Here is a 288,358-nt window from a genome sequence, read left to right as displayed (position 1 = left end):
CCAGGCATGAAAAAACTGCATAGGCCAGAAACTGAACTCCTTAAGGGTAAGAACTCCCATAGATTGCAGTGGAATATTTCCCTACTTGTTTTCACAGAAGAAATAGTGCTTTCCTACTTAGAATCAGAAAAAACAATTTAGCACCAGATACAGGCATCAGTTTAAACTCTGAGGGCTGAGGTATCCACTAGAACAAATGGCATCCTACATTTAATTTATCAAAAGCTATCAGGAGCCACAGAAACTGCATGGGCATGCTCAGCTTCTTTGGCAGATGCCAACATAGGAAGCTGCAGATAAAAACGCACTGCTAAGAAGGAAAAAGACAACTCAAGTGAGAAAGAAGTGTGTTCTGTTTACTGAAGTGATCTGTATCATCACAACCCTTTTCTTTATGTATTTGTAATTTGTGAGCAAGGAATAGATAAATCAACAGTTGCTCCATTTCCCCAAACCATGTTGTTGGGACAACATTCAAGGCCACTTGCTTGATCTCAAACTAACTCTGGACAGGCAGCAAACACAGTACAGAAAACATACTGGCATGCAGCACAGATATCCTCCTGGAGACAGCTGAGCACAGTATTCCTCATTCTTATGTTATTTTAATGTTGTTGTCCACGTGGAGTCCTTTGGGTTTCAGTAGAACAGTGCTCACTTTCCTTCCTGAATGCTACACTGCTGCTCAGATAAATGCCCTTACATAATCTTTATTATTGATTTATTACATGCATTTTGCTGTGTACCTAATTAACATTTAAAAAAAGGAAAACAGAGGGCAAAAATAGCTAAGTGCAAACTAAGGAACTTTCTTTAAGTTATTTTATGTCTGGCAGGTACGTATTTCTTTTCCAGTAACTAGAATAAAATGTATAGAAGTGACTCTGGGGAAATACTGATACAGAGGCTCTTTTTCCTTTTTTTTTTCTTTCTTTTTTTTTTTAAGCAAAATTGAAGTGTCTGAGTTAATCTGAGCCTGCTCTGCTGCACACTGAGGATGACCAGTTTCACTGGCAATAGCATGGAGAACATTCAGGAGACTGCAATTCCCCACACACAGGGTTTAATCAGCTGCCCTGCTCGGCTGGGCTGGCCCACACACCTCTCCCAGAGTGTCTGCCTCTGCCATCCCAACTGGCTGCAGGGCCAGCTCTCCAACAGCTCCTTAAAATAAACAAAAGGACTGAACAGTGACAAGTGACACAGTGGCAAGGTGGGGAACTCAGCCAAACCAACCCCTCTGAATCACCACCTCTGAGACCCTCAGTGGGAAAGGAAGAAGTCCCAGTCCTGTCACACAGTCCATTTGTGTGACCCAGCACAAGAAACTCTGAAGGTTGTGTGAGCTCTGCAGACCATTGTGTAAGGGGGACACAGGATTTACTGTAGGATGCTTAGACAGAGTTTTGGGACTGAACAAGAGTATTTAAGGATTATACAGGACATACAAATTCTTATGAGACAGACCAATAGAGTGGAAGTGAGTGACCAAGGATGACAGCAGAGAACAAGTGCAGGGAAAGAGAGGATGAGGCAGGGAATAAATGAGGTCAACAGTGTGCAAGCAGGAGGAGGTCAGGGTACTTGATTGGCAGAACTCTGTGCCAAATCACCCTTTGTCCTGCCTAAAACCTGTTTCTAGCTACTTTCTGTGTGAACGTGCCCTCTCTTCTGGCAGCATGCATACATGTCGCATCAGCACAGTTCAAGATCAGCTGGTCAATAGCATGGACTGAGTGCCAGATACTGGAGCGACCAAGGGACTCCAGGATCAGCCCCCAGAAAGACTGAGGGCATGCAGGCTGCTGAGACTGGGTCTGGGGGCCTGATATCTGAAACATCAAGACTGGGCAGCCAGGTATCAGAGGGATCCTGACACAGGGGTTTTCCCTGAACACTGCAAGGAAAGGTATTGAGGAATGCAGTCTGGCTGTTTGTCTTCTCTGTATTTATGTGTCCATTTGTCCTCCCACCATGCTAATCTGCCCATGGCTGGTCATTTGTATATATGTGTTCTGAGACTGTGGTTAGTATTGCTACTGGCAGGACAAGAGAACAGGGATATGGAGCAGTTACTCACTGCCATCAAAGAAGGAATTTACTTGGTTCCTCCAGGACACCAAATTTAGCTGCTCAAAAGCACTACCAGGAAGAAGATGAAGAACAGAGGAAACTCACTTCACTTTATGGCAACTCTGCAATGAAAATGTTGCTTCTGGACACAAAGGACCACATCTGAAGTGCTACACATCTCAGGCATTCTGATTTTCCTTGGCCATATGAGTTGGCTTTGCGTAACTCATGATGGATACACTTTGCAGAAAAGCTCTTCTTGGACAGAGTTTTTGAACATGCTTTAACTGGTCAATGCAATCCCTTCCAGTTCTCAAATACAGCCCTTTCAACTACTCCCTGGTCAACGTGGGCACAAACATGCCAATTATGTCAATCTTACAGACATCTGGTAGTTGTGCTCTAACAAATCAAAATACATGCAAAGGAAAAAGGTGATTCAAAGCCAATTTCAAAACCATTATCATCATATATGCTAAAATGCTGAAATATTGAAAGCCAAAGACCAAACAGTTCTATATGGAAACAAAACATATCAGTACAATCGTTTCCCATTTATATAACTTCAATGTGGAAGACCAGAGACGGTCATTCAGAAGCCATGTAATAAAATGATACAGACTATTCACCTGATTTTCGAGCCAGTTTTGAACAAAGCATCACAACTTTCATATGTGGCAAACAATCACTGTGTTTTAAGAAAAATCTTTGGTGATTTTCCATGGCTTTTGCTGTGCCAACAAAGCTGTTCCAGAATCTTTTCAGGAGGGACCTATGCTATGTGGCAGCCAATAATCTTTATGGCAACACTGCAATGAAAATGTCGCTTACTGTAATGAGCAGAGATCATAAGTTAAGCCCCCAGCTACCTTTCCATTATTTTTCATTAGAGTTTTTCTGGCTTTGCTATGCTTCGAAGTACTCAGGGAATTACCCCAAATTAGGCTCACTAGTCAGCTCTTCATTACTCAGACCACACTGAAACTGAGCAATCAGCAAACTGAACCAGCTCCTGAGTAACACAAGACAGTAACATTTGCTTGAATGTTTACCATTTCTTTTTTAGTTTGTCCTCTTTCTTAAATCTCTGTTCTGTAAAACAAACTTGCCCACAGTTGGAGGTGGTTCTAAAACAACAGGAAAATCACATAGTATTTTTTCATGCCATTAACACCTTGAGCAAAGGGCTGGGCTTCCCTTCATCGACCAGAAACAAACTGTGATATAGTCATGTTTTCTTGACAGCAGTGTTTTTCCTAGATTTGTGTTCCATAGTGCCATAGTGCTAGATGAAGTGGGTGAGATAAGAAGTCTCACTTACTATGTGAATCCTCACCCTTTGAAGAATTCGTAATCTATGGCAGATTTTTACACTGGCTTCCTTCCCTCTTGCAAAGCAAGAAGCTGACCAACCTGCTGGAAAAGAGCAGTAAAGCTGACATCAGTTAAGTTCTGATGCCCTCCAATCTGCATGACTTCCCTAGTTACTTTCACTGTCTTTCAGGGCCCACAGTGTGAAAAACATAAAGCCTTTTGAAAGGCTTTCTTCTCCCCCAATGTCTGTCAAGATGAAATGGCAATACAGTGTCAGCCTGATTTTGATTTCAACAAAATCAATACAAGTTTTGCTTCTGATTTCACTGGGTTCAAGGTTTAAGGTAAATTATCCATGCAAGCTAAAAGGCAAACTGCAGTTGCAGTGTGGTTCATGAACCCCAAACTATGTACAGCAACCTATGAACAACATCTAGGCTGGCTACGAAGAGTGAAGTGAAAATTATGCTGTCTCATCAAGTGCTAGTAATAGCTAAGGCCAGTGAGTCACTCTGTGACTTCTTAATGCACACATTGACCAAAATAGTTTCTCTTGCAAGGAAGGTGGGATTAGAGATCTGGTTTTGTTCAATATCCTTTTGCTGTAGGTAGGCAGCACTTATCCTAAATTGTTGGTGCTTACGAATGCTCATGAGTTAAAGGAACGAATATGGAACTTTACTGAAAAGGATAAGAACTAGTTTACTCATCGGATATTTGCAAAAGGCACCCACGGGAACCTTCAAGAGTGATGTAAAATAAACCAGTGATTCCATCTTCTTCTGGGCAAGAGGAAAAGCAACATGCAGTAGAAAACACTTGCACTGAATCAGTCTAAGTGCCACAGCAACAACAAAGGCAGAAAGAGTGCAACAACAGGGAGCCAAACACAATGCTGCAGTTTTGGTGGACAAACTGTGGATCACCTACTTTGCATCTTCTTTGAAACATGCTGGACAACATAGCAGAGAGGGCAAACATGGTCCTTGGTCCTTTCTTTCCAGTTTCTCAAGTAGAAAGGTTATTATTAGGTTTTACTAATAGGCTTATTAACATGTTTTCCAAATCCCAGTCTATGCACACAAGGTAGCAAACAGGCACCCCCTTACTTGTGAAAGATAAGATATTGGATTGGATATTAGGATTAATCTCTTCACTGGAACTATTCAAAATATATGTAGGTGTGCTACTTAGAGGCATGGTTTAGTGGAAGACTAGCACTGCTGTGCTCAAGGTTGGCTCAATGATCTCAAAGGTCTGCATGTGATTTCTGTGATTCTAATCCCAGCACTCCCCAAGCTTGTGCTATGGAGCAGATTCATGAGAAATGCAGGAGTGGGAAAAGCAAAGTGACAAAAGATTTGTCAACAGCTCTCTGTCACTGAGAATGCACTTCATTAACCTGTCAATTGCAGTGTCTAGGAGACACATTTATTGACAACTTACTGCCAATTGATCTAACATCTATATAAAGCTCTTCTAATGCTTAGAAGTTAGCTGACTCAGATGATGATGAGATCTATAGAGAATTAATAGCTATACTAAGCTCCAAACTGCTCTAATTTCTAAACAAAATGCAAGCAGAAGTGATAAAATCCCACCATCATCTCAGCAGCTAGATCATATTCACTGCTTAGAGTACATCTTAGAAAGAGATTCACTTTGATACACTCCAAAGCTGGGGTAAAAATATGGTATGGGTATGAAGTAAAAGTCCTTATGCAAACAGTTTTTTAATTCTATGGCCATATGTACTTGTGGGATTACTTTTGAAATACAGGGACTATGCATTTTCTACTCCCTCAATTTAGCATGGAAACAACCAGAGATGTTGAGGGCTGTGTGGCACCCAAGTGCTCTGTGTGTCATGTACCTCAGCCTCTCCCAGGTCAGGGCAAGGCTGTGAATGGCTAATTGATCCTGCAGTGGCCATAACTGGCAGCCACTTCACACCACTGGCAGCATTCCTGCAGTGCACACACTCCATCCTTTGCCTGCTTTGTTTTGTACTACCTGGTTTATCACTTCATGATAAGGCAGCATCAAAGACAGCAGGCATAACCTATTCTGGCATCTCCATCTGGCTTTATATATCAGACTTGTGCTGCTCTGGTGGATTAGTTTCAGATCCCTGTTGGCAGATCAAAGGCAGCAATAATAACCACAAATCAATCCCTCTTTAAGGCCTAAAACATCTCCCTCATAGCATGCCTCATTTCTTCACCACTCCAGAGCCATTATAAATACCAACTTTGCCTAGACACAACAGTTGTATGCAGATACTCAGGCCCTGGAGAATTTGGCACTGTGTTTTCACCTGCTTTCTTCTGGTGTTTTATGACAATCAAAATGGGCAGCATCAATAAAGAGGTGCTTATGTAGATTAAACATGTGATTCCCTAAAAGTTAGAAAGCTGCTTGGTGCCCAAGTGAGAGCATATGCAGAAGATAGCTTGCTTCCCTTAGTCTCATCTCAGGTAATGTATTTTCCAGCACTCATCAGAGCTGTACTTCCATTGAAGCACCCAGCTACCTTCAGCTCACTGCTCAGTGCTCTCAGGTGACCAACAGATGTTTCTGGATACAGAAAAGATGCATCCTCAGTTGAACAACTGCACAGTGGACAGGTTGCTAATGGCGTTTCCAGACAGCTTCCCCCTGGATTAGGACATGCTCTAGAAAACAGGACTCAGAAAAGGGATTCATGAGGTTCAAGATCCACACTGTTGCTCCCATAGAGAGGAAACATCTGGATCCTTTCACCATGACTGTGCTTGCATTCTTGAGATTACTCTTCATTTCCTGATGTTCACCTCCTAGGATTCATCTGAAGGAAGTGGAATTTAAAAAATTACTCAAAAGACTAGGTAACAGCTCTCTGCTTTGCTATGCCTTACTACCAAAATGAGACTTTTACTACAGGAGAAGTAGCTTCTGTTTGCTCCCTCTCCTTAACACCTTCACAGGGACATCACTGCATTTACCATGATGTAGCTATGCAGTTCCCTGCATCTCAAATCACCCAGAGACCCTGTGCCCACAAAAATAGTAAATCTGTGCCTTGGATTTTAAATGGAAACTGCACTTGTGCTGTAAAAGATATACCTGCATAAGCAGTGAAGAACACAAACTCTCCCTTTTACCCTTCTTTAAATCTTTCCATCTTGTAACTTACAGATTGAATTGTTTCTGAAGAGACTCCAACACCAGCTTGATCAGCAATAGTTCAGTATGCCTACATTCTACTTAAAATAATAAAAATAGCAGGAAGGAGAGCTGCTTAAAGATCTCCTGAAATTCTTAAGAAAAAGTTAATCAAAGATAAACATACACAAATCATCTGGAGCCAACACTGCATTTGTACAGCTTGCAATGGCAAGAAAGACCTAGTACTTCAGGATTACCACATAAGGGCTTGAAAAGTATTTTCTCCTAAAATTCCTCTGAATACTAACGTAAAGTACATTGATCCTGACTTTTTTCAGTATTCGATTAAGTTCCACTCAATTGACTGTTTACTCCTTATAATTTTTTACTATACCCATAAAACTAGAACACTGTCTTGACATATGGAAAATGTGGATGGTACATATTGCTCATAGCTGCACATAATTTCTAGAACTACTATTTCTAGATAATTTTTGAACTATGACAAAGATGCATTAAAGAAAATTTGCAAAGATGCAAATTGAAGAAAAATGGTGAGCCCATAAAAAGCTCTATATGTTTGAGTGAATCAAGTAAAGAGAGTATCATTTTCTTCTCACAGTCTGATTCTTCTACATGCTAGTGAAAGCAGAAAGTCAGAAAGATTAACTAAAGATCAAGAAAAAAAAGACCATTCTCTTCTTCCCTCTCCCACTACTGAGCTTAGAAAAATGTCCAAAAAAGGGGAAAAAAATGACACTGGCAGCTTCTGGGAGAGTTTAATAAACTTTGGGGAAGGCCTTTGTGTTAAATTTGCCTTCCCGGTAGAAACTAAAGCACTGCTACTAAAGCAATACAATAAAGTTTATGAACTTGTCTTTACTGCTGCATAATTTATCTTTGAGAAATGATACTATGGTGAACAACTGCTCTCTATGAATCTCTTTGGGCTTCAATGGACTGCAGGCTTTATCACAGCAAGTAAACTGGATCAAGATTGAACTCCAAAATGAAATATATGTAACATATTTTTGGATTAATGAAAATACTTAATTCAAAAGTTAAATACTAGTACGCTCAAGTAGGTTTTTATGCTTCACATCAACTTCTGAACTAAAATATGTCCTGACATATTTTACACTGAAACTTAAAAGAAAAGAATTTCAGAACCACGCGTACTTCTTTCTGTTTGAAAAACTTTCCTTCTGTTTTATTAGTTTTCTAACAGAAAGCAAATATATCCTTTCATTAAAAAAAAACCAAAAACCCCAAAAACTAACAACAAAGTAAAAAAAAACCCACAAAAAACCACACAAAAAAATAAAACTGAAAAAACCCCAAAACAAACCCAACCAAAGCAGAACAAAAGTCACAAATATAAAACCACACTTCAAATTCAAAATAAACATAACTAAACCTCAGTAACCAAAGACAAAGGTATATGAATGTCACTTCTTTTCCTACTCTGATACTCATGGTACAGTTTGCTCAGACCCCTTTCCTGGACTGAAGTTTACCCTGTTCCAGAAAATGTTTCTGTTTTGGAGTGCATGCTCTCTGTCAGGTCAGCAAGTTAATGTGTCTGTGCAGCTCTTTAATTACCAGATTTAACATGATGAAGGCATGGGAAACCCTAGGCAGAGGAAAATAGGAAAAGGGAAGAAAACAGATCAATCCATTTTTAAACTCAAAACTCCCCTCATAAATCAGATGATGGGAATCAGAAGGTGTAACTGCACAGTGGGATGTGCATGCGTGGAGAAAATTTCACTCTCAAAGCCCACAAGCCCATGCAATGCTGACATAAGGAGTGGTGAGGAATGAGAACAATGGGACGCACAGAATAAGGGGCAGCCCGATTTCTTGCCAAAGACTTGTAAGACAAGTCTGTAGAACAGCTTTGTAAGGAAACTGATTTGGCCCAGAAAAAACCCTGTCCTTAAGGACTATTGACCTATTTATACAGTAAGGTAGTTTTTATCCCTGGATATTATGACTGTTGGACAAGCGGCATTTCTCCCTACTTTTGTCTATTACAAGATAATTTCAGGATGCTGATCATTTGATAAATTCCAACATTTCATGGAATGTTCTAGGCAATGGAAAACATTATATTAATTTAGATGAAAGCAACAAAAAGAGAGGGAAAAGGTGTATTTATGCACAGGATTTGTGACCTCTTGCAGTGGTTAGCATATGCAGCTGTTTCAGCCATCCATGTCTGGGGGTAATGGCCTATAGACCAAAGAGCCATGGAATGGCTGCCACCTTCTTTGCCAGAGTTGATGAGTCTGGCAAAGAAGAACCCCCATTTTCTCCCTTTCCTTAAAGGACTTGCAGTACAGTTTAGGAACACTGACACCCAGAAAAGAAATTGCCTCAGGGAGAGGAAGAAAGACCAAGCTAGGAGAGAGATGGAAGGGCAGAAGGAAGAGCTATGAGGTCAAAGAGGGATAAGAGACACACCAAGCTTCAGGTCTAGAAAAGCACCTGACCTTGGCAACAGAAGACAAAGCTGGTATATTGCAGGGAACATGCAGGCAACTCTAATTTCAGTGAAGAAAGGGAGCATGGAAGGAATGAAGGAATAGATGAGCATGCAGACCATGTTAATTCATGAAGCCCTTATGGTATAGGGGCTCCTTGACTGATACAAGGAGCATACCCACCAGATGCTGTTCTCCTTTTTCTACGACTTTCAGTACCTTTAGCTCAAGAACAAGCACAGTCAGCACGAGCACATACTGCAGCAGACCGTTCCCTGTTTAAACATACGTGGTGCTTGGCACTTCTTCACATCCATCTCTCAGTCACATTAGCTCCATTAATGAAAAAATAAATGTTGCAAAAGGGAAGTATTAGCACAGCCAACGCCAAGGACATTAATTTTGAAAATGCTATTTACTTTGTATCAGAGCAGTCATATATCTTGATCTTGAACAGTTCTTCATCTTGTCCAGATTCTGATTCCATGCTGTAGAGACAAACTCTGTCCTGACTCTCCTTCCTGCACATGATTAATTTACTCAATGTCTTTAGTACTGTACCTGCTTGATGGGCTTCATACATTTAGTAGAAGACAGTAATTAGTATTAAAGCAAGAGTCCAAGAGCTCAGATGCAGGACCCTAGCAACGACAGCTGTGCAAGTAGCATACCTTCCTGAACCTGTTCCACTGACACAAACCAACCACAATGTCAATTCCATATTTTCTCCGAATCAACAGAAAAAACTAGAGAGCACAAAAGACTGCCAAAGCACAAGTAAAAGGTCAATCTAGTTTGTTTTTTTTTTAATTTGCCATAAGAAGTAAGCAGCCAGAGCAGGTGAGCCTATGTAGCCCCTGGGATGTGTGGGTGCTAATCTCAAGACACTAAGGATTTGGCAATTACATCCACAGCAGCCACTGTTAGCAGCAAACCAAATATTTTCAGGAATGGTAGAGGAACCAGAAGCAATTACCCTGTCAGGAAATGTGCCTATAGGTAACTTGGAAGTAACCTGCATATGTGAATGCAAGTTGAGTTTATTTCCGCCACACCCTCACATGTCCAAGACGTGACTTCAGCTGTTCTTAGCAGACGCCAGGTGACCTCGATGCTCTTCTGCTCTGATACCACATTAGTTCCTGGCTCCCCAGCAGGGTTCTTTGGCAGACATCACATGCTAAGCTAGCATTACTAAAGCCCCAGCTGATATTCTGTTCAAAACTCCTCTGTTCCCCCTTTCTTGGTCTCTATAGCAACGCCCAGCATCCTGCAAACAGCACGAGCCAGCTCGGGGCTCAGTCTGCACTCATTCATCTCAGATGTTTGAACAATCTCCTCTTTTCCCTGTACAATGTTTCTAAAACCAGAGTTTTACTCCCTGCTGATGTCCCCACATCTCTGACACAGTTCCACTGCTCCATGTCACAAACCATCACAACTGTCCCAAATGAGGTCCCACTCCAGGCTAGACAAAAGAACCAAAAGCAAACCCAAACATGTCTATCACTGGAGGTACAGTACAGACCTTCTCTTGAAAAACCTGGTTCTTGTGAGAGCTTTTCCTTTTAAAAACTATCCCTGCCAAGTAAAGGCATTGAAGATCACCTGTAGATAGCCAAGATAAAATCAGGGTGGCAAGGACAAAAGAGCAAGCCTTTACTTTGACCTGCTTTTTTTTTTTTTTTCAGGATACATCTTTCTTCCCTATCTGCTATTTTGTTTAAATGGGATATGATTATATGTTATTATTCCTCACTTTACACTTACTCTGTACTTATGTTAATTATGGCCTGGGAGAATCAAGATGATTTCATTTAACTTGATTCTGTTCTTATTCTTTTACTATACTTTTAAGACATTATTTCAGTACTGGCAACTTTCAACCAGATATTCTCAGAGCCTTTCTGAACATTTTTTTTCTAATTTGGAAATTATTTTTAGGAAGAGGGGGATGTATCTGTGGTGTACTTTTTATTCCTGTCGGAACAATTAAGAACGGCCAGGAGTTCACCGCTTTAAGATAAAATAATCAACACAGGAAATAAAAACATTTTGAAGAAATAAAGAAAGAAACTTCCTTGAAGGAATTATATTATTTTTGCAAAAATTAGTTTAATAGTACTTCTGTTTATGTGTATGGGGGGAAAAAACTACACATGCTACAATGGGAGAACTGTAACTTCTCCCAGTACATGGAAGAAAACATTTTCTTTCAGAATGAAAAAGTAATTTTTGTTGAGACAGTATATAATTTTCCACACACAAATGTGTTCATCCAAATCCAACCTACATGTCTCCGTACCTTATGCTCAAATTTTCCCTCACTGCATTCAATACATTAAGTGCTACCTAACTCCCACCTCCTAAATTCAGAAAAAATCCTTTTTTTTTTCCTTTAAAATAATCCCCTTTGAAATAGAATGTATTCTTGCTGTTATGGCCTACAACTTAGAGGCTGAAAACAACCATTAGTTAACAACCTACCTATTACCCTGTAAAGTGTTAACAAGTGTGCACCCCTGCTGTGAAGAAATTGCCCAAAGGAAAGGGCAGGGCACACTCCCTTGTCCACTCTGTTCTGGAGAGAAAAAAAGTGCCAGGGCTTTATCACTCAAAAAGCCTTGCTCTTTTATTCAGTGCTCTACCTAACCTTTGTTAGCCAGCAAAGAAAAGGGTGGGCCACAGCACAGCCATGGGGTTTGCATCCCTGCACAGTCAGGAACCTTGGTCAGTTCTGAACCCTGGGAGCTCTTCTGGAGCCACCTCACCACCCCAGGGACAGGGAGATGCTTGAGATTATGCATCACCACTGTATTTACTGAAGGCTGCACACCCTTACACACTTCAGTTATCAAGTCAGAGCATTTGTTAGTTGCTGGATTAAAACAAGGGAGGGGATGTACTGAAATCTGCACTTTTCTAGAAGCAAGAGGAAGAGATGATTCACAATGGCTCAGAATAATTTCAAAGCCCCTTAGTTCAAGCTATGATCCTAAAATCATATGATTTAAGTAATTCAAAGCAGTCACTGAGTTTGGCAATTTAGTGATATTAAAGGAAGTGCAGTTGACCCAAACTAAAAAATCATAAAAAGAAAAGCCAGAGTCCTAAGAAGAGAAGAAGCAACAAAATACAAGGTGGTTGTGCTTTTGACATTTGCCTGGCATGCCTCTCTCCCATCTACTGATTGGTGATGGGAAGAAAAGGCAGAAAATATTGTCTTATATCCTATCCTTTGATTATTTGTGTCCTTGATTTCTGCTTTTACTAACTGCTCAATGTTTCTGCTATTTCACTTCCTTCTATCTCTTACCTTTGTCTAATCAGCCAATCCTTCTCATATATATTCCCTGTTCAGGATTTTAGCTTTTCCCATTTCTTTACTGTTTCCAGCTCATCAGCCTGCATCTTCTTACTAGTCTTCCTCCTGTACCACTTTTATGCTTTCTTCTTTCCTCTTCTTGTTTCTCATCCTTTTATTGCTTCTTTTTTTTACATAGGATACTCATCTTTCCATCTGTGCTTTTTTATTTTTTTACCTCTCTGGTGGTTGGATATGAAGAGGAGTAACTCTGTTCTGAGACACTTAAGTAGAAAAATGAAGGTCCCTTCTTAATATATTTTCACAGCAGATGGGCACACACTGCACGGAGGGGATCTGCTAAAATGTGTTTTAAGACATTTTCCTGGATCCCATATAATCATTCCAAAAATATTTTAAAAGTATTTTAAAAGGATTTCCTATGAAACATTTCTTATAAATCTTTATAGGAATTGCACTAAGTTCTGTTTTTTTTTCTTTAAATAGCAGGCATGAAATAAAAGTTATTACTGACATCTGTCATATTTTAAATTCCTTTATAAAATTTAGTAGTGGCAGCATAAAACAGATGTAGCATAAAACACTGTGAAACAATCTCCCTTAACAGAGCACCCTTTAAGGAAAGCAACTTCATCATTGACAGTCATCTAGTAACACAGGAGGCAGCTTCCCAGGAGATATTTGCTGCTGTTATATTAGGGGTAATTAAACTATAAGGCAATTTATTTCTTTGCAGCCACGTAATTGAACTTTCTAAAGCCATTAATGATACCTTATGAAAGTATCAGCAGATGAGGATCATGATTATCCCCAGAAAAACTGTGTTTACAACACACAGGGCCATAAAAATTTGACAAAATGCCATTTATTGGCAAAACATTAATATATTAACCCACAAAGGACAGTGCACTGAGGGTAGAAATGCTGTCACTAAATGTACATCTCTCCACCCTTCCCCCAGCTCTCTCCTTCCTATGACTGACAGTGATTATCAGAGAGTAGGCATTATCTCCAGGCAAGAAAATCTAAGTACATAAAATTTAGTTTTATATGAATTCTATTGTAGCACTACTGATTATTAAAGGAAGCTCAAGACAACAAAATATATATTTTTAAAAACAATGTGTGTTTAAGAATAACAAAACTCCATGTATAAAAATAGGACTATTGATGCCTCACATATTTTCCCCACCATATTAACTAATCCAGCAAAAAAATCCTTGATATGTCATTTGCTGATTGATGAGCATAGAGAACTGAGACCTGAGCACAGAATTTTATTGCGGAAGACATTTTCATCTGCAGCCAAATCACCAGGGAAACACTTTGTCAAACAACTTCACTCTGCAGGGAGACTTTGTGACAATATTGGCAACTTAAGAATTTGTTCCGGTTTTTCCAAGAGCATCTACCTGTCCATGTTGAGAAATATTTACAGCAGCACTGCAATTCATGCAGATGACCAGCTAAAAACCTGGGAACAAGTGTTTCACATTTCATTGCAACAATATGTAAAAAATAGATGCTCCCAAGCTCTAGTTTTAAAACAATATTTATCTCTTTATCTCTGTATAAATGATCCAATATATTTTTTGAGAGACTTTCATACCAAACCCATGTACTTTCATAATAACTGACATTATATCAAGTGTCTGCAGGGCTACAAATCAATACTTGTTTTCAAGTGCTCAAATATTTCTTTTATCTCTCGCCTCCATCCCTTTTTTTTTAACTGAGCGGGGACTGAATCCAACACAGGGCTGCTTTTACATCATCAGGGTAGGTAAGATGCTAGGATTCCAGCAGAACACCATGGGTTAATATATTCACACTCCTGCTGCTCCTGAGAAAGGAATCTGAGTCCTGTTGATTGGCTTGAAGCTTCTAATTATTTTCTGTGTTGGACAAAATCCCCAGGTTTCACAATTTTTTACTGAGATGGAAGGAAGAGTGACCTACTGGCTGAGAACAGTCATTCAGCGCTCTCAATGGCTCAGCTGTGCTGTCCACAGTGGGCTAAACCTAAGAAATCCAAAAGCTGTTTCAGTCAGGATTTATGTATAAAATTGTATGCACAATTCCTTTGTTCAAAGATACACATAAAACCCCAAGCAAGTGGCTAAACAAGAGGGCTAAGACTTCCTGGCTTATGATGGAGTGGGGGAAATGAGGAGTGCCACGATTTCTCTGCACTCAAGGCATACTTTCATCCCAGCAGACTGGCAGCAAGGAACTGACAACTTTAATTCAAGCTATTGGTAAAACTCCAGTCCCTTGCATTGAACAGGGTTAATTTCTCCTTTGGATTCTATGCTTAAACCCTCTAAGCCTAATTGATAATTCTCTATCTAAAAATGAGGAGTTAAGCTGAATAATTAAATTTTTTCTCAGAGAAGTTTCCTTAGGGACATCAATGCCATTTTACCTGCTCAATCTGGCAATGATGTTGTTCCACCAACTAATTTAAAAGATGTGGGATCAAGTGTTTAGTTCTAGATGCCAGTCAGCTGGAAAATAAAAAATGTTTTATCCAGCACTGTCAGGCATTCCTATCACCACAGCATCCACTCAAACTTCTGCTGCTGCCCATCCTCCTTACACTGGCCTTTGGAAACACAGAACTACACTTTAAACTTTACAGTTTAAAGAAACTCACACTGTGCCACATGTATATTAAGCAAAACTAACAAGCTGAAATATGGTCTGAGAAGGTTACCACCAACTTCATTACCTTTTTTTAAGCTATGAACATACTTTAAGTTATCTCTTATGAAGCATTTCTCTATGTCATCTCTCTTATCTAAAATCTCAGATCAAGTCCCACCTCACAAATCATCCTGTTTGTTTATAGATAAATTCTGGCAAGGATGACTTGGTGTGAGACTTTAAAACTGAAGCTCTTCATACCTGCTGTTCCACTTGGGTTTTTTTTCTCATAAAAAAACTGAAACAAACACACAAAATTTTTTAAAAAAACACCCCTGCATATTTCTACACCAGAAGCAGCTTATTAACAACAAGTTTGTGGGTCTCTTTTACAGGCTAAATTACTCTGTGAGAAGAGCAAGGCAGCTAATACTGAGACCATCTACACATCTGTATCAGTTACAGATGTTCTCCTCTCATGAGGGACAGGCCCCCAGCATGGAGTTGCTTCTGCAGTGGCTTTCAGGGGATGCTCAATATGCTGTTCACTTATCCTTGGTGTGAGAGGTAGAAATGACTCCCCTCAGCCAGGCATCCTCGATCAGATCTGATCCTTTCCTAGCAGATCACTTTAATTTTTCTTCCTCCCCGCTATACATATCTTAGGCTTATTGATCTCTGACTACTACAGCCTGCAGTTCAAATGGCACACAAATAAATATAAACCAGAAAACAATGTCTAAACTCTTATACTCCATAAAGCAGAGAGCACAAGGACAGGTTTACTGAACACCTCACCTCACATCTGGAGGAGGAAGTGCTTTTCCCTTTCTACCAGAGCGTATGAACACAGCTTGTTACAGGCACTGCTGCGTTAACGTGACAGGTTTACAGGGCCCTGCCTTGCTCAGCAGTAATGATCTTTCAACATCCCTGTCAGATCAATGCACAGCTTTCCTCAGGACCCACTTACTGGAACACTGCTCAGGAGGGAATGGAACTTTGCAAAACTGAGCTCAAATCAGACGGCTCTACCGGAGCTGCTGTAGAGAGAGACACGGGGATGCCTGCAAAGTCCTTTGATTTGGGATGCTGGAATGACACATCCCTGATCCTTCACTGCACACAGCTTTACCCGTGTTACCTACCATTATTAAATATTTTAACCTCATGATCTAGTTTTGTTTCATGTCCTTTCCAACCACTGGGCTGCAATTTTTGGCAAATGTCTCAGTCCATCTGGTCTTTGTCCCTGGCAAACTGGAGACAGTTGGAGGTAGTTAAGGTATCGTCTGGAACATACTTGGAAAACCACAAATGTAAAGAAAACATGGGACATATCATTACCATAAAAACATGCTGTTTTTTACTCTCTCCTGAATGTAAGTTTAGATACACACAGCTTGATCAAGAAGACCTGCTAAAAAACAGACACAAAACACCCAAAAAACAATAGCTCAGCTTTTATCATTGGGCAATGAGTAATTTCTTACAGGGCCCCTACAGCAACTTCCTCTTAGAGACAGAAAGTGTTTGAGTGGAGGGGGCAGCTGAGAAAGTTTTGATCTTTCTTTTTCAGCCTTTTTAAAAAAATGCTTCACCATTACAATCTAACCTAAATTAATTTTTTTTTTCTAGTTAAGCCATTAAGTTTTAATCCTCTTGCTTGTGAACAGCATTGCTATTAGTCCAAAGGGAGTTCAGACAGTAATTATTATCAGTATCTTAAAAACAGACACAGGATGTATAACTAACACATAATTTCTAATTTTGAATGTATTAACTTTTGGACAGTACAAAGTCTACCCCACAATTTGAAAGCTGTTTCTCAAGGATCTTACTTCTCCCTACTCAGAATTACTGACATAAAAACACCTTCTTCCAAAGTGTCAAACACCAGGCACTAACACTGCACGTCTGAGTTTTGAACACAACTGAAATGACACTGCCTAAATAATATCTGCCTTCTCTGAGAGGAAAGACATTAATATCTGACCAAATCATGCTAACATTGCTGGACCCGAGCATCTCAAAAGTGATGTCAGAAGACTTGTAATAGAGTCTTAATACCTAACAAGAAGCTTTAGGGCAAAAGCACTAGTGTCACCTAAAATGCAACTGTTGAGTCATGTAACAGGGCAGCATTACAGTAACTCAACAGAAAAGTTTGTCACCATTCAGTGCACATAATCTTTTAGTAAGAACTTATCCTACTTGCCTATTTTAGAAGAAAGCAAAAAAACCCCAGAATGCTGGATGGCAGAGGCAGCCAACATGAAAAAATGAACAAAGTCAGCATGGTCTCCTTGCTGGGGTCCCATCACTGGGCACAGTTACACAGTTAAGGTCATAATGGAGCAACTGCAGAAGCTGCATTTTCAATCCTGCTTCAAAACTATTATTTAATTCCTAATATATTGCTCTCTCCATCCAAAGACCAGAAATAGTATGAAATTAGGATTCAGTACTTATTCATGAGATCAAATTTAAGCACTTCTTCTTTTTGGGATTGCAGGCTTGATTCTCCTCTCATCTGCTCTGACACAGAAAAGGAGCAACTGCTGAGGTCAATGTCAGTGCAAGAAAGGGATGAGTCATTGCTTAACTACAGGTCTGTACTGAAAGGGAAGAAGTGACTTCCCAGCCAAGGCAGCACAGACAACAGAAGCAGTGCTATGAGTTTCAGCTGCACAGGACTGCTGAGCCGTATGTTGTTGTATCTTTACTGTTATTCGTACTCATTAAAGCCAGCTCCAATGCTTTCTGGCATGCTGGGTATCACACTTTCCTCTCAAGAACAGACAAAAGCAAGGCATGCTCTGTTTTACATACCATGGGGATTGCTAGGTGCAAGCTGGAGCAGCATAAAGGACGCCTTGCATCAGTGAACAATCTTTCTATTTTACTTTTAGAAGTGTAAGAGATTACTGGATATACCTTCTACCCTTTTCTAACATTCCAGGGTAGAAGATCTAGCCTTTGACACCACTGTCAACACTATACTCAAAAATTCAGTGGGTGGACCAGCTAGCGTGATAAGCAAACAAGCCCACAAATGACTCAGAAATGTTGCCTCCTTGCAGTCACACTGGGAACACAAACAGTACACAAAGACACCAGCAGAGTAGATTGTAACCCACTGAAATGACTGCAAGGAGGTTTACATTTAATTAACAGGATACAAGAAAGATTCAGATGGACAGAGCAAAAATAGACAACTGAAACACAACCCTGAAGGTCTTTCTTTCACACAGCAGAAAAGAACTGAAGAAAAAGTCACGGATATTTTACAGGTATATCTATTAACAGGACTTCTATATTCCTTTTACTTACCTGTGAGGGAACACTTTCTGTTCTGACAATCACAATTTCTTTGACAGAGAAGAATACTCTAACTCCACAAGCTACCAATTTCAACTGCCTCTCAGGAAGCCTCAGACGCCAGTGAGTAGCACACAATTTGGGGTACTCCAAACTGTGAAATACTATGAACCCTTTTCAAATCTTAACAACAATCACCATAGCCCCACACCTACTGGAAATCAACCAGACAGAGGAGAAGGAGCCACTACATTTGCAAGAAATTTTATCCAGGAATACAAAGCCAGTAGAAAGAAACCTGCCAAGCCAGCCAGCCAATATGCTTCAGAATCAGAAGAGTGACACAGCAGACAAGTCACACCAAGCAGCACAGCAAACAGCAGCTGCTGAACAGCCAGGACCACCACAGGGGTCTGCAAGTGAAACAGCACACAGGCAACAACTCTTCCCCACACCTGCTCTCACTCTTTCCTGGGAATGACTGATTTGTAACTTAATGGGATCTGAAGAAATCCCACCAGAATGAAATAAACTAGTTTTGCAAAGTTTACAACCAATTCCAGCTTTAAGGAAAAGACATAATGGTGCAGCTTGGATAATGCAATAAAATATGGAGGACTCAGATTTTCCAGTCTCTATTTAGGAATAATCAGCAACTTTGCTAGACACAGATCAAATGAGCTCTGACCTCACTGGCCATGTGTGGTCTTGAGTACTAGATCCATTATTATCACACACAGTGATGCCCACTAGGCAGCTATTTTAAACTAGCCACACGTGCCCAGAATACAGGAACTAACCAACCAGAAGTCAGAAAAAAGTGGGATAGAGAAGGCCATACTGGGTCAGAGGATTTGGCACTGGAAAGATCCCACCCCAGGACAACTGGATTTACAAGCTATACAAAAGTATGCTGGAGTGCAAATACAAATACCATTTAAGTGACCTGTGAGTGCTTAAGAGTTTGGAGAGATGTTCTCCTGTGCATTGCATCTGCCTACTGAGCTGCACCACCTCTCTCTGCCTGCTGAGCCAGCTCCCTCCCCAAAACAGCCCAGTAACTTCACTAAGTATGCCCCCTCTCATCTGGGTGACCATAACATTCCCTTGGAATTGACTTGGGGAATTTCTGCCTGATGCTTTTCATCACTTAAATTCTCACCCCCTTTAATCTGGAAAGTCTAAGGCATTACGTGAAGGCACTCTGAAGGTTGAAAAACTAATAAATTAATAAATTATATGGATCATGCCTTTACTGCTTGAAAATAAGGATTTTTTCTTCCATGAGAATTACTTCTTTGCTTGGCTGCTACCTGCATGCAGTAACCATCAGGAACATTTGTTGGGAAAACTAGCAACTGTGTCTCAAAAATGCACTGAAATTACAGACTCCTGCAAAGAAGATTTTCTAAAAGCTGGTTATTTAGGCCATGTGCAGCCTGTATGAACAACCTTCTCTGGCAGGAAATGCAAGAATTTTTCTATATCAGATTCTCATCTGTTTCTCAGAAATTCCCCAATCACTACTTAAGAACAAGGTAATTTTTTAATCAAAAACCTATTCAGTGAGCTGTCTGCCCCCAGGTTCATCTCATTCATCTCTTTGGACATGGGTTTCAGTTTTCTTCTCCAAAGAGGTTAACAGATTGCTGTAATTGGATGGCCTCAAGAAAAGTGCTTTAAGCACCAGAAGAGCTAGAAACAGAACCCAGCCCATGCTCTGAGCAATGAAGGAGTTCCCCCTTATTCAATATTTCTAACAATATGTTTTAAGTATTTCAGGGAAAAGCACGATCAAAGAGTTAATTTACTTGTATACTGCTATGAAAAGGTCTTCCTTGCCATGCAGGTTAAAACTGTCCATATTCCACTAGTAATAAGCAATAGAAAAATATTACTCTGACTAGTGGTTGCATTTTTTAAACATCTGTAAACTGTTAAAATTCTGTAATTAACTTCCTTCCCCTACTGCCTTACTGGCAATACTACTACCATAGAAGCACAGTTCCTCATGTCTTCTGCTTTATTTGCAAACATATCTTCTCAATTATTTCCTAAAATTATTTTCTGAAAATGCACAAATAAGAAAAGATGTCTTGTCTGACCTCTAACCTGGTGAAATCTGTACTGTATTTGTCATCATTAAAAAAGCACACCTGGTTCTGCATTCTTCCTGTGTTTTCATTTGCAGTGGTTTTTTTTTAGGAGGATTTTAACAAGGTTATAAAGTAATTTACTGTAATTACAAAAAGCAGAAAACCAAAACAATTTTCAACTAATTACACACGGAGAGTTAAAACAGATGTCTGAACAACATGCAAAGCCATGTGAAGCATCACCTAAAACCAAAAAAGCCTAAAACTTATCAAGAGTCACATAATCCACAACTCAGACTTCTTGAAGTTTCAATCTGAATATGCCTCATGCCTTTTAATTCTCAAAAGAGTTGATATATCCACATAAAATCAGTGAATATTTATTGAGAGTTAGCATAACACTGAATAACCAAACAACAGTAAATATATGTGTGCAGCCCTCTGTGAAAAAGAAACTATGTGAAAACCCTAACTACCAAATCAGATTAGACTTTTCAGCATTACAAGATAAACTGAAGTTTTTCTTAACATATCCTTTTAACAAAACTGAATATATAAACTCTGCACTAACAAAACCCCAATTGTTATCTGTTGATACCACTCATAGATAAAAGTGGTCCCTGGGATTTCTCTGCACCACATAACAGCAACCTCCAGTATGTGGTGTATGAGGACTAAGTCCCAGAGCACCCAAAACACTGAATCAAAGATGATACATCTGGACAATACTAGTTAAATCCATAAATATGGTGACTCATTGGAAAGATAATAAGATATAATCTCTTATTGAATCAGACTGTGCAATGATAGATACTCTGAAGAATGATGGATACGCTTCAGTCAGAGGGAGAATTTCTGCCAGACACAGGGTTATCAGAGGCAGATCTGAAAAAAAATATTTACAGCCTTCAGATGAAACACAAATATTGTATCAAAAGCATTTGCTATATCACTTAACCCAAGCAAAGATATAAACCCACTTTTAAAAGCAGGTCTTCCAGAAAAATTCAGTTATCCAAAATACGTTTCTTCTATTTCCTGATGTCAGAATTTTGAAACAATGCATTAATCAAAATTGCTTCTAAGAAGTAGGCTGTTTCTTCTTTTTGTTTTTTAGGGTTGGGAGAATCGAGGTGAAAAGGACAATAGACTCATTCATTAAATTACAAACACATACATATTCTTTTGCACACAGACTTTGACGAAAGTAAAGAAAAGATCACTATCGCCCAAGTGTGAATAATAAAATGCAGTTATATTGAGAGTTCTTCTTTCAAAGGCACTGGGATTACCTGTCACATCAGAGCACTGTTCTGCAAGTCTGAGGGACAACTTTGAAAGGCATTTGTCACTGAACCAATTCACCAAAGCTACTGAACCAATGAGCACAGGAAAACCATTTCAACTGGCAATGCCTAGGAAACAGCTGGAGTGAAAGAAGAAATAATTGCTCAAAATTTGAAGTGTGTAAAGATGTGGGGACAGAAGACAGCAAGAAAAGCTTTCTTAAAAATATCTGAGCCATCAGCTTGGACTGCCATATGAAACACAAAGGGAGAGCTCTCTGGGAGCAGAAGCACCAGAGAAGCATTTGTTCCATGTTAGGCCCTGCTCCCAGGGACATTCCTGATATTATTTACACGCCAAGCAGTTCTTGCAATGCACCAAAGGAAGGGTGCTTACCTGTGAAGAATGACTTGAAGACAAATGTTATTTCTGCAAAACACATTCTCTTTAAAAGTACTGTCCTTAAATCGTACTACAGATCTAATATATTTACGAGGAACTCTGCTTCCTGTGATTTCCCAAAGCCTTGCTTTATGATTACTTCTCAATGTTTTTCATCAGGTTCTAAAATAGCCTGCTGGCTTCCAACATAAAAACTAAACAGATCTTCCAAAGCATCAAAAAATATAACCAATAGATGGGACCACTTTATCTGACTTTTAAAAATACTGTGTTGGAGTTACAAATCTAGAAAACATAAATATGAACTGGGACCACTAGATGTTATTAAAAGAAAACTATTTCATATCATTATATGGTTGCTTTGAAGCTTCTGTAACTCTGGCAAAAGGCAGGTGAGATATTTCATGGGTACAAGAAAAATATTTTTAAAGTTCTCTGTATTTCAAAACTTGCCTAAACCATATGCATGCTGACCATATGAAAAAATGAGATGGACAAAAATCCCCTGTGTTATCTAAGGTGCAGTTTCACAAATGGCATGACTTAACAAGTCACCAGGATCACAGCAGATCCCACCTCCGGGCTGTGGAGTGACAGCTGAGGAGCTGCTCCTGCAGGAGCTATCTGCATGTGTCTTCCAGCCATCCAGTAAATGGCAAGTGACTCCACTGGAGGGGTACAGCACCTTTGTCTCAGGCCATGAAGGAGAGCTCTGGTAGGTCTCAGGGTCTCAGCTGGTACTCTGAAAGGTGATGTGACCATGCATCTCACCCTTGTTCTGAGCCTCAGCACCGAAGAAAGGGCAGGGAACCTTGTAGCAGCTGAGATCTTAAAAATAGCTTCCAGCCCCAAAAGCTGAATTGACCCTGAATTAATGGTAGTGTCTCAGCCAGTGCAGCAGTGACTCCATACAGACCATGGGTCAGTAATCTTGCATGAGTGGCATGTCAGACTGCGTGTATCCAAATTGCAGAAACCCAACAGGTACCAGAAGACATTATTTCTCAGAGGAAAACAGGGCTCATTTAATCTGTCCTCTGTGGAGGAAACTATTCCTCCAGCTCTTCCAAGATGGCAACTTGGTGGGGAGCAGGTGCCAGAGACACTACTTTACTGGGTCACCTGTTGGCACAGTACAACAGGTGAAGTACGTGACCCTCTGCAATTCACTGCTGCACTGCCCATGCCAAACAGATGCTGACATAAGAGGAGGTGCCTGCCCAACTCTCAATGCATCTCCTTGGTATGGGTCACTCTGCCCTCCTGTCAACCACAGGTGACTTCTGCACAACCTTCTTTGAACTCCCATGCCTGTATCACTGAATAGTAAGGTTTTCTGCTCACAGAGCTTTAGGTGGATCCATCTCCAATAACCTGACTATTATGCATTTACCCCTGAACATGAGTACTCTGGCTGCATTCAAAAAATGTCCAGGAGATGGAAATACAGCTTCTTCCAAAGGCAAAAGTTGCTATCTGGAGGGTACTGGTGTATCCAGATGTAGTGCCTGAGTCAGGTGATGGCATGTGTTACGGACCACTACTGCTGCTATAGGGCAGATTTCTGTCTGGTCCATGCAGCCCAATTTCTCTTCTGTGGGAACAATAGTGAAGGGAATATGAAAGGGAGTGATCTTGCCTTCAGACAGCAGCAGAATGAGGCTGGAAATGAATGATGTGCTAAAACCCAAACCACCTCCCTTCTTCCTTCTGTGCCAGATTATCTCTCTAAATTCCTGGATTATGAGAAACATTTAGTAAAGTTCCTTCTTTCACTGTATCATGTCACTAACTATTTAACAGCACTCTAACACATCATGGTTCATCACTTCCTTCCCAAGGTAGAATGTTCAGGTTTATTTCTGAAGATTTGTATTTTTTATTTTATGACATTTTCCAATAGTAATTAAGTAATTTAAGTGCCTTCCTTTCCTAACTGGGTAATGCCACTGAAAGGCTGTAAGATCTGAATTTTCAACTCCTCAACTATTTTTGCTGTACAGCAAATCTAAAATAATAAATTTTGTTTTGTCACCCAATAGACTAAATTTTCACATTTTTGTCAATATGATTTCAGGCTAAATAGATTTTGTTACAGTTTTTTAGATGTGGAATACACAAGTCACTTTTAGTTACTTTTACAGGTATACATATCTTAAACTAATAAATATTTTGAAAGTTACAGAATTTACAAGCTTCAATTGCACAATGAACTCCTAGACAAAACAATTATTTTTATTATGGTCATGCACCTATTTACAATTTTTTCTCAACAAAATCTAAAAGAAAAAACCACAGAATTAAGAAATTTTTTGCCTTTATCTAAATTAAACAAGTCCTATGTGTAACTTTCTCCCTGCTGGGCCCATCTAGGTTGTGTTGCCCTTTCATTTAAGAACAGGCTCAAGCCTTTGCTGTGAAATAAACAAACAAAAACTATTTTCCAGAGGAATAATTTTATCCCTCTCTAGGTAAGTCTCCCCCCCTCAATCTTTACATTCCTGTATTACTCCTGAAAGACACTGACAGCAGACTGAAGGCACTGTCAGACAAAAATTACTTCTGCAGCAGACAGGAATTCAATCTTGTAACACTTCTTTTTGATCAGATAAAATTTTTGTAGACTCTCTCCTAAAATGGAAAGTATTTTTTTAATCACATTCATCTTCTGGCAAAACAAGCCTCACAATTTTAAAGGAGGACTGCAAACAAGATGGTTTATTGGAGAGGAAAACGATAGCTACTGACTTTGGACTGTCAGAAAAGAAGAACACAATTAAAAGATTAGCCATCCACTACTGAACAGAAAGACTACAGATCTCCTAAGACTAAAACCATAACTACTTGGTTTGATGTTTCAGAAATAAAATGAGAGAAAAGTGAATCTGAAGGAGAAATTGTTTTAGGTGGAAAACAGTGCTCCAGGCTAGATATAACACACTTGTGATAGTAGAACTGAGCTAGTCCCATTGCAAGCAAAACACTTCAGTTAAAGACAAGTCAAAGTCCAGCCAGGGCTGTCCAAATATATTCCTGTTTTGTAACAAGTACTCCACCACAATATAATACATTTGAACCTCACAGTTTGTACTGTTGCTCTAAGCATGCTTCACTAATGAATAAAGCCACTAAAGTTGATGTATTAGCTGGTTCCATTTTTTCTTTAAGGAGAGAAAAATACTTGTGAGCAATAAAGAAAATCTTAAATAAAAGAGAAAACTCAGGAAAATTATCAAATGAGCATTTTCCTCAGCAACACTGAATAATAAGAACAACAAAATAAAATATGATGGTGTATATAAACTTTTAATTTCATTCTTTATACATACCTGTTTTACAAAGCACACTTTCAGATTATATAAAACAGTGCTATTAGAAAAAGTTCACATTTGAAATATCTTTTCACTTTAAAACACTGTGACATGACAGTAAAGTTTTACAAGCTGAAAAACACACTGTTTTTTGAGCAGAACTACTCTTCAGAGCATTTCTACAACAACTTCTTTGTATCCAACAAATGCACTCAATGTGGATTCTGACAAACCATATCTATTTGGCTCTCACTGTGTAAAGGGTTTAATAGTATTTTGTGTAGATAACTACACTGCGTACAAATTCTTTGTCATTTATTTTGGTGGTGATGCATGTAGAGTTTAGTGTTAGCCACAGCAAATGCAATTTTTTAAAGAAAAACTACAATTGCTTATTCTAGAAACCTGCATTTTACACCTTTTGAGCATAAGCAGATAAATTTTCGGTGTCACTATTGCTGAGATTTCCTGCTATTTTTATTTTCTACTGACAGAATACTCAAAGCTGACAAATGTTGTAGAACAGACATAGATATTAAAAGCTTCAATTTGCAGCAAATAGTGACAGTTTGCTTTTGCTGCTCATAAACCAAAAATCTAAGAGGTGTAAATAAAAGAAAGATGTCAACAAAATACTTGGATAGATTTTTAAATAATTCTACAAGCAATAATGATACAGAGTAATATATCTGCTATCACTGTGCATATACAACATCATCAGGCTTATGGATCTTGAAACAGTCCTTTTAATTTTGGCTAATATATATATAAAAAAAATCAGGTACCATATGCATTAAGTAAACAAGACCAAAAAGATAAACAGTATATCCAAACACAACTTTTTTGATATGCTGGGCTTTGCTGTGACTATTTTGCTGCTGTTCTGCACTAAAGGTGTACTTATGTTTGATAAAGTGGTATCTGTCACCTCTCCAGCTTCAGTCCCTAAAATGGTTATTTCTCCTGCCTCACTCCCCTCTCTTCTGCCACCATAAAATGTGGGTAACAATTACCACTGAAGCTTTTCAACACCCAAAAAGTTTCTATCTATCTTTCAATAACTATATCAAATACTTTATTTCAACACACAGGTCTCTTAATCTGATTAATTTTAAGACCTTTTGTACAACAGTGAGGTAGTCGTCTGAGATGCTGAGGATCCATACATTCTTGGTATTAAACACTGAATTGCTGGCTCCATGCCCTGTAAATTAATAATATTAAAAGGAAGTAAGAAGGATAAGGAAGGAAATTATAGCTGCCACCTCATGATAAAGACTGTGTTGCAGACAGCTGAAATACCTGCTATTTATGGTATCTGGCATCACTGTAGTTCCTAGTTCCCACACTCTGCCTGCCCTCTGCACCTGTAGGAAGGCTGAGGTAGTTGGAATATATCAGACCTCACTTCACAAAGGATCTAAACAGATCTGTGGATGGGCAGCTTCCCCGACTGATAGAGCTTAAGCAAAGACTACTGGCACGAGAAAACATGATTTACTGAGTGGCAAAAATTAAATATAAAACCATCTTCCCCTGAAATCATAAATGAACATGTTGAGTAACTATTCTGTGACTGCAGTGTCCTATGCTCCTGGCCTGTCTACAGTGCACACTCATACAAGTTTGACAGTATATTTAACTCCTCAAGAGATTTTTCCTTATTTTTTACTTCTGTTTCACTGACAATTTTTTTCCCCAGACATTCCACTTTTAACTAACAGAAGACCTGCCTGTGCCTGAAAACCTGTATTAGTAACTCTGCATTCTGCACAGTTGACACAAAGCATTTTTGCATATTGTTCCTGTCACTGCACTGTGAAAACTCCCATCACAAGCAAGGCACAACAAACACTACTTTGCTCTCCAGTAAATTACAAATTTCTAGTAAGATTAATTGTCATTACATCAGTCTTCCAAGAAAATATTTTTTACTTTTGTTATAATATTATATATTATATATAGTAATTGCTTCAAGAACAACAATCCTGAAGTTACATTCTTGATGCATCAATTTGGGGATTTTTTCTTTCCTTTTCCTGGTGATCATCTCTGGGAAAAAAAAGTAATGCTAAATAACGGAACACTGAAACTTGTCATTTCATACTAAAATTTCCAAAGATGATTAGAGAAAGCAAATTTTCAGGCTTCACTGCTGCTTCCAAAAGGTCTCCAAAGGAAAAATCTTTTGAAAGCCAAACTTGACAAGAGCAGAAAACAACCTCATAAGGTAGGCAAAGCATGCTGTGGCACATTTCTCTGCTGCAAATTGCTATTTCTGCTTACTAAGAAAATTGTGAGTTTTATGCTCACATTCTTTCCTGACAAATTTGTGCTTTCAGCTACATGAGAATATTTTAAAATCTCTTAACTTTTATTTTCATTTAGCTTTATTATTTTTAACTTAAGTTTTAATTTGCTTTTAAAGTAAACAAACTTCTTTCCCTTCTCCACTCAACGATGCTGAAGAGTGTTCAGGATTGAAACAGAAGATTATTTAAAAAAAATTAGAAAATCTACTTGTGGTGTCTTATGGGTAGTTCATACCTCCCTTTAGCAAAACATATGCTATGAAGTCACATGATGGGTGAAATAAGAGGACTACAAATCCATGACAAAGGTTAAGACAGTGGAGGTTATTGCCTTTCAATGAACTCTGCTAGAAAGCTGAAAGCAAACTGAACCTGCATTCCAGATTTCATGTTTCCTTCAGGAACAGTTACTGTTAAAGATCTCCAGTGATGGAAAAAGTCAATTTGAGACAATTTGAGAATCTGAACATTTTTTGTCTTATTCTCACTCAAGATCACAATTTTTTCCCTTCTTCTTCAAAGACTTGCTTGAAAATATTTCAACATACTTTTTCAGGGAAGACCCCTCAACTTCATCCATCTTTCCTCATAAGTGAACTTTTTTAACCTTTGACTTTGCTTGTTCCTCTGCTCTGGACTTTCTCTAATTGGTTCTCATATTTTTGTAGCTGGATTCATATCCTAAAACAGGGCTGACAGAACTGAGTACAGCAGGTACATTACTTCTTCCATGTCACATAAGGCACCTCTGCAGCAGTGTGGTGGCATATGCTGACCCTCTGTGATTCCAGAGCTCATTCTGCAGATCCAGTGCTTAGCAATAATTCCCCACCATGTATTACTTCAGTGAGATTTTACACCCAGCTCTCCTGAACTGCAGGCTATTCTTTTTGTGACACAGTACTATTTATATTTGAAATGCTTTTTTGTTTTCCAAAATCATCAAGGATGATTTTTTTAATTGTAACTCTGTCTCCTGTTCTGTTATCTTCTCTTCAACTCTGCTAATCATGTTATCATGCTGTCATGCCTACAGAAAAAATACCTATTAAATATATAAGTTCAAAGTTTTTCAGAGGAAAACTTTCTATACAAATTAACTGTATGACTAAACAGTTATTAGGCAAGCAATAGAGCAAGTAAAAGAAAAAGAAAAACAATGTCTGATATAAATACTGATATGTCTGATATAAATACTGATATACCTTGCCTCTGTTATTCTTGATATCATGTACCTTTTAATTTTTTCCCTTTATTCTTAGCTAGCAGCTGCTTATTTCAGGACCAAGCAGTAGAAGGGAATGTTCTTTACCTTTTGTAGAGTAGAGCAGAAACTTCTCCCAAACAAGTGTGTGGGAAAGACAATCAGACCTGGACTATAAGAAGGGGTTAAAAACAGAATCCAGGAAATCTCTACTTCAGAGATCTATTGAAACATCAGGTCCCTCCCACCGCACTACTGGCTATTCTAGGAAATCAGCCACTGCCTTTGGCTCAAGAAAAAGGCTGAACGCTTGAAAATGTTCTTAAACATTCACAGTCATTCTGAAGAGTTATTTTCCAATGAAGTTACCTGCACTCTGATCCAGTAAAGTGCAAAAATTAACACCCAGCAGGAGTAGGCCTGGCAGTTGTAGGAATCTATTGCTATTAAATGAATTATACAAAGCCTCTATTTGTAGAGATATTAGTCCTGTACAACAAGCACAGCAATGACAAAAAGGGTGACAAAGAGGGAGTAAAGCTGTAAATAGAACATAGATTCTAGATAGTGCACCACTTGTTTCTCTTGGGGTTTTATTCCTCTTTCTTTCTCATTGCAATTATTATTGCTGTAATAATTATTACAGTAATTTACTTTGTTTCAATTATTAAACTGTCTTATTTCAACCCATGGGTGTTTACATTTTTCCTGATCCTCCTTGAAACCTCACCTGAGGGTAGGAAGTGGGGAATGAGTGAGCGGCTGCAAGGTTGCCAGGTGGGGATAAACCACGACACAAATAGAAAACTTTCACCAATCCATGTATGGACAAATCTCTTCTGACATACTATGGAAAGAATGATCTCGTTATAACTCAACATTTTCAATAAGGCCACTTTTATACTGTGAAACATCTAAACTGTTATCAAAAATAATAATAATAATGGAACTATAAGGCACTTTGGAAATGTTTATTCCCTTTGACATTTTGTCTTTCAGACTCCTCAGTTCTCAAGATCAGGAACTGTCTTGTATTTTGAATACAGTCCAGGACATTTTGGTAGCATCCAAAATCTAATAATCATAACAGCAATAAAAGCAGTAACACATTTCAGATGCTGTCCTTAGAGAATTCATGTTTCAGAAGGTTCAGCCAATTAATGGAAAAATCAATGTTGCCAGTAATTGCTTTTAGAGTCAGTTGGTTCAACTTGTTTGAATATGATGGTTTTATTTCCACCCACTGGGTAAACAACCATGATGGAAAGCTCATTTGCATGGTTTTTAGAACACACCAGCACAAACTGAAGTGATCTGCATGATTTGCAAGACCTACAACATGATGTTTTTGTCAGTGCATGTGCCAACATTAAAAAACGTTCTCTTGCAACTCAGTATGGGAGCAGGGTATTAGGAAAAAAAACCAACCTAATAGAACCATGTCTCTTTAGTTTTAACACATTTTGAGCTTCTTCCACCACTTAGTCAACAAAATTAGCAATCAGTAGAAATCCTAAAGTGAGACGGATGGTTTAGTTACTGTCAGTAACATATTTCAGAGGTCTGTAACAAATAGCAGCATCAAATGAATAAATAATGTTCAAAGCCTAACAGCCGGCTTCCGTAACAGTGTGAAAATATGTAAATGTTACATCGCTTTACTCTTCAAACTGGCTCTCCTTTCATTCCTCAGAGACTCTTCTGTCAGAATAACAAGCTAAAAACAAAATATGAATGACAAGTGCACATACTGAGCTGATTGAGAACACAGAGTCGAACAGTAACCATATTAATCTCGTCTCTCAAAGAGGCTGTGTGAATCCCAGGCAGAAATATTGATTTTGATCTAGTCTACTGCAGTGTAGATTGCTAATTGGAGTTCAAAATCTATGCAGAGTGCTTTCCTAAAAAATGGCAACTTTCAGCACTTTTCTTAGTTCAATTAGGACACCTAGAATTTTATACTTAAAACCCATTAACATTGTCAAAAGCCTCTGCTATCTCTATAAATCCTTGTCGAACATCTGATTTGTGAACTTCCAGTATATCATTGTCTGAAGATATAAGAAAACTCTAAGTGTTATGAGTGACTTTACTCTTGATCTGGATTTTTTCAGTGAAGCGAGTATGTGGTGGGCAGCTCGATGGGGGTGATTTCTGCCCCCCTGCTCTGCTCTTGTGAGGCACCACCTGGAGCACTGCCTCCAGCTCTGGGGTCCTCAGCACAGGAAGGACATGGACCTGTTGGAGTGAGTCCAAAGGGGGCAAAACAAAATCATCAGCAGGCAGGATCACCAACCTTATGAGAAAATACTGCAGCATTTTCGTTCTTGAAGGTGACCTATAGAAAGATGAGGCCAGACCTTCCAGGAGGATCTCTTGCCATAGCACAAGGAGTAACGGTTTTAAACTAATAGAGGGTAGACTTGACTAAATATAAGGAAGGAGTTTTTTACAGTGAGGATGGTAAAGTCCTGGAACAGGTTTGCCTCAGAGGTGGTAGATGCCCCAAACCTGGAAATATTGAATTCAGGTTGGACAAGGCTCTCCCTGAACAGCATCGCCTACTGCCTCTTGGGGGAGGCTGCTGGGCCCAGTGAGTCAGAGGTTTACCACAGAAAGCCTTTTCCTATGTCCTTAAGATGTCTACTGTCAAACAGGAGCTGAAGCAGTCAGGTAAGATTAGCCACAAATGAATGATGTTGTAAAGGTTTTATCAGAAAAAAACCCCAATATTATTTGTCCAAAAAGGTCAAGAATCATTATTTTATATCTAGCTATGAAAAACTCTCAAGCCACTAAATTAAACTGAACCATTTCATTTAGAAGTTTCACTGTGAAAGGTTACAGGAACAGTTGCCTAAACTCCAATTAGTGCTGTATCCCGTGATTTTTCACACACTAATTCACAAAGGCCCATTTTAATTAAAGGAAAAACGCCAGGTCACTTTTGTTGGCATCATTAGGTGGAAAAAGCCTCCATGACACCCAACAAACCAACAGCAAAAAAACCCCAGCAGGCACAAGCAGCTGTTTACCACTCTCTAATTCTGTAAATAACAATTACATTAAATCGAGGTTCAGGAACAAAGTCCAAAGTTTGAGCTAGTGCTACTCTTTACTGACTCTAAAAGTTTCTGAGATTGTAATAGCAAGAGCACTAAGCATTTCTCCTCAATAGAGTAGGTTCACAGGAAACCAAAGGATATAATAAAATTGATGACAGTATCTCCTTGGCTGCTATTACAGAAGGACTGACCAAGGGTAGTTACTGGCCCAAATTGTCCATTATGTCAGTTAAAAAAACAAGACTGAAAAACTTCCAGCCTTCCCTGGTAAAATTGATGTCATGTTGTTCTGAGAGGGAAAAGGGCTGTCTGCCCTCTGAAGGAGAAAGGAAAGGTTAAGCTTTCCAAGTGGTCCATCTTTCATCCCCAAAACAATTGTGCTGACAGTAAACCATGAGTCTGCCACCACCTGGAGACCCACAGGTAGCAAGAAGTGTCACTGCTTGCAGAGACTTAACAAAGAAATTAATACCACTAGCTTGCTATTAGCCTGTAAATGCAAACCCATCCTGGTCTCTCAGTAGCTTCCAGCCAGTCTGCCTCTTTTGGTGCTGGATATCCATTGAGAGACATCTTCTAATTACAAAACTCCCAGAAAATCCATCAAATATCTTTTATCTACACCACTTGTGCTGGCAGAACAGATGGGAGAGGCTGTTTGGAGAACCATGTGCTCCTCTCAAACTGCCACCCAACTAAAGGTGTAAAATGTTGGACTGCACACAAAGAAAATCCCTTTGCTAAACGCAGACTAACACTCTTACACAGACGGTTTGAGGCAGGTCAACCCTCTCAAATCAGTGCATGGTTCTACATTCGCTGCTACTGAGCTCCAAGGTTTCAGAATCCAATCATTTCAGGTATTTTTCTTGTCCACCTTTTGCTATAGCAAAAACTTCCAGCAACCACCATCTGAACACTGACTTCTGTTATGACATCACTTGAGAAAAGCACACCAGGCATACAAACTGTTACAAGTTGGGAAGATGTACAGGGTTAATTTGTGAGATGAGCTGTTGTTATGCCCAAGAGAAAATGAAGTTGAACAGTAAACTTTCATTATGATCCTACTGTTCTGAACCACTGTATCACATGCTGTGTAAAGGAAAAAGGTATTTCATAATATCATGCTGAAAAGTTAAAAGAGAAGACAGCCCCCACAACCTGCTACATCACTCCTAAACATTTGAGCACAGGAATTAAATGAATAAACATCAATGTGGAAAAATATTTTACTTAGTTTATGTAAAGATGAGCTCAGGCAGAAGGTGGATAAATAAGCTGGCCAAAAATGAGATTTTTTTGGGTTTCTCCTTATGGATACTTACACTTGGGCAGCAAATCCAGCCAGAAACCTCCCCACAGAGATAAGGTAAACCAGATGTATTGCACCATCTTTCTCCTGGCTTTGCTTGTTTCTCATTTTCCCCCATTTTATTTGCAGAATCATGCCTATGTGGAGGACTTCACTCTTGCAGCTGTATTTCCTGCATCACTTGGACTCTAAATAATTTTCATGCTTTGCAAAATCTTGATAAACACAAAGATGCTGCACTTCCTCAGGAACAGGGAGTGCACAGCTGGGACTATGTCTTTTGTTTGAATCTAAATCTGTTGCTTTACCTCAGGCCTTCTATAGGCAAACCATGGTCATGACAGCAATTGTCACAAAGCTGTTTGTCATGCAGATTTGTCATGGTTAATTTTTACACTCATCTGTTTGTTTTTTTCTTAAATTGCTATCTATTTAATTATGAACAGGAATCTTGAGTGTATTTCAGCAAGATATGCAATAACACTTAAAAAGGGACTGTTCCTTTATTCAACACCAAGACACTTTTCAAATGCAAAGGGTTCAACACATGGTTTGCATTCAATTTCATTAGATTCTAACTGCTTTTGACAACAAGTGAAAAAAATTCTGCATCACCATGCAAATGGCAGCACAGTAACCCATTTCTAAAATATTCACCAAGAAGCAAAAGATTTCAGCTACAGTATCAGACTCCTTGGGCTTCATACAAGACCCAACCAACTTAGAACTATTTTACACTGCTAACGTGGAAATGTTTTAAGCTCTATTTTTCTTCCTGAAAGCCAAACTTTTTCTCCTTGCAAATTACATTAAAAAAAAAAACCAAACCCAACCCAAAGAACAATGTGGTTGGCAAAGTAAGATACACAGTATTCATCACCTTAGGTTCCCTTTTGCATACTCCTACGGCAGACTTTTTCATTTGAATTCTACTGGAAATAAATGTTTATAGAGCAGCCACCAGATAAGGTAACTGTGACTATCTTACAGTCACTCTAACTGCACATCATGTTGGTAGAAAGCCTCCCCATCCTGCTTCTTCTATTTCAGCAAAAGTCTTGTAGCCCTGAGAAGCTTGGGGGAGTTGTAAGACACCACATACTCCATAGGTACAGAGTTGATTTTTGTAACTTTGCTAGGATATCTGTGGGTAAGCCATAAAAATGCACTATAAACATGTTTCACCACTATATGATATTTTTAAAAGAACCAATTTATAGTTGTAAACTGGAGAATGGATAACCCCGTAGAATTTAATTAAATGTGTAGCCCTAGTTTTTCAATGTTTATCTCCTTTTAATCTAAATAAAACATTTTTTTTAAAAAAAGAACAGCAAACAATTATATATAGAAAATACGTACTGCTACTAAACCTTTTGAAAGTATTCTGAAATATAAACTGCAAATACATGTTTTTAAGAGACGCTGATAGGGGTTTCGGAAAATGCCCTATGGATCATTCTAAAATTTAGAAAAAATTCCAGTATAATGTCATAATAAAATGGGTAAGAAAATGTATTGAAGCAAGACATAAGAATAGAGCAGTTCATCTAGACTGCAACCAGTTATGAATAATTTTAATAAATATGCAAAGACTACATTCTGCCACATCAAACAGCTAGTCAGTTGTAAACCTACAATACATTTTTAGGCTATAGTATGTGTGTATCTAGAATTACATAATTAATGATGAGCCTCATGAATATAGTCATTTGGATTCTACAATATCTACATTTTGCATCAGTTCATCCCACGATTCATTTTGATAATATCAGATATTTTACCTATGAATATTATTTTTACAAATTTATTTTCAACACAATTTTTTAAAAATTGAATGTCAACAGACTTCTGCACTTCAATGCCCATTGTTTTCTAAATCTATCCTTCTAGTAAAGAATGAATTGGAGCTGAGTTAATAGATGCATTTACTGAACAATAGGCAATTTCAGCACTAAACCAAATACTTACAGGAAAGTGGAAGAATAGTTATGAACAGGGGAGTGTGTAGAGACACATATACCACGAACATATAAACCTTTTAAAAGTCTACCTCTATCCTCTTAAGAGAAACACAGGAGGTGTTTCACCTCATCTTAATCCAGACTCCTTACTTTTCCAATACATATCCTCTTCAGTGCTCATATATATATTCCCATGCCAATGTACAAATATTAGAGTGGAAGCAGCCTTTCTGATTCCCAGCTCCATTGTCTGTGAAACATATGGAGAGGAAGACTTGGTGTGAAATACATCCTAGCATTATCTAACAGCACAAATCAATCCTTTACAGGGAAAAAAGAATTTAACTAATGTTCGCCCTTGATACAAGGGTCTCATTTTCTAACACATAAATGCTAATGCCTTCTTCAGCGCAGAAATAATGAAAGCGACTCACACTGCTTAGTTTGTGAACACAGGTAAACCTGACTCTAGCAACCCATGTTTCAGAGTATTAAAACTAAACATTAAGCTTAATGAAGTAGTGAAACTAAGTTGATGAATAATTGTACAGATTAGTGGATACAGGAGTTGTCAAGCAAAGGGAATATGAAGTTTCAATTACCATTCTTAATACCATAAGCCACAGAATACCTGGCATTTATATGCTGATAAACAAATACTACTGAAAATACTTAAGAAGCAACCATCAGTACAACCATAACTCAGTGGGAATCCCAATACAACACCAATGTTTAAAAGGCCAATATTTATCTTTGCAAACTGAAGTGTCAAAATATTTATGATTGCTCAAGTCACTGTCACTAGCCTACTATGATGCATCTGTGGGTTTCAGGTTGGTTGATAAGAACCTTTACCTGCAAACTCTCCTCCATTCAACAATGTGGGAGGTAAAGATTATTGCAATACTTAAACATGTATTTGCTCCATCCAAAGCTATGAATCTATGCAGTGAATCACTTAGAATTGATACACCATTAGAAGCCAGATTTTGACCACAGGCACACCTGAATCTCTAGGGCAATCTAGTTGGTATTAAGTACAGGACTGTACTTAAGAGGAAATCAGGAAAAATCTACTTGTCTGGATGAGATTAAAATCTCATTATAGCATGCATCTACAGAATATATCGTAAAACTAAAGCAAAAAGTAAGCAAATTAATCAAAACCTAAATTGTGAAATGCCAAACTGAATGGGCAAGAATTCCATCTGCAGAAAGAAGCTATTTTGTTTCAATTCCCAGAGTGAAACTACAAATTAAAGCCAAACAAGCAAAGAAAAAGTAGTCAATATTACTAATTAAAAAACAACAAAAAAGCAAAATAGCTCAGTGAAGAAATTTGTAGGTAATATAGCATATGTACCAGTCTGTAAAACTGTTTTTGAACCACCTCCCCTAGTTATACTGAAAGTATAAAGAACCACCACAGGCCACCTCTGATGCATCAGGTCAGGTAGAGCAAGTATCCAAATACACCAAACAGAATTCACCCTAATAGCTTCCAGTAAAAATACAAGGTACAAGAAACAAGCTCATGAAAACAAAAACGTCATCTGTCCCTCGTGTTCTCCATATTACTGATTAGAGAAGCTCTTTATCCGTCAGTGGTAAGTCACATGGAAGGGGCTGCAGGATCTTGAACCTAAACTCTGCTTGACCTCTGTGTGCTGAAGAGTAGACCTTTATGCCTTTTTATCCCGTCTATGGCACTCAAAAAAAATCCTGGTGAAGTTATGGAAAACAAAGCCCTGGCTAGGTAGATTTCACAGTGGGAATGAAGAGAAGCAAGTTCCCAGTGAAGGGAACAAACAGAACTGTGTGCTCCAACGCTGATCTGCCACTGAATGGCTGATTGCTTACCTGCCAATTCTCCACTGCAAAATCCATGTAACACCTTTGTCTACTGGCACAGTCTTCGGGAGGTTATGGTTCTAAGGGGAAGACAGCATGTTTTGAGATCTTTGGAGAGTTACTAAAGCTACACATGAGATGTGTGTGTCTGTGGCAGACATGGAATGGGATTCTATCTTACAGATACTTTTCCAATTTATAGAAGGACTCAAAAGTCAAATGCCCACTTACTAACCATCCAGTGGATGCTTCCAAATTTACTCTAGGAGTACTCTGAACTATATAAGCATTTCAAGCAAGTCTCCTTAGCCACTGTCCAAATCCACACTGCCTTTAATACACAGAATTTAACAGTCCTTTCAACTGCAGTTTTATATATTCTACCAAAAAGCTGTCCAAAATGTGGACCAGTCCAAAACTCAGTCTGCCTTAAAATCAAGACCAGAGAAGATTAGTCCTTTCTGTTCTGAATGCAAATACTACTGAGTAGCAGCCACATAAGAAGTACACAGAGATGGTTAGTTATTTTGATACATTAATGACAAATACAACAGCTTAGAAATTCCACATTTCATTACAGATTTTTCCCAAGAATAAGAAGATAAAAATCTACTCTTCAAGAAAGATTCACACAGATGAAACTGTGAGTAGATTAGCAAAGAAAGCTAAAGAAAACATGCAGCTGCAGTCAGATTTTAGCATTGACAATTGGATGTTTTCAGCATGTTTTAAAACCACCACACCTTTAAAGCTGTATCTAGAAGAGAAGTAAGAGAACTGTATCTAGTTGCCTTACACCTTACATACACACCGAAGTGAACAGCCCACGGCAACCATTTTCAGCCATAACTCACTTGAACTGGAATCAGACCAGGCAGGCAAACATTAAAGGCTACAAGACAGCAGAATTTCTGTAAGCAGCTCATCCCACAGGCAGCCTTATTTTCAGTCACACTTAGGACCACAAACACAGAAAAACATAATGCTAAAGTTAAATATGTTTCTCCTGGAAAAGCACGCACTGAGTGGAATAGGGAACAGTAGGGTTTCTTTTGTATTGTCACAGTTCTGCATCACTTGGTAGCAATCCAGAAACATCCTTTCTGGTTATTAACACAGAATAAATTCAATCTCTCCTCAGTTATTTTATTGTTACACAAAACATATGAAAGCTACCTACAAGAATTCCATTAATGAGATTTGTGTATTTTCAGCATCACTAGATTCATGCGAAACACAGGCGGTCGGAACTTTCTCCCTCCCCTATTTTCTGAACACAGGAAAATTCCAGACTTATGATTAGCTTACTAATGCTGGCTGGGGTTAATTTTCAGTTCTTAAAAGCACTTGTGTTCTCTTCATAGGAGGTTTGCTTCATTGGTGCATGAAGCAGACTCAGGTTCTCCTCATGCCTTTGGAGACGTGGCTGAGGGGCTGATGTAACCAGCCCCTGGAGCTTAAACCTGCTTCAGCTGGGCCACCACTGCTCTCTGGGCTAGTGCTGGCTGTCAGGAACTGAGTTCAAAGAGGTAATTCACACTAAAACTGCCAAAATAAGATTCCTGCTGTATCAGCCTCTGAACACCTTTGTTTCATGGTCACATAAGAGCCATCAACAGCTGGGGCACACAGGAGCCTGGCATCAGCAACAGTGGTGCCCAAGGACCCAGCCCTTCCCCTCTGGGCCTTGAGAGCATGTCTCAGTTATTTGGTGAACTGTCTCTCTGTGGTGCTCAGGGACCACAGGGACAACCTAAAGTGACGCTTTGTTCTTGTGACTGCTTGACTCACACATATATATTTATATATAAGTATGTATGTATATTTGTATAAAAATAATAATAAGAAAAATCCTGCACTAAAGGCAACAATTGTGTCACAGTCATGAGTATTTTAATGAAAATGCAAGCAGAACCTCTGACTCTAGCAGTAAATGCAATACACAAGTGTCAAAAGCATGTAGTCTTGAATGATCTTTTACATGCCACTTTGTTCACCCTATTAATATGCTAGTTGTTTCTTTGATTTATCTGATAATAAATTTTTTATGACTAGTGTGTCTCATAAAAATTGCTCTGGTGCTGACTACTTTGATTAATAAGACCAAAGAATCGAAACTGTCAGAAATTCATGGGCAAGAGTAAATTACTGCCAAACATAGATTAGATATTCCATAAAATATAGACTAAAAAAGGTTGATTTGGTAATTTTATCTTGCATCAATTTGCTTGATATAATTTATATTCAGGATCATCACTGTCATTCCTTGCATACCTTTTTAAAGTCAACAATAGTGTAAATCTGAATTTTGGAGAAATAAGCAGAAGACTGAACATCCCACTGCCCAAAACTCACATTTGGAATTTAGCCTGGAAATTATATCCAGTTGAAAGGTGACTAGAACATGCAGGAGCTCAGGACCTCTGGACAATAAACCAATATGATTTTGCAGAAGCCATCCATTGATTACATTACACACTTATTTATACATTCTAAAACCACTGGTCACACATCTTTTCATTGGTGCCCCTGTCCTGTCTACACACGCTACACCCACCCCTCATGGCATAGGATTGGTTACAGTCCAGGTGTTCAACCACCCTCTGTTAGCTGGCTCTTGTGGTCCCATTTTCTTGTTTTTCAGCCTCTTCTTTCTTATTTTTAAAACAGCTTGCGTCTCAGCAACCTTGAGAAATTTCAGAGGGTCTGATAACAAACTCTGAATATGGGTTGGCTGGAGCACATCATGGCCCAAGCTGTTCAGATACATTGCTACAAGAACCCATATTCTAAAAGCTGCACCTTTTAAAAGCAAAATCCCTTTTACATTAAGAATCAAAACTGATACACATATATTCATGCCTAAAGCCTATTCTAAAACTGATCTTTCTTCTTTGTAGGTAGAAGGTTCTTGCAACGCATCTTTGAAGAGTTCTGGATCCTGCTCTCTTTCTTGTATAACCCCCAAAACATTAAATGTGCAGAAAGTACCACAAAATTAGATGCTGAAGCAGGTCAGAGGTAGCAATCTGGGTACACATGTGCATACAGATCAGGCATAAATTCTTCCTACCGAGAGGGACCACACTAACAGCACTGGGTGTTGGATTTGCTCCATTTACTTTGGCATATATTTACCACCCTGTGACAGCAATTTCGTGCAAGATGTATCTTTGTAGGATTGAAAACCTACCTGATCAAGAATTTCTATACATAACCAAAAGGATTTAGGGAATCACTGTTCCACATTTAGTGAAACAAATGCTACTGTTTACATCCAGCACTGGAAACAGCTTCTTAAAACATATGGCAAAACTATGAAGAGGGCTAATATATTATTATTATTATTCGTGCATTTATTATTATAATAAATAAGCTTTATTTATAAGTATTTGTGAAGCCGGAGCAAGTGAAATGGTCAGTATACTATGCAATTCTATTTACTGTTCATGCTCCTGTGCACTTCACTTTAGACTACAATTTCTTTTTCCAATCAAGTGTATTTTTAAATTCTTTTTCTAATTAAGTGTATCTTTTTTTCCTGGCATATTTGATACAGATTTTCAGTATGTCAGATTTTGAGGGTTCAATAAGTAAATTGGTCGGGTACAAAACAGAAACAAAAAAAAGCCATTGCAAAGCTATAGTCAATAGGTTTTGCCTACACAGGACCTAAATTCACTATCCCCAGATTTAACAGTAGGGCACTTGTTTGGTCAGAGGAAAGCATTGAAATGCAGGACTGAGAAATCCTGTGTCATATGTAGCAGAAGTTCTTGCTTTTTAGCTTATACTTTTCAAGAAGAAGTTAATTTTTATGACAAGAATTTAAGTGAAATCTGATCATAACCATTTTCAACATTGTGTTTTATGTGTAAGGAGCTGTAAAAGTGCATATAAATGGTATGACAGTGATACCTGCAAAAATAAAATCATGGCTTTTAAGAAGTTTATCAGAGCTTGTATTACAAATGGCTACAGCAAATTACACCAGAATAATTCCAGCCTCAGCCTTCCACTGAATAAATGGTTGATAAAGGCAATCATAAAATTAGAGACACCTCTCCATCTAGCTGATAGCCCTCACCAGAAGGGTAAAAAAATTGCCAAAGATCACACAAAACCCTGAAATAATGTGAAACTGAAGGAAGAAACTGGAGTTCAATAAAAACCAGCATGCAATAAAACAGATATGACTGCATAGAGAATAGAAATTGCAGACATATCTGCTTGATTATAAAAGCGCCACTTTTTAATTTATTTCTCAAATAAAACCAGCAAATGTGGGCAGTAACTCTTCTTGTTTGGTTATAAAGAACCAATCTGAAGAAGAAAACAAGAAAGCAAATAAACTGAATTTTGAAGATTATAAAGGGTTAAGAGACCACTATTTACTGTTAGCTGCACCACTTTACCAGAAACCCCTTATTACACGGAAAACCGATGTTTTCCACATGAGTCCTCAACTAGTATTGTTCTGTCTGCCATTTCCAATCTATTTTTTTGTCCTCTTGCTGTCTCAAGGATTTTCTTTAAAATGCTCTATTTTTTTTTTTTTTGTCTAATGTGAAGTCCAAATTCTGTTCCCTGCAATATTGTCTCCAACGGACAAAAAAAACCACAAAACAAAACAAAACCCCAAACAAAAAAAGCAAGCAAGCAAGCAAACAAACCCCAAAACTCAAACCAGATAAAAGATTAGGTGAGTTACCCTCAGAGAGTATTAGCTGAATTTCTGAATTGCATGCATTTTGGACATACTGCCTTTGGTTAGTAACACTGGACCCCAGAAATATTGAGAAAACCCCTTGAATCCATTGGAGATGATGGACTCACCAGGCCCACAGCAGTCAGAGCAGCAGAACACACTACTGCATACAAGGCTGTACAACTGTGGTAGTTCTGGTAAAATCTAAAATCAGGCAATAGATCTTCACCTTTGGATACTACACACAGTGTCTTAAAATCCATCATGGATCATACAACAACCTTCACACTGAGATGTTGCTCTATAACACATTTTCCCAGAAAGTATCCTGAGGCAACTGGAGGACAATACAAGAAAAATGAATATGCTACTTGCCCTGGAAGCTTACCCTCCTAAGTTGTACCTCGCTTTGCTTTCCTTTCCTTATCTGCTTGACTTCTGCTCTCAAATAATCAAGCTGTCTGTGTTTAAACACATTTTTAACATACCTTTAAAACTACTGTCACCAGAATGAATTCAGCATCAGCCCCAGCTGATGTCAGATTAGTGAGTATGGTAATAAGAACTCACTACTTACCACATCAGCTGGGGCTGGTGCTGAATTCAGTCAAACCTTTCATATGTAACACTGAACTGTGAGCTGACAGTGCACTTTGATTATATAATATCCCTTAAAGTGTTTTTCAGTGCTAACTACATTCTGGAAAGATGTACTTACTTGTTTTTATCTCCTCCTGTAATCCTAACCACACCATGTGGTATATTTTGCATATCTTATTCACAGATACGTAATTCTTCTTTGAGCTGCTTTAAAATACACTGTGTACAGGCAAAGTTTGTTAAATGACCCAGGACAGCCCATACCTTCACTGCTATCTTTCATCACCTTCCAGGTCAACAAAAATAACTGTGTATTTGCTTCCAAATACCTGAGGAGAACATTTAATGACTCAGGTCAGATCTCTGTGGAGCTCATCAGAAACATTCTCTTTGGTAATTGTCTCCCAAGACCTATGAGGGAGTTGATAATTCTTCTTAGTGTTTTATTGAAATTATGCAGTGCTCATTTTCTAATGACAATGTTGTGTAGCTGTACAAGGTAAATGCCTCACAAAATTCTATGGTTAAAGAGTTGCCTCGACCAACCAAATTTATAATATTTATAATATTTAGTATTTCTTTAGAAAAAAGCTCTCAAAATCATAGTCATACTTTAAAGCTTGTTAATGACATTCATATTACAGTCACTTTCTTTGTATCATCACTAGTAGAACCCCACATCTTTTTCTCACTATTTAATCCCGAATTAATTTCAGAATAAACTAGTTCAAAATAACACAATTTGGTCAATTTGCCTTCCTCGATGCTGGAAAGATACTAGTACTTCTGTCACTTTTTGGGTCTTTCACTGATACTAATTTAATTAAGACAGAACTTTGGTGAGTCCAGACTCAGTCAAGTTTTCTAAACCTTCTGGGTGCATGCTCAGAGGCTTGGATGTACAAAACCATTTCTCACAACAAAACGGTTGGTCAAGCTTCTACTTGAGGGACTGAGAAATAACTCATCTTCCCTAAATTATCACCCAGCTTGCACTGCACAGAAGCATATCAGAACATGATTTTCCTTCCCTAGTCATTACTAATAATCTATCATAGTTCAAAAAAGGGCCCATTTAGTTTCCAAGATTTATCATAATCAGATAGCTATAAGCAGTCTCACCAATGGCTAAGAGGCTAACAAGAAAGCTCCCACTTTGGATTGGCCCTCTTTCCCACTACAGAAACTTGTTTCCATCTCCTCTATCATTTTTCCTGCCCAAGGTGGCAATCACCTGCAGCTGCATATCTCACTCTTTGCTTGCCTGCTTAGACCCCATGGTTCTAGGGGGTCTAAGAACCTGTTCTCTAGGCCAGGTCCTTGATCCTGTTTACCAGTTTCTTTCTAGTACACCTCTACTTGTTATTCATTTTGGATTTATCATTATTACCATTGACTTTTTAACTCGGCTACCGATCTTGCATTGCACTATAGTTTGATACAACTTTATGTTGTTTCCCAACTCAAATCATGTACCCTACTACTGTTTCCCTAGCTTTGGTTTCACCAAGTCCTCAGCTTCAGCATTTAACTCACTTCATTGCAATTTCACTTCCAACATCTGCCCCAGTGACATAAACCCTGGGTTATCATCCTTGACATGGTAAATGGATTACTGCATAATATTCTAAACTTATATGAAGTTCGTATCAAAGGGAATGGCAGTATCAGTAGTTACACCAATATTTATATGTGCAGTATCTGTATCTGTCAGATATATCAGGGATAGCTTTGGTTTTATTACATATCCATCTTAGCAATATATAAACAAAAATATACAGACACAGTGTTTTTATTGTTTATCTTTCAACATGGGTTCCAGTTAGCACTTCTTTAGGGAAGAGTTAGAGATTTGCATGTAAATGTTGTCTAAAGATGTCAAGTCTCTGAGTCATCTATTTTCTCTGTTGGAAATAATGTACTAATATATTTATCAATTTTTAAAATACAGCCAATAAATACAACATGTTGTTGGAATACAAATCAGCATTTTCATATAAAATATACCGTACCATGTCTTCAATACAACAGAAGCAACGAAAATGACATTTTTATATTTCCCCACATCAGGTTAATAATAGATTTTTATTGGTAAATTTAGTTTTTTTTACTGGTATGTGATCAAAATGTGTGAATCAGGACTATTAACACTTGTTTACATCTCAGCTATGATGGATCTTCCTTCTTGCCATCCTTTGAGAGAAGTTTAATTAGTCATGAGCTCATTTTCACAAGAGATGTGGCATCTCAGAGACTCCTACCTAACACAGATCACTTAGGTCATGTTTTTTCCACTACCTTTACCCAGTCTTTGAAACCATGCTAAAATAAATGAGGTCACAGCTACCACTGGCACAGATGTTATGTCCATGTCAGGGGTCAACTGGTAAAGATACCAGGCTAAAAAGTCACTGAAATGTTTAAGTGAGCTCCAGCAATGGAATGCTGCACACACAACACCACCTTATTTCTTGTACAGGCCCAGGACAGTCACAGAGTGCAAATGAGAAGCGAAAAAGAAAAAGTCACTACTGGTGCATGCTATGAGTGCATGAACATGAACATGAGCAGTCCCTCCAGGAGGGTGAGAATACTGGTTCTAGAAGTATTTGTAGAGCTGCATCCAAGAGAAAACTAATGCATGAATTCTATTCCACTGTCCTGGTTCTGTCTGGGGTATAGTTAATTTTCTCCCTAGTATCTGGTACAGTGCAGTGTTTTGGATGCAGGATGAGAACAATGTTGGTAGCACACTGATCTTTTGGTTGTTGCTGAGTAGTGCTTGCACTGAGCCAAGGACTTTCAGGGTCTCATGCTCTGAGCACTGCAGAATCAGATCTATAGATGTTTCAAGCAACTGGTCTGGCTTCTTCTATATGATCTTTATTCCCCCAAGAAGTACAGAAACTAACCATTTGAAATTACATCTGAAATCAACTGTGCTCAACTCTTTTTGGTACCATCACAAGATTAGACAATGGCTGGGTAATTTAATTTTATTTAGAGATAGCCAAAGAAAAGCATTCTCTCTAGGTATCTCTACAGCCTAAGTGCAAAGAAAAATATTAGTATGATTTTCATAACCCTAAATGATTTTTCCTAATGAATATATAATTTATATAATAACAATTCTTAGGTTATGAAAAAAAACCAGTAATTATAAACCACTGTACAAAACTGCCATACATGTTTATTTAAACAGGCTATTAAATGGAGGAATATGCATAATTCTTCTTCATATTAACATAAAACAGAGCCTTGCCTCCTTTGGTTTAATGTCAGTGGCACTGTGCAGTTATCTTAATATATATGGGGGTGTCATCTGAATTTGTCACTGAAATATCAGATGTGAATCCAAGATCTGCCTACATCAGACACGCTGTCCTCTGCCACAAGTAATCATGTCATGAACTCCTGCCCAAGTGATCAGTGCTCACTGAAACAAGACTTTGGCCTTCATTTCTTCTGTTGGAAGACTATTTCTATCAGAAGGTTATTTATTACCTTGCTCCCTTAATAATTAGAGACCTTCCTTCAAATACACACCCGACCACCTTATTTATATTTCTTCCTATGCCCAGCATTTTTTAATGCCTTAAATGAAGTTTCTTCCTCCCCCTCTCCCTTCCAATGACAGCCATGACCTCTATTAGGCTTGACTTTGCTAAATAAATCAAGTACCTTTTAAATTTCCTCTTTCTTCATCCATTTCTCTATCCTATTATATTTCCACACTCTTCCTGCTCCTGCCTGAATTCATCTTTCATGAACATAATGACCACAACTGCGAAATATTTCCTTTTCTGTACTGGAAAATTTCCACTCTTTTAGCCAAGCTCTGGGGATTGTGTTTATCTTTCTCTCCCCCTCACTCCAGCATATCACACCAGTGGCCTGTCTGTAACTAATGCACACCCAAGCCTTCCTCTTTGTTTGCTAATTCTAACTGTGTGGTATGCTGATTCTTTTCTATGCTGCTAGCTTTGCACTCATCAGCAAACTTAATTTAAACACTCCAGCTTTTTGTTCTAACATTAAAAAAAAATCGGATTCTTGGAGGTCCTAGACTGTGCTGCACAAGTAATACCATTTCATGACTGTCTCCCTTCATATCAGTTCAACCTGATGATGCCTCCATATGAACTGCTGGCAAATTCCCACCTTCTCAATGTGCTTCCCAAGAACCAACAAATGGATTTTTCATGCTTGACCTCTTTTTCACTCTGTAAGAGGTGGCTTTACCGATTATCACCTTTACATCATTGGACAGCACCAACCATGTAGATGGCTTAACATAAACAGGCTCAGCAACTGTGGAACACGATCACCAGTTATTTCAAGATACTATTTGTATTCTAGTGTAATACTCTGAGTATCTTGCCAGTTTCCTTGAGTTGTTAAAAATAAATCCTGAAATACTCTTCATTAATGTAACCCAGGAGAGGAATCTGTTCCTTCATGACCTGTGTCTGTTGCCTTGGAAGCAGCAGCTGCATAATAGTGGGGTTCAGTACAACAACTCATTCCCAAGAAGCTGGGGAGATTGTCTCTATACAGAGGGCTGAATCAAGAGTGGATTTTTCCACATTGTCACTGCCGGTGAAATGGGGTTTTCAATTACAATGCTTAGCACAGATCAACCTGTCTGGGGAAACCTATGTTCCAATGCTGCCAAGTGATATATGCTCAGCACTGCATTTGTCAAATCATTTCCTCTGCTAAGAGTTCATGTGTCAGTCTTGAAAAAGGCTTGCTCTTCTACTACCTTTCCTGATGGAAATGTGAAAAGTGCAACTTACTTCCTTTCACAAAACATCTTGTTGAGCCTCTTGACTCCAAATTGACTGCCTTGTGGGGAAAATCTGCTTTCTAGAGACTTAAAAATGGTGTGACTGTTCTATCACAATGCTGTCCCGCTGGAATATGGAGTCAAACAGGGAAACTACAATCATTAGATAAAGTGTTAAAAGGGGATTGCTGGGTTTAAGAACAGTTTACAAATGCACTCAGGACCCAGCAATTTCTTTTGTTTTAGCTGGGATAACTCTATCAGATGTTGAAGTCTGCAATAGACTCTGCTGTGATAAAATCAAAATCACTGTTCTTTCTGTTACAAGCATGCAAAGAACAAGTTCCACATGAAGATGGATTAAGAGCACATGAATAATTCCAGAAATGTACCCAAAGAGCAGCTTTCTGGACTAACTTTGCTGTAAATGCCAGCAGGCAAATGCTCTCACTGGTACCAATTGCACGTCTCAGTTTTATCTCATCTTAATCAAATCCCTAATTATTTTACATCAATCCTAAGGAACATAATAGAATTTTGTTCTCCATAGGAAGACTCATTGTTTTGAATAGGAGAATTCATTGTTTTCTTTCAAACATTTAAGTCTGTCTGCACTTATCTACGTACACTGTGACCACTAAATCACACAATACATCATCTCTGTCAGTATCCTAGACAGAGGAGATCCTCTGAGAATATGCTTACAACATAAAGGTCACTCTGAAAGTTGACTAAAGGCATGAATAAAAAATAAAACATTTAGTTAAGCCCTTTGAGGACACCAGGTTGCCATTATCCTTCACTGCTTAAGAGAGTTCTTCAACTGCTTTTCAACACTATCATGACATCAGACAGAGTTTAACGGCAGTTACTAAGTATATGTAGGATCAAAGCCAAAATTCAGCTTACTGAAGTTTCAGAAAGTTACACAGCAGTGAGAGATTAAGAACCATTATATACTTGGCAAACTGACCTATTTCCAAACGATGCTGTCACAAGATGATATGCACAGTGGGCGTATTTTAGCCAACAAAAGCTAGCAAAGTGCCAAGAGCTGCTGAATTTCCTGTTAAGAATTAAGAGCCCCTCCACACACATTTTCCAGCACAATATATGGTTCATCTTTTTGTCAGCCCAAGTCTTCCTTGAAAAATTAGGGTTGAAAGAAATCAACCCAGGTACCATTTCTCATGAAAGGTAAGGAAATTAAAGGAAATGAAAGAAGCTACAAAGTAAGAAGAGCTGATCTGAGGGTCTCACTGGTTAACATGCTTCTAAAGTCAAGTGTAATTCCAGTTTTATACTTGGTGCGTGATTACCATGTAAAACAGGAGTGTGGAAATGTAAAAGTATGCAAGACAAATGACATTTTATCTTTAGACATAATCATCCCTCATGGGTGTCATCCCTACTTATCAATTAATCACTAGAGCATGAATATCCCAAGACAAGGCTAAAAATGGGATGTAATTTTTCACTAAATATGCTTGAAACAGCCAGTACATTTCACAAAAGAAAGAAGAGGTTTGTGATCTATTTGGTTGCTGCTTCCCAAGTGCAACCTCACAGAATCAGAATGGAGATCCCTGACACTGACTGCAATGATGGCTTGTGCCAGTCTTCAGGAGAAACCTCAAGGTTTATTTACAAGACTGCAAGTGAGTAAGTGCATTGTCACGACCTACTGAGTTACTTTCTGCTTTCTGGCTACGTTAGCAGCACTGAGCAAAGTTCTAGCCATCGCAAACACAAAATAAAATGTACTAGCATATCCCCCTTAGTGAAAATGTAATTTAGTGAGTGCCTGAAACTTGGCATTGTGATTGTGTATGAGCCTACCCTCACTGTCTTAGCTGGTCTAGACAATGTGAAACTTGTAAAAAAAGCAGTCTGTATTACCAAACAGCTAGCAAAAACAACGGGCATAGGGAAACAAATCTCTGTCTCTCAAGCTCAAAATTCATCTGCCATACAGATGCATAGCTCTGGTTTATGAAAGTACATCTTCCAGTACCTGAAAGCAAACTTATTGGTCTGATGGTCAGCTGCTGATGTATGTTCCATGTTCTTAGCGCTGCAAGTAAGGTCAGCTAAGCAGCTTCCTATCCAATCATTAATTTAACTGTGCTGTTTTGCCTCACTGTAATAGTTAAGATGTCTGGATCTATCAAGTGTTGAAAGATTTTTTTATTTTGACAGAATGAGCAATAAAACACAAAAACTCAAGAACTTGTGTTCTAACTTTACTTATTTAGATACCCACAGGGAAAAATACTAAATTCATATATCAACCTTGTAATGTTCTTAATAGAAAAACAGACACACTACCTGTTCAGAGGCTCTGAAAGAAAAAGGCAGTTGAAGAAGCTGTATAGTCATTAGCAGGAAAATACTAAAAATTCCACCACAATACTTTTAATTTCTTCTGAGTGAATAGCTTATCTGCTTTTGTGCGCAATAATGCTACCAGACCTGTTATCTAGACCATGCCACTGCTTTTGAGTTTTAACTCCTAAAATTAAATGCAAACAGAGGAATGTCTTTAGGACATGGCATCCCAGTAATCCTCAATCACATATTTAGAGAAAACTATAAATAAAAAGAACAATCTTTTTTCACTAGAAAAATCCATGAACTCTCTTTTTAGTAGGGGAAAAAAGAAAAATCAAAACTCAAAAAAAGTTACTACTGGTTTTCTAACAAATTTACTGATACTTTTAATTACTGATTTAAATACAAAATGGTCATATGCTGAAAATCTAAAATTGACACCTAATTATTAACATCTCCATGCATTTGGTTTTCATCACTAATCTTTGAAAATTATGACACATTAATGTGATAAGCTTCTAAAATCAAAGTAGAAACCACGAATGAGCCAAAGAAAGATTATTTGATTTTGATTTTTCTCCCTATTAATGACCAGAGTCTGATTCTGCTTACACCATTAACTATACAGGTTTCAATTATTTATTGTGGACAAAATCAAAATTAGCCTATTAGCCAATAAGACACTGCTGCACCTAGCAAAGAGTAAGACAACAAACATAATATGGCTAACTTAGAACAAAGAACAACAGCTGAGGAAACCGATGAATTACAAAACCTTTTTCATCAATTTTGATTACACAAGGAAAGATGCCAGAGCAGTTTAATCTACACATAGATGCACATTTTAATTTTTTTTTCAAATTATAGGTACGTAATTACAGCTTCCCCCCCACCCCATTCCCCACAACAATATCAGTCAAATTCTCAAAACACCACTTCAGTCCTTAAAATTTTGCTATCTTCATGATGCCCACCCAGAGTGTGCCCTGACAGAAGTGCATGAGGGTCCCTAAACTACACTGCTCTGCAAACAGAAATATAAAATTGACAATATAAAGCAAAACTACAAAACATTATCAAGGAAGTGAGATGCAGGTACACGATGAACAGTGGGGAGGGTTGCTCCAAGGAGATAGGCAGCTGCTTCCCTACACCATGTCTGTAGTACAGAGTACTACTGCAAGAAGGGTGTTGCAGCCTACTTAAATCTATGAATAAATCTGTCTTGAGAACACGAATTACAGCATAAATATCAGCACCCTTCTGAGACATGCAATTTTTGCAACCACTCTCCCATCTGTGATTCTTTTCATTTAAAATTCTCTAAATGAAAAACAATAGTCTACAAAAGCTATCGTTGGGTCATTTAGTTTCATATAGAAATTTGCATTTCAGTTACTTAATTGGAATCACACAACTGTCACTTGTGAATACCCTTCTCTGGTAATTTTGTTCAGAAAGCAACCATATAAAAGATTGTCAGAAATGCTTCTGAATTATTAAAATACAGTTTTTACATAAAGACAAAATGCAAAAAGTAACTTTCTAATCCAGGTTGTACTGTTGTTGTACTACCCACTGCTCCTAGGGAAACAGCATCAAGATTGTTGCTAGACACTGAAAAATAGCTTCCCATCTAAAGAATAACACTGAGATCTTTACTTAAAAAAATGTTACAATTTAGTGATCGATTAAAGATATTATTTCCTAAACCAATGGTCAGCACTTGTACATGGAATCTTGCAATAAAATGGAGAAGCCCAGCACACACATTTACACTGCAGAAGAAAGCACTAGTACTTGTATTTGATTTACTAAGCTTGTAGACTTTTGCAAATTAGTCCAGATCAAACCAGGTTTGAAGTCTCTCAAAACATGACAACAGGCATCCAAAAACATTAACAAATACCTGTTTCAATCTACAAAGCTGTACTGAACATACCTAAAATTAGTACTTCTCAAAAGGCTTGTAATGCTTATTGTACATTTCTCATGTTACACAACAGCTCTTAGAAATAAAAAATGCAGGACAGTATCAAACAGTCTTTGTGATTTCCTAACTTGTCTACATGACAGTTACCTTCTTCTTGGCAAAATTCCCTAATATAAATGTACAGGCTTGCATATTTGTCCTGAATACCAAGTTACTGCAAGTATTATGAAAGATGTGTGTAGCTGGTAACACTTTGCCCAACACACTACAGGGAAAAAAACAAATAACACAGCTACAATACATAATGTAATACTTACTATTTATATGTTTCTGAACGAATGTATTCAAAAACATGAGATACTCCCAGCTGGAACTGATCAGCAATAGGGGTAACCCAGGGATTGTTCTCTGCTTTGAAGACTTGTTTTTGACCAGTCAAATCCAAATTACCTGAAAGAGATTAAACAAAACATCATATGAAAAATATTGAAGCATGAAAAATTTGAAAGAAATACCTTGCTGTGAGCGTAAAAACTTTTTATTCATTTCAGAGAGTGGAACCATAATAAAAGAAAATATTTCAGTCTTAGCCAAGAGGAATAGAAGGACATAGTAGTTCCTACCACGATGGATGCAGTTCCACTTTACTTGTTTCAGTGCTGCTACACATTGAAAAGCAGAGTTGAACTCTGTCCACTTATTTATTAAATTAGTTTTGAGTGTGACTTGATAATTCACCTGCTCACTATCTCCACTATGATCTGCAGGAATGAAAGGAAAATGATTCTCTGGTAGAAGTCTGCTCTGCTGAAGCTTGGCATTGCAAAGCATCCTCAATCCCTGCTCCAAGGGCTTTTTACATTGCCAGTGCCCAGCATGTCATCTGCACCAAGATGATCTCTCTGATCTGTGGTTAGAGTGACACACACTCACAAAAGCAGACAGACAACACCATTCTTGTAACATGGCAGTTTTATCTACTCTGTTGACAGAAATGTAAGGGATCTATCATGGGCTTGCTCGGGGGTTTTTTTTGTTAATTTTGTAAAAGTTTACCACCCAAGCCCAAAACCAGCACATGCTCCACTGAAACTCCTCATGACTATGGATACAAAGGGCTGAATTCCAGGACAGTCTAGCCATTGAAATATTTTGTGTTCTTTAAATTAAGAAATCTGTGGCACACTTTCAATTTATTTTTGTGAATATTACAATGAAGAAAGGCCTACCCTTCCCCCATAAATCAACAATAACTAAACCACAATAATATAAAATAATCTTAAACTATGGGGAACAAAACAGAAAAATATTTAAAGGGTTCTGAAGACTGCCTGAGCCAAGCTACTGGTGAAATCTGAAATCAACCTGATACCACAGCTTTCCAAAATGAAAGGGGCTGTACCAGTGCAGGCAAGTGGAGCTGCTGCAAGCCCTGGGCTCACTTTGGCTACACATTCTGCATGACAGCTAATCCTCGGCGTATTCCTCTCTATAAAAGGGGTTAACACAATTAAAGACAGGCCATTATATGGTGTGAAAAGATGCCAAGCATCTCCTACCAGCCTATCACGGAGTCACTGTTACCTTAACAAGCTCATCTGCCAGCTGTCTGTGGCAGGCTGGTCTGAGCCCGCAGCGGCAGGAGCATCCCCCACAGCCGTCAGTCAGGCAGCAGCCGCCCGCCGCCGCACGCTTCAGTGCACCTCGTCTGCTTTATTAAGGGACTCAGCAGCCCTGTTCTAACAAGGATCAGGAAAAAGGATTAAGTACTGTGACAAAGAGGACCTAATAAGCTAGAAAGCAGTGTGTCTAAATCTGTGCTGGCTGACGGCATGGGCTGGCGCTCTCGCCATCCAGATCTCACGCAGAAGCTGCTGGGGAAGCTGGCCAGAGTGGTGATCGGCCCTGACCCTCTGACCAGGGCTGCTGGGAAGGTCATGTATCACTCTGGGGCTTGCTTTGCAATTTGGATTTCCCATTTTGTTACCTGCAAAAAATCCTGGGTGCTGTTCTTCGAAAAACTACCAACACTGCAAGCACCCTGTAGGTGGGGCATCAAGGTAAAATGGTCAATCTGTGTACAGTAGTAATAAAACCAGCTAAAACTAACAAAACCAGTTAAATTTGGGGAGGCAAGCTTAGCCCCATCACAGGTTAAGTTCAATGCTGCTCATAGGAATATCACATTTAGTCAAAATCTCAGTTATCTGAGGTCTCAGCTGAATCCTCTTGTCCCAAGCTGTGTCAGAAATTTACCATCCAGGGAAGGCTGCTGCATGTTTCCATTTCCACAGTAGTGTGCCCACTTCTATTTCAAATACCACATGGCCCATTTAAATGTAATTAATTGTAATAACTACTACTCTATTACAGCCAAAGGAATCTTACAGCAAAAACCAAGACTACTCAAGTAAAATAACCTGTAGGCCCCCAAGTCAATGTAAAAGCTTTATTTTCCTCTGTCTTTTCTTTTTTCCCAAAACACACTGGAGGGCTGGTACAAATATTTCTTTTCACCTTCAGAGGGAAGCAGGGGCCCTAATTAATCTAATTACAGAGGAAACTGGGGCACACAAAAATTCAGCATCCACACCAAAATCCACCCCTCCCTGCCCAGGACGTCCTTCTGGGAGCCTTGCCAGCAGCAGCTGGCCTGGCAGCCCATCCCACCAGCCACCTAGAGCTGGAGTGAGAGCCTAGGGATTTTAAGTGAAGAATTTAATCAAGTGTGGTAGTGAGAAAAGGAACAACTTGTCTGTCCTCATGGCAAGCACCAGGTTCTCTGCAGGTGAGTGAAGGAGGGCTGCCCTACAGAAGACAGGAAGGACAGAGCAACCACTTCTTTAAAAACCTCCCTGTTTGATACCAAAATTTCCATCTGGAAATGAAGGGCAGAAATAGACAGAAAAATAAGCAGGATAAGAAGTTACAGGGAGAGTGTCCCACTGTTAGGAAGGTAGAATTAGAAAGAAATTATAAATATGACTCTTTAGCCAGAAAGGCTAAGGAAGAAATACAAATGAAAGCACGGTTCGAATAATTCAAAGAAACTGGTCTGGTATGACAGAACACATTCTTTCCCCCAATAAAACTAAGCTAAGACCCCTCTTCCCAGCCTTATAAGGAAAGGTCTGAAGGACCCTGAGATAACTAAAAATATGCAAAAGCAGCGATTTCTATAGGTCGCACACAAATGTTACTGTATTAGTATACTTAGGAAGATTGGTTAGTAAAGGAACAGAATATTCAAAGGTATAGGTTATATAAGTAATTGTAAAGGAGAGCTCGGCCTTTTTTCCTGGCTCTCTCACTTTTGTTCTGTTACTTTCTTTCTTAGCAATCTTAGGTCTTGAACTCATGTATTCATATTTTACCCCCTTTTGTATTGTTCTCTCTGAGCCTGCTTTGAGCTCTATCTGCAGGCTCATAGCAGGCTCTCTCTCTCTCCCATGCCCTGAAATAAACTACTAACATCTAACTCAACTATAGAGGTCTCTGCCGTGTCTCGGACCGTCAACACCCCGAAGCGTCTCTTACATCCCACCTCATCAGAACTAGGTAAGAAATGGAATCTAACCCTCCTGACATAAGGCAAGCCATTTGAGCACAAAGAAGCCACATAATTAAAAATGAGACAGAAGGGAAAAGTGTCTCTCCTGCATCACCATACAATGCTTGGGGCCATATCCTGGTGTCCTTTCTGTGCTTACAGCTAAAAAAAAATCCATGAATCAAGGGCATACATACCTAATTCTACTGTGGCTGCAGGACATCCAGGAGTCCCAAGCACACAGCTAGTCTCAGTAACATCTCAGAAACAGTATGTGCTGGGGCGGCCAAACACACAGGAGCACTGCATGGACCCTTCTGCTGCAGTGCACAAGACAAATCCAGCAGTGTGGAATAGACAATCACACCTGCCTGAAGCAATGGCTCTGGCACCAGGCTCACCACAGGAGTGCTGAGCAACCAGGCATGTGTCCCTATCCCCCAGCCCCAAAAGTCTCCTTGCCTAGGTGATTTTTTTATGGCAGCACCATGTTAGAAAATGCTGTTATTTCACCCCTGCAGCACTAGAGCCAGGGAAAAAGCCGTGGCAGATGCACCTTTATGCATATTATCTAACCACAGCATCAGCAGAACACTGTCCCCAGGGCTTTCAGAAATTTATATACTGTTCTGCTACACGGATCACATCAAATCCCTCAGACACTTTTAGTAAGAAAAATACAGAATTACCTCTAGCAACATGCCAGCACTGAAGATTCAATCACAAAATATTAGAATAGGAGACTGCACTGGTCACTGCTGTTTTGTTCTTTCCATACACATCTACCCATTAAAAATATTTATAATTTCCATAATTTGTCACAACTGTTTCATTATAATTATATTTGTTCATTATGGAATTAAAGTTCTTGCTATTTTGTCATATTGAAAGAGATCAGCTCCACCAAAAGCCATCACAGTCATATGCCTCTGGTAAGGAGGAAGAACAGGCCATCCTCAAGGCTAGTAAACACAGTCCCTTTCCTGGGGCACAAAAATGTTATTCAAATTATTTTTGAGTGCTTCTAAAATTATTCTAATAAGTCATCAAAACTATATGTCCCAGAACCCCAGTTTAACATGCTTAAAGAACCTTCTAAGTCCAATGGGTACTTTTTTTACTCTATCTTGAGTAAATATAGACTTCCAAGTAGGAAGACTGCAAAGTGGACACTGCTGCTACCAGCAAGTGGACACTGAAAAGAGAACAGAATCTGAAAAAGTGAAGAGCAGAGATCTGACATCTGACTGCTGTGGATGACCTTCACAGAATGACCAAAAGCCTTCTAAGAGGAGCCATCTGTGTGGTCTCAGAAATGCCTGATCTTGGCATTTTTATTTCTGTCTCACCACTCATTGTATCTAAAGATTATCTTGAATCCTTAAATTTGATAAGATCCCTGTGATTTAACTCCTTTGTTTACCCCACCTCAAAACCAAATTGTTCCTAATGCCCAACTACTAAGCTGTGCAGACCTGAAAACTGTCTAATGCCCAAATCTCTTGTTATATGCTACCTGGGACCTACAGTAAATAGACCTACACCAAAATCCTTGTAAACTCAAGTGCAAAATCAAAGTGTGCACAATTTTAATTTTAATGTGTTCTAACTTAGGTCATCCATTAAAAAAAAATACCATTTTTCACTTCCTAAACTCAGAGCATCTACAGCCATGGGCAGGCAGAAGGGCCACTTCATGTGACAGTGGGTACACCTCATTCTGAGAGACATTTAAAGGATCAAAAGGCAGCTACACTTTCCTGTCTCAATGGATCTGTCCTGCACTTGAACTAAAAAAATTATCATTTATGATTCTTGTTATTTTCCTGCAGTACTGTTGAAATAAAAAGTGGTTTGTGTGAACATTCATGTTTTGCTCAAATGCCTCCAAAGGTCAGAAAAGAGCTCATGATAGAAAATCAAGTACTGCTTCCCACAGTCATCTTTGCAGAGAGTGTCAGAGCCAGTAATCACTTTGGCCAAGGGTGCCTTGAGACCTCTCAGGCTACTCCTGTCCATTAGACCTAGCCTGCAAGCACCCCTTATATATACAGCTACAAGCCCCTCATCCTCTTGTGATGCATGTTATCCAAATTGTGTAGTATTTACCCAGTGGGTGTATATTGGAGGTACAGTAAGGTATGACTAGTGTACCTAGGCGTTACTTCAATACGTACAAAAGGAAAACAGAATGAACACAAAACTGGCTTGTCCTTTTCACTTGAATGCCCCCTGGCAACACTTTAAATACTTTCAAAAACTAAAAGGTGAAATTAAGTAATTAAACAACTGTGACATTTGAGAGTTGAACATTGGCATTCAGCATAAGAAACATGATCCTAGCTGTAAAATGCCAGATCAACGCTTCTTTGTAATGGTTTAAATTCATCCCCAGTGGAGCTTCATTAAAATCAATGGATATAATTTTTAGCCTGTATACTGTTGAGTTTCACATCTGTGTCCTGTTGATACTCTGACTCACCTCCCAGTCTACCTCTGCTTCACTGACCTCAAGGAGAGTCCTCAAGCTGTAACACATCCCTTTTAGTGATTCCTCTTAAGACTGCAATTCAAACGTTCTTTCCCCTTACAACACAAAGGTCTTATTCTCTGTCGTACATATAACAGGAAGAACAAAATTAGTTTTAGTAATTTATTTAGATATAAATACCTTTGAATCCAGTTTTATTAAATGCTAAGTAAGGGATCAATCCGCTGCACTAAATTTAAACTTAGGTTGTATGTAAAAATATGTCTGTCCTGGCTTGTTTTAGACTTGCTTTACACTACAGGGCTTATAATTTTTATTACTTTTGTGGCAGTTGCTTTGTCTCAATAGCGATAGAGAGATTGCTCTAAGTGTGGGGGTGGAAGGAATATAATGCCTATTATGTCATAAAAAGGACACCAAAGCAATTAATTGTGAATGATGTCTTAATACCTACATAAAAAACCAAAACTATATACTCATTTCTATGCCGCAAAGTATTATCAAAAGCCAATGATTTTTACCCCAATCTTAAGCACATGTAAGGCCGTGCACCAGCAACTCATACAATTCCTATAAACATATAAGATGATTTCTGCTTTGAAGACATAGCACTTTTGAAGGATTAGCAACAGAAGACAGTAGATTTAAACAGTATTTATAGAAGAGCAGTAAGACAACAGAGTGAAGTCTTATTGTACCTAAGTGCAGTGTGACTCAATCTCTTTGGAACCTGTAGAAATATTCATGGAAATATTCAGTATGATAAACAGATCTACATCTCCACAGCATATGTCAGAAATACAAATTTGCTTACTGATGAGCTCCTATGCACTAAGAGAGAACAACTAAGTTTAGTAAATCTAAACCTAGATTGAAATGCCTCCAAAAGATCAATCCCAGCAACACTTCCACCCTCTTACCCCTACATCCTTATACTGGAGAAGGTCTAACAGTATCACTTCAAGTCACCAGCACTTCAGAGTACCCTAAAATAGCATTTGTGGTGGTTCTACATAATATGGGAAAAGGTTCAAGTGTCAGATAACAAGAAATCAGATTCAGTACATGCAAATAAATGAGATACTCCAGAGTATCCATCACACAAAAGCAGGCTGGAAATCTTCCCCTGGCTCCTTTCCTAACGCAACAGATGGGAATACCTGCTATCTCCCCTGTGAGTGTTAGGAAGCCCCAAGGTAAGAGAAGGCTGAGGGAGCAATCTGAAAGCCAAACACTGAACACTAAGTCCATCCTTGGTTTTATAATTACTTCCAGGGAGTCAAAACAGGTTTTGCAAACATCACATGTTATTCTTACAGCTTCTTAGATGTACATGATGGTTTCCAATAATGAGTTCAGAGGTGAGACCCCAACTCCAGCAATGACCTGAATACATACAACAATCAATTGAACTGTATCAGTTCAGTCACTGAAGAGCTTACAAACACATTTCAAACAGAAAAACATCTGGTCTGAAAAACATCAGAAGATGGAGACTCTGCCAGTTGTGTCTTGTTCTAATGGTTCATCACTGTCAAAATACATTCTTTACTTCCGTGCTGAACTAAGCTGACTTAGCTCTAAAACACTGCTGCTCCCTCTGTCCATCTACAAGGGAGAAAGAGCACCTCTGCTTTTTTCTCATGAAGCGAGAGAGGATCAGCAGCCAAATGTTCTCTCACTCTTTACTTTGATAGGTTAAATAGTCTCATATACTGTGATCCCATAGTAGCTACTCCATTTGCTTCAACTCTTCCTAAGAGGAACATAGCTGATGTTAATCAAGTAAAAGCAGATCAATTAAATCTTGAATTCTTTACCCTTGATGCAAACATGAAGCATTAGAGGGCAAACTGGTATCGCCTCAGCTTCAGCTATTACAATTTTATGGGAAGAGAATTTTACCCTCCAGCATGTTTCATAGGAGAGAGTTTAAAACAAAGTAAATGAGTCCTGAGATGTTTATACAGAATTCCAGCATCAAAGCAAAGGTCAGCCAGAATCTTTATACCAAAGTATAATGGAAAGTCTGACACTTCCGAATGTGTCAGGACTGAAGATGAAGCCTGGGAAAGTGAAGAGGATGAATAAAATGCTGAACTACCACCTTACACCACACTTCAGGTATTAAATACAGACAGATTATAGCCCCAACCTGCTGGGCAAACTCACATTTCCATATTCAGGAGACAGAAGGAGAGGTTAACTCTCTGGGAACAAGGGGAGAGCCCTGGAAACTTCTACCATCACAATACACAGCAAACCAGATCTTACCAGGACAACTAGTAGAAAGAGCAAATAATAACATTCACATGTGAAAGCCATTAAAACAGGAGCTTATTCAATGCAGCACACAAGGTACTCCTCACCTAAAAATACTCTGCTAATGGCCTGTACTGCCACATGACAAATCAGGCTGTTTGAACAACTGAACTCCACCACACACAACTCTCAGGTACCAGAGCAACCAGCCCAGCTGGCGCCATTGTCTTGGTAGCTAAGAGGAAAGGCAGAAGAAAGAGCACTTTAACAAAAATCCAAGAAATTACTTCAAAATGTACTTTCAAAATGTATTTTTAAAAATATATTCTAAAATTTATTTATTACTTACACCCTGATTAAATTAATTTCTCCCGCATTCCTCATGGAAGAGCAAGACCATTTACTAGAAGACCTACAAGTACTGCTAAGTTTCACTGATTTCTTTCTTTGAAAGGTGACATGTTGTGCTGATAATACCATTTCTTCACTGCTCTGTGTAACAAATGTCCAGTGCTGACTGGGATCCCAAGGGGCAGACCAACAGGCACCGCTAAGTGTTCCCAGTGAAGAAATCCAAGAAACACACTACGCAGCAGATGGGGCTTGGAACAAAGGAAATTAACGTGATGTCAAAGTAGTTTAACATCAAAGACACTTTAATGGCACAGGAAGTATTACAGGCTTAGAGGATCAGCATCCCAATTTATTTTGAAATATACTGCAGATTTTTTCCAGCACCAGAAACTCCCCTGAGATTCTCAATTACATGGGAATTCAACAGAGCATTCTCTCTTTGAAGGGGCCCTTATCAGTCCAAAATCTAGTTAATTTTAAAAAATTACTTCAAAAAAGACTCACTGCACTGCTTTTGCCCTGCACCTTTGAAACTTCCATTCAAACACAGGTTGCCAAGTACTCAGAAGAGCGAAACCTCTTAAGGACTGGGAAATGCATAAAATGAACCAAATATATCAACAAATGCAACATTTGCTCAGATCGGCTCTAATTACAGTACTCTTACCTACTACAGCTCTGACACAACAGATGAAGTATCTGACAGAAACATCATTATTATGTTGATGGTACTTATAATCAGAGTACAGTCAACATGAGGAGAACCCACACACACACTGTAGTCATCTGAAGAGTGACTGTAAAACTTCAGTATTTTAAAAACTAATGCAAGATCATAACTGAATCTTGAAAGTTTGGCATGAATTACAGCAGTGTCCATCAAGTACTTTGCATTCAGCCTGGTTTCTAACTACATAACAAGTTGTGAGGTATAGGGTGTAGTGGTTTTGGATTTTTTTTTTTTTCCCTTTTTTTAACTTAAACCTTAAATAAGAAACATAATTAGAATACACAAAGATTTTCAGAGAGACTTTTCTATATAAATAATCTCTCCATAACCTATATTGTTACATGCATGTTTTTTATTGTTTTTGGACTGATAACTGCTACATCAGCAGTCCCAGAAAACAAGTTATTTTGTTTATCTGCCTTTACCTTAGTTCCAATGTCTTTTTTTGAAATTGTAAGGTATCAATTAGTTGTTCCAGTGCTCAGAACTGCTGTCCAAAGAGACCCAGTGTTCAGGCTTCCAACAAGCACCAATGAATAACCTGTACTGCAGGTGTCAACAGTGCTGTGTTGTGACACAGGCAGGGTGCAGTGACAGTTAATACGAAAAAAAAAAAGTTTGGCATTTACATCAACTTTGTCAACTAGTAGAAAGTTTCCAACATTTGGAAAAGAAATATCTTTTGTAAAGTAAGTGATTCTTATGTTTGCATATGCCTGTTATAATTACCTGAGTAAACGGCTATTTCAATTAATATTTACTTGAACAAACAACTGCAGCTACTACTTTGCGTAATATAATATTAATTCACAAATTCTAGAGTCATTTCAAAAGCTTAAATTTTAAAAGGTCTCCCTATGATGGAAATATTGAGGCTTTTGGAACAATTCTTGAACTTCGCATTTAAAGCAAATCCTTTATCCACAGAAGGTAATTCAGCTGTTCAAAACTAAGAAATTATGAAAGAATTACTTGGTTATTCTGAGATACAAATTAAATTTACAAAATGTTTCATGCTCCTTAAAAAGGTACATGGGTACTTACCCCATCAAGATTTTTTTTTTTTTTTTTTTTACAAGACTTGAATTTTCCACTTTTCCAGTATGGACTAACTTAATAATTTTGATAGTGTCTCTCTTTATTTGAGGAAATTATTTGAAAAAGTAGAACAGTATTGAACAGCAACTTATAAGCCATTGATGCCAAATTCAATTTTGAAAAAGGAGGATGGTAATTGGGAATGCATTCTTAGAAATCACTCTTCTTCCATATGCACAAACATGACCACACTACATATGCGCACACATGTGCTTGCAGCAGGTAGTGCACACAAGCAATGCTAGAATCTGGACTTTCAAAATCATGTCATTTGTTTTCACAACAAAACTGCAAACACACAGATAAGCTGCTTAGATTCTCTGGGTGGTTATTCAGCTACACCTTTGTGGGTACTCTGCACCATATACTATTCTTATACTCCTGATTCTCCTGAGAAAATCTTTTATGTGGCACATAGGGGTCCACCCAGATGAACAAACAACGAACTTTTTACACCATCACTGATGTGACTAATTGCATCTACCATTTTATATGGTTCTTGTTTCTACTATACTTTCTTTCCAAACCGTTCTTATTGTTAAATGGTCAGAACACATGAAGCGACAGATTTAGTGCCTCCTTGGCAATTTATATAACTGACTGCAACTCTGTTGTTGCAGTGAATCATGATTTATTTGTCTCGCAATGCAGCACATAACCTTTTAAATGCTAGGGAAAAAAATGCCAGTGCCTCTTTAAAGTTTATATATGATTGCCCACCACCATTTCTCATGAATGGGGTTTTGAGAGACAAATGATAAAAACAAGCTGCAAATTCCACCCGCCTACTCCCGGCCATTTCCTGTGTTCATCACTCACATGTACTGTATTTACAGAAAAGCACCTCACCCAGGGACAAGTGCACTCTTTCAGTCCTCTCATTTTCTCCTGGGCAAGAATATTTTTCTTAAATTAGCAGTAGGTATTCTCTGCTAAATACAACAGAGGATAAACGCGATCTCTCCCAGCCCTGTACTAGTGCCACGCTCAATCACGCCGGGTGACATTACAGGCTGACTGTAGGGGGTTATTTATTGGTATCTCCACTCCAAAGTTGTGACCCTGAGGCCTGTCTGTGGCCTTTTTCATACCCTATTCTTCATTCCTTCTTCTGCACTTATTTACATTACCTTTAAAAAACAGTTTAATGTAACACATACATCCTTCTCATCATTCAATTGTGCCCATCTCTGTGGTAAATGAACATCCAATGACTCACTGCTGTCCACCAGAGCCTGAACTAAGCCAGTCAAAAGCCTTCAGCACCTTTAATTATGGAAGTGATAATGAGAGAGAAAAGATTGTTTACTTTTAATGGAACAGCAGCAGCTCCAATTAATGCAAATAGGACCAGCTCACTGAAAAGCTATTTATCTGACACACACACCAGAAAGTATTTGGATAGTTGAGTACATTATAATTCAATTTTAAAAATTTAGGAGGGAGAACTCGGACAGCAGACGAAGTCCATTCTCCCTCAGATGATGACTATGGCATTAGCACTCCATGCAGTAGGGTGTAACCCTCTCATGCCACCTTTCACTGGCAGACTTTAAAGTCTGCAAAGGGGTGCTTCTCTAAACTGCCCTGGTTTACAGAAGGTTAAACAGGGCTGCAGTGATTCACCCTTGCTTATGACCTGTTACCTGATCTCAAACAAGCTGTCCAACCCCCAGTCAGGTGTTCCATTCCCTACATATGTGCCTATATGTTTAATAAATAAGCAGAAAATCATTTTTCACAGTAAAAATGCCTGCAAATTGCACAAATTACAAATCTAGACTTCACTGTAATGTTCTCTAGAAATAGATGTCAAAATCTATTTTCAAAATCTGAGATGGTTCTAGCCCTATCCATGGCACAGATCACAACAGAAATTATGGCAACTAATTACAAAGGAAGATCTTGAGTAAGACCGTAAAATGAAACATTGATCAATTAATACATGAAAAGAAAAGCAGAATTTACGAAATACCTTTTGAGTAATAAAGAACAGAGGTAACAAGGACACAGCTGTGTCAGTTAACCTCACCTTTTTCAACTAGGGCAAAATTACAAGTCCTTTTTTCACCAGATTGTGATATTGTTCTAAAATGCAAAGAAATGCCTAGAAGAAAAAATTTCTCTTGGCCGTCCTGAATATTGCAGGTCAATACAAAATAAATACTGAGAATTTTGTTTCAAACATTTCCATTTGGGATGGATTTTGATAGTAAAACCATTTAATGAGGATTTGTTGCTATGTTTGTAAGGCTGCAACCTGTTTAGAGTATTTAATTAGCCAAAGATGTTTAGACTTAGTGTACCATTCATCTTCCACTTTCAGAAAAAATCCCAAAAGCTGTAATTTAGGAAGCCACAGAAAAGTACATTTACAGACACTACATGTTGTTGCTGTTAAGATAATTGATAAATGAATATAACTTTGACCAAAACCTAAAGAAAGTATACCTTAGTCAAGACATAAACATCTGAAACTGAAGAAATGAGAGCAACTTTCATCCACTAGTGTGTGGGGAAAAGTCAAAAAACCCCACAGTGGGCAAACAAATACGAGTCTAAACAAGGTACCTTCCCCAATTCACATTAGAAAAGCACGGCGCTCTATAAAACAAAAAGCATTCATTGCAGACTGTCACATTAAAGTATATGGGATCAATGGGTCCAATCAAGTTTGTATGAATACAAGTAATTTTACTTTATCATGCTAACTTCTCTCCCTATCCTTCTGAGTTTTGTGAACTATTATGTGAAAGGCACCAGCAGAAACAGAGAAGCTTCCCCTAGTAACAGTCCACAGTAATAAACAAGGAATAGACCCTGTGTAACAGGTGTTTCAAAACCAGGTAATTGACACAAATACATTATTCCCAATGAAAATATTTTTAAAATTTTAAGATCAGAAACCAATTTCTGGCTTGGGGCAAACAGGAACCATGCCCCTCACATAAAATGGAGTACCGTAATGCAAATTCAGCAAAATCAATACTTAAGTTTCAAAGAAGATCTCTTACTTCATAGGTTGAAAGAAGCCACCTTCAATTATACTCAAATGTACAATATCACTAATTCAAATGACATCAACCAGCTCTGTTGCTTTAAGTTAAAGAGCTATCAGCTCCCTAAGAAAGATAGGCTATATCAAATTGAAAAACAAAAAAATCCTCTCATTTAGCTATATCTCACTCTAGTTGATCAAACTTCCACTTTGTACAGGCACAGTCACTAAGAAGTCACTAATGCTATTGTCATTTTTGCTTAATATATAACTTAATAAATGGTGTTCTCAAAACCCAGTGGGAGAAAAGAATGGGTTTGCTGACCCAGTATTTATGATACATTATATAAAGTAAGGTGCTATATACGAATTGGCAATCAAGTGTACTAATACACAAGAAAAATGAAACGTAATAAAATACTAAAACAAAACACGTCATCTTCTGGCTCCTCCTGCATATCCAGGAGAAGTGAAAAAAGTGAATTTTTCTCAGGGGAAAGTAAATATTAGCATATATGATGACTAAAGCATAACAATTTCAGAGGAAATACAGTTCATCATCATCACTATTAGTCAAATAAATAAATGATCATCCATAATCTTACCCAGTTCTGGGGGCAGCACAGTAAGACGATTTCCCTGGATATGCAGTTCCTTAAGCTGGGTGAGTTCACCAATTTCTTTAGGCAGTGATATCAGGTCATTGTCTCTAAGACTCAGCTAAGAGCAAATATAAATTCAGTCAGAATGATTTTCAGTTACCATAAAGCAGCCCAAAAGAGAACTCTACTCCTGCTGCCCCCAGCTTTCTCCTGAATGCTCAATTCTTCCAATTTATTTACAAGTGTCTTCTGATAAACAAGAAACAGTTCCAGGTGTAGTGGTCTATTCCTGCAAACCTACCCTACCACTCCTCAAATTGACTGGATTCTATTCCTACAAGTGTTGCAAAAGTGAATTGATTTTCCAAGAATTTAGATAAATTACTTACTATCTGCAACTTTGTGAGCTTCCCAATATCTGGCGGCAGGATTTCAAAATCGTTGTCACTTAGATAGAGTGCACGAAGGGTGGCTGCAAATTAAACAGCAATATATAAACAGGGTGGCATATAACCCAACCATTTGAGGTCTAATCAATAAAAAGGAGTCAGGTTTGATTAATGACCCTGACTTGGTGAAAAGCCTTTGACATACCCAGGGCTCACAATAATAACAAGCAGGTCAAACTTAGATTTACTGGCTTATTATATTGTTGGTGAGTTCAGGAAAACATCTATATTCTAAAGGACTAGCACAATTAACAATTTCTGCAACAGCAGACTCTGGCAGATTCTGGCAAATAGCCTGAATGCTCAGATATGAGAATACAGTCATTACTCTTTATTACCCCTGATTCTTATTTATTATATCAATTTGCATCTTAAACAAACATTAAAAAATTTCTGAGTTTTTTTGACAAATATACAACTATGTTAAGCTCTATAGTAACCACACCAGGAAAGATACCTGAAATGAAATACAGAAGACTCAAATGGAATAATTTGTAATTTCCACGTGAAGTCTCAATGAAATTCATCAAAAAAAGATGACCCAGCACAACTATGCAGCTTGCTATTATTGAACAAGCATACATGACAGCTGGAAAAAGGAATTAAAATGGAGATTCACAAAGAGCTGTCAGGTGCAGCAGGAGAGAAGATGGTCAGATGAGCAAAACCCCTCCTTCCTACCAGAGGAGATCCCATTTGTCTTACGTAGTTCTCTCCTCTTCTCATTTCACTAAATGTGACCATTTTTAATAATGCTGACTTAAAGATTTCTCTGTTACAGGTTACAATCACAACATCCCCCAGAGAGCAGCACTCCTCTCCCCTCACCTGTCACTTTGATGCTGAATGCACTGATCCTGAAGACACTTCAGCATAGTACACAGAAAAGCAGAATCACTGAAATCCAGAAAGTGCCAGAATTCAAGTTGCTTAGGCAACCATAATGCAGCCCTTTTGCACATATGCATTACAATACCTTTCTGTCAACTCTCTGGATATATATTTTTAACATACACAAAGGTCAGCTTAGCTCTACCATTCCTCTGCCGAGCTTTGTAACCTTAGCATATGTTTTAATGCACTGGACACCTCAACACCCACATGCTGTTAAAACTATTTTAGTAATGAACCATCAAGAATACATTTGTTTTCAGACTCAACACACAACAGTTGTGTTGCAAAATGGTTTACTTTCCCCGAGGCTTGCAACCCTCCATGACGTTTTAACTGAGTATGGGACCCAAGCAAGTATTACTCAGAAGAAAACTAATATACCATTACTAAGCAAGTCTTCTCGTGTCCAAAGGTGTCAGATGACAGTATATCAGTGATAAATATTGTTGTGCTATGTAGAAATATTTAAGATATATTAAAAGAAAAACATAAATATTGGGAAAAAAGTCTGCTGTATTTTGGTCTAAATCAAATAAATTTCAACTGCAGAGAGCAAAGCACCATGTCTTGAAGATTTGTAGAGTTTTTAGAAAAGTTTCTTACTCAGATAGAAGAAGTTTCCTGGTAGGGAATTTTCATTTAAGTTGTTGTAAGTCAAGTCAAGAACTTCTAGGGCTGGTAAAGAGCCAAATCCCCTTGGCAAGGTGTTTAACCTGTTCATCCTGTATGTGAAAAGAGAAAAGGAATATGACATCAGTATTCACTTCACCTAACAGGAATAATACAGGTCACAAAGGTTTTGTTTGGTTTTCTCCTTTTTTTCCTTAAAAAATGTAATCTATGCCAAGATTTCCTCTTGTTTTGATAAGGGTTTGATGGTCCAAGATACTGAGCAAGTCTTTGGCAATGCAGACCATTTTATAACCTCTCATTCCCATAAATACACTAAAACTTATGCACTCTGAAGGGATTCTGTCTGTCGTGTCAATCAGCAGCCACACCCAAAACATAAAGCACAAGGGAGAGAGGTGTCACGGTGCCATGCTCAGCTTTGACAGCATTCCATGGAGAAAGCTGGTCCTTCCTTGGTAGATGAATTCTAGCTAAACCACAAATTACCCTTTTGCACATCATGCTGACCGTTTCTCATTCTGCCATGTAGTTCTTCACCATGATACCAAATACAAAGGGGAATACCTCAAGTGCACAGTATTTATGTTCATTGATAACTGCTGCTCAAACCTCTTCTTAAGAATAGCAAATCTGTGTCACTACAGAACTATTGATGCACATGGAGCTTGAAGTAAATAAAATGTCAGTCTGTGACTGATGAGGCTTAATCTAAATATACCTCTATCAGCCAGTGTTAAGAGGGCTCAGGACAGCAGTTCCCACTGGCAACCTGAACAACACAAGGATATGTAACAGAAGGAAGAGATTTCTCTGATAACCCAAAGCAGACAAACTAGACAAAATGGTAACCCCTCTATGACTTCAAAGAGCTTGAACAGGGTGATCCAGATAATCACTAGAGCTGCTGCAACAATGAAGGCAGGCACACGGCTGGAGATGCCTTCACAGAACCTTACTGTTTGCACATGAACTGCTTGTACATGGCTGTTTATCGCATGAACAGAAAACAACTACCTACCAGCTTCTCGTTCTTACTGTCCCCATTGCATGTACAGTAAACATATACCTGGTGTGTATGGGTCTTGCTTCAGCTGTCACCCAGGTTTGAAAGCAGAACAGAGAAGAGATGTATCTTCAGAAAGCCTGTACAGGTAGCTACTGTCAGTAACAGGATTTTATTCTTATGTGAAGACTGGAAACAAACATGACCTTTGAGATGTTTTCTCTAAACATACTCTGAATTTGATTCTCTTTTGATGCAAAAGTGATAAACAAAAGTCACAATTGAAGAGGAGATGTTAGGTGAAAGTGTGAATATCTGACACGTAAAACTATAAAACCCCTAGTCAAAGTACTGACAAAGTTGTGCAACCAAAAATGTGAAAGATCATATAACTTCATGAGCAAAGACAGAAGAAGCACATACGCTATTGCTTTCACAAACTCAGAAAATAACCTCACCTTTCCTTACCCCTTTTGCATAAGCCAGCCTCAACAAAACAAGAACCTGTAGAGATCAGCTCTCTGTAGCTATATCTAGACAAAATCCTTCTTCCTCCTCATCCCCAGTAAGAAGTCCCATCATAGGCATACAACTCACATTGTTGCTGTAGTATTAGCAATTAAAACACAGAAAGGCATTCCCTACCATTGCTACTGCAGAATTGCCACTGTTTTAAAAAATGCTCTTTACACAAAACAGGGCTAAAGAAAGCAGCTGATTTTCCTCTACTGAAAAGGGTTTTTTTACCAAGTTGCCCTAACAGCCTTCCCTTTTGCAAGCAAGGAAGAGGGAGGGAAAGAATGTTCTCCCCACTGACAAGAAGCAGAATGGTATATATACTTTGGCAGGGACAGAGAACCAGCTCAAAGTTGCTGCCCAGCACTATTCATCCCTGCAGAAGTTCAAACACTGAGCTCGTGCCTCACCTACCTTCCAAACGTTACATTTTAAGCTTTCTGTGCAGCAGTACATCTTCTTTCTTTCCACACCACTTGACCCTTCCATTCCAAAAACCCTCCCAAAAATAATCTCTGCTCTTATTCAAGGTTCCTCTCTCCCCTAGGGGGCTCTTCTGAAGCCCTCTAACACATGCACTGCAGATGACAAGGGTTTCTGGGTTGTCTCCTGAAAAACCTACTAGAGCAAAAAAGTTTCTTCATCACTGACTCTCCAAGGGTGTCCAAAGCAGAACCCATTTTGCAAAGCTAAAACTTTAAACTGGGTGGTAAATCCTGTGCCTAGAAGACCATATGTAAGGAGAGGATTAAGAAGGAAGCACATTTAATCTCTAAGATTTAAGCCACATGATACATGAAGGTGGCAAATGTGGTTCCCGACTTAAATGTCTGTTGTTCCAAACACGAAGTGGTCTTATGCATGGCATTTTTTTCATTAATGCAGACTAGTATTTGAACTATATTAACAATGGTTACTGCTTTAATCCATGGGAGGTGCCCAACTTCTTCCTTCATATACTGCAATACCTCTATATGCCATACCAAAAATATGACTCTAATCCATGAAATACAAAGAATCCTTTTTAATATTTGCTCTGAAAAGTGATTCAGAGGTTGAAGCAGATATTAAGGAAAGCTAGAAATCTACTGTGACCAACAAAAAGACTAGGGAAGACAGATCATCATTAAAAGGTTTATTGGCATTCCAACAGTTCAAGGCACAATTCAACTATCAGCATTTTACAAAAGTATCTAAAGCAGAATGCACTGAGTCTAGCCAAAATAATTTGGTATTTTGAAGAGAAAAAACGCTCAGTTTAAGGTGTTTAGAAATTGGAATTTATAAAATACAAACATTCTTTCTATGAGAAGCCTATAATGCTAGAGCTTACACCTACCAGCGCTTTCTGAAATAGTTACACTTTAATATGCCCATTTAATTTTAAGAAGGTCTTATGCCTCACATTTGTTTTCTTAATAATTCAAGAAAGCCCTCTGCAACTGTAGTTATTATAAAACATCACCAACTCTACTGGAATATAGCATCTGAACACTTAACGGAAACACCCCTGCCACAAATTCAGTCAATACTAGCTCTTTGAACTAAATGCACATCGCATCTAATACATGCTGCTTCCTTTACAGGTTTAATATAAACTGAAGTGTCTATAAACCCAAATTTGAAAATTTGGAATTAAAGTTTTTTTTCAAATCAGAACAGGAAACAGAGTTTAATTCTTATGCAGTAACCACAGAATTAAGAAGCAGTTGCTAGGGAAGTAAGTCAGTAATTGTTCAGTTTGACTACAGTATTCAATGAGTATGAGTTGCTGCTCTCCTTACATGGTTATCGGTATACCAGAGTAAGTTCTTGATCATTTAAGCTTCTGTTTATCCAGGAGATTAACTGAACATGCTGAAGCTGTAATTCCCAGGTTATCCCCAAAACCACTTTCAATAAGAAACTTTACTATCAAAAAATAAGAAATTACAGGTTCAGCTGTGATGACATTTGGTAATACCTCTATTACAGCATAGTTTTGCGTTAAGATACGCACCCAAGGTTCAGGTGTTTGAGCTTCTGAAGGCTGCTGATCTGTGTAGGCAGCTCCTCAATCTGGTTGTTGAAAAAGTTGAGCACTTCTATGTTTCTCAGGTCTGCGATGTTTGCTGGCACAGCTGTGGGAAAGTTTTCACAGTGAGATACTGCAATTAGAGCAAGCTTCCCAGACTATGGATGCTTTACGAGCACCTGGTGTTTGTACAGTAGCTGCAGCACAGAAAACATCTCATTATTCCATTAAAAGCAAAATTTACATCCAAAAACCCTCTAACTGTTCTCATTGTTGAGAGTACTCATTTTATACTCTTCAAAAATTACTACCAGAACTGCAAGGTATTTTGACTAACAAAGATCACTGCAGAGAGAGAGAGACAAGGAAAGGTGCTCTTACAAACTAAGAGAAGCAGGCTGTCCTCTCAATTCATGTAGCACACACAGGTTGCAAAAGTGCAGAGCCTGAGGGACTTGTATCATGTCATTATTTGAGTGGAAAAAACATTAATGGTACAAGTAATGACACACCAAGACAGCAGTTGTACTAAAGGTCTTTAACAACAAACATAAAATAATCCCTCATTTTTAGCAATGGGCCATTCCGGTTACTGCTTAAACAATTTAGTATCCAAATTCTTGGTCATTTAAGATACAACAAAATTCAGAAAAAAATTAAATTCAGTCCTAGAAGAACTGTTTAGCCAAACCCATTTTCAGTTACCTCCCACGAGTGATAAAGTAACTGATCAATACACATACATGGCTACAGTGGATGACCAACAGATCAATAGCGGGTTGTTATTATCTAGAAACATGAACTATAAGGCAGAAACACAATACGAATGACTGTGCTAATGAGCTTAAAAAACTATTCAGATTTGCATCTCTTCCTCCCTTAAACTTAGTGAGATTTAAGCAGCCAGCTGAGGTGTAAAGGAGGTTGGCAAGTCACCTGCACTGAAGCTTGCACCTGGGCTCAATATTCACCTTGATTCAATCTCAACTTTGCATCAGGAACCCACAGAGTGCTCATTTAAATAATTAGAAGGTTTTATGAGGCCATGACTTTTTTTTATTTGTTGGTATGAGGCAATCTTGGTCTTAAAATGGAGTCAATAATGTTTACAAAGCAGAACATTGCAGTATGTCACATTTACTAGATTTTAAGTCTAATTACACTGTGAACAATAATGGGATCCCTAACAAAGACTCTAATTACACTACATAAATATTACTGTTGAGGGCCATATTCATTGCAGGAGGTTTTTAGCAGACTTTTATACCAAGTCATTAAGGCAAATCTGCACATTTAAAAGACCTCCCTTAGAGGTATTTTCCAACGGGTCTATACTTATCTGTCATTCAAAAATAGCAAGAATTATCTGCGTTCACAAACTGAAGGGTATTTCGCTACTGCTGTTGTTTTAAATTATTCCCTAACAGTAGTTAACTGAGGATTTTAATTGACATCATTCAGCTGTTTCCAGCCTCAATATTTCACCAGAAAAGTAATTACCAGTAATAAAATATTTTCCTTTCAGAAATTAGACTTCATAATTTGACTTTGATGAGATGTAATGGACAGGCAAACCATGTTTCTGGTCTTCTCAGAGACTGCATTTATGAAGACTAGGAATCTAAAGTACTAGAAAATAGAGGTTTTAGTTTAGTCAAAGCTCTAACAATAGAAAGACCAATACAGATATATCACAGTCTCCTGATATGTTTAATCCCCACATACTGTATTTCATGTTGTGACTGACACTTAGGATACTTTATATCATTATTTTCTTCAAGATACACTAAAAGGTGCATTGGTAAGCAGGCTGAGATGAGAAAAAGGCTAAGTATTTAGCAAAGGATTTAAATGAAACGCTTTTGTTTCTTACCCTGTTAAATCAAAATGAAAAGCCCCAATCCACAACAGTACTTTTTGTTTTGAATGGAATGCCTGGAGGTATTTTGTGAGAAGGAAAAACAGAAGAGTAGGTCAACACCATGCTTGTGGTAGGGAAGAGAGGAAGAGAGGACTTTTTCCTGTAACGGTTTATTTTCTGGTTCAACAATTCAGATTAATTTGTAATATAAATTAATGCTCTTTTATATTCAATGAAAATCAGAAGACTGAGTTTAACTCCTGTACTGATCTTGTAGCTAAACTGCACAGGATAGTAGCTTCAGGTCTAAAGATCAGTGGTCAAGCAAGGCTAACTAGGCATATAATGCTCTCTGTTTCAGACTTTACACAACCTGACTACCATCCCACTGCTATGTTGCAAAACTCTTCCCAGATATACAGCAGACTGCCAAATCCCAAGACATTCATGTTCTGGCAACACTGAATTCCACTCGAGTCTCCTTCTCATGATGAGCTGTGAGAGTGAACTGTCAGCATCCTGGTTCTATTCACCCACGTATTTACAGTACAATCCGCAGTGTCTTAACAGCTCCTCTAAGACCATCTGCTGCCCAGTGTCATTAACAACTCCCCCTCAGCCAACGCGAGTACAATTTGGCAGCCCAGTGCCTTTGCATTCTCCTGTGAAGCTTCAGTCACATCATGAAGCCCCATTCATATTAAGTTTCACTTCACAAGACCAGGAACAGCTTCCTCTTGTTCAATACTGGAAACTGCATACAGTGATTCACTATGACAGCTGTAGACTTCTTGATTTCAAAGGCTGGTTGACAGTAAAAGACAGGGTCTGTAGGCTGCCCACAAGGAGTAAGAGGACTTTGTTAATGTTTCTGAAATAAGGATTGGCAACCTGTTATACTTCAAAGCATTTATACTCTTTTTGCCCTGAAGTTACTAGCAATTCTTAGGTGCTAAAACATCAAGTTCTCATCCTTGAGACAAGTTATTACATTAACAAGTATTACAAGTTATTACATTTTATTCCTATACAACCAGCAGCTGTTTGAAAGTTAACAAAATTATTTCCAAAATATATATAAGAAGTATTAAATGCTACTATTCAATGCCTATGCAACTCCACACCTAGAGTACCCTGGATCTGGGCTTTAGCTCTTTTTCAGCATTGAGAAGCAGAAGCCAGCACCACACTATCTTTACTGGAGGTCTGATGTTGCCCTCAGTTGGAGAGCAGGCACTGGGTCAGGATGACCTTTCACCCAGCACAGTTACTTTGCCTGCAGAGCAACGCACTAAAAACATCCAGATCAGTGACAGCAGCTTGGAATCCCATCTCAGATGTAAACCTTTTCCATAAAGCAGGAAGTCAAGAGGTTCTCAGACCACTACCTGGAACTGACATGGAAATCCAACTCCTTTTCTATACCCGACCTCTGACAAAGGACGAAGAACACAGGAAATGGAAAAGAACAAAACAAAGTCCATTATTTTCCCTCTAGCTCCACACCATGGTTCTTTTCCCATTCAGACAGGTCTCAATACAACTCCTCCTGTAGTGCCAGGGCCCTTTACACAGCTGAAAACGCACAGGCTTCAGAAAGTCATTATTTCTGAAAATAGTCACCAAGATTATTTCTCTTAAACATTTGTGAAGCCTGGGAAACAACAGCAATCCTCACAATTTCAAAAGTAAACAAACTCAGGTGTTTGCATCTAAAAGATGAAATCTAGTCTGCTTTTTTTTTTTTGTTTGTTTAGTAAAGACATTAAATTAAACATTTCTGAAGACACTCTTGGTAAAAAAGATCTGTATCAAAATTTCCTTTACAGTTTGAAACTAAAATAAAAAACATTTTAGATAAGGAACTTCAGGTGAAAAAACTAGAAGGGTCAATAAACTACCTAACCGAATAACTGAAATGATTTAGCAAAAATTTAAGTTTCCAAGAGATGATCATATGGTATGTAAACTGCATTAAACATTTCAGTTAATTTAAACCTTAACAGTGAATATTCAAAATAAACACTATCCCACTGCTGCTTGGAAAATGCTATCTGTAATACCTGATCATGCATAAAATTGTGCATGAATAGGCTTGTGATCTCAACAAATATGACCCAAAGGCTACAGAAAACCTCCAACTGAAGTCAATGTTTTCTGAATCAGACATCAAGAGAAACAAGAATTTTTATTTTTTTTTAAAGTGAGATTAATTCCTTTGGCAATCACATCCTTAGAAACTTTGAATAGCTGCAGAATCCCTGGTTTTTTTCAGAATGTTTCTTTACTTAAAGAAATAATTCTGCAGTACCTAGGAACATGATGTTCAGTAGTACTCCAAACCTTTACAGGTTCTAAGGGAATATTTATCCAAAAGAGGTATTAAAATAGCAGTACCTGACAGAAAAGAGATTTATATGGCTATGCCAGTTTCTCATTAAACTGTTCCACTGGAAAGCTGGTCAAGAGTCATACAGAGTAAAGAGAACTCAATACATACCTTCCAGAGTCCAATTAGTCTACTGTGGATCCCAGGTACAGATTTCTTGGGATCAAGAGCAAGAACCTACTTTTTAAGACTAAAGTAAAACCTGTGGGCTATACAATATAAAAAACCCAGTTCTCCAGACTTGCTAATCCAGTTAGCATCAACAGGAAGCTTTCATGAGTAAGGATCCCTTAGTGTAAAGGTCATAAAGACATGAAATGTTACTCACATTTCATGGGGGAGGAAGAATTTAGAATACTAAATATATAATGCATTCTGTGCATCCAATATAACTGCACTCATAGAGCTAGAATCATGTTTAGATTAATTTGACAAGGGCTCTGTTGTACAGAAAGAGAAGCAATCAGCTTCACCAAAATGAAAGAGGAATTAGCAGAGGGAGAACACAACAGTTTTCATTTTAAATATTCATAGGCATGCTGATATCATACTTGGCAGCTAACTGGAGAGAATCCTGATCCCAACTGAAGCATACAGTACTTAATTTACACACTGTGTAGTTCCAGTTTCCCCTTTTGCCCTCCCTTCACTCTTCCAAAGATGGATATTATTCTTCCTCACACTGAAATCATTACAAACAAACTTCTCTCTCTTCAGTGCTTTCCAGAAACCAGCAGGATTTTTTTTTATTTTAATTATCTACCTCAGATATGAAACTGTTCTTATGAACATGTTTAAATTATACTATAGCTCACTGATGTACTACTGTGCTAACAAAGCAATTTGTCAATAAACAGCTTTCATTTAGGAGCCAGAGTCTAAGGAGAAGAGCAGTGAGAAGACACTGGGAATCAAGTGACATCTAGTGAAGAGAAAGGACAAATCTGTTCTTTGAGAAAACAGCTTAAGATGTCAGAGTTTGGAGAGAAATACTAGAAGCCAGGGGCTGAGGTTAGGAAGGGATTACTATGTTGAAAATATATCACCTAACTGCAAAGACCAAAGTAGCTCACAAAAATCAGATGCTTTTTAGCATTTTTAACAGAATTAAGGAATGGTGTAAATAAGGATATCTATAAAAATGTGGATATAAACACACCCTTCATTTTTGCAAGTATTTTTGAAGAGAACAAAGTATTAGCCAAGCTTTTTGAACTATTGGTTGTGTAGTCAACCACAGCATCTTCATCTTCAGTAACTGCTTTGTGAGAAGTGCACAGTTCAGCCAAGACAGTTGCTGTCTAATATTTAAGCCAGGGGTAAAAAATAACCTTGAGGTACACCATACAAAAAGCTGAAGAACACAGGCTTCGTGCCCTTATTACTGGTCAGATTATCTGTGTGTTGATACTTCAACAGCAGATGGTTAAGAAACACAATTTCTGCAGGACAAAATAACTTCAGTTGATAGTGTCAAGATTTAATATTAAGCTTCCACCAAATGCAAACAGTATCACTAAATTCCAGTGAGTCTCTTTCAAGTGTTTGAGCTGTTTAAGCATGATCTTTTCATATTTTCACACTATTGCACAGTTGTAAAGCCTTGCTGGCTTTAGATAAATCAACCTGTCTGAAGTTCATTCAGTAAGTTCACCTTTCTCTTCCTCAATATTCTCTTCACTTCAGTCTATTTAACATGTTTTCTGCAGTTTAAAAAAGGGACTAACCAAAGATGTCCTGCATACCAAGCATTGAACAATAACTATACATTACCCTAAAAGGTGAAGATCACTATTGCCTCTTATTCAGAAGCATCCTGTGTAGATACCTGTGTGCCTAGCAGTGCTTATTTACAAAATCCTGCTTTAAGTGTGTCTAAAAAATTTTTCATGATTTCAGTTTGTCTTATTAGCCAGTATTTGGATTTATTTAAATTTTTTATATCACTGAAATGTTTTTAGAAATGCACACAGGACTATATCTCACTGAAACTTGGATTAACTGAGTCTTTCCCCTATTCAGCATTGCAGACTGCTGTGCTGACACTGCTGAGTGGGGACACCAGCCTGTCCTCTAAACACATTCACAGAAGAGGCTGCAGTAAAAAAAGCTCACTGCTCAAATGTAGAGTCAGCACGTGTGTTTCCTATTCCAGTTCTCAGAACTGGGAATGAATTAAGCTCCCTCCTAGCTTGGGGTTCCCATACCCAGTACTTAAAACCACCTCAAGTTTGGTACAGAGTCCTCCCTGTGCCTCTATGTTAGCTTCTCCCAGGCTTCAACTGACTGTACACTTAATTTCCAGCTATGGGAGATACTACTTCAATATGAGCAACCAGTTACCACATTGCCCATCATCACATCAAGATCAGGGAATTATTTCACCCCAAAGGTTATGCCATAGGATGTGAATGGAAAAAGTTAAAGGCCAGATGCTGAGTGGTCTGAAGGGAAATGCTGTCATTATCCACTTCAACACACCTGACTACTCAAAGAACAAAAGAATACATAGAAAATAGAGTACAAAAACAAGTACACAAAACTAAATTCAGTTTCCCCTCAATCTGCACCAAATCTACCTTTTTGTTTCAGTCCTTCCATATTAGAAGCCAAAAATTTCTACTTGGCTTGTTAGACAGTAAATTCATTAATACAAAATTAATGTCTAATGAGGTGAGCTCACTTTTGCAATGTTCACTTCTCTTTTGAAAATACCAATCACAAAATAGTCTGTATGTGGCAAGAGGATTTACAGTAAGTTTCCATTACAATCTGTGTATAACCACAGAATGATAATTTATATGGGACTTCTATACCTTAAGTTTTAGCTTTCATATTTTCAGATTCTGTGCTGCTTTAGTGTGTAACTCTGAGCTTCATATTAAATGTTAGTAGGTAGGTAGTAGTAGGGTAGGTAGACAAAAAAATCCTTTTCCAGCTTGAGATCAAGGACAGCTGTTACAAGCTTCAGGCCCAAAAAGTATAAACAACAGTGAAGGAGGATGTGACTTCATAACCTAAAGCTATAATTGGACAATTAACTCCAATATGCAAATGGACCAAAACTTATAAAAGTGTGAGACTTGGTGACCAGTCATCCATTTTGTGACCAATCTGAGTTCATCTTGGGTGTAGCCCTGGCCAGGCTCTTGTACTACCCAAGGTGTATCCTTTAAGGCCTTTTAAAGAATACTTACTCTATTCTTCAACTCTTCCTAGCCTCTCTTCTAGGTCAGCCTTCTCAAGGCATCACTTCCAGAAAAAAATAGAGATACTTTAAACCACTGGGAAATAAGTGAAGACACAAGAGATCTGTATTAACATGTCAGAAAACACTGAAATTTAAAAAAGGAGTTAATATGTTTGCAGGTGTCTTTTAATAAGAGAAGAGCATAACTTTCTGAAGAATTATGTTCAAGACAAGTGATTTGTGTCTAGCGTTGTTTAGTATGGTCACTTTACTTATGGTGCAAAACTGACTTTGGTGCCATACAGCACAAACTTTGACTATTTAATTTATGCATAAATTGGGTACTTTGTGCATGTATCCTTATACCATTACAGCACAAAATTCTTTCACACATTATTCTGTTTCATTCCCCCAAAGCTTCTCAGAAGCAAAGTTGATATTATATATATTTAAAATTAAAATATTCTACCATCTGTATTTTCTCAGAACAAAGGTTTGGGGTTTTTTTCAGGAAGAAAAGAAAAAGCTAACAAGGTATTTAATCTAAACATTTGAGTAGAATGTCACAAATTTAATAACTCATATGTATAGGGATCTTCCTCTTTCTGCTTTTCACATCCTCCTGTGTACTGCATTCATAAAGATATTTCCCATTAGAGATCCCTGCATCAGAAATAGGAAGTAAAACCAAATCAAAACTTACCAAAGACATTAGAGGCTTACAGTTAGCTTAAAGCATCTCTCCCACACACAGATGATAGACATTGTCAGGCACAAGTCCCGTGCGTTGGTCGTGGCCCTAGTCTCACCTTGCAGACATTACCTGCCCCATTTTGGGGTGTATAACATCAGGACAACAGCATGGAATGACTTACCAGAAAGAAGCAGAGGCAGAAGCATAGCAGAGGAGAATACACGAAGTAACAAAGAGTAAAGAGTACACGGTCATCTAGTTCTTTCCAGAAGTCTGCAAGTTTGTTATATAAATAACTTGATTCCCAGCAAGATGCAAAGTGTCAGACAATACCAGTGGGAGACACCATCACACATTTCAGCAGACTGGAGAAGACAAAGCAGCTAGACTGGGAAGGAATTCAGGACAGGCAGATGCAGTGTTGCTGTCTCTGGACTACCTCCAATACATCCAGGTACAGACTACAGCCAGAAAGGTGACTCAGAAAGTAGACATCCTAATGTAAAAATTAAACCAAGAGATTTCTAGCAGCATGCTAAAAAAGATAAAGGACACAGACAAGAGGGTTAACAGCAAAAAAGAAACAAGCTTCTGTGCTGGTCACACACAGAGACAAAAACAATTTAGGAGATGGCTGAGCAAAGAAGCAGTAAGTCGTGTGAGCATTCAAAAAAAAAGTTTTGAAGTGCTCTGCTGAAAGAAGGCAAAATGTACAGTGATGATAAAGGGTGACCACATAGCTGTCAAAAGAACAATGATCAATGAGACACAGCTATTCTGACACAAGCACAAAGTGAACTCAAACAAAATTCAGGTCTGGAAATGGGAACCAGCAGCAAAAAACTAATGGAACATCCCACAAAAAGGAATGGATCAAAGGTGAGTAAAGGATTACATGAGAATCAAGGGAGAAACAGTGCAAAGTTCACAGAACAGTACAGGACATCAGATCAGAAAAATGGTAGAGGTGGACAGAGAGCACGAGATCAGGTAACACAGAAGAGGTTCGAGGAAAAAAATAGTTGTTCCTGATCTCTAATCATTTAATCATTTGATAGTACTGGATAAGGAATCAGAGCACGAGTACAAAAGGATATAGAAATCATCAGGAGATAGCTATAAATAGCAGAAAACTTTTAAGATCATCTACAGACAGCACAAGAATATGTGAAGCCAGTGAGCACAGGATCACCTAAGGTTAAGGAGACTGAGGAGAACAGCAAAAACGAAGTTGCTGTCCACCATCACCTACCAGGCAGGATGAATAGCTACCAGGAACACAAGTGTCTTCCCAGGAGTAAAACTGCTAAATGTACTCAAACAGTGACCTCTACTGGACACACCGCAGAGTATTGGTACTTCAGTGGCAGCAGTAATATTCCAGGTACAAACAGGTAACCACACAAAAGATAGAATCTCTGAATTGATTTCTTCAAATTATTCCAACGTTAATTAACCACCACTGGCAGGTAATGCAAATGATTGCCATAGAAGTTACAAGTCAAAGACTTACTGCACATCCCAAAAGAAGTGAAAATAAAATAGGTTGGCAGTATAATAGTTCCATAGATATTGATGACAACCAGCACTCACATCTGCTGTCAATGCTGAAGTAACCTTTAATATTCCAGCCTGCTTCCCAGTCACATCTTCCCCTCTGTTGCCCCTCTGGGTGGGATAACAGACAAACTGAGCACTGAAACCTCTTCAAACACACTTCCTATTCACAATATAATACATGGATTTTAGTTGTCAAAACTTCATCAGCATAGCATGTAAGGACTTCCCATCCTATCCTAGGATGTGAAATTCTGTGTATGTTTAAGTGTCTGGAGAATACCTTGAGTTAGCCTATCTATCTAAAGTCCAGAAGGTTCAGTATCGCTTCATACTTTATGACAAAATAGTACACAAAAGCTGTTCTTCAGGAAAAAGCATACAAGACACAACCTACATTTTTATGCTCTATCAGTATTCCTTATTAAAGTGAGTTTTTTTCTGTTGCTAGCTCTATTCCCATTCTTGCTCACTTACAAATCTGGTGGTACAAGGGGAACAAAAGGTGAAACCTAACCTACTTGCTGACTTCAGCTTACAAAGATACTTTTTTCCAGTGCAAGGTAGCCATTTGTTGTAGTAGCACAATCAATTTACAAATTAAATACATAAATAAATACAACCTCATGAGCCCTCAAGACATGTCACAGATACATGTTTGTCATACACAGACCCTACCACCAGCTCAGAAAAAATCCCCATCCTGAGTCAGGTGATCTATTTTACACTGTCTCCCAGAGCTCCACCTTCTGCTTGAAATGATATGGGGCAAGACCTAGATTAAAAAGACAAGCCTGGTGACATCCCTTCTTCTCCCTGACCTGGCCTCCCCAGAATGTCAGTATTTGGCAATTCCCAGCCTGTTCCCCAGAACCATTATTAAAGCACAAGCTCTAGCTGCAGGGGTCTGAACAAAGTAGCTCTAAGATTGATTTCAAGAACTTCTATGAAAAATTCCTTGACAAATGACTGTCACTGCTAACCCAGCATGAACCACGGAGCAGCAGTGTCAAGGAATCATGGCAGCTGGCCCTGCAGAACAGGCAGATCTACACCAACAGCTGAAGGTCACTTTCATCCTGCACAAAGGCACCAGATGAGCAAAGGGCCAGGATCGCTGCAGATTTTCAATTATGTTCCACCTGAATTTGAGTGAAGCAGGCCTAGAAATACACAGAACAGAAGCATAAATACCCATAAAAATTTCTACTGTTGCACAGATGATGCAGAAACAGTATTTGTGGCTGACCAAACCGATCGAATGTGGTTTCTACAATAGTGCGTCCTGTGGCTCAAACTCCCTCTCTGCCCCTCTAGCACAGCTACTTTAATTCCCTACCACTATTCATGTCCCTTAAATGATCCTATTGAGCAAGAGGTGAATATTATCTGTATGTCCCTCAGCTACCATCAAGTGACATGGAACAAAATCAATTTGGTCACATCTACCCAAATTAATCCACCACACTGAAGGGCAAATATCTACGGTTCAGCCACTCATTTCCTAAAAACACAATGGAAGTCCAAAAAAACATTTTTTAGGACTTCCATTGCATTTATTTTGATGGTAACCAGTAGGTTTAAAAGACACCTGGATCAGGATCAGACAACCTATACAGGCTAAGACTATCTTGAATTTCACTTCTCAGCTGTATACTGGATAGAAGGCTTTAAAATGACTAAATGATGGAACAGAAAAACACCCAATACAACATACACAGACACTGGCCCCTATGTCTACATTATGCCAAGAAAAAGTTCAAATATTCACTTTCTCCTTTTGCTTTCTGTCAGAGACCCTACCAAGGAATTATCCCAGCTTTGTCACTTATGCAGCACCTGGTTCAGTAAGACTGCAGATTCACAGCTATTTAGCTTCCCTGAGAATTTTGCTTTTATTTGAAGCACAATAAGTTCTCACCAAGTAGCAAAGGACAGACTCAACTAGTTGTTTCAGAAGTCACCTAGAGCAGAAAAAGCCAGTTCAAGACCCTTCCATTAGCACATCACCAGATAGCTGAAAAAAATTCAGCCTAATATCCTCCAGAAAAATCAATGTGGACTTGAGTACTTCTGATAATGAATGATTTAGACACATAAGTGAAGCATGAACAGCACACTAGAAATACTAATAAAATCCATGCCACAAAAGTATTCTGAGCAGTATGATGGATTTAATAGATCTGTCCTCATACTTGCTGACTAAACTTTACTTAATTTTAATAGTTTCCCACCAAGAATAAAAAGTATGTTTACATAAAAATATGCATATCCACTTTTTACATTTATTTATTCTTTCAGATAGACATATTTACTCTAAACACCACAAAAAAAAAGGCTAGCAGAACACTCATTTAAATGGCAGAAAACTAGTAGAAGATGCTAATATGACCTTACTGTAGCATGTCAAGTGTCACTGCCATCAGCTTCCTAGTCATTTTAAGAACAATCTGCTAAGACAATTAATTACACAGTTTAAAAGATTAGGTCAACAGTGTCAAATATGAGAATATGAACTTGAAATTTAGCCTTTTAAAAATGTGTGCTGTCTATTTAAGTGTCTACATCCATTTGTGAAAGAAGAGTAAGTTTCAGACTCGATGTGTTACCTCTCAGGACAAGCAGTGGTCTTACCTTTCCATGAAAGAAACCCAAACACAGCAATTAGAAAGGCTGACAGGATCCCTTGGCTGAGAGAAGGTATGTACTTATAGCCTGCTGATCTGATGGCAACTTTAGGAGAAAGCAGTTCATTGAAGGCTGAGATTTAATGTAATGTAACACAAACTTGTAGTCACAGCAATCTAAACTATTTTGAAAACTAAAACTGCTTTAAGCAGTACACTCTGTATTTTTCTTGAATAGTTAAAGTCAACCTGAATACATCCTTCTTAGACACTTCCTATTACTGTATCTTTCCTCCCCACTGCAGCTAAGACTCAGCTAGGACATAGGTCAGTTACTCAGCTTTTCAGTGTGGAGCTCATGCTGAAGCATATGCCCTCCCCAGGCTCACATCTGAGACAGCCAGGTTTACCACGATTCAAGTCTCCATGCAGGAGTTTCAGCATATCTCCTCTTCCTCAGAGCAAGGCAGACACCTGCTATCTGCCCAGACAGTTGTGTGCTCAGCTGACATCCTTTAGCTATGATAAAATTTGTAAGGCAGTAGGTGGAAGAGCTGATTCACTGGCAGTCTGAAAGTGTCAGATTTCAAAAGTTCTATGACTCACAAACCTCAGACAAAGAACAGTGAAGTTGACAAAGTAACATTTCCAACTCATTTCATCCTTGTGTGAGGTAAGCAGCCATTCAGACATACCAGAGTAAACAATCAGCAAGAGAGAGAAGCTTTGCCTGTCAGCACTAAGGTACCCAACCTTGAGTAAGCTGTCTGATCACAAGAATTAGACAGAGGTGTGCAGAGTGAACTGCTATCTCAAGGTGCCTGCAACCCTCCAAATGCTGCAGAGAAAACTGCAGTGGCTGAGTACAATTAACTGCCTAGCTTTCAGAAGCTCAAGTACAGAGAACCGTCTATCTCCCTGCAGTACCTGAGGGAACACACAAAAGTCACTAGCTGGGTGGCTCCACAGCCCACTCCACCAGAGGCTGATAACAGATGCCAGATGGCAGTATGCCCAAAGAAAAAGTACCACAATCTTTCTCAAAACATTCTTCCAGCTTCAAGCTATTTGTAACTTCATAGCCTTCTAAACAATGGACAGAGCTGCATGTTTAGTAGTGATGCACTTTGGATTTTCCCTCCCTTAACTGGCCTGTTAATTTACCCTTCAGTCATCATTTACATGCCAGATGGCTGGAAATCGTTACTCACAATTGTAATTAAATTGAGATTTCTTTGGAAACTACAATGGGATAAAAACAAATAGCAAGATGGCAGTCTAGAGAGCACTACACTATCAAAAGAAGGGTCCTCAGTAACTAATTCATAGTTCTCATAGCCAGTCACAGTGCTCATAATTTTATCTATTTACTACTACAAACCCTTTAAGCTACGTATTAGGACCCAATAAACTGCATCTAGTGAAGTGCTTATGTGCTAAAATCTAAGGATATTTATATTTTCCTCATGCTTAATCCTCTGCAAATGCTCAGACTATAGTGACACTTTTGCATTAAATCACATGTTTTAAATAACACATACTACCTTACAGCTCATGCAGCAAGTGGTGTAGAGTTCTACAGGTTGACTTTTACTAGTTTGTTTGTGTTTCCTAAGACCCTTCTCAATTTGTACTTGGAGACCCTAAAGCAGCTACACTCATACCCACTTTACTGGTTCCATTCCCCTCCCCATTTCATCTCTCCAGCTGAGTTTCAACAAGAGGACTGGTTTACAGAGAAATCCACTGGCACATACAGAGAGTAGACAAGAGAAAGAGCATCAGCAAGTCCAACACTTCTCTTTAGAAGATGTATAGAAGCAGGGGTGAGACAAAATTCACTGCTTTGAAGTTCAACAACCAAGAAGCAGGAATGTTTGCACAAGACACTGGTAGATAAACCACAAAAACAAACAAAGAAACCCACAAAAACCTTTGCCTTGCAAAAGTCGGTCTGGAATCTCCCTCCACCAAGTTAAGTCTCACATTTTTGCTCTTCTTGACATGCTGTTCACCAGCACCTCACTTAGGGGCTTCTTCACTGTGGGAAGCAGGATCCACAACCTGAAGGCGGAGTGTGCAGTATGACCAAGAGACAACCTTTTTTTGGATGGAAATAGGCTACTTGACTTCCATGCCTGATGCTGACATTCAGTTGGCCTTGTTCATATATGTTTGGTTACAGAAGTAATGAAGTGCAGTTGTAATTTGCTTTGCTTCAGTCAAATTAATTATCTATTCACTAAAATACAAACTCTGTTGCTTCTGATACAGTTAAAAATTCCAAAAGTCCTCACCTTAACATAAGGACTTCGGTGCCATAGTAGGACATGGATTTCTGGCTGAACTGGTTATAATACTGAGAATTACAGATCTCCCAGTACCTTGCAGGTTTGTATTGAAGCTGGAAAGGCATGTTGAAAATGGCTACTAAATAACACCCTCAATCTCTTTACTTTTAATGAAGTGCAAAACAAGAAGCAGCAGCTTTTCAACGTTACTGGACTGCCTGCAAGAAGTCCAAAACTAGGATCATACTTACTTGTAAGCTTGTTGTGACTCAGAACCAGCTGTGTGATGTGAGATAGCGTAACTGCAAATGAAGAGAGAAAGAAGTTAGTTTATGGACATGGCAACTGAGAGCTTGTATCTGTTTCAGCTGAAAAAAAAATAAGAAAGTTAGTTTTTCCACTCCAGTAACTTGATTCACGTGTATTGTCACAAATAAACAAGAGAAGCAGAAAACTAAAGGACACATCCACCTACTCCTCTGCCCTTTTATTTCACATTTCTGTTACTGCATCAGACACAACAACATGGAGAGTTTTACTCACTGATACAGCAACCTGTTTCAGCTAATCCTTGAAAAACCTGATGACTTACCACAGGCAAATATAATCTGTTAGGAGAATGACAGCGGTCACTCAAAGGCACCATCAGATCAGAAAGTTCAGCGCTTTTATTAAAAAAAACCAAAAACATCACCACAGTTCCCTGTTCAATTGCAGGTTGTGAAGGAAGGATAGGCAGGGAAGAGAAAAGAAGAAATAGCGCCTCCCTGAATTTCTGCCAAGATTTGAGCACCCCAAGTACTGCCTGCACCACCTCACTATGCAGAACAAGAGGACAGGGAAAGAAACCCATAGAAAGTCTGTAGAAGTATTGTAGGAAAATCATCACTAAAGGGTAGACAAGAGCAGAAGTCTCCACAAAGAGCTCTATCTTTAAAACTTAAAAGGCACATTGGTGATGAGTGAACCATAAGTAACCATTTAACACTACTGAGTACTTACCCATATAGATAAATATAGGATTGCAATTTACACAGCAAAATGAGAGAAGATTCTGGAGACAGTCATAAGCTTGTGAATAAATGCCTAAGTAGGCTTCATACATTTGTTTCTCTTGGTTTAGCTATTTTAGTAACTTGACAATCAGTAAAAGTCAACATTTCATGGGCCCTTGATATTCAAGCCTGACTAATAAGAACACAACCACCAGAAGGGCAGCCCTACCACTGAGGTGAAAAGTCCTCTAGTCTGATGTCTTCAGTTTCAAGGCAACTGAACCTAGACCATAGCAAGATCAAATCTAACATCATCAATCCCAGGGAAAAAAAACCATTTTTTTCTGCATTTCACTTCAGAAACAAGTCATTCTGGAGCCCTGAGGCTTTACCTAGACTCAACACCATTAACAAAAAAATTTGCTTTTTTTTTTAAAAAAAAAGGAAGAATTTTTTTTTTTTTTTTACACTGTATAAAGTTGCTTCCTTTTCACTTTGCTTTTAAAGCAGCAAAGTTAAACAATGTCATCACATCTGTACAAATAAAGCATGGATGCTTACTCAAAAGCAATAAAGCTTTGGGGCTGCAGACTGTGGTCTGCTGAACATTGAACTCCTGATGGATTTAAATGCCATAATAAATTCTGTGCATATTTAAAGGTAAGCCCTTTGACTACACCATCAAGCCACGTGCACCACTGGCCTTTAGCAACAAGGTTAGAAGGATTATTCTCACTACTCCCTCTCCTTTTTTTGTCCCATCACTGTGTTCTTCAACTGAGACTACTTTCAGAAAGGTTTTCTCTCTCACATCTATACAGAACAGAATTAAGTCCACATTAAAAATTTCAAGGCTGAAACCCCTAGACCAAAGACATTTGAATCTGTATTTTACTGTCCAAATTTGACAGAAGCCTTGTCTGAAACTTCACTATCTCAGTCAATCCTGATGCATGACAAGAAGTCCCATGGCACCTTTGACCAGCAACAGCAGGCTGACATCCCCCAAAGGAACAAGAAAGGCTACACTCCAATACAATTTTGAAAAGAGCAAAGGTTTAGGTGTCTGTGTTCTGGACTACTTCCAGCACCATTTTAGACACATCAAAACAAAGAGATTCTTCAGTCTTGAAAGGTCCAAAGCTACTACCAGTTCAGAAGCAAGTTCAGAAGCATTTTAAGAACGGGAGCCAAGATAAGAGAGCAGTACTTGCTCACTCCTTACACAGAGGGAAATTTCCTCACTAATATTCAACAGACTTGAGTCAAACAACCAGCCCCTGGAAATAACATGTTTTCCTTACACTGCCACATGCCTACTCCTGTGAAAAGGACTGTGTTGTGGGAGCAACTGAGATTTACCTCATCTTATACATAAAGTCATTCTGTAGAACAACTAAACTATCAAGTCTGACAAGGAAGACATCTGTCTTAACTTATTAACATCCCCAGTTAATATCTAGAAGGCTAAAGGGGGCCTCATGGGGTAATTTTGATTTGGATGTACACAGTCCAGGTAAGCATAACATACAAGAGGTCACATGACTCAGCCCATGTACCAGCCTCCCAAGAACAGAAGGGCACTGAGATTTCCAAGGGAAATTGCCAAAACCTCTCTGATGACATTGCAGGAGTTTCTCGACACTACCTTGGTAACATTAAAGTCACTAGCATACAGGCAGTATGTGATTATCACAGTTACTGTGATTTCATGAATGCAGCAGATATTCAGACAGAATGTGACAGTCTTAGGGTCAGGGTAATACCTACTGCCAGAGCAATTTACTTGCATAGTAATAACAAATTCTCATTATTGTCCCAGTCCCACTATTATTTCAAAAAAGAGCAAGTCACAGGAAGAATATTTAGGTTCTTCCATTGTGGCGCTATTAACAAATCTCTTCATATACTGCTGCCACGCACTGCAAGCTAGCTTTACATAAAATATCTGGATGACAATACTCAACCTAATTATTAGGGAAAATATAAAACAAATAAAAGTCTTCTCCATCAAAAAAAAACCCCAACCCTCCAACCTAACAAAACAACCAAACCTAAGTAAAATAAATTAGAAAAAAACACAAACCCCACACCCACAAAACAGGAAGACCCCAGTGACTTTGCTGAGCCAAGATAAGACACTGCCTGTCCCACTGGAGGAAGTTAATGCAGGATGAGCATTACAGTATTGTTACAAGTAGCCTGCCTCTCCATCTTCTGTGCTTGCAGTATTTTAGGAATGAACAATTTTATCAACGCTAGCTTTCTGATAAATAATTCTAGTCATGTTAATTCCTACCACACAAGTATGTACTTTATGCAAAATATGAATAGCTTACAGATGGAATGATAATGAGAACAAATTAACACATAAATAGGATTGCATCCAATATTCATTCCCTGACAACAGAGCAGATGTCGCAAGTTATTTGGGCAAAATAATTCCTTTACTTGTAGCTTCACCATATCAACTGCTTAAAAGACACATAAACGAGACTGGTCCATACTCTACAAACAATCCCATAGTTGTTGATGGCTATTCAAAGTCCTATCAATAAATGCCCTATCCTTTGCTGTATTAGAGAAAGGGCACATCACTCCCTTCTTGCTGGACCTGCTTGTTCAGCTTACAGGATGTCTATTAATGCTCTCTACCATTACATGTCCATAGCGGGTGCTTTATAAACAAATATAATCTATTTACTTCACAATATGGAGGCAAAAACCCCAAACCAATACAACAGAACACTTTTATGGGAGAAGACATTTCTTACAATATTTATTATAATATTTACTAATATATACATTTATTTATAGATATAGATATATATATATATTATATATTTATATATTTATTGTAATATTCTTTTTTTATTAATGGAGGATGCACCACTATAGTAGAGACGTGCACATAAGTGGTGTAACTGTTGTTTTATCATATGCTGGAATAATAAAAGAAGTCTTTAACACTTCAAACTGTTTCACATGGTATTTGCATAACAAGCTAAATCACAGAACACTTAGATCAAGGGATATTTTTGCCTCAAATGAAATCTCTTTTCTACAGAAAATGTCTGAAAAAGGGTTCTTATATTACAGTTCTGAAAGCATCAAAAATTCCCATGCTCTGAAGGTCTGTAACACAGTTCTAGTTTGTACTTTAAGTCATTAGGAGAAAACATAGAAGTGCCTGTATTCGAGGAATATTCCAAAAATAGAAGTCTACTCTAAGGACATTAATAAACTCATAAGTTAGAAGTGCTTCAGGGACTACTTAATCTTTTTTTGTGAATCTGAATGCCACATTGTGTATAAACTGGTAACGATACTTTCTTTGCTAAACATGAAAGTGGGAAGAGATGGAAAGGTTGCCAAGCTTACAGGTCTTGTAATCCTGTCAATCTCCTTCCAGATAGAAGTATTTCATCCTTAATTGGAAAGAGACACTGGTACTTGATAAAGGCAAGTTTTGTCTGCTTTGTCTCTCCCACAGCTACCACAGAGGGTGGAAGACAATGCAAAAGAAAGTATGAGTGACTGCCCTGTACTGCAGCAAGCCATTCACTAGACTGAAAAGAGAAACCAGGAGAGAGTTGTATCCATATTCCCCTTTGCTCCTCTTTGCCCTCACATAATACCAGTTTCCTCAAATCACTTACTTTTTTTGTTATTTTTTTCTAAACACACGACAAGAACAGCATGACACCTAAGGAAAAGGATGCACGCTGAACAGATGTACATGGTATGCTGCTTCCAAATCTTTGTGCCTCTATTAACCCTAAGTGAGTTAAGTTAAAAAAGGTTAAATACAAACTCATTAGCCACTCTTCAGCAAGTACCCAAACATGCAGTGAGACAAGGCTTGGTCCTTTCCTTGAAGTGTAAGGACTACAGGGAGCAGTTTACCTTTAAGGGGCACTTGGCAACTCTGGTAGGGGCATTCACAACCACTAAATAACTAGGTGAGATAAAATGCTGATCACGGGTTATTGAACACTGTAACTCAGGCATACCTTCCAACCTACAAAACTCAAATAACCAAAAATGTTCTCCCCAAATAATTTCTAAACTTACCTTCATTCTCAACATCTACTAGTGGCCCTTCTTAAAGATGAAAGGCCGTGCAAGAAGAGTCACTGGGCATGAATAGTGATGACTGCTTTTAACAGAGATATTTACTTCATGGAAGGAAAAAACAAAAATGAAAAGGCAAGCTTTAACACTGCCCTGGAAAGGTATGCAACACACAGAGAAGGAAAGGTACCAGGTCAGACTCCTTTAGCTTACATGCCAGTTCTGAGAGCCAGAGAAAACCAAAACATCTGATCTGCATTAGAGAAGACCATCCATTTGGAGTTAGATGACAGGGATTTGAAAACAAGTTTAACACTTCGTCAAGCCATTACTAAAAATTCAGAAGCAATACCTATTTATTACTTTTTATTTGGTGAAAGGTAATCCTTCTGCAGAAGGCAGATACCTCCATGGTAAAATAAAACCCAAACTCAGAACAACTTATATGTTCTGTCAGTGAATGTAATATCTGAAAAAGCAATTAACAGAAATCAGTCATCATTTCTCCCTTCCCTAACTTTCATCTCAAATTGAAAAAAGGTCACAAATCCCCATGCTAGATCAAGTCACATGACATGCACCAAGAGTATCAGCACAGAGACTCTTCTGATGCAGTCTAACCAGCGTACCACAGGTTTATACTTCATGCATGGAGCTCCCTGCCAAAGACATTTCAGATGCTTAATTAGCAACCTGGTATCAGGGAGCATCTGGGGACCACAGCGTCCCACCCTGGTCCCTGGCCCTGCCTGAATAACAAATCCCAAAGAATCTTTGTGCAAGAAAATCTTTTTTTTTTTTTTTTAGGATTATCAATGTGCTTCAACATTATCCCTCTTCCACGCCTAAAGGGCCAAAGCTGGTTAATTATGTGTCTAGTGTTGATAGTGCAGGCACCAAACCTACTTAACAAAAGTAACAGTACTCTGCTGCTGCCCCATATACCTGACAGATCTAAGTATGGTTCTCAAAACTGATCTGTAATTAATGTGAGCCAAACACTACTTTGTCTCAAATAACTGCTCATCCAATAGAAATGCAGTGAAACTTTCTATTTAATGAGTTCACATGTATGGTCCTTACACCATCTTCACGAAGTCCCATGCACTACCCAGAAACAGGAAAAGATTAAGTATAGAATGAAGACTTAAGTACAGAACCTAGTTCTGCAAAACTGTACTTAAGACTTTGTCCTTTACTGATGTAATTGAAGACACCTTGATGTGCTCCAAACTCTGCAGATAATGGCAAGTTGGTAGTGAGCTATACCTTTCCCTAAAGCTCATATCTATCTTGTAAGAAGAGTCATGTACATTTGCTCCTGGCTGCTCTCAAGTTTAACAAACATTGTAAAGAGCTAAACCACAATGCAGTCAGGAGTTTTAAGTACATTGGTTGGTTGAGATTTTACTTTTTTTCCCTCATAGCATCATGCATTCAGAAAAATTTCAGCCTGTGGCACACTGCAGACAGTCACAACTTTAGTTCCATGAGTATTGGCTATGTCATACCATGTGCACTTTAGCAAGGCAAAGATACCTAACTTGCTCTTCATTTATGTGTTCTCCTGAGCCGTAACAGCATGTTGCTATTGATATACTGTATTTAGTATAAATTTAACTACAGCAAATGCACCCTACCAACAGCAGCAGCCTGTCATGGTTCAGGAAGCATGTACAATCATATTATATCCAAAGCATGATGCTGCTGTATCTGCGATACAGTATTACTGTCCTCTCCTTCGGAGACAAGTCCCGGTAGTTGCAGGCTTATGTCACCCTATCCCTTCTAAAAAACCAGTGGAAATGCTACTTGGCTGGTGTTTTTGCTCCAGCAGCAGGACAGAGAAGAGGGAAAGTCGACCCATCAGTCAAGTGCCAGAATGCCAGCTGTGCGGCAGGGAACGCCGAGCCCCGGTGCGGGGTTCCCCTGGACACACACACGGCTCCTCGCTGTGCTGCCGGCAGCCTGCCGCGGGGCGTTTCGCTCAGCCCATGGATCTTCCCCGAGCCTCCCCATGCCCGAAGAGCCTCGGGCGGCCCCACCACCGCAGCGGGACCGGGGCAGCGCCCGGGCCGGGGCAGGGAGGGGTGGCCCGGACCCCCCGCGCCCAGGGCCGGCCCCCGCTCGCCCGGGACAAATAAGGAAGTTTCCGCGCTGTGCCCGCCCGCCGCCGCCGGTACCTACATAGGCCGGGCACGTCCAGCATGCTGGAGATGCCGCGGTCGCACATGTCCACCTCGGGCTGGTTCTTCTCCCTGCTCTCCTCCACGATCTTCTTTAGGGACTTGGACATGGTCTAGGTGGGGCAGAAATGGACACCGTAAGCTGGGCACCGGGGGATCCTCGCCGAGGGCTTCCCCGCCGGGACGGCGCCGATACGGCCCCGGCCCCGAGGCGTCTGAGGGCAGAGAACCCCCTGCCCGGCGCCGCCGGGGGCCCTGTCCCGTCCCGCCCCGGCCAGCGGAGCATTGCCTGGGATGCCGACCGCTGTCCCACCCCGGACGGACGGACAGGCTGGGCCCGGCCCTGCCCGAAGGCACTCACCACACGGCGGGACACAGCGGGAAGCGGCAGGAAGCGGCGGGGAGCTGCGGAGAGCTGCGGGACGGCGGGCGGATCCCACGGTGGGATAGCGGGCGGACCCGGCGGATCCTGCGCGCGCCGCCCCGTCCCGCCCCGCCTCGCCCCGTGCGCAGGCGCAGCGCAGCCCCGCCCGCGCTGAGGCGGGGGCGCGAGCGGCCGGGCGGGACTGCGGGAGTGCTGTGGAAAGGCTGCCAGAGTCCTAGCACGTTATCGCCAAAATAACCCACACCAAAAAATACCCGCTGCATTTAACCAGCGGTTTCCACTTCTCCAAGTGCCTTCATGGATTTTCCAGTCGGCTCTAGCAGCAAAACCGGGCTGGGTCCATGTTCTGAGCACTTTTAGCTGGTTTCGCCGCGCCATGGCGTTGGAGTTAAAACCTTACCGCCCAGAATGTAGTATACATGTAACCTCTTTCATAGGAGTTAAGAAGCTCCTACTTACTGTCATTCAACAGCTACGGCCTTGATTACAGCCTCAGAGCAATCAATGACTGAATCTATAAAGTTACCTAAGGCCAGGCTACCCATTGAGAACCAGAGCTTTGAATTTTGCATGTGTACTCCATGGTGTTACTGAATAGCCTAAAAACGGTGTGCACAGAAACCGAGATGATGAACATTTGCCTAAGGCAGCAAGTAAAAAAATTCCTGGAGGTGCAACTTCAATTTATCCCTTTCTAGAAATGTAAAGATTTAATACTAGACTACAGAATTGTGTAAAAAAAAGTGTCTAAAAATTCTGTACTTTTAGATAAGCAGTTGACAAAAAAAATTATACCAATTATACCAATTGGAGTTCCCTACCTTGAGCACTTCCTGAAGTCACTGTCTGCTTTCAGGTCTTTCTTACAAGATACCACTGGAAGAGTATCTTCCTTTAAGCTAGATTTCTCAGCAGAACTGTTACTCCGATGCATAGGATGATGATGTATATATTTTTATTTTTTTTTTTTGTCTGCAGAAACATGAATCTGGATCCCTTTCCTGTCTGAGAAAGTGCCCTAACTGCTACCAGGCAGTTGTCCCAAAGACCCAAGTGTTAACATGTCTGCTGTACTTATTTCATGGCAAATGATTGCAGGTCATTTAGTGACAAAGGCTCAGGCAGATTAATTGTCTATAAGTATGGTCCTGCTTCCTTATTCCAACTAACAGCACATGTGACTCTACGCTCACAGAACTGCAACAAAACAGTCTGCATGGCTAACGTGAAGCTCACCTGTCTTCTCTCTGCCCCATTTATGCAGTTATCATCAGTTAAAACATTGCATGTGGTCTAGATACCCACATTCTACCCTTACCATAGAAGTATTTAACTACTCCCCACTTAATAAATATATTGTCATTACTCCCTCTCACCAGGATTGTGGGTTTTTACTGCATCTATCTAATTTCATTATCCTGTTGTTCTGTAGAGTTGATCTATCATTCACACCTTCTTAGGGTCCTGTTTGAGCAAACCTTTTGTCTGAGAACATTCCCCAGTCAGGGGTATTGGCTTTGGATGTGGCAAAGGGGAATTTCTATCAAGCTTTCTTTTTAAAGTTTCTCAGTGCCTCATCAAGCACTGAGTACCAATTGTCTGAAAAGGAGTTGTAAGGAAGATACACAAGCTACTCTATTCAAAGGTCCTTGATCACGAAAACTGATTTTTCAGACTGTCCCTTCAGCAGTGATGAAGAGTCACTCCCTGCAGAGGGTCTGTGTCACTGCAGTCACCCAGTCTCCCCTCTCTTACCCCCCTTCCTCTTCCTAGTACATGTGGTCACTCTAAAACCCCTTTGGCCTCAGATATCCTTAGCTCCCTCTATACCCCCAGCTAGAGGCTGGCCAGCCTGTACCTAGGGCCAGTAGAGCCCACCCACACGTACAGTGCTTGAGCTCACAGTAAAGACTTTTCCAATTTAGGTCTTGCTGTACCTTCCAGCTACTGATTTTTTGCTTATGAAACAACTATAAAATATCTTTGATATCTGTTAGATTTGTTCTAAATCTGTTGCTTGGCTTAAATGTTTGTAGAGCAAATGCCTGAATTCATTGCAGAGGCTGGCATGTGCCTTCTGTCCGTAGGGCTGGAGGCTAAAGCAGGTGACTGTGAGGCAGATGTATGGCCATGACTGTGTGGCAGAGCTGTGGCTTCCCCTGTGGTGGTCAGAGGAGGCAGAAGTTGCCCCTGCAGTGGTGCTCCCAGCCTGCTCTGCCCGGGCAGTGATGGCTGGACCTTCCTCCTGCTGGTTCCTCTCACTGTGCTGGAGATCAGCAAGGGAATGAGTAGCTCTGATGCCTCCTTTGCTTTTGCGGTCCTAGGTACTTATACTAACCAAGGAAATTATGTTTTACAGTATTATTCTATTTTTGTCCCTGTTTTCCCCCTCTAAGAAAAACTGTGATAATGAGCAACATTAATGCAGGGATATCATGTAATCAAAAAGATGCAATAGCAACACGCCCCTGCAAAACCAGTTGTGTAGTGCTGGGCACTGCTACTACAAATTCATCAATATCAATGTACTCACTAAGTGTGATAACTGGCATGCAATATTTATTTTTCCAATTGTTTCTTGTAAAAACAAACTCCTAGAATTTGGCTTCTATTTTTATTATAATTTAATAAATATTTTAAAGATTTATTTGTTAGTAATCCAGTTGTTTTGTATTTGGAACAATATAGTCAATCCCATGATTTTTTATTGCATTTCATTTTAATTAGGACTGCAGAAAAATTCTGCACTTTTAGATCAGTTTTTTAGAGCAGTTGACAAAAAATAATTATACCAAATATGTTAATTCTGGTGCCTAGGACACATATCCTGTGTTATTATGGGAAATTGAGACACCTCCTCCCTTGCTTAATGAACCAATTGAAAACTGATTATCAGTCAAAATTGCTTTGTAAGTTTAACTAAAATTAGCTACTCTTTTAAATTGACCAGTACCATGATTTCTAGGATTACTAGCATCATCTAAACTCATAATTTCTAGCATTTTAGCTCTACATCCTCTGTCTCCTTTACTTCAAGTAACTATACTTGTGAGAATATCTCATTGTGGTATTATTTCTCATTTATTAATAACAGTCCTGCCACATGGGAAGGGCAATTAAAAACATTGTTACGGAGATTTTAGTGCTTATTCTTCAAATCCTAGTCTTCGGAGGGCTTACCATTCACATATAATTGCCTCATAGAATCACTTTTGCATAAGAATAAACATCTATAGTAACATGCAAAAGAAGCTTTACATGTAAAATAAAAACATGCTGGCTCTAGAAAGTGAAAGCCTGCACATTCATTATCTGCTTTGTCATTGACAGAGGGAGGTGGTAGTCATGCAGTATTACAATAAAGACATGCAGCATTCACAACAATGACATTATAAAATAGCAATATGCACAGATGTAAAAGCAAAGGTTTTCATGGCAGTGTTACGAGATGAAGCTCTATTTCTTATTAAATACAGATTTTGTCTTTTGAATTGTACATTGCAAAAAGCACATAGAATTTTGACGGAATAATTATTTCCAGATTATCTGTTTGATTCTGCTTCTTTGTGTTTGCTGTGTGTTCATTTTAAAGCAAGTGTTTTAAATTGCACCTTACCTTCCAAGAAAGAAACATGGCTTAGCATCAGCTCTCTCCTCTGAGAACCTCCACTTTAGTACTTCTGCAGTTGGTATTTTTGTTGTGGTTCCTCATATAAAATGTTAGAGGACAGCAGTGGGTTACTTTGTTCCTTTGTTTTTTTAAAGAATGGATTTGATAATTTAATTTTAGACTTTGACTATTTTTGGCGAGAGTCAGTTGGGCTGGATCAATTGAACCTTGTACCAGCGGCTTCATTCAACAGTTTTCATGGGCACAAATTCTCTGCTGGACATTTTTCTTTTTTCTCTAAATAGCATCATGCATTTTACTCGTTTTTTAAAAAAAAATATGCATAGGTATTGAGTATTTCTAACATTTAAAGATTCACCAACCATTAGTTAATTGTTGTTAGATTTAAAAATAAACCTTAAAAATTTCTCTTCCTCTCATTCATAGTGCTCTTTATTCTTCTCTAGAATTTCAATGATTTTATAAAATTTGATGATGAGACAGATCTTGCCAACAGCAAGTTTTTATCGTATAAAAAATGCCCAAAAGCATTTAATTGCTTTAAAATGAAACATGCTTTTTCTCTTAGTGGAAACAGTCTTTCTGAAGTACAGATTTCAGCAAACTCACCAGTTTAGTTGGAGTTCCCCTCGAGATCTTAAGGGCGAAGGTTGTGTTACCAGAATGGCCTCTGGCACATGTCAGGTCACCAGAGCACTCAGTGCTGTGAGCTGGGGACTGCCGTGTCCTTGGGCAACTTGGTGTCCTTAAACTGGTTCTGACACCAGCCTTGAAAAGCCACTAATGACCTTCATTCATTAAAACCACAGGTTTCTCACGTGACAGGTTTGTCAGTTTATGCTCTGTCACACTTCCAAAAAGGCCAATGTTTAATCTGAGAACTCATTTTTGACAGGGGTGATCCACTTTTAACAGGAGCAATGAACACACCACAGAACACTGCCTGCAGTGGCATGGAGCTGTTTGGAAGGACATATCTTTCCCTTTCATGTGTGGTTTCTAGCTGAGCTGTGCTCTGGGCTGGTGAAATGCAGAAAATGACAACACTCTTGCCAAGCTGATTCTTGCCTAAAATCAGATGCTTCCATGTCCAGCCACCTAGCAGTAAGTGACAGCATCCAGATCTTGGGGAGATTCGCTGCCAGTTGCAGATTGGTGCACCAGCTGCACCAAATCCATGGTGATTTCATAGGAAGGAAGGTCAAAGCCACAGTGGACATTCATAAAGCCTGTGATGCAGCGTTCCACAGGGAAGAAATGCAGTCCCTCCTAATCTCTGCAGGCAAACCACTCAATTCATGCTTGATTTTACTTGGAGTTTGCTGTCTTTAGAATTTATTTTGTGGCTTTATCTTCAGACTTTTCAGATGTTTCTTTACTGCTTGCTATCCCCTATAGGTTGTTTTAATAAACAATATGGACAAAGATTGCATCATCCCCTTTGACTGCAAGTACAGGCTCAGCTTGAGTGAACTCTCAGCAAAAGTTTTCTAGACTAGTAATCCAAAAATATTTAACTTGATTATATGATCTTTTATGTCTTCCTTTAGAGGAACTTTGTTTTGCTAGCTGCTCAGTAGGACACAGATGCCTCCCAATGTCATCCAACTACAGATACTTCTGAATTTTAACATGTTATACCTAGGCATGTTAGCAGAAGTATCACCTGTACATGGGCTCAATTTTTCTTAGTCCTTGGACAGTTATAAAATGCTGGCTTACACCTCATTCTGTTGGCCAGTGTGACCTCACAGGTTTCTCTTTTTCTAAATTACCACCAGAGAATTTTGGGTTGTATTTCATAGCTTGTCCCTTTTGTCTGCTTTGTTTTTTCTAGATTTTATCTTAACCAGAGTATCTTCTCAGCTGTTATAAAGTTATGTATATTTGTGGAATGATGGCTTTTTCGGCATTCACTGGGAAATCCTCAAAGAGTTCCTAGATCCTTTCATAATTAATTACTTCAATAATCACATTAAGGAATTGCTTTCACTGTATTATTCCTTGTAAGAGTTGTGAAATGGGATTCTGGTATGGGCCCCATTCCTTTCCTGTGGTGCAAATTTCTCTTGCCTGTCAATCACAGCTGACATTCAGAAAATGAATTGGTCATTTGTTCTGGATTGTGACAAAAAATGCTTAGTGGTGGGAATCAGTGTCCTCTGTATACCCTGTCAACAACATCTTTTATATATGATGTGTGTTAGCCTGGGGAAGGGAAAAACTAATTGTAGTCAAAGGTCAATTGATATTTTAATGTCTGCCCTATTCCAAAGTTATATCTGTTTCATAAATGTCCAGGAAGTTGCCTACAAGTTGACTAGAAGGGTGACATAGTTACTGAAAGTCTCAGAAGTTTTTTTATATTCAGTTGTAAAATAGACTTTGAAGCTTGAAAATATAACTCAATAAGTATAACCACTGATATCTGTATACATTGAACACAGGGCTCTGATCTTTACATTATTTCTTAATCTGGTTAAGATTTAGAACCATATCATGTCCTTGCTACATTAAATGTCAATGAATGCTCAAGTACTGATTCAGCTGGTTCTTATACCCAATGCCCACTATTAATGAAAGTTCTTCAGCACACTTATCTGTGTAAGGGACTATTTTTTAGAAATTTCTGATTTTAGATATTTTGAATAAAACTTAAGCTGATGTTTTCAGAGATGCTTGGGGCAAAACCACATAACTCTAGGGAACAAATTGAAGATGATTTCATGTCTTAAGTCCTCTCATCAACTTCATGTGTAATTGTTATCCTGGGTAATTAAATTTTTATAGCATTGATTGTGCAATTTTGAAATTATGTAGCAGAATATAAAAAATACATAGCAAAACCTCCTTTTCCCAGTTGTGTAGGTTATAGTTTATTTTGAGCACAATGGGACATCAATTTTTTTTTTGACAGAATTCCAAATATTCACAACAGCTACATTTACAGTAACTTTTAAAAGGCCTTACTTCAGTTGCAATAATCATCACTGGACTTCAAACCTCCTTCATCATCTAAAGTCTTTCCAGGATATCAAGGAATGGTAACATATTTCTCATAGTCAGTGTTTTAGCTTGTCCAGCTTAACTGGAATCCTGATGGTAAAGTCGCATATTCAGCATGGAATTTTATGTAGACTTGATGAGATGTAGCAGTAAACGGAGCAATGTTTGTGTCCTAAAATGGAAGATAAGAAAATTAAAAGCTTTATAGAACAGCAAGATCCTTTGGAAGAGACAGTCAGAGAGTTAAAACTGAGACACAAATTGGATCATAGATTGACAGTGATCTCAGGTCTCTTCTAGTAACTATTGCTGCATTTTTCCCTTAGGATATTGCAAATATTTAAAATGCCAATAGAAGTACGGAGCAAACATGTTTGATGCCTCCCCACTAGATGTCACTGTACGGTCTGAATTGAAAGGCTTCTAAGGCACCACACACGCCTTATGCCTTCGCTTCCACTCGTCTGTGTGGCATTTATGCCAGAATTAGGGAAATGGTCTTGTAGATGAAACAGTAAAACTCCTTTTAACACTTCTGGGGTCACAGAGGGAAGGCAATACGTACCGTCCCACAGTAGGGCCCAGCAGGGGGATGGCTGGCATCTGGCCCGTTGTAGAGGATCAGGTAGTTGCTGCTGCAATCCCCTGGGTCATCGATGCTGATGAAATCAAAGTTCACTGTGACAATTCGTCCCTGGGGCACGGTAATGGCCCACTCGCAGTCAGTGTTGTTGTGGTAAGTCGCTGGGTAGCTGGGACTGGCAAATGAGCCAGTGGTGCCGTACAATGTTCCGCCGCATCCTGGAAGCAGATACTGTTAGTTGGCCTAGAAGGCTTAGTTTCACAAGATAATACACCATGTAGGACATTAGTACGGTATCAGTAGTAGTGCTGCAAACCAGAGAGACTGTGAGCTGGGACAGCTAATGTGGCTAAGAACACTAATAGGAGATAAAACTGAGGCTCTAGCTTCAGCTGCCTAAGAATATGCCACAGGCATTAGACCATCACTGAATATTAAAAGACAGCAACCCACCCCCCCCCCACCTCCAAATTCTTTGAAACAGGAACTGAAGTTTTAAGTCCGTGCCTTAGTCAGTTCAGTTCCCAGCTACTCTACTGGAGATTAATTTGCTGTGACTGTTCTTTGGCATGAAAAGTAGTAAATCCTCATGGGATAGAAAAATACAGAGAACAACTCAGAGAAATTAGGCATATTAAGTAAATCAAAGTCCCTTTATACCAAAATTCAATCTTCAGCAGTGGGCAGAAGCAGATGATCTAGGAAAAATGCAACTTTATAGAATAAGAATGTGCAGGTCATGCCCCAGATTACCCTCACAGTCTCCAAGAATTTTCAGTTTACAATTTCCAGAGATATCACCTTTCTAATTAATAATGTTTATCAGATGGACTTGTGTGGTTAGCCCTTGAATTCATGTAAATTTGTAGCATGCTGGGGGAAGGAGCTCCACAGTTTAACTGCATACTGTGTCAAGAACTGGCTTGTCTAGTTTGTTCTGAACCTATGAGCTCCTAGCTTTACATGATGGCTGATAGTTCTTCTGTTGGAAAAGTCAATGAACAGTTGATCACTATTTATCATCCAATATCACTCAGATTTATAGACTTCAGTAGTTTGTTAACAAGATTAAAAAGTCTCAGCATACCTCATACAGAAGCCACTTTTAAAGTTGAGCCCTTTGTTAATCCTGATGTTTTATAAGAAGAAGAGACCAGAACTGTGCACATCATTCAAATTGTGTGTGAACTATGGATTTATACAGTGGCTCTCTTTTTCTTCTCTCTTCCTTTCCCAACAATTTCTATCTTTATGCGAGTCTATTTAACTCTAAGTGAACTTTTGTTTTCATTAAACTATTTTACCCCTAAGATCTTGTTGACTACTAGAAGTCAACTCAGTGCCTGTATTTTTGTAAATAAAGTTAGGATTGTCATTTTTTTTGGATCACATTCTTTATTGACACTTTCCTACACTGAGCTTTCTCTGCCTTTCCATCACTGGGCCACTCAGTACTGTATGGCTATTCTGCAGTACTTCTCTTCTGGTCACAAACTTTCCTACCTTTAGTAACTCAATGTCATGAAGAAACTATTACCCAGCTGTTTACTGCCACTTCATAAGCCATTTGTGAATATGTCCATTATATAGTCACTACACAGCATTATAGGTAGTTTATTTTGTTGGGGCAACTTCCTGTCCTCTTCAGGCTTAGCTGTGCCTAGCTCCTTGGGCATATCACAACTGGAATACTGGAACCAGCTGAGTCACCACCAGCACCACCACTCTGTGGATCCCAAGGTAGATGTTCCTGATATTTTCTAGCCTCTCACTGAAAAAAGGAGATCTTCATCTTAAGTGGACATCATCTGAGGTTTCTAAAGCCAACATTAGGAGAGGGAATTGCTTCCACCTTGTAAAATGAATCTTGTCCCAGTGGTCTTGAGGAGCAACCACCTCTCTCTGGTGACTGAATAGGGTGGACTGTGGGTGCTAGGGAAGGTCTAAAGTGGTGATGAGGAAGGATCCAAAAAGAGCTGAATTCCACATTGCTGCATTTTTCTTCTATGTAGCAGTATTTTGTAGCTACAGCCTTACCGCTTGATGATGAAGTCCAAGTAATTTCATATCCATCATGAGCCCCTGAAAAATCGCTCTTGAAATGAAGGTAGACAACATGGTTTTGGGTGAAGATGGGGCTGGGCACAGTGTTTCCACAGAACCTGCCAAGTAGTGGTGATTGCACATCACTCCCATTTCTGACCTTCAGGGGACAGAAAAAATACTGTCAGCATTAAATTCATATGCAGTTATATACACCAGCACAATTATTCATGGATATAAACACAGCACAAACTAAATAGTAACTTGCATACATACTATAGCTGTCATTTTAATACACCTATTTTTCCTACCACATACTCTAGTGTAGAAGGAAAAAGAGACCGTTAGATGGTCTGAGTTTTATATGTAATTGCACAGAACAAATATCAAAAACATGCTACTAAATGTTATAGTGTGTATATCTCCTGACTGAAAAAAAAAAAAAAATTGACTAGTAGCTAAGATGTTCTTATGCAGTTCAAGCCTGTGTTTTGCTTTTCATAAGAAATGTTTATATTCCAGAGGAAAAGATTAATTCATTACCCTTCAGACTGCTCTTTTCCTCAGTCACATTAAGACACAGATCGTATTACATAGCTCAGATTTAATCTGATTTTTTTTCTGCACTCCAATAATGCTGGTGCTTAGATCCATTTCTTGAGACAGTAAAGAGGAAATGAAAATAGAGCTAAATAATGATTCTGCCACAGACATCTGATTTTTGTCATCTGGCCAGTGAACTGGGAAACCTGCAAGAATGAGGATGGTGTAGGCTTTCTATTAACACAAAGTACTTTTGCAGGTGTCTTACAGTTGTCACTAGAGTTTGTTGTTTCTGTTTCATTGGGGTTTTTTGGGTTTTTTAAAATTGCTTTTTTAGGAAAAAAAAAATTTCTTGGGGAAAATTTCAAGCAGATGGAATCTTCTGATGTAACAAAAACACTTAGATTTATGGCTTTCTGTTCATGCATAGATGTTAGTATCAAACACAAACTATTCCAGGTGACTCTGTTAACTGGGTCACCTCAACAAGAGCTGGGTAAGGATAAGTTAGCTGATAATGAAACTATTTATTCACTGGGTTTGGACTTACTAGGGTGTATTATTTAACCTTTTACTATAACATCTAAGTAAATTTCAGCATAAAACTCTGTCACTAAATTAGTCCCTAATTTAGTCAGTTCAACTCAGACTTGATCCAAACTTGATCCAAATGTACTAATATCCTATTCAGAAGACTTTTTATAGGCTCACAATATATGTATACTTGCATGATACCTCTAGGAAATCACGTGAACACTGGATACTGTCTTCCAAACTGAAAGCGTGGAAAAAGAGAGATATTGTGTGATTTGGAGGAGCTCGAAGAATGATAAAACAATCCACATTATTGGGGTGATGGCCAGGCCAGCCAGGGCTCTTCAGGTAGCCAAATGTTTGATTATACTCTCTGCTGCAACCTTGAGACAGAAAACCAGAAACATGTAAGGATTTCAGATCTCTGTATTGCATTTCAGTGTATGAAACAAAGAAAGAGAATAGATTTTTTGGGACATTTTTTCAAGCTTACCTGTAGCTTGATAGGAAAATCTGAGTCCATTGTTAATCATATATTCATCTGACTTGAAAGTCACAATTGCAGTGCGATCATAAGAATAAAATTCAGGTACTGGAAAAGTTTCAGTGCCACAGAATCTATGGACTGACCCTTGGCTCTGCTGGAATTTAATACATCACAAATTACTTAATATAATTCAGTTATATATGTACTGAACTTAGGGTAAATAAATCTCTCAACACTTCCTATACCAATTATGAAATTGCTTTTTAAAGTTCTCCTGGGAATCACTTAATATATCAACATTTCACATTGAATTATTATTAGAAACAAACAGAATATAAGAGGCATTGTCATGCCAAAATAATAAATTATAAAAGAAGGTTTGGAATATGAGGGACATAAATATTGGGGTTTTTTTCTGGTGTTTTTTTAACACTCTTCCTGGCATGAGTATGCATTCTTATTATGGTTCTTGGGTGGGAGGAAGCACAATGAAAACTTGCTGTGGGACAGTATTTTCTGCATATTAAGTTTGGCATCACTGATACTTGCTTCACCTGTGAAAAACTGCGTCCAGGTCTAACTCCATGTAGGCATGGAGTGCTTCTGTGAGGTCTGTGTACAGTTATCACATGTTAATTGGGGCATGCTGAGTAATGCTTTGGATGTGCCCCTCACACAGAATCATTAATGAATATATTACCAAATAGTAGGCTTCTTCTCTCTTTCCAAAGAGTGAAGGGAGCTGAATGGGAATGGGGAATAGTATCCCCTGTAAATTTCTTACTGTTGGTGAATCTTGGAGCTCTAGGTAGTTCTGAGAGCAGTCCTGGCTGGAATGGAGGTGGAAGACCTCTACCACCACCCTGACTTGCTGTTGTGGAGGGGCGTCAATGACCCAAGTGCAGAGAGTAAATGGTGGATATTCATTCGGAAAATTAGGAGATGTTGCAGTTAGGGATGAAGAAGTTGCATTATAAATTCCTCCACATAGGCCTGTGTAAAACAGTAACAAATCCATCACAGAGTGAAAGCTAGATAAAACTATTTTTTGAGCAAAACTCAAATGGAGTTGAGTTCTGGACAGTATACTTTTGTATTTGTCTTTGAGTCTCTAGAAGGAAAAAAAAGAGCAAAATACATTCTAGTGGAGTCAATATATGTCATAAAACTCAAATAAATGTTTGTTAATAATCTGTGAACATTCCTGTTTTGCACTCCCAGACTGACAATCTCCTCCCAGCCAGCTAAGACCAAAGAGAATTGTACTGGGGTCAAGCTGCTTTCAGCTTGCCTAAAGATGCTGTGCTGCTGACTGTCTTTGCCGCTTCCTGAGGCCTATGTCTAGAACAAATTTCGAGTTATTATTTAAGTATGAATTTCTATAAAGGAGTTATAACAACATATATGTATTCATATATATGTATACTTACGATCTACTGTGGTGTAGGTGGCATTGAAACCCGCTCTTTCCACAGAATTGTCTGTGACAAATTTCACTGTCAAGGAATTACGGGTAGAAAGAAAAGGAGCTGGAACTGTAGATCCACAAAATGTGCCAACTAAATTGGCATTTTCATTATCTCCATCATAAAGCTGAAAGAAGTGAAATATGTAAACTACTAATAGTTTAGGCACAACAAACAAATAAAGAGAAATAAAATTCTCTGACCCCTCCTTACATTACAATTTCATTTACTTGAAAGTGCAGTGTGTTCTCTTGTGCTTTAACAGGATGTTCTTGATTACCATAATTATTCACTCCCATGTTACCTAATTCTGTTGGACAGGGTAAATCTCATTATGGATCATTCTAGTCCTGTCTCAGCAAATCTATCAAAAAATAATTACATTTTAATTTGGCACTCTCATTTCTTTATTATATGTTACCTCAAAAGTGATTTTCAGTAAGAAGATTGACTTTATTAATCAAAATGTAGAATTAATTCCTTGTTTCATTGAGTATCTCAAATGTTTAATAGCATCTATAAAATTCCTTGGTGGAGTTTGTTTAGCACCATTCTGCTATCTGATGTTTTGTATGTTCATCTCCAAGAAAATAGCTTCTACAGGTGAGCACTGAGCACCAAGACTTTTGATAAAAAAATGAAAAATTTTATTAATTCTAGTCCTTTCAAGCAATTGTGTATGATAATGAATCTGCAAGTTTACTCTGAAGTTTTACTTTACATGTGTTTGAGTTTTGTTTTGTTTCTATGCTGTGAAATAAATGCTCATTAAATGAGCAGTCTAAGAGCAGAAGTGTGTGTAATGTTAAAACTCTTACTGGTTTCCAGAAAGGCAGAATGACATCTGTAGTAGTAATCTAACCCAATAAAAAATTTAACTATATTAAGAAATTCAATTTCTTTGTAAGATCATTTTCTGTTAATTAAGTTAGCCTCATGGAGAAGATAATGGATTGCATCTCAATGATATTTTCTTGTTAAAATACTCAGCTGTCTTACTTTGACATAATCATATCTGCAAATCTGAGCAGATTGTGCTTCAAGCTGAAATGAAGTGAAGGTGAGGTTGATCAGCTTGTTTACAGGTGCAGTTATAATCCATACACAGTCCAGATTTTTCTCATATCTTCTGGTCACATTGGAGACTGGAGGGCTAAAGGTGGAAGCTGAAGCTGACAAGTAACCACCACAGCCATTCTGAGGTCCTGTTGAAGAAGCAGAAGCTTTTTAACAGCAATTCCTGGCATTTATTTAATCTTTGACTCTTTAATGTTAAGCCAGGAGCTTTTTATCCGTGCTACAGTATTTTACTTTCCTGTCTTGCAAGGTCTGAGTGATTAAAAGATTTTCAACACAAAGAGAGACATGAATCACAATTAGATTTCATAGAGTGAATTAAGAAAAGCTCATGTCTTTTGTTGAATATAAAACCACCATTTACTTTGAAAATGTGTCAGAAGAAGTCTTTAAAAGGGAGACAGAGGGCAGCAGTGAAATGGAAAAGCATTGGTCTGAAGGCCTTTGAACGGGATCCTTGCTGGCTGCTGAAAATATTTAGTCAGTAGGGGGCACTGAACTGTTGGCTTTGAAAATGTGATATAAATCAAGTTGCTTATTTTGACAATACAGCTGCAACCTAGAGGGATTGAATTTGGCAAGCTAACACCGTATTCACAAATCTAGCTAAAAGGGACTTACTTCTGGAAGTGTTTTGCTTGGTGGGAACTTACAGCCCCCCTGAAATGCAGGCTGCTTTTCATTTGGTTCCCACAGCCAGGGGTAAGTCCTTGACTTATTTACTGTGAAAACTTGAACCCAACACAGTCAGTCACACTGAAAGAAATTACCTTTGGGGAAAAGCAGTTATTTATCAGATTGAATTCCAAACAAGCAAAAAACCAGAGATTATCTGACAGGCTTTTTTTTTTTTTTCTTCTTTAATAGTTTGATTTCCAGAGGTTGGACTGGGCTAGTAAATGTGATCATTGATTCATTTGTTTCCTTCCTCAGTCTCTGAGGTCTCCTGGCCACTTATTTTACTTTGGAATTTAAATAAAATATTGTTTTAGTCTTGCTTTGGGATCTGAGGAAAGAGTTTTTGTAAACTGCACAGAGCAGAGGAGTAACTGCAAGCCTGTTGTCTTCTGCAGCAAATCCATTTATGAGCATTCAGTAAAAAATAAAGCTACAGCTGTGGCTAAGAAACACAAGCAGAGTTTCAGAATTTCATCTGGGTATGTAAAATATGCTTTTCTGGCACATTCAGTGACTTAACCTTGACACACTGATACGTTTCCAGACATATAAAACTGTGCCTTACTTGAGCTACAGTATTACAAAAGACCATGATGGTGAGAAACCAGCATCCAAGCATCAGGATTGCATCAGTAACCGGGGGCTTGCGAGACTATAGTGGTTAAAGCAGAATGACTAAGGCTGAAAGTCATCCTGCTCTACCAACCAAAGTCAGAAAAACCCCACCCTGTAAAGCAGTTTGCTTAAAACCAAAATCCTAATAACATTAGATTTCAGATTTTTCTACAGTTAAAAATGAACGCAAGAAACTTATTACAAAGTGAAAAAGCCAGGAGTTAATATAGTCCCATTTTGTGGGCATTTGATGAAGTCAGAGACTTGGAAAAGTGTTAGCATTCATTCCAATGCCACTGCAGAAGGCGAGAACAACAGCAGGGGAAATGTGAGCAATAAATCACATTCTCACAAATAGTCTAGGAAAGAGGAAAATGTCAGACAGGAGGGTGCCTGGGCCCTAAGAGGGCAGTTTCCCTATCTTTTTCTCTGTGTTCATCCTTATGCATCATCTATTCCCCTGAAACAATTTATTGAGGCTATCAACTGCAAGCATTTAAACATAACATTAAGCATATAAACGCCAGTCAAAGATCCTAGTCTGACCATCCAGCCCTGCAATATTGAGTCTATTGGTATATGGGTCAGATGCTAACAAAGCTCCCCTTCCCTTTTTCAAGGGCAAAATTGCGGAGATGCCAGTCAGACCATGGCAAAATGAGTCAGGGAATTGCCACAGACCCATGTAAAAGAAGGCTCTCAGGGCTGTGGGATCATCCTTTTCTTGAATATTAAATGTCTGGATCTTTTCAGTGGTGAAATTCACTGCTAAGTGTGCAGCTATGAAGACAGCTCTAATGACAAAAAATACATGTGGGTAAGCTCTGTGTGTACAGCATGTGAAAAGGACCTGACAGAGAGAGAAGCAGGCCAAATTCTCCTTATCAGAAAATTAATTCTAGCTAGTATAGTATAGCCAGCAATATCATCTAAGGGGAGATAAATAACTGAAAATGTGATTTATAGTTATTAAACATGAGGTTTCACAATGCCTGGCCTGTTCAGCTGGGATAGAGTCAGATGCTTACAGAACAGTACATTATAAAATGAAGGCTAAACTGGAGGTTGACCAGATATCAAGCAGTCCTACATCAAGCCAAATAAAGAAAAAATCCATCTATCTTGGTGCATTTCAGTGCTGATCTATGTTTTGTCTGATTGCAGGCACTAGAAGTTACACAATAGTGAAACTGTGTAGATGAAGGGAACACCCACAAGTAAATGAGGAAGCAACTGTTTAACAGGAGGGAACTAAGAGAAATACTATCTCACTGCATTTTAGCCAGGACACAACACATTGCTTTAAAAGTCAGCACCACTTCTGAGCAGAAGGCCAACGAGTAGCCATCCAGCCTGCAGGTGATATTTAATGGGAAGATATTCATCACTGGCTAATATAGCCAGAAACAAATGCAGCTAAAATCCAGGCAAAATCTGTGACTGGGAAGTCTGTTCATTTGTAGATAAGACTCTTAAATATTAAAAGCTAAACTTGATTAAGATAATGAGAAATGTACCTTGTAGAACAATCTGTATGTCAGCAGATGGACCAACTACAAGGCTGACTGTCTTGTTTCAGTCTTTGCTTTCTTATTTGAAATAACAATCATAAGGTCATCATAAATCAGATGGCAATCTTGTCCTCATAAACAGCTTGCCAGAGAAGCAAATTATCAGAACTAGGGCACACACTGTCATCTCTAATTGCTTTTGGTGGGAAGCATTAGTGAAACTAAAAGGCTCAAGGATCATTCAGAAAAGAAGGAAATGAAGGTTCCCTATGGCAAATAAAAATCATTACAGCAGAGACCAAGCACATGTTTCTCTGTTAAGAGTTATACCCTCTAGATATGGATTGAAGATGAAGATAAATCTTTGAAGCTTCCTGCCTTTGAAGTACAGCCAGGGGTAAGGTTCATTTATACAGGTATGGGTGCAATGAAAGGGTAACCTACTGAACAGCTTAAAATCTATCAGAATCAACTACACCACTGACATTTCAAAAGACAAAAAAGTGATTTTGCTGGTTTTCCCTTCTTTTACAAATGAGCACCCTAAAAAGCTACTAGAAGGCTGCAAAGTTAAAGAAAATGTCTGGTTCTGCTTGACAGTAATGAAAATCCCCTCCAAGACTTCTGACTCTCTTTGGGTTTCGCCTAGAAGCATCCCTGGGAACTCTTTGACTTCTCTCTGATCTGAACTAAAGATGAGTATAAGCAAAGAGTAATTCAGTTAAGGCTAATTCTTCTCTCTTGATGGGTATTATTTCCAGTGCGTGGGAGTGGCTGGACTTACTGTGGCTCTAACAATTAGCTCATACCTTGTCTGGATCCTGACTTCAAACAGTAAGGCTCAGCACAGGGCTGGAGTGAGAAATTGTACTCTTCTCCTTTGTCTCATGGCTTATACTGAATGTTGTGAACCTTCTCAAGCTGGGTTGTTCCCATGTTTGGCAATCATTGCACCAACATCCTGATATTGTGTGGCTGCAGGCCCTCTCCACTGAGCCTGCAACATTTCAGGAGACCTCTGAAAGGCTAAGGCCCTTTAGAGTCCTTATCTAGCCTTTATGCAGAAAAGCTTTTTGACTGGTTTGATGGCCTGGCAGTGGTACTAGCAGTGACATTTAGGACTGTAAAGCCCCAGTATTCTGCTTTAGCCAGATTTCACAAATGCAGTCAGATGAAATTTGTATCCTTAAGGTTCTTTGGACTGATACCAAATACAACAGTTCAGACATACTCTGTGCCAAGCCTACAAAACTATGATCAATGTACTGTCCTAGCCATCTCCTTGATGCTTGTCTGGGAGACCAGAGGCTGACATGCTGTTTTTCTTAATTCCAATACTTACTAACACTGAATTAGTGTTCATATTTGGCACCACAGCTACTTAAGCCTTTTCAGATCTTTCTTGCAAATGAGAAATGTCTCCTCACCTCTTTTTTGTATGCACCAGAGGACAGATTTTCAGTGAAGAAGTCACTGACTTCAGTCAAGCTAAGACAATTCATGTCAGCAGTTCACTCACACTTTTGTGAAGTGCCATTAATCTGAATATCCCATCAGCTTTTAACCGTTTAGTCACTACAAAGATGTGTAATTACTGTGTCTGAAAATAAATTTTCACTTCAATTTTTCTGCTCAGATCAGACATAATTTTCTTATTTTAATGTCTGCTTTTCTTCTTATCTCCAATTTGAGCATACAAGCCCTTTCTATTTATTTTGCTTTAGAGGAAGAAATCCTTCACTGAAGATATTCAAGCACTGTTTGGATGCAGTCCTATGCAATGTGCTGCATATTGCTAGGATGACCCTGCTTGAGCAGGGAGGTTGGAGCAGATGACCCACTGTGGTCTCTTCCAACCTCACCCATTCTGTGACCCTGTGACTAATTAACTAACATTTCTGAGAGGCATTTGTAGACTATCCTTTAGCTGAACAGTTGTATTGTTTTCAGACACCAAAGAGATGTATTTCAACACTGCAAATGCTTTCTAAATTTAGTGAGATTTCAAGCTGATGGATATTTTTATATTTGAGCCCCAAAATACATTTAGAGACAGTCTGGGAATTGTGATCATATATTCTGATCTTGTCACGGGTGTTCTTATTTTCCTAGACTATAATAAGATCAAGAAAAGGTATTATTAGCCACAATTTATTCACTTATTTTAATACATAAAACTAATCATAAGTTATGCATGGCAGTGTAATGAAATGTGTAATATTAATGGATAATATATTTGGCAAAAATTGTGTGAACTCAAAGCCCAAAGAAACTTCTGCCAGAAGATTTGTGACATTCAGACAATTTACTTCTCAGCTAGACCCTCTTCAGGTTCCAAGTTCAGTTTGGATACCCTGAGATACCCCTGGAAACCAGTCCTAATGGGATGTGAAATCTCTGCAAGTCACTGCTGCATTTCCAAAGGCATGAGAAAATACAACTACGTTCACATGCCACAGTCAAGGACAAATACTTCTAAAATATTTTTTGGTGCAGAAAATAAAATTTGCAGGATTCAGCTGTGCTGAATGTTATGTGCTTTCTAGATAACAGGCCATAACTGCTGTTATCAGTGCAGGTGTCTGGTACCACCTACAGCAGGTACCAACATTAATTACATAAATCGGTGCAATGAACTCTTTCTGGTCATATGAGAATTTAAATATGACTCACAAGAGGTCACCTACCCCTGGCCTATGCAACAGAATATCCAAACCAATATTTTACACCTTATATTGCTCATTCAGAATTGTGGGGGCTTTTTCAGCAATTCTGAACAACCCAAAAGACTCTGCAGCAACTGTGCCTGCTGACCACTGCTGAAAAAGTGCCCCTAGAAACTGAACATAGAGTAAGCCATAGTTTCAGTTTACAGGAGAGAACATGAACTAGAGTGAAATGAGACTTTTTTGTTGCTGTTGATATAATAAAATAGCATAAAAATGCTGGGAAAATTCTACTGGATCAATTTTTTAAGAAATAGACAGTAATTTCATTAGGGGCGAGTGTCAACCTGTTAGTGACAGGCTTTTACTAATCCAATACACAGCAAATAGAATAAGAGAAGGCAGATACCTCTGGGTGATTTATCAGGCAAGTTACAGATAATCTTATCAAGAAGAAAAGCATGTAGATTGCAATCTATTATATGCAAACTAGATTATTTATGTAAATTACATATTATTGCACTTTTCTGGTATATCAGGGAAGATTAATTTTTCCAGCTATTTTTCTTCTAAACTCTACTTACTTATGATTATTTTTCTCATGTAAAATGATTAATATTCATTCAATAGAAATGATGATTTGTATAAAAAGAATGGAGAGATCCTTGAGGGAAACACTGAGGGAACTGAGGACAATGTAGAGGATGGGGTGTTTCAGGAATTAACATTCCAACTGCCTAATGGTTGCCAAAGGAGACATTTCTTCTGCCCTAGAGCCAGCAACACTAGTCTTCTCATTGTGGCTGCCCTATTCTTCTTGCCAGTCTATATCCACTGGATTTTCTTCATCTTGTGTTTAAATCATAATCTTTTTGTGACATTAGATTGTTGCTTTATTCTGTGCAATGCCTTGTGAAATGGAATTGTGGCTCATGAGCTCATAAGCCCCAAAATAATGCAAACAAGGGACTACAATGGTATTAGTCCAGTACACAATGCTAGTCTTTCACAACACATAAACTTGGATTTCTCCTGCATGTTCACAGAAGACAGTATAAAAAAGGGAGTGGAAAAAACTGGTCACAGCTTGAAGTCAAGCAGAATTTAGGGCAGTAGAGAAAAAGTAGGCAATCTTGCTCCCCTCTTTCACCCCACCTTTTTTAATGTCCCAACTGCTGCAGTTCTACCTGTATTGTGTGAATGGAGCTCAAGAGGAGCCTTCTGACTCAACTCACTCATCTAACCATGTGCAACACTTTGCTTCTTGTACATTCATTTGAATTTCTTAGAAAGCCTCAGTGAGCAGGCCTGAATTTCAGACAACCCCTCGATCCTTCTCTGATGGTTTAGAATGTGACACATTTTTCATCACTGAGACAATGGAGCTATGTACATGAGCAGAGAGCTTTCAAGGAGAAATTATTTCCTGTTAAAATCACAGCTATATCTTCCAACAGGGATTTCTGACCCTTTAAAACAACAAAACATCCCAAATATTTATGTCTTCTTAGCTGTTGTATCATATGCCTCAGGGGATCACAAATTCAGCCGAGAGGGTCATCCCATTACTGAATGGGAATAGGCAGAAGCTCCATTTGTCACCAAAGTGCTATTTGTGCTATTACAGCAGGGATGGCAGAGGTGTGTGCAGGCTCTGTCCCTGCCAGCCAGGGTCAGCTAAAAAACTCAGATCTTCCCTTAGAGCTTAAGAGATAATCAGGAGATCTTTAGCCAAGTCACAAGCTCAGTATATGCAGATCTCATCCTCTGGGGAGAGATTTTAGCTTTCCTTCCTTTACAGAGACATCTCATGTAACCAAATGCCTTAAACTGATATTGATTTCTATCTTCTCATCCTTTTATTGATTGTCTAGAGGAGCACATGCTCGCTGTGGAAAAGAGTTATAATTCTCATTTTACAGACTGAAAACAAAGGTAGAAAAAAGGTCAGTGGTAACTAAGGTAAGAGGAGTCTGTCTTTCCACAAATTTAACACTTGAAGCAGGCTGGTATCTTCCAGCTCTGCCTGAGAGTATGTCCTAGTGATTCCAAAAATGAGTCTTATAAGTGCCCAAACTTAGCAGCAGAAATAGTGAAAAGATAAACCCTCTGAACCACATCACAAGGACCACATGTTCCCTTGCCTCAAACACACCATCTCACAGAGTTATGACAAAGAATGCTGCCTGTAAAATGCACACTTTTTATTGCATAGTGTATGGAGCAGCAGAGGGTAAGAAAAGAGATTTGACAAGAAAGATGACATGTTGCTCAATTGTCAAATTAACACTATTTCATATTTTCTTTTAGTGTCCTTTTTCTATCTAGTGGGGGGACTTTGAATTTCTGTTGGGGGCAGGATTGGTGATGAAAACAAATTGTTTTAATAAAATCAGGGAAGGTTTTCTGCAGAAAATTCAGGGTTTAGCTCTTTGAGTGCCTGGGTAATCCTAGAATTAGGCAGTATTTCTAAAAGAGCCTGATCAGGAAAGAAATTGGAAGAGCTTGTGGGGAAAGGAAATAGTTTAGTTTACTACAAACAGAAACAACATACTGTTTCTGTTTGTTTCTTTCCAATACATACTCAGGGTCACTCACAACATGAAACAGAGAGCAATAATTATGTTATCCAGTTGTGCTTCCCTGGGGCAACTAGAGAATAATATGCTCATTGTCATCCAACAAAGAATGAGGCTTCTTGTTTCTCTATAGATACTATCTTCCTTATTCAATAGATTTATCATTATGAATTGTCATCTGATTGCATTTGTACTCTTACAAAACCACATGGCCTTTATCTTTTAACAGACATGAGGGAGCTTCTATAAAGCACCATGTAGAATAACAGGCTTTTAGATCTTCATGGTTTTAGTCTCTTTTTTTTGAAGCATAATCTCAGACCTCATAGTACAAAGATGTGTCACAGATTTTCCTGGCTCTGTTTTTTAGGCAAGCCAAACTGGAAACATTTATAGGATGTGACTCATGTTTTCCTTTTATAATATGCTTTTCTACTTTTTGGCTATTCTGTACTATCATGGGACTGCCAAGATCCTTGTTAATGGCTGTGTGGTTTAGTTCCTGTGGCTTGCTTCCCACAATGAAGAGACAAGACCTACCATTAAGCATCTTGCCACCACAGGCTCTTTGTCACACAACCGATATCTCTGCCTGGACATCTTTTATAACTTTTAACTCATAGCTCCAGAGTAACCCATGCAACATCTTAATCTCTTTTTCCTTGAGAGCCTCCAGAAATGTCCCTCCAAAACATCTTAGAGATGTCAAAGTTTATTCATAGAAGTTTTCTCTCCTCACTCTAAGAAATTATCGGGCATGGTAGTGACTTGAAGAGCTTGGCTTGTGTTCTGTTGTGTGTTTAAGGAGACTATCTGGAAAGCTGCATAAATAAATCCAAAGTCAGTGGCTAAAAAATTGATTAAATGCCAACAGGAAGAGGAAGAGCTTGGGGAGTTCCTGATGATCTCACCCTGGAAATATGAACCTAGGCTGCAGGGCATCTATAACAACTGATACTTCAGGGTTTAAAAACAGCAACATGTGAAGCAACATTAAGTTACCTCGAATACCACTCACAAGGTCTTAAGCATTCCTGTAGCAATTACTTTGAGTGAAGCAAAGGAAGAGTTAATAATAGTAATAACTATGAGATGCTGTGGGAATATTTTTCTTGCCAAAGCCTGTAAAACCAGTTATTTTCCTTATCTGTAAACACTTTCTCAGACTATCAAATGCAAAAGTCACTGGCTAGGGGTAGGGAGGGGATTCAATGACTCAGCAGAAGACTATGTTTTCTCTGCCACAAAGGCCTTTCATTCTGATCTGTCTGAGCGCCAGCTTTGCAAACCAGACAATTACCTCTTTCTAGACCACAAAAGACATGGAGTTAATTATACAGGAAAGTAGTAGGGATGACATGAAATCGATTTGCATGTAATAATAATGTGTTGTATACCATCCCTAAACAATTCTGATAAGAAGATAAAAATCTCGTTTTACACCTTGTTCTTAAAACTAGAGAATTTAATTTGAAGTGTTTTTTAAGGTAAAAATCTGCCTCTTATTCATTCTTGCATTCATCAAAACAAAAGGCATCCAGTGCCTTCTTACTATGATGCCATTTATGTTCTGGCCAGCTAATCAGAATGATTTCACAAATCAGTAGAAATCAGCACAGTGGTGCCTGGTGAGGAACCACAATCTTAACTGACCTCAACACTTTAGTTCTTTAGAAGGTGTGAGGGAAACTGAAAGGAAATGGAAATTGAGCATAGATTGAAAGGAGGCATCTTTAGCATACCACCAAATTTTTACTATGGAAGAATAAGAATTCTCAGGTATTGTTGTATTTCCTCCAAAAGAGAGGCCTTTGGGTGCTTCTAAACCTTCAGTCACCCAAGAAATACCTTCAGAGAGGCAGGGAAAGGGTAGAAAATAATGAAGGAGATCAGTTCAGAACCAGACTGGAATGCAGGGATCCCGTAAGGACAGTATTTAGCTTAGGTCACTCAATTTTCACAAAATCAGAAACATTCTTCTGTTTCACACACCCCTAGAGAGGGAGGTCACAACAGTTCTTCACCTAAAGAAATGGCTTACCAGCAGATTAGAAGTCAGATAATACACTTACCTAAGGATTCTCTGAAGGATGCTTTCCATCCCCTGTCTGTTCCATAGAAGTCAGTACTAAACACCAGGAACAAGTTATTACTGGAGCTCTTAATATTTGGAGGTAATTCTGAGCCACAGAACTTCCCAAGGAGTGGAGCATGAGTATCTGAGCCATCATATACTGCCACATAATCTTTGTAGCAGGAGGGAGATATTTCAAGCTGGAAGTTGTTGAATCTGTAAAACACAGTTGAAGCCTTAGGTATCACATTTTCAGTTCTTTTCCTGCGTTATGTGTGTTTTAGTGCTTGAGGAAAGGTCCAAGTACTAGCATTAGCCAAAGCCATATAGAGGCAAAACATGTCTCTTCAGGAATAAACCAAGCAGTTATTAAATGCATGGCAAAACTCTTCAGCCAACAAGCCTCAAAGGATTGGGACCCTCACCCACTGGGCCTCTTGCAAGGCAAGCTCTCAGCACACCTCAGCTTTCTATGAAGCAGCAGGTGTCTCCTGTGCAAACACACCCTCTCTCACTTCTGCAGTTGAGCAGGCTGCAATTTCCTTGGACACCTGAGCAGCCCATAAAATGCAGGCACAGAGTGCAGGCCAATGAGTCTTCCTCTTAGCTGGGAAATGTTCTCCTAATTCACAGTCATATGATTGAAGAACAGATCAGTTTTTAATTTCTCAGTGGCAAGATTTTGTGGCAATAATATCCCTCTCTTAGGCAAGACAGCATGCACTCAGGAATACACTACTTTGGGGTGCGTATCATTACTTTGGCTCTTAAGTGATTACTACCCTTCTAAAAGAATTATTATTTTTCTTGTATAAACTTGTCAAAGGCAGACAGAATTTAACTAAAAAGCATGAGCTGCAATGGCTTTGTCTTGTCAGTAACCAAAGTGGGAACTTAAAATTGTGATTTTTTTACATAACAAATTAAAAAGAAAGATGGAAGGGAGCCTCAGGCTGATAAAAGTGACTTCAGTAACCATTTCTTATTTAAGTTTAGCTTTGACCTTGGAAAAGGAGAGTCACAGAAAATATTGTCAATAATTGCTGTTTTAACTGGGATCAGAGACCTCCCTGTTCCATTTATGACAAATTGAGTTTGGATTACTTACTTCAGGACCACTACTTTCCCATTTCCAACTGTGATGTAGTATGAGCAGTTCATGTTGTTGTGATAATCAAGAACTGAATGGGCTGGACTGCTGATAACACCAACAGAGCCACTGAAAGTGCCACCACAAGCTGTAGAGGAAACAGAAAAAGTGACTAGTGTCAGAGTACTAGCTTGGCCCTAACTTTCATATTTCCTTTAGGAGTTTACCCACAAGGAAAGAAAGACTCTTGATATATTTGGAGCAGTCTACATTGTCATGCCTAGAAGTGTTAGATGTGAGATATCTGTCAGGCTGTGCTCTGCAGTGGAAGACTAATCAGCACTGCAATAAAAAGTTGATACTAATCCATACCAAATCACACTGGTGCTGTGCAGGAAAAGACTGAGGCTGATTTCAAGTGTCCTGCAGTAGGTCCAGGGAGCAGCAGTGGGATGGGTGCCTCATGCAGCAGCATGAGTGAGAATTGCACTGCACTCATTCCGGTTTGCCAAGAGAAACCTGGCTGATATGTAGGCAAAGACATTCCTTCATCCAGATCCTGGCCCGATGGAAGCCTCTAATTAGTCCCAACTGCACTCATAGCCCTATCTCTGACATTTCTGGAATAAATATATGTGGAGCCTCATCACCTGTCAACATCCTGTCAGGGAAGGGGCATTGCTGTAGTGTTTGTTCTGCACAGAAATGCACAGAGGAGTCTCCAGGTATCACTAACCTTGTTCCCATTTCACCCTGTTCTGGGACTTATCAGCACTGTGGGGTGGCTGAGCTGGAGGACTGAATATTTGTTTTCTGGCTGAATAGCAAGTTAAACTCTGCAGCTCTAAACTCAAGGCACTGCTTGGTTTCTCACCATGGATGCAAATGCAGCCAGGATGTAGATGTTTGTTCCCAGCTTCAGTGCTTCAGGGAACACAAACTCTAATCTCCATTGTTAGCTTCAACCTTCATTTTATAATCTTAAACTTAGGGAAAAAATAAAAAAGTTTCCCCTAATCTCCCTGCATCCTGTTGATAAGCTCAGAGCCACACACAGTTTTTCATATTTTAAAGAAGATGCCATTGCCCAGGCCACCACCTTAACAAAGACAGTCCCACAGAGGGTGCTGCTGGATGCAGAGCCCCTGACGACTCAGGCTCGCAGGCTGGAGAACTGGCAGATAAAGGATAGGAGCTGGGAAGATAAAGAATCAGCATTATTCTACACTAGGAGGGGGAAGCCTTTTTCATTTTTTTGCAGCAAACAATGCAACTAAAGGGAAGAAGAATGTTAATTGGCAGAATCTGCTTTCTATAGAACAACAAGCTAATAAAGCTCCAGTTATCCTTCTCAAATGTCAGAAGTCACAAGTCAGATAGCAGCAACTGACTTGAGTGAGTTATGAAGGTCTTTTCCATGAGTAACTGCACACTGTCATTTCTCAGTGCCAGTCCCTCTGTTTTATCTGTATCAGACCATTCATTTCACATAAAGAATTTGGCCTTATGCATTTTTGCTGTGGCTTTGAACATGAGGAATGCATTAAGGGAAATACCAAAGTTAAACTCATACTTTTATTTGCAGTTAGAAAATAATGCTTTCAAATATAAAAGTGGTATCTACCAGTTAAACCTAGAAAAAAAATAAAATTCGTTTTGAAATAAAAATCACTCTTTTGAGATATTTATATTTGAGATATTATAATTGTGTAAATTCCTAATTCAGTTGGAAATTTCTTTTTTAAATTCACATTTTCTCTCTAAAACATAAGAGATCTCTTTTGAATGACAAAAGAGCTTTGGTGAAAATAATTATTAAAAATGAAAACAAATCTATATCCCAAGTTTTATTTACATTCATTCCTGTCACTGCAAGAGGATCATCAAATGAAGGCATATAGCTGTTTTCATTTACCTGTTCTGTTTCCCATATTGTATCATGTAATTTTAGTATAATGGAGAATTAGACCATTCTCCTGTAAGTGATAAAATCTTTAACTCAATTAAATAAACTAGTGATGTTTCTCCTTAGACAGTGCAAACAACAACCAACCAAAATCTGCCAAAAATGGTTGCATTTCTTTTCTAGAGGAAAGGGAAAATATTTCAGTTCCTAACTTGGTCCCATGGAAAGTCTAGAAATGAGAATTGTGAGGCAACACATCATTCAGTGTGTTAATACACACCAAACAGTGCCATGTCCTGGTCCTGAAAACTGTTTTGAGCAAATGCAGTAGGAAAATGTACCATCTCCGCCCAACTAAGGTATTCCCAAAATGAGGTACAGCTTTCCTACATGTAACCATTACCCAGAATATTTCTACACAGAAGAGTGTATACTCACCAATTGCTCTGTATCTGGCCTGGAATCCAAAGCCTACAATGTGGGAATCAGTGTAAAAGTTGAGCAGCATTGGTCCAAAGACACTGACTGGAGCAGGGAGCTCATTGCCACAGAGAGTGATGAGAGGATGTGTGGCTGTGCTCTTCCCACTGAAGATACTCACTCCATCATAAAGACAAATTCTGCTCAGGAGTGCTGGGGCTGCATGGACATAGAGTGCAGAAGTGTTAGCAGCATATTCTACGTGTGATTTACTGAGCAACAACTATACAGATCTAATCCAGGAGAAGAATTAGATTTTATATTACTTTCCATATTCTACATGTGATTTACTGAGCAACAACTATAACTATACAGATCTAATCCAGGAGAAGAATTAGATTTTATATTACTTTCCATTCCAGGGATATCAGGATTTCTTTTGCTTGCTAAGGAAGCAAATGTCATTTTTTAACATGCAGTACAACTGTGGCAGAAAAAGGCAAAGAGACCTTGTATGTAAGACCTCAGATTTGTCTTGTTCAATACATCCTATGATCTGGGAAAGGCTCCAGGCCTCTTGAATTTGTGGGAGTTCACAGTTGAGTGAACACCATCTATGAAGAGATAAGAGGACCCAACAAAAACATGGATGTCCTCTGCAGATAAAAACAATGCACTTCTTGCTACAGGCAACTAGCTACCTGGAATTTCTTTCCCAAATGCAGAATTCAGCACTCAGTGCAGGGAATTTTAAACCATTAAGAGTGAGATTTTTGAAAAATCAAAAAGTAGTCCATACACTAGCAATTTTTAGAGCTGACTTACTTCTTCCTGATTTTCCTCAAACTTTGGAGTACCTAAACTCAGGCTTTTCAGATTGGCTTAAGAAAAAGTCAAAAGGAAATTTGACCTTGCAGTGATTTCCTAAAGCAATCTTTTTTGGAGGGAAAATCAGTGTAGATATTAGGCTGAGTGGGGAAAAAAAAGTAACACAGAAACAGGGAGTTCAGCATTCTATTATTTTTTTCCCCTCTTTTAAGCTTCTTATTTGCAGTTTCTGGAGGAATGAACCATTTTCTCTGATCTCAAAAATATGAAAGTCCTATCAGTTTCACAGAGTGACAGAATATGCTGAGTTGAGAGGGACCTACAAGGATCATCAAGTCCAACTCCTGGTCCTGCACAGCACCATCTCTGAGTGTCACATCATGTGCCCAAACACTTCTTAAAATCTGTCAGGCTTGGTTCTGTGACCACTTCCCTGGGCAGCCTGTTCTAGTGCCCAGCCACCCTCTGGGCACTTGTCTAATACCCAGCCTAAACCTCTCCTGACACAACCTCAGGCCATTCCCTTATTTCCTGTCACTGGTCACCACAGAGAAGAGATCAGTGCCTGCCCCTCCCCTTTTCCTCACTATGAAGTTGTAACTACAATGAGGTCTCCCCCAGGCTGAACAGACCAAGTGACCTCAACTGCTCCTCATGTGGCTTCTCCTCCAGGCCCTTCACTATTTTCATAGCTCTCCTTTGGAAGCTCTCTAATAGCCTCAAGTCTTTCTTATACTGAGGTGACCAAAAGGTCAGTAGCTGAGTAAGAATGCCAGGGGAATGTTCCCAAAGAAGGACAAGCTACACTTTCAGGGGATGTGAGAGACCTACCAAGCACCAGCCACCAGTGCCCCAGGAGCTCAGAGCCATGTCACCACCTCCCTGCCCAGCTGGGAGCCATTAGCAGGGGAAGGAGTTGCTGGTACCCAGCCTGGCACCACCAAGGGATATATGGTGGGAGCAAGAAGAGAGTAGTGGGTTTTGCGAGAAAGCTGAATTAATGCTGTCGGTGAGAAACACAGCACACTCCTACTGAAAAATTAATTTCATTAGTTGTTATTCTTAAAGGATAACTTGATGTTTTCTTTGTCTTTTTCATAATTTATAAGCTTAATGGAAGCTGGATTCTCACATGTTTATTAAGTTATCACTGTAAGCAATAATGGGACAGTTACTTAAACTGCAGAGGACTACCTGGAATTACTGGGGAATTACCTAATTTTAACAGGAGAGACACTGAGCCTACTGCTGTAGCAGATTAATTCTTGCAGATTGTCCAGTGAAAACAAGCTGCTTCCAATTGTTCTAGGAAACAAGATAACTTGAACAGGATGACAAGTAGGAGTGGAGTGATAGTTCTGTTTCATGAGAACAACAGAATTATCTCAGCAGTCAGATATATTTTAGATCATCTCTGGAGGTTTAATTTTAAAAATTCCTTCTGTCTCAATGAAGAGAATGTATACTAACATGCTTTGCAATTATGTCAATACACAAATACTGTGTGGTGCTTGTCTGACTCTAGTAAGAGTAACTGAGCTGATAACAACTAGTTGCATCAGATAGCTGATTACACTGTTAATAAAATAATTGATTAAAAAAATATTCTTCATGTCCTATCCTGTTTTGGAATATTTGATAATGTGATACAATTATAAAAAAATAATAAATCTTAAAATTCAAATTAAAAAAATAAATTGATAAGACTATTTTCAAGATGGGAAAGTTTTGAGAAAGCAACCTAGGTCATTTTCTGAAAAGGCCAGAGAAAGGCAAGAAGTGAAACTAATTTCTCAGTAAAGCCAAGGTCCATAATGCTTATCAGAAGTTGATGTGCAATGCTGCATTGGAAAAAATAAGATGGTTGATGAAGGATTGTGAGCAAAATTCTTAAGTTCTAGTTTTGAATCCTCATTGTTTCAGCGAATATGATTTATGACTCATAAATCCTGAGAAGACTAATCATTTGATCTCTATCCTGTAACTCATTCTCCTGTTTACACTTTTCTTAACTTCTCACCAATCTAAATGCATTTTTCTGTAAATATTTCCCAATTCAGATCTCATACTTTCAGCCTCTACACATACTCAGCTCATCATCCACAATTCTTCTCTGTGGTTTATTTCCTCTAATCATATAATCTTAGACGTTTTCTAGACCAAGTTATGTCCCTTACACTACAATGAAATAGCTTTCATGAGTCTCCAGAGATCTGTTCTTAGCCAGATGTCAAACCAACATCCTCTTTGAGCTGACAGGCACTTTCCACACAGTCAGCACTGTTTTTCTTCATAAAACCTTGTCTACTAAGAGCTTTCGCTCATCCTTCTGGTAGTACTGTATCCTCTGTTCTGATTCATCCATGAGGATGCAATGAGATATCTTCTGTCTTGTGCTCCTTATCACCACATTAGCTCTGTATAATCTCATTTGCAAGGACAGATGCAACTGCTCTCTCTGTGTTGGTGACCCCATAAGTTTCCAGTTACTATCTTTAAGATAAGCTCTTTCCTATCCTTCCACTGTACCATTCATTCCTCTAGCCTTGACAATATTTCTTCCAAATACTTCTCAAGAGATCATTTATTTGGCCTGATATTATGAACACATCCCTGTTTATTTGAATTGCTGCATGTATTTGCTTTCAAGGCCTTTAGTAATCTATCTGGGCTCTATTTATCATCTCTTGGCACCATTCAGCATTGATTTATTGACCCTTGTCTCCAAAGTTCACATGATAAGAGCTTCAGCTTACATTACATTTTGAAATATTCCTTGGGTTGTCTCCTTGCCACTTTGCAGAAATTTCTGTCCAGTCTCATTATTGTCTATAAAATAATTTGTTTGATATGATGCCAGCACAAAAACCTTTACCAAATTTGGGCCCCTGACTATCTGATCACTAATATCTCTGTCCTCTATCTCTTTGTCTTTAGCCATAGATTCTGTTTCATTTAGTATTGAGGCAGAATCTGTATTTTTATTTAAAGGCTGTAAAAATTAAAATAATGAGGCTTTTTTTCACAACAGCAGCTTCTGATATAAATGGCAATACAATTAGGAATTACTAAAGTAGAAGTATTACCTAGAAACATACCACTATGCAATATATCAACCAGCTCTGTAGCACAATATATTGTTTTGAAAGCAAGGAATTAAAATTCTTTCTCATATATATTTTATTTCAAAATAATCTATTGCTAAACTTGTCTATTTTCTGAATTGCCTAGTAACAGTTGAGAAAACAGATATAGCAGACTCCAAAACAAAGCTGTGACCCTATCCCAGATTGCAAAATTGCAGACATGTTTTTTTAAAAAGGAGAAATAAACAAGTTATTAAAACATTTGTCAGATCAACATGGTATAAACACAAAACAGTTGTCTTGTATGGACATATAAATGGATATATAAATACTTGAGAATTTAAAAAGCAGGTACTGCAGAAAGCCTACATCCATTTTCCCTATTTTCTCATTATTTGAGACTCTGACTTTATTGTGTGTTACACTTACACTTGAAGAGTATTACAACCACTTAATACATTATTGTTGCTGTCCTAGAGGAGAATTTGTCAGGATGTTCACCTGAATAAATCTAATGGACAAGAAATTGAATGTGATTAATTCTTTCTTAGTAATTCAAACAAGAAAGACAAATAAGGTTTTTTCACTAATTCTAATGTGTGATTTTTGTAGACTTTTGATCCAAGGAGGGAGGGCAGATGGAAGACATTAATGACTGCAGAAACTGGGCTGGAATAACAAACTCACACTATTTGTTTGGTTCTTTATAAAATAACCAAACACAACAATGCAAGTGGTAGTACAAGAAGCAAGCAACAGCTTATGCAACTTCCTGAAACTGGTAAATCAAAAGAGAGGTTCTGTGACCATATTCAATTTGGCACAGGAATAAACATCCTGAATGCTGCGATGAAATCACAGAAGCTAAGCAAACTCCATTCATGAGGTTAATCTTGCCTATGTTTTCCTGCCCAGATCTCAAGTATCTTGTGTAAGCTATTGTTTATGGCTTCCTGCAATAGTCAATAGGTAAAGAGAGTGAGAGAGGCTTCCAGAAAGTAATTCACTCCACCTGCATAACACATTTGGTTCTGAGTTTCATGCCTTCCACCACCGCTATGACATAAAGTTAGGTGGATATCTAAATAAGATGGTTATTTTCAGGGGCTCAAAATGAGATAAAAATTGTTCTACCTACCAAGAAGCAGACAGTGTAGATTAAATTTTGATCACAAAATCAACAAATGCAGTTTCCCTGAATTCTCTCTTGCTGTGGTTGTTGTTATATTTAGTCCTTAACACATATTTAATACTTAGTACATGCATGTCATGTTTGTTTGGTCCCAGATAGTGACACCACATCACTGCTGTGGGTAACCAGCCTCAGTCATTCTTTACAATCAGAAGAGGCATCCCATCATAACTGAAAACATAACTGCTACAGGGTAGAGACCTGTGACTAACCCATTAAGTCATTCCATTTTGTAACAATATGTCACTGCACTATAGACTATCAACTTTTGCCTTCTAATTTTCTGGAGAAGATATCTCAACCTGTTCAAGTCAATGAGATATTCATGCTTTACAGGCATTATTTTAAATATTTAATTTCTTTACCTAACAATTATAGAAAAAATAATTAGATTTCTTTTGAGAGGTCAAATAGTTAATAAATTACGTTAATTAGACATGCAGCTAAACTTTAAAATCAATCTATAACATCTGTAATAGCATGGTTAAAATTTTAAAGGCCACTCTCAGCAACAATCTAAGCAGGTGCAATGCTTCCTTGCATATGGAATAGCTAGAAATGTTTTTAACAGATGCTGCCAAACATTGTCCTGCCTTTGCAAAAGTACTAATGGAGTTCACACTGGAAACCCTTAGGTACGTGTACTAAATATATTCAGTGTGACTGCTGAATAAGTTTTCATTTCTGCAATGATAATTTTCAAGATGGTGGTTTCAATCTTTACAATTGAAACCCAGGTGATTTTTCTTTACTGCAGGGTTTTTTGTTTTAAGATTTTGTGAAAAATATTAGTAACCAACTACTGGAGAGTGTCATACTTCCTCTTTGCTAACCAGATGTCCATTAGCTCATTTCCACGAGCTCTTTCTTGTGACTAAGGACTTTTACTCAGTGTAACCCAAGGAATCCTATACAAATAAAGGAACAAATTGCCCAGCAAGAATAAGAGCATTTTCAGTATTTATTTAGGTCTTTTTATCATTATGTCTGTATCACTTACCTCTCTGCTTTAACCCTCTTGATAATAAAAGCTTGGATCCATTTATAAATTAATTGAGTGCACGGACAGAATGCAGATTAGTAAATGTACTCAGAGGTCTCAAAATTGGCACCATCTGATTCAGACTAATGTTTAGTGTATTTGCTGAATAACAGTGTCCTCTATGTGAAGAAATTACATAATTTCTATGGCTTACATTTTATTTTAAAAAAATTCTTAAGGCAGTGGCTTGTATTAGGGGATGAAAAAAATATTTCTGATAAAATCATAGTCAAAACAAAATCTTATCTCAGACCTAAATTAAGTATGAACCAGAATACTTTTGAATTCAAAACAATCTGGAAACTTAAAAAGAAAAGAAAAGAATACTGTTTTCTGCCTTTATTGATGGGTTTGAAGAAGAATTCAAATCACCCAACCCAACTTAGTACTGAATTACTCAATATCTCTTTGTCTGGTGACTTCAAGGGAACCAGATAAAGATGGCCTCAAAACATGTGATGCCTGTCAAGTAGTTTGGACATACTGATTCCTCTGAGTTGTCATGGCATGTCCACACATAAAATTATGATCTTATCAAGGTTGAGAAAGCTTTACCATTCACACCAATGTAATCAAGATACTATACTTGTTATTTCTTGGCTAAATGCTGCAAAATTTGATAATCACAAGAGGAACTTGTTTTACTATATATACAGGGTAGTCACTTACATGCATTTCCTACTGCTATAGTGGGACCTAATTTCATATTTCTGTGTTCTCTCAACCTTGTAAAACTTCTGAGTATATTTATATCTATTTTACCAGTTAAGGAACAGATGCACTGAAAAGCAAAACAGCTGGCCTAAGATAAAAAGGTTGTAAGACTCAATGGCAAACAAAAAAAACCCCAAAAAACAACAAACAAAAAAAGGCAGGAAAAACGACCCAGATTAGCCACAGTTACTTTTATACTCCAAGAAGCTGGTACATTCCCAAAATCATTGCTGCAAGACATTCAACAGGTCAAATCTCTCTTCATTCTTCTGGAAGACTTCAGTGATTCAAAACCTAACCCTGAAAACTATAAATGTTTGTCTGTAAAAGATTTTCAGAATGGGCCAACCAGCAAATTATATCATCAGTGATTTTCAATGATAGAAGACTTGTATGTTTCCAAGTAAGAAATTACATTTCATAATATATACTGAAATTATGAAGAACCAGTTACCTTCCAAGTGAAAAGTCTCAAATTCTAGGATCACCAGTGACTGTGGTCCCTGATCAATAATATAATTGCAGTTCAGGTTGTTATCATACTGACTAGGGTAGTTTGGAGAGATAATATGACCTTCAGGGCTGGTGAAATTTACTCCGCATCCTGCAATCAAATAAATAAAGCACAGTTATAATCCAGGTGATAAAACTATTCTGGGTTTACAGTACGAAACCCAATAATGTCCACAAGGACCTCATCTCTCCTGGAAAAAAACAAAACAGGGAGGTTACCATATATCATGATGGCAAAAGCAGGTCTTACACATACCCAGAGCAGCATTCTTGGGAAGTGTAGGGTCTCCCCACCTGGAGTGTCACACTCTTGGATAAAACCAGGCCTCAGGTCTGCAGCCCCTGACCAGCAGGACCCAGCACTGCTGTTCTAGTGGGTGTGGAGCCTGCACAATTCAAAATCTCTCAGTACATATAAAAATGCCTGAAACGGAGGGGGGCGTTACTGGGGCACAGGAGCTGTTCAGCCTTATTTGAAAATGCCCACATTAGAGTAAGAGGTGCCATTCTTGTTTCATGCCTGACATCCAGGAGAATGCAGTCTGCCATAAGGCCACCTCTGGATTGCTTTGCTGTATGCAGAGGCAGGAAAGGTTTACCACCCAGAAGTTTTCAGGCACAAAGAACAGTTCATTTTCATGGAGCTCCATCAGATCCTAATGACTTGCATGGCCTTTGTTTCTCTTTTTTAAGACTAAAGCTTAAAAAAATGCTGTGCACAGTGAAATGCTGATAGAAGATTAGGAGCAGGCATATGAAGCCTCTGACTGTCTCCACTAGGAGATTATTAGATGTTACTGACAATGTTAGTGCAAACATTATAAAAACAAAAGTGGTTTCAAGTCAGAATTCTGTATGATTCCATGGTGTTTCCCTTAAAGCACTTAGTTTCTTGCTGTTTTAAGCAGAATGTCATTAAGGGCAAGTCATTTTCTTTGCCAGCATCCTACAAAAAAACCCAAGCAACCAGCAGCAGCTGAGCAGTACCTCTTCTAGTGGGTTTGATCATCACAAAGCACATGCCATGGTTAAAAAAATGTCTTTTAAGAAAATTAAAGCTTCAGCTTCCATGAAGTTTAACTATGAATTTTTAAAATTTAAAGCCTATTCATTCTTTTCAGCACACTGAAAAGGCAAAGGTGGCTGAGAATAACTACAAAAACAGAGCTGCATCTTGGGCAAGTCCGACACTAAAGATCTTTGCATTCAGTATGGAAACTTGGTTTATATATCTGGGCAGAAGCCTCAATGCCTTGTTGGACTAGGGTCTGAATTGCTATACACAGGTCAAACTAATCCCAAATGGACCAATTAAGGAGCTAGCTGGCTTTAATATTACTTACTGCTTGTGAAAGATGCGGAGAAACCTGGCGCAGGAGCATCCTGAGACTGAAATACTGTAGTTATCACATTGTTTGGAGCAATAACAGGATCAGGAGCTGAATTTCCACATCCTGTGGCTAACAAAGCTGCTGCTTCTTCATTATTTCCTCTCCACACCTGGCAAGGCCAGATTGGAAATGGTTTAGTGCTAGCAAAGTCAAAATAGTTTGTGGGAAACCAACAGGAATTACATATGCAATTTTTCTTTCCATAGACTTAGGATTCATCTCACAGTGAATGTAAGAGGTCTAAATTGGAGGTAATTACCACAGTCAGTGGTGACAAAAAGGTTACTGCAAGCAGTGAGTCACAGTGAATAACTTAGGTTGCCAGGGACCTGTGAAGGGCATGTTGATGTCATTTGATTGAATCCTCGCTAGCAACAGAGCAAATGTAGATCAGATCCAGGGGACAAGAGAAAAACATTTTATGCATATCATTACCTACTTTCATTTTGTCTCTGCGTCCTTAACTCCACACAAACTGTGAATATGCATGCAATCCTTATGTTATTCAGTAAATAAAAATCAAAGCTCTCATGCTAGTGTAATATATAGGCATCAGATAATACCTAGTGATGCTAATAATTTTTTTCTCTTTTGCATTCACTTTTTCAATGGCAAGTATCAAATCAAGTAAAGAGTTACTAAAATAATAAAATTAAATACATATATATAATAAAGAAGAAAAAGTGATGTTTTAAAGTATTACTACAACTGTACAAATTGCCAGCTGAAGCTCAACCAAACCATGCATCCTAAAAAGCACATGGACATTTAGGTAGGTGAAATCCTCTTCAGGTAATTACTTATATATGTGCTTGAGGCTCATAGTTTAAGTGCTGAATTTCAGAACACATATAAAATGAAACATAGGTATAAATGTTTGATGTTCCTAAACATTTAAATATTTTCCTGAATTCTGATTCATGTTTATTGACAGGATTTAAAATGTCTGTTTAAATAAAGAATTATTTACTCTAATAAAAAAACCAAAACATTTTTGTTGATGTGTTTGAACAGTTTTTTACTGTAGTTTATACCAAAAATATATCATATCTGATTCTTAAAATAATGTGTTTGGAGGAGATTGAGTGGAACTAGTACAACCATATGAAACTGTGATTTCTCCAAGCAACCATCCTAGAAAGGAAAGGGTTATCCAAGGGTTAGTCTGTATGAATGAATCACCTCATTCATGTGACCAGGTGTTTGAGGCAATGGATGCCTGAAGGATTACTTTATAGTCAATAGCCCAGCCAAGGTTTTGCAAAGTCACTAAGTCACTATTGATTTTGGATTACACTCTTCTGGCTGCTCAGTTTGGAATAAATGGAAGAAACTCACTTTGTTCTACAGCTTTTCAGACAGCTTCATACATTTCAAATTAGATATTTGGAAAAGGAAGTGCACATCAAAAATTTCAGATCTTTCTCTATGGAGAAAATCATCAATTGACATAGTTTTGTTTATGTCATTCAGAGCAGTTAAGGAATTTAAAATTAAATATTTTTACTGAGTGGCATAAAGACTTTTATATTAATGAAATGTATTGTAACATTGCATCAATTAATTGTTGGAGCAGGTTATGAATAGACAAATCTAATAGCAGTGGGGTTTTTTTCACAGCCTTAAAAAATGAGTGCAACCACAATTTGTAAGTTGGTTGGTATAGATCAGATATACAGCTACTCAAGTCTTCCTACATGTTCAAAAATTATCTTTGCCCTTTACTTAAAGTGGGAGTTGTATTTCTGTGGAGAAAATGAGCACAAAACCACTGAACATATGCCAAATGCCTGAAAAAAAAATTATACTGAAAAATTCAAGATATGTCCACTCTATTCTAATTCTTTGAAAACAATGGCTTTTGACAACATATGAAAGACCAGATTGCTATCTTTGTTTCTGGAGATTAAAAAAAGAAGTACAACCGGGACAGTCTAAATTCTTATAAAGAAGATTGGTAGAATTATAGTGTAAAATTCATGGGATTTTCTTCACTGGAGTAATTTAAGGAAACTTTTCCTTATAATTTATTTTCTTATTATTTTCTTCTTCTTCTGAAATAATATATGCCTTTTTCATATTTTTCATTTCTGAGGATGTGTGTAGGCTGATGGGACCCTCCTGGAGGTGGAACCTCAAGAACCTATGAAAATTAAAATTTTATACAGGCCAGTTTACAAAGCATGCAGAAAATGGACTGTATGATACAAGGACTTCAGTTTACATTTCCCAAGTTTTGTGCCTTGACAGTCCAAACCATAAAAACTACAAAACAGGATTTTGAAATCATGACTTCTTAAAACACTGCTCTGCTGATCTAACCTCAACAATTATTTTACCTTCACATAACTGGTCTGGCAGCTTCCATTGCTATCTGGAATCTGGAAGTTACTGTGGAAGTTCATCTCCAAGTGTTTGCTTTCATGTGTAATGATGGTCCAGGTGCATCTGCTGTTCATGGGAAAGTTTTGGGGCCAATGAGGGGACTTGATTGTACCATTATCTGAATGAATGATTCCACCACAGCCTGGAAAAAATGGCAACAGATGGGAGAAATGTTCAAATGTTTTTGAGAGGTGTTCAGCTTTAAATGGTTGTTTGCTTCTGTGGCTGCAAAAGTGAGAGTGGAAAGCCCTGATACTCACTGAAACTTCATTCACCCCTTTTGATTTTCTTTCTCCCACCCCTGCAGCAGGGAGGTCGTTACACTCTTTGACTTCACTATATTTTCTTCACAAGCTCATTCTTGCCACTTCATAGCCTTTTTCAAGGTCCATCTATATACTCCTGACAATTTCAACTGAATATTGCTTTGAAAGAGTTCAGGGGTCAGGAATACATCTGAGACTGTGCAGGTTTCTCCCCACATCCCACTGCATGCACATTGTGACAGACAGCCATTCAGAAAAGTACTCTAGGAGAGAAAATCCGTCTACTGATATATCCTTTTTTCTTCTCACTCTTCAACATGCAAATATTGAAGTTCCACATGTGAATCTATTCAAGCTACATCCGTTTACCCGGGGCAAAATGGTGACTTCCCCAGCCTAGGCAGCCCTGTGGATTTCAGTGGGATTATGGGATGGGCTGAAAAACATGCTCCAAAAATTGCTAACAGATTCATTTATAAAGAGGAATAGTCATGAATGGTCATGGCCCTTTGGCAGCGCATGATTTTACAGATTTTTACAGAATAAGTTTAGTTAATTTGAAACATATTTGCAAATATTGTGCCAAGAATAATTTATTAGGGCTATGCATACAATAGAAGCAGCCTCTTTTTATTTTAGATACAGTGTAGTAGAAGGATGAGTAAGGAGTAAAAAAAAAGAATTGCAACATCCTACTGTTTTTTCACTTAATTTAAAAAATATATAATAGGCTTAAAAAGAAGATATTTTTCATTCTTCTCTGTTAGAAATGGCAATTGTGTTTGGAAGGATGTGAAGCCAAGTTTTGGTCACAAAAACCTGGAGATTCTCAGTGAACAAACAAGAAAAAAGCTGAGAAAGGTAAACTAGGTGTATATAGAAATGAAAACTTTCAGAGAGAATACTGCCTATGTACATGGCACATGTAGGCTAATGTCTACTACACCATTGAAGAGCGGGCTACATTGCACATGAAATCTCAGGGACAGTAGGGAACAGTGTCAAATACTTGCTAAAATGACAGTGTATATTCATGCAAGCATAGACTTGATATGTTTAAGAAGACACTCTATCAACTAACTGTGAATACAGCTACATCACTAGTGGACAGAAAGATGATCAGGATCAGCCAGAAGGTTTGCAGATGGAGGTGACACTAGGAAGCATATGCCAGCTCTGTACTGAGCCAGGAAGGCACAGTAATTTCTGCCCTGCCATCATGTGCCACATCTACACTTACCTTTAGTCTTTCCATAACTTCCTAAAGTACACTGCACAAAGTGATGATAAAAGAGTGATAATAATTTCAAGAGAAGGAAGGTTGCTTTGAGAAATGTAACATTCAATCCTGCGTGTATACCACCTTCAAAAGTGTACCAACATCTCCATCACAGTGCAAGAGTTCTAGAATCTTGCACTGGTGTCACGGCCTCTTTGAGATGTTCTGTCTGCCTCTCTGTTTTGGAACTCATTTCTTCCTAGTTTTGTTTAAACCAAATCAAACTGTGGAACAATAGTTATTCATGAAGTGAAATGTCTCATAGTCCTTGACAATAGACACAACTGCTGGGAGGGTAATGGGGGTGGTATCAATTTACAGCCATCAAGAAACTGCCAGTAGGAGGTTTAAAAAGAACAAAATTGATCCAAATTTGAATTCATTGTGTAAGATCAGAAAGCACTGGATTAACATTTTATTTTTTAGTAGTGGCATCTTTCAAGGATCCTAAAGATGATGGCATGTCTTTCTTTTGTTCTTTAATTCAAACTTACCTAAAGATTCTGCTGTCCATGTTGCATAAAAGCCACCTCCTTGAACTGAGTGATCAGAATTAAAGATGATGACTAGCTTGTTGGAACCAGACTGAATAATCCCAGGTGAGATGTTTCCGCAGTATTGTCCTATGACAGGAGACCCTGGAGAGCCACCGTTCAGGATAGTAACAGAATCCCACTTACAAAGTGAATGATTTTCAATGTGGAAGGCTGTAAAAGTAAGCTGCAACACACAAAGGTGATATTCAGGTGATAAAACCAGACATTCTAGGGGAAGGTTTAGAGCAACTCCAGGCAGATCCTGGGGCCATCGTGGTACAATGATTTCTGGGAGCACTCAGAAATCTGATCCTCACTTCGTGATACACTCTGCAAGTATTGATTGGAATCTTGGCACTATAAGTAAAAGTAACTACTTAGCTTGAAGACAGAAGTAGAAGAGGAATTCATAGGTTCAAAACTGGCATCATTGTGTCTTAACCATGTTTGAAACTAATTATGTGCTTCAAAACAGTGTTGAATATGTACGGTGTTGAACCACTTTCCTGCACTTAAAGTTTCTGTTCATGAAATATATCTAGCTATGCAAGCAAAAAGCCTTGGATATTTTTTTCTTCCTATTATTTTGAATCAATGCACTAACAGTTGCTAAAAATAATGTTTGTTTCCACCAAAACAGAAACAGTTCTGTGGTTTGCTCCTGTGGGCCTGGATGCATCACATAAACAGACCGGGCTGGACAGGCAGCTCCTGACCCTGTCTCCCTCCCACACCGATTCCACTTGTCCTTGGAGAGATATGTTCACTAGGATTTCCAGTTCAAACATTTAGATTGCTGATCCCATAGACTCCTGGATTTGTTGATGCTGAAATAGTGATGTACACTAGTTACTGCCTGGCCCTGTATCCATAAGTTTTGGGACTTTTTAATTAGTTACAATAGCAGGATCTTTGTAGAAAAGTTTAGCAAACACACGGGATTATTTTCTTATACCTTTTGTGCATCTCCATTTCCAAAAGAACCTGTCTAAGACTAAATACAAATCTAGCTGTAATAGTTTAAATTCAGAACTTTTCCAGCAACTGAAACTGGCAGTTTATAGTGGAAAAAATTAGTCTGCCTTCACTGAGCATGCTGCTATTCAGTCCTTTCAAAACAGAAATCTGCTTTCATCTGATTAAAATTAGTTCTGCTTTAAATTAGTTTGTGGATTAAATAGAAGTCTTGTGTTCTACTAAAATAATCCTGTATTCCCTGAAATAAGTACTTAGGCAGTGGTCAGAATATCAAGTAGCAGAAAAATTAGGACTATAGGTCTTAATTTCTAATCTCTGTAGTTGTAAACAAGGAAAACATGACAGGGAAAGTAATGAAAGGCATTACATATGAAAATCTGCAATATGTTCCCATAAAACTGCTTTTCCAGACCATAAATGCCACTGATTATAGCTGTGATTGAAAGAATCAGTCAAATAATTCAGTGAATTAAGTTTTGTACTGCTTGTTCATAGAGGTGCTTAGATTGGTCGATCAGGAGTTTAACTCAAGAAAGCAGCACCTCAGGCAGACCTTTAATACTTATTGGGAAATTGGAACAACATTTCATTGACGTAATTTGTACCAGAAATCATATTATGTTTCAGACAAACCAGTAAGACACAAAAGTAACTTTCTAGTGGCTTGAAACTTTCCTACTGAGAAGAAAAACCTTCAGCCTCATGTTTATTCTCATGATAGTGAGAATATCCATGAATATCTAATAAAATGAGTTATTTCAATTTTGTAAACACAGGAAGTCATTGTTTAAAGAAGTCAATGCTGTTTTGAGGTCAAGTTATATTTTTCTTGTCCTTCTATTTTTCAGAAAGGACAATCTTCAAACAGTTTTGTTGTGTTAAATTCATTCCCTCTTTTAGGTAAAATCAATGGGAAGATATTTAATTATTCCACATTTCTAATTTTCCAAATTGTCTCAAATCTGTTCCTCAAAACTCAGAAGCTAGTTCTCACACCGTCTGCTGTGCAGACATGTGACATGTTACTCACAGTGATGGTTTCACCTTCAGGGGCTTCCAACACCCAGGAGCAGCGATTCAGATTGCTGTAAGGCTCTGGATAGTTAGGGCTTGAGATAACTCCCCTTTCACCTGACTGTACCCCACCACAGGCTGCAGGAAAAAAAAGTAACATTTCAACACATTTTCAGAACAGAACACCATAATCAAATGAATGGAAGATTATTCAGCTTGTAATAGTAATAAAATATATTTCAGATGTAGAGTTAAAAATGAACAATTTATCTGGGAAATTCCAAGTTTTAAAATCTTTGTCATTGAATACTGAGTAAAAGGATGCAATGACCTTGAAACTTTGGATTTATTCTGATACTTAATATAACTCTGCAAAACCTTTGCCAGCTGACACTTATATCTGCCTCTTCCACCTTATCATTTGTTTATCTCAGTCTTAAGCAAACCAGTGCCATCCCTGGACCAACACAATGAAGTAAAAAAAGTTTCTGATGTGTCTAAATAAGCCCCAAGGCTAAATTCAGCTGTGACAGGAAGAGTAGATGTTCTGGCACATAAATGGCAAAGTGGTGTAATTTGCACTGATATGGCTTCAAGTGGATTTCAAAATGAGTGCAAAGGTTCAAGCAGCAGAATGCATTTCAGCTCTGCTAGCACTCCAGAGACCTATCTGAAGTAAGTCAAACTTGGCTGGCATTACCTGTTATGTCCCTATTCCCAAGAGCAACCAGCTGCTCTGAGCATTGCAAAATCTCAAATGTGGTTTGGGGATTGCCAACAGTGAGGCAGAAAATAAATCTGAGAGTTCAACTGTTAGCACATGCTTCCTTCAGAAGATATAAATAGTGGCTAGCACTGTGTAACTTTTGAGAACCTCTCTGAGAGCTGGTCCCATCTTGACTATTCTCCCTATCACCAAATGACTGGCAACATTCCCCAGAAGTGCCTCAGTCAGCCAAGGCAGCAGTCTATCGAGCCATTTACCTTCAAACGTGTAATGGGCCAAGAATCCTTTATCTTCTGTGTTTTCATCACTGACAAAGTGTACCCAGACCTGGGGGGCAGCTATAACTAGTGGCACAGATGGTGCAGCCTGACCACAAAGTCTGGCTATTAACTCTCCATCAGCATCCCCTAAGCAAAGAAAGAAAAAAAAACAAAACAAACACAGCACTTTTTGAGTCCTGAAAGAGCTACAGTAACATAAAGGAATAGTGCAAACATGCAATTTATCATGTTTTGACAAGAAAACAGAGAAGAGTACATATCACACTTAGTAACTGATTATTTCTTATGAATATAAACAGAGTGTTGCAGTTCATTGTTGGGATCTAAATCTCTGCAAAAAGAAAGTTCTCTCCAAAACGATATCAATGATTCTTTCAATACCCTGGGCTCCTTTTCTCCTCTTCCTGCCCTCCTGCACACTTTCATATGTTGTATCAGACATATCAGACACACAAAATCCTCACTTTTCTGCCCCAGAACTACAGGTGTTTTGGGGCAGAACAGTGGAAAGAGATGGCCTAAGGACCATATCACATGGACACCTATTGAACCTTCGCTTTTGTGACATCCTCATTAAAGTCAACAGGGATTTTGAGTTTTCTACTGTATAGGGATGTGCACCATCCATGAACTGCCATCACTATATTAATAGTGGGCATCTCTTTCCCAGGGAACTCAACATATTGTTCTCTGTATGACAAAAAAACATAAGCCAGCATTTGCTGAAATCCTTGAAGTCTAAAAGCCATTCCTCATGATATGCAAGCAATGCCATTCCTAAGTTCACTTCTCTAATAATACCAGGTTGCTGGTCTTAAAAGTCTCCATTCAAAAGCAATTTCTAGCTCTGCACCAAGTACAGGCCATTCTTGTGAAGAAGGTAGTAGAGCAAGAGGGGGAAATTTTGGATGGTCCTCAAAGCCTTTCAGAGTTGATCCAAGTCACGGGTTGGTTGAGCAACTTCTTGTTTCTGTCATATGCAAGTAACACAGCCACCATTTGAAATGCCTTGAAGCACAAGGATGAAAAGGGACATATAATAAAATTCTATCATGGTACAAACTGAGAATGGTACGAATTGTCTTGATAACATGCACTAAAAATTATATTGAGCTATATAAGCAGAAGACATTAATTATAAATTCTGTCTCAGGAAAACGTAGTAATGACTGCTTTTAGAATTACTATGTGAAATGCATTTTCTTTTTTGTACATTTTATGAGGTGATTAATTATGTGACAGATATCACCCAGGTTATTCAATCTCTTAAGTGTGAAAAATGACTCCAATCATTGCTTTCATGAATGGCCAGCTGGCCAGAGATCTAGACTGTTAATAAACAGAAAAAGAAAACAGAAATATTGTGCTGTAACATTTCATTCAAAATGAAGGCAATGGTCTGAAAAACAAAATTAAGAGTCTTCCACAACAGCCAAAAGTTAGGAATATACTTCATCATAGCAATATGCTCAGCTGTATTATCATGTACAACCTATATGCATGTGCATGATAATTTAATAACTTAATACCTTAATATCTTACCCTAATAAAATTGAAATATTTGTTCCTGTCATTTAGATTAATATTAGTTAATTCTGCTTTTAAAAATTTTTATTTGAGTACCATGAAGTGTATTGTATCATGCACAAAACAATTTTGGGCATCACAAAATAATTTTGCACAACTCAGATCCGCTTGGGGCTCTTGGGTCTTGGGTAACTTCAAGTAGAGTTGGACCTTTCCCTAACTACAGCATCTGCTGTGTCAAGATTCTTAAACAGCACCTGCCTGTGTTTAGTGGTATTCTGCACTACTGCATCTCAGTGCTCATTAAATGTTACTTGTCAGCATACACAGATGAATGAGGACATTCTGCTTTTGACACCAGGCTAGCTGGGAAACTGGAGGTCCATTAGTAGTGCTAAAATGGACACTGCTATTTAGATGACAAAACTGTATAGAACAAAGCAAGACTGCACTTTCTTTCCTTTTCTTTGATTGTCTTGCCTGGAGACCTGAGGTTCATGATAAAGTGGGAGTGGCAGGAACGGATGAGTAACAAAGCAAATGTATCTTACTGCTTCTTCCTCTGAGTTGTTTTTTTTTTTTATTATTTCCCAGCTCCATGCATACATGGGAGAGAACCGCTAGGCTACAGAGCTGTGCAGGGTCTGGCTGTACACAGGACAAACTAATGCTGTACAACAAAAAGCTCTTGCTCAAATGAGTGCAAATAAGGATGAGACAGATTCCTGCTCTCAATCTTTTCACATGTTTTGGAAAGAATTTCCTGGTAAATTAAAACTTGCTCTCTCTCTCACAGGTACAGCCTTTCCACGAAGAAGACAGCTGCAGCTTTCATATTAAACTTGGCATTACCTGAGCGACTTTCATGTGACATTTCCAGTTGCTTTCTCTTGTGGATAAAGATGCTCAAATATGCAAGGATATCACTGGTGCATTAATCCTGTGACTATTTTTTTTTTTCCTTTAAAATACTTCAGTTTGTGTTTTGCAATGTATTCTCATTGGAAATATGGATTTTTTTTTTTTGGAGAGTCATCTTACAGAACACAAAAATGGATCTGAAGTGGGTGTGCAGTCCAGAGGTTATGAATAATTAAAACATTCTTTACTCCGTTCCTGCTGTCCCTGGAGATATTTCAGAACCAGGGAAAGAATTGGGAATGGACCAAATAAATTGTTTTGATGACTGAAAATGCCATCTCTCAAGGCAGATGAAGTGAAATTCATATTGTCCCTTGTAAAGAGAGAATCAAGTGAGTATTGCAAACAGCAAAACTATTTATCCCCCCAAGATGTCTATCCAGTTTCCCATTTTCTCCCCTGAAAGAACAGGTGACCAAATCCATGCATCCATTTCTCTGCTAGTGGAATCCCACTTCTGATAATGGAAGGCATGATGTGAACACTCTCAATGTACAGATTGTATAAAAGCCGCTCCCTGCAAATATATATGAATGAGATTTGGCACAAACAGAGTTGTACAACCAGAATCTTTATCCATTCTCCTGCTGAACATACAAACCTAGTCGTAGCTCTAGGTAGTCATATTGGCAGTTCTGGTGATGTTCCAAGTGGAAATCCTCAAAAGATATGTAAATGGATGAATTATAGTGAGAGGGATTTTCAATGGTCCATTCACAGTTCAGGTTGCTTGTGTAATTTCTGATGCCATCATAACCAGGAGAAGAGAAATTCCCACCTGCATATGCCATAAGGGTTCCACCACAAACTGCAGAAACAAAATATGGTTTATTTAAAAGTAGTAATAATTCTTGTATGGGGAGAAATTTCTTGTTGGAAAATAAGTTCAAAAGACTCAAGGCTATAGTAGTAAGGCTCTGATAGTTATCTCCTCTCAGGAGGCTGAGTTTGCAAAAGTAGGTTAGCTGCACTCTTTCACAAGCTACAATAAACTCATTACCCCCCTGAGTAATAAGGAAGCACTTAAATTATCCAATTTGTATAGCATTATGCTTTTTGAAACTTTTCATGGAATAAGGCCACTTCAGACCATCTCTTACTCAAGACTAAGTACAAAAAAATAAATCACTAGGGACAGCAGGGACTGTGATTCATACAGAGGCACATGAAGTCCATTGCTCACAGAGATTCTCCATTTTTTTCCAAGTTCTTTCAGATAATTAAAGATAAATATCTATTCCCATCCAGAGATGAAAGCAAAAACAGGTATTAGAGATTTGTTATCTGTTTATGTATTTTTTTTAATATATGTGCCAGCTATGAAATGACTCCCATCACTTAAGTCAAAAGCATACACTACCTGCATCTTCACTAGAGGTATATGAGACACTGAAGCCTCTGGTTGCACGGGACATATCTGTCACCAAAATGACTTTCATTGTGTTTCCAGTGGATTTCACCTCAGTGCCTGGATTTACCTCCCCACACAGCTTGGCCAGCTGAGGAGAGTTTTGCCCAAGGCCATTGTAAACCTGCAGGGTCAAAATAAACTTTTATGATACCAATATACAGTATTATGAGCATCTCCTGTATCATTTAACAGAATTTACCATCTTTAATACAAAATTCACTGATGTCCCTCACAAGGGGTTAGTTCTCAAATCTACCCAAACTTTGGAACAAACGTTCATTGCCTTGAGTGGATGAGGCCCTGAAGTAAACATCAAAAATAACTTGCTTATTTTGGTGAAATACAAACATATTCTCTGTCTCTCTTTCTCTCTCTCTCTCTTTTTTCAAACAGAAATTGAATTTTTTTAATTGAGAAGAACAATATGTTTTAACTCAATATTTATATAATCACTTAATAATGCCAGCTACAGATCATATTAATTTCAAATCATCATCTTTGTATTCTTGTTAAAGCCAACATCAGCTTTATCAAAATCTTCTCCAACATACTGAGTATTGGTGGACATTTCTGATTATTTCAAACATTTCACTTTGTGATGATCCAGAGATATTTTGCTCTGTTTCCTTCATACACCCTTTAGCCTAAGAATTAATTTCCTTCTTTCTACTCTGCAGTGCAAGCGAGGCAGAAATGATGTTTCCCACTGAGACTTGGAGTATATTAGAGTATTGAAGGCATAAAAGCTGGCAGAAAAAATTTTCCTTTTTAGAGATCATTAACTGATAAAAAGCCAGCTCCCAAAGGTTTGTCTAAAGCATCTGTGAAGAAAAACAGGGGAAAGCTTGTCTACAAACCTCAAGGGATGAATAACTATTTCAGTCCCCTATGCTTGTGCATGGATTGGCTTCTGATCATCCTACAGTTAATGCCTGTGTTTGCACTGCTTATCTGAACAAGTGGGAAGCTAAACTCTACCTCACATTCCTTCAATGTCAGAGAAGAATCATATTTTTGAGGCATTTGTACATCTGATCAGGCCCAGATCTGCATGCCAGGCTTGATTTTTTTTCACTAAATAAGCAGAAATCAAAAATAAACATGATAAAATAACCAATAATTACCTTTTTTTGAGATGGAGAGTGATATATAAGTAAAGTTTCATGGGGTTCCCCTATCTTTAGATCAGATAGTTTAGTTTGGCCATTTGCTGAAATTTCTGTCTTTTTTTTCATTTTTTTTTTAAATTGACAGCAAAAAGTAACAACAGCAGTTAACAATAGAATATATAGAAGTAACAACTTCCAGTCAATAAAACCTGGAACTGACTGATGGATTTTGCTTGCACAGAAATGAGACATTGAAAACTTCCAAAAACCCCAGAATTTTTTTTTTCCATAATTGATAAAAAGGCAATTCCAGTGATTCCTTTAAGTCTTCTACTCTGCCTAGGCCACAGTTTCAAAATTTCCATACTCCAAAACAAGCAGATGAGTTTAGATGCTTTACAGAGATAACTTTCTCTCATCTATCTGCTTTCCCCAGATTAAATGATGATTTGTCTTAAAATCATATATAGACCTATAATTGACTTTTCACTTTATTAGGTCCATTAATTCTCTGTAAAGGGATTAGGAAGAGCAGTTTCAGACTCTACACCCAATACTCACAGCCACATAATCTGATGAGCAGCTCCAGTTCTCTTCAGTTTTCATGTCATTAAAGGTTAGGGTCACACGTCGGCCTTCTTCCACTGTGATCCTCCATTCACACACTCGGTTATGTGGGTATAGGTTGGGATAGTTGGGTGAAGTAAATGTTCCAACAGGTGCAGTAAGATCCCCACCACATTCTGAAATATCCAAATATTGGTACATTTCTCAGGGTAAAGCACTGCTCATAGAATTATAGCAAAAAAAAAATCAATGTTGTGAGAAAAAGAGATCCTGAGAGGCTGATTTGATCAGCCTACTCTGTCCATATATTTGTCTAAACAGCCAAGGTCCTGCCAGTCTCTGTCACTCAGTCATAAAAGCAGTTGAGTATTAACTGGCCATAGCAACTCCTTTTAGTCTAATTGTTAATATTTCCTTCTCTGAAGGGCCCATGCCAGGCTTCAGAAGCCTGGGTGACCCACAGGCTTTAATGCCATATGATACAAGCCTCTCATTGTGCCAAGATCAAGACATTTCTGACTTCCAGAGGACTGAGCAGAGCTACACAGAACAAGCAGGGTGTTAGAGTGGCCAATGATGTAAGATGTATTTTTCATATTCTGATTAACAGGTAGAGAAAAGCTTTTAGGTATTTTAAGCAACACTTTTCATTACGGTTATTTTTGCTTTTCCTATCTTTGTTATGAGTATCAAACTGTGCTGTGAGGAAGGAACTCTGATGGTCTTGGATACAGAATACATTTTTTCTGAAACTTATGATAAAATTTTACCAACTTACCCTCAGTGGCCTTTTAAAATAAAAAGATATTGTTTAATGATGTGTAGTGGAAGTCCCTTTCCTTACACTCACATATTCTACAGAATAGTCAGATCTCTGCATCCACCTGCATTAAATTTTTTGGTAAAAGATTTTCTCTTCTAAGTTTGCGTAACAGGATCCTAGGAGTGGAATAACATTCTTTTGGAGTTTGTTTTCCCTTCTGTTTTTTTACTGCAGAATCAAACATGAAGAAAGCTTTCAGCTGAACTTTTAAATGATCTGGAAGGAGTTCAGAAGGGTTGGAAGGAGATTTTTCAACTTGACTATTGTAAAGAATTTCTAAAAAGGTAGCCATATTTGGTAGGACAAGCATTGCATGGACATTGAAGATTGTGAAAGAAGTGTGAAGCAGGAGTAGGTCTGTGTCCTCAGTCCTAATTAAGGCAGTTCTTTGAAGTCATTGTGCTCAGGAAAAGGGGCAATGGACATGAATTGAAACACATGAAATTTCACCTGAACACATGAAAACATTTTTCCCAATGAGGGTCACTGAATACGAGAATAAGTTGAATTTGCTTATCAAGAGGGATATGGGAAGGGTATGTCAGGACATCCCTCAACCGACTGTTGAAGAAAAAGGTGTGGAAGAGTGTGCTTCTTTGTTCCACTGATGGCAACATCCATTATAGCAGGCGATTTCTTGTTTCACCAAGTTTCAGCTCAGCTAGAATTGTTGCCACAGTTCTCTATTCGTACTTCCCTCAAGTTTAAATTTAAGAGCAAATACACGCTACTCCAAGAACAAGTGACCTACAACATATTCTGTATTAGTGCAATTATGGTCTGTGGCATAAGTTGCTTCCTGAGAGTATATTTCAACCTTACAAATCCAACCTTCAGTACTGGAATCAAAGCGCAGTCTGAATCCCCGGGCATTGACTGATCCATCAGTGACAAACTTGACATAAGCAAAACTGTCAGAGGTGTCCACAGCATGAGGGAGAGTATTACCACAGTACCTGCCCAACAAATTTCCTGCAAAAGTCACACAGAGAAAGAGAAATTTATATCAATGTATTATTAATTTTATATTGAAGGGTCACCTTCCAATTTAACTGGACAGGCAGGAGTAAACTAGTGGAATCAAGATATTGCTGGCAAACAGAAGGGTTTTGTTTGCCTTACTTTGCATCAGCAAGCAAGACAAACACAAGCAAATACTGCACATTGAAAAGGCTCACTTTGCACCCAAAGGGAAATGCACTCAGGAACCTCTGGTGAGGTTTCATAGTACTATGAGGGAGGGGAAGACAAATGCTGAAATAATTCTCAGACCAGAAGCATTGTATTCTCGGATCTCCACGAAGTCATTTGCACAGTCGGAAGAGTTTTGAATATCTAGGTCTTCTAGTCTGATGGTAAGATAGTGGCCCCTGGGACCCTGCAGAAACCATTCACACAGCAGGTTGTCTTGATAATGGAGGTCAGGGTACCCCGTGCTTTCGATGATACCAGTTTGTCCTATCACTGTCCCACCACAGGGAGCTGCAAAAGGAAGAATATTATTTGGTTGACTAAAGAACCTGAGAGATGATCTTTATCCTAAACAAGGCTTAAAGGTAAGGTACAATTGACTTGTTCTCTAACTGTGGTAATAAAAGAGGAATTGCCTTCCAATTAAAAGTCTTCTATGTTTTCAATCTAATTCAATCAGTTTTTGTTTGGTTTGGATTTTTTCACATCCCCCACAACCACACACACCCTGCCATTGCAAACATCCCTTCCTCTCTTTCATATCTGTTATAATTTGAATAAACTCACAGTTTTCAATCTAATCTCTATGTCCATATTTACCAGAAAACCGTGCAAAGATATAACAGGTATATTGAAAAGAAATGAAACTTGCTAAGTGTGGATTTCAATTTTTTATGACAGAAAAAAGTTGACTTCTGGTTTGGGTCAACAGTTCAGACTCCTTTTTCCTTTCATCCCTTCCCATTCACTCCTTGTGATGCCTTAGTGAACAAGCACTGCACAGTGTGTAAAACAGCTATTAATTTTTAATAATCTCTCTCTGGACACTCATTTCTCTGCAGTACCTGCAAGCATAAGTTTGTAGTAGTAAGGCATACAGCAAACATGTGCTTACAGGCACACGGTGTGATTCTTGGGAAGGTCATATGTCCAGGAGCTGGACCTTGATTATCCTTGTGGTTCCTTTCCAAATCAGGATATTGTATAATTCTATGAAACAATATTCCCAGGTGGAATTTATTGGATTTTTTTTTTTTTTTTGTAGTGGATTCTATGTCTGTTAGTTACAATCTCTCCATGGCAGTAACATATGTGTTCATACTGTCAGTTCTGTGAGTCATTAGTGCAATGTAAATTCTGGCTTCATATACTAACAAATGTATGTATATATATATGTATATGTATATATGCAAGTTTCTTCAGTTTTCACATTCAGAAATATGATAGTACTCTATTTTGGCTGGTGTTTCAGATCTAATGCAATGAGAAAAATTCTGTATAAACAATATAGTTCACTACTTTGCCTTTGAGAAATTAACAGTCCTAGACTTTCCTGTATAAGTGATGCTAACATAATGGCTGCTATTCTTTGATTATTAACATTATCAAACCCTGAAAGGAAGCATTATTCTGAATCTGATCAAGGACTAATTTTTCTTGAATTTTAATTTTTTCTAGTGCTTTCTAACCCTGTTTTTGCAGCTTGAGAACAAGTAACTAAAGTATTTCTTTCCCAGATGACAAATGGTTCTCATAGCTCATTCATTTTCCAGCCCATTATTATGCTGCCCGTTTGTCTAGCAGCTTTAGTATAGATTGATTTACATTTACATAGAGAAGCTCACAATTTGTTCTTCTACTGCCAATTCTCAGCAGATCTCCACATTCCCCTTCAGAACCCTGCTCATGAAAGTGACACTAAGTTTGAATGCTGAAAATTAAACCATGTTACATGACTTTATCCACACTGACCTTTCTTCTACTGCTCCTTTGACAACTGGCTTTGACAAGAGGTTATGCAGTCATTGTTTCTGCTGCTGCTGCTCTACTATCTCTTTCCTATTAATATTTTCCCAATCTTCAGCTCTTGCTAGGTGCAGAACATGCTGATATTCTGAAGCCTTAGCTCTAACACTAACTGAAAGAGACATGTTCCTGTCAGCCCACCCCACAGGTTTGATTTCAGCCCTGTTACAGAAGTCTAACACTTGAGACCAAAATCTTCTCTAAAATCACAGAAAGAGATAAATGAAAACATTACCAATGGAGTATTTAGCATTGAATCCCACGTGTGTGGCACTGCTGTCAGACCTGAACCTCAGGTACATGACAGCTCCTGAGGATCTCTGTGAGCCTGGCATCAAACCTCCACACAGCCTGGCGATGAGGGGGGCACTGGAGTCAGCCCCACTGCGCAGCTCTAGGTAACTGGAAGTGCAGCTGGAAGAGAAGACAATTTTCTTTTCAATGTATGGCAGTAGTGGTTCAAAATCATCCCAGTATGTGCACAAAGACATGAAGCTGCAGTGAATTTGATTCATTTCCATGCAGTGTGACCAGAACAGAATCAACAAGATCATAATCCATTGCACTTATGAAACAATTGAATCAAAAGAAGTGCTAGAAACATTGAGAAAGATTCATCTAAAACTCAGTCTATGATCAGATCAGATCTGACAGGAGCAAATTCTGGGTAGGGATATGAACAGAACTGGCAAACTAGCTGTGATCATCTTAAATACATTTTTTTGTCAGGATTCAAATTCAGCAGATATTTCCTATTAATTCTCACTGAGAAGTGTTGAATTAAGGGACAAGAAGACAGATTACGGGAATAAAAATTCCCTATATTTTTATAATTAAGTATAAAATTATACTGGGGTATAATTCGGTGGGCATACAAAGACCCAAAATATCTTAACTGTAAGCTTTGCCTTCAGAATGGTGCAGTGTCCTGGAAGCCAGAAAGGACACCTTTGGCATTCTCCATCCTTCACTATTTTTTCTGGACGTGGTTTCATGTTTCAAGGCTCACCTTTCCCTTACAGTGGTCCAGCTCCTATCAATGAAGCTACATCAGCTGGAAAATAGCCTTGATTCAGGAAGGGAGGCAAAATGTGTAGACCCACTGCAAACAAGCCACCAAGCAATGGAGGAGGGAGGCAAAGTGTCATGGTGGCAATCCATTGGCTTTAAAAGCACCCAAGTGTCCAAATTACTGAAAATCTGAATATTAAAGGACTACAGGGCACAGATTTTACAGAAAGCACCTTTCTATCATGCATGTTTTCACTTTTTCTGTCATACTTATGCACTGCAATCTCCTAGGTATGTAAACCAATGACCAGATAGCTTCAGTGATCTCTCAAAAATTTAACCCCATTTGATTTTAAAAATAGAAGTGTTTGTTCTCTGGGAGGAATTAGAGAAAGTAACAGAGAAAGACAAATCAGAATGGAGTTTCTGAAGAAAAATAGGCAAAATAATGTGGATGTGTACTTTGGTGAAGGTTCAATGTAAAACTGATCTTCAAATTGCAGCTTTACTGCATGTCCATTGGGAGCAGTTATGGTCCAGACACAGTCAGCATGTGGAGGGTAATTGCTCGGATAGTTGGGGGAAGATGTATATCCACTGGGGTTGAAATCATTGATATAAATGTTGCCTCCGCAGGCTGGGAAAGAAAAATCACCAATAAAAAACAACGTGAAAAGGAAATGGGTGAGGCATCAAAAATATGACTTATCACTATATTCCAACACAGTTTCCTTTTGATGTCATATAGGCACATCAAAAAACAAATGCATTCTATTGCTTGCTGTGGGAAAACATTTTAATGCAGTAGAATCCTATATTCCTGTGTTCCTGCTTACCTAACTCTCCTCATTTCAAACTGCTATTACTTCTTCCTTGGATTGCTTATAAAACAAGCAGAAAACATGTTTCTTGCCTTGTTCCTATGCAAATTCCCAACAGCTAAGAAGATCACAAGTCAGATCTATCAATATTTCTGTCAATCATTCCCAGCTTCTACTTTCCAAGAACTGAAATGTCTGAGATAATGAATGTGTAAGGAATGCCGGTCAGAGTAAACATGAAAGTTTGTTCAGGTCCTTTTCCTGACAAAAATATGTTTATTTTGACCAGAACCTTTCTGTCCCAAACCCCCTCTATATTCTAGCAATACTGGTTTAACCCAGGGCTTTACTCAGGTTCCATAAATTGAAGGGATAGAAATGCTATTGTACAGCTTCACCTATTCCCCTCATGAATTCTCTGAAGTAATGCTAATTCTTTGGGGCAGCAGGGAAAATAGGCAGCAATAAAGCACTTAAAGATTTTAGCTGATTGACAGGTTGCCTTAGTTGCTTAGATATGGCGTTTAACAGGTCTCCAGGTGTGCCAAGTGGTGCCTGCTATGATCACAGTGGGATAACTGCAAATGCCAAGTTCGTGATTTCCTCCTGGGACGTGAGTCTCCGTTTTGTTCATTCTTTCAAAGAAGTTAGGTTTGGCAATTAATGTTATTTTCTCAGCTGGGCGTAAAACTTGTGAGAAATGTTGACACCTTTCTAGACACACTACCCTGAAAAGTTCCTAACTTCACTTAGCACTTGCACTGGGTACTAAATGTTCAAAATAAAGGTCTTGTTTCCAGGAGTTTTTTCCTTTCCTGTATGAATTTTTAACATCTCTTCCTAACTGTAGATGCTACTTCCCTATTAAAGGGTCACTTTTATTTTTTTTTCAATCTATTTTTAATATCTTGAGTGACCTGAGCCTGACACTCTTTAAAAAAGAGAAATCTGACTGTCAGATCAGAAGTCATGCACTGCAAGACATTTTTCAGACATCTGATTCTATCAGGGCTGGGACTTAGAACAAAAATATCCTTTTAGAGGACAAACTCCAAGTTACATGTGTATAAGTTGCAGAATTTAAGTTTGTTACCTAGACTTACCTAGACTCTTGGCCTCATATTTCAGTTTGAATCCTTGACCCTCATTCCTGCTGTCAGAAGTGAAGTGGACAAACAGCTGATTGTCAGTGGTGTACATGGTAGAGATGGGGCTGCTTCCACAAAACCGTCCATTCCCTCTTGCAGACACCAGAGGTGGGGCAGCATTATCTAACCCATTCCTCAGCTAGAACAGAAATTGCTAATGTTACTCAAGCAAACAGGTCTTGAATGTAATCTTTGTGCACACACCATCTTAATGCTTCCAGCCACAGGGGAAATTAGTAAACTAATGATTAATTAATGCACATAAATAAAAGAGAGAGAGTGAAATAGAGAGAAATATCATCTTTGATATTTCTCTTAGGTGTTTGCACCCCATGACATCTTGAGTTGGTTTACTGACCCTGAAATCTGTTAGATTCAGTAGCTTCAATAACTTTGAGGATTTGGTGACTCAGCCAATAACCTCACCTCTACGTAATCTCCAAGGATGCAGGAAGTGTCCTCGCTCATGATCTGGAAAGGCTGTTCAAAATGAACAGCAATGATAAATCCAGTGTTTACCACTACATGCCAGGAACAATTTAGATTAGGAGAATACTTTTGAGGGTAGCTGGGGGATGTTATCACACCGCTGCTTGTGTGCAAATAACCTCCACAACCTGAAAAAAAAAAAAGATAAAAGTTGAAGCAAAGAGAAAAACCCCAAAGCATCAAATATTCACCTATTCATTTAGAGAAAAACTAGGTCTCCTAAAAGATGTGATGGGTTAAAATAAATGCTGAAATTAGTGTATGAAGAGCTGAGTGACATATAGCAATGCACATGAGGAATGATCTCCCAAAATGCAAGCTTACAGATTTCAAGATGACACACACCAAAATTGCTGACCATGAGACTGTCGTCAGTCTTAACAGGTGAATAAGCAGGCAGCAATGTCAAGTGCCTTCCATGGTCTTATCATTACCCTGTCTGAGGACATTGCTTCTAACCATGGACCAAAACACTGCCATCTACTCCAGCTGCCAGTCAGAAAATGTTTTCCTGCTTGCCACTGCTGCCCTAACACTTTCTTGGTGCCTCAGCCCATACAGGAATCTGTCATCATTCCTGAGCTCATGTGGGAGGATTGTTGCTGGAAATTGCTGACATTCCTTCTAGAATTTATACAGCTTTCTTCTGCATTTGTCTCTTTCTGCTTTGAGTAATTTATTTCCTTCTCTTAGTTGAGCATTCTTTTACCCTTCAGCTGAGCTGTTTTAAACTTAGGCATATGCTTTTCTTTCTTCTGAAAAGTGACTGATCAAGTTGAATCATGCTTTGTTGAATTATATTGCTGGGAAAATAGCCAATTTTACATTTGTAGAATCAGACATTTATTAACACATATTCATGAGAGGTGAAAAATTAGATGTGTGTGTGCTTAATTAAATTGTAGACGGCTCTTAAAATGCCAGACACTGTAATGGCTCTTACTCCATTGTTAGCAGCAAGGCAGATATTAATCTGGGGGAGAAGAGAAATGAGTCTTACTTTTGTGATAAGAGGCATTAAACCCAGCTCCAGTGACACTTGCATCCGACATGAAGTGGATAAACATTGCATCTCCAGTTGATCTTATTGGCCCAGGAGGTTCTCGTCCACACAGAGTAGCCAGTACTGGGGAAAGACTATTGTCTCCTGAGATGAAAAGAACATGTTAGTGTTAAAACTGAATCAGTCCACATCTGCCTGTTTGTTGCTGTGGTTCACACTTTCAGGAAGGTGTGTTTCAAGACCTTTAATCTCTTACAGATTTAGAAATATTTTTATAGATTACCAAATATTTTGCTAGACTTAGCTGAATTTATTTTAACTAGCAGAATGTCTCAGAACAGAGGAAGAATACTGTTTCAGGGCATGTTCCCATTGTTATCAATATTGCTTAAACTCCGTGGAGATGAGAATTTGATGTATTTAGACCTTGGGTCTGCACTGCATCCTGTCAGGGTAGGGCAAGATTGGCTTCTCACCATCTTTGATAGTAAGTTTGTCATAGTTGCATGAGCTGTGAGATTCTATGTCTAGTGCCAGGATATTGAATTCCACAGTGGATCCAGGAGCTCTGATAAGCCACATACAGTCCTCAAGATTTCTGTAATTCATTGGCCACCTCGGTGAGAAGAGGAATGACGGTGTTTCTTCAGCTGTTACAGCCCCTCCACATGCGCCTGTCATGGACAAGAAGACCAAAAAAAAGAAAGCATCCTCTTTTTAAACTGAGTACACCCCTCATGTAATATAAGATGACAGTCCTATAATGAGGCACAATGAAGACACAGTGATGATGTGTGTAGTTACAGTAATGCAGGAATTCTTCAACTTCAGTTGGGATTGGAAGTATAAAACTTGAAAATCCTCATCCATAAGGATGTTCCTGTGCCACCTGCTGCAGCAATGATGTGACCTTTTTTATCTTGAGGAATATCTAACAAAATACCTAAGAGCATCTACCACAGTTTAACATATGTTATTGTGCTTGCTTCATATCACAGTGGCCAAAGTTCTAGAATGTTTTTTCAAGAGGCATAATTTTCCATGAAAGCATAACAAATGTTTAGATTTAATTAAATACCTGTGTAAAGAAAAATGATCCTGTAGCAACATGCTTATTTTTAGAACACTGTAAATTAGTATATTTAAGAGTCTCTAGAAATTGTTTTGAAAAGATCCTAAAATGCTTCATTGAAATGTCAATGAAAGCTTTCCCTCAGTAATAACTTGGGCTTTCTCTAGTGGGGAAGTTGGTTTGGAATTCTTTTAGTAAAGTTGAGTGCATCACTGGCTGCACTACTTGTAACTGTGCAACTCGCTGAAAACCCACCTCTAGCAATGGTCTGTGTGACAGCAGAAGTGTCCACGGCATACCACTCCAGAAGAAAGCCTTTTCCAGCCACAGACGAATCTGACTGGAACTGGATTGTCATTGAACTGCCAGAGGAGGCAAAAGAAGAGGGGTCTGCACCACAGTATGTTGCAATAGGACGAGAATGAACTGTGGGCCCATCATACACCTGCAGAGAGAAGAACAGTGCTGTTCCTCACAGAGTCGGATTTTCATCTGCCCCATACTCAGCAAATTTCCAAGGAGAAAATTATCCTCTTTAAATGAGTGAGGGATCTTTCAATAAATCCAAGTTACCAAGAAACCTCTCTTATAAAATGGGAATAAAATCTTCCTTTCCATTATACACTGTTAAAAGTGAAGCTTTCACAGAAGAAAGATCTGAATGGAATCAAATTCACCTCATTCATCACAGAGCTTCTCTTTCAAGATGTGGAATGACATCCCACATTTTAAAAAAGTCCATAGGTTCCATTTTTATCAATTTTTATTTTTATGATGGTAAAAATAACCCCATGATATCCAGGGAAAAGATAAGGAATTCCTTTTCTTTTTTTCCTTTATCTTTTTTACCCCCACTGAGGAAAGTATGCATTTTGAGTTCTATCAGATAAATATGCAGAAATATTTTTTTCATTGTATGTATTTATAACCCAAAATCTTGTCTGGTTACAAGATGTTTCTCCTTTGCTACCTTTCAAGCTTATTTTGTTCTTCTCATCTACCACTCAGTAAAATTGTCCAGTAGACAAAGATAGGAATTATTAAATAAACATTAACATTACTTTAATGATCTGATCCTTGAGTCAGGCTGATTTGCACACACTAAATGCCTAACTGATTTAAGAAACTTATTTTGTTTTCAGAGGGACAAAGAAAGGCAGGCTGTGTGAGGAGAAAAAAATGCTGTTAATATATGACATGAGATGAAATATAAGATTTTATTTCATTTTTGAACCAACATTACATTTGAAATCAATAAATTAATAATGAACTGAAAGTATTTATTTTATACTTTTCAAATATAAAAAAAGGATAATTAACTGCTTAAAAAAAAGAAAGCAAGAAGAGATTTACCTTATTTAAGTGTTATATCAGCTAAGTTCAAAAAGAAGTTGTGTTCTCTGTAGTTCATTTTGCTTAGCACCATGAGTGCTGTACTGAAGAAGCCCCTGCATATTGCTGGCAGGTTGGATTAGAGTATCTGTAAAAGGCCCTTTCCAACTCTAAACTACTCCATTATTCCATTTCTTAACCTGGCTAGACTGTATTACAGGGGCGTACAAAAAACCAATCAAACTAGAAGAGGCACCTTTCTACCATCAGCAGCTAAATTACTGATGTAGAGAGCAAAGAAGGTGCAAGTAAAGAATTGTTCCTTGTAGGATTTTAAAATAACTTTCTTTTTAAAAGCATTGAGATGTTACTATCACTGTTGTCCTTAACAGAATGGAGCAAATTCCAGTCTAGTATCTGACCTGAATTTCTTGAATAGTAATATTCAGGATTGTACCTTTGTGGACTTAATTTTAGTAAATTTCAAATTTACAGATTAGAAATATCTGTTAGGGAGCCAAAGAGTACGTAACTCTCCCTATAAATAATAATTATTGAAATGACAATACAGCAAAAACAATAAGCCACACCAGATCCTCAGAAATGTTTCTCATTCATCTTGTATGTTTCTCTATTCATCCATTTACTAAAGTTGGTTGAAATAAAATAACTTCTCAGAATGAAATCACCTTTAGCTTGTCATACTGGCAGCTGTGATGATTTTCGATATCCATCTGCAGGATACGGCCATGGATAACTTGTGAAGCATTAACGCTTATCCGCCATTGGTAATTGGAATTGTGGGGATAACTTCTGGGCCACTGTGGGGAAGCTATTTGTCCTCTGTCTCCCACAATGTCATTTCCATACACTGAAAAATAAGAAAGAGAGAACTAATGCCTCTAATTCACGTACAGTAAAAGAAACACTGGGGGGCCCATCTGACTTAATTTACTCAGGACTAGACAGTGCTGTAAGTCTGTAAGACATGTCTCAGACAGTTCTAAGATGCACATTAAATTATTTTCTTGCTTTGAGAGATGCAGTGTTCCCCTCTCTGAAGGAAATTACCCATTTGAGCCATGTGTGTCTACCTGAAGGAGAAGCAGGAAGACAGCACATCTACACTCTTCCCTGTCTCTGACTACTTTATGTTCATTTCTACCCAAAAGCATTAAGGAGTGGGTTTTTTTTTAAAGTGCCTGTGTGTGTTCTGGTGAAAAATGGTTCTGTCTCCATTGAGGCCCCCCTGAACTATTGATATTTCATTTTGAAAAGGAGTTAAATCTCAAAAGGAGGCAAATTATTAGAAGTTTAGCTTGCATAATCAAAATGGCTGTGGTTTATCTTCAGCAGTCTGTTCATACAGCAAGTCAGACTGATGTTGGCAGTGGCCCCCTGAAATTTTGGATCTATAAACCGGCATAATTTGCTTTTTTCTAATTCTGTTTCCTGATCAAACCAGATCAAAACAGAAAATAGACACTGCTCAAAAAGCAAAAAGGAAAGCTGGGAAAGAAATATTTTTTTCTTAATTTTCCAATTGCCTAATAAATATGATACACTTACATGCACACAAACTCTGTTCTGTCATTTTTAAGAGCATCCCTTTACATTCAGCAGATATTTTACAAAATATTTTTTAATTTATTTACAGACTTTTTGACATCAGCAAATATTTTCTAATAGACTTTAGAGGGCCAAACAATCACTTAGAATAATTTCAAAGGTAGTATGAAAGAGCAATAGTTTTCAATCAAATTACATGTACTTACAGTGAGAGAAGGTGGCCCTGAAGCCAACATCCATGCCTGAACTGTCCGAGACAAATTTGACCCACAGGATATGTCCAACAGTTGAGGTATAATTTGAAGGCAAGGAGTTGCCACAGAATCGTCCTGCCAGACGGCCTGTATCACTCCCTTCACGAATCTCCAGGTAATCTTTGGTGCAGCCATTACTGTTCTCCACCTGTAATGCTCTGTTCCAACAGCAGTAGAAGAGCATTAGCATGCATATGACTGGCACAGACCTCAGAGTGTGGCCTGCCAGGCCATTAATCCCACGTAGATGGTATCCTACTGTAAGAGTTAAGAAAAGGGCAGCAACAAAACCCTCAGCACCTACCAAGGCCATCAATACAGAGCATTTTCCAGCCCCTTACTTTATAACAGAGCTTCAATGTGTGTAGATACACATTTCAAAGAGTTCTCAAACCCTTTTAAAATTTCTTGGTTCTCCAAGAACAACCATAAAACTCAGAAAGCCCTGAGATATAATCTGGATTTTTAATGTAAATCCAGTGAGTGTTGGGTGCAGAGAATATCTTAACCCCTTCATATGTGCATTATTTCAGCACACTCTGTGGTGAGAAAACAATTGCTGATTTAGTTGTAGTTAAAACCTCAGAGGTCATAAATCCCTTAGCAATTTCTCCAGAATTATAAAATAGTGCTGTTTCTCTAGCCTCTGTGACTTAGCTATCTGCATGTGCAAAATAATAACAAGGATTGTTATCAGCTCTTCTAGACTATTTTTTACCATAAAAAAGGAATGAGATATAGTAATCAAACTATAAATTCTTAATTATTGCACCAAGCTGAATGCTAAATATATTCTAAAAATCATTTGGTATTCTAAATGAAATGCTTTTATACAAGCCAACTTGTTTTTCAGAAACAGGTTATTAATATACAGCAAAGATCCCAGAGAGCGCCTCTAATAATCAATGTCTTAAATATTTGTGCTTTCTTATATTCTGGTAACAACTTCACCATTTTAGATTTGAATATAGCCATATGTGTTCAGCATACCATGCTGTGAAATGGTTCCAACCACTCATCTGGATATACTTCAGAACAATTTAAAGCTAACCCTCACATTGCAAGATAGACATTTTAGTTCAGACTGAGCTGAAGAAAATTAATGCCTCATGCCAACAAAACTTTACAACCCCCTAACATTAAATTAAATAAAACAAATAGTGCTTTCTAACACAATTACTCCATGCCTTCCAGTATTTTCAGCTTGCCTTTCAGCTATGTGTAACTGAAGAAAAAGAATTAACATCTACTCAGTGTCACTTTATATAAGTGAATATATGTTCCACTGAAAGTTTCTGCTTCACACTAGAATTTTTGGTTGTTTCTTAAAGGTTACTGCTTATTTTGTAGCATTTTGAAAAGTGTTTTCAGGCTTTTGGAAAACATATTGGAAAATGTTTTCAGGCTGTAGTGCTTTTTCTCTGCTTCAGTGAGTAGTGGAGGAATAGAATGTCCTTTTTATTGCATTAGTGAATCAGTACATGCCTAACAAGTTGTGCCTTATGCAGTGAGTTTGTTACCAGAAAAATTTGCTTTTGTTCTGTTTAACTGCAAATGCAGGTTTCAGAGTTAGTTTTCTTTTCCTGCTCGCTTTTGGTAAGCTTTGCTAAAGGTCAGAGCTCTCTTTCTTGGCAGCAGCCACAGTTTGATGCCCGGAAACAGGGAGGCTCAGAAATCTACCTCATGAGTAAAGAACGACCTAACAGCCCTGGTAAAGGACCCACATTATTCTCCACATGACTTTCCTGTCAGAAGTGTTCAAAGAAAAGTTAGTTTACTGAAGGGAAAACAAAATTCCATCACATACTCTTCTGATTCCTGTTGTAGCTCCTCTGCTTTAACTGGAGAATTTTTGAAGAGTTTAACATCAATTTTAGAATCTCAGAATAGAATCATAGAATGTTTTGATTTGGAAGGGACCTTAAAGACCAGGTAGTTCCAAACTCCCTGCCATGGACAGGGACACCTTCCACTAGACCAGATTTCCCAGAGCCCCATCCAATCTGGCCTTGAACACTGCCAGGTTTGGGGCATCCACAACTCTAGGAAACCTGTTCCAGTGCCTCAGCACTCTCAGAGTAAAGAATTTCTTTCTAACATCTAATCCAAACCTGCCCATTTTCAGTTTGAAGCTATTGTCCCTTGTCCTGTCTCTACAGTTCCTGATGAAGGGTCCCTCTCCATCTCCCTGTAATCCCTCTTCAGATACTGGAAAGTAGCTAAGAAGTCTCCACACAGCCTTCTCTTCTCTAGCCTGAATAGCTCAAACTTTCTCATCCCATCTTCACAAAGGAGGTGCTCCAGTCCTCTTTTTAGCTTCGTGGCTTCCATGTCTTTCTTACATTGGGGGCAACACAACCATATGCAGTGTTCCAGGTGGGATCCCAGGGGAGCACAAGAGAGGAGCAGAATCCTCCCTCGACCTGCTGGCCACACTCCTTTGGATGCAGCCCAGGATTCCTTTGGCTTACTGGGCTGTGTGTGCACACTGCTGGCTCATGTTGAGTTTTTCAATCATCATCCCCAAGTCCTCTATAGAGCTGTTCTCAATCACTTCTCTGCCCAACCTGTGGGCATACCTGGGATTGCCCTGACCCAGGTTTAGGACTTGACACTTGACTTTGTTGAATTTCATGAGGTTTGCCTCAGCCCACCTCATAAATGCATCAAGATCCCTCCAGGGACATAACCCTACAAAGTGTGCAATATCTAGGCCCTTTATATTAATCAGCTATAAAATAAACAACAAAATGAATCTTTACATTGTAGGAATGTCCTTCATAAAAAAAAAAAGGTAGAGTGATGCTAAATTTCCTCTTGTTTATAAGTGAGTAAGAGCTGGCTTCTTCAGCATCCCATGCTGCTCAAATAATAAACCACCTATTTATATAATTCTGTATGTGCCTTAATATAAGCAATGACTAAGACAGGGAAACACTGATTGCAAGCTGCCACTAACCCCTGCTGTGTTCTCTTTCCAAGTTACTCTAAAAATATGTTTCAGCTTTATCACTCAGTAATTACATTTCCTAATAAACACAGAGCATCCTTCCTTCAGGTCTGTTAAAGGCTGAATAATAACCCCTGGCAATGCATTTACATGAAGGACAGCTGGAGCCGGTTGCCAGGGGAGCTGAGGATTGTCCAGACACACTCGCTGTTGGGCGGATATGGCTCGGGATAACCAGGGCTGTTGAAAGCTCCTCTGTCCATGTGGAAAGTACCCCCACAGGCTGCAATAAGAAAGAGACAGCAGAGGTTTGGAAAGGATGGCATAAAAAACAAAACAAAACAAAACAAGCTTGATAGAGATAGAGCACTTGCTAATCAAGAAAGCATTTCTCCTTGTCTCTTTGTTCTTTAGCTTGTTGATGAACTTGCTGAGATTTTGGCCAAAAAGAGGAAAGGCAACAGCAGAGGTTCAAAAATCAAATGGCAGAGAGAAAAAGAGGTAAAGGATCTCTTTTTTTTCTTAAAAGTCAGAGGCATAAGGACAGGTAGCACCTATATATGAACTTACATGATGATGATGCAGCATAGGTGGCATGGAAGCCCCTGGCAGTAATGTTGTTGTTGGAGACGAAATTCACCACCAAGGCATTACCAAAAGAAGTGATAGGATATGGCATAGTAGTGCCACAGTAACGGCCTGAAAGAGAGCAGACCAGAGAGGGAAAAAAACAAATGTTCAGTATGTAATTACTACTGCTAATTTAACATTTGGAGTTAATGCCTGACAACAAGCGGGAATAACGTTTGCTGCTTACAATTACGGTTGTCAATTCAATCAAAATAAAAAAGAAATACTCCGTTACATTTGCACAAAATTCAACTCTTGTGGCAATTTTTTTAACAGAAAAAGGACCTCTTGCACTCCAGACACCCTCGTCCCTGCCCATTCTGTCATTGAGTTCCCTCAATGAAAATGAAACAAATGAGGAATCATTACCTAATTGGAAATAAACCCCAACAAAAATCTATCAAATATATCTGACAACGGTTTCCATTTCACTCAATTGGTTTCTGATGAAAAGAACCCCAAGAAAACAACAAAAAAACCCCCTGAAAAATAACAGACCATTTATCTGGAAATGATGGATTGTAACACGGGGATTAGGAATATGAGTCATGATCTGTCAAAAAGGCATCTGGCAGTAAAAAGAAAAACAGCAGCTAGTATCACAGAATCATGGAATACTTTGGGTTGGAAGGACCCTTTAAAAGTCATCCAGTCCAACCACCCTGCAATGAACCAGGACATCTTCAACTAGCTCTGGTTGCTCAAAACCTCATCCAGCCTGACCTTGACTGTTTTCAGGCCACCTACCAATCTCCAGGAAAAACTTGTTGCAGTACTTCACAACCCTCACTGTAAAAAGATTTTTTGTTATATCTAGCTGAAATCTACCTTCTTTTAGCTTAAAACCATGACAATCTCAATATGCCTTTCTAAAATGTTTTCCCCCATCTTTCTTACATGTCTCCTTTAAGTACTAAAAAGTCCTTTTGGCAAGTGAAACCCAAGGATAGGAGACATAAAAAGAGTCCTGCTCCTAGTTACAAAACATTTAAATTGACTGCAACCCCACTGCCAACATAGAACATATACATAAGTAGAGCAAGGGAAAACACAATAAGACAAAGACATTCTGAATTTTCCAGAATAGAATTAGAGGGAGCCCTAGGGATACAAGGAGAGTTAGGACTACCCTGTGGCCAGGGCTCTGAATTTTGCTGCTTCAGGTTTCTCGTGGCACTTGAAGGGGATGGTACTATCCAGACAAGTCAGAAGAAAGCTGTAGGAAACTCAGGAAAGAGCTAAAAAATTAGGCTTTCCATGGCTTGATGAAAAACCATTTTCTGCTCCCAGAAGTCTGCAGCTCCCTTACCTGTGTTTAGTATGGACTGCACTTATTTGCTGTGCTTATGAGCTATGTTATATTTTTGTGCAGTTAACTGGAAATTAGGTTTAAACTGAATTCCTTGGTTCCCAGTATTGTTCAGCTGAGGAGGAAGGAAAAGGCAGCCGGAGTTAACACTAAACTGCAGGTTAGTAGGAGGATAGTCAGAGCCTGGGAGGACTCTGCCATTCATACTGAAGACTTATTCTCCATTCTCAATTTCCTCTGGCCAGAGAGGCCAAGGAGATTCTGTTACGAAAAAAAATCCATGAAGCAGGAGACCATGAACAGAAAACTTTCTCCTGCTTAACTTGGGTGTAGTCCTATATATATGAAATACACAAGGGAAAGGTACAATACCTTGAAGAGGAGCCTCATAGTTATTCCCATCCAAAATCTCCACAAAATCTGTTGTACAGTTTTGTCCATTGTTTTCAATATCAAAGTCAGTGAATGAAAGAGTGATGTGGTTAACTGGCAACAGGAAAAAGTAAAAATTTAGGAAGAAGTTTGTAATTTCACAGAGAAATAATTATATGTAAACAAATGTTCTTTCTTTCTGCTGAAGTCAATCAGTCCCCATAAAGCACATAATCTGAAGTAGTTTTTTTCATTATATATTGAATGAATTTGATATAAGTGCCTTAACCTTTAGTGCACAGGTCTGGTAAATCTCTCCACTACCTTTCAGTACTTTCTAGTTCAATCAATATTAGAAGAACAGGATTTAGCATATTCAAATGGATCTAAGTTTCCTTGTTTCTGAACAACTTCATTATATACTGAAAACTTTAAAAAATAAAGCATGGAAAATCTACAAACATTCAGAAACAAAACTTATTCCTACACACCCATGACCTGCTGTCCCTTGGCGATCTATACCATAGATCTGGACAAATGTGCCCTGCTCCAGGCTTAGAAAGAGCCACGTCTTTCATCATATTGCAACATTCCATATTCATCAATTGGACTGGTCAAAGGATCATTAACTACCCTCAGCTATACTTGTACAGAATTGGATTTTCCACACTCTTGGACTGCAGGCTATATCATGAAAAAGAGGATTTCTGATTCAGGGTATTTTTGACTCTCCTAATACTCTTGCTTGTCTGATATAAACAAAGGTGAAGTCATAGCTGGCAGAAGAAGAAGCTGTCCTTGACACCAATCTGGGACAGGAGTTACTACTGGCCTTAGGGTTCCATGCAGTTTGAGTGGGTCAGAAAGACTCTCATGATTTAGATGATAACTAAGTTTTCTCCCACACTGACCAAGCTGAATTTGACACAAATATTTTGCTTCTCACTGGGCCCACTTAATTGGCTTGAATAAGCTGAAATGATAGACATGGAGCCCAGGCTGCATTCAGCAGGGTGCCGCTGTCTGGCATTCAGCTGCATACGCATGTTCCTCACTCCTTTGTGTCCCGTCCGGTCAATCAATTACAGCTATCAATGCAGGTCCTCAGGATACACAGCAAAAAGGAAAAACACAGTGGGTGGCCAGAGCAGGAGACATGTTGGCCTTCCCAGTAAAAGCAGAGCAGGAACTCTGCTGTGGCCTGCCATTGGCTAAATCCATTGGCCATGGGTATGCAATGCAATGTATGGATGCTATTTATTTATGTAATGCCATGTGACGGCGTCATGAAGCCACGTGGAGCTGTAACATCAGGCATGGGGTGGTCCTGCTGGTAAGTGGAGGAAGTCATCACTTCTTATACAGCATTTTTATGGTCTCTCATACTCATGTAATTCAGGAGACAGCAGTCATGTATGAGTTTTCAATATGAATCCAGGGAAAGTTTGTCTCTAAAAATAAATGTTGTATAGGTGATGAACAGCTCAGATGATGTCCTTTTCAGGGACACTATTTGTATAAGTAATTATGCTAAAAAAATAATTGCTTATCTCCTAATTTATGTTTTGGTATTTTCTTGGTAAATTGACATTCATTTTATAAACTAGCAAAATAAACTTATAAATATGATTTAAACATTTTAGGATTTTAACAACAATGTCTAAATATAATATGTACAACTGAAGTAGAATAGTTGCAATCTAAAATTAGGATATTAGGATAGCATTATAGGATTTAACACGTACAAATTGTTTTTAGGAATCTTATACAATGTAAAGGTAATAGAAGGTATTAAAGGTAGTAGCAGTATCTGATGGAAAATATTTGCTGTTTTACGATTAATCACAAATCTGAGTAAAATTATGAATAGTTGAGAGTGTATCTATGCACAATACAACAGTTTATTTTATATACCTTTGTTTATGTTTGAAATTGAAATTTCTGTGTACCTTTTCTCATTATTCAATCTAATTCTTTAAATGTTAACAGCATAGATTTCATGTAACACAACTCCAGCTTGAAAACTGCAAATTAAAATAAGGTCGGCTAAATACTAGAGTGCTTTAATTATATGTAAACCCTTAGATTTTCTCACAAATGAATCCAGCTTCACATAGTATTCAACACCTCATTTATAACTGTAACACTTGGGTCACAGTAAATTGGCTAAGATGACAAAGCTGTAAATTGTTTTTCTCACTATGCACTAATCCTTTACAGTGAAATCTGACTTGTGACAGATTGGGAGAGCCACATTCACCAACTACCAGGATGCAGAACTTCCTAAAGAAATAAAGGAGGAATTTTGCATTGTTATTACAGAAAAGAAGATGAGGATGTTAGTCATCCCAACTAACTATAAAAGATGTTTTTACTTACATGGTTCCTGAGCCTGAATAATCCAGCTGCAGTTCTGATTGTTTGGGTATTTGGCAGGATACAGAGGAGAGGAAATTGCTGCCCCAACTGAATCTGACTCTATGAAACTTCCACATGCTTTAGAATGAAACACAAAGATATAGATACATATATAAATATTTATATATACACATCACCTTGCTTAGATTCTGTAGTGAAAATGAATGCACAAAGTGTAACATGGTACATCAACATGAAATGACAATAAAATTCACCATAGTATTTAATCAGAAGAAGAGGCTTAAGGATTAGTTCCCAACACTGGCTGCACTTTCTTGACTGGAATCCACATGCCATGCTGCACCTGGTTGACCATCTGTAAGAAGCCAGAGTGACTTCAAACTTGATGGTTTCCTTCTCTTCATAGCCCAGAAGAGATATCTTGGGGCCAAAAAACTTGGTTCAGGGTAGTGCAATACACCCATTTCTCTGGTCATTTGTGTGTGTTTGCAGCTTGGAAGAAAAAAATCATAACCATGACCATGTCCACAACCTTCCAGCCAAGGGTGGCCCCACATTGCATTGGCAGGATCCTCTTGTGAGCTGTGTCAGCAAAACTGCAGTTGTGTGAGGTGTTGCACACACATTAGAGCTTGACTGACTGCAGAACTTCAGCTGACAGTGCTTAGTGCTGCCATGCCTCATCTCTGAGCCCACTGGCTGCTCAAAAACTGCTCAGGTCAGAGTTTAACACACACCTGCTTTCAACTGCAGGGTGGGGAGATGAGTACTGAAGAGTAGGGTTCATTTATTGTGCTGTGCTGCCTAAAATACCAAACAAGAGATGGGACTTAGTGAACTGAGTTTTCTCTGGAAGTGGGAAGCGGGATTTCTAACATCCCAGGCAGGGAACACACACTCACCAGACATGGTTTGTGCAGTACTGAATCCAGTAAATGTGTTCTGAGAAAGCTGAACAGTTTAGGCTCTCACAGCTGTTAGCCAGAAATGCCTAATTAGGTAGCTAACTAGTACCTCAGTAACTGGGGTTTCCAAAATTTTTGTTGATACAAAACCCTCCTTTTCTTTATAATTTTAACAATATTTTCAAACAAAGAAACATTTCTGGGAAAAACAATAATTTATAGTGAAAAGAATCCTGAAAGGAAAATGAAAGAAACAGATTTTCTCTGCAAAAATTAAATGTCTGTATCAGGGGAAAATTGATTCCCAAATTATTGAGAAAAAGTAAAAGCAAATCACCAGATATCAAATAATATATAACTTCATGAAAAATTCTGCCCAGTTGGTGTCATTTTTCATTAAAAAGGAAACCATGTAAAATTCCAATTAGTCTGCCACAAATTGGATTGTTGATGTTTGGCAGGGTGTGCAGGCCTGAATCCATGGACTTCATCAACAGCACCACACAGAATTCTTTTATAGCTTTTCAGATTCATGCGCATGGATGGACATATAAAACGTTATTTTGTCACTAGGTCTGTGGAAACTGCCAGTTGAACATTTTTCTCAGGACAGTTATGGACAGCTAACCCTCTAGGGAGGAAGAATAAAAGGTAGCTGATGTGTGCTAGATGCCTTGCTATAAAAAGTGTGATTTCATTTTTCCCAACTGAAGAATCTAAGTTGATCCTCAGACTTTAAAGCCTTTCATCTATAATTTGGAAACAAATTTTCCAGGTAGATACACACTGGTGTGCTGCATGGGCAGAACTGACACTTCCCATTATCAGCTGTGCTAAAAGACTGTATCTGATACAAAGTGGTGATTAGATAAATATGCATTAAGGATGAAATTACCCTCAGTGAAGTGAGCACTGAAGCCCCTGTGCTGGATGGTTGTATCGGAGTGCAGTCGGATGTACATCAGATTCTTGGAGGATGTGATAGGAGGAGGATGCTGTGTTCCACAGAGTTTTCTAAGAAGTGGTGCTTCATTATTAGGACCATCAAACACCTGTTATGAAAAGATCAAATGAAGTATTTGGTTTCAATGGGAGTATTGAGAAGACTTTTATTTCATTCCCTCTCTTATATCTCACATACTTGATTGTGATATAGTCCTGCTATTGGCAGTGCAAACAAACTGTACATTTCTTATGTGGCAATTTCCAAGCAATGCATATATTTCAGGTTGAAGCCACTGTGACCCTTGTAACAGAAATTCTCCAGATAAACATCTTCTTTCATGTGTATTGGGTACTGAAGCAACTCTCCTTTAACAATCCATATGTCCCCATATATTTGTTGTTTTCTGTTGATGGCTAACATGAGCTCCTGTGTAGCTTTCATTCAGTTAAACCCTACATCTTATCTCAGTAAAGATTCCCAAACTGGCTCAAACATGCAACTGGTACACCAATGAGAGCTATGGCTCTGGATAAAAAGTCACTAGGATTATAGTTTTTAGATCTGGCACCAAGGATCAGAGCCTATATCTATGCTTTATAACAGGTTTAGAGTGCTGAATTACACACATATACATGAAGTGCTTTGAGCAGAGGGTAAAGAAAAGTAAAAAAACCAAACCAAAACAAAAAAAAAAAAACAAAAAAAAAAAAGGAGGAAGAAAGTAGATAGGTTTACAAAACTTCACTTTTAATTTTACCACAAATGGCTTCCTTCTCTTTTTATTCCCCCTACAGCTGATAATTTTGTTTCCTTCCTGTTTCACAATCAGGAAGAGAAGGGCAGAAAAGTTAGAACAAATGAGCTCATAACTTAAGCAACATCAAAATTTTGACAAGAGAAAGTACAGAGAGAGAAAAATGGCCACAGTCTCAGTCTCCCATTAATCCTCCCTAGCACTCAGCAGAAGTGATTTGTTGCTGCTCTGTTTGGAGCCGTGGGACAGTCTTAGAAGTGCCTGCCTTCAGCAGTAAGGAGCGCTGGAGCTCCCAGCACAGCTGCATGACCCACAGAGGAAGAGCCTTTGGGCTGCAACAGCAATTGAACTCTGTTCCTGTTTCAGCATTAACGTCCTGCCCTGCCATATGCACATCATTTAATACAATGGAGAAAAATATGGATTAAAATGTGTATAGGAGCACCTAAAAATGAAGCCAAGATGCTAAAAGCTATATAAAAGCTACACAAATGCCATCAGATTAGAAGACATGTACTTTTTATTAAGTATGTCTTCCTTTAGTTCAAAATGCCTCACATTCTAGCAAGTCCATGCAAAGCAGCACCAATGAATTTGAAATTTTTAACTAGACTGTGTAACACAATGCAATGCTTCTGCCTCCAGTATTCAAAGCCTTTGAACACACTAGTGAAAAAAAGCAAAAAAAAAACAACAGCAGCTGAGAGAAAGATGACCTGTCTCAAACAAACCCCAGAGCTAAGAAACAAGGGACAAAACTCTTGCTTAATCCCCTGACATACCCTACATAGTCAATGCTGTACTCATGAATTAAACATTTGCCTGAGATTCTGTGAACACTAGCTAGCTGTGTGGGATCTTGTGATGGAATATTAAGTCTGCAACGCCTGTTAAAATGAGTACCTGGTAAAGACACCCAAAAACATCCATCCATTCAACCTTTTCTTCTCTCTTGGCAGCCTGCCACAATCAGCCCTCTAATACACAGTGTGCACTGTTTATTCTTCCTCTGCACATATATTCTGTACATAAATCAGACTGCCTGGAGTTAAAAACCACAAACCATGGAATGGGGGGAGAAAAATAACCCTTAGGAATTAAGGCAGTGTCTTTCCTAGACAGAGAGGATTTTATCTGAAGGCTCGAACTGAGAAGAAGCATTGCATCAATAGGGCATAGAGAGAGGGCCTGACTGCTCCTGGTAAAATGCTGCCTTTGATCTGCATGCCTCTGTCCAGCTGAGGATAGGACCAGGAGGATTTCAGGCTTGCAATTAGATCAGAAACCACAATATTCACACATTAGCACAGGAAAGAGTTGAGTCTCTGCAGTTTCTTAAAGTTATTTTAAAAACATCTCAGAAATGCATTTTTGTGGCTGAATGACTAAGGAAAACTGACGCATCTGCTTATTTAAAAGTCAAGTTTTCAGTTGCATTGTGCATAGCAGCAATTCCCTTTCCACAGTGAACATAACTGACTCATTGCCTTCTTCAAATGTGTCCTGAATTTTGCACAAACACATGACAAAAAGATGTCAATTTTTGTCTTCTGAGCCAAAAAAACTCCACATATTTCTAACTGTTCTCTCTTGAAAGATCCTCCTTGCCAGCACCTGGAATAAATGAAATCGTACCTCCTCTCTGTCTCCCAGAAGCTTACATTTCTACATCCCTGTGTTTTACTTGTTATACTGCAACAGCAAAGAAAAATAACATTTACTTAATCAAACTCACTGGACAGGATAAGCTATTTCTCATTCCCCTTTTCAGGACCTTGTGCTACAAGCACTGCCTTCTGAGCCATGTCCTCCTCCATTCTCAAAATATTTGAAACTCTTGCTGACCTGAGCTCCTGGCATAGCATCAGATACATTATTGGTTAAACATGGTCCAAAAACACAGCAACTCGTGCATTCAAAATTTCTCCCCCTCCTTCCATTTTCCTCCAAATAAACAAAATTTTGGAGAGTCACACTCTCCTGACAGAAGTACACAGGAGTTGGTACACAGAGATGAATTAAAAATCTACTCAAGTATGGTAATAATGACAACAAAAAACTCTTCTCAAAGATCTTCTGCTTCCTACATAATATAACTGAGATTAGAGAAAGGCTATACACCCTCATTTATCAGATGAAGTGATGGTCATCTGTTCTGAGAACAAATAAGAAAGAAAACTGAGGTGCAGAAAGAGGACTCAGCTAAATTTAGAAAGCTAAATGAATGAAAAATGTGCTCTCTGCACTCCCTCCATTGGCTCTAGAGGGAGCTCAGGGCAGTTATCCCATGATTTACCATCACAGGCTCAGAATACATTTGGCTGAACTGAGATCTCTGCCCAGATTCACATCTGAAATCACTGAGCAGAACTAAAAAATGCACCAGGCTTTAAGGAGTTGCAGCACAGCCAAGAAGCAGCAGTCATAAGTATTTTCTCTCCTCCCACTTTGTTTACATAACACACATGCAATGGAAAATCTTAGAGGAAAAAAATACATTTTCACGTGTTCCACATAGGAAGAAATTTATGGTAGAAATATTTGCAAATAAAAAAATAAAATATTGAGTCATAATGCAGGGAAAAATGAGTGAATCTAGAAGGGGGAGGGCTAAGGAAATGACCATTGGCACACTCAAGGGCGGAGGGAAGCCCCAAGAGAGCTCACAGAGTAAATAAAACCCATACAGCTAAGCAAAAATTCAAGAAACAGAAAAGGGTGGAACCTCTGTGCTACTCATACATGGTAGTTGCTCCTATATTAGGGAGACAAAAACAACCCACCTGCTTCCTTAGCTGTCTGTATTTTCCATTTACATGGCTTTTGGAATGCAATTCCTAAACCATTCATAGTCAGACATCTACTTATATTTTCCAGCCATTCTGTCCCCTCCCTCTGTTCTCCTACATGTGAGGCATATAGCAAGTCTTGAAACAAGGTGAACACAAATCACATCTAGGTGATGTGATTTGTGATTCTCCTATTATTGACATACCAGGAGTGAAAGAAACCTCATTTACTTCTTTCTTGCCCTGCTGGTTCCCCTACATGAGCACTGAAATACTCTATCCCATACACCAAGGCCTCAGACCCCTTTACTATCTCTTGGCTTCAAACCAGCATTCCCGCTCATCAATTTTCAAACCACACTCCAATTGGTGGGTAACGATTGATGTCTGCATCAAATTTGAATCTCCAGTTGTGTTTGCACAGCTGGAGCTAATGGGCAACTTCCTTCTTCATCATCCCCACAAAACCAAAAAGCAGAAGCAAAGAACAGATACTCCTATAGCTTAGGAGGACAAGGGTGCCACTGCACATGGTCTGCAGACTCTGTTCACACAAAGAGCTCTGGTACAGCCACCTCCTCTGCCCACTAAGGGAATGATTCTTTTCAATGATTCAAAACTCAGCATCCTATCCAGTCTGTAAAGCTAATGCGAGACTTGTGCTTATAGCCACAAGGAGCTCATGCAATTGAGTACTCCACAAAGTGTTAAGATACATGAAAACATCCCTTGGCATCAGATCTAGAAGAGAAACTGGTATATCAGGCCTTTTCAGAATTTAGCCCTTAATTTGTAAATGGTTTGTTTGCATTAATACAAATACTACCATCTCAGATGGCCTGTGTTTCTGTCAGGCACTTTGACTTTCTGCTCCTGTGTCATAGCACAGAAGATTTGAAAGTTCTCCTTCAAAGGTCCCCTGATGTAGTTGATGATTTAAATAAAAAGACACAACCATATTTCCTTATGCTTCATAACCAGAAGGAAAAAAAAAAAAGAAGAAACAGTCATTGTACAAAGACGCTTTGTGGGCAAATGAAATCTTCAGTTCTGCTCAGCAAAATGGGGACACATTTCCTATTTTTTTTCTAGTTCAGTACAAAAAAGCTTTACGAGGCAATGCTGTTAAAACTGATGCTGCTTTCAAAAGAGTCTCAGCTCCTGCCAAATTGAGTTCTTTGTGAATGACAGTTTATCAAGGAGAGGAAAGCTGGATTTTGGGCTACAGCCACTGTGCTTTATCTGACTAGCACTGATCACACATGCCTTTGTACTGAGTGAAGTGCAATCTGACATCAAGGGTCAGGATTTCATGTCCCTGCTCCCAAAAGGCCAAGAGGAGACTCATTTGTTGTTGTTGTTGTGCATGGATTGAGCAGAAATTTGATTTCTGTGACACCAACAAAACTTCACCAAACAGCAGCATTGTGAAGCTTTAAAGAGAGCAGTGGGTCTAATGTAGCAATTAAACAGACAGCTGCAGAGCACCTGAATAAACAGTGCATACATAAAGAAAATCAGCTAGCAACAATTCCCTCTGGATGCAGACTCCCTCTCTCCTGAGTCTGTAGCAGAGTGTGGGCAATCTGCTATATGTCAGTAGTTCATCCTATGGCTTGGAGCAAGCTGTGGTAAACTGCACTATAATTGGAAAGGATGTCATCATAGCAGACATCTATGTATGAGGTTATTTTGCAAGCATTTCACCAGATTAATTAAGGAAGCTTTTGAAATTTCTTTTGTTACTTACTTCAACATTGTCATAGTTACATGAATGGTGATTTTCAATGTCAAAATCTGTGAAATTCAATAGGACTCTGTGGCTGTGGTCGACTTGGATAACCCAGGAACAATCTGTGTTGTTATTATAAGGTTGAGGATAGTTTGGAGAATGGATTTCCCCACTGGTAGCTTGGAAAATACCACCACAGCCTGAAAAAGACACAATCAGTTTTAATCACAAGCTCTTTTCTTTTATCCTTAGTGAGAATCCACGTCTATTTTTAAACTAAAAACACCTCCTTCTTTATATTTCCTACATTAAGCTTTTGTAAGATGACTTCTACAACTGTTGAAGTGTGCAGCAAAAATCAATGGAAATTCCTTTTAGGAAAGTATAACATTATCATTATAATTCAATATGCAACAACACTGTTCTGAGTAATGTAGCCCCAAGCTAGTCATAGATCTTGTAAAAGCTGAAGCATTAGTGCTGGTATTCCTTTATCCTAGATACTGTAAAAGCAATCCAAAATACTGTTCATATGAATGCCAGAGACCTGGCATACTGAGTAAGCAATCACTAGGCCTAGCTGAGTATAGGGTAAGAAAATTACTGCTTTACTGAAAGCTGGGAGCTCCTCATTGCTCATGAGCAGTGCAGCAATTGCAAACCTCACATTTTTACTTCTCTATCTATGGAGCTGAGGGCTTCCTGAGCACTCCACCCTCAGATAACTCTGGTCAGAGCAGATCTAGTGCTCATGAATATCTAAATAGCCTGGAATGATGGATTCTGTTGGAAAGTACCAGTGATTTCAAGGACTAACACTAACTAACTTTTATATATTAAAAAGATATGGAGGAGGGAGAAAGAAAGGCATTGGGATTGCTGTAGGTGGAGGCAGCCTGCTGGGAAAATAAAGAAACTATACTGTTATTGCATTCTGGTGAGTGGGTATTTAGAGGCCAGAGAGGGTTGGAGTACAGTGGGCAAGACATTGTAAAGGGATAAAAAAACTTCAGGGGGCCTAAGTAGAAAAAATAAGCTAACAGATCTCAGAAGGGACTAATTCAAAGGGCTATTGTAGACTTCTTTTATTAAGAAAAAAATCTTGTGCCTTTCTCATAAAACTTGTGAGAGAGGAGAAATATAAACCTTGACAAATTAATGAATCAGTGTGCTTAATTAAGCAAAACTGCACGAATTTTCCCCACATCACTTTTAACTGCAAATATTTTCCAATAACTGACCTTTTTATAAGAATTTCCATGTAGAGACATGGTTGAGTCTTTTAAGCATCTCTTCCTTTACTGATTATCGTAAGGCTATGAACCTGGTAGTTCAATAATCACATTGTGGGGTGGATGAACCTTACAGAGATCAGATGTTTATTAATCACTCCAAATATTTTGAGGGTCTAGTCCACGGAGTTCTTCAAGTTAAGCCATGTTCTCAGCTATTTTTCCCTTTACTATTTAAAACCAAAAGCATCCTTCAGTGAATAAAGGACTCTGTATGGGTAAGTAGGTGGGAAATAGCGGTAGCATGCAAAATCCTTTGCTGATTGCAGAAATGTCTTTATTACTTATACAGAAAAGAAACCTAAACAAAATACATAAATAGGCCTAGATTTCAGATAGTTAGACAATTTTTAACTCTGTGCGTTTTTCAGCATCTCTTAGTGTTACCAAATTCAGTATCACCCAAATCCTCTTGCAGCTTTCAGTCCTATGCTGTTTGACTACTTTGAATGCTTGCATGGTTGATCCTTGATTCTCAGACTTCCTGAATTTCTCATGGTATTAATCAATATACTCACCACCTGGATTTTCTTGCCAGGAGACATTAAAACCTTTCCCTGTCACTGCTTCATCTGTCTCAAAACGGACAATGGCTGAATTGCCAGTGGTGGAGACTCGCAGTGGGTTCTGTGCTGGTCTTGAAACACACAGCTGGGCTAGCCTAGGAGAGTGGAAATCTGGACCACCAAAGACCTGGAAGTGGAAAAAATATTGTCAAAGTTTTCCAAAGAGAGTATCTGTCAGACAGAGTACATGAGAACTGTTTAGTTTTTAGGAGGAAAAAGTCTATAAGTATTGAAAATTATTCAACATTTTAAAATGTAAAGCAGCTAAGGGAGTAATTTTCTCTGCAGACTTACTTGGTATCTGAATCACCTGTACAAAACAAGTTTAGAATTCTAGACTATTTGAGAACAGCCTTGTATTAAACAGAATTTTCTGTTTGGGGCCTTGGCCAAATTCTTCTTCCCTTTCCCTCCAGAATTAGCACCTTTTTTTCTCTTGGCATACACACCCAGATTTATTTATTTTGGTTTTTTTCATGCCTGTGCAGACAAACTTCTTATTTTTGCAGGAACCTGTGCTGATGATTTGCAGCATTGATATTTAGAGGCATAGTTAAAGATGATTTTTAAATTGGGAACAGATTTTGTAATTCCTTCTGATAAAACAAAAAAAGCATTGCAACTTTATTTACTTCAAGGGCAGCATAAATATCCAAAATACAGGATTTGAGTCAAGTAAACAACATTTTAATTATTATTTGGAAGCAAGGATATATATAGCATACATATTTGCCACAAAAGATGGGGTTTGGTTTTCAAGAGTAATTATTTCCTACTCAGAAGAGTGTGCCTCAGGCAGTTATAAACCAGAGAACCACCACTCCCTTAAACATCACAGCAGTATTATGTACTTACAATGAATTTTTTAACCACGTGAAGTGAATTAGGTGGCAGTGCTGAAGCCTTGTTAACCCTGTTTCTTGCTTCCCAGAAGGGATGTAGGATTTTAGTTTGAGCCCATTTGTAACTGGTGGAGTTACATTTGTCTTGGAGCCCATTTCTCCCTACTTTTCTCTCCCAAAACTGAAGAAAACACACATGCTCAGTGCAATTTCCAATTGACATGTGATTTTGGTGCCTAGAGCCCTCAATGATTGGATTTTCTTGGCTTCCTGCATGCTAATGAAATGGCACCCCATACTAACAGTCTACCACCTTCCACTGTATGTCCCTGGTAGGACTGCAGCTGCAAAAGTCAGCTTGGCAGTAACCTTGGATGTGAAAACTATAAAAAAGATACACCAAATAAAGAATGTGCTCCTCTCTTTCAGCAACTAAACAAGTATAGAAAGATTCTAATTCTATAAGCATATATTATGTATAAATCCCAAAACTAAACTAGATAACAGCAAGTTCTAACAACAGAAAACCCCAGCAACCCAAAACAACAACAACAAACAAAAAAATACCCCAAAAACCCCAAAAAAACAAAAGCAGAGAATAGGAATACAAGGCAACAAATCCCCATCAGAATTTTCCAACAGTAGCACCTCAAGTCCTCTCCAAAAATTAATAGTTTGGTAAACATCAAAGAAGTTAAAAGAAGCTGTCTATGCATCTTTCTCAGAAAGTGACAGTACTGTTAGAAACAGCTTTATATATGTTCCTTTTTCCTATAATCACTTCAAGATGAGGGGAAACTTAATATTTTAATAAGCTCTGTTTAATAAACCCCAGAACTAGTTTGTGTTCTGTCCAAGCTAAATATCTGAGCAAGTCTAACAAAGAGCTGAGGTAGTCCCCCCACATCCAGGGCTAAGTGTACTGCATTGTTAGATAATTTGATTAATTGTGTGCTTGCTAACTTAGAGGGTCTGACACTGCTCTGATGTTAGAGATATAAGAGAAATAATTTGGTTTTAACTGGAAAAAAAATTCAGTGACTCCAGGTTAATGTGAGACCTCAGGAATTAAGGCTTGCATCCCCCGAAGAAATAAGGAATTAATTTTTCTATAAACATCATAGTCTGTTAGATGTTCAAAAGAGAGTATTTTGCTTTGGTGGCTCATAACAGAGGCTTCATAGCTCAAACATTTTTATTTTGACAGAGACAGAACTTTTTTAAATTCTGCACAGAGGCTGCATGACTTGAATGGATAATGGTTCCTCTGTCCATTCGATCGTCTCAAGCCATTCAAAAGAAGTCAGTATGGATGAAATCACAGCTCAGATTCAGAATCTGTAATGAAGCTGTCACAGTCTGGGGAAGAAGCCTGTTTGCCCACTGGAAGCTCAGTGTTTCTTCAGAAAAATCTTACTGCTTGGCTGCTTGTGAGGCCCAGTGACTGCTGCATTTGTCAGAAGTCTGTTCAAATGTGAATTTTAAAATGTGTTTGTGATACATTCCCTGAGTCAGAGCCACAGCATGAGATCTAGCAGGAACACATGCTCTTAATTATCTAAACCAGCCTAGGGAAGCTATGTGGCAGAGGAAACAGCAGGAGTTTCTAATATGCATCTTATAAGTCTCATGGAGCAGCCTCTCATATCATCCCTGGGGCTGTCTGCACACCATGGGCAAGGGAACCAAACCCAGCTCTGACATAAACCCTGCTGATTTCTGCAGCATTACCTCAGAAACCAGCTTGGCCCAAGCTGAACACTTTGAATTGACCTGTTGGGAAAGAATTGAAGATGGGGCATAAATACTGCAATCTGAAATTGGAAATCTGATGTTTGTGGATCTCCTTTACATTGTTAACTAATCAGCAACAGCTTCTGCACAGTTTCAACATAAAAAGCAGTCAGAGGCACGCTCCGTATGGTTATGAGTGTATTTTCTTTTCTCCTTTAGGCCAGTTCAATTAATCAGCTTCTTTCATAAGGGCTGGAACGAAAACAAGTTTGAGTGTCTCCATGACAAAAAACAATAAAATATTATATTTGGCCACAAAGAGAAAAACCAATAGTTACCAGACGAAAAAAAAGAGGGGAAAGAGAATGGACGGAAAGAACGAATTCAGGGGTGTGGTTCATAAAGTGATAGGCTGTCTGAGCTGAAAAAAAAAAAAAAAATACAAACATCTAGTCTGCAGAGTACCTATTCCCAAGATAAAGTAGTATTGCATGGCATAGCAGGGCTGCAGGACGCTGCCATAAAGCCCATGGTTTTAATCTGTTCTTATCATTTGCTTCTGCCCTGTTAGCTCCATTTAATGTTAACAGTCAGCATTCCAAAGTTATGAGCAATAGAAAGCTGCTCTTTTGCAGTTGGTCACCCTCATGACACAGATTTTCTGGGAATAACACTGATCCCGGCTCAGATATAACTTCCAGAAAAGCAAGAGTCTGGCTTTTGCAGAGAATTAAGAACAGTGGCAATACCTGATGTTTCTTTATATTTAAATAAGAAGACCAGAGCATCTGACTTGGAAGTGAAATAGATTGACAGTCTTCCTTCCTTTTCAGCTTAGGGCTACATCTTGCTGAGGCAGAATATATTTAGAGTTTGTAAAAATCTGTTCCATGCTAAAGAAGAAGATGTCATAGATCATGTGTCATAACTTATTCAAAGCAGATAATTTTCCTCTATGAATGTATTTTCAATAGAAGCCATTTAAAAATTATTTCAATTCTTTAATTGTGTCCAAAATAATGTCTTCTATTTCCATTAAACATTTATAGAAAATATATGTAAGAACAATTTAAATTTGCTTCTGGATGTTTATAAAATAAATGGAATTTGATGGCAATGAAAAAAGACAGACTGGAACAGTATCATAAAAGAAACAGGGAGAAACATTAAAGGAAAATGCATCAAACACTTGAGCCATGGGGATAACCTAAGGATTTCACATTAAAAAAAAATAAGTAACTATTATTGCACAATTTTGATGAAACATACTGCAGTCCTGGGATACTGACATGAAAATGACAGCTTGTTTAAGAAGCATCATTAAAGGAAAAGGAAGGGAGACACTGCCTTTTACAAGAACAAGTATGCTTCAGACAAATGTGCAAGGGTGAAATATTCAAGAAACTATAGTATAAAAATGAAGTTAGCAACAAAGGTGTTGCAATGAAAAATATCTCATAGAATTTCCTAAATTCACTTCCAGGTCAAAGGGATGAGGGTGCTCCTAAGCAAATGCTAAATGCATCCAGGAGAGCAAGTTTTGTGATTGCTGGGAAATATTTATTACAGGACATCTTATTTCAGGCAGAAGAGTGAATGTGACATGGAGGGACAGCAGAGTGCAGAGCTACTTAGTACAGATTTTGACTTCCTATTAAAAGTGGAAAATTGTTTGATGTGAAAGAAAGCAGGAAGCAGTAGAACTTACTACTCAGAGATAAGGAAAATGTGAAATCAAGAGAATAACCATGAGAAAAATTAGACTTCAAACCTCAGAGATACTTGGGATACTTTTAGGAACATAATGTGAGTGAAAGACCTTTGGAACCTTAGTGATCACTGAAACACACAGTATCAAAAGCACACCAGTAACTTTTTTTTTTTTGTGACACTCTGCAAACTTAAATGTATGTGTGGCTTTCAGCTTGGACATAGATAGACAACTCCAGGAAAGATAAAGCAGCTTCTGAAAATGGCTAGCCATGTTCTTTTTTTTCCCCCGCTAAATCCAAGTCATCACTTGTTCTGCTCAGACTATGTCAATCATGGTATGAATAAATTTTATAACAAAAGCAAGAAAATATGTATGTGGCAAAGTACATAAAGCTCCACCATGTGCCTGCAGTTTGGCAGGGGAAGCTCTATGCTGGTAGTCAGGACCTTTGATCATGCACTAAAATGTGAACCAATTTTTCCCTATAAGCTGATTTTTGTTAGGTAACTGCCAGCAGTTCAGAGACAGGTGTTGGGAACTGGATGAACCAAGGTCAGGAGAAAGTAACTTGAAGCATGCCAATTCTGAGGGCAGGAAGGCAGGGCAGTTCAAGCAGCAAGGTGAGCATCTGTGCAGATGAATCAGTGTGATAGGAAAGAAGCAAAATATAACAACTAAGCTGAAAATGGCAAAGAAAGGAAACCTGAAACCTAAGGTGAATACCTTGCTCAGGAATATGGAGCAGCAGATTTCAGGGTCCTGTTAAACAGTGTCTTTAAGCAGTTGGTGTCTGGCAACCCACTCCATTTGTTTTAGGCAAAATACCTTCCCAGACAAAAAATTCTCAAACAAATGGTTGCCAGCCATCTGTACTCTTGCTGGATCACAATAGCTCCTGAGCAACCATCTGCAGACGCAGTTATTGCTTGTAAACTATTCAAGAAATGGTCATCCACAGCAAATTTCGTTTTGGAGGCTGTTTAATGGGTTCCTCTGGGCAACAGAGGCTTAACAGATGTTTATAGGCAGATTACCTTCTATCTGGTAATTCTGGGCACAAAGAACAATGAAGATGCAATACAACTGATTTCTTCAATACCCAAACCAGCCAGTACAGATCACCTACTCACAGTCTCTGGAGTCAGCAATGTGACACACAGGTATACTTGCCAATGCTACTGATGGAGAATTCATGGAACAACTTCCTTACATCCAGATCCTACAGAAGTCAGAATGAGCATAGGAGTGGGTGCTGGACAGAAAGTTTCTAACTGTGTGCTGTATTACATCATCCAGGAGAAGAAGAGAAGAAAGGCTGCAGCAGAGTTATACAAGTTCTCTTAATCAATCTTTTGCATTCATTACAAAAATTTTAAAAAGCCACCCATGTATTAACATTGACTAAAAGTCACAAGTGTACGTCCATTAGTGATCTCAAATGTCTCTGAGAGCAATCAAGAAAGCCTATAACTCTAAAAAAGTTCTTCCTGAAATTATTTCCTATCCCTTCTTCCTGTACTGGAAGTCTATTCAACTTTGTTAGCTGAGATTGGTCACCTGTTTGCTAACCAACACGAGTGAAAAGATGTTATATATAACAGCGTCATCCAGTCTTATGGGTCTCTTACGGGTCAGAATATCCTTGGAAAGGCTCTTTTCCCCTTATTCCACCACCTCAAGGTGACTAGGATATTACCTCTTCTTTTTTTTTTTTTTTTTTGAGTGCAAAGATTCTTCATAATTTTCATCACTCAGGGTTATAAATCTCCCCACATTCTTGGAAGGCCCTACACAAGTTCTCACCTGAGTTAGTAAGTGATCCATCATCTTCCTTTACATCAGGAAATCAGCCTCATGGTACAGCACCCTACACTGAGTTCTTTGTACAAAGTGGGATTTAAAGACTAAATTTTTCAAAGCAGTTTTTTCTCTTGTTAGGAAGCATATAGTGCATAAAACCATTGATTAAGGTATACAGTCACCAAAGACATAAAAGCAAAAAATAATAAGAACATTGTGGCTTCTGTGACAATACCTGTTGAACGTAACTCTAGCCACAGAAGAAATGGGGAATTGTGGAAGAACTGTTTGTTCTGCATCTGCAGTCCTTGGGATTATCTGTTCCAGACAGAAATGAATATAACTTGTGTATTTTAGAGGAGTAAAACTAATGTTCTTACCTCCAAAACGTCATAGCTGCAGTTTGGGTGATACTCAATGTCGAATTCCTGAATGGTGAGTTGAATGCTGCTACCAGGCGCTGTGTGGATGTACCAGATGCATTCCCTATTGCTTGGGTATCTGCTGGGGTATCCAGGGCTGTGAAATGAACCAGAAGGGCCAGAGAGTTCTTCTCCACAACCTGACAACAAAGCAAAGCAGCCTGTCAGTGAGGAGGTCTGGAAAAACTCACTGACAGCTCTGATAAGGACAGGCAGTAGCACCCATTACATCGACTAATGTGTACACTGGGCTGGAAGGTCTGCTCTGCCACAGGGAATCTGGGAAGAGAATGGCAGGCTGGAGCTGTTTGCACTGCCTGTGCAGGTAGTACTTCACCTCCTGTTTTGGTATGTTTTATACCAAACCTCAGCATCTGCTCTGACTGCTGAGACATGGGAAAAAAATTACATTTTTTATTTGCTTCTAACATTATCAGTTCAAGGAAGCTAAATCAGATCCATTCTCAGCTCTTACTGACTTCAAACAATGCACAAGCTAAGTTATCATAGGGAGGTCTTTCTATTGTTGCAGAAATGCCATTTCCCACTGATTTAGAAATCATAAAATTAAAGACAATGCAATTTGCCTCAGCCTACTGAGCATGATTACAAGCTGCCAGATCACAGTGGATAAACCAGCTTTCTGACACTTAGTGGGTTTAACATTCTCTTTTTTATTCAATTGTAACAGTGCAATTTTTAAACAAGCCATGTTTGAAAAGTTATGTATTTTCTTTTCAGATAAGAAAGTATTGTGCTAACAGCACACCCCAGACCCTGGGGTTACTAAGTTCTTACATACTATGAGCTAAATTGAAAAAAAACAAAACAGCATTAGCAAAACAATGGATGAAATGCAGGCCCTGGTTTAACAGGACAAAGCAGCTGAACATCTGAGACTAGTTTTATCATTGCTTTATGGGAATGTGCTAAGTGTAGCACTAGCCTCTCTTTAATGAATTCCTGGGAAGATGCTATTTCTGACTCAGTCCCCAAGTTCAGGCATAAACAGGGTAGGAAGGCACAGCAGCCCTCCCAGAATCAGGGCAGATTCAGCTCAGCTGCACTCATAGTGAAACCTTACCTTTAGAAAAGACAGTAGGGTGGCTATGTACCTGTCACATGCAGAAAGAAAATGGATTCTGTGTTTGATCCAATTTTGTGTGTGCCACTCTGCCTTCCAGCAGCATTTTTTTTTTCTTCTTTACATTACAAGCCCCCCAAGTGTTTCATTAGGAACTAATCTTTTGCTTATACAGAATTTATTGGGTCACTTGAGCTTTGTAATGTTCACACTCCATCAATCTCTTTGGCTTCATCTCCAGAGGAAAGGTTCTGTCACATTGCAAAGCCCCAAAATACTTAATAAAACCACCTAACAAACCATGAGCTCTATATTCCCAGAGGCAAATACTGTGGTATGTCAGAAGTGATAAATAGCATCTGTATCACAGCCTCTATTTATAGGAGATATTTTATAACATAAACCAAATAAGCTGCCCCTTTGATCTGCTCAACATACACAAAAATGCATAAAACTCATCTAATCTCTATTAAATCTAAGAATAATTTGCAATTTAAACAAGGTGTATTAGGCCATTGCTCTGCTTTACACCATATTTTCAGGAAGCTGTAGATCAAGATCTCCAATTAAGTGAAAATATTTTCCTTAATGTCTTTCATGCCAAATTTGTGGCTGCTAAGTCCCAGAAGCATTTACCATCATCTCTACCATGAGATCTTTCAGCTTCATGCAGAAAACCTGACTTTGACTTCCTCATAGTGGATTATAGGATTTCTAGGACTGCAAAACACTAATCTATGAGAGGAAAAAGCAGCAGGTCTGAAAGGGAGCAAAGCTAAAGAAGGAGATATCTAAATACAGATGTGAGACCATGTCAGCTATGTAACACTGATCTCTCCCTGTCCATCACACAGTACTGACCAGAAAAGCACCTTTTAAACAAAAAAATTCCCACTAATCCAGGTAAACTTTTACACAGCTGAAGTTGACTCTCAGGTGAATTGTGACAGGCTTAGCTCTTCTCCTTTTTCCCCACCTTGCTGCACGTGGAGCAGCCAGAGATGGCTTGCCCTGCAGTCACAAAGCTACACTGTCAAGCTGGGCATCTCAATGTAGGAACCAAAGAAGTTTTTAAGTCTTGCCTTCAATCCCTATGGAGAAAAGGTACACTTCCTCCCCTGAGGCTGTCAGCACAGGCAAATCTTAAACACCCTGAAACTTTGATATCCATGAACATTTCATCAGTGAGACAGAGAGGAAGAAAACTTCAGTGTAAACCACCATCCCTTTTTTCTACTTGTGCCATTAGAAGATGGTCTGTTTTTTCTCTAAAGAAACCAGGTTGTTGAGATTTTACAATTGGAGGCAAAAAGGTGTTGGGGAAGCCTTACAGTGGAATTTGCAGACTTTGTTTCCCCTCAGCAGCCGGAATTACACAGCCGCTAAGGACAGACCTCAGGAGGAAAAAGCCGCTTTCCCAGCTTGGGAAACAGAATGATTTCTCAAGAAACAGACTTAATGTCTCAGCTCTTGAGGGGGTGGGAACAGGGATCAGGAGAGTTTCAGCAGGCAAAACAAAGCCAATTGCTATTTATCTCAGCCCAAAGAAAGCTGGGAACATTTTAAAGCTTACAGGCAGTTATGACTCAGCTTCTCCTACTAAGGGTTTCCCGATAGCCACAAAAGACTTTTTTTATTTAAACGTGAAATGGCTCAGAAGAGTGGAAAGCTTGTGTGTGCTGCTTTGAGGCACAGACCTTTCTTCCATGCAACCCTTGCAGGTAGCATTCAGATTACTCACACGCCCTCTCCAGAGAGATTTATATTTCCTCTGAGCTCAAACAACAGTCTCTGGAAGCACATGAGTAAGAAGGTCAAACTGTTTTTAGTGTCCCATTTCTTTACTTCCAACTAGAAATGTTCCCAGAAAAGGATTTTTTCCTTTTTAAATTTGTTAATGGAGGGATTCTTTTAAAGTGCTCCCGTAAAATGGAGGTAAAGTTTAGGTCTCTGAGATTAATGTCTTGTAAGTTGCTTGCAAAAAGATCAGAATTACTTGAACTTATGCCTAAGGATTCCCTGACTAATAGCTGGAAAAAGAACTCACTGATCTTTGCAAATATGTGAACTTCACACCTGAATTTTTTTGACATGCCACAAGAAATCTCCACATCACAGCAGAAGCACAATCTCTGAATTCCCAGGCCAACTGCCAGGAAGCCTGTGCATGATGTCTCTGTTTTTTATAAGGATGAGGTAGGAGTCAATTCTGTTGTGCTTTGCTGAAAATATAGATTATAGTTTATTTTTTAAAAATATTTACATAAATACTTAAGAGATTAAAACATATGTTCCAAATTTAAACTCACTTGCTGTATTATGCCAAAATGAGAAAAATCAGAAATGAAAGTTTTTAAATGCTTATGAAACTTTGATTACAAAGTTACACAAATAATTAATTGCATGAGTACAAACCTTCTCCCAATGTTTGTTTTAGTTTTCAAACATGAAATAAAATTTTGATTCCATTAAAATAAATTGAATTTGTGCTGTTTGTAGCAACAAAGTGAAAAAATTTGGTGTTTAGGGATAAATAAAAAGAGATAAATAAAAAAATAGATTCTGCAGAAGCAGAACATCTTTAGAAGTTTAAAGAACATCTTTAAAAGTTTTTCTCAGCACACAAACACATGGTCTTGCTGTATGCTGTGAAATGCAGACAGCTGCACTGTGGAAAAGCTGCTTGCAGCTGAACTACATACAGCATATGACCAGTTTGTGCCAACCTCCTTGCAGTAATTTTAGACATTTCAGCCTTGCAGTTAAACAGAGAAAAAAATAATAAAGGGGAGATATTCTTTTTGTAGTGTAAAGGTTCTGGAATTCCCCTGAAAAATGCTGAAAACTACTACCTACTCTGGTGTTAGTTGCTAGGAGATTTGACAACAAACAGAAAACTTAGGAAACATATATTTGGTGGTTTTGCTTTACTCTGACTAAAATCTACGTATTCATTGAAGATTGTGCAATAGATGATTTACAGATCTTTCCATATTACTGCCTGTCTGGTTAGCAGATGGTGTTCATTAACCAAAGAAGAATCCCTCCTCTCATGAGTAATTATAGCTGAACAGAAATGTTGTAATCTGTGGAAAACTCTGTTGTTTGCTAGGTTTTCATATTTATTCACAGGTATGTTTTAGCCACATGTTAGAAAAACCCCGTCCATAAAGTTTAAACAGAACTGGCGCTGTTCCTGCAAAATCAAAGTTAGGGAAATGAAAGGATACAGAGTTTTCCAGTTGTGGTACTCATGGTGAAACATTTCAGTAAACATAAGCTGACTCTAATTGCAAGGAGCATGCACTATAAACATTTGCCTGTACTACAATAATACTTGTGTGAAGTATAATTTGGATTTGATTCTGAAAACTTTTGCTCTCTTGGGTAGGTTTGTTTCTAGAATATTGTCCAGTGGAAGTAGTATAATTACATGAAAAGGGTTTATGCAAGAGAGTAAAAATTCAAGTGAGATACTGGTTCAGGATTTTTCTGCTTTCTGATTTGTTAATATCAGACCTTGTTCATCCTTAGATTTAGTGTGACAGAAAGACACTGAAAAGGAATAGTCATTTTTAGAAACTGAGAAAATGGCAATTTGTCAAAGGTTACACAAGAAATAAACAATAGAGCTATGATTCAGTTCCCTTGCTGACCTGCAGGGTGATACTCTGTTCAGCAATCCTAATGGATGCCTGACAAATGTTTCCAGTGAATGCCTTCTGCATCTTCGTCTAACCTCTGTTTCTGCAGTGCTTCTCTGAAGAGCTAGCAGACTATTTAACATTTGACCTGACACATATACTGACAATGTGAAACAGAAAGCAGAATAGCTGGTGAAAATTTGGACTATGCTGAGAAGAGACAATTAAATTTGAAAGGTCTGTTGACAATCAAGCAGCCAAATGAGTGAGCTTCCAACGAAATTCAGGCGTATATATAAACCAGTGAGGCCCTACATGCACGATGCTTAATAAGGTAAGTGAGAGGCCTGTGAAATATGTATCTCTCAGATATGACAGTTGTCACTGGTGTAATTTTGCACTGAGAGACCTTTGCCTTCTTGGCCTCCTGAATTTTTTTCTTTAGGGAAAGCAATTTGACTGGCATTCCATCTTTGCAATATCCAGACTGGTACCACAAGTTTGTTGTTTCTCAAAGGCCCAATATGTGTCCCATATATATTTGCCTATATTAAGCTTCCTAAAACTAAGTGAAAGTAGAATAAGCACCTTGCAGATTCAAGCTTTCCACTGGTAAGTAATTCTTTTGAAACCTTGGCTGTAGAAAAAAAATTAATAATTCAGCCAAATCAATTCTCAATCCATCCTCATCAACGAAACCCCTTTAGAAGAACAGTGTTATTACAGAACCACAATAATTTTTAAATTGACTTCTCTGCACTAGACCTTTCTATCCAAGTTAAAATTACGTAGGACACTTTTCAGCATAAATAACAGCATTCTCCTAAGATCAGTTACTAATTCTATCTTTGTGAAAGCCTTTAGGTTTTCAAAGAAACCACTTTTTAAAGTGGGTTTCCTCAGCAGCTGGAAAGATCAGATGCAAATGTTTTAAATCAAAACAGTTTTGTTTCATCTATGGCAGGAGGGGCTATTCACATCAGCTGTCAGTGAGGTAAGCTTTTGTGTTTTTTGACTGCCTCACAACTGTGAAAAAGCTGCTGGGAAGAGTGTCTGAAGCAGACTGTATCAGGCACATGGCAAACTCAAGTGCTGCTCTCTTTACCATCAAAATATGTGAATGTCCTTGATATATATCTCATAGAGGCTTCACAACTGCCAGTAAAGAAGCACATTGACAGCCTGAGGAATAGTTCACAGCAGCTTGAACTCTAGAGCACACATTTGTCACTTGAGCAGAAATAAAAGCTCTTCTCTCAGCAATATATGTAGCTCTGTTATTTTCTTGTCGGGTGAGATGTTACCAAATCTGGATGTAGATTCCCCTAAGAATTTGCCCTCAGGGAAGAAGGGACCCAAATGCTTTACTCTGAAATACCCAACTCAAAGGCTGCATCTCCTGATCAGTTCCCCTAAACAAGGAGATCTTTTCTAGTAAATATTTTTAATGAACTTGAAAGATTTTTAGAAGGGACAGGTAAATACAGTACCCCAATCACAGGGACATATCTAATTGTCCAGGGCAACCAGGCAATGTAGCCACCAAGAGTAAGAGGAATAGCTGTATTGTGCATGACACTAATGGAAAAAAAGGAAATTTTTGGAATGAACGAAAAGATGACAACTGTGGTCAGCTCTGGAGGAACTTGCTCTCACATTACAAGCTGTCAGAAGTCACAGCTGTGACGTTCTGAGCCAGCAATGACATTCCCTACGAGCCAGGCCTATCTGACCCCACAGATCCTGATCTGCTGCTTAGACACAGCCCTGCATTAGCAGTCTGGCCCTGTGCAGCATTAGGGTGGAGCTTAGTGTCCAGGAATTAACAGAAGGGTAGTGCTGTCTAACACAGAAATAAACGTCAGTGCAGCAAAGGACTGCAGAGGGGTGGGAAAGAAGGGAAAGCACAAGAGTGTTTACCATGCAGGCAGATTCTGGAAAGCTTTGAGAGCTTTAGAAAAGCAAGTTAACCCAGCACCATGGCTACTGTATGGAACTGATGTCATCTGGCTGTGCATAAAAGCCTCTGCTTTTTCTTCTTTTGTGCAGCTCCAGAATGATGTCACCCCAAAGCACAAGAAGGTACCTTTGTGCTGCGGTCCTTCCCCTGCTGGCTCCTGCTACACGTCCCACTCCGTGTGTCCCTCCCTTAGCCAGAAACGCTCCTTCATTCACCCTGCTGAACGCTGGGCACCTCTGCAGAGCCGGCAGAGCCCTCTGGGAGCCTGCAAGCTCCAGCAGTCTGCGGTAGGCACAAGGAACTCCCATTCAAACCGTGTTCAGCACGCCTTTCACCTCAGCAACCCACAGTGGGGCCTCTGCAGCCCACTTCAGCTGCTTCACAGTGCTGTCAAACCTGAATGCTGCAGACTGATAAGACAGACAGGGAAACTGGAATGATTTAATTATTTTCAAGGTTGGAACCCCTATGGGATGTACAATGGCACAGGATTTAACCTTGCTACAGTCCACAATTGCTGTTAAATAAGTAGAATGAAAAATATCACATTTGTAGCCCCACTTATGAAGAAACTTGCGAACACAATTTGCTATTGTACAATCATTAACAGATTTGTTTATAGTTGGCATGCAGGCTTGCCTATTTAATAAGGACTGTGGCAGTTTTCATGACATGCAAGAACAAGAGAATAAACACTCAAAGCACATCCTGACCGATATTATTTCATGCAGAGAAATGGGGCAGGGGCAGCTGGAAGTGGACAATACCAAAGAAAACAAGTACCACTAAATTAAACTATAGAGAAGCCTGCACAGAAAGCAGAAATCTACAGAAATGGAAAAAACTGAGGGCTGAATGTTCTCATTAAAAAGGACAAATCACACACAGTTACCCCTGACAGCATCTATCTCCTGTTCAGTACAGAAATTCTGGACACGCCCCTCATCCCTGTACCTACTCCTGGAAATGAAAGCATATTTCACTAATAGCTCTCAGTCTCCAATCAGCTGATCTTTGATGGTGGACATGTGCAGAAACATCCACTGGGAAAGTAAGTGAAGAATTATGAAGAAATGCAATGCATTTGGAGCTGTAATGGGTTATTTTTATTTAGATGGTGTAGAGTGGCATAAGCTGAATTACACATACAGGGAAGGAAACCTACCTTCCCAGAGGAAACCTGGCTAACTTACCGTTAGCATGCCATAGCATCTGGAACCCACTTCTAGCATTCAGTCCATCAGAGTAAAACTCCACATGAAGGCTGGTCCCCGTAGTGCTCCCTGCCAGTGGAAGAGACTCTCCACAGAAAATGCCTATAAGGCTGGCTTGTGCATCAGGCCCATCATAGAGCTGAAATGAAATTTAAAAAAGTATGCCAGTGAGTAAAAAGAAGTTCCCCAATTAAGCAGCTCCCCAATGTTTTGTACAGGATTAAAAAATGAATTAAAAAAAAAAAAAAAAGCAGTGAGACTTCTCCCACTGGCCACCCTTGCACAGCAATATGAGCCTGGGGAGTGTGGAAAGATTTGGGTAAAATGATGAGTAAATACAATGCCAATATGTCTTTAAACCTGGCTGCACACTGTGTGCAGTAGGAAGGGTTTGCTGTTTCTGTTTTGGTGTGTATTGGGGGTTGCTGGGGAGGAAGATAAAGGGCAAGTGGCAATGAACTGAAATAGAAAGAAAAAGAGGATGTTAGCAGTCTGATTTGCCCATGCACCTAACATGCTGAGTGCCTCCAAACCCCTTGGTGACAACTCTGTGTACATCTTCATCTGTTTAAGAATGAAGATGTACACAGAGTTGTTTAAGAATTAAACTTCCTGCACTCAGGTGCAGGAAATTTAATGCATGGCTTTTTATGGCTTCAAAATCTCATGCTAAAATCTCACTTTGGGGGAAAATTTTACTGAGCCATGCTTCTTAAATTTGATTTCCTTGTCATAGTCTATGTACTGGTATTTTGACAATCAGTGTGTTGTCAGATGTAGCCAGCCTGAAAATCTTTTTGTTCTCCAAATGCAGATGAGGAATCCTCCATCCCACTCTTAAAACGTTGCTACTCTTAAAAAAAATCCAAAATCAACCAAACAATCAAAACAATCAAAACAACAAAATGCTAGGGAAATATTTCTGTATTTAAATATTTAAATGATGTCTGAAGGCAGTCATATACTCACAATTAAATGAAAGCAATACATATTTTGATGGGGTGATAGTAGATACTTGGAGCTTTTTAACTTTTTTATATCTGTTGTCTCCAGACAGGTTTAAATGGTCTTTCAAATTCTAGTTTTGCAAGTTTTTTCAAATCCAGCATATCACACTGAACATATTTCTGTGTTCTCACCCATGCCCCAGTGCAATTTTTCAGGTGTGAGGAATGTAATTTTTACAAAGCTAGTAAAAATGAAATATTTTAGCTAGATTGCCTTTGATTTAAAAATCAGATTGCTGGTTATTTTCAGATTAGGACTTGCTTTGTTGTTTCTATCTTGGTTACTATGATTCTTAAAGTTTAGGAAAACAGCAACCTTTGTCCTTTATTACCACTTTGTGACAGTACATCTGATCTGTCTCAAAAAAAGCATATCTTCCTAACACAACCAGCAAATTACTGGCACAGAAACCACGTATGAACATTCTCATTGTGCATTTTTGGCATGGTTCCTTTCAGAATCTCAACAAAAACTTTTCTCTCTTCTGAAGCCATTACTGTAAAGTTGTCTCCATGCAAAGAATAAAATCTATGCTCTCTAGAAAAACAGTGAAGGTTTATTTATCTTTGCTCTCCATTCAAATCTCTTTTCCTATATCTTTGATTCCACTAAAAATTCTTCTAAATTCAGTACTGTATAACTCATACTGTGGAAATAGGATATGTCAGCAAATATTGATTACCATGCTAGGTACTAATTGTCATACATATTTTCTGGCAGACTCATGCATGAGAAAGGCTGGGGGTTATTGACTCATTCTGTTGAAGATGAGATGCTGGTGTTGCAGAATCTTCAGAAATCTTGTTATGCATATAAAGCACAGTTGGGGCCAAGAAACCAACTCAAATGGTTTCAAATCCTCTGGCAGACAGTCCAGTTTAAATGTTTTTTTTTCAAATAAAGAAAAAATAAAAAAATTTGGAGTTAGTTCTGCCAGAAGTTAGGGGTAAATTTCAGGAATAATTCTATGGTAATATTCTATGGCCTATTTCATGACTGATGACCATCAATCTAATACAATGAAAAACTCAAAGCAAGCTAAGTGTATTGCAAACTGAGAACTATCACTCTATTTAGTATGGTTTCTCTTGGTGAAATAAAAAAAAATTGAAAGTTTCTAATTGCAGACACATTGCTGATGGTGATCAGATGTATTTGAAAATAAATATAAATTGTCCTAAAGATTAGATGGCAGTATGTTGAATATCAATCTTTTTTTTTTTAAAAGGAAAATGACCTTGTAAAAATGAGCTGTCCCATGTCCAGCATTACAGTTATGACCTTATTCCAAGACAGTGTGAAAGCTTTGCACATTCTTTCAAAGCATAAGTTCAGCAAAATAAAATCAGGTCAGATCCAATTAGATTTTTTCAAAGTACTTCCTTTGACAAATTTGTGGTATACTACTCATATTTCTGTGGCTTCAAGCCATGGAAATCTTGCACCAGAAAAATATGAATGGTGAAGAATGAATCAATGTGGAGATCACTGAATAGTAGCTAAAACCATATCAAGATACATATTCACAATGTACTGCTAGCCCTAGTGATTGCAAATGAAAATCCATTCTAAAGAACTATGGACCAAATCACACCTAGAAACTTCCAAATCCAAACAACAACAGCAAAAAAGCTTTATGCATCTTCTGCAACTTGATTCATCAAGTAAATATTATCTTGATCTAAGACAGAGAATGCCACATTTCTGTCATTTCCTCTGAAAACAGTCAATCAGTTTTTCTAGACACAAAGCATGGTTACTATGGCAATCCCTTCATGCCGTGCTGCCCCGTGGGTTTGAGTTCAGAGCAGCATTTCACAGGGGATTTGAGTGCCTGGCCAGCTGTAACTCATTGGGAGAGGCAGAACCACGACTGCTAGAATTACAGCTGGGGTTTTTTGAGCTGTCTTTCATTTCTAAATGAAGGGAACAGCTGTGTGTTTTCACAGGGCATTTTGAACTTCTCAAACCACCGTTTGCTCTCACAGAAACACAAGCAAGTGAAACTGAAGCTGAACACAGATCTCATGAGCCATAATTTCTCTACTGATCTCTGAGATAAAGTTTCTTAAGTCAGGCTCTGCTTTGTCAGCTGTGTTACCTTAAACTGCTGCAAATCGAAGGAAGCTTCTGCCATCTATATGAGGCAAGACAGTCATCATGATTGTGCAAGACAATTGGGTTTTAGGGTGGTGTGTTAGTCACTCCTGCACCATACTGACTTGAGAAATGGCTGATTTGACTCCCTTCCAGCTCCCTATTGAGAAGAAAGTGCTTGTTCCCCTTCTGTGTATATATTGGTTTTGTAATATATTTATTTGTTCAGACCTTTTAGCCTCCACCAGAAAATCCAAGCGCTTCATAATGATTTTGGCAGACAATTCAACCAGCAAAACATGTAAACACCTGCAACACACATTCAGATCCTCAGCCTCTCCTTTTTAGCCAAAATTGCCCAGGAGCAAGCAGAACGCTCCATTTCATAGGCCTGCACCCCGGCACTGGGTCCAGTTTGAATGAATTATTAGGCACGGCTCAATAACTGTTAGAAGAAACTCCTTACCAGGCTCCCTAGGAGCAAGTGTATAGGTTGACCTGAAGGTAAAAAGGGGATGTACCAGCTCTCTAAGGGATGAATCAAGATGTGTGATGTGTGACTGCCCCACAGCAAAGTGGCAGCTGAAAACCATCTGCTATACATTAGAACAGGGTTGGGAAAGCAGGACTAGCAAAAGCTGCAGGAAGGGTTCGGCTTGGGTAGCTCTCCTGAGGGGACACCATGGTCACCAGTATTGCATTTTGGCTTTTCTGAGTCTTCAGCCTGGAAATATGTCACTAACACCAATAATGATGCCCTGGAGACCACAGCTGTTCACTTCTCTTTGGAGGAGCAAAGCAAAAGGGCATGACCTGTGTCACAGAAAAGCTCATTACCAGAACTGGAGCAGGGGCTCAAGGACTGAGCTGACTGGAAAATGAGGTTTCCTCTACTTGGAAGAAATAAAGGTCTATAAAAATGGGGAAAAATAAACTTGGAATGTGTTCCATTTGGACATACTCGAGGTAGGGACAATTTTCTAGCTGAGTGCCTTGTCAAGCTTATTCTGTCTTGCAAAGTGAGCCTTTCAGACTGGAAGTAAGACTCCATCTGTTCAGTTTTCCTGGCAGAAAACTAGGGGGTGGAGAGCAGGGTGGGTGGGTGGAGGGATTGTTAGGGCAAAATAGCAGTTTTCTCCTGGAGAATATTATTTCTATGAAAAGGTACAGGGTTTTGTTTTCATCAGGAAAAACATTGCAGAGGAAAAGCCCATGCCTAATCAGCTCTGGAAAAAAGCTGTTTATATACACTAGTTAGTCATAACACATAGTCTTGATCAAAAGTGATAGTCTTCAAAAACAAATTCTTCATTTTATATGAGAGGAAAATCTATCCTATGAATACTGACAGTTCTCTTTAATTGTACTGTAAATAATACTGTCATCAGATGTCATGAATTAATCATAATAATGAGCAATTATACTAATAATTGTCTCCAACTGAGTCCTGAAACAAACTATTTGCTATCAGAAAATCTTTGTACAGGGGCCAGCAGCAACAGTCCTTGGCTTTTTTTGCAGAACTCAGGAAAGGAGGTGTTGCCTTGGATCACAGCAACAGAGCTATGAGTGTCCCACCCATGGTCAGAGCCTCTAGGACAGTCTGACACACACAAGTATCCCTTTCCTCTTAGAAGCAGGAAAGCTTATATGGGATTGTTTGGATCTAAACACCAGAGGCAGTGATTACAGGTTTCTGAATAGCACTTCCTGAAAGGATATGAAAGGAAATTTTGGAAAGGAAATTTTGATGGCATTGCCACAAATATATTACCAGAAGACAAAAAGAAGCAAAAACCAGAAAATATAATCCTCATCCAAGTAACAGAAGGCAGTCTAAATAGAGATCACCACAAGAATTAACATAAACAAAAATAATTAATTTCCAAGCAACACATTTCCTTCCAGAAGGGATAGAGTGCAAACTTAAGAACCTACAGGTCTGTCAGCCAGTGAAAAACCCAAACAAATTAAAGCTCCAGGATGTGGCCCAATGTGCTAGCTGAGCACCACAATGACATTGTTTCACAGAAACAAAGGCAGCTTAAGACTTTGAGTGACTGACTGCATGGAGCCTTGACACTTCTGAACAAACAGAACAAAATAAGGTTATGTTTGTGCTTGCATGATGAAAAGAATTTGCAATAGCCACTAGAAAAAGGCCCTCCTGAAGAATTCATTCTAATTAATATTTTATTATGATTATTTAAATATGTTTATGCCCTAGAGGGCTATGATAAAAGTCCTTGCTCTGATCAGCACAGGCACCTTTCTTGTCTCCACACAATGACACACCTTCACTAATGAACCATTTTATTCCATAGTACAATGGAATTTGACATCAGGCATCACTTAGACATGTAGGCATACTACTTAATCTTGCTGGGATTTATCTAACATATGGAAATAAATAAATGTCTAGTTTTTTAATAGTAAGACTTTTATCTGAGTCTATGTTTTGTCTTGTAACCTGAGCCTGACATAATCGGAGTCCTTTGAAAATTTTGAGCAATGTTGAAGTCCACATTACACTGGAGTGATTTTTTTTTTTTTAAATAGTTTTTCCCCTCTTGCATTAGCAGATACTTCCTTCTCAAAGAAAATAAAGATTTTTAACTACAGTCATATCTGTTCATTCATGTCTTTCTAGGGAAGGTTTATTTCTTCAAATTATATTAAACCAATATTTTTTGTTAGCAATGAATGAATAATAAGAATGTAAGAAATGCAGGGTGTATCTTTTAAAATTGTTTTAGATACAGGAGTAGGAAATAACTGCTGCTGAAGAAAGGAATGACTAGGAGACATCCACCTAGTCAGTACATCCCAAGATCTGCACTTAAAACCTTATTTGTTTAGCATGCCATTCTAAATCTCCAAAGCTCTATCAGGATGGCACCTCCTCCTAAGACACATGCTGTGGTGGACAGAACCCAGATGGGTCCCTAAAGAATCTCTGCAGCTTTTGCTGACCAAGAGAGTGCCTGGGGATCCACGCCTTTGTGGCAGTGTGGGATCACGTTCCTGGAAATGAGGCTGTTGCTATTTTGGTAGAGTGACTGCTGTCCTCAAAGCAGAAATTGAGGCGGTTCCTCTGCATCCAGAATCCACTCGTGGTGGAGGGAACAGGACAGCTTTTGAGCTTGGGACAATAATATTTCCAGAGTTATTCTTCAGCAGAAATCTGTGTGAAAAGCTCCTTACAAAGGGAGGGGCTGTGCCTAAGCGGGTAGAGAAGTGTGCCTGCTCTGAAAAGCCCAGGGTGATCTGAGCAGTTTGCAGCGCTGCTGTCTTGTGCCCAGTGCATTGCCAGCCCAGCTGAACTGAAGTGTAAGTGGAAGGAATATCACACTGACACCATAAAGGGCCAGAGAGGGCAGGAAGGACTCTGAGAATTCCCCCTTATTTGAGAAAATTTGCATCATGCATATCTATGGACACTATGGAGAGTTGCAGCTTGGTCTCAGCAAATGGAGATAAAAAGGAAATATTCCTGCCTCTTAGGCTTTCAGGCTTGCTTATGGAACAATGCAGGGGGTGCACATGACCTTCCTCAAAGTCCAGTGTGGTTTTTTCTGAGCTGTATGGGGTCTTCCCTTGATGAGGGGAAGCTTTGACTGATTTAAATGGAGTTTCTCCAGCGACAATGTAACATTTTTATTGCAACGCCTGTGCTGAGTGTGGTAAGTCTCATAGATAATGGCCAGGCTTTCCAGCAAAATCTAAAATACAGAAGAAGAACAAAGGAAAAAAGAATCCAGCTGCAACTAGATGAGTCCCAAATAGTCTTTCTCCAACAAGGGACGTGCCCACTAGCATCATATGGTGGTATTTCACAGTCATTTCATTGTACCATGCTTTTTTTTTCTGAAGGAACAGGCTAAGTCACATTGCTATGAGCTGGCAGGGTATGGAAAACACCAGGTCCATGAAGGTCTGACTCATTTTGTGAGTCCAAAAGAGGAGTCTGTGCTGGCTTCACTTGTGCTTCTTCTCAACTGAGGTTTCTGTAGGCACCAGCCAACCCTGTCATCAGTACAAATTTAGCTATTGTGAAGGGTCAGGGGTTTGTGTGCGCTTGCAATTTTGCTTCTACACAACCTTTCAAACAACGAAACCAAAGTGTACCTTGATTCTGGCAATGCAGGCAATTAGAAAAACAAAAAATCAGAGTCCTGAGCTGGTCTGGTTTAGGGTGGACAGCTTTTTGGCCTGACACTCTGTTTAAATGTCCAGATCTCTCACTGAAAATCAGTGCATGGGCTAAGATTTCTTTGTATATTAATGGTGAAGCCTGGCAGGAAAACCTGAGAATCATCACTTTTGTCCTTACAGTTTTACACTGAAGGATTTCTTGTGGAGGCTCATAACCCCCTGAAGGAATTCAGGGATGTGCTGTTGTGCTGCCAGCTTGCATGATAATATGTTAATGGATACCACTGCAGCCTGGCCAGCAGGCTGTGATTTGATGTCTGGGTGCAGGACCTGGGTGGGTATATTTCATACATCATCTGCTTCTCCAGGGAAATGTACTACCAATGACATGCATGGCCATAAGAAAATCAATGCATGGCCATAAGAAAAGCAATTCCCTGTGCTTGAAGAATTCCTGCAGCACTTTAGAATGACATAGTCATAAATAAAATGAAATAATGGTAATTTCCTAATATAGCATATTTACTAATTTCAAAAGGGAGTAAAACTAGAAACAGGGTAAGATATTTTTATGTTAAGCTAATAGAACAGGAGGATGAACAGATGAGTGCAAGCAACAATTATCTAATGGAGTATTCCCAGATGGAGAAAAAGGATATTATGGCACATCCCTGGAATGCTACTGTGGTTTAAAAAAGAGGGAAAAAAAAGACATATCCTGCTACCACCAGAAGGAAATGAAGGAGTTCTCAGGAGCAGATGCCATATTAATTACTGTATTAATTCAATACTATTCCTCATATAATCGTGCAATGGTATTTTAACCACTTTGAGCCTAGTTGTTGAAAGAGTCTGGGCTCCTTAAGCACACTGACAGTAAGCAAGTAAGGCAGTGCTCTTGTCCAAAGTGGAACTCTGTCCTGGCCTGCAGCAGAAGAAAGGTATTTGTTGTTATCAGAGAGTTGTTTGCCCTCATAAGATGTTCTTTTGCATTAACCCAAGGATAATTCCAACACTGACAGTAGATGCACAGACCAAAGTGGTGAAACCTGGACAGAGAGCTCTGAAATTTATCTTGCTGCCTGACACAATTTTGCTATTTGCTTATCAGGCTGCTGACATCTTGCAAAATGTTGGGCAAGGTCTGCCCTTGTCCTGGCCAGGACAGAGTTGATTTTTTGCAGTAAAATTTTGCAGGTGGGAGTGGGCATGACCAGGACACAGGGATTATTCTGTACCACCTCACTTCATTACCAGGGGACAGGGTCAGGAACAAGTAGCTCCTTCTGGCTTAGAAAACCTGACAGAGCGAGCTGCCTGGTATTGTCAATTACAGTTTGGGGTTTTTTTTTTGCCTATATGAATAATTTCTTTTCTTATACCCTCTGTCATTACTATTGTAGCTGATACTGTTAATTTTCTTATCTCAGCCCTTGGTCTTTGCCTTTTGTGCCTCCAGTTGAAGGGGGGAAAGGGGAGCAGTGCATGTCTTTAGTGGGAGTACTAAATTGGAGAATATCACTCCTAAGCCAGGACATTAACATGTAAGCAATAAAAGTAGATGCTAAACAGACTGGACATCAAGGAATGGTAGTACTTTCTGAGCAGAAGAACACAGAGGGACATTGTCACTGAAAGACAGAATGATCAGTGGTTTTTAAATAATATTTTTCTTGTATAAGGAAGGAGTATATGTCAGTTCTACAGAAGGACTCTCATCTTCAGTGCAAAAACATGACATTCTCTCTACTTTGCCTCCCCAGAGATTATGTTCTGCCATACCAAATAAGAAGGTAATTCATCATTAAGGATGGGGAGTTAAATATATGCTTGTTCAGTTAATAATCTGATGAATGTAGAGGAAAGAATGACATTTCTATGTCATTCCCTGCAATATCTCACTAGTTACAGCCCCATGACTCCTCTAGAAAGACTAATGTCAGGTTATTTAGCCAAGACACAGCAAGCAATATAAGTTAAAGACCATCCAATCTAATTAGTGTATCATCACCAGTAAACAGTCTCCTATTTGATATGCCTTGTATCTTATTATTATCACTTCTGTACATGTCTTTATCAGAAGCAATTAATCTCATAATCTTGCAACTTCACTGTTGCAAGAACTTAAAACTCCTTCCAAAATGTCACACATCCTATGAGCATTACTAGCAATGAGCCAACATCCTCTGACAGGACATGAAACACTGCACAGTGCTCATTTGCTGGGAAAGTGCTCATATGAGATTCATGCTAGAGACTGACATAATAAAAAAACTGCAGTTTTGCTTCCCTCCCACACTGCCATTTTTCATTTTCTGGCAGCTACACACAGAGGCAGAGAATTGCCACAAAGTCAGAAGAGCAGAGTTTTTTCCTTCCTACTTGACACACATACAAATAGTTGTATATGCTGAAGTGGTGGAGATGCAGGTCTTGCCCAGACCAGACCAAGCTGGAGTCACCTAATTCTCCCTGCAGAGAGTGTTGCTCACCATGAGTAACACCTGCCAGCTGGTGGAATGGTGACCTAGCTGACAAGAAGATCAAAGGAGAAAAGGAAATAGGTAATACAATACACAGCTGACTTCTCATTGTACAGATGTGACAGAATTTCAGTCTGGAAGAACCATGCATTGTATTTGTACTTACTTGTACTCACTGGACATCTGACTATATTTTTCCTGCCCTTAATGTGAAACAGTTATTTGCTCTATGGCATGATAATATCTTTGGTAACTGAAAATCACTAGGAATACCAGTGTATAGAAATTTTTGGTTTTGACATTACACATATAACTTCTGACTCATATGTGGACTAAGCCAGGGAGCAAATAGCTAATTAACTGTGTATATCTGACTGAAATAGTCATGAGGCAAAATGCTCTTTTTATGTGGGTCTGGGCCAGAGTGTCAGTCATAATTAAACATAAATCTGAAGAACAGGCCCTTTTCCAGTATGGAGACTGGGGCCAAAGCCATTGCGTCCAGCAGGCAAGGTCCAGCAGTACTCAGGAAAACAGCTTGCTCAGTCTAGCTGTCCCCACCCTACCAAGCACCATGATGTTTCCCTTCAGAATTCAGAAAGATTTCAAAAAAAATAGAGCTTTAGTTTGAGACTATAAAACTATGTCCACATGTCCATAAATCTGTTTCTCACTCTAACTTTTAAAACCGGGTTTTATCCTTTTGGGTTTTTTTTGCGACTGTCATTTCTTGACTATAGTTTGTTAAGGCGGGTCATTTCTCTGCCAAGCAAACACCTCTGCAACATTTAGTCTTGTCCTTTTGCATCATATACCACTTCTCCTTACTCCTTCTGCCACTATGACTGTGATCATCACCTAATCCAACCTAACAGCTAACTCTTGTCCTTCCTGTCCCCAGCCTCCCAGCAAGTAGGAGGAAATATTGTCACCAAGCCTGCCATCTGCTAGCTGCCATGGAGCAGATGCTGCTAATGCCAGAGCTGCCACAGAGCTAAGAAGACAAAGAGAGTGTTGCTGTCTGCTGTAAGAGCCTGAGGTGGGAGAGCTGCTGTCACAAACCCAAAACAAGATGAGTGAAGGGACACTTAAAACCTCCCAGGGAAAAGAGCACTTGATCAGCACCAGCAGCCACTCTGGTTCATGAGCATAGCTACATGGAAAGTGTCTGAGCAGCAGCTTCCCATTTGCTTCAAGAAAATGGTGAGGGACTCTGGCATATGGTCTCTGCATCACCTGCTTAGGCTACAATGAACAGGTTTATGTCTGTGTTATACTCTGTGAGAGGATCAGATCTTTCCCCTCTGAGACCTTGCTGCAATAAAGGAATCTCAAAACTGACATGTGGAAGAAAAGTAATTTATTTTAGCTGAATGGCTATGAGGTTTCTTTTAATTATCCTTTTTTTCCAATTTGCAGCAGTGTCAGGCTCCACATGGATTTCAAACAGAAAAGCCCCAAATATCTGTAGTCTGCTTAGAAAGGGAACTCTACACTTTTTCCAGATGATTCCCCCTTTCCCCTACACCACAGCACATTCCTAGCCTTGCCACTACGGTCCCCTTTCGCAAGATGCAGGGTGGGAGCACACACTATTCAATTCCCTGGCTGGTTCAACCTCACTCTCTTTTTACACTATGGCACATATTTGTGCAGCATGCAACAACCAAATGAGAACATCTTTTCCAAGTGGTATTTCTTAATGGCATTTGGAGAAAGATTTGTAAGAAATGTTACATGAATTGCAAATAAAAGCCTCCTTAACACACTTCCATGACTTTATTTTCCCTTTCTTTTTTATACCTCTTTCAGTCTGTATTTTCTTTGATTGAAAGCACTGAAAAATTGTTAAGCAGAGTGCTCCTGTCTCCTCACTCTCTCCAATATGTTTTATTTCTGTTCTTTTAAGTGCTTTGGATCAGGTCCTTGCCCCTTGGCACTATTCCTCCACTCTTGACTTATGTCTAGAATAGTGTCTTCTGGCAAGTTCCTTGCTCCTCACAGGCAGGCTACTGTGTGCAGGGCTCCTGCTTTCCATGGGTCAAGGCCTTAGGCATCTTGAGACTAGCACTGGCCTCTCCACTTGGCTCCAATGTTTCTTTTTCAGCCTCCTCACAAAAACAAACCAGAGCTTAATAGTTCTCAATACAGTGCTCCCTTGTTTATTTTCTTCACATGTCTATTCTTCCTTTCCATTCCTGGCCACAAAGAGAAGAAAGCTGGAAGAACATCACTTTTGCCAATTTACTACCCATTTGGAGCTATGAAAGCTGCCACAGTAACGAGGTAGAGGGAGTGAGGGAGGGCATCTAGAAGGAGCAGATTAGGCCATCAACCGGTCTGCTGCTGAACCTTCTGTAATACCTGGGTGTAAATATCCCCAGAAATACAGGTATTATTTCACAGTCCTCTCCCTGGCTGTAAGTAGTCTTTGCTAAGATTTCTCTAAATTTCAGTTCTTCTTTTGCAAAAACCTAAGTAGAGAACAGGGCCTACATGCTGCCGTCCTGTACAAGGGTGAGATCTGAAGGATGAATTAGTCCAGCAAAACAGCAAAATTGTAGTCAGGAGATTATAATCCACAGTATAGAATGATCATGACTAACCTCTTCGTCCTATAGTATTAAGTACAAAATTGAGAGAAAATAACTTCTCAGTTTTCTTAGAAAACTTTGAGAAAACATTTTTTTTTGTCCTTGAAATATTTATTTTTGAGGAAATAAAAATAAAGGTTACTTGGCTTTAGATTGACTCCATGGTTTTCATTTACCTAAAAATGTTACATTTTGCTTGTGGGTGCATTAATTTATTTTTTTTTAGTCCCTTTAAAGATGCAGATCTCAAGATTTCTGATCTCCAGATTTCCCCTTCTTTGCATGAAGCTGGAATCACAACATCCCACTTTGCCCATGAAATCCAGTGCATCTAATCTAAGGTGGAAGTTAGACTGCACCAAACTGAGGCACCTGGAGAGTGATTCATCCTCTCAGAGACACACACCTGCCTCCTAAGGTAGCAGGTACCTGTCTTAAGATAGCAATGCTTCACTCCCTACTGATCACTGATGAAACAGGATTAAATAGTTTGGATTTAACACTTGAGCTTTAATGGTTAAATTTAGATAAGATAAATTTCCCCTTGCTCTTCTGCAATCTTACTATTTTTCTTTGCTGTTAAAGATTTGCTTTTTCTTGTTTCTAGAATCCAGACACATACCTTCAAGAAGTCACGATCACAGTCAGATCCACCTTCTAAATCAAAGGCAGTGAAGCTATAGTTGAGAGTGTTCCCCTTGGTAGTTTGGATTGTCCAGCTGCAGTGCTCATTTAATGGATAATTATTTGGATAATTTAAACTTTCCAATATACCATGGCTACGATTAACAGTCAGCACTTCATGGCAAACTGAAAAAAAAGTGGTAATTGATTATTTTTGTACAGTGTTATTAATCCAATATCTCAAAAGTTACTAACTGAAGTTACTTTTAGCATTACAAGGTGAAAAATATTTTTATTCAGATTAGAGAAGCCATGCAGGAAGAGAATTGTAACTTATTGAAGAACAAATTTTATATATTTCAACAAAAATTCCAACTATTCAAACTTGATTCAATTATTTTGACCTTCTTTTCTGACACTTGTAGACATCAGTATGTATAGTACATTCATATTTTTGGGCAGTCTTCTCTAAGTCTAAATACGTGGGTACTCATGAAACACAGTTGTTTGGGTTTTTTTTAACTAATCATAGAAATGCACCCTGTCATTTGAAACAATTTGGGGAGGTGCTCAAGAAATATTGACTAATAGATAAAAGCGGTTTATTTCAGCTAACTAGGAAAAATATTATGATCCCTGGCTAGAACAACCAATGGAAAGTACACTACTAGTATTGGGCTTTCTAGCCCCAGGAAGAGAATGTGATAATGAAATTTTAAAGAAAGGAGCCATGATTTTCCTTATGAAACATTCAATAACATCCTAGCATAAGAACAGGACACTCACCTGGAATAATAAGAGCTTTCCTTGAAGTGCAGAGAAAATGAAAATAAACTAAACTAAATAAAGAACAAAATTACAATTATGGCATTAGGTAAGTGAGCCTCATTCTCCTGTATCCACTTTTCCCTAAAGACAAAAATATCAGTGTGGGCATTCCCTTGTCAGGAGAGAGCACACAATGTGTACTGGGAGCAGAGCAGTGTAATTAATGCACAGGAAGTGGGCAGGAGGCAGGGAGCAGACCAGGCTGTTTGGTTTATGCAGCAAATCTGCAGTGTTTGAACAGCAGAAATAGCTCAGATTCACTTGCATAACTGTTCTATTGTCTGTCACCACGGATAGTACACCTACCTCCTGCACATTTTTTTATTCTATCCAATCAATTTGAAGGTCTGTGCTTTCAGTATTTCAAAATGCTTGGGATACAGCTGCAGGTCAGGGTCAGGTGGAGTGGAGCTTGTCTGCAAAGCTACACTGAAGCACATGACTTTTTGAAAGGGCAGGACGAAGAGCACAAAATGGGTTTTGAAGAATACAAGATGGGTAAAACCTGCTATCCCCTAGGACTTTATCAGAAACATATCAGGCACAAAGGTGCCTTTGAATGGTAACTTGATACCATGTTTTCCTTTGCAGCGTTTTCCAATTAATCATTAAATTTCTTTCATGTACATGTAAATGTATCTGGTATCTAAGCATCCTTATTTTACAACATACTGCCTACATAATTTTAGCTTTTGGGCAAGCCATTAAAAGCTTTCTCTGGTGCATCTTCAGGAATTAAATATGAATGTAAATCACATTATCTGATAGCTCAGGTTCTACATCTGAGTGCTTTGAAAGTGCTCTTTCTGTTTAATTAATGAAAGGCAGGAGGAACCTTTTATAATATATCCTCCTGACATTGCAGTCTGAAAAGTACCTGGTAGATGAATATGTAGTGATATCTGTAAGGAATGAGGGAGCCAAGGCTCCCTCCCTCTTCTAATTGCTGTATGTGTGGATGAATAGCTCTGCCTTTTTGTAATCCATTTACTATTGTCTAAACCTAGGACAACCTCATGTCTATAAACCTACAACAATCCTAGTCACTTGGGCATGTCATATTTAGAGGACGCAGAGATGTTTACAAATCACTTTGTATGAGATGAAATTACATATATTCCAATGTGCATATAACCATAAAAAAAAAAAATAAAGAGAAAAGTAAACACCAGGACTATATTCAAGACTATGACTGGGAATAAAATAACTTTTTCACGTCTTTTTTTTTTCTACAAATGCTATTATTTTAATATTTCTTCTGATATTTTACAAAAAAATGTTTGCAAGAAAAGTATTACCCTTACCACAAGACATATAAAAAATGAAAAATTAAAAATGCTCCTTATAGGCTAAATTATCCCAAGCACCCACAATGATCTAGTCTGGCTGACAGAAACTCTGTTATCCTTTGTCATCCTGCCTCAAAAGCAGTTCTATGATCAGAGAATCTTTCCATATCTGCCTTCTTTTAAAAATTCAGGAGCCTGAAGGAGCAGAAGAGCAAGAACAGTCAAATCCACCCTGTTATGGACTTCCAGCACTTGTTATTCTGAGTAAATCTGGAGTGGTAAGTGCCACTGGTGCAGGTAATAGAAATAGAGCTACTTTACTAGCTGTCTCCTAAGGAGGAGATAGTCTTCATCACAAGTTATTGGGCAGATAACTTTTAGCTCTCTGTGTTCTGTAACTGTACCAGACTAGAAAATCTGGGTCATCAGCATGCTCTATACATTTTACTGTGCTGATAAATAAGTAAGATCATGGACTGCAAGCAGTTTCACAGACAACATGGGCTGTAGAAACATCTCATCTTCTTTTACTTACCCTGTTTGTATTTGGCTAAGAAACCTCCACCTTGCAGACTGTTGTCTGTCCTTAGTTTTACATACACGCTGTCACCACTGGAATGGATTGTTTGTGGTATCTGATCCCCACAAAATTTACCTAGCTCTCTAGCATTGCTGCTGTTGCCATCATATATCTAAAAAAAAAATCAAAATCAAAAAAGAAAAATTAAAATAAAATAAAGCTGATGACATTACAAATACAGTTAATTTCCCCCTGACAAATGTCTGCTTAGGGAAATGTTACTGGGTATACAAGAGGTTAAATTCCATTTCTGCTCAGAGGAAGCCTGGCAGGCATTTCAGAAATAAGCAAAAACAGGAAGCCAGTAACTGAATACTAGTGGGTTTTCTGGGGCTTAGTCACCAAGAGGAGAACACAGCACTCCATTTCAATTTTATTAAAAATATGCAAATAATTTATGGGACAATTCAAATATGAAATTTGGGATTAACAATATGGTTATTGACACCATTGTTCCACATAATTTACTAAGAAAACATATCAAGGCCTTGGTTCAAAACACAGAAAACTTAAAAACATACAGACAGATCTTGTTTCTATCTGTTAGATTCTTTCTAACTAGACATAAATGCTTTTCTTAACAGCAACTACACAGACACTGCTGCCTTGCCTCTCATGGCTCCAGGAGATTAAGGTAGCACAACAACATGGAGCTTTTCTGTTCTTAGTCTGTTCACTTAAGAATATTTGAAAACCAAGGCCCTGTGTTTTTCCTGGCCTTTGTACTCAGCCTGCCTCCTATGGAGCAAAGTGTCACTGGGCACCTACCGCAAGGTAATCAAAGTTGCACCTCTGGTGATGTTCTAGATGGAACTGCTCAAACTGGATTTCAAATGGACTGCCTCGGTTTCCTTTGAGCAGCCAGTAGCACTCTGAATTGTGGTAATACGGCATAGGGTAGTTGGGAGACATGAAGAAGCCAGAAGCTGCTGTCAAAGTCCCACCACAACCTGAAAATAGCAGAGAAAGCAAACCAACATTTAACAACTCAAAGAGAAGAGAACTAAACCCAGTGTTTGTGACTCTCACTACTGGCACCCTTCACATGCTCTTAACATCTATAGTGATGCCCCAAAAATCTGCATCCAGCCATCAATGTTGAAAGCAGAAGAGAGCCCATAGCAAATAGAAGTATTAACTATATAATTTGAGGGGTGCTTGTGATAGAGAAAAATTAGAAATTAGAAACCTCTTCATTAAATTCTTAATTACTGCTTTCCTAAGCATAAGAGAAAATTGAAGCAGCTTTTTATCTAGGGAATATTGTGCTCTTCTCTGTGGTAAAAAAGAAAGCCCAAGGATCAAGAAACATCCTTGATCTTAAGAACATGCATACATGTCACTATATAATTAGCAGACAGACTTTAGAAGATTGAAAGCAGAAAAACTGTGAGGGAAAAGGTGAGAAATGAAATACAAACAGAAGATCAAAAATAAGATGTGTAAAATAGTTCTATACTTGATGCAGTCATTTTACCTGCTGAGGTACCATCCCACTCTGCTGAAAATCCTCTCCTTACGCCAAATACATCACTTACAAACTTTATCCACAGCTTGTTACCATGAGAAATTATAACAGGAGGCAGGTCTGTACCACAGTATTTTCCCAGAGGAGGAGAAGTTTCATAGCCTCCATCTCTAGAATGGTAAAGAAGAAAAATCTTTGGTCAAAGAGATTCCATGAGATATACTAGCAAATCAAAAATCTTGTGTTTCTTTCAGGCCTGGGAAAGACTAATCCTGGCTCTTCATCTTCAACAGAAATACTGCTACCAAATACTGAATCTTGCTACTTGCAGTAATAATCTCTGCCACAACCACCTGCTTGCTGGATATGTCACTTTCTCATCTCAGCAGCCTGAGAGTGTGTCAACACAATGACAAGCTTGAGAAGTGTCTCAGGTATACTACATTCTCTATGTTTTACAAGGTGACAATCATTGGGGCAACTAAAGGTAATATTCTAATTTGAAGTAGTCATTTTCTCACTCCTCACTATTTAGCCTGGCACAAACCTAGATGAGCTGATTTATTTTAAAAAAGACATGTTTATGTGCCACCACACAAATGGGAATTAATTTTTTAATTCATTTCACTGATGTGGTGCATGTTTTGAAATATTTTTCTTAGTCTTCAGAACTGGTTCTACAACCACTTATTTTCCTGTTTTTAGATTAATTAATATTCCAGTAACATTTTTTAATACTGTAATCAGGATTCACAGCTAATGTTCTGTTTTGCCTTCTGCACATGCCTTATGGGAATAACAAAGACAGTCACACCCTGCTTATCAATTGCTTCCTGACCTTGTCTTTAAGCACTTTCATACTACAAACAACCTACAGGTCAGTAAGACAATAGCAGATAATTTATAATCTATTTATGTGTGTGATTTTGCTATGATGCTTTTTAAGTGGACAGTAATACTTTCAATTGCATATCACAGGTTTACAGCTGCTTTTGAGAAAAATTTCTATGTAGTCTTTGCCACTCTCTTTTCTTGTCATCCTCCCAGCTTAAACTGCTTGCTGCTGTCTCATGTTACTGGCAGTTGAAGAAATGTGCCAGAACTCCCCTCACTTGCATCTTGGCCTCTGCAGCTGTGGTCAGATGAACAATTTTCTTAGTTGGCTGAATGCAATTTATCAGAGGACACCTCAGGACAAGAAACGAGAGTGGCATTTCACCTAAGACTTATGTAGCTACCCCATTTAACAGTATCAGGTTTGAAGAGACATTCTAAAAATCCATTCATGGCAGCAGCAATGTGCTGAGTTGCACTTAGAATGTTCTGTCCATATCTTAAAACTGGTTTAATGTGGATGAACTCTTCACAGTGAAAACAGAGTCAGATTTATGCTATAAATAAATGCTTCCAGTTCCTAAGGTGAAAAAGTGAAAAAAACCAGCCTGTTTTCATTTTGGGTCACCCTAAATTAAAGTGTTAATTGTTAAAATAAAGTTAGATTAAATTTAATCTCAGATTGTTTTTCTAAAAAGAAAAAAAAAAAGAAATGTGTTACTTAGAAAATATTGAGAAAACTTTTCATGTTTTTATAACTTTCTCAAGTTGATGTGTACAGCTGAAAAACCCCAGCTAATTCAGATGGAATCCAGAACCTCAATACTGCAACTTCAGCAAGCAGATTTTTGTTTGGCTTTAAAAAGAAGGTACTGTTTACCAAGGAATAACCCATAAAGAATATCAGGTATAATGTTCAGGATGAGCTTTATCATAGTGCTCAGTGATGTAATGGAAACTCTTAGCATGCTTAGTCTGAAAAACACACTGCATTCTTCAGATATGGTTCACCCAGAGAGCTGGCTCATGAGGACAGGAATGGGTGCACCAACACTGCAAAATGCAAATCCATCTGCAGCCACACAGCAGAAAGGATATGTGCTTGGTGCTGCTGTACTCTAAGCAGGTACTTCCTTCCTGCAAATATTACTTTCTTCTATTTGTCTCTGACCTGTAAAATTTCCTAGAAATCACTAGGTTAGTATCCTAAGTTTAATGGCGATGCCAGTATAGAAAAATATAGCAGATTATTTATATGTTCCTTTGTTACCTCCTAGAGTAGCTTCTGTCTAAACACTATAAATACAAATACAGAATATAGAATAGTTTGGGTTGGAAGGGGCATTTAAGGGTCATCTATGCTGCCTGACTCTGCAAGGGACATCTTTAAATAGATCAGGTTGCTCAAAGCTTTGTCCAGCCTGACCTTGAACATTTCCAGGGATGGGGCATCAGCTACTTCTGCAGGCAACCTGTTCCAGTGCCTCACTACCCTCATGGTGAAAAGTTTCTTCTGAACAATCCAAACTCTCTCAGCCTGTCTTCATATGAGAGTGCTCCAGCCCTCTGATTTTCTTCATGGTCCTCCTTTGAACTTGCTCCAAGAGGTCCATGTCCTTATGTTGGGGGCCCCAGAGCTGGGTGCTGTGTTCCAGGTGGGATCTCTCTCACTAGGGCAGAGCAGAGGGGCAGAATCCCCTCCCCTGCCCTGGTGCCCATGCTGCTTTTGGTGCAGCCCAGGATACAGTTGGCTTTCTGGGCTGCAGGGGGATACTGCCAGATCCTCTCTGATTTTTCATCCACCCCCAAGTCCTTCTCCACTAGGATGCTCTTGATCTATTCACTCCCCAGCCTGAACCGATACTGAGAGTTGGTCCAAACCAGGAGTAGGACCTTGTACTTGGCCTTGTTGAACCTCACGAAGTTCACATGGGCCAATTGGTCAAGCTTATCCAGGTCCCTCTGGACAGCATCCTGTCATTCAGGTGTATCCACTGAAGCACTCAGCTTGGTGACATCTACAAACTTGCTGAGGGTGCACTCAATCCCACTGTCTATGTCATTAATGAAGATATTAAATAACACCAGTCCCAGTACAGACCCTGAGTCAGAGATCTCCATCTCCACATCAAGCCATTGACCACCACTACCCTCTGGATGCGACAATCCAATCAATTCCTCATCTTCCAAACCATTCACACATCCAATCTATCTCTCTCCAATTTAGTGAGAAGAATGTTGTGGGTACTGTGTCAAAAGCTTCACAGAAGTCCATGCAGATGACATCTGTAGCTGTTTACTCAACCACTGATGTAGTCATTCCATCACAGAAGGCCACTGGGTTGGTCAAGAATATCCTTGGTGAAATCATGCTGGTTGTCTGCAGCCACCTCCCTGTACTCCATGTGCCTTAGCAGAGTTTCTAGGAGGATCTGTTCCATGATATTGCCAGGCACAGAGGTGAGGTAGACAGGTCAACAGTTCCCAGGGTCCTCTTTTATACCCTTTTTAAGAATGGGTACAATACTTCCCCTTTTCCAGTCACCTGGAACTTCACCTAACTGCCATGACTTTTCAAATATCATGGAGAATATGTCACAAAAAAGACAATACAACTCTTTGTTTCTGCACTAAGGAAAACAATCCAAATGCAGTGCATGGGAACACAGTCCACACACTCCACTTGTTCTCAGGACTGGAAATTATCAAGTGGGAAAGCTGACAACAGAGCAGGATGAGAGGAGGAAAAGGTAGCCTTCAAAGCTCTCTTGGAAGTCCTTTTCCCACACTGACAGCAAGCTGTATAGTTAAAACTAAAGATTCTGAACATGCTTAAGTGGGTTTGGACAACGTACAATCAGCACTAAGGACAAGAGAAATAATTAGCCTTGCCTGATTTCTACATAATCCTCTGTGCAGCGTTTATTCCCTTCCAAGACGAAGTCGGTGAAGGTCAGCACAATCTGTCTGTTCATTCCCACTGTGATGGTGTATATGCACTCAGTCCGCACAGGGTAGTAATTGGGGTAGTTTGGAGATGTTAGATTACCAGTTTCATCAGTGTAGTTGTGTGAGCAAACTTTAAAAAGAAAAGAAAGAGAGATGAATTAATGTCATACATCTGCTAAATTAACAGGAAATTTCTATTTTCAACAGGCAGAGGAGCAAACATCCTGTGTTCCTGTGCATTATAACTCTTCCTGGACACATCTTACTGCTGAACATCAACAGTATAAACTAAAACCAGAATCCAGCTGCTTCGTGGGATTTCTTACAGTTGAGTTGATTTTTTCAGCTTTTTCCAGAACACTGTGTCTGTAATAAATAGGCAACATAAAAGCACTTTCAGCTGCCTAGATGGCTTTGTCCTAAAGCCCAAGTAAGCGGAGAAAGAAAACTGAAAGGGATGTTTTGCTGAACATGAAAGGCAGGAGTCCTGAATTTCTGAAAAGCAATGGTGATGGAAACTAAATAAAGTTTTTAATTATGAGGAGAAACTACATTGTTTTCAAGCATTCCCCATGGTCAAACCTGTTAGAGGGGATTTTATATCTAAATTCCTTTTCCCATTTTCTTGGCTGTAAGTGAAAATAAGTTAGAAAGTGGTATAATCCTTAGAATTTGAGGACACAAGAGTTTCACTTAAAGTCTTATATTTAAGTGAACGACATAATTTTATTTTATTTTATTTTTTGTGAGCAATGTATGAGCTGGGAAGAAGAAAGTAGGGTGGATGACTGCTGAGATAGAACCTAAGCAATAATTAAAAAGAAGCTCTTTTCAAAGCAGAAGCATAATGAGTAGGAATAAAAACATTTGCTATAAAATAGTATGAAACCTTGTTTGGAAGGAAGAATTGTTGTCTATTAGTTGATCACAGTCAATGAGTAAAGTTTGTGGTATGGCTGCAAAAAAGGCAAGAAGAAATGTGAACTTTGCCTGGTGTTAGGCAAAACAGGAAATTCTGATGTCACTGCACAATGCAATGGTGACATGTCATCTGACAAAATGTGGATAACCATGGTCACTGATGTTCTGAAAATCAAATGAGAACAAGACAGAGGTTGTGGAGATAGCAGGAAATTAGCAGATTGGTAGGCAAGAGACACTAGAAGAGTTTAACTTGTTTGGCTTAGCAAGAGCAGACAAGCATCAAGAAGCATGAAGAAAGGAAAAATAGAATGCATTCTCAAAGACAGGACAAGTTCTGAAGGTTAAAAAATGTCCATTAGTAGAGATACATAGAAATTAGGAGAAAGTTTATATTAGGAAGTAAGTTTCTATAGCAATGATCCAATCAGCATAACAGATGCAGAAGGGAGAAAACAGTCCACTGTTCCTAAGACACTGTTCTTAAGACACAGTTTGATTAATTTAAGGAGGGGTTCACATTTTGTAGCTTTTAGCTAAAAATAAAAAGGACGGGGGAGTGGTGTAATATTTTGGACTGGATTTGAGGACCCTGGGGACTCATTCTGGTCCTCCATTTCCCCATTTCAGGTCCTACAGACTGCAAATATAAGAAATTAAATAGTTCCTACCAAATAGGAAGAATAAATAGAAATGAGAGAGAAAACAAAATATTATGTTCAACTACACTCATTTAAGGTGGTTGCTACAGATGTCTGAGATCTGCTTTTTAACACAGCACAGCTGCAGTGTAGGAATGTTTATGCTTAAGTCTTTAATTGCATAACAACTTAGGGGAAAGGGATGGAGCTACACTTCAGGCCCTTCATGTCTAAGGTTGGTCATTTCTATGTCGTTCTCTAGCCATTGAAACACTTTTTCTTTTAATGGTGTATTTTTAATAGTGGTTTTTTGCACTCTGGGTCACCTGGAAGGCCTCTGTTGCAAACATTTTCTATGGGATAAATACTCCCAAAACTAGCTCCCAGACTCATGTTCCTAATTCATCATGGGGAGAACAGAGAAACAGGACACTGAAAAAGGGCAGTAATTTTCTGCCATTGGCTTGTGTTTTGGTATTGACAAATCAAAAAGGTTTCATGCACTAGTTTACCTAAAATCATTATCCATGAAAGCCTTTATCTAGAATTTTAGTAGTTTATGTTTTCCATCACAGATATGCTTAACTGTACACATGTAACAAACAGGTTGGTCCTGGTCACCATAAGACCCTTTTGCTGCTTTGTAAATCCTTATGATGCCCTGGCTGTGCTGCCAGCTCCCATGGTGTTTTGTGATATGAAGGGTTTATCATCAAACCCCACATCCTCAAGTCATATGTTTTCTTGAGAATGCTGACTGAAGGGTTAGAAATCTGACTTAGAAATGTGATTCAGGTTTTCCTAACAGACCACTACAGAAAAAGCAGTAAAAAATTGAAAAGAAAATGGGTGTATATTTGTTAGGTTACTTATTTTTAACCTATTATTTCCTCCTGCATTTGGAGGGATAGGTGTCTGACTTGTGCATATTTTATGATTAGAGGTCTTGCAATACTGCCATTACTTACTCTCTCAAAGGTTGAGACAAAGAATAACAGCTCTCGACCTGTAGAATATTAAAACTGGTGTACTAGATAAGAACCCTTACAGTAAAATTAGCACTACAGAAGCCAAATTTTTTTTATCAGCCCTTTTAATAACAATTTCCACAGAATTGTCCAGGTTCCCTCCCTCACCAAAGTTTTTCTTCCTGGGAGGAAACCAGACAAAAACTTATATCCCAAGTGTTCTGTTCTAAACTGGATGCTCTGTAATACTTTATATTTCACTTAACAATCTTCTTTATGAACTAAGGGATAATAAATATGGAAGATAGAACAGTGATTGCCTTACAAATGCTAGACTCCTGGCTATAGTGAAATAAATCCAAGTATAGATGGAGTATGCTGGCTGCTATGAGGATTTAAAAAAGCATAGATGAACCCATGTTTTTTGACAGCCAGCTCTTTTCTGGTAACTGGATTAATTCATGGTGTTCTACTTTAAGGAGGAGAGCTGGCACTCCCCTTTAGCACTCACCTCCCTAACAACATTTTGGGGTGTGTTTGGGCAATAACAGACTCTTCAGTGAACACTTAGCAAAGTTAGCAGGAAAAAAAGTACTTTGACTCCTTTGCCAAAGTTCAGAAAGCAGTCTAATAGCATATGTGATTATTATGTGTCTGGAAAAAAGCATTAATTCAGTTTAGTTGGAAGACACTTATTACAGCTCATGAAAAACAGAAAGAGGCAATTGTTGAGGACAATCACACATCTAGCTTTGCCCAGTGTATGAGGTTTTGAAAGCTATTCAATCTGCCTTCTGATTTTAGTACTGAATGTGTTAGCTTTTCTGAAAAAATGCCAAAAATGGCAGTAATCCACTGTAATAGCCAATAGCAGAGAAAAATGCCAGCTTTTGTACTACCACTCATGCAATTATGCATAATGTAAAAAATTATATCAGTATTTTTTCCCCTAAAGAAATACAATCAGTTTCCACAATCCTGATTAATCAAAAATCAAGCAATAGTGCAGTATGTAACATGGGATTTTTCTTCCAATCTCACTGTACCAAAGGAAAACCAGGATCCCTAACTATTCACTCTTTATGTAGTACCATGCATGTTTAGGAAAAGAAAGAAGAAACCATCACATGAAGTATATGCCTCTCCACAGGCAATGTGAAAGCACATCTGCACTTCAGAGCCTTCTGTTACTGCTGCTGGCAGATGCTAACGGGCTTGATTTTTACCAAGGAGGCACACAAAGGTCTTTTGTAGCATGTTGGACCCAAACTCTCTCAAAATACTGGATACAATGGTCCAAAAAGAATCTCCGTCTGCCTTCTGCTTTACACCTAAACACACATACACGGAGTTGTACTCCACTCACTTATTTTGGCTTTTATAGGCAGAATAACACCCTGATCAAACACTGCCAAGTTACAGCAGCCTAACAATTTGTCAGGTGCCAGCCAGTTGAACCTTTTTCCTGAGACTTGGGGTGAGCTGAGCAGATGCCCAAGACACATATAGGGCATCAGCTTTATTTTCTGTCTTAATTCAACCTCATTCAAGCATTCTCTGTACATGTCTGTGCACACCTGTTTGTCAGACATTACTTTCCATTCTCGTCATTGCTCATTCAGCTGAAGACCAAAGCCAGGCATCATGCTCCTAAAAATTCCAGGGTTCAGTCAGGAAGATGGAAATGAAGACCACAACTCATACTCAGCTATCAAGGAAGAAGACACACAAATCTACACTACACTTTCAGGTGCACTTTTAAATTAATGGATTCACAGATGTTTTTCTCTTTCCTCATACTTCTCAAACTCTGCCTCATCCAAACAGTCATTGTAACTAACATATAATCCACAATGAAGATATTTAAAACCAGATTACCCATCCTGATAAATAATATTCACAATTCAGGATGATAATGAGGAAAATTGTATTTCACCACAGCCAGAGAAAAACCAGGAAGAAAAAGGCTGTCAGGAAGGCAATCTGTTAACAACCTTGTTAAAGTTAACTTTTCCTAGCAGAAAGAATGAAATTAAGTATCTCAAAAGAAAGAAACTAATTTAAAAAACCCCAAACAAACAGAAAACCAACCAACAAACAAATCAAACACACTGCCAAAACCCCAATTCAAAGTAAAACAGATGAATTCCCACTTATTTCATAAGAAGAAGTTGAATGGGAGAAAAAAATATATTAGCACTGATTCCAGTACTATTCCTACTGGAAAACTGTGGCTTGTATCTATCAAGACCCTGCACAAAAGTTCTAGAAAAGACTAAACTCTTTCAAAGAATTTTTGATATTTTTACGTGGGTTATTTGTGATGTGGTCAGCCAAAACTGGCAGAAAGCAATGCTAAAATCTTCCACAACACTTACATGGCTTTTGTGACATTCATCTGTCTGGTAGTTTTGACCTGGACTCTTTGAAACAAAGCAAAATATTACCTTGCATTCCATGTGACTTTTCCCTTTAAATGACAGAAGGATGACAAACAACTAAGAATCCAAGATGCCTACAGTTTAGGTGTGTGACACACATTTTAAAATGAGTATTTTGGGCATGTCTGACTGAAGGATTTTCATCTGTATTGCTGCTACATGGGCTATTCACAGCTACTGGCTGGCAGACTGCTAAAACAATTGTTTGCACTTTATGGGCCATGACCATGGCTGCATCTTGAGGCATTCCATTTTTTTTTTTTCTTTTTTTGACAGGAAATATAGCTTTGCTTTTTATTCTTTTCAGGCTACTTTTCAAGTATTTAATATATCACAGATAAGCCATGCTAACAAAATCATGGTTTACCAAGATGCATGGAGTAGAAAATTAGTTTCATTTTGCATTAAACAAAATTCATTCCTACATATCCTTCTGTTTTTAACTTCTATTTATTTGGCAGGGGGAAGAGGGAGAATCTTGTCCATCTTTTCAATAGCTTACTCTCTGAAATAACTCCAGGCAAAAGACTATTGAAATGTGTAATATGAAGCAGAACATTTTTGACAAGTTCTGATCCTGGTTATGCTCTAGCTAGCTAAAAAAACACAACTGAAAAAATATGAAGAATTCTTATTGCACAAGAAACATTATTAGAACCATATTTTCTTTAGCAGAAAAAAAATCTAAATTGGCAGCAGATGTAAAGAAAAAAAACCATAGTTTTAGTATCTCTCAGACATTATTATGCTTAGCAGTTTGCTACCTTAGTGTAACTGGATATACATGACATGAAGATCAGACCTAAACATCTCACAGTGGGAAAACTAAACTTATATGATTGCAGGGAAGTGAGGAGTTGCTACTCACAGCAAAATCCACATACACATATGTGTTTGCCTTCTCTCAGGCCACAGACATTTCAAAGCGCTTTATTCTTAATAAAAAATGAATTTTAACTCTCTGGTATTTATGAAAACTTTATTGTACTGCTATGCTTGTACTGGACCAAAAGAAACAAATCTATGTAAAAAAACACAAATAATAGTTTCAGACTCTCTGTAAGTTTATTACTTTCAGTTTCACTAGCTATCTCCTACTTTGCCATATTTATACAAGCTGTAGTGGTTGAAATTAAAAGTGTTTATTCTAAAGATCTTTCCAAGAGTGAGAATAAATTGAGAGTTAGTGCAGATTGGCTGAAGAATAGTAAAGATATTTGTTCACTATGGGAAAATAAATTCCTAGATGTAATATAGTTTGGATTAAGGTATTACACAATGCTCATTTGGTATAAACCTATTATAAAGTTGTTAAAAGCATCAAAGAGACAGCAGATGTGCATTTTTAAGGCATTATTTGAAAACATTCCAGGGACAGCATTGATGCAGTTGGAACTCCACATGACACATATTGCAGTGCTTCGAATTAAGATGACAAAAGCCCATCACCATGGTGATGGTATGGGGAAATACAGAAGAAAGGAGGCAGAACTGTGAAACTGGACAGCACTGAAATGACTAACAGACCCACAGAAACAGATATGGCTACAACAGAAACAGAAATACAGATTAATGTTGAGTAAAAAATACTTTGATCTTGAAGGACTCTGGGAAAAGTTGCTATAAGAATATTTAGCAATCAATCCACCCATTATAATAATCTGAGGTGAGTTAAAAGGAAAATATATCACATTAAAAAGCAACAATGATATTTACAGAAGGTTTAGTTTGCAGTTGCAAACAAAGGCTAAAAAAAAGACTTTATAAGGATGATAATTTCACAATTTCTCACCAGTAAGAATTCAGATTTCAAACCACAGAGTTTTCCTGGAAAGATTTTCAAAAGTAGAATTTGATTTTTTGCCTATTACTTTCTAAGAAATAAAAATTTCCTCCTTGAAATAGTTCTCATTAAATCTTAATTGTTTCTATGGGCTTTTTGGTTTCAACACCAGATAACCCGAATATAAATGTAGGCAGCTGAGGAAATATTTTCTTTGGATTTGTAAGTTATCTGGTAGTGAATAAAACCACAGTAGCAAAATCTGTACTGGTTCTGCCTATACACATGCTTGAGAGATGAAATAATAGCCAATGTTCCCAAGATATGCATCCCCAAGAAAGCAGTTAGGAATTGGAAAATTTGGTGCTTTTAAACAGGTTGAATAAATTCAGGAATTAGGAAAATTAAAGAAATTAAAAGCACACAATGAACAGCCATTGGTACTTTGTGGCTGCATAGATGAGTACTATGAATTTCTGGTATTCATCTAACAAATCCCTTGTAGTCTGCACTACATGGAAACCACATAGAAACTGGTTAGTGATGGATAGCAACATCCCAGCTATAAACACATTATAATTTTTATATTATTTCCCTTGTGCTTCTTTGTGGTTTAGTTCTGCTAGGCAGACCCTGTCCCCCTACCTTCCATAGCACTAAGTGCTGTGTTCAGTTGTTTCTTGAACACGCCCAGGAATGGTGACTCCACCACTTCCCTGGGCAGTTCATTCCAATGTTTAACCACCCTTTCTGTGAAAATAAATCCTCCTAATGTCCAAAAGAGAACTGAGAGAATGAGCAGTCATTCTTCCTTAACCTCACTGAAGTCTTAGCCCTTTAGAAAATACTTAAAAAAGGGAATTAATGTATAACAGGAGCCTTGAACTCTGGTGGAGACAGAAATGTTGCACTCTGTTGTAAGAAAAAAATTGCTTGTGCTTTCAGGTTATTTTGCTGCTTTATCAAATTTCATCCTAATTGACCTTTCTCTACCCACCATCAATACTGAACCTTACAGAGACTAAATTAATTTTTTATGGCACCCAAGGGACTCCCATTCAAGTGAGTTGTCCATGATCACTAAGTTTCGTAGATCACACATACTCAGCTCAGAATGGACAAAGAAAATTCAGAAAATACTATTCCTAAATAATTCATGAAGTTCTGCCATGTCAGCTCTTACTGACTTCTTAAGGAAAGCAACAATGCTGCTTACAGAAATTGCTTTCCGCTTTCCTAGGGAGTAAAAATCTTTTGAATAAAGCAGAATGAATAAGAAGGAGTAGAAAAGGCACCAGGAAGTCTTCTGGCAACACAGAAAATAATGATTCTGTTTCTTGTAGTGGTTATTTACAGTGACAGCTGAAAACATTTAATTTGCATAATGAACAGCCTGACATATTACCTTTGGATGCATCCAGGGAGATATAATTAGCTGAGAAGCCTTCAGATGCAATGCTGTGATCTGTCGTGAAGGACAATGTCATCATATTGCCACCACTAGTGAGAGATGGTGGAATTGATCTTCCACAGTATCTACAGAAAAAAGATACCCCAAATTGAATGGCAGTACTCTTTAAAGGATCTGTATCACTGGAAGAGAATTCAGCTTTCCTGTGAAATTTGAATAGCTACACATACACAGTTCTCTCCTTTGGATGATACAGATTGCAGGCATATGTATCATGGGACCAGACAGCACAATACATGTACAAGGGTACAAATCTAAAGTGTGGCAAAATCAGAGAAGAAACTCTGACTTACATCAAGTTGCCAAATTCTTCTTGAATTTATACTGTGCTGTACCTAAAAAAGACTGTTCTTTTGTAGGAGTCAGAGTGGCTGGCCAAACACTAATATTGCAAAATGCTCTTCATTATGAGAGTCATTTGCTCCATATTTTCCAAAATACTGCCATGCCAGCCAACTATTTTACAGTCTATAGCTGCAGCTGGATACTGTTCTCAAGCAGTTCAAATATTCCTGAGTTCTAGGGCAACAAGAAAACCTTGTTTATATACAAGTTGGAAAAGTGGAATAAAAGAAAATATTCTTCCCTAAGACAAAATTATGTATCAGAAGAAAATGAAAATTAAATCCCAAAAAATGTAGTTTTTGTGGATATACAAATGTTCAGCCTTTGAAGTAATCCTTCTTTCACTTCTGCAAGTTTTTAAAATCCTGTCTTTTCTGGGCAGAGATACATTAATGCTTTTCAATTTGTTTTCCATAAATGAAAATGCTAATGGAGCAGGACAAAGCTAGCTATTGAAACCTGTCTTTAAAAGAGCTATCCTTTTGACACAACTTACTTTCTCCAAATATATTATTTATTAAATGTGCTTCTCATTCCATGGTCAAGTAGCAAGCTGCCTTTGCTATCCTAGCAGAGAAATTGCTGCTATTGTTTCTGTGATGAAGAGAAAATAATCTATACACAAAATTTAAGGAAGTAAATTGAATGTCAGTGTCAGAACAGTGCTCACTCCACAGTAACACAGGTCAGTAAGCTAATGGACATATTTACCTTCCCAATTTTTGCACAGTGCTGTTGTCATATATTTCAAGATAATCCTTTCTGCAACCATAATCAAATGCCAAGTTAAATGAAGTGAATGTCAGGCGGATAAAGTAGCCAGGTTGAACATTGATAATCCAGGTACAGTTAATCCCATGTGGGTACACATCTGGATAACCAGGACTTGTAATGCTTCCTGACGGTCCAGTGAGAGTCTCTCCACATACTGCAGAGATTTAAAATATCAGGTCAAATAATATGTTTATAAAAAAGCAGTTAGACACTTATAATATTGGTTACTTTTCTTTCTGAAATTTTATAGTCTTTCTTCCTTGATGTAACAGACTTTATCTGCCACCCTAAAACTTGATTTCCAGTTGTTTTCAGCTTGTGGGAAAATTTGGAAAGTACCAACATTCTACACAGAAAACAGCTAAACAATCCTTACCTGTATCTAATGGCCAGTACTGAGCTCTGAAGCCAAGGTTGGCAAGTGAGGAAGCTCTGAATTTGATATAGAGATTGTTCCGTGTGGATTGCACTCTAGAGGGTACAGCTGCACCACAGTATTTCTCCAAAATAGGAGAGTCTTCGTTGTTGCCATCTCTGACCTGAAGAACAGTGTATTCAAAATATCCTATAGAAATTTTTCTTACATTCAAGTATTCAGCATAAAGTAATTAATGAGAACTATATAAAAGAGATCCTTAGGAAGTCAACCCTACCCTTTCTTCAGTGTGGTTTCTACTATAGGCACATAAAATACAACCTTATGCCTATCAGAGAAGCACTGTCCCACACAAAGTATGTCAGATGGAGAAAAGATGAGATCTTACACTCTCAGTAGTAAATGGCACATAAACCTCCCAAACCAGGCCTATCTGTATAAGGAAACCTGATACATATCTCTGATTATCAAAACAATCATAACATCTTTGGAGAACCAAGGAAAGCTTTGGGATCCCATTATGAATCTGGAAAAACTTTTGTGACTGCTGAAAGGAATGCTTGCCTGCCAAGAACTTCTGCTTTGGTGGAGATAAATATTAGAAGGAACTTTATTATTCACAGTATATGTGTATTGTTCTTTACCTCAATGTAGTCTGAATCACAAGTGCTTGTATTTCGAATGTCAAAGTTGGTGAAGTTGAGAACCACCACTTTGGTAGCTGGCTGGGAGATGATCCACTCACAGGTCTTTGGGTGAGGGGACATCCTGGGGTAATAAGGTGAATGGATTGTACCTGCTCCAGACAAGGAACCTCCACAGGCTGCCAAGACAGACCAGGAATCAGGACTTGTAATGAATGATTTCAAGGAATGTAACATAATGATGATGTATGATATATATCAAATAACATTATGAAATTAGAAAAAAAACAACCCTAAACTTTCTTATTACAGATCACTCAAGTAAACATATTTAAAAGAAAAAATTACTATAGGTATAGCCTAAACATGCTATACCTACAGAAGACCAAACTGTGCCCATGAAAACTAATGGATTTGACTCATTTGTTTCACAGACACAGATAGCCTTGTTGGTGGTTAAGAACTTAAAGATAGACAAAATGAAGGTAAAAAGATTTAGGCATTGAAGATATAACATCTTTGGTATGTCAGCATGAAGTGAAAAATCATTAGTACCATATCACAGAACCATTAATATCATACCACAGAATATTCTGCGTTGGAAGGGACCCACAAGGATCATCAAGTCCAACTCTTAAATGAATGGCCCATATGAGGATCAAACACATAACCTTGCTGTTATTAGCAATATGCTCTAACCATCCGAGCTAACTTCATGGTCAAAAGTAACAAAGGACGTGTTTCCAAGCATGTAAGGAGTGCCTACAGCAAACCTGCTGCAGACATCTTTTAAAATAAATAAATTTACTCTGTTCTGTTCTTTCCTTTCTTTTGAAGTTTGTGTTTGACCTATTTTATGAATAATATAGTTTGGAAAAAACTGAAAATGTCCAAATTACATATAAGTTCACTGTGCAAATGCCCAGTTCCTCTTACCAACTTGATAAATAGCCCTGAAGCTAGTTCTTTGCACGGAAGCACCAGACTTGAATTTGATCCAAAGACTATTGCTGGTAGAAGTGATTGGAGACATGAGTGTATTATGACAGATTTTTCTAATAAGAGGAGACAACTCACTGTCACCATCTCGAACCTAGTCATCAAAAAGAGGAAAGAAAAGTATTAGATCATAAAAGCATTAGGATCTGATATCCAGATAAAACTATAATGTCACAAGAGCAGCTACATAACAAAAGGATACATAACTGGTTTACATATTTATGAGAGGGGCAAAGAGCCATCACAGTAACTGGCACAAGCACAGGACTTATGAGAGCTCCAAGGAACAATCAGATGATCAGCACAGAAGACACAAACACATGCTGCTGTCACAGGACATTAGGATTAAATGATCTTCTCTAAAAACCACAGTTTTAGCACTATTTATGCCTACATTTCCAAAAGTAAGGTAGGGAGGTAGGGTGCTCACCAATGACAGCTGTGAAATTTTTGCCAGCACTAAGATCTGCTGGGGATAAAAAGGGTATTTTTGATTTTCTTGCTCTGGCCATGAAGTTTCCAGTGATTTTTCAATGGCACTTCACCAGAACAAGCATCTGTCCCATCACACTCATACATCAATGCAGGCAGACAGTTTACTAACAGGAGATGCAACTCCAAGTCCCTAAAGCATCTGACATCTTTTCAGTCCTTTATCTGAGGGGTTCTATTCATGATCATGGCAATGAAGCTGTATCAGGGAATCCAGCTTTTACCTTCTGTACTGCCTTTCCACTGACCTCAAGCAATTTGCTAATCAAAGGAGAAATGTATCTTATTTTCCCTAAAGCTGATTATAAATCCTGATTATCACGGGGAGTAGGAGGGAAAGACTTATTTGTACTTCAAGACTTCAGACCCTGAATCCATATTCCACGAGTAAGAATAGCTACATCCAGGGATCCAGGCAGAGCCCTACTATATCTCTGAGGTGTCTGCCTCATTTCAAGTGGGCAGCAACAAACTGAGGTCTAAAAGACAGGTACTCTGCTCTCTGCCCAAGCAAAAAATGCAACTTTTGTCCCAAAGATTCTCCCAAAAACAAAACATCTTTTTCTGCTGTTAAAGTGGTGGTAATTCATGTAGATGGAACTGGTTTTAAATGCATCTATGTGGTGTCAAAGCCAAAAAATCTTTCCAGTGAATTCACTAGGAAACCAGGGACATCCAGCTTTCAGGTCCTCTTTCAGGAAGAAAGAATTCTTTCTTCCTCAGCTGTATTCATCCATGGGCTGGGAGAGAAGGTAAGGAGCTCTTACGAGCCTGGTGAACAGGCAGTGGCTGGTCTGCTTGCCCAGCTTTGCAGTCTAAAGCTGGTGAGTTGTCTTTCTGACTAACAGATATTTCCAATTTCCCTCTAATTTGAGTTTAAAGTGATATAATTATTCAGGATTTACAGCAGAGCAGCTGATACCAGAATTTGTGCCAAAATATGTAGTAAATCTTTAGAAAGCATTGAACAACTTCCAGAACAGTAATTCACAGGAGTTTACAGGTTTTTCCTGATCTGATTCTCCTTACATTTTTTGTTTATATAGTCCAGTGACTAGTGATAAAAATAACAGGTTCTCTAAACTGTGCATTTGAGTAACGTCTCCTATTGCCAGTGAGAAGGATGGCGTGGAAAATGGGCTGCCTTGGCTAGCATCTTACCTCTGCATCATCATGTCACAGCCTTTCTCAAATAAGTTTTATTGTCTCTAATTTCTTATTGCAGATGCCTTACTTAGCAAGAAACTAAACATCCTTTCCTGAGAAAGTGCTGTGAGCTGTGTCTGGTCCCTGAGGAAAGTCTACATATTTCCTGGTACAGCCAGGTATATCCAGGGAATGCACCTTTCCAAAGTGACAAAAGAGTTGTTGGAGAGTGACTTTTAAAGTAATTTAAAATTATCTCCCTAGATGAACCAGTGGGACAGTTTTTATAAAAGCACATGTGAAAAATCAGGCCTTAATAACAGAGCACAGTACTTTGGTTTTACTGACTGTCCCAGCCAGAAAATGTCAGTCCGATTTCTCTGCTCTGGGCTGAGCCACAGAGTAAGAGGGCAGGAAGAAGAGGAGGGCAGAAGCACATGGAAACTGAAGGGCTTGTGACTGATCAGCAGTGAGGTAAATGCCTTGCTGAACTAATACAAACCGATGGTGTTCAACAGAAATGGTTTTGTTTCTCTGGCTACTGTGAATTTAGCTGCTGTTTTGCCAGCAATTAGGCAAGAGGAGTAGCAGGCCAAACAAACAAAAGCTGTCTGTTTTCATTAAACACACTTCCCCTCTCATTTCAGAAACTAATTACACTTCATTCCAACCTAGGTCTTTGAATTACAGGAGAGAAAGGAACAATGTCAACACAATAACATCTTTTAAAAATATACCGACAGCATAGAGCTCACAGGGGCCTGTTCCTCACTGGTCAAGAAGAGATTAAATACAAAACCAAACCTGCACTGCCACTGAGCCTCATGGCTGGCAGCGCTGGACCCCGTTTTGGGGCCACAGGGATGGCTCCCTCCTGCTTCAGCTGCGGCAGCACCTTCGCAAATCAGCTGCTGACCGTGCCCAGTTTGTTTTCCTTCTGTTTAGCTCTGCACAGCACAGACACAGTTTTTTACTGGCAGCAGTACAAAGCAGCCATCCCATGTGGGATGAGGTGTTTACAGCTGTACAGAGAAATACAGGCTGGGAACGACAGTAGAGGCCTTGAGACGTGGCGAGCTGGGGCACAACGCAGAGAACAGGGATGCCATGATAGGAGAAGGGGCACGGCCAGCAACACAGAGAGCTTGTCAGGCTCTGAGGGCATCACCACTGGGGCCAGCCTTGCCTCCACCTGCACCCTGCCACTGTCCAGGACCCATGTCAGCTCCTGCCCCAGCAAACCTGCAGCCTGGTCAGTCTCTGTCTCCCCACAGTGCTGCCGTGCCCAGCCAGGGGTTCTGCTGAGCCAGGTTCCCCCTGTGCCCCCCATCCTGGCCTGCCTCAGTCCATGCCCAGCCCAGCAGGTGCCCTCGGCCCAGGACAGCCCTGCTCCCTGGCCAGGGATGGGGACAGGCCCTGCCCCTGGCCTGCACAGCGCTGCACCAGACCTCCTCCACGGCCAGATCAAGGGGTGCAGAGCGGCAGCTGCACAAAACTGGGCTTAGGGATAACAAAGGAATTGAAAACATGCTATCTCATGTAGTTAAAAGGCACCCTACAGCTGCAAATTTGTATGTAACACAACATTGCAAACCAATGTTGGAGCTAGGAGTAAAAGTAAAAGCAAAAGTCACCTCAAGTGGATCACACTAAGTACTGACATCAGTACTGCATTATTATTACATTTTCCATATAGAGAACCTGTACCATTTTGTTTTCTTTGACAACTAGATTTAGAATAAAAACAACTCCTGAATTAGACTTGGAAGATTTCAGTTATGGCAACAATAAACTCCCAGCTTTACATATGTATATATAATCATAGAGTCATTAAGGTTAAAAAGGACCTCTAAATCTCACATTCCAACTGTAAACTGAGCTTGGCCAAGCCCACCACTAAATCACGTCCCTAAGTGTCACTTCTACACATCTTGTAAATACCTCCATGAATGGTAATTCAACCATTTCCCTGGGAAAGTGTATATAAAAATTTATATGGTGTGTTTCCTTTCAGTGTCAGAACAAGATCTTCTATATAACACTTTGACTACAGAAAATGCTGCATAGCAGCTATGGCATTAATTCTATTTTTCTTGCAGTTGACATGCATTTACCAAATGTCAAAATTCCCCCCATATCATGTACAGACAATTAAGAATTAGAGTTAAGGTAGACAGATTTTCTCATTCTCTTATCTTTGCTTCACTCCAAATGCACCATCCTGCACTTTCAGCCCCTGTGACTTTTGGACCCTAGTAAATTTGTATGTTTAGTTATTTGATTAGCACCTATTTCTGCATTGGCCCTTGGGACAGAAATTATATATGCTCTTGTACACACATGCAATCAAACTTTCATATCAATTGATTAAGGGAATCACCTCTATATAATTTTCTGAACAGCCACTATGACTCTCCAGCTCTATATGGGTGAAGTTGAGGAATATTTTTTCATCCTCTGGCTGTCGGATAATGTAGACACATTGTCGGCTGTTGATATAAGGGTTGGGCCAGAAAGGAGATGTGATAACCCCTTCACTCTCTGTGAAACTTCCTCCACAACTTGGATCTGCTATATTTAGAAAAAAAAAACAACAAAAGAGATATTCATAAGTACAGTAACTCCTTTTGAGGCTGCCTCTGTACAATGTCTGCAAATCAAAAAGAATTACTCTATTATTAAAGAGCAAGTGTTAATTACATTCTTTCATGTGTTGTTGGCTCTATCTCAAGAATGTCACAGACCAACCTTTAATCCTGAGTATTTTACTTACCAGGTGATGTTGTATAGACAATATGGAAGCCTTTATCAGTAACCAAGTCATCAGAGTGAAAGTGAATAAATGCATATGGACCAGTGGTTTGGAGTGGGGCTGGAGATCCAGTGCTACAGTATTTACCAAGGACAGGGTCTTGTGGAAGAAGACCATCTCGAATCTAGACAAAATGATAGATCAACATTTAGGATTCTCATATGTGTGCCAGTTTTGAACAGCACCAACACTCTTTAAGTTATTTCAGAGGCCCCAGAGGTATTGTGGATGGTGGGTGGAGGGAAAGCTCATAGGAAATTTCCTCTAAACACAGAGGAACCAAGAAACTAAGAAACCAGCAGAGCTGCAATGCTGCTGCCAGAAGTCATCAAGGGTTTTGTGAAAGGGAAAGAAAGTATCAGGAGATACACTGTTGAAATGTTTTCTTGAAGTCATGCTCTGCATTGCACTCAGCATGTTATTCCAAAGTGGCTTCTCATTTCCATGAAAAGGTATTGGTGAATTCTGTAAACATTGTGTCACATTTGACAAAAAGCCCTAAGCTTATACATCAGGTCGTGGACAGCTGTGTGAACTACAAAATGAAACTGTTAGTCTTAGATCCCTTTCCTGAATAGTTTCCCATAGGTTTATGAATTCTCTGTGGGCTGACATTTGACAAGGAGTTTGGTGACTGAACTTTGTAAGAAAGTGAAAGCTTCTCGTCAAGTATTTGGCCTGAATCCCATTCTTTTTGTCACAGGACTTCTGTGAAGCAGGTTCTCCTCCCCTTTCTGTCCTATTGTCTCTGATTGTGCATGGATGGCTGGAATATGTAAATAAAAAGGAGCATTTTAACCCAGGATTAAATGTTCAAACAGTCCCCTTCTGTACATAAAAAAAATTTGAAATATCTTGTTTTGCAATAACATATCCACAAAATGTTGTGATAATTCACAATTACACTTTACCTCTAAATAATCATAACTGCAATTTTCATGGTATTCCAGGCTCAGTGTGCCAAAAGCAAATGTGATGAGGAGGCCAGGACTGGTTGAGATGGTCCAGAAGCAATTTCTGTTTACAGGATAGTTACCAGGATATCCTGGAGAGCTTATTGAGCCGTAAGTACCTGTCAGTTCACCACCACATTCTAACAGAAAGAGACATGGAACAACAGAGTCTTTATCACTGCATGTTTGGTCAGAAGATGATTCATCCTGTAGTGTCAAAACTAGCTACCACTTTGGGATCAGAATAAATTAAAAAACAAAGACAAAGCCAAAAAAATCAGCAGGTTTCTTCTTAATTCTGCAACTCAATTTTAAAAGGAAAACTCCCAATATTTCCTGATTTGCACAGTAAAAGAAAGATTCTTACCCAATTATGAATAATATGCCTTAAGAACAATAATCAGAAGCACCATGTTTGGAATGGATTAAAACAGTCTGACTTTCTGTTAGATTTCCTTTAAAACCCAATTCCTTACAATCTATAATTTTTGGAACATTAAGGCTGTTGTAAATTGTCAATGACAAAACAAACCATTGACTTACTTGTTCAAAGTACTAGAAACTTCTGTGAGAAAAGAGAACGGACTAAATGAATGGCATCCCCAGAAACACATGCTCTCCGGGGGATTCCTCACAGGAGGTGTAAAGCAGCATTAAAAAACTATTTATTGAAAGCTATTCATGCAGAGGCCTAGAGCTAGAGTTTGAAAATGTCTTCAAGTGATATGTATGTCAACATTTCAGCCTCACTTCCTTGAAAAATACTGTCCTTCTGTTCCTAATGTTTCCTAATCAAAGGAAATAAGTCATTAATTTTACTCCAAAACCATGAAGATGCTTGGCATTTCATCAACTTACCAGGATCCTGAGATTCCCAATGAACAGTAAATCTTCCAGTAATGGTGTGGTTTGAGTATAACCAAAAATACAGAGAGTTGTGGGAACTGAAAAGCTCTGCAGGACCTGGGAAGCCACAGTATTTTCCTAGCATGTACATTGATGCTGAAGGCCCATCGTGGATTTGAAGGAATTCAGAGTTACACTCATTACTTGTCCCCAGTTGGAAGTATGAGAAAGTAATACGCAGAATCTAATAGAAGCAAGAAAACAAGAAATCTCTTTTTTCCATCCGCTGAGACACTATCTGTGCAGAAACTTTATAGAGCAGATATATGCTTTCATGCAACTGTGAGAATCTATGAGCTTTAGAGCCATTACGTCATTTCCTGAAATGTTCCAGGACAGAAAAGAATGTTAAAGAATCTTAATCTTCAAAAGATAGAAGATAGATAAGAATTTAGTCAGTGAAATTTTCTGGAAAGAGCATTATTTCTACAAATTAATAATTGAGACAATTTGCCTGTGTGTGTTATATGTGCAAAATACATATATATATGTGTGTGTGTGTGTGTGTGTGTGTGTGTGTGTGTGTTTAAATTTCAAGCCATGGGAAAAGCTTGAAACACAGCATCAAATACCTTATTCCAGGTTTCCCTAGGCAGTTTTTTCATCAGATAATTAGCATTTTTCACCCTTGCTATGGTTGAAATGCTGTAATGGGAGTTAAAAGATTCAATGATCTTGTTTCGTGCATACAAAATTGGTGTCTCTAAAGCTGGTTCTGGATGCTTAGTGACATGCACAGCTTTAAGTTTGTTCACATTCTTCACTGATGTGCTGTAATATGCTCTGCTGAAGACAGTGGTGTCTCCCAGACTTAAGGCTAAGGACATGTCACATACATATGTGTGTATATGTAATGCTGTATATATGTAATATAGGTAATGCTGTATAAACCACTGTTAAGCACTGGTTTATAAAATTACTTAATTCATTCCACAAAACACATCAAATATTTAGATGCCAAATAAGAAATTTCATGCTAAGTTATGGAGTAGCATATTTTGTAGTTGTTATTTATAACACAAGTGGAATTGTAAGATGCAATCAGAATCAGAATATACATTTGTGTGCAACATTTAAAAATTAATCCTTAAAAAAAAATCAAATGCTGTTATTACACAAAACCCATAGGCTTGGTGTTGTTAGCACCAGGCTCTGACCAGCTCACTTAGCTCAGGAACCACGCGTGGAGCTCATCAGAGCACAGCATTTCTCATGCAGCTATTCACAGATCACATTCTAAAGCAATGTGGGGCAGTTCCCTTCAGTAGCTGGAGGTAGATTAAGAAACTCTAACCCTCAGCTGCTTAGAAAAAGCCCGGAAAATCTAACCCAAGCAAATCCTTAGGCTAAGGAGCCTGAAGGCTTGTAAGAATCTAAAATTTATTTTTTGAAAAACTATCTATTCTGAGGGGATTGGATCACAACATAGGAACACATGTAGCTTGAATATAGTCATGTTTGCTCTGATAAGCTGAGGATTTCTTTAAGTTGAACTCTATTTTACCTTGTTGGGATTAGTTTCAATAACCCAAGCGCAGCTGACCCCACTGCTGTACCACTGGCTGTGTGGGTTGTTAGGGTAACTGAAAGTCCCCCTCAAGCCTGAGAGGTATCCTCCACAAACTGAAAAAAAAGAGAGAAAATTAAAGAGATTTTGTGCTATTACTGTACAGACTAAAACAAAACGTCTTTTTTGGCATAGCTTTTTCTTCTTAAACATTTAAAACCATGTTGAAAAGTACTTCTATAAAAGGATCTTTAGGACTTCCTCTCAATGACATCTGAAAAAAGCCCAAATTCCCTGAAAGAAAAATAGTTCTTGGAAAAAGAACAAAGAATATCAGTTGGAACATGTGGATACTGTCAAAAGATATTGAGTCTGTCCCATGATAGTGTCCATAAACTGCTTTGCTTCCAGAAGGATACCTCCAGATTGAATCTCAAAATTTTCCCTTCCATTGAAACATCATTTTGCATTTTGAAGTTAACATGATGCAAAATTGTCTTTCTCAGTAGTGGTACATCATAGAAATTATCCTCAAGAAGTTTTATTGTTCCTTTTATTCTTTTTGGTCAGATTCTTGGACCTGATAATCTCTCTTATTATATACCATGGTCTGTTCTTTCACTGAACCATTCAATACATGGGAACTGAGAACTGAGAAGCCCAAACAGCCACAGAAAAATATGTCTGCAAAGCAGCCAAAATATAATGCACATATAACTACAGCGTGCACCAAGCACCTGTAGTTTAACGTTGAACTGATTCTAAAAAAATAGCCAATTCTCACCAAACTGTTTTGTTTCAAGAAGTGGTAAAAATAATATAGTTTTATTTGAAATGTCTGCCTAAAACATCTCAACTTTTTCAACCAGATTCAAAATGATCATGTAAGAAAATAAATTTTTTCTTCATTGACTGGTAACTAAAAGAATAGGTGGTACAGTATGATTCCTTACTGCATAAAAATTGGTTCTCTATCCCTTCATTATGATGGCTAAAAATAAAATTTCTTCTCCTGTGGACTTAATAATAAAACATTACTCGTTAGATACTTCAGGAAAATAGAAAAAGGCCTAAAATAGTTCTAAAATAGAGCAGATTTGACAGGGAATCAGTGAAAGTTGTACAATCTCTATTACATTAAAATGTAATTTTCTTTCTTCTTAGCAATCTACAATAAAAATGAGCCAGTTCTGTTGCCACAAGGACACTGGACTCACTGGAATGCTGTCGTGACCTTGTTTTATTAAAATTAATGGCAAAAAAGGGTTCTCAAATAAACAGAATAAATTATATTAGGAGGAAAAGGGAGAAGCTTGCAGTAAATATAAAACTGAGAATCCACCATTTTCATGCCCAGCATTTCTTTCATTAAATTTCTTTTTGAAAACCTTTTCTGACTTTTCCTCTTGACTAAGAACATCAGGACGTTTTTGCTTCATAACAGATGAAATAATATGGACAAAAGGGAAACATCAATATATTCTCTTGTTCTTCTTATACTGGATCCTCTTTCCCAAACAGCTTTCCAGACCACTTTCTCAGGAGAAGAGATCTGATTTTAGGATATCTGGCATCCAGCCAAGGCCACTGGGCCTGCAGACCAACTTCATTGTTGTGTTCCTACTGCTAAACAAAACAGCTATAAATGAAGCTCATGGAAAACTATGACTTGGAGGGAATTTGGGTTGGGACCTCTCCTCTAATCCACCAAACACAAGGCTGTTTCTCACATCATAACTCAGTTCTTATTCACATGTTAATCCCATGCACCAAGCATCTACTGGCTGAAGGCTGCTGTCCCATTTGGCAGGAGGGAAGGAGGGGGAGGATTGTGGCTGTACCTTGCTGGGCAGTCTGGCACTGTGGTCCTGTCCAGGCGCTGGTGCACTCGCAGGAGTAGCCATTGACCCCATCGGTGCAGGTCCCCCCGTTCTGACACGGGTTGCTGGTACATTCATCAATGTTCTCTGTACAGTTAGGGCCTGTCCAGCCCGCATTACACAGGCAGAAATAGCCAGAGATCGTTGCCTACAGATATAAATAAATCAAATAAACTATCAGCATGAATCACCTAAAAAAATCCATGGAGTCAGCAGAAAGACAGGTGTTTACACTTATTTTATGAGGAGATATTGGAGTAAAGAAATAAAACCTTGAATTTTTTGGCCTTGATGGTCACTGGTGAATACCAAAATAAACATAAAACCTAATCAGATTATCTATCTCTTTGGGTTTTTCTATTAAGTTAATTCTTAGCAGGGCTCTTTCACATCACTTTCTTAAAAATCAAAACCTTTTCAGCCAGTCAGAAAACCCTTTGCTTGGTTTTGGAATGATCACTCTAGAATCAAGTCAATCATACCACCTAAACCTCATAAATAGCAAGGCAAGATAACTGGTTTTTGAGTAATTTCTCTCAAGGCTTTTCTCTGGGAATTCTGCACTGCAGTTATTTGGGCTGTTAACTTTCATTTTCATCCTGAGGAATGTTTAAGGGGAACAATTTCATCACCTTTTCATTTTTATTCTTTATTCTGTGTGTATTTCCATTTCCATTGCCGCAACCTATACTGCTTCTCTGTATAATCAAGTCTGATACAGATATGGAAATATCTGTAACTGTTTCAATTTAATATGTCCTCCTACCTTATATCTCTTATTTTCTAGACATAATCTTTAAAGGTAAAGCAGAACATGGTCCCAGGTACAGGCTACAATCCCACCTTTGATGATATACAGCCAGTGTATTGCATTCTCTGTTTGCTTTTCCATTATCTATTCATGTCCTCTGTGTCCCAAAGAGATTTTCAATATGATGGAAGAGGGTTTTGATGTGTGTTTAGGGCTCTGAATGTTGTTTTAAAAGGTCTGATCTGTGTTGCCTTATACTTAATTGACATTATATTTTCTCTGTTATTATGCTGGCCTAATATAGTTGTTTCTCTATTTTATCAGATGCTTCTGTAGTCCCATCACTTAAATATCTGTGTTATTATCTTCAGTTACTAGTTTGTAGCCATGATTGCCTACTGTTGCATGTTAGCATATATTTAGGGGAAGATGCCATATATTTTAATAGATTGACTAAAATGAAGTAAATAGTCGGAAAAAGTATCTTATGGGCACATAAGATATGGGCACAAAAGGGCCTATAAATATCTTTAAATATGAGTGAAGACACAGTAGATAAAATACAAAATAGAGAGCAAGGAGTGCTGGTAAGGAGCAGAGTGTGAGAGGACCATCACATTTCACACAGAAAATTGAAAAAGCAAGTGGTAATAAACAACAGAATCATAGAAACATTTAGCTTGGAAAAGACCCTTAAGATCATCAAATCCAGCTGTTAACCTAACACTGCCAAATCCATATCTTATGTCCCATTTTCCCTGTGCCTGCAGGGACAACCAAAAGGGGGATATCAGCAGCCTAATGGTGATAAATGGGAAAAGACTCTACTGGAACAAAAAAATAGCATTTGTGAGCATTTCAGCAAAATCATCATCATAAATATCTTACACAAGAAAATCCCCAGGTCTGCAGCATGGACTTTCCAAGGCACAGCACACCTCACTAAGGAAGCCTAAAAAGCCTTCACAGGGTCCATGAGGACAAACTAAATGCTCACTGTGCATGAGAATGAATTGATACCCCTATCAGTTTAGATCCAAAAGACTTGGTTACCATCAGTGCAACCAATTCCCTTGAAACACCCTTTCCATGTTCATATAAACAGCCTGAGACTCCAGGGCACTTTCACAAGATCAGACTACGAACTCGTAAGCAACTCTGCTGGATATTAATAGTCTGAAGGTCAGCAGAGGTACTGGTTCTGTTATCATGGGTAATTTCCCCATGATTCAGGGTGGTAAATTCCTTTCCTGTGCCACCAAGAACAGTTCTCTCCCATCAGCATGAGCATTCCATTGGCTAGCATGCAATGGCATGCTCAACAACTTCTCAGGCCATTAGCGCCAGGATTGCTACCTCTACTTCACAAAGAAAGAAATGGCTTGTGTGCCCTGACATTCATTTTGCTTTCCTCAGGTATATCCTTTAATCTTGCCCTCTCCACTGACTTTGCCTCATTCCCAGCAGAATGTCTGCACTCAGCCTTCTCACCAAGTCTCCCTGACTGGTTATAACTACTGAATGTTGTCACCACGTGTGAGGAGCCCAGCACTTACCAAGCACTGTCCATTTGCACAAGGGTTTTGCAGCTGACAGATATCACTGAGAGGAGAGCACCCGTTCGGCCCGTACCCACTTCCCGTGTACCCGGATTTGCAGGAACAAAGTGCCATGGGCCCTTGGGAGATAAGACAAGATACAGAATGTAATTCTGTTACAATAATACCAATGTCTGAAAATGTCCTCGACATGTTGAAGTAGTGTCTTAATATAATTCTAACTTGATCTTTTGACACCTTCCCTGGTCAGTGCCCAGTTTGACCATGTAAAGAGCCATGTGTTGTTTTGCTGGGGGTACCTGAGAGTCCAAAGTCACCTCCATGGGAAGTGGTGGGGTAGTCAAAGGGTACTTATGGGAAAGGGAATGGTAAAAGCAGCTGTATAACTGGAAAACTGCATCAAAGAGAAATGGTGAACGTCTCCACAGTTTTAGGATAAAGTCTTCTTTTTGGTAGAGACTAAATCTACTTCTGTCAGTATTTGTGAAAAAGTCTTCTGGCTTTAGCTGACCTGCCTGTAAAATCCTTTGTGTGAGGCAAAACTGACTGTGGCAAAGGGGCTGCAATCTAGATATGTTACTATGAAGTGGACTCATCCTAACCAGATCCTCCTTGAAATTCATACTGATATTACCTTACAGTCTTTAAGAAAGCATCATACCTGGAGCTGAGGTACAAGTAGCCAAAGGATGGCACCCTCCATTATTTATTGAACAGATATCAACCTGGATACATGTTTGTCCATCTCCCTCATAACCTGTTCAGAGGTAAATCTCAGTTAGTCTGTAACAAACTATTTTCTTTGAGAATTGACAGTAAAACAATCAACTGGTGAGCAAAACAGTGATTCATGGTCTAAAATCATTGTCTTCTGCAGTTAAAAAATAAAGAATTGAGATAGCTCCAGAAGAAAAACCTGGCATATTTATTGTAGCTCCTTCATTGTAGGGATGGATTCTGACTGTAAATAAATCCTTCCATAGTTGTGGAAAAAAAGATAAATTAGTATATGCCAAATATAGGTAAAGTCAGTGAAACCACAGAAGCCCATGTCTCTCAGTCACCATGTGTTGTCCTCCCTACACATCTACATCCAGTCAGCCTTAACCACATCCCGACATTTTCCTCCTGCACACCAAAGCAGCCCTTGGATCTCAAACACAACACCCAGATCCTCTCAGGAGCTTCAGGACCAAAGCCCTGCAGCACAACTCCTTATGGCCAGAGCTGACATCATCAAAACTTGTCTGAGACCACATTTCACAGCATGGTTACATCCCTTCAGCACTCAATAACTAGGAGCCTTCACTACCTGCAGTCTATTGCCATTTAAATAGCAATCAAAAAGTCAATTAGAAAGACTTCTTCCTGCTATACTTCTAGTGTTGATACCATACATTTCAGAAAGCATTTGAAATCGTAAACCATAAATTATAAAGACCTAAGATGCAAGTTCCACTTCTTGAGCTGTACTGCAGTGGAAACACTGCCTCCTCAGACAGCATTCAGAGCATGACAATTATCAAGCCTTTTTTTTTTTTTACTGAAGACAATACAGCCTGTGATTTATGGCACACAGGATACTCCTTCAATTAATAAAAACAATGAAATTACTACTATAATTATGCAATCCTTTTTTCTCATTAATGATCTTGTAAAGGAAGTACTTCACCAAATCAAGGCTATAACACTGAAAACAGCTACCTAGTACAAGAGAAACACATTTCAGAGGATCATCTTTAGAGGCATACTCTATACAATGTTCATTAATAGCTGAAGCAGTTTGAATATACTTGGACTCATTCTGCATTCTCTATTACAGTATTATGAATATTTCTTTCTATGAACCAATTTTCAGCTTCTTAAATCTACCCCAAAACAGGCTCAAATGTGCTGAATCTTCATCTTTTAAGCCCTTCCATAGTATTATCAACAAGAAATCCATTTTACCTGGTGGACAGAGTCCACAGCGGAATGATCCAACTGTGTTGATACATTGGACCATGGGTGCTGTTGAGCAGCCTCCATTATTACTTGCACATTCATCAATGTCTTGGCAAGTGTAGCCATTTCCTTGCCAGCCTAAAAAAGCAGCACAGAAAAGACATCAAAAAGAAAATGCCTGGCCTTTTTGGTTTCTTCTTTGACCAAATCTTTTCATAGAGTACAATTGAATTTCACTTCATTAGCACAAGACTGGATCTGCTCATAACTGATTAAAATTAATACCAGTCTGAAAATTAGGTTTCAGACACAACAGGGCAGAGATGTGTACATAAGAATGTTTTGTTTTAACTGTATTCTGGATATTTCAGATTCAAACACACTTTTACATAAAGAGGATACAGTTCTGGTCTAGTGCACTTACGTTCATTTTGCAGGAAAGCTTTATTGCAACTTCAGTTAAACACTTTAAATCTTCTCCCATAGACACCACCTGCCCAGCTCAGGACGAGTAATCATAGGTTATACAGTCTGAGGTAACAATCAGATTTTTATATTGCCTTAGGGCAGGAAACATACAGATGTGAAAGTACTGCAGATCTCTTATGCGAAGGTGATAGGACATGATGGACAGGAAGGTATCTATGAACATGATACCTATTTAGGTGCTCAGTTTAGAATGAGATAAATCATGCATTAGACTCCACTGCCTGTGTTACCTATATAAAACATAACCTGCATTTACTCCCTAGAACACAGACCAAAGCATTTCATGGAGTTACTCTCATCTGCATCCTGTGTCTGTGCTTATGATACACAGGCAGTAGTACCTCTGCCAACCTGAGAGCATGGAAGGACGAGATACCTGTGGGACAGGGGCCACATGTGTAGGAGCCTTGAGTGTTGTGGCACTGCACAGGTGGATCCTGTGAACACGGAGGATTAGGGAGGCTGCACTCATCTACATCAGCACTGCAGGCAGGGCTGCCAGGAGGGGACATCCAGCCAGCCTCACAGATACAGCGGTACTTGGGCTGCCACAGAAAACATCACATTGCATATTTAAGACATTTGCAATTGCCAAGAGAAAGGCAAAAAAAGGAGTTAATTTCATAAAATGGCTTTCAAACTATAGCAAGAAAGCTTTCAGAGCATTACATGGCTTGCACATTTTGTCTGGTAAGTTGCTTCAGTAGTTTTCTCAGTCTATTTCTTCCTCTGAATTTACTTATTCAGATTATGGAAGCAACTCAGGCTCATTCATTATGTTCATAAAAGAAAACTGTAATTTACCCCAAAGCTCCCAGAGAAAATAAGATCAATTATGAGCTGTAGATAAACTTAATTAAAAATCAGCAACTTGTTTTTTAACCAGGACAGTGATAAGCATAAGCAACCTGAAATCATCTTAGCTGTTTTCTTTTAATTGAATTATTCAGTAGTCTATGCAATGTGCAGCAATGACATTAAATTGCAAATACATGTTTTCTTTTAGGAAAACAGTTTTCTTTCTAGTAAACTTTACTAATGGCCAGATTTCAGCATTTATCTAGCTTTGGTCCAATTAAAGCTAATGGGAACTTTATTGTTGATTGTTACAGGAGCAGACACTGTTAAGCCAACACTGAACCCTTTTGAAAACCATTCTCAACAAAAAGTGAGCAGAAAATAAGTGATGAGTTGTGAAACTTCTGAAAATTAAGAAATAATTTTATAGCAAAGCACAAGAAATATGTGCTGTGACTGGAATGGTGCATGGGCATATAGGAGCATTAAGGAGCACAGGCTTGGCTGGGTGGTTTTGGAGTGCTGCTCCAAGTGGAAAGAACCGAAGCTGGCATGGCTCATCTGTCCCGTTGGAATGAACACCCTGTACCCAGATTCTCGCCCAAATGGAATGAGCTGTCTTGCTCCAGAAGAGCACTCAAGTGTGGGCTAGCATCCACCCAGCGCAGATGCTTGGAAAGATTGGGGCTGGAGTCAGACACCACATCCAGCTGACATTGAGAAGAACCAAAGATGAGCAGCAGCCACACAGTCACCATGCAGCCCTGGCAGCTTCCAGGGCCTTGGTATTAATGTTCCACTGGTATGCCTTTTCCCAGGAAAAATAAGATTAATGTTGTTTGTCCGCCTTAATAATTTAAGCAGTAAAATATTCTAGCCATTTAATTCTTCCAAAATAATGAACGGTAATAATATTATATTTCAAATAAGACTTTTACTTATAAAAAAATATTCCCAAGATGCTTATGGATGTAGTAGCAGATCTAATACTGTGACAAGTACCTTTAACAAGGTATATGACATTTTTTATTCTTTCTGCCACCCTTAGTACAGCAGAGAGGCTGTTATGTTGTATAGTGGCCTTTCTTGCTGTTTTCCAGCAGCAGTTTGTGCTATGTAGTTTTGTCATGCTCAGCAGTATTTGTTGCTTACTCCTGCTGTGCTGTACAATGAAGTTTATACATTGTCCCTTACCCTGTGGGGCTGATCTCTTTCTTCGTCTACACAGAGGCCATGCTCACAGAGTGCCTCAGATCCTTCCTGGCAGTCATCAAACTTCAAGGCACAGCGAGGCCCATAGGTTTCTGGAGTACAGGTGCAGCTAACAGTGAAAGTGAAAAGAAAAATCAAAATTTTGCCTTTCTACCACTGTTAAAGATTGTTCATTGCCGTTCTCCACTTTATGGGGAGTTCCTTACAAAATACATCTATTTACCTGTATTAACAATCTTGCTAATGATCATGCAGAGAGGCAAATCTCCTGTTAAGCAGAGACTCAAGAATCATTTGAGGCTTGTGTATATTCATGACTGTCTGGCCCTATGGAAGGATCTACAGCCTTTTGTTACATTCATAAGCACAAATACAGAAAAAAAGAAAAGTCTAACATAAGACTTAAACAGAAACCCCCATGGATGGAAACCCCCACTTCACTCAACGAGCACCTAAGCATCCTTTTTCAGTTACGACCATCATATGAGTCCAGATACTTCTAGCAATATGCAGAAATGCAATGTCTGGCCTGTCCTAGAGAGTGGGGTACCTTCACCCCAACACCACAACCATAGACAGCTGCTGTCTCAGCAGCACCTCAGCTTTTAGAGATGAGTGGTAGGCAAGAGGTGGAATTTGGGGTTGGTGGGGTGGGAAGAACAAAGTAGTGGATAGAAAGAAGACATTCTACTGGGAGGATCTGGTTTGAAAACTGCCACATGCATCATATAGCTTATTTATAGGGCAGAGCATGGTTACAGCATTATACATATGTGGTGGAACTGAAACTGAGAACTTCTAAGCCATTGGATAATGTTTCCCTTTTCTCTGGCTCTATTTCCACATAGATAAAATGTGAGGCTCTGAAATACAACTAAAAGAGATATAACTGTACAGAAAATCTCCTATCAGATCACTATCTTCTTAATAAAATGACAGTGAGACTCATTTGGATTCAAGTTATAAGCTGCAATGTCTGCAGCTTGCAGAGACATATGGCAGGTACACACCCTTCTTGGATTGTTTTAAAGCTGCCTAATAAAAAAATGCTCAGTAAAAGCATTTCTCTGCAGAATTGGGAATAGGGTATTCCAGTGCAGCAGACCTGGACCTTGGAGCAATTTATATAAAATAAGCTGCTGCTGTCCCTTCCACCGTGTCACACGCTCAGCTGAAATAGCAGTTTCATAAGCCAATTGCAGGTAACTAAACAGTGCACCCAGGACAAACTTAGGCTTCAAAAACCCACAACAGCTTAATGCTTAACTGCAGTCTGCAGTGCAGGACAGCATGTTCACTATTGTAAGAGACAGCAAGCAGAGCAACACCTTCCCATCAGTGCAGCAGCTCAGCCTGGGCAAGCACAGAGGCAACAGGTCAGGGAACCAGATGACTTTTGTATGTCTAAAGCACATTCAGAGCTTCATGTTCAACTTCAAAGGACACAACAAGGCAATCCAACCATCTCCAAAGGAGGAGAACAATGGCACTGTCTCCTGTCTACTCTGGCAAAGATTAACCTGCTACCCATCTGAAGTTTCTCAGAGAAGAGCTTCAAGAAGTAGGTCACACTGCAAGACACTTCAGCCAAAATGTGATGCATTGCTGCTTGGAACTGCCGTGGTTCTCTCCCATGACTCACTCACATGAGCACGTTGTGATGAGGCCCCTGTTGTTTTGGTTGTGACACAGAAGTCTGATAGACATGGGGACTTTCACAGCCTTTCATCCAACTGATACAATGTCTCCTTAAGATTCTGACTGAGGAAGGTGTTTCTGGATACCTGCTCTTTTTCCTCATGTTTCAGCTTTCCTGAGTTAGAGGAAAAGTGTGCAGAAAAAGAATATGAACCAGGGGTGAATACTGCATTATGTTCCATTTCATGGTACCTAATCCAGTACTTTCCATCACCTGGTATTATCTCTGCAGGCTGTGGAAACATTACCCTTTTCTTTGGCTGCAGTCCACAATGATGTATATAACTATCCCAGAGCATTAGTGAGGTGACCTGGGTTGTTGAGCCCCAGAAAGCTTAGCAGCAATGTCCTCACAGTCGCTGGAAAGAGATGTCATGCTCTGCCAGTGGGTGGATTTAGCATTTGTGGAGCACTCAGAAATAAGTAAGACAATAATATGTCAAAGTAGAACTAACGATAGTACAATGGACTTGGGGAAGGGACTATATCATAATCCTGAGTGTGTGATGCAAAAGCAGCAATATTAAGGTTTCAATGACTTATGAAGAAGTCTTAGTTCATTTCATGAAGCATTGATTCAGCAAGTACCAAGGATGGCAAGCAGTACACCAGGGAAGAAACTGGGGAATCGTGACCGTATGAATACAATGACAATGCTTGCGAAAACAGCAGACCTTAAACCTTAACTTAGTCACACACCCATACCTCTCTGAGCACAATAAGAAACAAATAAAGGCAGACTACTTTGTGTGTTGTTTCCTTGACAAATATCTGTTGCAGACAAGCTAGAAACATCCTTTAAAATCAAAGTAAACTTCCAGGAAGCATCACGTGCCTGTGACACCTCAGCAGACTGTGTTAATGCTGAAGCATGAGGAGAGCTGAAACAAAGGAGAACTCCCTTTGTTTGCAGTTCTTCCAAGAACTGACAAAGCACTATAGGCCAGTGTTACATCAACCAAGTATTTGTGGGGGCTAAGATTTCTATGCTGAAGCAGGAGACAGAATGCTTTGCAGAAAGCTGTGGCATGCTCTCCAGCATGCTTGTGCCCATTGCACAGGGATAGCTTTGTATTATATGTGAAAGTTATTTATTTACCAGATTCTTTGACATTTTGAAGAATGAGACACAAAATGTTCAGGATGGCTTGCCCGTAAGCAAGTGCATGTTTCTTAAGTAGCTGGGCACAGTCAGAGAAGAACAGGCTCCGGGGGCTTCATGAGTGTGGGGCCCAGCACACAGGCAGCCCAGGAACCCCCTTGGGCAGAAGGCTGCAGACAGCACTTCTCCTCCCTTGCTGCCTGGCAGCACTGTGCATTCCTTGCTCTGCTGATGTCCCAGCAGTGCCTGTGTATTTGGAGGGGATGAAGACATTTCAGAGAACAGTTTCTGATTTCACAGAATATTCTGAGCTGGAAGGGACCCACAAGGATCATCAAGTCCAAGCCTCAGTGAATGGCTCACATGGGGATTGAACCATGATCTTGGTGTTATTAGCACCCTGCTCTGACCAAATGAGTGTGCTGGGAATGCCAGTGATCACAGGTGATCACCTCCTTCCTCTCCTCACTCCCTTTGATCTCAAGGGGGAGGTGATAGTGGAGGGATGGACACAAGGCTGTGCTCTGTGGGCACATTGGTGAGCACTGGTTGCAGACCAGTACGAGCTTCCACTGCCCCAGCTACATCCCATGGTGCAGGAAATTCCCATTAAAGCAGCTGCACCCACAGCAGGGGGGTGGGGCACTGGAGCCAGTCTCCAAATTGCAGCTTTCTCCCCTGGCAAGGCTGTGTGATGGGTCTATGTCAAAGACCTTTTTGTGTCAAAGCAGGCAATGGCTTTGGAGGCTTTTCTGTGTCTGTGTCTGCAGTGGGCTCAGTGAAGTAAGGATTTTGTATGTTCCTAGACTGCAAGGGGTTATAGAGCATAGATATTAAACAGATTTATTTCTAGAACTAGTGCTGCAGGCATGATATGGGGCACAAAAGAAGCAGAGTATTCTACATGGGATATTTTTGTCTGGTTTTGAGAGGTTACCTGTAGCTGCCTGGTGTGTTCACACAAGTTGCTCCATTCTGGCAGCCTAATTCTGTTCCAGCAAAAATCTGGCATTCATTAACATCCACTGAGCACAGGGGGCCCTAAGATGAAATAGAAAACCAGTTTATTTTCCAAATAACTGAGAAATGAAGCAAACCATGGACCCAGTGTTTAACATAGTTTTCAAAGATATACAAACCATGGGCTGTTATCAATACAGCTTCCCTTATGAAACACAATAACAAAACTTTATTTTTCAGCTGTGTTTCTGTGACCCTTGCTATCAGTCAGATGGGGATAAATGTCTCAGATGTAAGAAAGCATGTGAACAGCACATTTCTGTCATCCCCACATTTTCCAACTAGAAAAAAGACTCAGAAAATTTTCTTATAATCTGTTTCTATCAGGAAAGCACATCAATTTTGACCCAAATCTTGCTGGGGTAACATTTAAGTTGAAATCCTTTGAGAAGAAGATATAACATTTTCACCTCTGGTGCACAAAATTGCACCATTAAAGCATTTGATAGTAAAGTCTCTGGATTTAAAAATTCAGAATTAACTTTTGATTATTTACACCCTGTTTGTCTTACTTGTTTAAGACTGAATAAATATCCATCCCTTCCCCCGTCTCTCTCTATCCTTGCGTAAGGTCAACAGCAAGGCACACAGTTCAGTTCAGTGCTCAGCAAAAACCAGACCAATTCTCTGCTGTGGGAACTGCCAAGAATCACTGACTTCATGGGCCATCGCCTGCATGTAACAGCACAGGGTTTGGCCCAATGCTTTGAGCTTCTTTTTTTACACACATATATTGATATTGTTGAGAAGCAAACATGTAGCTCTTTGACCAATGAGTGATACTGCTGCTCTGCTGCTCAGTGTACCCCACTCTGTCCTGAGCAACCCCAAATGCTGTGCTTCGTGGCAATCACACTAACATAGATGCAGTCTCACAGCTAAAATACACACTCTGCAGTTGAGGAGGCCAAAGACTCACCTGCCAGTTTCTGGGACAGAGGCAAAAGAAACCATCCAGTGAGTTTACACAGGTCCCTGAGTTCTTACAGGGGTTACTACTGCAGGCTCTCCTCTGGATGTCCTGAAATGCCGGAAAAGTAGAAAACAAGGTTTCTGCTCAGCTGGTGTTCCATTAGCATCTATTTTCAAGACAAATCTTTCTTCTTTCCAAATTCTTTCCTGAATTCCTCCTAATTTTTTTTTTTTTTTTTAAGCAAGGTTGATTTGTAAAAGTTTTGAGCTATTTCACTTATCCCTGTACAAAATAATGATGCTGTGATTCTCATACACAGAATGGTCAAGCACTAAGATGAGAAAAGCCCTGTAAAAGGTAAATATTAATAGAGACTGTTCATCAGCAGCAGACCGGGAGTCTAGATGGAGGGTCATCCTGTCTTTTTGATTCCATGGCTATTTCATCTGACAATTGATTTTACTGGCACCTGTAGGTGTGGCTTGTCACAAGCTCACTAGAGAAGCAGGCAACAGCTGAAACTTAGTTCCAGTACAATAAAAATCCAGTTTGAGTTTCTGGTCTTTATCTTGACAGACCAGGGAAGGAAAAGTTTACTTCTCCTTGGTATCTACGTGCTGTTCTTGAATGCACAACTGTTTTTCCATTAAGAAATGCAGGCTCCTACACAGTTTATATTTTGTAAGAAGACATATCATCTCCTCCACAAATCTTGGTGCTTTTTTTTTACCTTCTGTTACCAAAAAAGTTTTTCCTGAGGAATGCATGAGAGGAAAGCAACCATTTAGCTGTTTAATCATTGAAACCTCACTTGGGGCTTTACTTGGTTTACAACCTTTACTTGAGGCTGAGATTTTCTTTCTGATCTCTAGTTTGCTTCCCATTTACTTACCAGCTGTAAGCTTTGAAGTTTGTTATCAAGACTCAGGATCTGCAAAAGAAATGTGAATTACATTGTGCTTAGTATGAGAGTGGCCACAGAGGTACTTGCTGGAAACTGGTAAACTCACAAAACATTTTCCTCTGAGAAAAGACAATAGCTGGTATGTAAAACCAGGTGACAGTCAGATCCAAATGAGGCCCCATTCACTGAGGTTTTGGTGGGTTTGGCTGTTCAGAAAATGACAGCTTAAATATGTCCCAGCTTGGATCCGTGAGGCAAGACTCAATCTTGCAAAGATGCATTCAGGTGCTGAAAACTGAGAGTGTGACTATTCCTGTTTGGGACCTCACATGCATAACAAGGACAGAGGTCTGGGACAGAGCACAAAAGCCAAGAAAAGGGTTTCCATATCTCAGTGGCTTGTAACCACAAACAGCAAGTTGACACTGAATCAGAGAATGTGATGGATACATACTAGCACAATTTCCCTAAAGGAAGGTCTCTTACACTATAAAATATTTTCCTATAAGGAACTTGTGGAAACACTGTAACAAAAGACACTTAAATCAGGCAATCAAAACTTCTCATGGAAAAAAAAAATCAGGGGCAAGGAGTGACAAAATTACTGCCACCGTCTTTTCTTTCCACTGCAAACCCCTATAGCCCATTTCATCTATGGAATGGGATACCTGCATAGCACCTATGAAAACATATATGGTCCATTTCCAGAATTTATCCATAACTGTCAGAGGATATAGTCAATACAGATGCTGACAATGAACAAAGAAGAATCACTGAACTGGAAATTTTGGGGGGATTTACAGAAGTATTTCCATTGTCTACAGAGTTACTGAATAAGTATCTCAAATTAAACACAGACTCCAAGCTGATATTAAATAGGGACTCTGCTCCAGTTCCCTAAACTGCGTCCAGAAATACCAGAATGAAGCAGGCTGTTTAATATTAGTGTGAGGAATGGAAACCTGGGATTGCTGGAGGAGGATAACATGAAGGTATGGCTCACCTTGGAGGTCAGCAGAGTAATCTGCTGGGATACATTCTGCAAGGCACCACTGGCTGTTTTAAGTTCTTGAATCTCTGTGCTACTCTCTCTAACCTAAAGTTAAACAATAGAGATAATGTGAAACAAACTTTGACTTTCCAAAAGCTTAGGAAAGTTTAGTCCTTGCATAACTTTTCTATTATAAAGTCCACTTAAATACAGAGAGCTCTACTACATACACAATTTAATCTTCTCATTATCGTTTGCAATGACATGATTACTTTACAAGTCTGCAATGGCTTACTTTCATATTAGACTGCTGATATAGATAATATAAAATAAAATACAAAGCATGTCCAACACTCGTGAAAACAATTTAACTATTAATATGTAGAACTAAAAATGAAAATAAATTAATGGAAAATAACTGTATCACCTGACTAAAAAGTTCTGCAAGGTCTTCTTCATTAAATTTTACTTTCCCCAGTGGTCCAGTTCTAAATTCAATATTTTTGCTGGAGCCAGCATGGAACACTAAATTACCCTGCTCGGAGGATAGACGAGGCCTGTTGTGTATTGGAAAAAAAAATAAAATAAAATAAAGAGATCATTTAGTTACACATATCTGCCACAGAGTATGTAAAATAGAGATGTAGTGAAGTCATTCTGCTCCCATTACCATCATTTACAAGCCACCATAACAATAAATGCATTTGCAAGCAATGGTACTTACTGCTCATCATATGTGGCTCTTTTCTGCCTCTTTTTTTCATGGTGGTTTGGGTCACAGCTCAATCCAGTAAGTAATAATAACACAGCTACAAGCCCAGGAGCAGGAGAAGCCCAAAGCATTGCTCTCCTCCAGCTGTCCTGCACTTGAAGTGAAACCTCCAGTGCTGGATTGGGCTGTTGTGAGCCCAGGTGCCCTTTGCTCTCACACAGCTCCTTCTTCACAAGGTGCCCATTCTGCTGCCTTGTCTTGCAAGGGTGAACTTTATCTCGGATACCTTAATTAAAGATTGACAGCACACAAATCCCCTAGACATTAAATGCATTTTTCTTCTTTTGTCTTCTGGGTTCAGGAGCTTTGAGAGGTCATTAAATGGAATCTGCCTGTATTTATCACTATGTCTTTGCCCTTTGTACAGCTGAGCACCTCTTGTGTCCCTGAGAACCTTGCAATCTGCAGAAAGTGCTCTCCTACATGCTGCACCACAGGGGCAAAGGAAAGATTATTTGGCAGTACTAAAGAACCTAAATCGTTACCAAAAAAATCCCCAACCCCAAATGTAAAACCCACAGTGGTTGGCAAAGAATATTTCTATTGAAAGAGAAGCTTCCAGTCAGTAATTTACTGGGCAGATGACAAAAGCAAGTCAGCAATATGGAACAACATCCCATGGATTACAACAGCTAAGTACAATTTTAACTGAATATGGTTGCTCTGACTCTAGAGCAACTCAGTCCCCAGATGCTGAGGCTCAGGCTGTTGCTGCTGAAAGCCATGACAGATTCCATGCCCCACCTCCCCTTTGCCTTTGCCAGAGTCTCCATACTCCCCTTGCACAAGACTTTGCTGAGCTTTGTTCTTCCTGCTTAGAGGAGCTCTCTGCGTGTTTTCTTTCCTCATGCTAGGAGCTTCCTGACAACCAGGTCCACCACCATTCTTTTTGATCTTTTTGCTCAGTAGACATTTTATTCAGGTTGCTCAATTTCAAAACTCTACTGAGAAGAGTAGCAACAGCTGTAGCTGCTCTTGCTTGTAGGTAACATCAGCATCCTTTAAGCCCCAGACCTTCCTGGAAGCCATGGAGCTCCTACACTTCCTAACTCTGCTCAGTCTGTCTTTCTGCTCCAGTTTGTACTTGTCACCTACAGATATCCCAAATATTTGTGGAACCTGCCCTGGAGCTGGGGGATTGAATGAACTCTACAGCTTTCACAGATGGAAACATTATGAGCTTAAAACAACCTGTGAAGAAATTTAACATGGTGATGAAAAATACTCATGTCATGTCAAAAAGAGATAGATGCACACTGAGAACATGAATGTGAAGTCAGGATGTCAGCTAATGTTTGTGATGCTGCCACAGTTAACTTGATCTTCACTGTGAATACCATAGTGTCTTAGGCTGTATCCCACCATTTTTCCAAAAACTAGATTTGTATTATACTTTATTATCTGTGTTTATGATTCATAAACTTACCCTGGAATTCAGAAGAGTGTCAGCCTGCTGAACACTTCCCTTGTGTCCCCAATGGCTGTGATTCAGGTAACCCAACCGTGACCACTGCTGAGGGATCTGGAAAGGTGGTGAAGCTCCTCCTGAACCCACAGCAGACAGCCCACCCATGTACCTACTGGTGAGGTAGAAGAAGGACAGCTCTCTGGATGTTCACCTGCTCTGCAGCAGGGAGCCTATCGGTTGTTCCTGCCAGAACAGAGAAACATAAGGAGAATTTTTCATGTGTTGTCCTTTACCAACATGAGGGACAATATTTCCATAAAAATACAGAATTGTCCTTAGTTGTTGGAAATACAATGGCTCCATTCAATCCAAAATAGGTGTTTTTTTAATATCTGAAATTTATATTGAGAATCTGTCCCTCCACCTTTTTTTTATTTTTATTTACTGTTATGCTTTTTGCTCTGAAACCGCTGTTCAGAAATAGGACAGCATAGACAAATTATCAATGTTTCTGTCTAGTTGACTGGACACCTTCTGCCTCTGGGTATCCTGGTACTGTCCATTAAACTGGTGCTCATTAACATTCTTCCTGTCTATTTTGAAGTCTGTCTGGTGGGGATTTTTTTCTCTTTTTGTTTTAACAGTTTACTGAGTTTGTATGACTGTCAGTTGGAGGTCAACTTGAATAAACTCTGGGCCAACTACACCTGCACTCCATAGCAGGCTGGCTGAATGTCTGTGTACTCCAGGAACTTTCACAAAGTCCACTGTATGCTGGCAGTTTCCATCCTGACCTTCAGCTGTGGCCCACAGAATCCTTCCTTTCCTCTGTTCATTTATTCTGCATGCTGAGTATGCACTGCCCCTCTCTGCTGCCTGTCAGCCTTCGATTCAGGCTTCCCTTTCCAAGTAACTAACTCAAATAAACCAATAACCAGTGAGCAATAAACCATAAAGGAGCAAGACAAGGCTGATAATGCAAGGAACAAGAAGAAAGTCACCTTCTCTTCCAGCAGGCTTTATAACTTAGAAAATGGTTAGCCTGAGGACCAGCTGATTTTGACTATGCACTGATCATATGCTGGAAAGAGAGGGTTGGGCACCCACCTATTTCCATGACACACTACTTTCCATTTCATTAGACCTTCCAGACTTTAATTTAGTCTTTATTCCTGGTGAATGCACCTTAGGCTGGCCAAAATGAGAAATCTATAAACCTTAAGGAGAGAAATAGGTCCACACCTTCTAATTTTACTGTAATATACTGGATTGAGACATCATTTTTGGAGTCATATAATGGAAAACATACAAATGTCTGGCACAAGAATAGGGGCTGTTCTTTCTAACAAGAAGAGCTGCCACAAACCTTTCTTCCTGGGACAGGTCATTCATTACCTCCCCAAGACAGAAAACAGCTCTAAAGAGCTTAGGTTGTGTGCAGATTTGGCAAGAGTAATGGAGTGTTTGTTTCTAATTCTGTTTGCAGTTTATCCTAGCAGGAACTACAATTTACCACCATCTTGTTTAGCTGTGTGAAATGAAACGGTGGTATTCCTCTATTTCTCCAGCAGTATGTGCCTGCAATGAAAAGACACTGGTGTAGAAGACAAGAATTGACTCAAATCATGGCCAAAAATTCAACACACATTAATTATTCCTAGGAAGTAACTCAAATGCATGGACATAACATGAGTTTTTGATAATGTTGCCTGCTTAAATGGAGGAAGAGCAGCAATTGGTGTGACTCCAAACCCAGCTAATTTTTTATGGAAGAATAAAAAATAATCTTTTTTTTCCCCCTACAGATGCCAAAAAAAACGACCACCAACCCTGTTATTCAATGTTATCACTTTAAATATTTATAAATAATTATAAATCCAGTCCATTGCTGGTTAAATACCAAATAGAGCACATTTACACAAGGTTTCCCTCAGCTGAGCTCATATCTCCCATTACTTCTGTCTTCGCTTCCCTGGACCCTCTTTCACCTTTCCTCTTTCTAATAATACTCTAGTGTTCAAAAGTGACACACAACATATGTGTATAACTTCAGTTATATATGAAGTTATACTGCTACCTCCATATAACTGTGAAAATTCATGGTGTAAACTACAATCCATAGGTAACTCAGCATTTCCCATGTGTCCCTGCAGGTCTGAGACAACCAAGCAAAGTTGGTGACAGGCCCTGTGCAGTGCATCAGCAACCACGGGGTTTACATCACACATGAGTGACTCTGAAAAGTAACATTCCCCTCGCTTTTCCTTACCTATAAGCACTCATCATCAGTTCCTTCTCTCTCTTCAAGAGTGTCTAGAGAGTTTTATGGCCTCAGCACCTTCCCCAGGGGCTGCAGTCGATACAAGCCTTCATTTCCCACACCCCTTCTTAAGGATTTCATTTTCTTTTCAGCATTCTGCCCTCTGACACCTGTTTAAGATTCTGCTTCCTCAACACTTGTTGATGAAGTTCATAAGTTACCTGCTAATGAAGTTGAACTACCTGGCCAGGAAATTGAGTTTCTCAGTTTTTAACAACAAATGACAGAGAGTCTTGATTTAGTTAACTACTTAAGCAGAAATTGACCTGCTGTCTAAATTCTCCCTAGATTCCTTTATCACAAGTAAGATTTAACACATTAGTTTTCACTTTCCTTATGAGATTTTTTAGTTCTTCTCTCTTTCTGGCTTTTCCTCCTACACATTGTTGTTTCTGTAAACCAGTAACCACTTTGATGCCTCCTATGCTCCATTTCATTCTTTTTTGCAATTAGGTTAATGAAAAGCTTCCAGTCGGTTGTATTGGCAGTGCTCTTTTTTATTGATTATTCCAGTCCTTTTAACACTTTCCAATTGCTTTAACATACACTGGAGTTATTTTTAGGGACTTCCATTTGCACAGGCACCCTTCTTCACTGATAACCCTAAAGCCCTGAATGGGCCTGGCTGCACAACCTCCCTCAGATCCATTCTAGTCTGTACTGCTTTTACCAAGAACCTCAGTCTGAGCTGTCTGTAAAGCAATTGCTGTGTGTTGATGCTGTGGTTACAAGTACTGCCATTCTGTCACCACACAAAATAAGCAGTGAGACATTATTCTGGAAAAGACCTGTGCAGGTCAGTGGATCATCCAGGTCACTCCAACAGTGGCCAAAATCAGATAGGAAATGAAGGGTACAGGAAGAGGTGAGGACATACAGTACCTCCCCTAGATACTCTCTTGGCCTCCAGTTATTTGCAGCTCAGGAATCTCAGTCAGAAATCTACTTACTGAGTACTCTCAAAGGATTTTTCTTACACCAACTTGTCCAGTCTTCTCCTTCTCCACAAGTTTTACCTTACAACACATGTGCAAAGAATGAGTAATGCCATATGTTAATTGTGGTCAATATACAGTGAAAATGCCAATAAAAAATACTAATTCTGGGAAGAATCCCATTTTAAGTGTATTATTTATAAACAGAATGAGATTAGCTTGTTTCTTAAAATATATACGAGCAAACATCTGAACTAATCAAAACTATTTATTGCTGTCTACATATGAAAAAATACATCAGTACCATCAACATGCTTTGCTTCCAAAAAATTTGAATTAAATTAAAAAAAATTTGAATTAAAACAGTCCAGTGCATGTACAAAAGCACAAGACAAACATGCTCTCACTGAAGCTGGGACATCAGGATGTATTCTTGCATCTAAAATCAGAGACATTCCTCCCTGGAGGAGATTTTAGGAACCTTTTTGCTGCAGTTTCCCAAAGCCTAGTGAAGTGCTCCAACCAGAGTGGCCATCTGACATTTGATCCAATAATTGTTTCAGTAAAAGTGTTGTGTTCCAGCTGATTTAAACCCTTCCAACTCTGCTTCTTGTTTCACCAAAGCTCTTACCAGAAGATTCCTCATCCAACTTCCTCAACAGGAACCAGGTTGAAGAAAGACAAAGAGAACAATCCAGCTGTCTCGCCTTCACAGACAGCTGCCTGGCCCTCTTGGGTCACTATTTCTTTTCTTTAACAGCTATATAAATTCTCCAAATCTTACAATCAACTATAGATAAAAATATCACAAATCTTGTCCTGCTCTTCACAATAACATTTAAATTGATATACTATCACTACTCAGTACTTCATAAACTTCCCCTAATGAGGTTATAACACTACAACAATCATATTTGCACAGGCAAAGGGAAAATGGCTACTGGAATAATTTTGCGCTCTGTGACTACTTTTTTATGGCTTCATATTATTTTTCCTTGGATATTTATTTGATCAGTTCAATTTTATATATTATTTATATAAGACTGCTCAGAAATGCCTAGTGCTCTTAACCTATTATTACTTAATCTCCTCCAAATCCCTACTCATATGTCATATTCCTTAAACACCACACAGAAAAAAATAATAAGTGGCTGTAAACACATATGAGACAATACATATTAAACTGCTAAGGAAAATAAATATAATCCAGTATTTATACAAGAATTCCAGTGTTAAAATTTAGTTTGAACAGCAAGCAAATAGAGGAGCCAAAGGAGGAGCTCAGAATTGAATAGTTCATCCCTGAGATGTAAAAAAATATTTTCAAAATTTTTCATTTATTTTAGAAATGTGTGACAACTGCTAAAACAGAATTGTATAGTCCTTAAAGCATTGGGCCTGTTCAGATTTCTACTGAAATATCTCCATCAAAACCAAAATGGGCTTTCCCTTGTCTACATTTAAGAAATAGTTATCACCAATCAATGTTTTCCCAGATTATAATACAAAGATTCCTGAAAATCCTTATAATTCTCCTAGGAGGGATCAGTCAAAAGGGAGATAAAAATGCATCTAGGCAGGAGCCTTACATTCACTGCATGGAAGGACGCATCTCCTCTTCAAACATCAAAAAATACTCAAACCCACTGCATTAAAAAATGGTATTTTAGCAATTTTGCTGCTAGACAGGTTTCTTCATGAGTACAGGGAAACTCCAGACTAACTCAGATACAAACTAGCTGGTATAGGGAAGATTTTTTAAAGTCTACTGCAAGTTTCAAAAATGACTACATACCACCAAATATGACACCCTTTTTCTCAGTGGAAATTCTCAAATTTGAGGGAACACAACCACATCACCTCATTCAGATAATGAAATGTAATTAAAATGTGCAAACAAATGAGGTACAAAATAAAAAATCAGATTCTGGAGATCTCCCTCCCTTTCCAAAGCTGTTTTCCAGATTTTACTTCTTCACCTTTCAGCTGCTTTTGTAATCACATTTCATTGCTGTGAAAATGCTTAAGCTGAAGTTGCAAAGTACAGCAATGATGTAGGCTGCAAAGTACTTAGGATTAGGAGACTGCTTGGAAAAGGAAGCAACATGATCATCAAGTGAGGTCAAGCAGGTACAACCCAATAGAACTCAGTAAACCAGCTGATTAATGACAAACCAAGGGGATAAGCAGCAGTCACTCAATTTATCTGTGCCAGTATGACAGGATTAGCAGGGGGAAAATACACAAATATGTACTTACAACTCTGAATTCTTTCAATTTTTTGTCCCCTTCAGAAACAGCTCAAATTAACAAACAGGTTCAGTCTTCATAAACACACTGAATTAAAATTCTCTGTCAATATGTAAACAGGCTCTATATTACTATAGCAGTTTTAGGTGCAGCTAAATATGTTTCAATTTACACTTCAACACTGCTTACTTACAAGTGACCTATAAAGCATTAAGATATGTTCCACACATAGAAGAATTGAAAATTAACTGTTAATAGTAACATATTTCCAAATATTACTACAGTGAAGCAGAATGAATAGACTATTTACATGGTTTAGCAGAAGGAAATTCCAATTTATACACCAAATTGATGTATTGACAAATTGTATTGATTTTCATGCCAATGTTTGGAACATATTAGATAGCAACAGATTTTCAAACTACCACATTTGTCCCAAGAACAAGACCATACAGCTACTAGTTATTGATCTGGCTGATAAATCTACACAATAACCACTGTGTGTATAGGTAACCATGGTTCACTGTCAATACCACACCTGCTCTTCGCAGTTTAGTAGCCAGCACAACAGTACTTTTTTTCCATTTCAGTATTACAAGTGATCAGGTGAGGACAGAGGCCAACCTCATCCTTCTCTAGGGTTTTGTCCAGGGAGCTTTCAGGAGAAAGCATTTCCATTTCTCTTTTACAGCTGGAACAGCACAAATGGTCAATATGCTCCTGGAGAATCAGACAGGCTGAAGTAGGTAAACCCAAGCTTTTCCTGGTTTAATAGTCCACAAGCAACAGGCAAATCAAGACTGAAGAAGAAATATGCAGGAGTCAGCACAAGATAAAGCTGCATGACTTTATCTACATAAATTGATTTTGAAATTGTTTTCAGGACTACAGCATATGAAAGTAGCTGCTGCATCTTTACAGCAGCTCTGTTCTCTATGGTCTTCACTTTCACCTGTACTATGAAGCCCAAATGGAACATACCATGACTGTTCCTGTGTCATCCCAAGGGTGGGGGGGAGAGGCAGAAGAAAACTCATTCATTTTCAGGATTGGAAACTTTAACTTACTGCTTAGGTGCACAGGAACTATGATCAACTACAAAATCCTTCTGCCTTCTGGCATAGAATGTCCCTAAGGATGGGATGTTTTCTAAGTATCATCTCACCTCTTCCTCACTCGAGCTGTTTTTAATCTAGATACCAATGGGAAAATCCCAAGGACAGATAACAACTAGAACAGATGCTTCTTTAGAGGGCTTTCAGTTCTTCCATCATTTTCTCTATTATTTCAGAGGTACTGAACTCACAAGTCTTGATTACAAACCCACTGAATCCAGCTCTATGAGGTGCTGTGCAGCAGTGGCACTCAGGATGGCCACATCCAGTGGCTTCACCTCAACAAACACTCCTTACCCCAGCACTACCAAGATTTGTAAAGAAATTTTCAGAAACCCATATAGTTTTTCTTCCATTCTTATGTCACAGGAACCTAAACATGAGGCTTTGACATTTTTTTAATGTCTTTTAATGTAGGTCTTCGGTAAGGAGCAATGATCTTATCCTGAATAATATGAGAAGAGAAACAGGAAAATTATTGTCAGGCTTGTGATAATCTTAAAATATTTTCATTCAGCTGCACTTAGGCAAATCATTTCAGACAAATACAGTTGGGCTCCTACTAGAAGTATTTAAAGTAGATGAGACAACCATAAAGGACAACACTAAGTCTTAAAAATTGTATATAAAATACGGAATTTAATAGTTTCATGAGCTACAAAAATCACATCAAAATTTCATATATATACAGTAAATCTTTTCAGAATGGATCATTTACACTTAAAGATGAAGACATTTTACACATAGAACTTGGTCTCTACACCTAATTAAAACAGCTTTGACACAGTTTCACACAGTACAAAAAATGGTTTTAAGATAAAAAAATAAAATAATCTTATCCTTTCTCATTGAAGCATTTGCATATGCTGCTATTTCCATTCTGCAAACTAAAAAGAATATTTAAACAAAGCAAATAAGTCTTGTAAACTGACATTTAAATAAAACACCTATACAGTTTAAATCCATCATGAATGCAAGTTGCTAAAAATATATCAAAACTGTTCAGTATAATGTCTGGACAGATATCTTGGTAAGCTCTGTTTTTCGTCGAGGTTCCATCAGCTTTCTCCTAAAAGATTAAAGTATTTTCTGTCACCAGTCCATATGCATCAGTTTCAGGTTCTAAATCACTCAAGTAGAATGGAGATCAATTTTGCCACCACGTGTACGTTGAGGCTGTTTCCCAGAAGACGATAGCATTGCTTTACTGTTACCTTTTCAGGAAAACCTAAAACAAAAACACATAGTGCAACATCACTAGTCTGGGTTTGTTACTACTTTTTAGTCTTTTTTTTTTTTTTTTCCAGTCAACATTTCTTAGTGCAGTTATCACAGTTTGCAGCAGGATTCACCCTCCCTCCAGCCCCCCTCAAAAAATTCACGAGGTTAGAAAACCAATTCACAACCAATTCACTGGATTTGTATCAGTTCTTCTATTACCAATACTACCATCTCTAAGATTTCACAAGAAACTTCAAAACATTCCCCTATTGTGTAACTACTGCTGATCTACCTTCCCTTCAGAGAGCTCTTAACATTCAGCAGTCTCAGGGAGGGGCAGCAGCACTAAATCCCTGCACAAGTGCTGATCTAGATTGCATCCACAGAAGAACATAGCCACAGCAGAAAGAAAATGTGATATTTCTGCAGATGGACTAAACTGCACTTCTCAATAACCTTTATGTTGTACTTCCCACATGATCCCCTCCAATAGCTCAGGCAAATCACAAGTCTCTTCAGTGCCACCCATACAGATTAAATGATGAGCAAGGCTTATTCAGTGAGTGATCAAGCAGTAGAATTTTCCATGTAATTCAATGCTGACCACATTAAACATACTCAGAAATATAGACAGTATCAGAAATGTCCTTCTCATAGTAAGTGCATGGCCTGGAAGAAAGGAGGGAGTGCCAGTAAAACCTGCACTAGCCCAGGTATTGTAGAAGGACCGTGTTGAGTACTGACTACCAAGCTGCTGAGAGTGAAGCAGTTTCGAGCAGCCAGCTGTCTGCTCTGTCCTTGCTTGCACTCTTACCTTACCCCAACCATGAGGTACAGTACATTTGCTTCAACCTGAGTGAAAGATGAACAGGAGTGGTGACTTAACTGTTAGAGTCATATAGTAAACTGCTGAAACTTGGCCACAATTATTTCATCATTCCCTATGAAGAAACACCTAACTTTGACTCAGAGGTCATCACCACCCCAATTAACTCAGATGCACAAGCACACCGTGAGCACAAGCAGTGATATGTTTGCTCTGAAATTTTCACAACTCTTCAGAAAAATTTCTCTTCCAGAGAGAGCTCAGGAGAGAATGTGCTTGGATGGTTACTGAGCCAAAGGAGGCTCTGAGGAAGAGGTGGTGTCTGGGAGGAGTTGTTCCATCCTTCTCTGCCAGTTATTAATGCCTCGAATGTGGACTGCTTTGGTAAACACATCTTCTGCCAGCTCCATCCACTCTGTCCGGCTTCCTGGCACTCACATTTGGGCAACTGCTCTTGTGTCTTTGGAACAATCACTTGCACTCCCATACATGCTTCCTTAGATAGAGTTTTCACATTGCATTGATGAGTAAGGTACAGAATAAAGGCATTTTAAGAGCATACATGAAAATAAATATGTATTTATGCACATACACACATGTGCACACATAAACACTTACAGCCCAAGAAGCCTATTTGAATCTTGAAAATGTCAGAATTTCTCCTTTTACCTTCTGGCAACTGAAAGCCAAGAATTAATCATCAGAACTCGTGGTTTCCTTTATCCCAAGCCTCCTCCCTCTGACTTAACATTGTCTTGCACTTTCTATCTTCTTGGCTCCACATCAGGTTAGATTCAACAACTCCCAGTATGCTGGTGCTTGCTGCACAGCTTTCACTGGAGCATTTATGTCACACACAGTACCTGAGGACATTGACATCTTAGCAGCATGCACATACTTCCCCCTACCATGTTGGCTTTTGTTTCCTAAAAGCTTGCATACATTGCTAATAAGAAAAATGGAAAACACATCCTTATATCACTCTCATGAAAGCAGGTCACAGGTGCAAGAATGCTCTGTTCACATTTAATGATATTGCTGTGGGACCCACCAGAGTGACAAAGACAAATGACTGCAGTATTTCATTGAACTATAGTGCAATTACTATTTATACATTTAGATGTTAAAAGCACAAATAAATCTGGTCATGTTAAGAATGAACAATGACTGGACCTCACATATCAGAAAAGGCCATCAACTTCTTAAAATGCAGAAACATTTAGACAATCACGTTTCTTCTGATGATACTGTAGCTGCACTAGTAACAGCATCTGTTACAAAGAAGCTGACAGTCTGTTCACATAGTTTTCAGTTTACAGTTTCCTCATTCTTCAGTTTCTTGCACCAATAACATAGTTGCAGTGGGTACAATTCCAAGCTTCCTGGTTTTGAAAATTTCAACCTAAATGTTGCTGTCACTACAGAACACAGTAGCAGAGAATTTATAACACATTTTGCTCTGAAAATACCGTATTTCACAATAATTACTTGAAGTTTAGCATGGGAGAAATGCTTTCAGGGCAACACCCTTTGCTGCAGCCATAAATATATCCACTTCCAAAAAATATAGAGCTTGCAAATTCTCAAAGGAAACTGAGATTACAGTACCTAATTTCACTAAAGATTTCTATCAGCCAAGATTCAAATAACGCTTTTTTAAGCAAAAAATGGGAGAAGTTTTAAACACAGAGAAATGTCAGACTTGTGACTCAGTGCAGGGGGAAATGCATGTTCTGCCTATGACTCAGGAGTATATTCGAGAGGAAACCACTGAATGAGAGAGGCTTGCTTTTTGTGTCATCAAAGTTGGAAAAGCAATATAGAGAGGGAAGGGAACTGCAAGAATTTTAAAACTTTTATAATACTACCTGCCATAATTATGGCAAAAGGGTACTCTCCTCTGAGAGGTGGAATCCCAACCAACAAAAGACAGGTCTGCTACATGAACACATTGTTATATGGTGATGATCTGGATAATCTTCAAATACAAAAGCCTGACTTGTCTTCAGAGTTCAGTTCTGGTTTGCAAAAATACTGAACCTCACAGATGTCTCTGCAGATGAGCTCTGAACAGAAAGCATGGTATCACTCCAAGCACTATGAAACCATGAAAGTCAGGTTTTACAAATTGCTCACCCCAAAGTAATGGAGCCTTCCAAACATAAATTTCTCCATTGTCTCAATTCTCCCTTTGTAAAATACAACCAACATCAACCCTATTGCACCTCTCAGTAATGTTGCAGAGTCTGATTTAACAGTGGAAAAACCCCAGTTGTATCTAAAAAAAGAGAAAATGGGAAATTCGGTGCTCAAAAGAGACCTTGAGCAGCATGATAAGCCTATACAAGCCAAATCCAGCTCTGTTAAGTTCAAGTATCTTGACATCAGCCTACATTAATATGGAAGAGAGCTGTGCTAAAAGGCTGTCAGAAAATAGAACAGATCCATTAAAGAAGAGAGGCTATGAAAAAACACTGCATGTCGGTATGTAACAACACAGCACACTCTTGTGTGTTTATATTCATAAACACCTAAGCTTAGTGCTGGCAACTCTAGCTTCACTGTGCAACCTTGATAATATTCTCCAAAAGTAGCAATTTCAAATATAACAAGTAATATATGAAAAAACAAACTAAAACTGTGAAAGAAAGAAATACATAGAAACAAATCACATTTCTCAGAACTCTAAGTTACTGCAGAAGTCAAAGCAAAAAATGACAAATTACTCAAGGTCAGTGCTGTCTTATTCTTTGAGCAATCTGATTTAGCAGAAGGGGGTTGGAAATAGATGATCTTTAAGGTCTCTTCAAACACAAACCTTTCCATGATTCCATGGATGCTTTTCTTGCTGAGTGACAATAAATTGATCTGATGTCAGGAGGACAGTTTCTTAGCAGATAGTAACAGCTACACTTTTACAGTAACAGCTACTTGCCCTTTTTTACAAAGAAAATTCTGGTTAATTTACTTCAGTTTTAATTCTTATTGAAGTGTATCCAGTGTACTGATACTGCTGAGTCTTGTTGCTTGACTCCTTCTTCTTCAAAAAGAAAACCACTTAGAAAATGAAATAACTAAGAACTGTCTTTTATAGAAAATAGAGATGGCTCAACAGATTGGTTACTCCTCAACAAACAACTATCTGTATCATCTGAAATTCCCTGTCAGCAGCTGTAAATGTGTGAAAGGGAGAAGGCAAGCAGCTCACTAAGAACCACAAACAGACTTCCTAAGCTGGCAGAATTATGTTTATTTACCACAGTTGTGAGTAACACTGGCTGCTGAGTAAATAGTTTCAACTTTTAACAAAGGTATTCCTTCATTGCGCTTCATTAACAGAGCATTTTGCATGCCAAAACTTCCTTCTTAGCTTATGAAGAAAGGCTATATAAATAAAATAAATATAGACCTCACCACAGAAGCTGGCTCTTACAAAACATTAAAAAAAAACCAGTAGAAATTTAGAGAAACAAAATTTAGCCAAACAATGAGAATCAACCAATCATAAGAACTGAGCGGTCTGAAAGAAATGCAAAATAAAAAGATTGGATTAGTCCCAGTAAAAAAAAACAAAACAAAAACATATATTGGCATTTCTGAAGAATAATGTAGAAATGGGTATTTTGCAGCACATACCAAATTCCAAAGGGAATCCATGAAGATTTGCTATTTCTCTTGGGGTAAAGTACCTCAGTTTTAGTGTTGACAATTTCATAAGCTTCTCTTCTTCTGGTAACTCGTCAATGTGTTTAAACACTGATTCAAGCTATGAAGAATATCAAAACCAAGAAATATGACTGATGCAGGCTAAATATGTAAAATTTACAGTCACATGTAAATAGAATATTTCCTTAATTATCAAAGTGACAAAGACAACAGCATGCTTTGCTTGAAAGTGTCATTTGCGTTCTGTTTTTGCAGCCAACATCTCAACACATGGACTTTCAAGAAAGAAATCAATGTTGCCATGAGGACATTCATAATTTCTTCCTCCAATTCCAAGCTATACCAATACTTAATGGGGCAATCAAAAAATAAACATTTTTTAATTACAAAGGACAGTGACTTAATATAACTCAATACCAGACCATTCATACAAATTAAGCTGTGTGGATGCAGCTGTTTTAATACACTCACTTTGAGATTACTCTGAATTCCAGAGCTGCATTCCTCTTATGCTTGGAAATGCCCTATAATATCATTGACCAGCACAGAAGTGCAGGAGGAAGGGCTTGTGTACAACACAGGCTTTGTGAAAAGTATCTTTGAATGCTGATTAACCAGTGCATTTATTACCTTCCCCAATGCCTAAATACCACTTGGTCATGAACTTACTACCAGCAGTAGAACTCTTCAAAATACCCTTCTCAGATAAATGAAAATTTTGAAAGTCAAACATGTTAAACATCTGACAATATTAACTGAACTATATACGTACAAAAACCAGCCCATGATTCATAACAGTGTACTGTAGGTTCTCCATAGATCTAGTAATTTTTAAGGTTTTCACATATCCCTGTGAAACCTCTGTATGACATGACAGATAATAAAATAATAGCAACTTATATTCTCCTCACAGAGAGACACAGATATAATTTTGGTCTAAACAAACTGCTGCCTAGGAACACAAAGTAAACCAATTGGAAACTCAGTTGTCATAAAATGTAGATTCAAAAGATTTTTTCATATAATATTCAGAATAACAATAGAGAAGACAGAAAAAGCCACAAGTTTTGGAAGAAGTCTAGTGTTTTAAAAACAAGTCATTCTATGTTAGACTATATACTTACCTGTACATCTACTGCTGTCTGCAGAACTGAGCCAGTTCCTTCTACATAGTGTCCATACCTTAACAACAACAACAATCTTAAATTAATATTTTCACAGGATTTCATAGCATTGACAACTGCAAAGACACAGGGAGGTTATCTGGGTTCCTTTGCCTTGATGATCAAACAGCCTCCTGGACAGATAAAGCAGAAAGCCTTGTTATAAACTCTGCTAACCTCTGGAGTGCAGTACCCTCTGAATGTGTTCTCTGGGGATGAGTCTGCCCTCAGTGCTCAAGGGTTTATCCACACTAGTGTCTTATGCATGGCAACTACATACAGCCAAGGAATTCAAGCACAGGACCACCAAAAACCAACATCTACATTGCCTAAATCAATTTTACATTAAGGAAAAATGCATTAAAGGTCAAATGGCCCCAGGGGTTCAAATCAGATCTCCTTATTAAAAGGAGGACCACTAGTGTGAGCCTCCAACTTTCACATCAAAGCATTAGGAACAAAGTCCTTCAGTCAGGTTTAACTTCTGCTTCCTTGTGGATTTTCCACTGAAGGAAGGGAGATGGCCAGGCATCTATGCAGAGCAGTAGAAGAAAGAAAGAAGAAAAAAATTAAATCCAAGTAAACAGTAAGTAAGCTTGCATTCTGAAACCTATGATAGCTGTTCTGCATGTTTGGTGGTTGATTGCTTAAGATGTTTACTCTGTAGTCTCTTCAAGGCTATCATTTAAATATAATTATGGGCTCTCAGAAACATGCTCTGTTGGTTTAAATATGGCAATTTGAACATTCTGAACAGAAAGAGTGAGTCAAGACAACAGATGGCTTTGCCCTGTGGAACAACTTCAGAAGATCCCCTGCCTTAGAGGGATGTGGTCTGCATCAATCATTAACAGACACTCTTCTCTAGCTTAATCTGTACAACTGTAAAGACAATTATAAAGGTATTTTGTTCCACTTGGGACCCATTCTTAAAGTATGGCACAAGTTATGCTTCAAGCCTCTCTAATTCCACAGTGAATAAAAGAATACTCTTCCTTCAGCACAGACACAATGACCCAGCATGGCTCAATCTTGAGTATTTCATCTCAGCTGAAAAAACTACAATTAGATCTGCCAGAACAGCACCCATTTTAAAACAAAGTGGTTAGAAATCTTCCTCGAGATCAGAAGACCTAAACACTGTTACAGATTAAATACACATAGAACTTAACTGTTTTGTAAATACATCACCTTTAATGGGTTAGCTGCATTCTGCAAATTCCCCAAACACAAAGTTTAATAATATAACACACACAGCACTGAGGAATCCTCATCCTCTTCCTCTTATATAGCATCTGGTAATAGTGCAGTTTAATATAACTGAGGCAAAATAAATAAATGGGATAAAATTCAAAGTGGTATTGAAGAGTTTTATTGGGAGAAATAAATACTCCTGTCTAAATAACTTGCATTAGAGTACAGAACTCCTCCCCCCTGCCCCCCCCAAAAAGTCCAGTTGGTGTCCATGTGCTTTGATGGCTGTGTGTGTGTTTTTAATACAAATGTGGGCATATGGCTAATGTAATGTTAGCTGGATTGTCATTAATTATTATTGAAGCTGCTGACCATGGTAAAGTTAACATTCCTACCTTAGACCCAGGACAATATTTATTAACATAATTAAATTTTGTCACAGTAAAAAAATGATGTATTGATTTTCTGATATTTCTTTGCAAGTGATAATGAAAGAAGTTGGCTTAAGAAATTAGCCTTCAATTTTCATCTGATTCAAGATTCTCTCCCTCTTTTATTTCTGTAAGCTTTGAAAAAAAAAAAATCTCATTTCATACATGTATTTTTTCTGGGTATATTGTGTCATATATTATGACTGACACAAAGTAATTTCCACAAAGTGAGAAAGCTCTTCTGTAATTGATATCTGCACTATTTTGAAAGGTATCGCTTCTCATGTCAATAGCGTATCAAAAATATTAACTATGTCCAGAACAATTGTATCTAGAGAAGTTAGATATAATTTTCATTTTCTCTGTCCTTTAAAATAGTCAATTTCCTTTCAAAATTTCATCTGCCACAAACATACTCCCAAGAGAAACCATGGTGTTGGTAGTCTCACTGAACTCAGCAATCATTCACTAAGTGCCAAGGAATTCAGTGTCAGAAGGGCACACAGAATTACCTCCTTGATCTCTCACACATTGTAGGCCATTACATTTTGCTCCACCAAAGCTTTTCAAAAGATATACTGGTATAGCAAAAATCAGTAAGGACTAGAGGAGCCATAACCAGATTATTTCAGTCACATGAACCTTGCTAGAAATACCTGAAAACCAAAGTGAAAAGAAGGAAAATTTTCTCCCATTCTCAAATGCAACTTACAAAAAAGACACCAGACAGGCACAGCAGCAGAGGAATTCTCTGTATTACCTGGAGGGCTGTTCCACCCCATTCAGGGGTCTTTTTCCTAGATCTCATGTTTCAGAGAAACATGAAAGCAGAACTTCTGGAACAGATACAGCAGGGACTTATTCTTGGCCTCAGAAAGTGACTTTAATGAAATGTAATTATAAACCTTCTCTTAGTACAGAGCTGTAAACGAGATGATTACATTGAGAACCATGCTGGCAACCTTCCTTCCCAAAGGCTCTTGAAATACAGAACAAAGATGGTAAATCAGACAGAGTTACCACCACAAGTACCTCCCTATCAGCAGAGGGTTAAGAGTCATGTTGCCCTGGTGTCAGATTTCCACTGCTGTGTACAGAGACTTGATATGAACTATTCAGGAGCCTCCTTCAGTGTGATTTTGATAACCATGACTACAAACTACCATGACGTATTCTATTGAAATCACAAGTGGCTAGTTACTTTCAATGACACGTAAGGCATACGTAAGACACATCAGACACCATTCTGGCTAAAGGGTTTTTTTGACTACTTAAGAAAGAGATTCCATGAGCTGCTGACTCTCCTCAACTCAAAAGAGTGAGGGCAGAAAAGACACATACATATATATCAATGAGAGCTGAGAGAAGGCCTTTCCCATTGCACAAATTTCCAACTTTTGAAATGATTTTTCTTCTTTATTGTCTAAAAGTTAAAAATAAAAATAAAAAAAAATCTGCAGGAATTCTGTCAATCTGGCACTCTAATTACTACTAATTAAAAAAAAAAAGTTACAATTAGCTTTAACTCATTATCCAAGCCATTTTATTGAAACACTCAGCAAATTCAAAAAACAAATCCAATTGGAAAAATTTATCAGCATTAAAAAGTCTCACAAATTTGCAGGGTCCAACTGGAATGTTTCAATACAAATGCATTCAGTGGAAAAGCTCCTCACCGGCTGTCCACGGAATTCCAGAACACTCACCAACTTCCAGAAGTCAAACTTAAATTTGCAAGGTACAAACCACAGACAGAAAAGCACCAATGTTCTGCTCCATCAAATATGATTTTAACGCAACAACCTAACTGGTTTCATGACAATCCACAGCTATTCTGATCTACATAGCTGAAAAATCCAAGAAATCAATAAAATGTACAGTGGAGACAGATTTAATGAGCAATGGATCTGTCATGCATGACACTTTGTAACTTCATTGAGCAATATAAAGAAATTCATTAATGAATCAGCACTATACCAGTCTACTGGAACCATATTTCCGCAGGGGTAATTAAGCTTCTGTGAAGGTCAACAACAATGGGAACTGTCTTTTGTGAATGCCTTTTTGGAGTAGGCACATGATGTTCTGCCAGACAGATTCTCATGCAGGCATTCCACTGGACCAACAAGCACGCTATATATGGAAATTTCTTTCAAAGGCCTAGGATTTTTTGATGAAACACCTCTCTGTGATTTTACAGGACATAAGAGAGAAAATACACTTAAAATTTCAGGACGTGATTTAGCAAGACATTTTCTTGGCAACTTACCCTTTTGTAAAACACGTGGATCTCCGGCAGGTGGGTTTAACAATGTCTAACAAGAAAGCATAGCGCAGTAAGGACTTTGGCGATAAAAAATACCGAGTCATTTCTTCATTTTCCTCTTCCAAGAAGTCTTTCAGCATTTGAATAGAGGAATCATTATCCTGATTATGTTTCCTTTGCATTTCTTCTACTGTTTCAAGCTTAAATAGAAAGGCCTTTTTCGGTAAACTCTCCTTGCTGCTACAATCTGGATCAATGTTTGGATGCAGATTCTTCTTTTCAGAAGACAAAGAAGAACAGGTTTCACCCACTTTGTCAGCAACCTCTTCACTGAGTAAATCTTCTGGATCCTGATCTGGGAATCTTGTCAATATCTAAGAGGAAATTGTGACAAAAATAAAATTAAAGAACTGTATTTAATAAACAACTTGACAGCCAACCATACAGTGAGTAAAAATTCCTTCAGATATGTTCAGAATAAAGCAAGTAACCTTTAGATGTTATTTTCAAGAGGTTTTCAAACACAATAGCATTGAGATTTATTGATCTATTGGCAATGATGTCAGAACAACCTCAAATAACTGCATTTGCAAAAAGAGCTTTCCAAGTGTGTAAAAAAGGTAGCAGTATGACCTGTTTTCTAGCCCACCACCAGGCTAGAAAACACATCTCCCAACTGTTTAAAGCCATCTAAGCAACAGACATGCACATCAGTCCTTACAAAGCTCAATATCCAGGCTGGAAAAAGCACACAGAATTTAACTTTTCTGTTGAAGTACTAATTCTTCTTCTCCATTTGTCAACACAAACTGAAAATTTTACCCTCAATCTTCATGAAATGAATAAATTCAAGTAACATGAATAGACTCACTTGACCAGGAGCTTGAAAGGAAAATGGTTCTTGGTGAAGCCTCGCAATTAGAAAATACCGCAGCCTAGAATTGGGAATGCCAAGCTGTAATCAAAATTCAGAAGCCTTTAGTCCATGTGATAGTTGAGATAAAGTGATCTATAGCATTATACAAGTTGTCTGCCATTACATGCAGTAACAGAACTATAACATATTTTGTGACTTCAGAGATATCAGTATTCACAGAATCAGAGATTCATAAAATAGTTTGTGTTGGAAGGGACCTTGAAGGTCATCTAGTTCCAAGCCCCCTGCTGTGGGCAGGGACACCTTGCACTAGACCGGGCTGCTGAGAGCCCCATCCAACCTGGCCTTGAACACTTCCAGGGATGGGGCATCCACAGCTTCTCTAAACAACCCATTCCAGTGCCTCACCATCCTCATCACAAAGAAATTCCTCCTGATTCTAATCTAAAACTACTCTTTAAGTTTGAATCCATTTCCCCCTTGTCCTGTCACTTAAAACTCTTGTAAAAAGTCCCTCTGTCTTTCTTGTAGTCTCCCATCAGTACTGGAAGGCTGCAATTAGGTCACCCTGAAGCCTCCTTTTTTCCAGGGTATTCTCTGGGTATTAGTTGATAACACCTACACACTTGTAACTTCCATAACTAGGTACTTCCAAAGAACCAAGTGAGCAATTATTCTTTGTATCTCATAGTTTTGACTTTCACTGTAACTGAATATGAAGAAAATTTTATGTGATGCAAGAAGAAAAATTTACATGCCTCATGATTTCTTGGGACAGGTACTATCTGTTTCCTGTTGAAAGCAAAAAAGTCTCTCTTTGCCTTTTTGAACAAGGAATTATAAGACACCTAACAACTAAAAAATCTACCACAATTGGTTTTCAAGATACACTCGATTAGCTCAAATCTCTCAAATATTTATGGTACTTCACTGATTCCAGTTAGTCTTGCACAATCTAAAATCACTCTCAAACTTTTTTCAGTTGCCAGGGTAACATGGAAACAAAGCTCCTCCTCCCACAAGAAACAGTCACATTTTCTGTGCTGGGAAATCCAGAGGCACAGCACTTCTGAAGCAATGAGGCTCCTGCAGGGAAAACCACCTTCCTGGTTACAGTGTAAATTCATGCCTTCTTAAAAATATCAAATGGCAGCAAAGCAATATGGGACTAGGATCTGAACACAAACAGCAATACGAATATGCCAGTATGAGAAATTAGAAGTCATGTCAGTTGGTTTTCTCATTCAAGTGTATCTTCAGCTTTGGGCATGACTCTCTTTTTTAATACAAAAGAGAATTTTCAAATTTTCTTGGACTCAGTGCAATTTGAACTATTAACTAATATTAGAGGAATTTTAGTACTCACACAGGTTGGAGACAAGAGAAATTCCTGATATTTAAATCCACATGTTGCTAGTGTTTGCAAAAGTTCATTTCTGAAAGGAATAATAAATCAATTACTCCCCTCACATAGCCATTAGCCCCTTTTTTAATCCTAAATAAAAACAGATTAAATGCAACATCATATTTACCAAAGCATTCATTGAAATAATTGGACAGCAAATTATTGATACATCATCCATTACTGAATTTGAGAGATAACATACGAAGTTCAGTGTTACACACTATTATACATTCAATGGCACCTCACTCTTACTACAGTGCAAATGCCTCTTCAAAAAAACATCCCATCTCTAGGAGAATAATTGTAGTGTGTCAACAAGGAAAGCAATCAGAGGGCAAGATAGTCTCTTTATTGGGACTCACTACTTCCTTTTGCTCACATACACAGCACCAGCCAAGCCTAACAAAAAGGCTAAGTTGAGGGATGACAAAAATCAGTGGCTTTGATTATAAAAGTGAGGTGGGACTACTTTATAAACAATGGAAAAAGAGACTGTAAGGGAAAGAATCTTAAAAATACTTTTCTTCTGTATTCCATGCAGACAGCACTAGGCTGGAACTATACAAAAGGCAGGAGCTGTGACCTGTACCAGGCACTGCATGTGAGACTGCATCCCAGGTGTCGTAAGAGAAAACAGTGTCCTAACCGAGGTGTTTTCTGAAGCACAGCTTGTCCCAAGCACTGGCCAGCAAGGCAAGGAATCCTGGGCTCTACAAGAGAGGACTGTGATCACTGAACCAGTGAGAGAGCTGATTTCAATGTCTCCCAGCTGCCTGCCACATTCATTAAGAGCATGATATGCAGGGTGGCTGTTGGTGCTTTAAGGAGTGCATGGGAAGACCCCACTCTATTCCAGCAAGAACTGAGAAGGAAGATTGCAACTCTCTTTCTCCTACTTGGGTCACAAGAGAGGAGAGTGCCCCTGCTGTCATTAGGTAACTGTAGTGACACCTTTCCTCTTCCATATTTCAGACTAAGAACCTTCTTAGTGTATTTCTGACCATTTAATGGCAGCCCTGAACCCAGGGATAATCTACGATCAACAAAGATACTCAAGAAAGCTGCTAGACTGTTCTGTGACCATAACACAAGATATCATGGCATCCTGTCATGAACAATCCCCTGAAACCTCTGAGTGTTACACTTTTTGTTATTTTTCTTTGAAAACGAATTCTGACCTTTTCTAAAGAAAACATCAAATCAAATGAAATACACATCAAATAATAATAAAAAATAAAATACTGTTGTATTTTATCTGCTTAGAGACATAACAGGTTATCTAGCAAGTTATTTTCACAACCTAAGATTTTAATTCCTGTCCCATCTCAAACTACTTTGTTAACTCCAATGCTAGGAAATAAAAATCCCTTCTAAAGAATAAATCACTTCTCCTTCTAGAATAGAAACCTTTTTGCAAACTAAAATCTGCATATATTAACTAGAGTTTACCTTGCAGAAGAGGATTCAAATCCTTTAACGTTTTCTAAAAGTAGGTATTTTGGAAGCTTCTGAAGCCTACAAGGAAAAAAAAAGCAAATCAGAGTAACAAGTTGTAACGTACATTATATTCATCCACTGATCTGTTTAGCTAGGAGAAAGATCAAAGTATTTCCACATCATGCTAGCTGTTAAAGTTTAGCATCCTTTAAAAACCAGCCATATTAAAAATGCAGATTGCTGGTGAAAACCACAAATCCCACCTATATTTGGATGAACGGCTGTACCCTCTTGTACTCCATGCATGTACTTTTGAAAATGTTTAACACTGTTCATTTCCTAAAGCACAATATTATTCAACAGATTCAGTATGTAATAGGAAATATAACTGTTGGGGGAACACAAATTGCTACTTAGCCATAAAACTGTTGTTTTCAAGTGCTTGTACCCAAAATCAATGTCAAAATGTCACACAAACCTTACTGATAACACATCAGAACCAGTATTAATTTAACTGATTCAAGAAACACAACATAATTAGAGTTCAAACTGCAGATATTCTCAACTTTCTAAACTTGACTTGTTTATTTTGATGGGGGGAAGGGAAGGAGGTGTCTCAGCTTTAGCAAGATCTGTACAAAGGTCTGGAAATAGGCACATTCCAAGAACAGCATATTAAATCTCTGGAGAAATTGACATGCCCAAACTGTGCCAGCAGCTCTAACAATCGTCCCAACAATTTAGAAGCATGATTCAGACTGATTCAGATTCAAGTCTCTGGGAACATTCTGTAGCACTGTAGTAAGGCCATTGTAGACACAGAATGTCTCTCACACACTGGGAGGATCTCAGAACAACATACAGAAGTAGGATATTAATGCCCCCAGACAGCAGGTTCATACTTATTGAAGTTAGTGACTTTGGACTTCCACTGGAACGAATCATAGCAGAATTTGTTTCAGCACATTTTTAATTACCACCAATTAAAGTCATCACATGAATAAAAGAACCAATGCATTTCACAAGAAACTGGAAAACGTGCAAGAAAATAAGTCAAATATAAAAATACTAAAAATAATAGTGAAAAAATAATACTAAGCTGAAAAAAGCAGCAGCAGCCAAATTCTTTGCAAAGGAATGGAGAATATATCTGTTGGTATGTCTACCCACACTCCTCATCATTGACTACTATGAAACTTCTTTTTCAGCAATGAATCCAGAGCACAGCCTGAAATGCAAGCACTCATAGGGGATCGACAGATCACAAGGCAAATAATCACTGTACAACAAGGAAGTGTTAAGTAGTTGGCAAGGTATTAACATTAAAAATGTTTCTGTAAAAGCAGCACTTTGATGTTTTAGCATTGAATTTTGCCAGGTTATGGCTTGGACACAATAAACAGACAGTATCTGGACCATTTGAATTGGACTTTGTTTGCTGGCTGAATGCTTCAAGGATTTCCTAGGCCTTTTCACATCTTAAAATTATCCTTTCCTTTATCTCTAATATTTGTCATCCCAGGCTACCTCTGAACCTCATTTCAGCAATATTTCATTATAAAAGGCTGAACAAAAGGTAAGTACATCCAAGGGATGAGAAATTATTTCACACTTTTCATAAACTGCATGCATACCATATCAATTTAAAATGTAAAGACATAATTCCTATATTAAGAATTTCCTTTTTTGGGGCTGAAGTACTCCATACTCAATGTCTCACAAATGTATCGTATTCAAAAAACACATAAGTACTATCTTAGTAAAACACAAATCCACTGGAATTGAGAAACTCTACAGAAGCCATCATGGTGAACCTTCTAGTGACTACTTGGAGTAGGTGCTACTTTAAGAACCCTCCCCAAGGAGATAAGGGACATTAGCAGTGTCTCCTGGAATACTGAGATAAAAGTGAGACAGCCAAGCCCAGGTCTTTTGCATCGTCATGATAAAAATAAAGGTCCTGGAGTGTCTAAAGCTCTGGTTTTGAGAAGGAAAAACTTCTGCTGTTCATGCATCTAAGCCCACAGCAACCGGGAAGCAACATTTTCATATTCATGCGCTATAATGTCCAAAAGCAGCCAGCCTCTTAACCATGTCTGTTTAATGGAAAGGAATCCCCAGGTCAGGATGCCTTTAAGGATATAGAAAGCACTATTATTCTGACAAATTATTAACTTAGTCAGTAACTACCTTTTATTTATTTATCATTTTAACAATCAGTTAGAAACCTGTGTTACATTTCTTACTCCACAAAAGACATCCTTTGCAACTTCTAAACAACCCATGTTCTCCACCTAATTTTGTGTGTCTGACAGAAGCAAGGGAGTAGTAATAACCAAGGAATTGCCTAACTTACTGGGCTACGATATCTGTGGTTTGTTCTGTGTTCTCTGACACAGATTTCTTATGTATGGCCTTGCCAAGCCACTCAGCCATACATGGCATTGTTCTCTCTCTGCTCATGGCAAGGGCATAGACACAGTTCCATTTCAGGTTGTTGGCTGCATGAAGTTTCTAGAACAAGGATGAAGACCCTTTTCTCCCAGTGATAACAGCAGTTTGAAAGAAAGGCTTTTTGGTATTGGCTTCCTTTTGTGTTGAAGGCACTCATTAAAAAAAAAATTAAAAAAAAAATTAAAAAAATAGAGATACCAAACATTCATCTGTCCTTCTCCAATCCTTACAGCAAGATGAACTGATGGAGGAATACACAGGGAAGAGCTGTCCTAGTCTCCAGGTGACACAAGACTGCCATTAATACAGATAATCAAGGCTTTTTTATTAGGAACTGGATCTGACCAGGCAAAAAATGACTGATTAATACAAAGACTCTATTCAGACAATACAGTACTATTCCAATTCCTTAGTATTACTACCCCAAACAAGACATTGTGCTACAACCAAAAATACACAATTTTCCCCAAGATACCTAGCAGCACCAAAAAGGACAGAGATTTCAAGAAAGAATGGAAGACATTGCAAGATGACTAACATTGTACAGTCAATAACATATTTAAACCAACTTTCAAATGGTAACTCTTCAAAAGATAACTATATGTTGAATCTAAGCTTTTGGAACCCAGTATTTTAAAAACTTGACATGTTTCCATGAGACTAATATACAAACTATTACATTACCTATTGCTTCTATGTAAAATCTATGCAAATTTGATGTTTAACTGAAAAGAACTCTTTCTTCTCATTTATCATCTAGGCACAGTTTAAACTGACATGCAGAAACCAGACAACAAAAGCATACACAGCAACAATGAGGTGATTACAGCATTAGTAAAATACAAGTATTTGTAAGTTACATATGATCATATGTAACCATATATAAATATATAAAAAACATATAAAAACCCAGAATACAACACAACACTAGAAGTATCCCTCTAAAACATTACAGATGTCTTGTCTGACAGAAATATAGAAGACCTAGTTACAACAAAGCCTTAGTTACAAAAGGGGCTTTACAATGGAAACAGAAGTTCATTTGTACCTTGGGAGAATATCAAGGATATAAAGAAAGCTCTTCGTCCGTGGATCGGACACATCACCTTGCAGGCCAATTCTAAGAGAGAATAAAGAAACACCAATGTATTACTCAGAGCAGACTGACAATTGAGTTACATTTTTCTACAGAATGCTGACACTTTTCTTTGAGTTTTGAAAGGGGATTCTGCAAAAGCATCACGTACAGACAGAGGCAGTGTCCTAAGAGATGCTCTAAGGAATGAAAGTCTGCCCCTGGAATCACTCAGCTCACTGCAAGGTTAAAATTGAAGCATTCAGTAATGAAATCCACTCCCCAGTCTGCAAAGTCTTTAGCATTCTGGTCTTGTCCAGCAAAGCCTTTGAATATACTTGGCTCTGAATGAACAAAAAACCCCCACTGGGTTTCTGGGAATACCCTGCTATTTTGCACTGAATATATTAAATTATTTCTATGAATTAAAGCCTCTTTGTTCACCATTTAGCAGGATTGATCCCCATGTGAATAACTTTGGAACCAATTTTGTAACACTAAACTGGACAGATTATGTAGGTTACAAAAATGATAATGATTCCATGCCTGTTTCCCCAGCTTATACTTGTATTAGCTCATTAAAAATAAAAATAAAAGCTTTGTAGAAGAGCTTTAGTGAGCTTTAGCATGTATCTAAATTAATCAGTCACACAGATTTTTCTTTTCATCGTATTATAAAGAAAAAAAATCTGAAATGTTTCCTGCATACATCGTAGGTTTGTACTAATTCATTTTTATAGATCAGCACCACTCTACAGAGATTTCTTTTCAATCTTAGAACATTCAATGACATATGCTTTCTTACACAACCAGAATTATCACCATCAACAGACTTTTTTCATGAAGCCACTACTTTGCATGAATGCAGTTGCTAGAATCTTACCCCACTGGTTACTGCTGTCCAATGATATGAATTACAAATTAATCTGACAAATAACATCTCAGTAAACTCAGTCCTTAATCAGGAAGATATTTCTCTTTATCATCCAGAAAATCATTTCAAAGCCATTATCCTTCTGGTCTTGGCTAAAACAGAAATATTCTTCAGAATAAACTATCTGTGTGCATGTGCAATTTTCAAAGTACAAATAGAACCAGATTACACTCTGAAGTCTCAGGCAGAACTGAAAAATTCCAACCCTCCTTCTGGAGCTGGCCCAGCAAAATATTAGATTGATACCTAAAAGGAAAAGGCAGCACTCCTAAACACTAATTTCACTATTAGAGGAATAATACAGTTCACAAAATGGGTGCTGTAAGAAGCTTACATAACTTAAACTGAATTAATGTACACATATGTAAGAAATGTGATGAACAATTAAGATGCAAATTGCTGCACTTTTTTCGCTTTAGTAAACATCATGGTGAACAGAGCTACAACAAATCTCTTAGGAAGAGAAAGATACACAGATCACCCATACATAGTGTCACTCGTGATAACATTTCTCCTTTGACCGTATATAGTGCAATAACTGCACTTTTCTCCCAAGCATTCTGTACCTACCTTGTAAATGGCTGACAGGGAGGACTCATCAAAATCATATCAAAAGATAACCTGTCAAATTCTTTCAGTGTTATGCCCTGACAAAAGAAAAATATAGAAGAATGTTGAGTTGTGAGCTGTATGAAATTCCCAAGACATCTTTCAGATCAAACTACCCCTCTTACTTCCACTGCATGCTGTACTCAGCAAAAAAATACCTAATCTCTCATTTGACCTAGCAATTTCAAAATCTTTTCTACCTTGGCAAACCATAAAATGTAAATATGCATTCAGTGCTCTGAATATAAAACAAAACACTGATAAGGTTAGCATTTATACATAATCTTGAGGTTTGTATCCGCTCATTCTCTGAGGTGTGCAGTGATTCCTTCAGTAGATACTGACCTGTTATTTCTCCCAAAAATAAAGTATCATTATTCAGATACAAAGTCTTTGTACATCAAAACCAGTGTTAACATACTCAAAATATGTGTAAGAACATCTGAGAATGAAAGTAGCTCAAGTGTAAATATTACCATTTTTACAGATCCAAACAATGTGTTTTAGCTCTTAAGAGCGCACTGGCAATGCACCCTATAAAGTTTATTTCACAGATTTTCCCCTATAAAAATTAGTCAAAAATACTGTCTGGTTGAAATTCTTCAATATGCAAAAATTATTCTGCTCATAAAAGAAGTAATTACGTCTGTGGTAGGAATTAACTACACAGGTAGAAATTCCTCTAAACTAAATTTTCACCAACACTAGAAAGTCAACACATTAAGGGGAGAGGAGGAAAGAAGGACAATGATCAGGTAACTATGACCTGGACAAAGAAATCACTCCTTACATATTCTGAGGGATATCTATACAGCAAATGTAACATAACTACCCTCAGAAAACCAGACAAAAGCTGCTGGTTTTTTCCATTATATTTGAGGAAGGTGTTATTGACTCTAATAATCAGATCTTGTCTACTATAAAATGACACAGGCAAGGATTCTTCTTTTTTTTCCATTATAAAACTATAAACTATAATTTAGCCAGTTATTATTGAGTGCTGAATAAGCATTTAACCTTTTGCCACCTATTTAACTCTTACTTAAGCTGGTGTCTCAAAACAGACACAGTATCTTTTACTGTCATGTTGTAAAACCATAAAAGAAGATTAAGAAGTATATGGTAATTTCTGACTCAATCCAATCAAAACTCCATGCCTACCTTGCCTCTCATTTATTAAAACGAAATCTAATTTTACTTAGCTATTTTTCAAATAATTTGGCAAGTGACAGAACTCCTAAAACATTTTATCTATTGAGCCCATTAAAAAAAGATTCAAGAGTGTTCAATCCAATATATTTTGCTGTGTTTCTCTGAACCCAATTATGACTGCAAAACAAAGGCATGCCCCCAAGTAATTTAATTAAATTTTTTTTAAGTACATGAAAATATTTTTTTTAATCTAAAAATATAATTTTTGACATTCCTTTACCGGTGGTAAGCGTTCCTCTTGACATTTATATAACCTTTCTTGATGTAGCAGGCAAGACTTTAAGGAAAATCCTGCAGTATGAATATCCCTCTTACTTCAACAAGCCACCACAGCACAGGCAATCGAAGTTACTGTAAAACTGCTTTATTCATAATAACGTAAATCTTTATGTTTTTCTTGTTACTAATGAAGACAGTGAAAACAACTTACATCTTACAAATGCCAGACTACAGTAAAAACCACATTAATTACTCACCTCAATAGTCTTCGCCCACAATGGTGTGCTGGGAAAGTTATGCTTATAAACATCATTGGCAAGAGTGTTCACATCAACAGCAGCTACAACTTCTGCATATGTGCAGCTTTCTAAAATTAAAGAAAATAATTTGAAAACTCTAGCTTCTCTTTACTACTCTTAGAAAAATGTACTTGCTAACTTTGCTAATTTTGCTAATTTGTGCTGTAACGCAGCTGTGCTACAGCACCGCTCAAAAACAAAAAGCAAATTACACAATCAAATTCTGCTCTGTTGTCTTAGAAACTTTGTATAAAAAACCAAAGAACTGTTTTTCTAATCATATGGGTAATACTTCCTTTCTTTATATATCCAAAAATGGAACCTAGCGGCACCTAATTAGTAGAAAAAAAAATTCAAAACAGGGTGCACCTCTTCAACATTTCCACTTCTGTACAGGTCTCTGTGGCCAGCAAGTTCCCTGGCTACAGGAACCCCAAGTCAATCTGCCAAGCCCCACTGCCTTATCCTCTCACAACTTACAAGAAGTGTGCTATTTTAGAGGTGTACTACTTCTCATTATGAAAAAATAGCACCAATATGTTTAACATACGTCTACTCTTCCAATAAAACTTTTAAATTGCCTGAAAAACACTTGCCCTTACATTTCAGTAAAGCCTTAGGCCTCAAACTTAACTGGTGCCTCCTTTCAGCTACAGATCCCAAAATACCCAACTTTTCACCTTCTCTCTTGGATAAAGGCGTTTTTGAAGAGGCCAGTGTAACAAACTCACAGCTAAAACACTGAAATAAAAATGCACTAAAAAGAATGTAAATAAACAACTGTTAATTTATAGAGTAAGAGAGTAATAGGTTCTCTAAAGCAGCTAAAGAGATAAAAAGAGCAGTGTTTACTCCATTGCTCATCATGTCACACCATTTGTTATTACTAAACACAATACCTTCAGTGAGGCTTTTTATCCAAGAAGATGGGCTGTGGTTACTGTCACAGCTGCAGGTAGAGAAGTGACCCTTCCTCCTGATACCCGAGATCAGTATCAACCACCAGGATATTTACATTATGGTCAGCATTACAAAGCCTCAGATGAAACACAGGCAATTTTAAAAAACTTTTGTAAACCAAAAGAAACAAGGCAAATAGCCACATGTCTTTGCATAATCTCACAATAGCTCAAGTAACACATTAACGGATGACCTTATGAGACACCATATGAATTCCTTCTAGTCAGCTAATTATTTACAGTTTGAGAGGATGAAAGCCCAACTAGGATGATCCCAGTGGATTTAATTTTGAATAATGCAGTTACCATCCATCTACTATCTTTCAGGTTTTCAAGGCTATCTTAGTCAAAACTAGGATGAAAGAGAAATCTGGGTATTGAAAAGATTGTAGCAGACATTTTCACAAGGACCAAGCTGGTTCTTCCAGGTTTACTTGGTGCAATTGAGGGTAAAAAGATAAGGATTTTCACAAGATAAATACTTACAGACCATTAAGGGTCAACATACAAATCACTATTTACCATTACTGTCTTGACTTTTTGACCAGAAGTTGTAACTGAGAACTAAATACAGGTGTATCCACAAGGACAATGGAACGACTACACCTGAGATTACAGAACAGGTATGTTAACACTGACACCTAGCGTGAAAAGAAGCTGGATGAATGTCTCAATTTACAAATGTATTCAAGAACCATCACTCTCATCTTCCTAAAACAAAACTGCAGTATCTAAATAACAGGAACAAACTTCCAATACTGTTAAAGAGAGCACTTTTCTCACTTATTCCTTCGGTTCTTAAAACACTAACCCCTGCTGTGTTTTCCAGGTACTCCAGAAGAAAAACAAAACTTAAAAAATCAGAACACGCAAATTATTATCTAAATTAACACAAAGGGCAATGGAGAAAGCAAGCTGTGTGCTTTCCTTCACAACTCATGATTCAGACACTCATTTTTACTGCCATCCATCCAATATCTCCCTGTGTACATACAAGAAAAAAGAGCTACTGAGGACTTCACAGGCCCAAAAGCCTGGAGATACTGGGAGAGAGTACACAGCTGATTGAATCTCCTTTCAATACAATGTTCAGTCTAAACCAGAGATGTAAACCAGCATGGAAAAAGGACAGAAACTTTTTACAAAGTATTCCCCCTGAGATCCTTTCTTCCTAATTCAAACACCTGATAACTTTTTAAAAGCTTCTCCTCCTTTTCATCTAAAAATTGCAGCTCACTTGGGAATTCCCGTTACGGAACAGACTCCCTCTAAAAGCTGATTAAGCGTATTTGTGTGAAAATGCCCTGGAAATGCATGAAGGAGCTTGAGACAAGCAGCTCTCACACATCCAACCTAACAAAGAAAAGCTTGTGTAAATTTCAAACAATATGAAAATGCAACATTTTTAAAAAACTTCTCCTGAAAGTTAAATAACTTTATGTCAAACTGCGATTTGCGATTCTGATTTTCTATAGAAATTACTTTACTACTTGAAAATTACTATAAGGAATGCATCATAAAAAAGCCTGAAAGCAGAGTCTAAGAAAAACAGAATCAAGACTGTGTGTAACTATCCCTACTGACAAAAGGCACAAAACCAACTTGGGAATCGCTGACTTGGTGGGATGTTAAATCAACTCCCCAAAATATATAGCAGAATTTCAATACAGAAACAGACACAGCTCTGGAGAGTTTTTTATCCCCCTCAAACAAGTACATCCAATTTTCAAAACCCAGATATTTAAAAGAATTACGACAATGCAGATAACAGTATCATTTTATTCAGACTAAAGAAAAAATAAGACACATTTCCTAAGTGAAACTAAGAGGCTGCTGGAATACCTGGATTTGAAAGATTCCTCAACAGCAGTTTTTGAACTGGGATTTTCATTTCTGAGCAAGATGATATAGTTTAGATGGAATCCACAGACATGAAGGGGAAGTTACTGAGGAAAGTGTTATGACTTATTTTTAGGCAGACTAGATTGTAATATTCTCTCTTGGCTGAAAGCAGGTGAAATCAAATTCATATCATCATATTAGTAATGTACTGATTTCACACTTAAAGCTTAAAACCTCCTGGATCTAAACAGCAGAAAGTCTTTGTCTTAAACTGCCTAAAGAGACAGCAATCACACTTTGGGTCCCAGTTCTCTATTGAATACAGAATGCTTACAAGTCCTTTTGGCTATGGAGTTGTCACTCTTGAGGGAAAGGGACACTGCTGTAAGGACTGGAAGGTGATGCATTTGAAACAAAGAAAGACAGGACGTTTGCATTAGCTTGATTTGAAAAAGTAAACCCAAAGAGTGTCACCTTCAAATGCCAGAAATAAAATTTCTGACATTACAATATCTGTCCTTTTCCTCTTCAGAATTGATTCCTTTGTCATGTGTTTCTGCAGACCTTAAAATTAACATAGATCTGTTTATATTCACTACTGTACTTTTGCAATAGAGTCATCAATGTCAACAGAACACATGAAATAAACTGTGTTATAGCAAGGGCAGTTTGGTGGATTTCAGCATATCGGAAAATAGGAGCCAGAACAATTATCTATTCTAACAGGTATATGGAAACAGATGGAAAAGGGAAAATTAGTCACAAGTTTTGTCAGTCCTGCTTCCTTTTAAAACAGAGACCAAAGATTTAATTTCTGAGTTGTCAGCTCTTGGCTGAAATGATTAGGCTGAACTGTCCATGACTACAGTCAACATGACTATCAGCAAACTTGATACCTGCTTCCTGCAGGACACTTAGCAACTTCTTTCACTGTTGTATTTGTACAAGATTTCATCATGTTAAGCCACATAAACTTTATAAACCTACATTATAGCACAACTGGTACTATCCTGTGCTACAAAGAGCTATATTTTGGAGAAGCATTAAATTTAGTTTAGGTGTAAAAACTCGCTCTAACCAGCAATATTTTTGGTTTGCAATGTGCTGAATCCTAAAGTTCCTTGCCAATTTTGTCTCCTTTGCCTCTCCTGGTGGGATAGCTTTGCTCAGTCTAAATACACACACCAGTTTACTGTGCTGTGCAATTCACAGAGACAACCAAGTAAAATGAACAAGCACGCATGACAGAGCACAAGAAACAAAAATTTTTACTCTGTAAAACTGAAATATAACAATTGCAGAGGAAAAATATCACCAACTTAACACTGAAAAATTATGGTTATTTTTTAAAATACGTCCTTTAGTGTTTTATACAAGAAGACTTTTTTTCAGGGACCTGGCAAATTACAAATACTTGTGGCAGAGACAGGGAACCGATTTTTCATGGGAAAACTGCCTAAATTAATAGGCCAGTTTAAGTTTGTTTTGGTTGGGAAGGAGGAAGAGCAGGCTGTTTGTTTGATGGAAAGTTGCTAAGGAAATGAATTTGTAGCCATAGATTTTCTAAAAATAAAACACTATTTTTCACTGCAGAAGCTCTGCACTTTATAAAGAGCAAGTTCACTCACACACACAAAAAAATATCATAGATTTAGATGTATATGACTTAAACATCTATCTTTATAAATCCCAAAAGGCTTAGGGTACAAGGTGGGAAGAAAGAAAGAAATGTACTTTCATTCCTTACCTGCCTCAGTCTTTCAAGAGTGTGAATATGAACAGACTCACTTATTTCAGACCTTAACTGAGCTCAGCTTTCTAAACTGTATCTTTTTGCAGAGCTTTGGTGTTAAAATATTATTATAAAGCATTCAAAAACTAAAATCAGAAATCCTGCATGTGCTGAATTATGTATAGCAAAAGTACCAACACAGAGCTAGATAATCCCCAAGATTTTCCTTTTTCAGCTTTAGACTGAAACCCAAATTCAAAAACAACCTTCTCCTAACTGTCAAAAAGAATGTGATTCAACTATGAAACTATGTACTATTATGTACTATTTACAGAGAAACACTTACAAGAGACTGTAAACTTCCATCAATATGTGAAAATTCAATTATTTTTTACTGTAGGCAAGGACAATCTCAAAACCAATTGCATGCTATTTGGTGCCAAATACATTCTATGTTAATCACAAATGCCAAAACAACAAACATTCTCACCCTGCAAGCTATCCTATTACTCAGTTTTTGAAAGATCACAGCCAAGGGCATCAAGGTAGAAAAGTCAGTCTCAGATTTCCTGAGAAATACCTATTTGCCAATTGAAACACAGGCAATTTCACAGAAAAGTAGAAAGTTGGACCAGCAGAACTAACCATAACTGGCCTGGAACTAGGCTGCCAGAACTGCAGAACCCCTTTTGTAGAAAAAGGCTTTTCTGGGATGCTGCCACTGAAATACCATATGCTCCCTTTATTTTCTACATATTCCTATTATTTTTCTTGGCTCATAGATTCACTAGAAACCATACCAAGATAATATATTATTATACATAATCTTCATCTATCATGCATCTGGCTTATGGAAGCACTGGCACAATGGAAGCCTCTCTTTCAAACTTTCTATTTATATGGGAAAAAAACCCACAACCCCTCTTATATTTCCATACATGATTTAAAATGAAGATGCTGAACAATCTGCCACTTGCTAAATGGAGTATAGGATCAGAAACCTTTTCAAACAGCATGGTTTCATGTACACATACAAGCCAAAAACATGTAAGAAACACATTATTAAAGTACTTACAGAAGAACATTCACTTCTTTTCTGTTTTATTTGCACGTAAAAGCAAACACTTCAATACCCCTTTACTTTGTTCCTTCATAAACTGTAAGAAAACTGAATCCAGATGTCTAAAGGACTTTAAAAACCAGTAGAAATTATCAAATGCCCAAGTACATCTCTGCTACCAAATGAAATCAAATTCATCAAAAACAGTTTCATATAATAACCTGTTATTAAATGCTTAATTTAGTTCAAATTTTGTGGGACACCTTTTAATCAAGTTGCCAATTACTTTTAACAAGACTCTAAACAAGATTTTCACCTACAAGTGTATGGTTTGGACCTTTCCTGAGACAACACAATACTTATGGGCTGAGTTCTCATATACTTCCCAAAAACATATGCACTAGGATTAAAAAATATTATACCAACTGTAATGCAAATAGCTTTGTCTATTCGCTTCACAAATTTCAATTGGTACTTGACCACTTTGAACTAGTTAGGGTCATTAACAAAAATAAGTTACATATCCATACTTAGAGTCCCTTCATCTGCTTGGGCTGATACCACTACAGAAAAATCTGTCTCACTGTTCATACCTATTGCAATTTCTTCAGTCAAATGTAAACCCGTAAGAATAAAAATTACACTAATGACTGATACTGAATCACTTGTGTTCAGCAAGTTCAGAAACAGTAAACATGGAAGTAAATTTACCTTTTCAGGAAATAATACAGGGGTTTACTTAAATCCTCCAGTCTTCAAACTACACCATTAAGTGACATGATTTCAAGACTTTATACATGTAGTAACTATCCACTGGGGCATCACTAACTCTGTGTACCTTTTGGATAAAAGTTTACAGTATTCTGATAATCTAATGAGACATTCTCAACATTCCCACCCTTTTAAGTATTCATTGAATTGCAAATAATGTTGTCACAGGTGGAAATTCACAGAACATTGCATCGAGCATTATAATTTATTAAACATTGCAGCACACTACTGAAATGCTCTAAGACATCTATTATTATGGCAAGAATGCAGCTTGATAATTCAGTAAAGAGTGAAGGAACCATGGTGTAGTACTTTCAAGAGCCAGTCCACTTTTTATGGAAATATGGAAATACATCAAATCCAATACAGCAAACATGCCATCTTGCCATCACTTCAGAAATCTGCTTACTAGAAAAGCAGCATGCTACCATTAGTGTGCACACTATATAGAAGGTACAACACACTTTTCATTCTACAAAAACTCCAAAATCTGCAGTTCCAGACAAAGCTTATTTCCACTTAATATTCTAAGAATATTAAGTCTTAAGTCTCTGGAAATAAGAAATAAGCAATACACATCCGCAAAACAGGTGGTTAGGAACAATGTAGGAACCTATTTTGTTGTGTATTTTTAGATGTAATAAATAAAATGTCTTTTATATAATCATATTTATAAATAAAGCACATATGCACAGCAAAAATAGGATAGCAGGAAAAATGCCACTCTGACAATTTTGAGTGTGTTTTAAGTAAATAAATTATGCTAAATGGATTTTACTCTGTAAGCATACTCTTAATATTCCATAGCTCCCCGAAAAAATAGCAAGATAAGGCAAGTTTCTACCTGATGTTTTTATGACAATGCTCTCTGCTAGTGCTCCTGAAGACTGAAGGATTTGAAGGATTGTAGTAACAGTTAAAATTATTATGGTGATTTTCATAAATTATACTAATGTGTGTTGAAAGCTGGACTTCAAAGTAGTAAGGTCGACAGTACTTTACAAACCAATCAATAGTCCTAACTCAGTTTTTAATATGAGGAAACAAATTCACAGAGAATCTACAGCACCTGCTGAAGGTCACCCAGGTCATGCTTTAACAATTCAGCAAATTGAGCTCCAGGGTTCCCTGTACCAGATCAAGAACTCACCTGGGAATATGGGCTGGTGTCAACCCTCTATACCAGCTCAAATTCCACATTCAGTTGTCATGTTTATCAAAAGTTACACCAGCCTCAGATGTTCAGGCTTGCTCATACTGGAACACAGCTCAGCTCTTCACCTGATTGTGGCCTATGAAAACCAAGTCCACGCACATGCCAGTGGGAATCCCCGGCTCATGTGGTTATCGTCCCGGGCATCTCAGTGATCCCCGTCCCATCTGCGGCCGGGGTGCGTCTGTACTACACAGAGCACATAAAAACAAACACAAAATCGCGGCCTTTCCAGAAGCAGCTGCCTGGGCCAAGCAAGGCGCAGGGATCCCTAATTTCCGTCCCAACGTGCTGCTGGGTACCTGGCGCCACACGCCGGGCTGGGGAAGGGACTATGGGAGAAGAGCGGCCACCTTTGTCCGCCCCATCGAGAAGAGGAGCACCCTACTTGCCCCCCCTCCCTCAAGGGCGGGGATCCCCTCGAGAAGACGGAGCCCCCGAGGGCGGGGTGTCCCGGGCGGGGCAGGCAGCACGGAGCCCCGCGGGACGCGCCGGTACCTCTGAGGGCCTGGTGCATCCCCCCGATGCCGCTGTACAGCTCCAGCACCCGCAGCGCCGCCATGCTCGGCCAGCCGCGCCCGCCGGCCCGCCCGGCGCCTCCCCGAGCGCCGCCCGCCCGTTCCGCCGCTCTTTCGTTCCCCCGCCCGCCCCGGCCTGCGCTGCCCCGGAGCAGCGGCGGCCCGGGCTTGGTGGTCGCTCGGGAACCACGGGCGAGGTCGGCTCCGCAGGGCCAGGCCAGCCCCGGTGCAGTCGGCCCTGCTGCCCCCTGAGGTGTCCGTGGGGCGGCTGGTGCGTGCGGCTCCGCCACCTGCGCCCTCCTGGCAGTGACGGGGCGGGAGAGGGACCCGCTGCCCGCCACGGCTCCCTTGGGCGTCAGCCAAACCAGTGCGGGCGGCGTAGGGAGAGAATGGCTGTGCGGGCCGCAGCGGGGCTGGCCCTCATGAGGGGGTGTCCTGGTTTAGGGCTAGTCACCTAAGTCACCCTGGTCACCCCAGGACAGCGGGTGTGCTGGCCCGCCCGGAGCGCAGCTGCTGGCTGGGGCCTCGGCGGTGCCGTGGGCCCGGCTGTTCCTGAGTCCGGCGTAGAGTGATATTTTCGAGAAGTCCTTCCCAAGCCCGCACAGGAAAGAAGGAAATAATTTATGAAACTGCCATAATTTGCCGCAACGCTTCTTGCTAAATTGAGAAGGAAGAGACTACTCAGTGATACTGTTGCCTCTGTAAAGTGTCTGGTTTTTAAACAAACATTTTATGTATGTATGTGTGTCTATATATATATATATATAAACCAGAGTAAGTACGTTGCTGTTTGTCCTGGGGTGACTTTATGATACTGGTATCCCCAATCGTCTGGTTTATGTTATATATTAAGTTCTGCACCTTTAAGACTGGCTTTGAGAGCAAGAGAGGGGGAAGAAGAAGCCGCAGTTTGTTAAGGAAAACATCACTCCCACATATCCCGCGTCTGGACTGTGGTGTCTGCAGCACGGACAGACAGCGGGACAGAGCTTCTCTCTGGCTTTTAGTTAGTTTTAGCTAGCTGAGGCAGAGGAGTTCCCTGGACCTTTGTTTTTTCCCTTTTTCCTGGATCTGTGCAAGCCTGCTCTGGACTGAACACCCAGCCAAACCCCGGGAGCTCACGCCTGTGGCCCACCGGGGCCTGGGCCTCGGCACTTTCCAGCGCCGGAGGACTGATAAGAACCTGAGCGAGCCGAGCTACACCACATGAAAAGGACTTTTTCTTCCTAGATTTGCCATCCCATCAAACAGCAAGAGGTTTTATTATTTAATATTACTCAATTTCTGTTAAATAAACAGCTTTTTTCACTTCTGTCCAGGGATTTTTTTTTTCCCCTTTCCCGGAGCAGTTAGTGGGGAGGGGCATTTCCCTGTGGAGATCCCCATTTGGAGTTTTCCTTCCTGATTTGCCCTAAACTAGGACACTGTTACATGGGTTACCCACCACAGTCAAGCAGACACTCATCTACACCTCTGTTTGCAGATTCATATTGTAAAGTGAGGATGAAACATATAAATAATAAAAAAAACCAAAAAAAACCAAAAAAAAACAACAACAAAAAAAAAAACCAACCCAAACCTGAACATGTTTCTCCACTAGTTTCTTGATTTAATTATATTGTTGTGGAGCCTTTAAGAAACCTGTCAGAAATAAGGTGGGTTTAAGGAATAGTTATTTTTGCCTTAGAAACTGCCTCATACAGCATGTCATAGTAGCTCCCACCTATTAACTTGCAGTGGGGGAAGAATTTTTAGCTGAAACTGGAGAACAAAAAAATAATTAAGTCTGCTGCCTTTCAATGCACTTCTCCAAAATACAGCGTGCATCACCTGTGGAAAACAGTGAAATTAGAAGCAAAATCTCAAAGTAAAAATATCAGTTCTTGCCAGTTTTTTTGAAACAGTGGTGTCATTCATCTGTGGATCTTCGTTATCAGAGTCTGGGGCTCCTGCTTTATTTGTCAGCCATGGAAGTAAGCAGGTGACTAAAACAAGGAGTCCAAGTCTACGTCTAGGATATGTGAAAGGAAATGCAGCAGCTGGGATACCAGAGGAGAGCAGCAGGCATTGCAACCAGCTGCATGCAGGTTTTGTGCATTGGTGGTTGTTGGAGAGCTGAGAAAAGGGAATCACAACAAAACTAGAAATGTGCTTGCTGGAGAAGAGAGTCATGGGACAAATACGCTGAAGGCTCTGAAGAAAATTGGTCAAGATGATAAAGATGGGTTACAAAGAGCAAAGTTGTTATCAGCTAAGATACACTTTAGTAGAACCCCTTCAAAATATAGATGAAAGGTGAAAATAAAGAAAAGAGCAATTTTAGGCTATTGAATCAGTAAAGCTGATGAATGAGTTTGAGCTTCTTGTCTTACTATTCCCATAACCTACAGATCACAGCAATGCTAGATACTGTGAAGAGTGAGAGGTGTAGTCAGCCTGAGACAGTTCATTTATTTGGAGTAACCCGGTACCTGGAGTGATTAATAGCAGACAAGAAGACAGGGCTGAGACCTGTTTTTCCTTCTCCTTTCCCTGACTCCAAGGTATTTTGCCATTCATACATAGGAAAAGTGAAGTCTGATGGAAAAAGCAGCACTACTACCGTGCTGGTGGCAGTAGAACATTCCCTGCCTAGGGGAAATCCTCCACCTACTTCCTCTTTCAGTGTAGTAAACTGGAGAATATGATCAACATGCCTCCACTCTGGCAAGAAATAAATTCATAAACTAGATTGGGATTTTATTGGCTTCCTCTTGCAAAGAATGGGAAGAACCAAAATTTCCCAAGTGTTCATTTTTAAACAACTGGCAACAGTCACTTTTATAATTCTGTATAACTGTCTGCCCTAACCTGGTTCTCGTTATTAATTGACAACTGCGAAAAGAACCAAAATGAAAACAAGGAATCTGGAAGCAGTTTCTTGTGCTGTTCTTTCCTTTAAAAATGTAAAGTAAGCATAATAATAACCATACTTATTGGATCCAAACTTATGTAATAGTATTTAAGGCACGCTACTTATTTCTCACAGGGGCAATGGCTGAGAAGTGTTGAGATCCATGGCCTCTCATATCTTTCTTCTCACAGGAAAACTCGTAATGATGGCAGAGAGAGGGTGAGCCCTGTGGAAGCAATTGTCCATACTCCACTCAGAAAATCTTGCTGCCACTGCCATGGAGCAGGCTAAACATTGCTCATACTTTGTCTTGTGACCCCAAAGCAGCCACGTGTCTGCAAAATTTCCTAATTGGATCTCTCTGACTTACTGAAATTTGGTTATTGTGACAGCTCCTTTTTACTCTTCTCCATGCTTATAGGATGGGTAGTATTCCTGTAAAACTCCATGAACATTTAATTTTATTAACAGAGAAGATTAATAACAGAGTTAAAATCCAAAGTCCAACTCTGGACTCGGCATTTTTTAGGACACAAGTATGGGCTGTTTCATGTATGAATTATGGCTCCACAATGTAGTTGGCTTTAAATAACGAATGAAAGGTTTTTCAAAATGATCTTCATTTATTCTAAATGGGAATGTCTATAGAACTATGATAATGCATTGATGAAGCAGCTATTTGCTTGGCTCGAATATATTTATAGTAAAATATATTTTAAGCAAACTGATCTTTTAATGATATTTTTAAAGATGTTGACATAAGCATGTGATATCAGCATTTTCACTGAGACAGCTTTGAAAACTCCTGCCTCCTACCAGCTAGCAGCATTTCCTCAGTGCAGAAGTTTCTGGAGTTTGCCCACATCTCTGATGAGTGGCACGATACAGGTAGTCATGCTAGGTCTGAAATTGTTGCCTTGGTAATCAACAAACACATCCAGTGGAACAGCTACATGTGATAAGAGGAACATGAAACCACTGCAATATTTTCACTTCCTAAAATGCTTTAGAATTGTAAAGAACATTACAACTAGCAATGCTTCACAAGAACATTACAGAAACATGCAAAAACCCCTTCCTTAAGACTCTGCATTGTACTTGGCAACTGAAAAGCAAAATTACAAAATATGACTGGACCGTGTAATCTTGTCCTCAAAGTGAGAAGAAAAGTTCCATTGCTCTGTCTCTATAATTCAACAAATGCACACAAAACTCCATAAGCAGCTACATGTTAAGTCTCCTCCCTACCCTCCCCTTTGCTGCAGGGCCTGTGCTCTCTCCCAGCTGTGCCAGGAGGCTGCCAGTCTGCAGTGCCTGTCACTGGGCTTTGTCAAGGCCATGAATGGAACCCTAGTGTAGGGCTGGGTGATGAAAAGTAGTAGACCTGAAGCTGGGAAGTGACTGTGAGCATTTCCTCTATATTCAAAACATGGAGTGAGAAAATCTATCTCTGCTTGTACACCAGATGTTTAAAAGGGCCTTCACAGTGATCAGCCAAAACTTCAGTACAAGCAAATATCAGTGTTGATGGCTGAACAACAACAACAAATGTTTCTTCTGTTCAAAGATCCGATACAACCTACTAAATACCCAGGTGAGGATCAGGAAGAGTATACAAACATCTCAGCTGTCTGGAAGCGAAGCTCATGTTCTAGCTCAGAAATCACTGTGGCCAGGAAAGAATGCAATGCAACCAGTGAATTGAAAAAAAAATCACTGAGAGCATATGGCATCAATTATTGCTGCCATAACCATTGGCCCAGTGGGTAACTAATAAAACTAAAAACCTTTTGCAGTTTATCAAAGTCAATCTTCATCGGATGTTATGTTTCAGGAGGGTATTTATCAGAGCTGATTTCTGCAGAAGTGGTGCTCAGTAAAAGTAGCTGTCAACCACAGAGGCGGTGCTTCCAGGAAGCCTGCTGGGCTGTGGCTGCATGGCTAAGGAAGCCTATGATTTTCATTTATAATGCCATGCTTCTGCAAGACTAGAAATGAGAACCACATCAAACCAGGTTTGACAGCCACTCTCAATGCATTTTCTAAGAATTCTCTATCTGGGAAATTTAAGTAGCTGAAATTATTTGGAAGAGTGATCAGACACAAACATTTTTAACCTTTTGCTTTTCAAAGATATTAGTAGCTCCATTTCAGGATTTTATTTTCAGGTTTTTGTGCTAGGTTTATGTTCTGTAGGGAGTAAGGAATAAAAATACATTGCTTCTCTAATTAAATCTTTACTTTTCTGGTTTAAATACATTTAAATCTATATAAATCTGGCTTGTTTGTTACATTTGGCCTGCAGTGGTTACCTGGGCCGGATGAGAGACATATATTTACATTATGTTGTTGGCCATCTTGTACTTACATATTCCTGTGCTTGACAAATAAAAGTAATATAAAAAAATATATATTCACTGGACTGAACAAAACAGTTTTCTTTAAGGCCCCTGCAGTCAGGCAAAAGGTTGCTGGTGAATGTGTTTTGACTCAGACCTTTGAAGGGTCACAGCAAGCACGGAGCCAGGCATTTGTTAAAGGGGGATCAGTTCAGGATGAGGTAATGGCGTGGGAGATCCCAGCTCCCTTGCAAAGGCAGGAGGAAATGATGTGGTGCCTGCTGCTCTCTCAAAGAGAGGGGAGGGGAGATGAGAGAAAGAAAGGAAATGCAGACAGTGAGCCTGGATATGCCTCTTAACTTCTTGCTTAAGGCAGGAATTTTTACCTCCAGTTTCCCTGTATAATTTGTACAATTTTACTGTGCAAACTGAAAAAGACTTGAAACTGTATGTCAGTGCTGGTCACAACTTCTGATCACAAGGCCATCTAGCATCACCTACAGCTTTTCAGCTTTTGTACACTGCAGTTTTGGCTTTTAAGGAGTTCAGCCCCTGCCCAAACTTTTTTTTTTTTTTTCCATTCAGTCCATGTGGTGAGTTTAATCTCTGACTATGACTAGCGACTAGTGTTAGCACAGGAAATGAGATCTGCCATGGTGGTAGGCTTTCAGAAGAAGGGTATTTTCTCCTGAGAGAAAGAAAACCTTTAATGCAGCCATAGCAGAGCTGTAACTGTGGCCCTGCTGAGCGACCTTCAGATTAGATAAACCAAAATTGTACACAGTGAGTACTGTAAAATCTGTCCAAGAAGCTGAACACTTGGTGCCTAGGCAGCACAGAGAGGTCTTCCACCCTGTTCTATTGCTAGCATTTGAAAATGAGTTACTTTAAAGCTAATATAAAACTATTTGATATCAGTTATGAATTGCAATTACAGAAGTTACTGTACTCAAAAAATTCTCTTTCTGGCTTGGGACATGTCTACGGGTATCTTTCAAACACACCAATGTAATATCTACCCAAAAGTCTCTTGAAAAATAGTCTGTAATAAAGTACAGATTTGAAGAGTTTGTGAGATTCTGTAAGGATAAACTGAAATAAAGGATAAATTGAAAAGTTATTGTGAAAAAAATCTAGGACAAATATAACAGTGTAATTTTTGGCTGCTTTTGTGGTCCATTCCCCTTTCCCCTTTGCCTCAACTAAGAACAAAAGCTTTAGATTTTTCTAAAGTTGAAACAAACTTTCTTCAGAAAAAGGACTGAGAAATTTAAATGTTATTTTTGCCACGACAGCTTGGAGAGAGAAGCCCCAAAAAGTCTAGCCTAAAGGGCCAAGAAAGCCTAAAATAGTTATTTCTGAAGAAGAGAAATCTTGCCCAAGTATGAACTGGCAGTATCAGAATTCAGTGATAGGGAGTTTGGCTTACTAAAAACTCCAGCAAATATGTTTCACATACTTCACCAGAAAAATACAATGAGAGATTGCTGGAATTGTCCACTGGGAATGCTGCATGTCAGATGAAGTCCCTGTGGATGATTTTATCACAGTTTTGGTGCCAAGTCAGATGTAGCACTCATCTCCAACAGTATAGGACACTTTTGTTCAAAACCTAACAATATGAAACTCAAGCAATTAATTAACCTAAACTGTGAATAATTCACGCTGTCATTGGCAGTCCAGGCATCATGTATATTGTACCACAATAGTACTGTGTCCTTCATCTGTGGGATATCTCTCAAGATTCCTCTTGATACAACAGAAGTTGATTATTTTTGGAATACAACTGTGGGACAGTGGCATTACCATATTCAGGGAAAACCATGACTCTCTCTCCCTTTGAAATATCCTGACATCTGACCTGAATGTTGTTTCATCCTGATGTGCTGGACTTACATGGTAGGCTTGGTATAAATTCTGTCATGGAGCTTATAAAAATGCCTGATCCATGTCAAATAAACAGCTACAAACAGCAAAAGTCTAACTTAGCAAAACTGAAACATCTACAAAGCTCCTGAATAGTTTAGTCTTTATTCCTGTCATCCTACACAACCTCTCTCCTGCCCAGTATATATATTGGTCTATATACAAGACCAAATTCTTAAGGCAAATTTCAGGTAGACAGAGAATTTTCTTTGTAGTGGGAAACAGGACACCATTTCACCTGAAAACATATGGACACCTCTACTCTTCCAGACATTTGCTCTCTTTTTTCTCCAGCCATATGCATCATCTCTTTGGTATTTAACTGATTTCCACTCAATTCCTTGTGGCCCACAATATATTATGCATCTTAAATCTGGATCATCTTCCCTCCTTAACCCAACTGCTTTATGCTTGAAAATTAGGCATAGAGCTGGCATGTAAAAAAAGAATGTCTTTTTAGAATCTCAGCCTTCTCAGCTTTGGGGTGTGTGCAGCACTGCCTCTTCCCTTTGAAAGGAGCCAATTAATCCCAGAATGGCTAACACAATGTACGCTCAGTTTATGAGTCTCATTGGAACCAAGGATTTGGCACAAGATCTTGGACTGAGGAATCCACTAAAAACTTGGCCTTCAAGGGGCTAGTACTGTTCTGCTTGTCCTGGGTATCTCAAAGGAAGAATGGAACAATTGCTGCACGCAATTAATGATTCCATTGCTGTGTCCTGCCTCTTCCTCAGCAAGACCATCATTTCCTGGTATATCATGGCAAGAAAACATTATGCTATTTATGCTTTGTGTAAGTGATGGAACTGGGGGAGAGACAAGAATTAAATCACTTCTCAGATTTAATTGTTTTTTGGCGAGAGGAGCTCTTTAAGCAGTTTGATTTGAAAAAGCTGGGCCAAAAAGAAGTAGTAAGTGTTTAACTGAGAAGGTTCATTAATGGTGTACAAGAATCACTTCTTTTAGATTTTTCCAAAGAGAGGATGGATGGATGGATGGATGGATGGATGGATGGATGGATGGATGGATGGATGGATGGCTCATCCTTGAAAAAGTTGGCAATCTCAAAATTTAAAAAGTGAACCAAGACAGGGCTTCCCATTGTAATGTGACAAGTGACTGTTCATTCATACTCTTCTACCTGGGCCAAAAGTTTGCTGTAGAATTGTAACCTAGTGCAACGTCAAGATGGCCAGGTCAGCAATGGGGCAAAGGACAGAAAGAAGCTACACACACTATGCACTTTGCACAGATTCTCCTGAAAACCTGAGCTGCTTAATTAAAATATTTTATCTGATGTTTAAGTTAGATGTCCTTATAAAGTGACTGTCATGATCCTTGAACAATTTCTTGGTTCTATATTTGAAATATATAAATTTCATGAAACAAAGATGTGGAGAGAGAAAATTTCAAATTAGTTATTTTGGGACACCCAAAATCAAGACTAAGAGACTTTGTGTATTCTGAAAATTGGTTCTGATTAAAGAGTTTCGGGTTAAAGAAAGAGGTTCTGCTTAAAGAATTTCTGCTTAAAGAGTTGAGCATTGAGCCTTAAACCTTGCCAAACCTCTTCTCAGTTTGGAAAACCTCATTCTTTATGTCCCAGTCATTGCTAACTGTATTGCTGCCATTCAGCAGTCAGTGCTGTTGATGTTAAATGAAGTGAGACAGTGTGTAATTCTTGATTTATTTTATTTTTTTTAAGAGATGGATTATATAAATTGCTATACTTGTGATAGAGCTTAAAAATTTCTCTTTTTGTCTCTTCTCATCTCTTTTCCAAGAAGTGTGCATGATGGTAGAGATAACCTCAGGGCACAGGGCTGTAGTAGCTTTGAAAATGAGCACCTGATTTGGTATAGAATTGTCCTATTTTGTTACAGAAAACTTCGTATTCTGGCAGTTAGAAGCCATAGTAGAAAGGAACCTAATTCATGATAATAATAATTCTTTGGAAATGTAAATCATGCGATGGGGTGGCTTGACTCATGTTCAAATAATTTCCTTTATGATGAAACCCCTGCTAGTTTCATATAGTTCATTATACATTAAAATAGAAAATTTTAGACAGACTTGGTTAGTTTTGAGTACAGAGCCTAGTCATTT

At 38.7% G+C, this 288,358-nt stretch overlaps 3 protein-coding genes across 14 annotated transcripts in view; all 3 read right to left on the bottom strand.

Annotated features, from left to right (window-relative positions):
- RSU1 (Ras suppressor protein 1) overlaps positions 1 to 93,431 on the bottom strand; it is a 101,561-nt gene extending 8,130 nt beyond the window's left edge. The window contains exons 1-9 of one of the 3 annotated variants that reach the window (XM_033511814.1): positions 93,303 to 93,431; positions 92,943 to 93,054; positions 85,938 to 85,988; positions 71,063 to 71,183; positions 67,515 to 67,633; positions 65,958 to 66,040; positions 65,572 to 65,686; positions 51,801 to 51,933; positions 3,414 to 3,489 (exon numbers count right to left, since the gene is read on the bottom strand). In XM_033511814.1, coding sequence (XP_033367705.1) covers positions 3,429 to 3,489; positions 51,801 to 51,933; positions 65,572 to 65,686; positions 65,958 to 66,040; positions 67,515 to 67,633; positions 71,063 to 71,183; positions 85,938 to 85,988; positions 92,943 to 93,051 — 792 coding nt within the window. In that variant the 5' untranslated portion in view covers positions 93,052 to 93,054; positions 93,303 to 93,431 and the 3' untranslated portion in view covers positions 3,414 to 3,428. Of the gene's footprint in view, positions 1 to 3,413; positions 3,490 to 25,417; positions 26,613 to 51,800; positions 51,934 to 65,571; positions 65,687 to 65,957; positions 66,041 to 67,514; positions 67,634 to 71,062; positions 71,184 to 85,937; positions 85,989 to 92,942; positions 93,055 to 93,302 lie in introns of those variants that run through there. The other 2 variants (XM_033511815.1, XM_015618253.3) reach the window with 2 other exon arrangements.
- A 6,356-nt stretch (positions 93,432 to 99,787) lies between these two features.
- CUBN (cubilin) lies at positions 99,788 to 241,837 on the bottom strand. Its single transcript, XM_015618252.3, has 67 exons — positions 241,633 to 241,837; positions 241,336 to 241,465; positions 240,921 to 241,013; positions 239,906 to 239,944; positions 239,020 to 239,121; positions 238,018 to 238,121; positions 234,263 to 234,389; positions 232,647 to 232,815; positions 231,788 to 231,919; positions 230,499 to 230,594; positions 229,835 to 229,956; positions 227,489 to 227,675; positions 225,645 to 225,763; positions 224,093 to 224,324; positions 223,193 to 223,374; positions 222,243 to 222,405; positions 221,850 to 222,040; positions 217,769 to 217,925; positions 216,833 to 217,011; positions 216,189 to 216,351; positions 215,750 to 215,966; positions 214,628 to 214,758; positions 206,412 to 206,598; positions 202,695 to 202,855; positions 201,986 to 202,167; positions 201,173 to 201,329; positions 198,519 to 198,706; positions 185,539 to 185,698; positions 177,616 to 177,797; positions 171,098 to 171,272; positions 169,306 to 169,487; positions 163,962 to 164,118; positions 162,162 to 162,278; positions 159,783 to 159,896; positions 158,042 to 158,170; positions 157,622 to 157,754; positions 154,474 to 154,679; positions 153,388 to 153,569; positions 151,622 to 151,811; positions 150,771 to 150,968; positions 150,292 to 150,438; positions 149,229 to 149,419; positions 148,758 to 148,941; positions 147,296 to 147,470; positions 146,058 to 146,236; positions 144,098 to 144,307; positions 143,657 to 143,797; positions 141,997 to 142,178; positions 140,276 to 140,447; positions 139,517 to 139,723; positions 136,444 to 136,593; positions 135,476 to 135,597; positions 133,426 to 133,651; positions 131,341 to 131,528; positions 128,954 to 129,110; positions 127,552 to 127,701; positions 120,254 to 120,454; positions 117,928 to 118,057; positions 116,818 to 117,035; positions 106,619 to 106,824; positions 105,584 to 105,746; positions 104,938 to 105,146; positions 104,160 to 104,307; positions 103,868 to 104,049; positions 102,584 to 102,749; positions 100,529 to 100,764; positions 99,788 to 100,135 (listed from the first exon to the last, which is right to left on the bottom strand). The coding sequence occupies exons 1-67, from the start codon at positions 241,749 to 241,751 to the stop codon at positions 100,028 to 100,030; spliced, it is 10,902 nt and encodes a 3,633-aa protein (XP_015473738.1). The 5' UTR covers positions 241,752 to 241,837; the 3' UTR covers positions 99,788 to 100,027.
- Positions 241,838 to 250,327: 8,490 nt separating this feature from the next.
- On the bottom strand, positions 250,328 to 279,186 carry TRDMT1 (tRNA aspartic acid methyltransferase 1). 10 transcript variants are annotated; one of them, XM_015619078.2, is made up of 12 exons: positions 279,072 to 279,158; positions 278,511 to 278,762; positions 270,955 to 271,064; positions 269,228 to 269,304; positions 267,697 to 267,768; positions 264,207 to 264,272; positions 262,719 to 262,788; positions 261,347 to 261,430; positions 260,479 to 260,849; positions 256,546 to 256,603; positions 255,392 to 255,521; positions 250,328 to 250,936 (listed from the first exon to the last, which is right to left on the bottom strand). In XM_015619078.2, exons 4-12 carry the CDS (start codon positions 269,263 to 269,265, stop codon positions 250,836 to 250,838), a joined length of 990 nt encoding a protein of 329 aa, XP_015474564.1. In that variant the 5' UTR covers positions 269,266 to 269,304; positions 270,955 to 271,064; positions 278,511 to 278,762; positions 279,072 to 279,158; the 3' UTR covers positions 250,328 to 250,835. The 10 variants fall into 10 exon arrangements, 8 of the variants coding, with proteins under 8 accessions (XP_015474564.1, XP_015474560.1, XP_033367693.1 ...); XM_015619074.3 differs by lacking the exon at positions 278,511 to 278,762 and having other exon boundaries at positions 279,072 to 279,184; XM_033511802.1 differs by lacking the exon at positions 279,072 to 279,158 and having other exon boundaries at positions 278,511 to 279,022.
- Between the last annotated feature and the right edge of the window lie 9,172 nt (positions 279,187 to 288,358).

Source organism: Parus major, chromosome 2 (genome assembly GCF_001522545.3).
Source record: "Parus major isolate Abel chromosome 2, Parus_major1.1, whole genome shotgun sequence".
Classification (NCBI taxonomy): domain Eukaryota; kingdom Metazoa; phylum Chordata; class Aves; order Passeriformes; family Paridae; genus Parus; species Parus major.
The sequence above is the reverse complement of the archived record's forward strand: the minus strand, read 5'-3'. Positions and strand labels throughout refer to the sequence as shown.

What these genes read in the sequence shown, in the direction of transcription:
- TRDMT1 (XM_015619074.3), bottom strand. Translation starts at nt 279,135, where the DNA reads ATGGCGGCGCTGCGGGTGCTGGAGCTGTACAGCGGCATCGGGGGGATG. An exon ending in CCTTTCAAGCTCCTGGTCAA is followed by an intron (nt 260,850 to 261,346) that starts GTGAGTCTATTC and finishes ATTTCCTCTTAG; the next exon opens with ATATTGACAAGATTCCCAGA. An exon ending in AGACAGCAGTAGATGTACAG is followed by an intron (nt 255,522 to 256,545) that starts GTAAGTATATAG and finishes TATTCTTCATAG; the next exon opens with CTTGAATCAGTGTTTAAACA.
- CUBN (XM_015618252.3), bottom strand. Translation starts at nt 241,751, where the DNA reads ATGCTTTGGGCTTCTCCTGCTCCTGGGCTTGTAGCTGTGTTATTATTA. An exon ending in TACTTGTACCTCAGCTCCAG is followed by an intron (nt 229,957 to 230,498) that starts GTATGATGCTTT and finishes TTATCTCCCAAG; the next exon opens with GGCCCATGGCACTTTGTTCC. An exon ending in GTTCACGTGATTTCCTAGAG is followed by an intron (nt 102,750 to 103,867) that starts GTATCATGCAAG and finishes TGTCCCCTGAAG; the next exon opens with GTCAGAAATGGGAGTGATGT.